This window comes from Corvus hawaiiensis, chromosome 2 (assembly GCF_020740725.1).
Source record: "Corvus hawaiiensis isolate bCorHaw1 chromosome 2, bCorHaw1.pri.cur, whole genome shotgun sequence".
Lineage (NCBI taxonomy): Eukaryota > Metazoa > Chordata > Aves > Passeriformes > Corvidae > Corvus > Corvus hawaiiensis.
In genome coordinates this window covers 60,290,586-60,554,648 of record NC_063214.1, presented here as the reverse complement: position 1 = coordinate 60,554,648, position 264,063 = coordinate 60,290,586, and the positions used below count along the sequence as shown (strand labels likewise).

Genomic DNA, 264,063 nt, shown 5'->3' with positions numbered 1-264,063 from the left:
CCGGGAAGCTTGCAGCCATGCAGTGCAGACAAGCTGTGATAACACTCTCTTCCCATCTATTTTGCCTATTGGCAACACTTTTCAGATGCCACCAGCAATGGTTTTGCTGCCATGTTGTCCTGCCGAGGAAGTTCTTCTGGTGGGGCAGAGCGTAAGGCGTATCTGAGTTTGACCTGCAGCTGCAGGAGAGCCTGTGCTTGCATGAGTTGTACTCAGGGGCGAGGCACATGAAAATGACACTGAGCAGGCACCTTCTGTGGTAGTGAAAGTTATCACCCTGGCACTGCAGTCCTTCAGGGGCATCCTTCCTAATGAACGTATGGAAACAGACCCGTCTGCTCTGGATTGTGCTGGCAACTGCTTGTCACCCACACCTGTTATTCCAGAGACCTTGAACTTTCTATTATCCACTGTCCTCCAAAACAAGAGCATATATAATTATGCAAACAAACAAGACCTAGGCTTCTTCAGCCTCTGCTTTATGCTTTTATGCATGATCTATACCTCAATGTACCCAAAAGAAACAAAAATTAGCCTGAAGCCAAGGTACCTGAGCAGAGTCTTCTGTAAGAGAAATGAGAGTCTGAAGCCATCTGTTATTTCCTGTGAAATATCTCCCCTGTCTGACAGGGCTGACTGCTGCACTTCTTACTTCCTTTACACATGCAGACAAAAAAAATGGCAGCTCCTGGCCACCCGCACTTTCAGCTCTGTGTACTGATCTTCACAGTTTCCTCATGAGCCCCTGCCAGAAAGGCAGTTCAGCTGACTACAGGCAGCTGTCATTAATCTGCCCTATCTAAACAAGATGCCAAATGGAAAATTGCAAAGCAGGAAAGCCAGCAAATTGTATCAAAGCAACATTTTGGGAAACCTAAGCAAGACGCTTTTTGCTGCATGCTCCTGTTGATGAGCAGTTGTTTCTGACGGGTTGCTTTTTACCAATCTAAAGCACACAAATTTGTATGCCCATAAGGATATTTGGAACATCTCTGGAAGGGTGCTTCCTTCCTTCTGTGTACCCGCTGCTTTTTGCTAGAGTTTCCACTGCATTCAGGACATTAAATTAGCTGACTGAGGGCACTGACCCTTCCTATTTCTGCCCTTTTTAAATTGTTTGTGTTTCAGAGGAGCTGATAAAAGGCAACAGTGGCAATGCTGTAAGAGAAACTGACGCTGCTACCATGCTTCCTAATGCCTCCTTTGGCTGCTCTTGTGTTTAAAAACACAGCAAGAGGGATGGGAGGGCCTGTTTTGCTCTCCATTCCCCTTAGCCAACACTGCTACAGGGAAAACCTCCATCTCCACCGGCTGGGTGACTGGTTCATTTCACTGTTTGCATAGCTTATGGGTGAGATAACATAGGCAGAAGCACGTTGTGGCTGCTACATTGCACAGGCAGTTCTAGAAAGCAGGCTGGGGGAGGTGGAGGAGCAGGCAGATCCCTTGGCAGGTACTCCTGGCATGGCCATGTTCCGTTGTGTCCCATGGAAAGGAGGAATCTTTATGGAGAGCAAAGCCATTTCATAGGATCACAGGGTAATAGGTGATGTTGACAAGGATCCCTGCTTAGAGCAGGGTCAACTACAACAGGTTTCTCTGGGGTATACCAAGTCAGATTTTGAATATCGCCAAAGCTGGAAAGACCGCACCCCCTCTGTACAACCTGTGTCAATTTTCAACCACCTTCATAGCAAGAAAGCTTATCCACAAGAGTTTCCTGTAATTTGATTTGTGTCGATTGCTTCTTGTCCTGTCACAGGGCACCACTGAGAACAGGCTGGTCCTGTCTTCTTTACTCCACTATCAGGTATTTATGCATATGGATGCGGCCCACCTCAGCCTTCTCTCCTTCGGGCTGAGCAGTCCCGGCTCCTTCAGCCTCTCTATGTATGAGAGATGCTCCAGTCCCTTCATCATCTTTCTGGCCCTTCATGAGATATTGCTGATGGGGATGCCAGTGACTGGCAGTTCAGAGCTCTGTATTCTGCCTTCTCATCAGCTCCTCTTGTGCTGTAACCACTGTCAGGCTGGAGGAGCCCAGCTGAAAATTGCTCATATGCTGATGTCTGTATAAGAGATCTCCCAGCCCATGCACATGATGCTTCCCTGACAGCATGCCAGAGTCAGATCACTCCACTTGCTTTTTGTTTTCCTTTCTCTGCCAAATTCGCAGACTCAGCAGCCACAGAAATATAGCCTCCAAGGCATGAAGTCAGGTTTTTGGTAAAGACATAGAAATCAATTTTTTTTTTTGTTTTGGCAAGTGACATTGCCCATCGCTCATATCCCCTACTACCTGTCTCCACTGGCAGTATAAGGAAAAGGGAGCTGACTCCCTGTGTGCCTAGAAACTCATTCCTTTTCTGAGCTTAAGCGTTGCAATTGCTGAGACCTGCAGGACAGATAGTCCTTGTAACTGTCTTGGAAACAAGTGGGCAATTTTTCTATGCTTTATTTCAACAGCAGTAACCCTGATTCTTTCTCCTTTATTTTTCTTGGGTTTTTAGATTGCAGTTTCTGCAGGGCATTTGTCTTCTACTCAGTTGTTAGCCTAACATAATATAAAAAAAATTTGTGGTGGTATGATATTATGGGATACATACCATATGTTGTAATTCTAGATAGGTAGTTACATACTTGTACACATACACACATACATACATACACACACACTAGGAAGTCTAGCAACCAAAATACAGTTGTTTTCCCCCTTGAGATATTCCTGTTAGAGGCACCCAGAGTGATTTCTTTCTGCTTTTTCTTAAATGAAATTACCAAAACAGGTTTCTGAATTTCTTGCCTTTGCAGAACAATGGTCATGCACCAGGGGCAGCTTCAGGACCTTCCAGCTTTCCTGACAGCCACATCTGCAGTGGTTGGAAAAGTATCCATAAGCGCAGGTGTGCTGGGAAAGGGGTGCAGTGAAACTGCACATTGCTGAATATCCAAACAAAGCCAAATCAGCCTGATCTTCTAAGAGGATATAACTTTGTGGCATTCACATTTCAAAGTTTTCAGGCAAAAAAGGGTTGGTAGTTTGGTAAATAATGTTAAGCCCTGTAAAACCCTGGCCAATTTTCCCAAGCTTAGCAGAAAGAGGGAAACCAAAACAGTTAGTTCAAATAGAAAGCAAATCCCTTACTCATCAATCTTTCTAGTGGGAAATAAAATTATTGTATAGACCTGGCCAGGGACAAACACATATTCCGTCAGGGCAATTTCTGCGGGCAGAGGCCCACAAACCTACAGTGAGAAGGGGCAGATGAAGAGACCACCATGGCCGCTGGAAGGAGTACAGCCCACTGCTTTATAGCCATGTGCTGCTTTGCCAACTCAACTGAAGTTACAGCATTTCCGAAATCCGCGTAAGGCACGGAAGAGTTATTAAGTCTGAGCAGACCAAACAGCAGTGGGTGTGACAGCCATGTGGTAAGTGCTTGACTCAGATGTCTACCACAGAACTTTAGTTTCTCATATATTTCTGTCCTCAGTGAAGACAACAAGCAAGGCTGGAACTTATTGGTCAAGGGCTCAGCATGAGGATGTGTCAGGATGACTAAACGCTTGTCCCGACTGTGGCACCAATCCCTGACTAATCTCTCTGTGCCTGAGGTTTTAGTCTTTCCAACTGCTTTGTTCTCAGGAATTGCTCACAGCGGGAGAAGAGCAATATTTTTTCTGGAATAAATCCCCTAGCCTTCAGCTGATCCAAGATTCAGTTAAATGTGTTGTAAGTGATATAGCAATAAAAAAACATGAGGAAAAGCGGGAAATTGGTTAAATTTGCTACAAACAACTACTGTCGGCAGCCTGTGTGCAGTGACAGGATACAGCACAGTTTCTGGCAGGACAGATTGGATGTGTGCTCTCATTCTGCAGATCCAGGTCAACGAGACTTGCAGCATAAAGCGGCACACACATTTGGTTGTTTTCAGGAGCTAGATCTTAGCTGTGATACTGGAAATGCTCAGATGACTGTACTATTATGTGGAGCCCTATATAAACAGAACATCAAGAAGAAGTCCAAAGATCTTGGAGACAGAGTGAAGCATAGCGCAAAACCACTCTTGGATATCCTGCTGCTTATGGACTGTGTCCACTCAAGCATGGCAAAACCTCTCGTTCTGGGACAACTGTTATTCTTTAAGCTCTCTGGTGTAACTTGGCTTCAATAATTAACTTCACTTATTGATATAGCTGTTTAGATTAGTTTAAAATCTGGGGATTTTTCAGACTCTTTTTGGTATAGCAGCTCCCTACTCAGTAAAGTGAAGGGTAGTTGGTATCTTCCAGCCCAATGGGCTTTGACGTTTTACTGTCGCTTAAGGAACATTTTGCCATAGAAGCAGCAACAAAATTTGGTCCCCATTCTGGAGTATGAAGGTTTGTTGGCTGTTGCTACCAAAGCTGTAGCACTAGGAAAAAATGCAGAAACACAAGCCTTGTTTATCTTGTGTGTAGGTATGTGTTCAATAAATCATGACCCAAATTTAGCTGTTAGAGTACACAAGCTAAGTACCCTAAAATAACTAAACCTCACTCTATTTCAGACCAAAAGAAAGGCTTTTGAGCTGAAAAAGTCCTTCCAATGGAAATGGTCTTAAGAAAATATGTGATCACTATCTATAAATATTGTTTGTCTGTGGTTTTGTATTATCACAGCTATAATAACTCTACTAATACATTTTATTTTGTGTTGTAAACTCTGGTGTCAATCTGAATCTTGAGTTGAGATGCAGATTGTTAAGTGAGTGGAATGTTTACTAACAGAGAATGTCTCACAATGAACTAATGCCTATTAGTAACAGCAGTTACTGATTTAACAACATGATTAGCTGCCATCTGTGAGGAACTACCTTTCAATAAGTAACTAGAAGGAGGATTAAAGCCTTTGTCTGTGGTTTGTTTTGCTGTTATGCTCTAAAGGTTTTTGATTCTCCTCCCCCCTTAAAAACACCAGCTAAAACAAGTTTCACTCTGACACTTATTTCTTTGGAATGCCTTTCAGCACATACCTGCGAGTGATGGGGTTAAAAACCAGAAGTTGTTTGGATGGAGCTATTATGCTGACTTTGTTCTTAAGAATTCTTTGATATTCTTAATGAGATGCGAAAGAGTACTAAAAAAAGAAACAAAACTGTTCTGAATACATCTGCAGATCCCCCTAGATTCCTTCTGTAATATTGGAATGCGAAGAAGACACAGACTCTGGGACATCAGACACCATCATCCTCCTTTGTTATGCAAGAAAATGATTGCAGGGCATGTTCATGAGGAGATAGTCATTATACACCTAAAGTGAACCTAGCCTGATATTCAGGAAATTTAAGCTGGCATTAGAGACTGAAGCTCAAGCCAATATCATGTTTCAGCAATCTTCTGACACAGGCCACAAAGGGAACTGTTGTGAGTGAGTTTTGACTGGATCTGTATGCTAGGATATATAATAGGGATGATTCCTGGTGTAGCAAAGGTAAAATGCCAATAATGTATGCAGGAAAAGAGTAGCTCTGTAATACAATAGGTACTTCCACTTGAGCCTCCAGGCCTGTTCTATCTACCATTTCAGTAACTTCTAGACTAAGCTGTATCAGTCACAAGCAGAACTTTCCCACATTCAGGCTCGCTTGAAACAAAGAATATTTCTGTCTGAATACCAATCCAGTCTTGATTTGGAAATTGCCAGTGATGGAAGAATAAACCACAAGCCTGGATAAATGTTTCCAATGGTTAATTATCTCTGTTGTTATAAAACATTCCTTACTTCTAGTCTGAATTTGCCCAGCTGCCACTTTTAACCACTGCATCTCATTATATCATTATTAACAACGTTAAATAATCCATTTGCTCTTTTCTTTTATACATATAGGCATTCACAGGTGGGATTCAGTTTATTCATCTTTAGCTGTCAAGCCCTCAATCTATAATCTAAATGAATCTAGTAGGTCCCTTTGCACTCAGTGCAGTGAGATGGCCTCTCTCATCCTCACTCCTGGCTGCTAGCAGGCATGTCTGCTTTATGTGACATAGCTGGGCATTCATTCACCTTCTCTCTGCTCCTGTTTGACATCATATGTGGCCCCTGTGCCCCTGTATGACTCTTGCTGGGATTTTTCCGTGTTTGGCCATGCACAGAACTGAGGTTTTGTACTGGTGATGTCCCTGATGGGGCCTTTTACACCTCCAAGTTCTTGTTTAGCCCCCTTGAAATCCCAGATATGTTTGCCAGTGACCTGATTGCTGTGGCCTGCCTACTCAATATTTCACGGGATCACAAAATCATAGAATGGTTTGGGTTGGAAGGGAGCTTAAAAATCATCCAGTTCCAACCTCCCTGCCATGGGCAGGGACACCTTCCACTAGACCAGGTTACTCAAAGCCCCATCCAACCTGGCGTTGCTCACCTGGCGTTGAGCACAACCTGGCAACATCCACAGCTTCCCTGGACAACCTGTGCCGGTGCCTCACCACCCTCAGAGTAAAGAACTTTTTCTTAATATTTAATCTAAACCTGCCCTCTTTCAGTTTGAACTCATTCCCCTCTGTCCTGTCACTATAGGCCCTTGAAAAAAGTCTGTCTCTACCTTTCTTGTAGGCTCCCTTAAGGTCCATTAGGTCACCCCTAAGCCTTCTCTTTTCCAGGCTGAACAAATCCATTTCTCTCAGTCGTGGAGAGGTGCTCCATACCCCAAATCCCTGTGGTGGCCCTCCTCTGGACTCATTCCAAACAGGTCAATGTCTTCTCTATGCTGTGGACCCCAGAGCTGGACATTGGTTGATGAAGAAAGCTAATCTGCCAAATTTCAGGGCAAGCATGCTATTCCAAAAAGAGTGGCTGAGCTTCCTCTTGAGGAAAGAAGCATGATTTCCTCTAGTAGAGTCCTCAGCTCCACAGTTCACCAAGGCTCTCTTTTTCCAAGAACATCAAGAGCTATTGGAAGAATTTCCTTCTTTTTCCCTCTCACTCTGGCCAGCTCAGCACCCAAACCACCTCCACAGCCTGCTTCTCTTCTTAAGGAGATAGGAGGATGTTTTCTAGACTTGACCACTTCCATCGTAAGATTTCTTACCGAGCTGAGAGGGAAAGAGTGTTGTCTTTCCTTGACTCCATTAACAGGAATCATGCCGGTTTAGTATCACTCTGGCAGATTCAGAACGATTGCACCAAACCAAGTCACTAAGCCAGGGAATATCAACAATAAGGATATGAATGACCCAGGAACTAACATGTGTGTCCAGCTCAGAGCAGCATATTTTTGCTTTTCCAAAAAAAAGTTTAAAAGCTGAAAACAATGAATGGAATAATTCAGTGCTGAGAACTTGAGGGTTTCTACCTGTATTCTTAGACTAATAAGAACCATTTGTACTTTTAGTGTCAGAGATACAGTAGACACTGGAGGACAAAAATTCTTTACGCAGGGAAGAATCTCCAGCCCAGAAACATTGAAAAAGATTAGCTGAGGTTTGAGTCTTTGTGAGTAAACACCCTGGGGTCTGGGAAACACTGAAGAGTAACATGCTTCACCCAGTGCCTAATGGCAAGGAATTCTGCTGCACTGGCAATGTGGCCATGAAGACCACACTGGAAAAGTGCTGCTGTCTACAGAAAAATTCACCCTGAATCAGTGAGTGTGCCTGTGTTTATGTGTGTGTGATCACAGGCACAGCCCATGATGGATATCACATTAACAGAGCACTTTCACCGCTGCTCGTAGAAGCACAGATGTGCCAAAAGCTGTGATCCAGAGGGAACACGTCAAAGTCTGAGTGAGAACAGTTAATCCTTTACGTTTATCCCATCTTTTCCACTGTAATTGCCTGCAGGAATGCTGCCTATCACCAGCTGTGGCAGGGTGTGTAGGCGAAAGTGAGCTGGGGGATCTCAGAGCACCACAGCTCCCTCCATGAAAGCTGCTGCACTGTGATGGCAATATCCTGGAGCTGACACCAGCCCAGCCTGGATTTGTATGGTAGTCAGATGCTATGTTCAGATGGCATAATTTGTGACAAATCTCCATTCCTGTCCACCAAACAAGTGTCATAGTCTCTGCTCCAATGCCCACCGTGTAGCATCATCCTGGTTGGCATCATAATGAGGTCATAGTTCCCTGACAGGGTTAAAATAGATCACCCAGATTACTCTGAGGTGTAAGACAATAAAGTCTAACAAAACTGGGATTTGGGAAGATTTTTGGGGAAAAGCTGAATATGACCTAAACTACTTCTACTTGATCTTCACATTTTGATACTGAAAGGGCAGAGGGTTTCCTTCTTTACTCACAGAGATCTGAGTTACAGGCCTCTTCCCTCCTCAAAAGGATATTTATGCATCATATTTCTCTGGAACAACTTCACAGCTTACAAATATTTGCACATAATGGAGCTGGAATAAGACTCTTAAAGATTTGTAAATAATTTAGGTAGATAACTCACATCCCTTTAATGTTATTCTCTAGGAAGCATTCAAAAAAGCCCTAGTCAGGGTTTTTAGGAGAAATTTCTTTCTGTGCTAGAAAACCTTTACACAGCTACTGCCAATACTACTGTGGAAATAACAACACTGTAAGATTTCAAAATCATGTTTATAAGCAGGAGCTGCTACCCAGTGATTCACCAGCTCTGTTGTTATGGTTAATTTTCCTGGAAAAGTACATTATTGCAACAAGTTTGCTCTTTTTTTTTTTTTTTTTTTTTTGGTCATCATAGTGTTTGTTTCATTATCTGTTTGTTTTTACTGCTGAATCTTAGTTTGGCACAGAGATCCTTGTATCTAAAAAGTGGTTTAAAAACCATTAGCATTTTGAAACATATACAAATTGCCAAGGGATTTTATTCTTGGCTTTTTGAGTAATGTTGTGTTTTTGTACTTTTAAGCAGCAATGAGCAATCCACCCGCTCAAACAGCAGAGCTTTTAAGTGATGTTTGAACTTTTGTGGCTGCGGTCCACTCTTTTATAATGTGGGAAATGCCCTGCCTCTGAACTGTGTAAGTGATACGTCACACTCTCCCCAAGTCTGCTTTCTAACAGAAAGGAGTAAACAGCTCCGAGGTTCTGAGGATGTGTTTTTAAACTGTGTCTGGTGCTTGCAGAGATTGAGATAAAGATAACTGAGGAGTCAGCAGAGAGAAAACACCAGGTCAGGAAAGAGTTGCCGAGAACAGGGCAAGAGGAGCAACTTGAAGTAACAGCACAAAATAGAGTAGAGGAAAATTACAGCTTGATAGCTCAGAAGCTGCCAGACTGCCAGCTGAGCCTGGTGGGGAAGATAGTGTGAGTCCCAGAGGATAAGCCATAAACATAGGCCAGGACAAAGTACTGAAAAATGTACTGCTTGCTGGCAACCTTCCTTCTACTTGATGGAAATAGGATAGGTGGCCTAAGATGTCTCAAAAGTCATTTGTGAAGCATCTCTAGAGGCAGATCATAAGCTGGAGCTGGTGGCCATTCCATCCAGCTCTTCTTGTTACTGTAGCCTTCTCATCTTTTCCTGTGCCTCCTCCTGCTGCTCATTTCTCCACTCTCTTCCTGCTCTCCCCTATAAGGCCCCTCTTTATACAGATCTCCAGCTTATTGTGACTCCCTACAAGCAGTTTGATAGTATGGCGACAGTCTGCGTTATCACAGTACGCAAGAGGTATCAAGATCACTCATTTCGCCATCACTGCACCATACTGGCTGTTACAGACCTTCATCATCTGCAGCTTGTAGAGACAGCCACAACTCAGCTTAAGGTTTTCCTGAGAGAAAATGGGTATGGATCTTCGAAGCAGGGCCCTGCCATCATGGGATGGATGAGACACAGGGGTGCAGCATATTCTCATATTCTCCTCTCTGCATGCATGTGGATCTGTGCTCATGGAACACAGGCCAGAACTTTCAGTGTTGTGATGGATGTTTTCAGACATCCATCAGAAGGTTGGTCCCACATGACATGAACACTAGGGGAGCTTGGAATGAGGAAAGGTGCAAGATAAACATCCTCCTTTTCCATAAAGAACAAGGAAGGAACAGACAGAAACATTTTAAGAGTGGCATCAAATTTTTCTCACCCAAAAGCAATCTCTCTGGGTCAGATGTCTCTGAGCAGATTAAGACATCTACATTTAAGCATCCTGGGTGTCTCAGCATGAGCAGGAATAATAAGCACATCTAAAGGTGGACTTCTCATTTGTAGGCAGACATTTCAAATGCGCCATGTATTCCTTTGCATTGACTCAACAGGGATCCAAATTATTAGCTCAGATGTAAACAGTCGTGTTGTAGACATACAGTAGCAAGTGACATGGATTCTGCCTCCATGTCTTGACATGCCCTGCTTTCCCTCTTCACCAGGGCTGTAGGCAGCAAAGCTTCACACGGCTCCCACCTCGATAGTTTAATTTCCCTTTGCCTTTCAGTCCACTTTTGATTCATGCCTGGACTTTGTGTCTTCTTCCTTGCCACTCCCTATAGGCAGAGCATTCCTCCAGATGAGGTATGACAAACATCCTTATTCTTCAAACAGCCCAGACCCGCCCTGGTCATGGTTTGCCCAGCCCTGCAGTGTGCTCCTGGCACTGCCAAGGGAGGATCACCTCTTGCTCCTATTTCACCAGCTTCTGATTTCAAGGAGGTGCTGGATCCCACAAACATTATAATAAATTTACCTCTCTAAAATTTGGAAGGTCAAGTCATTCCCCTGTACAGACTGGAAGATGGGGGCAAGGCAAAAGGAGACATGGGAACTTGTCCCTTGACTGTCACCAGGTAAATGCCTCCTGCCAAAATGGGGAAATAAATTGCTCTCTGTGGCCACTGAAGGTTGGATGAGAAACAATGTACTTAAATTACAGCAAAAGTTAGCTGTTAGGGAAAGATTTCTGAAGGAAAAGGTAGTGGGGATCTGCAGTACATTATCTAGATGGCAGACACCCTCTTACAGCTGATTTTAAGATCAAGCTTGAGAAACGTGTCACACTGCAGTCACAGCTAAGGACCAGTGTCAGGGGTCACATGGCTGTTCATGACCTGTTTTCCAGAAGCAGATAAATATCCCAATGTGATGAACCACAGGGCAGGAATCTCAGCTCATCCTGGGGCAGGACAGTAGCAGAGGAGGAAGGTTAGCAATTGGTGATGTGGTTTTGTAGCCCTGGGGCATGTTGTTATTGGCATCATGGCCCTGTTTGATTTTTCTTGAAGTTGCTTAATTCTGAATAGCACACATAGAGAACTGCTGAGGTTAACAAGAACTGAAGTTCAGGAGAGGGTACAGAGCTAGTAAAAAGGTAAAAAAACCCTTCAGATGTGGTTGTTGCTTCTACTTATTTCTCCAAGAGATCTAGAAAATGCAGATCTGACAGGTGATTTTCTCATTTGGAGAAGTTTTCTAAGTATTCTCTGTGTAGTTATGAGTTGCATCCCATTCCTATATGACAAAGAGCTGCCATTTGAACAGACTTGCAGGTAGACTGGAGAAATATCTGGTTTGACCTGGGAAAACCAAGCTTAAGGCAAGCACGGGAGGTGAGAAGCTGCCAGAGTTGCAGTAAAAGCTACAGTGCAAAGGCAGAATGGTTCCCTGGGGACACAGTTGGAAGATAAGGTGAGTGTGGTCTCACAACCTGTTTCTAACTCCCAGCCCAAGAACCACTGCATGCAGCAGCTCTTCTCATGTTTTTCCTGTTTCTTCAGCCTCATGCAAATTCCTAGGTAGGTTCAAGTGCTCTGTCAGGCCCTGATATCCTTCCTGACCAAAGCTGAGCGTCAAAAGCAAATTATGTTTTCATCTCCTCTAATGTGCTCTGCAGTCTACCCCAAACACCATATTGCAGTAGCCAAGTGGTTGCAGTGCCAAAGCCAGGTGGACTGTATCAGACTTATCTCCATGGACTTCCATTACAGCCATGTGGATATAGATAGTCTTAACATGGCCCCACACAATGCTCTCATCAGGTCTCTTCAGTATCCTCTGTGTCCTTGTCCTTTCCCAAAGAAGATTTAGTGAATTCTGTGACAATAGGAATTTGATAACAGGAAGAAAAGAAATATTTTCCATTCCCATTTTCCCCATAGACCTCTCAGACCTGTTAGATGTCTAGCCCGTGGGACAGATACATAAGAGATATCTCACGCTCTGGTCCCCCCAGTCACCAAAACCATGGGACCAATTTGAACATGTCCTAACTCCATTCTAACTCAATTTTTTTTGACAGAAACACCTCTTCTGAGTCACATTTTAGTGTTGACCAGGGATTTGACTAGGGAGCATGAGTGCAGAAACATGCAAGGACACTGACCCAGCAAGCATGCTTTAGCAGGGTCTACACTTGCCTTGGCACCCTATCAGGTGGTCATTACACAGCATTTTACTCTTTAGGTAAGTGCCCAATTGCTCAACTTCATCCTGCTGTAAGTTCCAGTCTGGCCTGTCCATTTCTGCAACGCAAGGGTAAGATCCTGACACTGCTCCTGAGGGCTGTCCTCTCTAGAGACAAAGCTGTGCTGTTCATGTGTGTGCAATGTGTGATGCCCCTCACATGCCATCAGTGCGTGGCTGGACAGGGAATCAGATTGGAGTCAGATTGCCACATGCCATAGCTGTCCCTGTGCAGCTGTGACGGCTGGCACAGACTGCACCAAGCCATGCTGCGACCTCCTGAGCCTCAAAACATGACATGGGAGTACAACTATTGTGCCACAGTAACCACACTGTGAAGGAGAAGCCATTGCCCTGAGGGAATAAAAATCTCAGCATTGGCTGGAATAACACAGACGAATACATGCCCTAGGCTGGACTGTTAATTTGTCCTTATGTATTTGGGCATAGACATCATTGGATGGGTCCAGTCAAGCTCATCCATATAAAACAATTCACACAACCTCTTTAGTGACTGTAAAGATGCCAGACACACTCCTTCACATCACATCTTAGGAATCATCTCCTGCATGGAGGTTTGAATACAGATAAGTAGAGGTGGGATTTGTTTCTACCCTCTGCAGCGTCCAACCCAGCTTAGCCCAAACTCATGGACCTGGGAAGGTTCCAGCACTGCTGTAACCCTCCAGTCAGTCCTGCCAGGACTGGCAGCAGCAAGCCCTCTGAGAAGGGGGTGTGAAGCAGCCTCAGGAGAGGTGGAAAGAGGGAAACAGTAGCAAGGGAATTGGCCAAGCCAGGCAAGTCGGGTGAGGCAGCGAATGAATGTGAGCAACCACAAGACAACTCCCCTTGTTGTTGCCCTTCCCAGGAAGGAGCATGTGCCTGCACAATGTACCTGGATTGCTGCTGGGGATGAATGCCCTCTCAGGAACCAGTGGATGAGTCAGGGTTGACTCAGGTCCTCACAGTTCTCCTTGCTCCTTGCTCAAGTGGTACTGGATAGAGGAGGCAAAATATGAATGAAGCCTGTTGCTATTTTTTCCTTTGTGACTGCTAGTCTTTCTATATACTGTAAAATTGCACAAGCGCATTTTTTTCTGGACAAACTCGCCTGCTGGTTGTACACATAGAGCTGTAAATCCAGTCTTTCATAGGAATAAACAGCTTCTATTTATAAGCGTCCCATTAGGCAAGAGCATGCTTCATCGTTTGTGGGGAGACCATTCTCCATTCTCCATTCTCCACATGTTGAGGTATCTTGGAAGCAGTATGTAGCTCTTTGAGGACCTATTATTAATTTTAATTTATTGAGTGCTGGCAGACTTGCGTGGTGCTTTATGGTCACATAAGGGAACCCTTGTGGCTGCAATGTTTCAAGAGAGAACTCTCATGAAAAGGTGGAAGCCCTCTCGGCTTAAGTTGAAAGACTCTATTCTGGTTTTTGAAACGTTGCCCTCAGAGGGACTCTGCAACAGAGTGCTGACAAACAGTGACAGGAGAAAGCAGGGACTTTCTCCTCTGCAATCAGATAGGTAACGTTTGCTACGCTGATTCTGGTCTGCCTGAGCTGTATCTGAGGAACACAAACATGCTGGGTACACAGAAATAAAATTCGATTTCTTCTCACCTATGTAACCATGAGAAAACTTTTTCTTCCCATTCTGAAGCCAGTTTGTAGATTTCAGGTTTTCTTTGTTCTTCCGTTCTCCCATCACTCTGTCCTGCCAAAGGGATGACAACTCCTGTAGATCTGTGGTTGCTAAAAAAGGTGTAGTAATAAAGTGAAAGCATACTCCCAAATTATTTTATTTAAAATTATTCTTCTGTCACTCTGTTTCAGCAGTGATGAGTCACAATTCAGTTAATGGATGGACACTTGATAATAAAATTCTGGGTCTGGGCTTGACATCACAGAGTGGTAAACCATACAGACTCACACAAAGAAACAGTTTTCTTCTGTAAAACAAAACTGAGTGTTCTACATGAGTAGATATGTTTGGGTTTCCTGGCTGTCTGCTTGTGAGACATTTTTGGTAACTTCACAAACTAAAATCTCACCAAACCCTTTACCACATGAAAAAAGCCTTGAGATACATACAATACCTAAACTCTTGTAAAGGCAAAGAGCAAACAGGAATGCTCCATTCTTGCAGTAGATGGGAGAAGAGGTGAGACTCAAAAGGGCTCCCCACACATATGCTCTTTAAAACTAGTGAGTCAATGACGTGTGAGATAGAGTCTAGGAAACCACCCCGCTAACCATTTCCAGGTCCTGGATCTCGGTGTGTGATGGTGAGGGTGATAATGATTAAAAGAAAAATCTGTTATGTTTAGGGAGGTGACATGGCAAATCATTGCTATTTTTTTCTTTCCCCTCCCACAGGTTAGATTACACTATAGAGAAAGAATTTACCCAAAGGCAAATAATGCTTAAACTATTTAGAAATAATTAATAGACATTAGAGTCATTGCATTCTACAGAAAACTGTGTCCTGAAATACTACACAATAACTTGCTTTGTTACAGTAAAGGATGTTTGTTTAGGCTTAGTTGGTGCTTCCGACTACCTAATTACCCAGAAATGAGGTAGCTGTGCACTTAAGCAAGTCAGAAATGCACACTGATGAATGCAACACAGGCCACATAATTTTGAGAAAAATGTGCAGATATATTGGCAAATTAGCTTTGCAGGTGGGAGCAGTGGGTCTGTTTACTTCTTTAGATGTCTTTCATGTTTTTCAAAAGATCAATACAGTATTGCATTTCATCTGCAGAATCAATTCCTTCCTTTTGTAACATCATGCACAAAAGTAGAACCTTAGAGGCAGCTGATGCCTCTCTCAGAACACATCAGAAGGCCGTGGCCAGCAGCAGGATCCCCTTTACCACTCATGGATAAGCACCATTCCTCTTTGGGACTGGGAGAAGAAGGAAAGAGTGGATTCTCTCCAAAGACCAAGTCCCCAGGGCAGTCCCATAAAACACAAAAAGTCGTAGAATCACAGAATCATTACAGTTGGAAAAGACTTCCAATATCATCGAGTTCAGCCATTAACCCAGCTCCACCATTCACCACTAAACCTTATCACCAAGTGCCACATCCGTGCACCTTTTGAACACTTGCCAGGAAGGTGATTCCACCACTTCCCTGGGCAGCTTGTTCCACTGCTTGACCACCCTTTCAGAGGAGAACTTTTTACTACTATGCAATCTAAACTTCCCCTGATGCAACTTGAGGTCATTTTCTCTCCTTATGTCACTTGCTGCCTGGGAGAAGAGATTGACCCCCATCTGTCTCCACCCTCCTTTCAGGCAGTTGTAGAGAGCGATAAGGTCCCCCCGGAGCCTCCTTTTCTCCAGGCTAAACACCCCCAGCTTCCTCAGCTGCTCCTCATCAGACTTGTGCTCCAGACCCTTCCCCAGCTTTGTTGCCTTTTAGACACACTCCAGCATCTCAGTGTCTTCCATGTAGTGAGGGGCCCAGAACTGAACACAGGATTTGAGGCTCAGTCTCACCAGTGCCAGCCACAGGGAGAGAGTCCCATCTCCTCATGCTCATCTTGGCTGTCCATTCTCCCAGGGCACGAGAAGCGCCGCTGCTCAGCTGCTGGAAACCCTCGCACCCCAGGGACAGTGCAGCTGGCAGAAAGAGAAGCTAATCAAGGCCCAGCTCCTTTGCTTGTTAAACAGCACCACGGGGGAGCAAGAGGATACATCCGCTCCTGAGGTTTTGCTCAGGAGGTTGGGAAACATCCCTTTTTCCCCTGAGATTCCTTGCAGCTGCAATCATACAGCCCAGCCATGTCCCACACTGGCAGCGCAGCACAGCCGAGCCTCTTTCTGTCGGTGCTGCTTCCTACCTCATGCTGCTCACAGCTCTGGCACACAAGCCTTGGTTTGGCTTGGAATGGGAAAGGTCTGTCCCACCGAGCTGGGATGTAAACAGGAGCTTAGCCTTACAGCAGCTGTAAGCCAGCTTTCTGGATTTGCTCCTGTTGTTTGCCAAATACTCTCTATTCATGGGAAGATGATGAAAAACATTTAGGTGAGTTTGTGGCTGTCTAGCTCCTAGCAAGCCGTAAATATTAGGGAAGGGAGGAAAACCCAACCCCGAAACCCAAAGACCTGGACAACTTACAAACCTTCTCTACAGCTTAAATAGAGGCTTGGTCTAATTCCTCTGGTTGGCTGGAGCAGTTCTTTAATGGAGCAGACCGTTTCCCAGACAATCACTTAAGTGCATGTAGCCACTTTAACTGCTATGCCTGTTATTGTGCTGTGTTCCTTTCGGCCTGGTTGACTTGGAGCAATGAAATTACCCAGGTTTGACATTACAAACCCAGACACTGAAGCCAGAGAATTTAATGTAAAAGGCAATAAATACCCTGCTAATCTTTCCAGTAACACAGAAGCAATAGCAGCAGCACTTTGCTCCAGAAACCTCAAGATGGTGTTTATTAAGGCTTTTTTTTTTTCATTCTCAGAGTTCATCTCATTCCAGTTTTTGAATATACACATATATTTGTGTCCAAATGATTCATACTGCTAAAGTAGAACCCCAACTTTTTCCTCACACCCCAGGACTGCATTTGCCTGTGACTGACATGTCACTTAACATCTATCTGTTACTAAAGTCCCCATCTATGAAGTAAGGTTGACATACTGTACTGATTTCTCAGTGATTAGAGTTTTAGGATCTTCAGAGTTAAAGGATTTCTACTTCTCTGTGGGATCCAGCACAGTGTCCTCCAAGCTTGCTTCAGGTCTTTGAAGGGAAATATAGTACAGAGGATAGGCCAGTTACCTCACATAAATTAGAAGTTGTGATTCCTTGACAGACAATCAGGCCTTTTACTGAGCAGTTGTTAGGAAGGTAGCAAATGTTGTTTCCACTCTCATAAAATTATCTAATGTTATTATTTTCCAGTTAAATATTTTAATATTTTATATTCAGCTTGTTCTCAGTCTTCTAATGAACTTTATACATTCATTAGAAGGCAGATCAGGAATGCTGAAACATTTTCATCCTCACACAACTCAAGCAGCCTAAATTCACTGAGCCTGAGACCGGAGTTGGCATTCTGGTGTCTGCAGGCATGCCAGGCATGCAGAGGGTCATGAGCTCTGGACTGGAGAATGGTCTGGACCATGCTTCTCTAGTGGAGCAGATGCACCCTGTTCCCAGGAACTGTGATGGTTTCCAGCCAGATGGAGATGTGTAATGCTGGTGAATAACCTTTAGGATACAGAATTTTATTCTCATCCCACTTTCTATGGTCTGCTGGCAGTAGGACATGACTCCTGGAAGCCCAGTGACTTAGAGAGTGCCTCAAGTCAGTGAAGAACCTGTCCCCAATCTACTTCTCCAGTAGAAAGGTACTGAATGTATGGCAGCAACCACTGGGTTTCTCAGACAGAGAGAGGTATCCTTGCCAGCAGAATGTAAGAGGAATGTCAGGCCAACTGTCCTAGTAAAAATTAGGCAGGAAACAGATTGACCAGTGCATACTGGAAGTCCCCCAAAATTGACTACATGAAGTTCATTTTAAGCATCCTCTGCCCCCTTCTCTAATACCTCTTCAATTTGCATGAGGTACCACCTCGTGTCATTGGGGTCAATGAACCAATCCCTGTGTTTGGGATGGAAAAATACAAACCAAAACAAACCACAAATAAACAAACAAAAAAAAAGCCCACTCCCCAAAGAAACCAGTCAAACCTCAAAACAAAACAAAGCAACAACAAAAAAACCTCCCCCCAAAAAACCCCAAACCAATCAAAAACCAAACCAAAACTAAACAAAACAAAACAGAAAAGAAAACAAACAAAGAAGCAAACAAAAAAACAGTGATTCCCTGTGGGGCAACGGAAGGGATATGAGAAACACCAGTACAGTTTTTGGATGCAGGTTGTGTTGGATAAAGCTCTAGGTGTTTTTGCTGAGCCATGCTGGTATTGAAGGCTCTGTGGCAGGAGAGTAGATTTGCTCCAGCTGAGACAGTCCAGAGTGAGGGCAGGTGGATGCTCCAAGATCCACTAATTGGGTGGATAGAAGAAACAGTGAGACAAAGGCAGAGAGAAGAAAGGATCCTGAAGGGATTAGCTAGTCATATAAAGAAAGGACATTCTTTGGTGTCCTTTCCAGGATGTGTTCAGTGCTGTTATTTAAGAAGAACCTCCAACCCAAGTACAGTGGATATTTACAGTTGTTGTAGTGAGACTCTTGGGTCTACTTTGACTCAGAGCTGAACATACACACGAGCAGGTAATAAGACATACTTCTGTCCCGAAGAAGTTTTGGTCCAAATGCACGTCAGGGCAAGGATGGGAAGAGAAATGAAGGTCAGACAAGCCTTGTGCCCATTCAGCCCATGGAGGGGGTACAGTCAGGGGAGAAGGGATTCCTGTTGCTCTTCTCATGCTGGTGCACAGTTACAACCTGCACTACTTTCATGCAAAAAGTCCATGGGTGAAATAATATCTGGCCTCTGAACTCCTTGGAGCAGATGACAAGTCTGGAGTCACAACTTCATGGACTTCTGTCCGGGTAGTTCTAGTTACGTATTTACTGGGAAAAAAAATTGTATGTAGTTAAACTCCCTAACTGAATGTTTCTATCAAGTTAAAATTATACATCTACAGACCACCACGGTCAGCCATCGCTGCTGCACCCAAGCAATACAAGTGACTTGAGGTTTACAAGGCCCCTTCAATTTAGTGATGGTTTAGCAGCCCTGAATTACACTGTGGAAAGCGAAGGACAGGAGGAAAAGCCAAGCTTTTTAAAAGCCATTCTAAGCAAAGCAGATTCCCTGTCAATCCATTCTGCACGCTGGGTTAGTTCCCCAGGCCCTGGGTGTAATACTACCATCTCTTCCCACATGCCTTTTCCAGTGCAGGGCAAAAGTGAGATTTTCCCTCTTGCCCTCTGCTGCAGTTAAACTCAGCAGAGATTAGGGACCACAACTCCTGCTTATGCAGGTGCAAGGCAAAGCAGTCACACAGGGAAGTGAGTTGGGTTTTGGCAGTGCTGTGATTTGCTCCGTTGTGCAGATGGGATCCCAGCACACAGGAGGCTTCCCACTCCTTATTCGGTCAGTGGTTTGTCCTGGACTGACCTGGATGCAGCAAGTGAGAAAAACACCGGACGAAGCCTCGCTTAATCCTGGGTTCTCTTTTAACTGCTAACCAAGCCGCCTCTGTACCAGCATGTTACATTGAGAGGATGTGGACAAATATATCTGTGCTGAGGAGTGGCAGAGGCTGCAGTCTGCATTTAGAAATGCTGAGCAGTGTGTTTTTCTAAGATGGCTAATTAGTATGGTCTTGAAACTAACGGCTGTGTTTAACTGACAAGGCAATATGCCCTTCACCCATCCCTTGAGATGTCAGGAGAATTATTTCTTTTGAAAAGCATGCCTGTTAACTCCTTCCTCTCTATCTGCTTTGATCTTTTCAATGTAAGCCTTTCCCTCTGCACTTTGTTTCTCCCTGTGGTGGAGACCATGAAAGCAAATCATACTGATTTGCAAATAGCTCTTCCTTCCTTACCCACTAGGCTGCATGGCTGCATCTCCTGTGCCAGGGACCCTGGTCTCATGTGAGGAGCTAGGGAAAAGATAGCACTACAATCACAAAGTGTTACAACTGGTGCAACCCCAAAAAGATGCTGTTAGAGAAAATGAACGGCTGCAGAGGCCTCTGTCCTTCTCCAGCGCAGTGAGGAAATCAGGAAGAGACAATGATTCAGCAAGTCACAACTTTCCTCCCAGATTGTTCCACTGGGCTCTGAATAAAACTAAAAATCGATGACCTGGCCTTTAAATGGGAAGGAGGATAGAGTTTTCTGACAAACCTGATTATGATCCAAATACCATGCAACCCTAGTGTAATATACACCCATATATCCAGATACTTGTAATTTTTCCCCATGCCAAGATCCTTGTTATTACTTGATGAACCAGGTCAGAGTCTAAAGGGAAATACTGGGAAAGAAAAAAAGGAATATAGTAATAAATATACACTGATGTTTAGGACCAAATCTTGACCTCAATTTAAAGGGTTCTGTATAACAGTAGGAAATATATATGGATGTCTGCAGCTGGATACACTTTTGGATATATCCAAGAATTGAGAAGTTAATTGCCAAATTGTCAAACACTGCACTTCTCAGTCTTGGTACCAGTAGTAAATGTGGACTTGCACAGGAGTCAGAAGAGGTTTTCAGTGTTTAGGTTGCCCTTGAGATACAAGAGGCATAATTTTGCAAGATAAATGTTTATCTTTTGCATTTCCAGAAATACGCTTGAAGAGACTCTCTTCCCTCCCACAAGGGTTTGTTTGGCACTTGAAGAGACTCGCTAGCTTTGCATTTCCAAATACAGATGCCTCTATTTTGGCTTGCACATTCAGGGAATGGGCTAACAGTAGCTGTATTCCAGAAGTGCTGAGCAGTTCTCCACATTATTTACAGTTACTGCAAGATGCAGATCTTTAGGTCTTCACAAGGTCAAGTCACCCGGACTTAAAACACTGCAGCATGGAATTACAGTCCTATTTTGAGCCACCAACATTTTTGTTAATTTTGTTTCAAGCCAGCAATTGTCTGCAGTATCATACCAAATTAAAAAAAAAAAAAAAATAAGGCAGAAAAATGTAAGGGAGTAAAAGAGGTTTGGCTGTGAATAACGTTGCTAAACATTGTGCAGCAAAAGGAGATGACTTCAGGGACAAATGACCCTGGTGACAGACTTCCCAAATCACAGGATGTCAATTTGTTTTTAGAAGGCACCTACTATGTATTGCAAAGGACTGATGTGAAAAAGTGCATGCTGTCCCTAGACTAAATAAGTGTCGCTTTGTTTCCAACCTAGAAAAGACAGAAAGAAAGACGGAAAGGAAGGGAGGGAGAGAGAAAGCATGTCACAGATGAAAGCACATTCTCAAAGGTCAGGGCAAAGTGTCCTTATTTCAGCAAATGATCTGGCTTAACTTCATAACGAAATAATCCTGCTATCTGATACTGCCTGAGAAATAAACAGTGTTTTTATAAAGTTCTTGCCCATTTCACAGCACTTCCCTGTGACACTGTAATAAAGTAGGTTGCAGCAAGTATCCTGCACGCCATGCCTCCAAATGTACCAGTTAATTACTGAGTCCTTTAAACCTACTAACAAGAGAAGCCTTGTTCTTTCAACCTATTGCTTTATGCCAAAAAAAAAAAAAAAAAAAGGAAAAAAAAGAAAAAAAAGTCATTGGGCAAATAAATCTTTCCAGAGAAAACAGATTTGTTTCCAAATCAGTCAACTGTGCTGAACTGGAAAGAAAGAAATGTTATTTTTTCCAGGATGAAAGCAAAACAAGATCTCTCCCTGTTTATCCTGTCTCACCCATTTCTAAAGAAGGTCAGTTTAATTTCTTCATTACTTTTTCCTGCTGTCTTATTTATCTTGAAGTCCTCTAGTCTTTTTCAATTTCACTGTCAAAGCCCAGCTTAGTTGGTCCAACATAGGGGTGCACTGTGCTTTGCTCTTCACAGCCATGTGAAGATGCTGAATAGAGCTGGGTGAACTGTAAACATCCAGACATTCTCCTTTCTTGCTTGCTTTCTCCATGCTCCTGAAAACAAACATAAATCTCAGGCATTTATTGTTGAATTAGTTTCCTTTTAGCATCTTATTCATTACAGATGCTCAAAAGCCTGTGAAAACAGTCACAAACTCAGTCTGCCCCAGCCCTGTGTGTTGTGCCATGCTGAAATACAAACCTTTATACCATTAGCATCTTTTAGTACTGGTGCCTGGGACTGAGTTTGGAAGGAAGGAATGACAGTACATATAAGGCAATATAGTAAGCCAGAGAAAAGAGCTTTTCTCCCCTCAAAACATGATCTTTAACTCAGAAGGATCCTAGGGCAACTCTTGGAGAGTGACTACACTTCAGGTACAGTCAGTACAGGCCATCATGTTCACCTATACCAGCCCAGCTAGGGTACAAGGGGTGTTTTGCATGCCATAGAGTCAAATGCAGAATTAGATGTACATTTCTTTCAATAGCCATGGTCTGTGAGAGAGGGTCATTAGAGCAGTTGGTTTGATCTCCTAGAGGACACCTCAAGGAAAGAAGAATGCATCCTGCTGAATTCTCCTCCAAGTGTTCTCATTGTGCTGGGTTGGTTACACCAGTTTAACCTCTTCCGCAGTCACGTACACTCCACTGACTTTGGAGCATCAGCAAAACAGCCTGAAGGGAGGTATATGCCAGCTGCCTACATGCAGGTCTTGGAGTAAAGGGCTCGGACACAGGATCAAGTGCCCAAGCCTTATCTACAGCCTCTGCTGCCCTTGTATTACCTCACTGCTGCCTCGGGTGCTGCGCGTGCAGGCTCCACACCAGGAGCAGAGAGCTGGGAAGCAATGACTCAGGCACTGTACCCTGACCAGGTGCCTGTGCCCCGAATGTGTCTGGGCAAGTCTAGAGACAAACCAGGTTCGTGCAGTGCACAAACTGAAGAAGCTGGGAGAGCCACCACAGCTAAAGGTTCTTTGTGAAACTTGCAAGGGTGTGTTGAATGCATAGCTGAATTCAGTTCTCAGCTTGGTCTCTACACAGCTCTTGTCACAGCCCTGTTGTACTATGAAATGTGCTACTTTTAAAACCAGAAAACTACAGGATGTGATACATGGCAATGTCTGCAGCATTCCATGGCTTTTCTAGCAAAATGAGCGGTAATTTCACATCTTTTATTGAAATTCTATTTCAAGGGCCAACATTAAGTTCAGCAGTCCTTTCAAAACAAGCCAGTACTTCTTCATGACACTTTTTAGTCTCTAGTCAGATTTTATCCACTATCCCAGAGCTGCCAATGGATTTATCTTACCATGTTGTTCTTCATTTGCCCAGACACTAGAATATTAGTTATGCATTTTGCTCTTTTCTGATTTTGGTGGCACAGGACGCAGACCTTCCTACACCCACTGTTTCACCAGAGGTGCTTTCCATCTTTCAGTATTTGTTTCTTTTAGAGGTGGTGCAGGGCTTTCTGAAGTTTCTTGGGTGCTCCTGCTGGAGTGAGAGCCTTACAGGATGAGATCACCTGCTTATTTCCAAGGGAAACATCATCCCAGGAAGCACAAATACTCTTGGAGTGCTGCCTTTCCCAAGGTCAGAGAGAGGCACATCTGCATCTCCACACCTCTGGCACATAGGTTTCTATTAAAAGTAATTGCCTTGGTGGTACTTTCTCCAAGCTGGATTCTGTAATGAGAACAACTGCTCTCATAATACCAAAGCCATTTAGAAAATGCTACCTAGCTTAGCTCAGGCACCTACTGCTGGGATACACAGACTGTTGTTAAATGTCAACTGATCCATTCTGCTATCATGGGAACGTATCCACACTCCATCATCAGTGTTTCCAGCTCTCTAGCCCCCTCAGACCTCTGGGGGTTGTCATTTTGAATAATTGTTAATATTAAAGAAAGTATTTCCACAAAAGCAAATGGAGTGGCTGTGAAAATTGTCACACTCCCATTGAAGTCAACAGTAGTTACCTGAGTGGGAGCAGACAACATCTGCTTTTTCTTTATAGCTAGTGTTTATTCATTCACTCTAGGTGCCCCTAAAAACTTTACGCTGTCAACCCTTCTCTAGATAGATCTAGCCCAGCCTGCATGAAAGCAGCATTTGCCAGCTGGGCTTCCAAGAAATTACACTGCACAAATAATTACCCTAGAGGAGAACAGCCTTGGCAGCAACTACCTGAGTACTGGAGAAATGCAAGTAGTCAAAGGGCAAGGCTTTGGAGATCACTGCCGCAAACTGTCTGGTGGAGCGTGTTAGAGAGACATTCAGCAAATGTGACTGAGACGTCTGATTCTCTGCCAGCTGTCAGGTTTGGAATTACAGCCATAGCAATTAGCCATGATTACTTCCCGATGTTATTAAGTACAGTGCAAAGATCACCAGTTGTAGTAGTTTCTTTTGTGATATTTAAGTGCAGTGCCAAAGAGGAGTATCAGATCTCAGGTCTGAAGACTAGGGATGCATTGGCAGCTGTGCTCAGGGAAGAGACAGGAGGATCAATATTTACTGTTTATGCTGAGCAGGTCTCCCTCCAGACATGTCCTGGCAATATCTGTTAAAACATGATTAAACAGATAAATAAGGATAATAACCCTAACTAGTGCTGTAGAGGTTACAAAGTCATCCCATGACCATACTAGTCCAGCCAGCTGCCCTGTAGTTTGACCATAAGCTATTCCCTTATGAAAAGCATGAAGAAAAGATCTATTTTGTTGCACAACCAAAAGCATTAAATGTTAATAAATTATTGGGCTTTACCTAGAACTTCTGTCCACCTTTGGAAGGGCACTGGTTTAGACTACTAAGATCTCATAGACAAAACTAATGAGCAAATGTCAGAATTGAAGATTTCTGTATGAGCACCCTTGATACCAGGTAATCAAAAAGTGTTTCCAGCTGAGGTCCTCTGGAGATCATATCCAAATCTGGGAGAGAGCACCTCTCTAGCAGCTCGGGATAGTGGTTGCTAACTACTGTATCAGTAGTACCCTATGCAAAGATACTGTTATTTGAAGGGGGAGTAAACAAAATATTCTAAGCTCGCTACACCTTACTTTTGTATTTCAGGTTTACAGTTTCAGCGAGTATAGCATGAGGGCTATTTACTCTGAAGGGACTGGGTAACACCATCACAAGCACTCTTTTCCCTCTTCATTTAAACACTCCCATACTCCTACCTCATATCCTCGAGGCATTTCTGAAGACTTAGTGAAGATAGGGTCTGTGTGGAGCAATGAATCAGTTCAGCAGACCATGTTGGAAGATTTGCTTATCCCTGTTGACATCAAAACCTGGTGAAATGTCAGTGTTCACCTAGAGGTGCCATGACTCCAATCATGGCTAGTTTGCAAAGTCTGAAGTAGAGGTGTTTGAGCCTAGGTTATTGTGGTCTGCAAAAATAGTCCATGCACACACAGTTTTAAAGTTTTTTTAAAGACCTAGCCAAATAATCTACCATTAGTAAAAAATCCAAAGCTTTCTTGAGTACATTGGCTGCTGGATACCTGCTATCCACATGGTGTGATATGGAGCTGTTCAGTTACAAATGATCACGGGAGGCAAAATCGTTGTTTACCTTCCCTGACAGAACAGATGTGACTTACAATCAGACTTTGGTTAAACACTTAAGGAAAGAGCATTTCTGCCAGATCAAATGAATGCCCATGGAAACCAACTGTGGCAGAAATTAATTTAGTTAAACATTTGAACTAATCCTCTCTGAAATTCTTTCGGCACTGTTTATTCAGCTTTAATTGTTTCATGAACACACAACAGTTTAAACAGGGCCTTAGAACCTATGTCAAGCCCATACAGTTCATTTGATACAATTTAATTTGACCACTTGAGAGGCATAAACATTCTTAGCATGTAAATTAAAGGTGTCTCTGGAAGGCATTCAGCTTTTTACTAAATGTTGTTAAGAAGTAGACAGAAGCCAACAGAGGACTGTTGTACAGAGTCAGTAATCTGATATTCTGCTATCATTATCATGAAGCTCTTTTTCACAGTAAAAACACCTTAGATTTGAGATTCCAGGAAGAGGTGATTTTTTAAATATGAAAGAGTAGATGCTTTGTTCTTCCATAATTAATGGAAAAAAAACCTTGCTGAAGTTTGCGTAAGTTTCAGTTACGCAAGATTTGGAGTTATAGTGCTCCCTTACAGGACACAACCTCATAAGTTATTGTTCCCAATGTTTCTAAAAATTGTGTGTCAGTGTAAGGTTAGCAAGTACAGAGAAAACTGATTTTCTGTCCTCTCTGGAGACAGGAGAAATCAGTAGATAAAAAAAAATTACCCATCAATATTTTCTTAGCTCACGTAGGAACACTTTATACCAAGGTGAAGGTTCAAGTTTTCATTAAGTTAAATTGAAGAAAAAGTCTTCAAAGACTTGTCTGCCGCTGTATTGTCCAAGAAGTAAAAGAGTGTCCTATGACTGCCCAGCAAAGTTTGTTGTAATGAAAGTGTGGGCATGCACAGCTCAGGGAAAAACTACACTAGGAGGTAAAGAACAACCTTCACAAGGATAACAGTGCCTTCAGGTTCCTGATTTCCTCTTGGTTTGTCCCTGCTAACCAATGTAGCTGGAGAGATACATCTGTTTCTGAAAATCCCAAGCACCTGCAAAGCAGAGGTGCCAAAAAGGACTGACCTCTATAGGGTATAAAGGCCACTGTGGGCCAGCCTCACAGAGAGTTCTGGACCTGCTGAGGAGAAACGTCTTGGAGGGTGAGAAAAATGCACCTTGCATGTTTGGCCTCTGGTAGGTCTGGGTATGGGAGAAGTGAGACACATGTAAAGGTGGGTTTCAGCCTAAGGCAAAGTGATTAGTGGAGGTATCTAAGGGCAGTTAGACTTCTGGTTTAAATGCCTCAGCACGGGCTGAAAGACAGGATGAATCTTGTTTCCAGAGTCCACAAAAATACCTAGGTAATCCAGTGGTTACCACTTTATTATGCAAAGATGAAGAGAAAGAGAAAAACAGGAAAGAAGAAGAATCTGCCTTCTGAGCTACTTCAAGTAAAAGTGAAAGGACATTTGTCAGTCAGGCATTTGGAGAGCAAACTCAACACAACACTGGAAACTGACAGAAAAAAAGTTAGAAAGTTGTGTTCATTTATTTAGCTGCCGTTCTTTTCTCAAGGACCTTTTCTTGCCTGCTCCGGAGCAATTTGTGACTTACAGTTTGCTACTAATAAACACTGAGTGGTAGCAGTGCAGTCTGTCCACAGAAATGGCTATGGATATGCTCCAACAGAGTCCAGACTTCCTAGAAGCTTATCTGAACAAACAACTAAATCTTGGTATAGCACTTCTCATCCCGAGATTAGGCTCACCTGTTTCTACCCAGACATGTTCTATTTTTCTCTAGGTCTGCTTGGGTGGATTTCTGTCCCTGGGTAGGGGAAAGATAAAGGGGAAACGTGCACTTCTGCACTTTGGCCAAGGGAAGAGCAGCAGTGAAGTCAATCAAGGATAGGTACAGGGCGGACCTCACAGGGAGATGGACCTCAGGGAACTGCAAAATATTTGAAGGCTGACTTTGAGGATCTGGGACAGCCAAGGTTAGAGGGGCAGGTAGAAAGAGTAGGAAGTGAATGGAAGAACAAAGTTACAGAGGTTTGGGAGGCAGTGATACAGCAGAGGCAGGATTGAGCAAACTGAGAAAAATGCTGAAGATACGTTAGGAAGGGTGGGTGGGGATGAGAATGGCAGGTCAGGAAGTTGCAGGCTGTGGCTGAGACTGAAGGATAAGGAAGAGAAAAGCAAAGTGCTCTGGTTTCTCAGAGGGAAGAGGCTGAGGACAAAGAAATCAAAAGGTAGCTCTCTCCTATCCCAGTTTTAACAGAAATTATTTTTATGAGGAGAATTACATGAATGCATAGGATCTCTCTATCCACTCCAAACCCATGATAAAAGATTCCCACATACAGCCTCTTTTTACTTTGACCAGTGTGTTAATTTAATCACTTTTAATTAAAGTACTCTAATTTTCAAAAGACATCTAGGAGGTCAGTACTACCATTGGCCTATGGGAACAACAACACTTTCTAGAGGTATTTATCACTTCTCCAGGGTAGGCTTGCTCTACAGACACCTCTGAGACTGCAGGGAATACATGCTCGCTGCTGTTAACTGCAAACACACTCAGCAGCAAAAGCACAGAGCTCAGTTCAGGCTGCAAAAAAATCAAATGAGAGCTTGAGCCACTGGAACACCTTGCAGCACACAGACACAGGGGGTCTCATTCTTTAAACAGGGGCTTGTAGTGCCATTTCAGATCCCTGGGGGTACCCAAGAGACCTGGTCAGCCAGACAGATGCCACAGAGGTTTTAAATGCAACATATCTCTTTGGAAGAAAGGGGTGAAAGCCATACAGGATGTGTTTTGGCATCCCAGAGAGCACTAGATGTGTCTGAATGAGTAAGCTGTCCTCATTGTTTCTATAAGAGTTGATCTCTACTGCTAAAGAAAAGAAGGAAAGGACCGCTGCCAAGGCCAAGCAGCACATACTGACTCCTGCCCCCACTGCTTGGGGCTATGCTCTCCTGTCTAGGCTGCTTGGTCTTGGATCTCATCTGAACAACAGGTAGTCTTCCTGTGATTCTGAGAGAGAAATACTTCCTTCTGCTTGTTGTCTTTTTCAGTGGGAAGTGTGTGAAATACCCTTACAGCTGTGCCTCCCTCACCTAAGGGATGTTTTTCCAGAATGCCCACAAAGACACATCGCAGGCTGGGGGTATGCTGTTAGAGCATGAGGGTGAGGACACAAAGCCTCTTGGGCATGGTGCAGGACTGCTTTGGGTAAAGGGAGCCAAACCTGGAGCATTCTGATCTATCCTGCGTTCAGGAGGGCTCCACAGGATTTTTTTTCAGAACAATATGTATCTGGGATCAGTATGTACATGACCTTTGGTCAGCTGATACAGACCGCTGCTAACATCAGATGACATTTCAGGTTTGAAATGAATCACTGTCATTGCTGTCCAGTTTTCTTACTGCAGTCAGTCCCACTGAACAAACACTCAGTTGTTTGGCTAATCAGGCAGCAAAAAAATAAAAGGAAAGAAAAAGTGGTTGCTTAAGAACTACTGCTTTTTGAGGGCTTGGGATTTCCATTGCTTTTGCTGGTCAGCAAAAGCTGCTAAGCAGAACCAGCAGACTGTGACCCCCCTGCGCACTGCTGTCGGTTTGGGTTGGAACGTGCTCCCTCGGCATCCATAACCCAGCCGTGAGAACAAGCCTCGCCGCCCTGCAAACCCCGCCGAGCCTGCCTTTCAGTGCTTAATGTAGTTCTTGGCCTGCTGTCATTTTGGCAGCACTTCGACTGCAGACCTCAATTTAATGCAATTATTAAATCTAAGACGAATTCCATGCAGGATACTGCCATCAAATCCCAGGCTACAGGTCTGCATCTCAAGAGATGATGTTGCCAGTCCCCATGCCCAGAGAGTCAAACATGCCCCATGCTACCCTGAGTGATGTTTATCCAACTTATTCCTAAAACCTTCAGCCCCAGAAGGAGCTTTAGTAGCTCTGTAGGTCCCAGACCCACAGTGAGCCAGTGCCCCTGTGCTTACAAGCTGCTTCTCTGGGAATCAGGAGGACTAGGCATTGCTTCCCGATTCACTTGATGACCTACTTGGTGATCCTTACAGATTTCCCAAACTTAGAAGTATGTATCACTTTTTCAGGAAAGAAGAAATGATGATACTGGCTTTACCTTGACAAATCACTTTTACAAAGAGCATTTTTGATAAAGAGCTACAGACTAAAAAATTGCTAATATTATTAGTATCTAATAGGGTTAACAATTTAAAATAATCACTATTATTAAAATCAGATAACTCATTTTAATATCCTTGGAACACAAAGCCTCACCTCATGATTTTTTTCTTTTGTTTTGTGGAGGGGACAATTTAGGGGACTGGTTCCCTTTCCCTGACTTCCATAAGATTTTGGCTGCAAGTTGCTGGATGGTGAGGGAGGCAAATTTCTGCTCTTTAGTGTGTTGTTTTTACCCCATCTCCATAGGACTTCAGCAGGAAAGCAAATGGCTCTTTCTCATAATCAGCTTACTTAATTCCCTCTCTGATGGGCAGTCTGTAGCAAACTGTCTCCAGGTAAGAACCAATGAGCATGGCGGGAGTGCAGGGTCATCCTGCACGCCCTCCTTTGCCTTTCAGACCTGGAAGTTTTTCATGGTCCTGGGGATCTTAAAGGTGTTTTTAGAAGGAAATCTTCAAATGCATTCCTGACTCCTTTTTTTGAGAGAAAACCACAATTACATGGGGAGAGTATATAGTGAAGGTTTTTGACTGCCGGGAGCTGGAGAGAAGATCTGCAGGAACACTTGTGTTTGTGTAGCTTGGGTTATTTAATCTGGAATGTCCTTTGACTCAACTGCCCTGTCCTCCTCTCTACCAGTGTGCACAGAAGAATGGGACTCTTGGGGGACTTCCACTTCCCCCACACAAGAATTTTGCCTCTGACATGTATGAGGAGTAAGAACAGGACTGCAGCAATAAATAAATACCAAAGTGATTAAAAACAAATGTGTGAAGCATTATTAATGATACACTGGAGAGAATGGAAGCTCACTATGCCAGAAACACCATCAGGAACAGAACAGATATCAAGGGCTACACAGCCTGATGTTAAGGCATCAGAAGGGGACAAAGCAGTGATTTACTGTGCAACATCTGAGCCTTCAGCTGGATAGCTCAGGATTGATTAGTGGAGTTAGCAGGTCAGGTCAGACACAGGTCTATGCAGATAACCTACCTCTGTCAACGGGAACTGCCATGTTTTGCCTTGTTCTCAATATTCAGCATACCCCCTGCCCTCCTTCCATCATGTTTTCTATACTCACAGCTCTTGGAGAAGTTTTGACAACTTGCAGCCCATGTGTCCTTGCTTTGAAGGTGTTTCTGGAAAGACAGCTGGACTGTCTGGATGCCCAGCAAAGTGGTCTATTGTGCAAGAAGGTGGCTGAGAGTTTGGTGATACAGGGCGCTTTTTTTTCTATAATTTTTCCCATTTTTCCACTGATAAATTTGAAATGCAACTACCACATATGCAGTGCTTTACTCCAGTAAGTAATTATGTGACAGCTCCTGTTTTGAGCACTCATGCAACCGCATGCAGACAGAGAAGGAAACAAGTCATTTGCATACAGAGCAAATATTTTGTCATCACCTGCTGTTAATCCTAATGAGATTTTGCCAGTCTCATTAGAATGATTCCACGCTTCTTAATACCCACTGGGATTGCTTTATTATTTGATGGAGTCAACAGTTGGCATATGCCACAGTGTCTCTGTATTCAGGTCTCTTGAAACCTCTGAAGGCAGCTAAACAAAGGCAGTGAATAACCAGTTTTGTTTCCCTCTTTCTCCCAGGATGTCTTAACGCTGACACCAGTGACTCATAAGCACCACGGTTAAAGGGATCTCTTTATCAGCCCACTCCCACTGGCTTCTGAAGGCAGTAGGCATCTTTTCACTAGGGACTGGCTTGTCTCTGCATGGCTGAAAGCAAGGACCCTGACCCCTCCCTGCAGAGGACTCGTGGGGATTTCTGTTTTTCTACTTCTCCGGCTGGTTTTAAAAATCTTGTCTCAAAAGTCACTGGTGCTGTTTTTTTCTCTCCTGTTATTCTATCAAAAAACTACATAAACACCAGGGAAGGAGACCTATTAAGAAATTACAGAAGATTTGGGCATGGCCCAAATCCACATGATCCTTTTTGTGTGTAAGCTTTCCATACAAATTGGCGATCATGGATTAGCTCAGTTAATTACAAGTGTACTATTAGAATATAGCCAAGATTGTGTGTTCAGTCCCCATATCAGACCGCTCACTTAGGAGCTGGATTTGATGATTCTTGTGAATCCCTTCCAACTCAGAATATGAAACTAGTGTGCTAGGAATTGCAGTAAAAACAAACCAAAAAATAGAGATAAATGCTTATTCTCTATTCTCACAACTGTAATCTGAGGTGTTCCAATGGGATTAGTGGGATATAATTGGTTTGGGTGTTACTTATAACAACATGGAGTAAAACCCAAAAATCCTGAAGTGTGATATTGAAGTTGACAGTGTCACTTTAAACAAATTCACTTCAGATGATTTTTGCTTTGGGAGTCTCCCTTTACAAACAGACCTTGCCAGGAGCCAGAGTAAACACTATGTTAATCTTAGATCAGCCTTTAATTTTCCTACTTCCTTTCCCTTCCCCTTTCCTTTCTATTTCCTTCTAAGACAGCAATATTATAGACAATTTAAATCAGACATGTCTGTAGCTGAACAACAAAATCACCAACCGAGGACAATGAGAATAGCAATAAACTCAACATAGTAATTATTTTCCCGTCACACAAGCAATTACAAAAGCCAAGAAAGAACAACTGACTGCTCTTAACCTGATATTGATCATTTAATTTTCTCAAGCCGTGTAATATTAAGCAGGCTAATGCTCCTACAGGGAACACTGGCAACAATTAAGCATAGTTATGAAAAAGTCAGACTCATTGCAGGCTTGAGCAAGGGGGATATCTCACTGTTTGATCCAATGGTAATAATTACGAGCAGTGGAAATAGTGAAATGAAAGACAGATTAATACTTAGGCACAAGTTCACCATTTCAGTGAGGTTTGTATCTGGCCAGGTTTGTGTTAACGTGACACACTCCACTTACCTGGCATTCCAGCAAGGCCAACCTGTTGGTCAGTGTTTGCCACAGGCTAACTGGGGGTTGTAGCTGCTGTCTACAAGGTGAAGAGAGAACTTGGCAAAAGGTTAACTTGTGAGCATTGTGACGCACAAGTTCTTCATTCATGCTGTGTACTGAGGCACCATCATAGCTAACACAGGAAGAGCCAACCTGGAGCTTTTTGCTGTTGGGGTGGTTTTAAACTTGAATCATCTGTTGTTCATTCCACAGAGCATGAGCCTCTCTTTAGACCTGGAGATTTGTTTTCCAAAACGTGGGTTCTTGTTGGCTTGAGTATCCTACCCAGTGTCTAGCTGCTCCTCCTAGATACTATTAATAACCAGTACTTTCAAATCATATTTGCCAGTCCTATGTGAATACCTGAAATATGGGAGGATATCTCAAAAGAAAATGGATACCTGTATTTAGGCTACTGGGTTGCACCCCAGCATTTTGTTCCATGTGTAGCTTTTACATGCTGCTGACTGCACTGGCTGGATTTCAGCTGACTACACCGGGAGCTCAGACACCTGGCTCATCTGTAGACTCCAAGTGTGTGCTACCTCTTCTGAAACACTGGCCACTGGAGTTGTCCTGCAGTAGTGTGGTTGGCCTCCGGCTGCCTCTCCAGGTGGATATGTGCCTCTGGTAGATGCTGTGCCACGTCTGCCAGATCAGCCTGAACAGCTCAGCTGTCTCACAGCATCTCAGGTGGCTCATGGTACTTTGTGTGAGCAACTTAACTGACCTCATGGAGTGTGTATCAACTGTTTCCAAACAGGGAGACCTTCCAGTGCCACCCTCAAGATTTAAACCATGAGCAGTGGACAAGCCTGCTTATGAGAGCAAACTCAGACTTGTGTTTAATTTTGAGCACAAATAAAACCTACCATTGGAGGAGAAAGAATGGTGAACAGACAATTTCTTCTCCGTGCCTTCATGGTGGGTGCAGTATTAGTTCCTCAGAAGCATTCTTTCTGTGAGGATCCTGTCAGATACAGAGGAAACGCCGAATTGTAACCATATGTGGGGGCCCCACACAATGCAATCCCATTCCAACTCCATTAATTTTCGTTTCTGTTATTTCATGTTGCACTACTTAAATGTCTCCAGGCAAATTATCATCAAAGTTCTACACAAATTAGCAAAAGGTTGAATTTTTCCTTTCCTGATTTATGCCAAGGAAGAGAGTCCTGATTTAGACAGGTTAAGAAACTGCACCTCAAGCCTTCCACTACTTCTGCAGGCACTTTAAAGAGAGTTCAAAATGTTTGAATGGGTGTGCTTTGTTTCCATTTCCTGAGGGAAGCTTGAGTAATTGATGCTTGCAGTATTTCTGACCATCACCAATCCCTCTAGCCAATGAAGGGAAAGAGGGAGAGAAAGGATATGTCAGAGAAGTCAGATAATCAGACTTTCCCTCTAGTAAAGGATCATTAGTAAAAGATAAATGGATTCTAATGGTTGCATGGTGTTGTAGAAAACAAGCACAGAAAATTCTGGCCCATTAATTTTACTACTCCTTTCATTTTTGTTCAATTTTCCTTTTATTTTTCCTAGTTTCTGTATAGATCCCATCTTACAGAATTCTACTTTTTTCATGATAACCAAAAATCAAAGAAGCCAGAAGAATAAAAGTTGCCAGTGACATAAAACACGGGCAGACATAGAAAATCATGCCTTCTTTTAATTCCTGCAAATGCATAATCTGCTTGTGGTGAGAAAAAGAAAAAAAAGGGAGAGAAGGGGAAAAAAATGCAAAAATTGAAATTTTTTTCTTTAAATTGGAATTTGACTTCTTCTAAAAATGAGCCTCTCTAAAGTTGTGGTGAACACATATTAACGCCTGAATTTACTACATTTAATCATACCATTTGAGTTATAAGGAAAGAAAATTTTTTGTATTAAGCTCTCTAAGTTCACTTACCAATTTTTAGGAAAGGTGAAAAACCCCACATTTGTGAAAGTCATGGACTAAGCAAAATTTATGGGTCTGCTCAACTAGTTTTTGAAAGAAAACTGCTTTTGTTTATTCATCTCAAATGTCCTCCATATCATTTGTGGTATTGCAGTGAGGACATTTTGTTTCTTCTTCTTCTTCTTCTTCTTCTTCTTCTTCTTCTTCTTCTTCTTCTTCTTCTTCATAATAATAATAATAATAATAATAATAATAATAATAATAAAAGCTGCTAGCCAGAGTGTGTCCTCTAGAAGAAGGCACACCCAGGAACATATGGCACTGGCCACTTGTCAGCTGTGCAGGGAAACAGGCTGGGCCCTGCAGAGTTTATGAGCTTAAGCTCACTCCTGTGCAAACACAACCATACACCTCCTGAACCTTCCCTGACCTTAAAATCCTAATGCCGCCTTCACATGACACTGCACCTGAACCGATCAACTGCGCTGCGCTGAGCCAGCCCAGGTCTCTGCACCCACAGCACAGCTAATCTGCATCCAGATAAACTCACCATGGGCATTTGACAGATAGATAAAGCTCAGTCTGCCATCTTATTCACTTTAAGCTGAGAGTTTATGTGAGAGTTGGAGAACCAGGAGGACTTTTTTCCCACTTCTAGACTCTAAGGCAAGAGGATCAGCTGTATTCATCTAAAATCTTGAAAACCCAAGGGACCAGATCAATTCAACTGCATCATTTTCAAAAATGCATCCTTGTAAAATAGCTTTAAAATTCATTTAATTCCACTTTCTGTGGGAGTAGAATCCAACATGAATAATAACCAAGAAAAAAAAAAATGAGTGGATCACTCACCATTTCCTGCTCTAAAAAAAAATTATTAAAGTTATGTTTCCAAATAAACATATACCATTTAAATCAGGGGCCTCCTGATTGATGCTGTGTATCTTCTGCTATATCTTCTGCTTCTGGCTAACATTTAAAAAAAGAACAGAATGTAGTTTAAACCAACCAGACCCTATTTAGGAGATGCAACTTTGTACTTATCAAACAATAAGAATTTATTCTCCTTAAAGAAAACAAACAAGTATGAATTCAAAACAAGATTAAAATAGCTACTATAGACAAAGGTTCCTTGCTTGATGGTTTAAAACATGCTCACTTTTATATACCTTATCCTAATCTGTTCATTCTGAAAGCTACACACATAGGTTCAGTCAAAGGATTCCTTAATTACACTTCCTGCCTTATGCTGAGCCATGCATAGTCTTGTCAGTCTTGAACATCTCTATTACCCGTCCTTCTCAGGCTGCTTCTTGCAGAAGACTATCTCCATCCAATGTGACATTTCAGGAAAGAAGGCTCCATACAGGATCCTTATTGACCAGCAAGTCAATACTCTCTACCTCCCAGTTCAACCCCTTCTACACAACAGAAACAGAGAAGAGTCTCAAATAGAAATCTCCATTGCCATTCTCTCTTTCTGTTTTGTCCAGGAGAAAAAAAAAGCCAAAGCATGAGGTCATCCATGCTTTCCTCCAGAAGAGACATTTAACCTTCACCTAAAGCTTATAATTATTTAATTGTTGCTTTATACAAGCAAATTCTCTCAATATAACCCAGTATCTGATCTTGATCTACCTTGAACATGATAAGAGCCCTTAAGGAGGGCTGGTCCTATCTCTGTCTCAATCCTGCAAGATCCTGGACTTCTTCCAGTTCAGCATCTAACTGGCATGTGAAACAGTGCCTAGTGACAGTGATGAATGGTCTGCTCTTGGCTGTTGCCTGCATTCACACTGCTGGATATCCCTACAGTCTTTGATTGCATAAACCCTGAAATCCTTTTGTCCACATTAAGGATGTTTGGTCAGCATTATGCAATCTAAATAATAATCTCTACAGAGGAAACTGGCAAACTAGTGCCCAGTGTAAGTAGAGAGTATGCGGAGAAAGTCCACCTGCTGAATGAAGCTCACTGCTCTCCAAGGACTATGGCAATCACAGTTAGGGAATTATTTGAAGTCAACTAATGGTTAAAAACTAAATAAAATTAACAGATAATTTGTGCAGCTCCTGTACAGCTTGCTTGTTATATAATTGAAATTATAAAAGCAAGCAAAGAGCAATTACAATCAGCAAGTGAGAGAATTGTGGAAAAATCAGAGGTGGGCTGTGGATAATTCATTCTGACTTAAATAGTCGCGTGTCTAGGTGGGTTCCTTCAGCCAGAGATAAGCTGAACTGCAGTGCAGCCCTCAACAGGAAGAGAAACCACCAACTCTCCAAACCAAGTGAGCTTCAAGGATATGGACACCTGAGAGACCCCCAGATACAGTAGGCAGGAGGGGCCAGAGCCAGAGCGCTGTGAGGACCTCTCCTTCCCAGCAGTGGCCACACTGTCCTCAAAACCCATTTTCCTAGAGTTGTCCCCAAGCTGTTCTTCCCCCATTTCCATACCAGGTTGTCCCTTTTCTACCCCCTCCTACCATGTCATGGGGCAAGGAGAGCTCTTGAACCAGAGCTCTCCCTCAAAGTCTGTGCTGTGTTTGCAAACCCATCTGAGGCCTTTTGTAATGCGAGTCCACGCCCTGACAATTGCCTGAAGGCTGGGGATATATTTTTTAGGAAAGGGGAACAAAGAAGCAAACAGAAACGAACTCCTCCCCTTTCTGCACATAATACATTTTTACCTGCTTATCATCAATAGGTTTTGGAGCCTCGAAAAGCAGCATGAAAGGGATGGGTCCCTTCTGCATGTCAAACCTGCCTCTCTGCAGCACAAGCTGTGGGTCTGTCCTCACAGTCCCCCTGGCAGAGCGGGCTATGCCCGAATGAAGTCTGATGCAAGGACACCATCTTCCCTGAAAGGTTTGAAAAAAGCATCCTGACCGCAGCATGTCCCCTTGAAAACCAAGGTAGGGGCAGGGAGAAAAGGTGAAGTCAGAGCAGGAGAAGAAATCTGAGCTTGAACTGAAGTTGGTGGGGTTTTTTATACCCAGCACATCTCGTTATTTTGTCAGTACCTTGAGGCAGCCATTTTAATAAAAAACTAGTCAAAGTTTAGGGAAGACATGGAGAAAGAGGTACATGTGTGTGCATGCTTTTACCAGTGCTGTTGCTGACAGACCAAGGTTTGATAAAGTACATTTCTTGCTTGGAGGGGGATCTAACTGTACACCTTTTGCCACTGCAGAAAGAAAATGCAAAATATGTCTACAAAGCCACAATAAAAACATGCTAATGTGTCAAGGGGCCTTTTTTGGCACTTAACCTCTGAGAATCTGCCTGCAAACCCCTTCAGTAACTCCTGCATTGACGGTTCCCATGTGAGTTACCCCAGTTAACATTGGAAGGGGTTAATGAGGAAAAAATCCCAGCTGCAACCCCAGCTTAAACCTGCCTGTGTAAATTGGTCCTGGATGCCTGTGCAGGTGTGTCAGGTATTTTTTTGTGCTTCTGGGCTTGGACCAGCCAAACACCTCTATTCTAGAAGTCATGTGCCTGCCTTTCTCACCCACTCCTCCACCACACTAATTTCTTTCATGATTATTTCTCCAACCCATCTCTTCAGGGTGTCCTCAGCAGAGAGAGGGGAGGAAATATGTAACCCCTGGTTTCTGGGCCAGGTTTGTGGGAAGGCCTTTTTTTCCAGGAGAAAATCAGGAAGGCTGTGTGAGGGAAAAGAGCTTGCTGTGACTAGAAAGCAGGCAACAAAACAAGAAGGCAGAGGCTTTCTGGGCAAAGTTTCCCCAGGGAATTGCTGCAAGCCACAGTCCCACTATGAAGATGTTTTTCATTTACAATCATAAAATCATTCAGGTTGCCAAATCCACCACTAAACCATGTCCCCAAGTGCCACATCTACAGTTTCTCCAGGTACCATTGTGCGTGCTTCTGCTCTTGACAGAGTAAACAATAATCAAGCGGTATTTTACTTCATCCACAACGTATTTCTAGGGCTTTACTTGCCATGAACAGGTGGGAGAAGTGCAAGGAGTGTGCACCCATCTCAACACATACAGGTTCATCTAGCATCTCAGTCCTGGAGCTGCCTGCTGGCAGGAAATAGTCATCAGCACCAGAAACTTTAAATTCTCTTTCCCACAGTAAAAACAGAAACATTGCTCCAGTAAAAACAAAAACATTGCTCCACTGACACACTGTCTGTCCTCTTCTGCTTGGGCAGGCAACTTAAGGCTGCGGCTGGTAACTGCAGCCTGCATGGGACAAAGCGTCTTGGTGGGTGATGCAGCTGACAGGACTTGGATAGGGTCCTTCCCCTCAAAAGCTGAAAAAACAAGGCTGGTTTACTTTGGATATTTATTTCTGTTTTAGCATTTGATAAAACACATGGCATTACAGTTAGGAGAGCCTGCCTCTCCCCCTGAGACACTGCCCAAGGAGTAGACAATAACAAGTAGCATTGATTTATTGCTGCAGAGGAGGTAGAGAAAGAGGAATGTAATAAATGCTGAGGAGATGAGAAATACACCCATTCCCTCACCCCCTACACACGCACAGGCACTCTGGAGAGGGAGAGGAGGTTATCTGCCATGAACCAGCACATTGCTGAAATTCTAATGAAACAAGAGTCAAAAGCAGGTAGGAGGTGGTAGAAATGCTGAGTTTGATGCCCATTTATCACCTTCAAATGCTGAACCCAAGTTGGTGAGGAATGTCAAGAGAAGGGCACCCTAACATTTGCAAAAATATTTTGTAAGGAACATAGAGCTAGTTATTTCCTATGCATAATTGGAATAAATAATCTTTATTCCAAAACAAATCAAAACCCCTCTTTGAAGGAATACTAATAAGCTTCGCAGAACAGGCACACAAATGTTAGAAAAAAACTAATTTAAAATTACCTTTGATACCTTAATTCATCTCCCATACATACAAGAATTATGCAGACACAGTTTGGATTGTCTGATCGGGCAGTATTTTCCCACACAGCTCCTTCCTTCAGTACACAAATTAGACCCACTTTGTGGCTATGGCAGCATCTCTACTTCATGTTATTCCAAAAGCTAGAAGTGAATAAGGAACAGGACTGTGGGACACAGAAAGTACAAAATTACATCCTTGGATGTAATCCTTTGTTCCAGAGAGCTAGGAAATACTGTTCATCCAAGCTTCTCATAGATGGGTTCTAATTGTGTCCTTTTGCTTTCTAGGTGCCTGACTTCCAAACGCAGTGGTTTGGTGTGCAGAAATGCTGAGCTCCCAGTCTCAGCTGAGACAGGCAGAGAGATGCTTCAGTGATTCACACCATCATGTCATACAGTAAGTGCTCTGAGAAATCGAGTCCCGGTGGGTTCAAACTTGGCAGATGCAGTGCTGACTTAGATGCCCATTTGCCAAATGACACTATCATGATATCTCATCACAGAAAAGTTCTGCTAAAATGAACCACCTAATGGCTGGGGAGCTCTTGTTCTGCAGTGGCAAGCACTATAGAAAACCCCATGGAGAAAATATTTCAGTATTCAAAGAGCATGGTATAAATCAGGAATATACTGGAAAATAACAGATTGAAATAGGTGCTTGCCAGTTGAGACATGTTTTTCTGGTGCACCGTATGAGGCTGAAGGACTTTGAATACATGTAGAAACCCCAAGTACGTGTGTGCAATTAAAGACAAAATTAAAGGGAGTTAAGTACTGTTGCATGACACCCACATGACTTATCAGCAGGGTAAACACCATGATGTTGAGATTTGCCAAGGCAGCTAAAAGACCACACCTGTGGGGCGAGAGCCGGCTCTTACAATACATGGGAGATAAAACAAGCTGTCATCAGTGGTTTCACACAGAAACACTGATGGCAGTGCACTGCTGAAATTTAGGAACCAGCCCAGTCCAGGCTATGGACTAGTGTGTTCTCTTGGGTGCCAAACTTTAAATGGTTACCCTTGTCCTAACTCCCTTCTGCCTCACTCCCTAAGACTTGGTCCACTGCAAACTTTCCCCAGTCTCAACAATTCAGTCCAGTTTTGTAAAGTCTTGGGGTTTTTTGGCCCATCCTCCCAGTGCTAATCATGGTGTACTGCCTGTGTCAGTCCACCTCGCCCGGGCCCTCCATCCTTCTTCCCACAGTAACCATCAATTTGAGTTGTGCCCAGAGAGCCCAATTCCTTGTCTGCTCTGTTTTCCTTTCTCTCATACAATTATCTTTACATTCACAGAGCACTGGAGAGTTTCAAAGGGTAAGTCATATCATTTTTTTACAAACCAGTCTTTTCCTTCAATCTAAGTCTTGGCCATGAGGAACAGCTACATGAAGTTTTCCTCTCCACCCTATCTGAAGTAATTCAGCCTCAGGCAAACACCTGGACTGGACAACTTTATTCCCAATGGTCAAATTTTGGCAATAATGTAAATCACTGGTAAATGAGAAATCTTAATAAAATGCAAAACTGTCAGAGCCACCTGCAAAAACCTTGAACTCTGGACAGAGTTGAGCTGCCTTAGTGTCCCCAGCCTCAGATGTATATCCCGGCCATGTGTTGTATATTTTCAGCTCAGAGCTGGGTATGCACCAGCCACCCATTTAGCTCTTTCACCCTTGTTTCCATCAAAAGGAAAGCTGCAGTGTGACTTGGACGACTGTGGGACCGGGACCTCCTCAGCTCTGTTCCCTGAGTTGGGTAGATATGAACCCCAAGAGATCCTCCTGAACCCTAGAGACCTACTGACATGTCCCAGTGAAGACAGTGGTGGAGCCATGGACTTTTCATCCCCACAGGTAGGCAGGAGATGGTCCCTCAACCCCTAGGGACCTGCTGCCCTGCTAAGTCCCCAGGGGTATGTGGTGGTGACCAACATGCTCAGCAGGGTCTTGCTGTAGGCTCTGAAACCAGTGCCCATCCATTTCTGACAATGTGAACACCCAGCAATGTCATGCCTTCAGCACACCATGTTACATGCTACTGTTAAACACTAACTGGAAATAAGTGAAGCTCTTTCTCCTTGCTGTGGACCTACCCTCTGGCCTTGAGCAAAATGCTAAATTTTTCTGGGAACCAATTTCCTCAGTTAATAAACTCTGCAGTCAGACGCAATGAAGATCGATTTATTAATGTTTGTGTAGCATGGGAATGTCCTTGAGGGGAACGCTCAGGGGAGCAGCATTGTTACCCTTATCTCCTCCAAGTTAGTATCTAACACATCTGCTCAGGGTGACTCAGTCCCATGTCTAGCCTTTTGCTTACAAGAACGTGTAGCAGAGTTTCTATAGTACAATGAAGCATTGGAAACAAACCGAGACAGGGATTTATAGCTGCATTTTCTTGCAATGTGTTATAATAGCCAGCATTATTTAATCACAGAAACATGATCTGGCCACAGCTAACTAGCTTTGCTCAGGTGTGCTTGTAAATTTAATTTGAGTTCTTCTACCTTGTGCAGAAGTTGAATGCAGGCTAATGTGTGCGCTGGAAAAATAACAAATCGTATTATGGTATAGAACAGGAAATCTTTCAGTTTCACAATAAAATAATACAATTCAATGCATGCAGTATTTATATAGAACCATTCAGAAATATATTTTAAAGCTTTATGCAAACAACTTGCACGCTACACCACAGCCAACACGTCAAATCCTATTAAAGAGAAGAAAGCCCTTGTAAAAATAGGTCTTCAATACACATTTAAACAAGGCATTTACTGGAAGAGGAGCCCACTAACAATTGGGCCTCTATAGGTATTATTAATACAGGTCCTGATAGAAAACTGAATCCGTGGCATAAAATATTTATCCATGATGCTCTCCACAGAAACGCTGGTATAGTGAGTTTTATTTTAAAAATAGTGTCCCGAAAGCCAGAATGGATGGGTTTGGATGTTTTTTTCCAATTGCATTATCCCAGCAAATGAAAAATGAAAAAAAGAGGGAAAAGAAGGCGTAACAGAGGCAAAATATGTGACAAAGTCAAATCCTCTGCCTCACTCTACTGCCTGTGTTTTCTCCACGGTATCCAGAGCCTACAGTGCTTGCTGCTTACTCCATTATGTTCCCTCACCCACCTACTGACACATTTCCATTGATCACCCACATAGGTTTAAGCATTTCTACTCCCTGTGCACTGAAAGCTTTTGCAAGGCAGCTGAGGTACCAACCACTGTAATAGGTCATGGTAGGAGGCAGCAGGTTTTGGGCCATGCATATCCCTCTGCATCCACTCTGGGGTCTGAAATACCTCTCACACCCTCCTAGTGGGGCAGAGGTCCCTGCTCATGGGGACAGAGGGGTGACTGCTGTTGTGGGGCTTTGGCTGAGAGAGGCACAGGCTGCTTGGCTGCTGCATGATGTAGGTTCTACACTTCTACCTCGGCAATGCACCTGTATTGGGAAAAATGGGGGGAAGGCCAGAGAGAAACCACTATACTGGGAATGTACTGTTTGGAAGTACTAACAGCTGTGAGGAGAAGAGATGACAAAAAACTGCTACTGAAATCTCATCCTAACTTGGTTGTAGGCAGCCTTGCTGCTGCCTTCAGAAATATTTTTACAGTCCAAAATGACTAGAGTGTATCTGTGTTGGATTTATCATAAAAACACAACAGCATGTGCCAAAATAGTATGTCTAGCCCTGGAAACAGAAACGACCTTTCATCAGCTAAGAAGCTGGAGAATAGTATGCAAATATTAAGTATTACTGACTTATTTGTAGATACACCTTATGAATAAAACTGGATGCTGGTTTGTTTAGGTTCCTGGTAAACCTTACCTCTAAATTGTAATGTCAAATTAATACAGTAAAGGAATTTATAACTTGTGCTTCTCAGAGGTTGTTTAACAGCTTGATAGCTTGCCAGCAATGCTTTGCCATTCACTCCTTCCCACTGGCATTATCTCAAAACTAATACCAACAGCTAGTTGTTAACTGAAATGTGCAATACTGGGAGACACAGCCAACACACCAGTTCCCACTTCATGTGCATTTATAATTGCACAAGAAGTGGTGCTTATTGTACAGGCAGCTCTGGTGCTCTCCGAGATGACTCACCTACTCTCCCTCTGCTACGCCATGCTAACTTTTACATATATCCTCTATCTACACGGATATCCAGACTCATTCTCTCTAACTCTGAGCTTTTTGGCTGGGATTCTTGAACTACAGGCTGTCTTTGCTTTCAGCTCATCCTATAGTCAGAGCAGGGAAGCATGCACCTCAAGAAGGCGGTTTTCCTCCTTAGTGGGCTGAGTCATTGCCGGAACGCTGCACCCCCTCCCCGTTGCTCCATTGACCGGAGAAGGAGCCCCAGGCAGGGTTGGCAAGCCTGCTGTGTTCCTGCCCCAACCAGCCCTCCCTGCTGCTGCTGGTGGGCTGAGAGGAGACCTTGGAAGCTGTGAAAGCCTTACTGATGCTTGTTGGTGGTGACTCGACTCCTGGCTTGGGCAATTCAGTTAAATAAATAAATTTACACAGCCAAGCCCAAGATGACTTATGTGGCAGCCCCGCTCTGAGTTGAAGCGGTGCCCCACCAAGCCCCGGAAGCTGCAGTCAGGCTTTCCCAGCCTGCAGTGGCTGAACCACCCTCACAGTGCAAGTCAGACAGCCCCTGACCCCATGCAGGGCTGTCCCCAGGCTGTTTCCAGAGATATCCGTCATTTCACCTCTCCTTCCATCACAGTGCTTTGCCTTTGCTTGTTTCCAGGGTTCATTCCCGAGTGCTTACTACCTCCCTGCTGCCTGTTTCCTCAGCTGCTGCCTCACACATGCTTCCTCCACTGTTCTCTGGGTACACCCTCTCCCTCGAGCATTTCTCTCCCGCATTGCTGCTGCTCTTTCCCACCAAGCACGATTTCACCCCAGAGTTTCAGACAACACTCCAGACATTCAGCAGACTAATTCTTCGAGGTCATGTCCTGCAGAAAGCATCCACTGCCTCCAGGGACCTCAAGTCCCTTTCTCAGCCATGGGGAAGATGAGAATTAATCATAGAGCTGCAGCACTGGCTTTTGGCTCCAGCCACAAACCAGTCTATGGTAGGGGAAAGAGACTGGAGCAGCCCAAGGGTGTTACAGATATTTTCATGGAGTAATGGCTCCCCAGTATCTTGATACATGGAGTTAACTTCTCTAAACCTGTTAAAAGTCTGATCTGCACTGTCCCCCCATCCTGTGTCTTTTGGGTGTGAGGTAGAAATCATTTTCCTTAACTTTAAATGTCTCTAAAATGAAATAACTTGCAGGCTGGAAGTCTCTTCTTGTTGCTGTAAAGTTACAGACAGGGACTCAGGGGTTTCTTGTGTATGTGTTCATGCTTCTTGGCAGGAAGCATATGATCCTAAAATGCCAGCCAACTTGTGGAGTATCGTAGCAAGTGTGCTGGTCCACAGGACGTAGGATACTGCAGGCATGTCACAACCCAGTCCTGTGGACCTGGGATGCAACAGGTCCTTTCACACAGCAACAACAAACCAAACTATGTTTCCACCCCAATCTTTGCTCCTCGTGTCTGCTATCAAGCCTAGAACAACTCAGATACTCTATAGGCAATCTCCTTTCCACATTAGGGCTAAGTTTATAGTCTCAGCATTATTTCCCCCTTCTGGTCTGGGCAAAAAATGAAGAGCAGGATTTCTGCTTCTAGTCTGAAGAGACTAGAGTCAGACTTTTCATCCTTGCTGAAGAGTTGACTACTGTAACTGTACACTGCAAGAGGGTTATTGAAGTTACAGAGAAGGAACTCTAGGGTCAACATTTGAGAAGCATTGCTCTTAGAACTACAAAGAGCGCTGCATGGCCTATTAATAGATTTGGTCATGGTTCAGTGCAGCTGTACGCCCACTGAGTAGGACAGTATGTCCTAATGGTGTTTAGTGGGCTGATTACAACACCATCTCTTATTTTTTCCCCCTTATGTTACAACTTTCTTTCCCCCCCTCCCTCAAGCTGCTGATTGATCCAAAGCTGTGGGTAGAGGAAAGAAATGTATTTCTATTACAGCATAACTAGTCTATCTTGCCAAGTTAAAGGCATGCAATCGAGTAGGGTTGCAAATGGAGGGCAAGTGTATTTCACAGCTGCTTCATCTCTGTTGTTTTGCTCCGATGAGGAGCAAAGCAATGTCTGTGGGTGGGTTGGGGAGTGGGAAGGAGCAGGTCAAAGCACTGTTTGTGTGATATACCAATGACAGCCCGGTGACTCTGTCACCTGCCTGCCAGCCTCAGGCTGTCAGAAGCACCACAGCCTGAAAATAAAACCCCAAAACATAACAATTTCTGCTCTAGCAGGGCATGTGTGTATGCATTACAACACCTCAGCAGAAAAAGAGTTCCTCTCTGAACACAGATTAAATCAGACCATTGTGGTTACTAGTCCAAAATACAGCACAATGTGGAAGATCCTGATTTGTCAGAAATATATGGGTTGTCCTGCCTTGCCTCCAAACCAGCTTTCCAGGCTGGGAAGGTCTCTCTACAACTTCAAAGGCCAGCTTTGCCCAGCCTATGCAGAGTGTGTTGAAAACCCTGGTGTCACAGTGTCACCATGGCAGGGATGTGGAGCTCAGGCTGAGGCGGCTTGGCTGTTGGGGACAAAAACGGGGTAAATCCAGTCTTGTGAGCAGTCTCAGGCACACAATTCACTGACAAGGCAGGCCAATGGTTTTTGCTTTTTTGGGTCCACTCCCTGTACGGTCAGAGCCAAGTAATCAGAATCACAGAATCACAGAATCACAGAATCACAGAATAGTCTGAGTTGGAAGGGACCCAAAAGGATCATTGAGTCCAACTCTTAAGGGAATGGTCCATACACGGATCTAATATCCTGAACTGGGAATATCTCCCAGTTCAAAGGAGCACCCATGGTCACACAGAGTGATGCTCTGTGAGCTGTGTCTGGCTCATGTTTGGCGGTGCAGGCTCTGTAACTTTCCTTGGTGGGTCAGAGCCCTTTTGCAAGGACCTGTGACTCAGCTATGACCCTTACTGTCAAAATCCTTGTATTGGATATTATCCTTAAGAAAACAGAGGTTTGCTTTGGCCCCAAAATTCATATATTTGAAACCACACACCTGGAGTCTTCTGACAGCTGCACTCATGGTGCAAAAAGCTGCAGAGCTGCAAGATCCAACAGCTACCTTCTTAACCACTTCTTACATGTGTTGAGAACCATCACAGCATCAGGTTAAGGTGATGTTTTAAAGAACAGCTCCAAGTTCTTTTGCCTCTTCAGAGATGAAGGAGTAGTTAGAGCGAGAGAGTCACGGAAGCCACAGCAGCAGCAGAAATGGGTGGTGCTGCTGAGGCCCTGCAGTGGCAGAAGCACCAAGTCTCACAGCAAGTATCTGGCTCTGGCACACCACCATTAAGAAAGCAAGAAGGCACAGAGTAGAGCTCTGTGGCAAGTTCCTGGCAGGGAAACCAGGATATGGCAACACCATGAGTTAGCCCTGCTGTCATAACTCCACAGATGCATGCTCCTGCCCTAAGATAAACTTAAGTTTGTCAGTGCACATAGCATAAGCTGACTCAAATTTTCCACGGAGTAAGATTTCGGAGACCCGGCAGTCATGCTGGGAGCTGTTGCTGTTCTAGAAGGTCACACCCAAGTTTGCCACAAGGTCACTTCTTCATATTGCCAAGCTTACATAGGGGAGAGTGGCCAACCCAAACCGACTGAAGAATGCAAACAGAGTGTCTCAGCCTGGGCGTCCTCGTAGTCACCTCAGCACAACCCCATGGGTGAAGAGTGGATGAGAAATGAAAAGAGAAAGGCAGAGAAAGAGAAAGTTCTGTGAAGTAGACAGGGGAAGAGATTTGGGCTTTTTCAGTTGTTGCATGGGGCTTTCTTTTTAAGATAATTATTTTTAAAATACAGCTCTGCAGCGTGAGATAAATGTCCTGTTGTTCCTGTGGGATATTTAAAAGTGACTCATTAAATATTTCAATAGCAATGCATTGTTCCAGAGACGGAAGGCTTGACAGTGAAAGAGAGACTTCGCTTAAAATTAGGAGCGGGCGGCAGTGTGTCTGAAAATTCTACTCTACAGCCCAGTAGGCATCTTGAAATTTAGCTGTATATCTGTTTTTAAAAGTTTGGCTTTATTTATTGGTGTAAGTTGGCATCGACTTCTTGATTTACACTGAAGTAGACCGGTTGATACTGAAAGAAGGAATGAATTTCATTATGTGTGTCAAAAAGAAAAAAAAGAAAAAAGAAAAAGACTGAGGTTTTGGTGTGGAAAATGTCTTCTCACTGATGTTAAGAAATACTGTAACACTGCCCCTCCCTGTAATTCCTGTACCAAGACCACACTTTGTTTTTCAGGTATAGCATGATCTCTGGAAAGACGAAGTTCAGAGACTTCAAGAAGTGACGAATTTGTCATACCCCCTCAGGACTTATTTCAGTGTTTAATTAATTGCTGTTAAGATGTGCACCTTATTGCTAGCTGAAACGTAGCTATCTTCAGCCTCCAGCCTTGGGATCTTGCTATGTGTTGCCTCGTAGATTAAAGACTCTCTGCAAAAAATATCTATGCAAAATATTCACTTGTTACAGAATAAAAATTGGGTGAGGCATATCAAATTGCAGGTTTATAGGTCACAGGAAGGCTTTTGGATAATTTTGTGCTGATTGCTTGTAACAAATGCTGACACCACATTTAGAAAAAATGATAGTTCTTCTCGGTAATTAGGGAAGCCTGAAGGGTCTGAATATGAGTACGGTTTCAGATGGACTGTAAGCCTTAAATTTGGAGGATAGTTTCCAGCACTGTATTTTTCTTGAGTGGTCCTTCTGGGTTTCTTATCTTCTTTGCCAGGTGAGTCACTTCCAGTGAAAAGTACAGTTGTTACACAGAGCTCAAGAAGAATAAACAAAAGGCATGGGCTTGTTCTCCTCTCCCTAAAGTGAGCTAAAATCACAGCCTTCGCCTGGTCAGGGTTCGGACACATTTGGAACATATTCACTCCTCACACTCTGCATTCTTCTTGCAAATAATACATAATTACAGAGACGTAGCCCCAAGCAGAAAAGGCTGTTTACACAAGCATACACAGCATACAGAAAATAATACTTTTTACATGCCTGCTTTAGAGATATTTAACAAGTTAATTTCTTTTTATTTCACTTGAGGTCTGTCCTAGCATGCTAGTAGCTGGGCTCTAAATTGCTGCCTTACAGGGATTTCCAAGAGCATTGTGCTTTTTATTATTGTTGTTTTCTGAATCTGCTCCAGTTTACAGATGTCTCTTTTGTTCTCCGGCACCCCTTTGTCAAACCACCATGTAAGGAAAACCAGTAACGAGGTAGTTGCTGTGCAGCACAACTGCTTACAATTGTTGATGCAGAGAAAGGGAAAGCCAAAGAATAGGATGTGACACTGAGTACTGTGACGCCTCCAACAGCCAGAAAACATCATAAAATCATAGAATGGTTTGGGTTGGAAGACCATCTGGCTCCAACCCCCCTGCCATGGGCAGGGACACCTTCCACTAGACCATGTTGCTCAGGGCTCCGTCCAGCCTGGCCTGGAAGACTTCTTGGGATGGGGCATCCACATCTTCTCTGGCCAACCTGTGCTGGTGCCTCATTACCCTCACAGTAAAGAATTTCTTCCTAATATCTAATCTAAACCTGCTGTCTCTTCAGTTTAAGACCATTCCCCCTCATCCTATCAGTACAAACCATGGTAAAAAGTCCCTCTCCTGCAGCCTCCTTTAGGTGCTGGGAGGCCCTAAAAGGTGTCCCTGAAGCCTTCTGTTCCTCAGGCTGAACAACCCTGATTGTCTCAGCTTGTCTTCATAGGAGAGGTTCTCCAGCCCACTGATCATACGCAGGGTCCTCTTCTGGACTCACACCACCAGATCCACATCCAGTTAGGCCCCCCAGAGCTGGATGTGGGACTCCAGGTGCCATTTCACAAGAACAGAGCAGAGGGGCAGAATCACATCCCTCACACTGCTTTGGATGCAGCCCAGGACATGGTTGGCCTTCTGGGCTGCAAGTGCACATTGCCAGGTCATGCCCAGATTTTCAGCAACCAACACCCCCAAGAATTTCTTCTTGAAGTTGCTCTCAAAGAATAGGTACCTCATAGTCTACCTGTCTCCTTCAAATGGGGCACACAATGAGCTCTGCACCCCATGTGGTGGAAGCTGGGTTCTGGTCCCCCACCACCTCAGGAGTATCTCCCCAGTCTTCAGAGCAATCCTGAGCAGCACAGTCTGAATCTGGGACTGATGTCTTTCTGACATGCTAACTGACCTCCGTGGGAGAAGGCAAGGCTCAGAGAGCTGCCAAGAGACATAGCGGGCAAGCCAGGAAGTGACGATGTCATAGCAGGGGAGTCCCCTCCCTGGGAAAAGAGAAGTGCCAGGGACGACTCATATATGTTGCATCATTAGGTAAAACAAATAAATAGTGTTTAAAGCAAGGAGGGGATTTGGTTGGACTCAGCATTGGCATGCTGCCTCAGGTTTTGTGGGTACACTGCAGGGCATTTTTGAACCTGAGGCTCTTCTTACCCTTAAAATGGGGACCAGGTACTCTTCTCGCAAGTAGCAAAACAAGGCTCTAGTGGGAATACTTCCACTAAGTGCATGCAGCCCAGGAAGTGCCTACAAGACATTCCCAGTGGCAGGAAATTGAGCAAAAGAGGGAGGAGACCTGCATGGATGAACAAGGAACTGCTGTCAAAACCCAGACAAAAGCAGGAGATACGTGAGGTGGAAGCAGGGACCACCCACCTGGGATGAATATTGGGATGTTGTTAGAGTATGCAAGTAGGAAGCCTAAGGCTCATTTGGAATTGAATCTTGCAAAGCATGTCCAGGATAAGGAGGTCTTCAAATACATCAATAACAAGAGGAATTCTAAGGAAAATTGTGTGTCGTCTGCTGAAAGGAACAGGGACCCTTGAAATATAGGTTGCAGAGAAGGCTGAGATACTGCACGTCTTCTTTGCTTCAGTCTTCACTGCCAAGGCCAGCCCTTAGGAATCTCTGATCCAGTGGACCAGAGAGAAAGTCTTGTCCCTTCCATCCTTACCTGTTCCGTGATTCCGCTGGACTTCTGGTATTCACTCTGGCAGGATGAGCTATTCTGCCCAGAAAGGACATTCCAGGTGACCACTGTAAGATGTGCTCCATAGCTGGCAAATGGCCAGGTGACATTTCTGGTAGTCATGTCCTCAGATACCTTATAGGTGATGTACTCTTGAAAAGAAAGTCTAATTAAATGTTAAAAACACCTGTTGGGTCTTTTGGCCTAGCAAAATTATGTTTGGCTGCATACTGATCTTCTACTGGAAGACACGAGAGCAAGGAAAAGAGAAGGCAGACCTGTGAGGGTCAGTGTGAGAAGCTGATGCATGGAGTAATGCACAATGACTATCTTTGAAAAAATGCTGTACTTTACATAGAATGTATTTGTCAAGATGCTCTCAATACTATGGACACCATTTGTACGATTTAAGGTCCATATCACACACAACAAGACTCTGAAGACAACACTGCAGTTGTCTTTTCTCAGTATTTTATTCTCTCAGAATTCATGTGTTAGTATACGTCAGATTTCCAGGACTGTGTTCCTGAAGACAGAGGAAAGAGGACAGGGTAACATACAATTTAAACTGAGTGCTATTGTTAAAGAGATTTGTGAAACCTGCACTGGGTTATGAAGGAATGTTCACCTTCCTCTGATGGGGTCACTGCTTACTTGGAGTTGTTCAGGTTCGTCCTCACCTGCCTTTAAATCCGGTTCATGAGCTCTGAACCTCCTGAGTTTGTGAAGTTAAGGTTGGTTTCCAAGCCAGCAGAGACTGCACAGGAGTTGCAGCATCTTGTGGCACAGGTTAAATATGTATTCATCAGGGGCTTTAGGATCACCCACTGCTAATGGTTAAAAATAACCTCCATGGTCATGTGAGGTGACAGAAACCCAATGATCTTCCTCTCTTCTACCCATACAACGTACTCATGCCTTTATTTGAAACTGAAATACAGCAGGTACATGAGAAGGAGAATTCACCTTTTCTGAACATCACCACGAGCATGAACACCTGCCAGCCACTTATATTAAAAAATCTCGGCCAGGATGGGAAACTATCCTATGTAAGATGGTATCCTCAGGCATGCCATTTTTAATGAAGACACCAAGATTGGTATTCCATGCCTATGCAAAAAAAAAAAAAAAACCAGAAAATATGTTATTATCTGAGGTCTTTGCAGCCAGCCAGATTTGGGAAGAAGAATGTGTCAGCACAGCAGACACTGCAGTAATGCCATGCCTGTTCTGTTGCATGGTCCATAATGTGCACACCTAACCAGGTAGTTTTAGCATTTGGGCGGTGGACATGAAAGGGAGGTGGTGTTAACCCTTTCAGTCTCTCCCATATACACAGAAGTCTATTAGCTCTGCCTCTGTTTAAGAAAAGAAGGATCAATAAATGCAGAAACAGATTAATTGCCATTGAAGAAAAACATGGAGAAACACCAGCAAGGGCCATGTAAAACATCTGAAGAATTACTCCCTCGGGAGAAGAAAACTTGTGATGACGCACTACTGAAGACTCCAGTCCAGGCCGTTTTTTAAGGCTTTTGAATTCCTTGCTCCCTTCCTGACCTTTTATGAACAGATTAGAGCCTTTTTTGCAAGCACCATGGGAGGATGCATGTGTCCTCCTTGGATTTCTGCTTGCAGCTTTTAACAGCAGGCTTCTCACACTTGTGCTAAGTGGAATTTAATGATATGTCAACAAGTGTGCCTGATTAAAGGAGAAGATAACCTATTAAGTGGTGTTGTTTCAGAGCAGATAACCTGCAATTTGGAAGCAATATGCTGTTTTGAAAACAGGGTAGTTTGTTTACAAGTCATGTCAGGCAAATAAGGTTCTTGTGTCCTAGACGACCTGGACATCCACAACAAACCTTACCTGGCTTATCTAATTTCTTTGCTATTGTGTCTGTGTAATTAGGCAGCGAAACAGTCATGCCAGGGGAAAGCATCCTGACTCATCAAACATCACATATCCCCTTATTTCTTTCACCCTGAGAGGCTGCAGGATTTTGAAAGACACAGCAGTGCTTGAGTCACTGACGTTTGTTTTCAGTGCTCAGGTCAGTTCATGATCTCCATCAGAAACTCCTGATGGATGGGACTGCCTGCTCTGTGTTTGATTTCAAGAGAAAAGTGGCAAGATGGGATTATGACATACTACTTCTCACATGTGAGAGAGTGAGCTCATTTTTCCCAGCAGTGAATAAGGGGCCACCAGTGTATTTTCAGAGGAACTGTGCACTCCTGTTTGTTCCCTTCTTGTACAGAGTTGATCATCCTGTACCGTGTCCTGCCAGCTGAGAGAGGTGTAACCTGAAGGGAAGGTGGATGGCATCCCTGTAGGTATGTGATAACCCAAGGTTATTAGCAAGCTTAAGGTGCTTGGAGCTTGAGCCCCATCCTACTGAAGTACTAAGGAAAGCTTACTCATGGCTCAATATGGAAAGTGGAAGCATAAGCTCTCCCTTAAGAGTCACAAGACCAGAATCACTGTCAGCAGAATGAAATCTTATTGTTTAGGGCAATATATTACACCAAAAGAAGGGGACAAATGAGGTACAGGCAGAGGCTGAACCATCCTGACACCCTTCCTCCCTCCTTATTCATCTGGGTGTGTGCTCATGTGGACACAGGGTGGTGTGGGTGTGGACATGACAGGGAAAGTTGACACGCTGTTTATGGGATGGTGTTCCGAGGTCTGTAACGTAAATGCTGCTCTGCTCCCTGTGACGTTTCAACTGACCCAGACATCTCTGCTTCCATCACGTCCCCTGGGAGCTGCCTTTGCAGCCTGCTAGCATTACGAAGGCTATTCAGTTTATGTTTTGCTTTGTTCAATTTAATCTAATCGCTCTTAGCCACAAAAGTCCTTTAACCACACTAAACAATTCCTCTTCCTCACTGGAGTTTACACCCATCAAATACTTGTAGATAGTTATCGTGCTTCCTTTAGTCATTGTTTAGCCAAGAAATACAAGTCTAATCCAACTTCTGCTGGTGTAACGCTGAACATGGGAGGAATAAAGCCTGCCTAATGGAGAACATAAGGCAGGCTACTTCAGCATAAAGCTTTTTAAGAACTTCCCTCTGGCAGATAATTCACTGCTGGCCTCAAAAGAGGCATTACTAGCCAGGAGGAGGGCAAGTCAAGAGGAGCTAAAAGATGATCTGATTTAGGGCTTTGTCAGTCAGGTTTTAGTGGTTGGGATGATACAGGACAGATTCAAGTATTCCTCAAAGCTGAGTCCTCTCCAGTCTAGACCAGTGTTGGGAGTGGGTTAACCATCTGCTAACCATGGTGATACATTGCCTGGAAGAGTGCAAGCTGGACTGTGTCCATAATTGAATGGACACAGTCTGAATGAATGTGAGACACTGTCCAGGCTCATGCCCTGACCGTTTTCAGTTTACCAGTACCCACACAGCCTCTGCCTGGTTTAAGCCCTGGCTGAGCAGAGGGCCCGTAGAAGACCTGTAGTGGACACAACATTCAGTCTCTGCTCTTGGGCACACTTGTCCCTGCAGGATCTGGGGACTGGTGTTTGGAGCACTGGTCTGGAGGACATAGTCTGCCCTCTGTCACTGAATTCATGAACCCATAGGACATCATATAATTTTTGTTTCTTTCCCATGTTCTCGCCTCACCTTCTGTCTCTTTTTTTTTTTTTTTTTTTGGTGTTATTTTTCAACCCCTGCATTGCTCCTAATGCATTTAAAATAATCACTCTATGAATATTCAGGATTTATTTTTGCAATAGTAGGAATAGCACAAAACTTCAGAAACAGGAGACACAATTAACTGTTTCCAGGACTGTCTGGAGCAATGTAGAAGAATCTATTTCACCAGGCTGCAGCAAAACTTTGGCCATGTGCATCAATGTTCTGGCATTTCTTGCTAGGAAAAATTAAGTCTAACTGGAATTGTCATATTTGAACTTCCCCACCCACTGAGGTACATGGTCATTGGCACACTCAAAGTAAATATCTGCTCCCTTCCTACACAGCATACCTTTCTTCCTTTGCCAGGATACAGCTGGGACCAGCTTGGTCCTGCTTTGCACAATGCACTTTCTGGATGAGTGCAGCAGTCAGCCATGCACCATTCCTGGGCCATCTGTTCTGCTGGCAGCAACCAAGACCTACAGCACTAATGCCATTTCCAGCAGCAACAGAGTTCTCCTGTGGTCTTCTGGACAGCACCATGAAAAGCAACGCTTCCAGCAGCAAACTAGAGAGTGGGAATATGCCAAATAGCTTCCTTGCAGCCTTTCTCGGCCACAGCTGAACAGGCCTTATGGACATAATGTCACATTCCAAGATGCACAGAGTGCTGTTTTAGTGCTGGAGGGCTTTGTAAGGCAGCCAGGTTTGGTTTATCATCCTAGTACCCACTAGGAGCAAAGCCTGGAGTGAACTATGCTCATAGCTGTGCCTGAAGGTTATTTCAAAGGAAACCAACTTGCTCTTTCCAAAGACAACCCCAGCTGAACTGTTAGTTGTGCAAAGTGAATGACCAGAGGAACCCTGACCAAGGGTGGTACTGAAGACACACCTTTCCTCAAACCAGGACATGTTTCCCTTGAGAGGCACCTGAAAACAAGAAAGTATTCACACTCTGAGATCTGTGACATGCTACTGTGCTTCTCGGCCCCTTTTCAGATAGCACTTCAATATTCAAGCTAAGCATGGTGAGCTTCTCCAAGTAAAGAGAAGTTCACTGTGCCCAGGGCAGCTGTTCATGTAGGTTCCAACCTTTATTTCTCCTGGAGAGGTCAGTCTTCCACATCTGCACCTCGTGGTGAGTCTTCAGACAGCTTGGGTTCTTGCACAGAGACCCTAACCCCAACCAAGCTCATCAAGGAAGGATCCCCTGATCACAAAGAAGTCCTCTCTCATATGCCTCCTGTACAGCCGGGGGAAAAACACTTGGACAGGAATGAAGTGAAACGACCAATTCTCCTCTATACCCTCCTCCTCTCCAGCTACTGGCTTAGGCCACTGATATCAGTTAGGCTTGGAAAGACACAGGTGTGGCTCTAGATTTGTCCTGAGTGGTCTTTTTGTCTCCTGTGAGCCTGGCCTTTTCTATCCACCACATTCCTTCCCTGGCTGGCTTGGACAGTTCAGCCCCAAAAAGCCATCACTTGTGTTTGGCTTGCTTTATCCCCCATAAATTCAAGCTGTTTATTACACGACTTCATATTTGTCTCGAATGGCTCCATATTTGTCTGGATATTCTTTTCCCTTCATGCTCCTTAATAGTTTCCCCAAACGTTTTCCTGACTTGTATTTTTTTTGGGCATGGCTGTGTTAGGAATAGGAAGAAAAAGGAATAGTTTGTTCTGACTACAGATGTACTGGCTTATCGAGAACTAATTTTGGTAGGAGTCTGCCAACACAAGGTGTCTGAGCCAGCACTTTTCATGGTGTCTGCTGATTTTTCTCCAGAGAGTCATTTTTCTAGGCAGCGTGCTGGAAGTGCTTCCCCTACCCAGAGGAGACACACAGGTTTGCAGTATAAAGGGGAGACAGAAGGTGCCTACACTGCACCAGTCCTCTTCCTGCAGAGCCAGGGAAGAGTCACTTTTTTTCTTGCTTTTATTCAGACAAATGTTCCTGGAAACTTTGCAGGCATTTGTCTTGGTCATAACCACATTGTACACACTGGAGAGCTCCTAATAATGTAAATCCATTAGGCTTAAACGATAAAAGCAGAAAATAACATTGTAAGACAGAAATGAAAAAGAGGCTGGCTATTATGGGTTAGATCTATATTTAGCACTTTGGACTCAAAAGCACTGTAGAATCATGGAAATTAAAAACAGACCAGAGCATCCACTCCATACAAATGCAAGAGGTATTGGCAAAGGCAGAACAAACTGTTCTTGTTTTCTCCAGAATCCCTCAAACATAGAGGTAACCAGGGGTGGGGGCAAAGGGAATGGTAAGCAGTAAGTCCAAACTGAAGAGAGATCTCGGGAGGCAAAGAGAGATCAAAGATATCCACTCAGTTGTGAGTGCAGGGAGCGACACCTAGGACACAGCAGCCCCACTTACTGCTCTGTCTCCTAGGCATATGGTGAGCAAACAATACGTTATTAATAACTCACAATAACCAGTCTGTTATCATCTATTTGTATCAAACAATGCTGAGGAAGGAACTGTACAAATTAAAAGCACAATATTCTTTAATTACAATAATAATAATAATGTGAGGACACTCTGCCTCCCTTACATAATATAACAGCCAAGGTAATACAAGAAACTCAGTCTGGTCAGTTCATTGCATGTCATAACCTCTAGATACCTCTACATAAAGGATAATGTGTCAAAAATCTGTCTCCTTTTGCAGCGTGGTAAGACCTACAGGGTCCCAGGCATGCACTGGGGACAGACCTGGGGGCTCTGCCAAGCCCACCTCTGAAGCACCAGGAGTCATCTCTGTGTGGTGTACGTGGGGTTTCAGGGACACCCTGTCATTTTTTCCCACAAAGACAAGCTTTCCCTCTGTACTTTTTCAGCAACTGGTGAGCTGGAGAAATTTGATTCTACCAGGGACTGGGAGGTTTTCCCACTGCATGAGTCCTGGATGCATCTCCAGAAGGTTTACCTCTCCACTCTCCTCAAAGGGCAACAACTGGAGGCTCTTGCACAGGATGCTGTTCCCACCTTGCTACAGGTGTCTTAGCTCTCCACTGACCAGAAGCAATGCAGAGACATCTGTGTAGAGAAATGATGTCCAGGAAAATCAGAGCAGACAAAACTGTTTTAAACAAACATTTTTAAAGAGTTTGAAATCACCGAAGAGACATGAATGACTTGGACAAAATGCAGAAAAGAGTGCAAGGCTGAGATAAAGCCCTGAGCTGTATTTTTGCTATTATCTCTAAGTAGGATAAATTCCTCCAATTAATTAGTAGCCTTCTATTTCTCTGTCTGACTTCAGTGATGCTCCTTTTACCTAAGACAAGCAAAGTCCTCTTCCTCCTCACTCTCCTTCTAGAAAAGTTTATCCCAATAACTACCATCACAGTGCAATGCAGTTATGCCTACATAAAGGAAAACATCTGAACTTCTACAAGAAATCTTACTTACCAGAAGTTCTTAAAGCCTGCACAAATGGAGAAATAAAGAAAAAAAAAATCTTGTGGGTGGCAATGCTGGGTATCCACATTCCTGTGCCTAAACTCAAGGGTGATCATTTGGTTTAGCTGTGCATTGTACTTTGCAAAGTTCTTCCACTGTTTCCCACTGGTTAATTAGAAAATTTTAAGTCTCAAGCGATTTGGGCTGCTCTGTATTTAAGTCCAAAAATGACAAGTAAGTAAACATGCTTCTGGGATGACCTATTACTATTTAAAACAGGGGTGGGGATGGAAAGTGAAGTTTATATACCCTTGGGATGCAGACAAACACTGAGGGCAATAACAATGGCATCTGCAGATGGTTTGGGGTCATGGGCTGTAAACTGCTTGTCTGTACAGAGATAGTTCCTAGGGGCAAGGCTTCATGTGCAACTCAGGGTGGATTTCTTGGCAGAAAGCATGTGAAAAGGGTGTTTGTGGCCACATTTGGCTTGCCCTGTATTAATACATATGTATATACATAAAATTACAGTTTGTTGAAGGAAAAAAAAACCCAAGCAAGTCTTGTTCCCATAGGCTGATGCACCTGTGACACTGTGCCTGACTGCACAACAGAGCCTGCAGTGATCACCCTTCCCTGAATGGCTTGTACGTTCTTCCTCCTACAGGTGCATCTCCTAAGAAGGCAGGTGTTTAGGTGTTTAGACTGTTCCCACTGGTTTTCTCATGTAAAGTACCATTTCTTCCAACATCTCCTTCATTCTTTCCAAGCATTCACCACATTCTCCTTACTACTGCCTGACATCCCTCCAGTAGTCACAGCCTGACAGAGATTCTCCTGAGGTAACTTCTGCTGAAGCAGAGACTCAATAAATTTTAAAGGTTTGGGGTGACCTCTCCCAGTGTGGTGTCTGACAGTAGAGAGTTCATGGGACAGACACCACAGCAACAGGACGAGATGAAGATTTTTCTTACTCTCTCACCTTTTCACCCCTCATCCTCCAGCTTTTCTTCTTCCCTGTCAGCTCTATTAACATCAGGGCCAGACTAGAGAATTGATCCAGATTAAAAAACAGGACGAGGGGGAAGGGTTTTGGCAGATGTTCTTTAAGCCAGATCAGCTCCTCAGTTCAATTCAGTGTTGTGCAAAGTGTGCCAGGGAGCTGGGGGACTGCAGTGCCACACATGGGGACAGGGACAAGGACAGGTACTACGTGTCAAGAACACCTTGGGTCAGCATGGACACTGGAGACTTTATCTCATGAAGTGGCATTATGAATTTAGGCACCAGGAAGGAGAGGTGACAGCGATTGCTTAGATGTGCCTTTGGCGCCCATAAATTAGATTTAAACAATGTGGTTTGAAACAGGTAATTTAAAGCGACCTCGAAGAAAAACTAAAAGTATTGGAAGAGATTTGAGAAATACCAGCTGTATTACAGGTATGCTGAGGTAGCAGGCTGCAGTTGCTTTTCTCCAGCCTTGTTCCTTTAGGAGCAAAAGTCTTCCAACAGGACTTCTAGGAAAATAACCTGTAGAAAGGTCTGTGTTGGTTTTGGCTAGGATAGTTAATTTTCTTCATAGTAGCTGCTGTGGGGCTATGGTTTGGATTTGTGACCAAAACAGTGTTGATAACTCAGGGATGTGTTTGTTACAGCTGAGCAGTGCTGACACTGAGGCAGGACCTTTTCTGCCTCCCACCCCAGCAGAGAGTGGGCTGGGGGTGCACAGGAAGTTGTGAGAGGGCACAGCGGAGACAGCTGACCCCAGCTGACCAAAGGAGTATCCTAGACCATATGGCATCATGCTCAGCTTATATAGCTGGGGGAAGGAGAGAGGGAGGGACATTTGGACTGATGGTGTTTGTCTACCCAAGTCACCATCACACATGATAGAGCCCTGCTTTCCTGGGGATGGCTGAACACCTGCCTGAAGTGGTGGGAAGTGGTGAATGCATTCCATGTCCTGCTTCGCTTGTGTGTGCAGCTTTTGCTTTACCTGTTAAGCTGTCTTTATCTCAACACACAAGCTCTCTCACTTTTACTCTTCTGATTCTCTTCCCTATCCCAGTGGGGAGCAAGTGAATGACTCACTGTGTGGGGCTTAGTTTCTGACTAGAGTTGAACCACAATGAGATCCTAGCAAGTACCAAGTGAGAAAAGGTAAAGATAAGGAAGTTTTGCTTTGAACTATCAACTACCCTTGATGCCACTGTTTCAGCTTTTTCCTCCACCTGGAGCATAGTTTAAGCTGTGTCGCCAGCTGGCCTGCTTGTGTACCAATAATAACGCACAACACCAGTGCTATGGCTCCAACACAAATGATTTTTCACATCCATTTATCACACTGAAGAACATCTCAAGCCATGAGGTTTCTGGTTTTCATTATGCAGGCCATATTTTTCTCATATTGTGCAACCAAGAAGGTAAAATTCAAAATCTGTAGGCGAGAAAATGTCACATTTTCATGGAAAAGGAAGGAGGATGATGTATGTATTTTATACAGTTTATTAACACCAGAGATCCAAAGAAACTGTTGAGCATAAAAATATTCAATGTCTGTGAATAAACAATAGTAATGATTTAGAAATTCTCCCATTGTAGTCCTCCTGTCCCACTCCTGCCCAAGGCACCATTCACGCTTGCTTGGGAGAGATCCCAGCTGGGTCAGCTTTTCTGGGAGCTTGATGAACAGCTTTCTGCACAAAGTTGAATCACAGCTTTTCATATTAAACCTGAAAGCAAAGGATAAAATCTCATCCAGTTTTCAAGACAGCTGTTTGATAACAGAATGGGTTCTGCCCTGATGCAAACAGAGCTCAGCAGCTCCACCGAAAGCACTGACCAACAGCACTGTCCCTCATTAAGTCTTGCTAATTATATTAGCTGCCTCTCAGCTGTTGCATGGGCGGTAGCCAGGAAAGGGATAGTGACAGAAGCGATTCCCGAGGAGGACTCTCTAAATGCACTAACACATGTAATCCTGCCTTGCCAAGGGGGACAGACCAAGTGGCCTTTGGGGTCCTTTTCTCACATTTTGTAGCCCTCGCCAGGCTCCCTGAGCCACCTAATGGAGATTGCAGCAGAAGTTGCTGCCAATTCCAGATGGCAAAAGCCACCTTGCTGGCTGTCACCAGCTGACAGCAGGAGCCTGCCTGTGCTGAGCTGGAGACACCTGCCCTGGGAGCACTTGGTACACATATCCCGAGGGGTACTCAGAGCATCCTTCTCCTTAGTGCCATTGTAAGCCACAGCTGTCTTTGCACCTGACCTGCTCAGGGTTTGCTGGCAAGGCTGAGCCTGGGCAGGAATGCAGAGCGATGATGGTGTGGTTTTTCTGAAGCCGGCAGGCTGGTGCAGGATGCACTAAACAGCAGCAGAGGCTGGCTGACCACTGCTTCCTCTGGGCCAGCAGAAACCCTGACCCTCCAGGGAACCCACGTGTGCCAGCTCAGTCACCCTAGCAGGCAAGCAGCCAGAGCCCTGGTGTGATTCCTTCTACTAGTGCTTGGCACCAGGCTGCAGTGTCCCTGTATCTCCCCACCCCTGCAGCAAATGAAGCAGCTAATGGCAGGAGAGAGAAAAAAAGCCCCACATCAAAGGCATCCTAATAACATAGGAGCTGAGACCTTCTCCCAGCATGTGGTACCAAGCTCCTGCCATGACTGAGCCAGAGAAGGCTCTTCCACATCCCAGGAAGGACCCCCTAATAGGGAGGTGAGACATGAGTTGACATGGCTGAGAAGAACTAGGGTCTGGGCTCAGGCTTAGCAGCAGAGACATCTGCCTGAGCAGCAATGGGTATCCAGACCTGTTCTCTGTCTGCTCGGAAGAGGCAGCAAAATGCCCCCAAGAGAGTATGGCCTCTGGAGTTTCAGCTCAACATTATGGCAGGGAGAAATTTATTGGTGCACAAAGGGGGACTAACTACTACACTAATTGAAAATGACTTTAGGGGAATATAGGTCAGCAGAGCATAATCTGTCCTGCAGTTTGGCCAGGATACTACGTTGGTACCTTGGCCACAAACACTGCCAGGAAAGGTTCACAGATTATGCTTAGTTAAAATAGAGGATTGTGTTGCATCCTGAAAACACAGGAGCACCACTAGCAGCCAGAGTTAATAGTCAGAGCCAGATGCTCACCCACCTCCTGCTCCTTCTCCCCAGAAAACAGGATGCCTTTCTTGTCTGCTACTCACTCTTCCCGGCACCAGCTGATGAGGCGTCTCCTTCTTCCCTGGCTGGTACAAAATAGGCGTCCATCTTCCAGGAAAGGCACAAATCTTCTTTGACAAGCAGTGATATTAACAGGGATTAGGGAATGCAAGAGCCACTGCCAGAATTGAACAAAGGATGCAGCCCAGGCTGCCTGGCCCTGGAAGCTTTTTAATCAAGTTTAAAGGTTACACTGAGGACAGGGCTGTACTTTCAACCCACCATGAAACCACCCATTCACCCATTCAGAGCAGGGATTTCTGAGCAACTGGCAGCCTGTGATATGGGGGGGCTCACACCAGCATCTATCCTAATCTCAGGAACGGGGTGCAGTTTTGGAAAGGGAGCATTGTGGCTGACCAGGCAGCTACTGAAGGCATCACTCCTGCTGGCTTGTACTGCTTCTCAAGATTAGATGGGATCATGGCACGAGATATTCTCCTATCAGAGATCCCTTGGTGTGTGGATGACAAGCAAGCCTTGCCTTTAAACCCCACAAAATCGTCTTTGTCAGACAAAGGTTTTCCATTCTCTCACAAGCAGTGAGCTTGATAGCTTGCAAATAACATCCATCCCTACCTCCTCATCTCCACTCATGTCCTCTTGTAGCAAGTCCCCACTGTGTACCCAAGGCAAGGTCTGGACTTGCACAGGCAGTAAACAAAATCGCCTGCAAATAATAAAATCTCGTGTCAGTGGAATTTGTGGTTTCCAGTGTTTTACCAAGATTATTTCCTTGATGCATTCAAAATAATTTCTTTCTTATATATGACCTCTTTTACTTTTAAAAGACCCTCAGGAACATTTGCCCGCAATTTGTTTGTGGGATGAGAACTGATGGATTGAACTCTTTAGCAACAGCTGCTGTCTGAGTACAATGATCACACTTGGAGCTTGGACATATATTTGTGACATTTGATACCGAAGTTTCAATGTCTTGAAGTTATGTGTGCCTTAACATAGCCACAAGACCATATTCAAAGACTTGGAAAAAGCAAACTCTTTAGCTTTTGCAAGGAGCAGAATAATCACTCTGACTGACACCTAATGCAGATAAACTCTTTAAAACAGCCAATTCAGGTAACATTTCAGCTGTGGCAAAGTGGGTCTTGGCACAGGGCGTAAAATTCTTATGGGGAGCTGAGGGAACATTCAGGCTGAGCTTTCTTCACCACAGCTGGGCTGCTGCTGGCACCACAGCCAAACTGGGTGCAGTGCGAAGTATGTGTACACCAAGGGGTGTGTATGTGTGTGCACACATTGCTGCATGTGTGGCAGCAATCTTCTGTGTGCTTTAAAATGCCACCCCATCCATGTGATATGCTGAAAGATGGAAACAGTTAACACATGAAGGTACATGCTGACTCTTGTCTGCATTTGAAGCTGGTTACACCCAGCCTTTGGTTTCATGCGGTTTTCTTCCTCATCCTTAGAAGCGCCTCTATAGTCAAACAGGAAGGAGAAAGGGAAAGAAAACAGACAAAGCCAGGGATGATTCAAGGTACCCACCAAACGCAGCCATCTCTGGTTACTAGGTGTCTGTTGTCCTGTATCAGTCATATGTGCACAACCATTAAGTACATGTGTAAATAATCACAGCTGCTGAGCCCCTTATGGGTTTTAGGAAGAAAAATTGCCTTTGTGAAATTGCCACAGGATGTGCCTTATTCTCTGGTCTGTATTCATTATTCTCTTGTATAAAAATTTCATTTACATACTCAGAAACAATGCCGTGAGATCTAGGCCAGCAACCGCACACCCTAACTAACCAGGAAGAAAAGCCAAAGCAAATATTCCTGGGCTTTGCAGCACACAGTACACACTGGATAATTACCCACCCAAAATATTCAGAGGATAGCAAATACAGCATTAAAAAGAAATAATGTCAGGATTGGTCCATGAGCCATTCAGTGGCCAAATGCTGAAGTAACAAATTATGATTTTGAATCAGTTGCTCGCAGGGGTCTGTTCAGTGCCATGGGGGCTGTGGGTCCTCCCCCACTGCTGGTGCCTGCCGCAGGGTCGGGGGATGCCAGAGCAGAATGCCCTTCCCGCCAGCTCTGAATAACCACCCTGCCCATTTCAGCACAGCCTGCAATGCAGAGAGCTCTCAAATGCCAGTGCTGAGGACAGCAGCTGCCCTGAGAACCCCAAGCTGTCACCCTGCAAAGCAGCGCCTGGGCTTGTGCCAGCCACGTAGTGCTGGACCCGCTCCCATATGTGTGTGGACTGACTTCCTTCAATGCAGTACATTTGGCCCCTCCTCAGCATGCTGAAATAAATAAGGTCACTTGCACAAACACAACCTGTTCGTCTTCCTCGCTGCCACCAGCTCTCACTCTCTTCAAATATGATTGCTATGTCCCCACTCACGTACCCTGCTCCAACACCCCTCTTCTGGCCTTCCTCCTGGCTAAGCAATGCCGTCTTTGCATTGCAATCAAAATAAATCCCAAGAAGTGGTCCTGCAGCTGGTAAGAAATGAAATGTTATGATGACTTAAAGGCTTAGGAGAGGGCAAGGGTCGAGTGGATTACCCTCCTCATATAGCTCACAGGTTTTCTATTAGGAAAATCCCCCTCCAGTTGTAAAGAAGGCAAGTTATAAAGATCACAAACACAGTTTCTTCTCAAGACAGCACCTCCCACCTTCTCCCTCTGTCCCTATCTCCCACTGACCTCCACCAGTTAAAACCTCTGTCTGGCTTACTTCAAAGTAGGTTGCAATTTCTGATTCCAGGGCTCTTCTATGGACTCTGGGTGCTGGGTATGGTCTGAATAAATAAATCATATAAGCAGACACAATTATCTCTGGATTACTTTTGAGAAAAGAGAGGTGCAAAGGCATTTCCCCAAGATATACACTAGGGTGAACAGAAAAGACAGGATCCAGACTCTGTCTTCCAAGGTTCAGTGCTTTAAACTAACTTATTGGTCTACTAATGGATTAACTGTTCATTAAAAAAAACCCACAACAACAACAAACAAAAACGCAAACAAACAAAACCCAGCAAACAAACCCAAACAAACAAACCAAAAATCCCAACACCCAAACCATAGATCTTGTTACTCCAATGAATCTCAGCACTGATATCTCAGCATCCCAATATAAAATTTGCACTGCCTTTCCTTTGATTTTTAAATCATATTTCCTCCAATTTCATGGCACAAGTTCCCTAAATTCTACCATGAAATCCTAGGTAGCTGTGCCAAAGCCACTGCCATTGAGAGGAGAATAAAAACTGACACAACAGCAAGAGATAATTTTTTTCCTGAGGTAAGCATGAATCTAATATTGTACATCAATCAGGGGCTACTAACTGGCCAGATCTGCGCTCAGAATATTTACACTGTTATAACTGAAGGAACCTTTCAGCTCAGCTTACTCTTATAACAGACCTGGCATGTGCGGCTTTTGTTTGCCTACAAACTTTCTGGTGAGACATATGTTGGGAAGAGGCTTTGTTCATTGTGGTTTGCTTTTATAGCTCTCTGCTGGTATCTGTTTTGCTAGTATACAGAGGAAAACTTCCTTGAAATCTGACATGGCCTCATTTCTCAGTTTTCCTCTTCCAGCAGAAATTTTGAACTCACTCAGTTCATGGTTATTCCTGATTTTCCCAGCTTACCTTGTTATTGCTCAGGGCTGCAGCTTGGCCCTAGTGTCCAAGAGAAATTCATGCCTTGAAACAGGAGTGTGGACTAGGATTCATCTACCTCCAGCAAGAATGATCTCTGGAGGAAAAAAGCAGGTTTAAGCTATAAGACTTTGACAAGAACCACCTTGCTGAGGCAGTTTTACTGCAGGTGAAACACCTCTGAAACGGGTGGAATTGCACATATTCAAAATTGGAATAATGCAGCTGGGTACCCATCTCCCAGTTACCCAGCTGAGGGCTGTCCATGTGCACACACCTTTGAATATCCACACAGGGAATGACAGATCACAGTACTGCAACTTGCAGTAATAGGAGAAAACAGCACATCAAAGGTGGCCTCTTAATCTGTTTTGATCTCTGCTCCCCTATCTCAGTTTGTGAGGCAGTACTTCATGTGCATGGCTGGAGGGGACTGTCCAGCATTTGTGCTTTTATTGTCTAGGAGACTTAGTATCCAGCCTGAGTGTAGTCCAACACACATTTTACCATCTGCTCTATTTCCTATGTGCCTATGAGATCATTTTTCTACACGTGAAATTATAACATGAAGATTCACATATGCTTACACAGCTTATTTCTATTATTATTTGTTAAACACTGAGAATTTCCTTGGCACAATACAGGGCCCAGCATGAAGACATATCAAGCCCTGAAGCCATGCTTCATGTGAAGTACACCCAAAATGGCTATTCTGGCTGAAAGAGCAGTGTTAGGAATTTCAAACCACTTCCCTTCCTTGGAGTTCTGAGCAGATTCATGACATTTCTGGCAATGCAGCTTAAAGAACCATTCACAGAAATTTGTGCTGCAGTCATCACAAAAGCTTTCTTTTTTTCCACTCATGCAAAACCTGATTTTCAGTGCAAAATATACATATCAGCAAGCTGAAGATAGTCCATAAAGATTTTGGAATGCAATTTTAGATCAAAATTATAATAATAAAATGTCACTGTTCCTTTTTTAGTTGATAGTTATAATAATGTTGGTTATTCATGAAGAAGCTCACGTCTTAGCAAAACTTGTAGCACACATTTTCCCATTTCTAATTTATTGTGCTACTCTCCTCAGCCTACATCTCTCATATTCCTTGCAGGACATTTAATGAGAGATGAAACAACATGGCTGAAATGGAGTTCCCCATTCGCTTTCCTCTCTCTCCCTTTTTTCATTTCCATCCTCTCTCGTTCTGCTTCCTCATCTCTCCTGAAGACAAGGGCAGAGGGTGACTGGATGCTGTCCAGATTCACAGGATGCCGTGTGGCCATCCATGCCCTCTCTCTGTCTCACTCCACGTGCAAAGGAGGATTTGTCTCGCCTCCCCTGATGTGTCTAAAATACAGATGTCTGTATCTAGGCTACGTGCCTGAACCTCTCTCAGTACCAAGAGGAAGAGACAGGCATGTATAAAGTGTAATTTACCTCATCCTAGGTAGGGTAGTGCCCAAAATAGTTCAGTTGAATCATGGCTTCAAAGTGCCATGCTCTGCTGACCACAAAGAGAGCCTAGATGACTAAATGTTTAGTGTTAGCTGAGACAAAGCCTGTCCTCAAGCATCTTTCCTTTATGTCATTATTCTGTCTATTCCCCTGTTGCTCCCAGCACGTTATCCTCCTGAATGACCTTTCATCTGGCTTTCCTTCTCGTGAGTGGCAATGCCCAAAGAAATGGTAACTTTCCTCCAGCTGCTGCTCTGAAGCAATTTCCCAGCCTGGGCTTTCTTCTCAGATATCTCACTGATGTGGCATTTCATGAAGTGCTTTGCAAAGATCATTTGCAAAAGCTCCTAGCTTGTATTTCACATTGCTTCTCAGAACTCACCGCTACCAGGATGCACACACTAGAGATTGCCTATTGCTAGCAGCAAAGTAGGTGGTCTGTTGGGAATCATTACCATTCTTCCTCTTGTGCATTAACCCCTCCAAAAAAGCTTCTAAGAGTGAAACCTGCTATTATCCTATCACCAATATGCTAGGGCTGGCAGAGCCATGGACTCGAGCCCCTCAAGTCTACAGGGTGGGTTTATACAAGGGTTTACAATAGCTTTCTGACACTGTGTGAATGGCAGCATAAATTACAATGCAGAAATAGATTAACAAGATAAAGTGGGTTTACTTCTTTAAATAGCCCTTACAGGCACCAGAGTTCCTCTACAGATTTAAAGGAGTCTTTTCTTCTTACTCCTCCACCTTCCTCATTTTAAGCAGGTAGCTGTGAATGGAGTACACATTGTGAAATGCCATTGCCTCTGCATCAGGTTACAGCACTAGAGAAAAGATGAAAATCCAAGTGAAAATCACTCCTCTTTCCAGTCTCACTCTACCTCGGAGCTCCCCCTAATAGCTGAAAGGGATTAAGATCTTAAATAACTTGCTGACAAAACCACTGTACAATAGGACCAGTTGGTAACATTGGGAGGAGATGTTCAGCTTTGTTTTTCTTCTTGCTCATAGAGGATCTGACTAAAATCAACTATACTTTTAGTCCATAAATAAATGCAAAGCCTGATCCAGTTGCAGGAGCTCTCAGCACAGGGTTGAGACTTTTAAGAGCGTGAATTCTGGAAGCAGCTCTTCCCATGTGGGCACAGCGGGTGCTGGCAAATATCTGCTATGGCAGAAAGAGAACTTGTTAATCTGAAGTGTCGAGTGCCCACACATCTCACAGAAATCCATGAGATCCCAAAATCCAAGAAAATGGGAGACGGGATAGATCTTTGCCTTTGGGAGTAAGCCCATTAACAGCATGCTCCTGAAGAGGCTGAGAGCTCACAGAGAAGTTGTTTAGAAGTTGCTTTCATCGTCTGTAAAATGTCAAAAATAAATGTCCCATACTATGAGCATCATCCTTTCACTGCAGCACCTACACATTCCAGCTGGCATTAGGACATGGCTGTAGCAGCTGGCAGGGGTCCCAGATCAGAATGAGCATGCAGGGGCAAGCATGGAGCTGAAATAGTGCTGAAACTAGTAGGAAAAGAGGCAGGACAGCAAAAGCACAGAACTCTGTACTGCTGCCCCTGTATCCTAACATTGTGCAGACTCAAAGAGAAGCAAGCCAACTCAATTTGGTATACAACAGAGGAAGCAAATAATTATAGGAGAGAGATTAAACTTCTGCCTACCAGTCTTCAAGAGTAAAAAATACCTGTACAAGGCAACCACAATATCTCTTAACATCAGCAGTTTCTGCTTAGCACAAGCTGGTGTAAAGTAATAAAGAAAAATCACTGAGTTGTTGCCAGTTGCACTTCTGCTGCAATTTGGAAAGCCAAGACCAGCTCCATGGCAGGATCAACAGAACAAGCCAAGGACCAGCATCCACTGCTCCTATTTTAGCTCAAATTGGAGGTCTCCTTTCTACATGGGTGGCAGGAACCATCTGGTCCCACTTAGACATTTATAGGAAACATGTCCAGGTCAGAGCAAGTAGTTTCCAGGATATTTTTCTAATTGAGAAGGGGAAAGAGATGTTTCCAGAGAGAAAGCCATCACATTCTAAGGTAAACTCAGCTAAATGAGCCTTGCTTTCCATGGCTGGTAAGGAGAACCTCAGACTTATTGGATTGCCAATGAGTGACATGACAAAGCCTACATAATTACCTAAGCTTTCCACACCTTTGCAACACCGCTGCTGAACCTTTTAACTGCAATTGTGTTTTAGAAACTACAACCCAAATAGATGAGATTTCCAACAAGAGCATCTTCTGCATATTACCAGCCACACATGACTATGCTTAGGTCTATTTCACAATAAAATCCTTATTTCTGCCTCAGCTTTGGAGGTCTGACTCCTCCTGTATGGCTATCCTGGCACATATGCTGTCCTAGATAAAGAGGCCCAACCCTGGCACTGAAGAGGAACGGTGCCCATATAAGCGCTGCCCTCAGCCTGTACCTTCCTGTCCTTCCCTCTCCAGTCTGACAGTCTGGTGGCTCCTATAGGGACAGCAATCATAAGGATCACTTTTCAGGTTCCACCTGGCAGGGTTGGTGTGCACCTTCAACCCTCACCCAGAGTTCAAGATGTGGCCTTCAAAATGCATTGCAAACATACACATAACCGGAGACTTCAGGATGCTCTGGCTTGTGCCTCATTAAGCTGCAAGGTGATAACTGCCAGTGATAGCAACTGTGAAATCCACATCTGGAGCCAATGGGCACTTGTGAGATGCTTTTGCCACTGGCCTTATGCTACCTGCAAAGAAACACTAGGTTAGAACAAACAGAAGAGCAAGAAAGCATCATTACCAGACAGGCACTCAGCCCAGAGTGCCTTTTCCCGGTGGTAATTTACTCCACAGTTTTCAGATTCGCTTGTCTGTTTCAGGTCATGTTGTTTCAATGTCTTTTCCCCAAGAATAAATACAGCATGAAAAGTCTCCTACTAGACCCCTGTAGATAGAGTCTAACTCCAGGTCATAGAAACAGCTGGCAAACATACTCACAGGCTATAATATCCACATGACCAACGTCAATATTCACTCACGCCCCATTAGCTCCACCATCAGCATCAGCCCTGTGCTTCCAACAGCAGGGATGAGGGACCATGGGGAGCCAGGTGGAGATGTCCCAGCCCTGTGCCTGGGCAGACCCAGCAGTGGGGACCAGGGCTGGGAAGCAACATAAAAATGATGGTACTTCCCAACTCTGTGCAGAGGCTAAATCCAGCACTGGATATTTAGAATCATAGAATCATTTAGGTTGGAAAGTACCTTTAAGATCATCGAGTCCAGCCATTAACCCAGCACTGCCAAGGCCACCACTAAACTGCATCCCTAACTGCCACATCTACACCTCCTTTAAATACCTCCAGGGATGGTGAGTCCACCACTTCCCTTCACAGCTTGTTCCAATGCTTGATAACATTTCAGTGTATAATTTTTTCCTAATATCCAATCAAAACCTATGCTGGCACAATTTGAGGCTGTTTGCTCTTCTATTGCCTGGAGAGAAGAGACCAAACCACCATTCACTACAACTTCAGATAGTCATAGAGAGTGATAAGGTCTCCCCTGAGCCTCCTTTTCTCTAGGCTAAGCAACCCCAGCTCCCTCAGCCGCTCCGCATAGGATTTGTGCTCCAGACCCTCCCCAGCTCTGTCGCCCTTCTCTGGACATGCCCCAGCACCTCAATGTCTTCCTTGTAGCGAGGGACCCAGAACTGGACACAGGATTTGAGGTGTGGCCTCACCAGTGCCGAGTACAGGGGACAGTCACTGCCCTGGTCCTGCTGGCCACACTATTGCTGATACAGGCCAGGATGCCATTGGTGGTTTTGGCCACCTGAGCACACTCTGCCTCATGTTCAGCCATTGTCAACCAGCAGTCCCAGGTCCTTTTCTGCCAGGCATCTTTCCAGCCACTCCTCCCTGAGTTTGTAGTGATACAGGGGATTGTTGTGACCCAAGTGCAGGACTGAGCACTTGGCCTCGTTGAACCTCACACAACTGGCCTCAGCCCATCTATCTAGCCTGTCCAGATACCTCTGCAGAGCCTTCCCGCCTTCCAGCAGATCAATATTCACACCCAACTTGGTGTCCTCCACAAACTGACTGAGGGTGCACTCAATCCCCTCTTCTAAATTGTTGATAAAGGTATTAAACAGGACTGGCCTCAAAACTGAGCCGTGGGGACACCACTTGTGACTGGCCACCAGTGGGATTTATCTCCATTTACCACTCTCTGGGTCCAGTCATCCAACTGGTTTTTACCCAGCAAACAGTGCACACGTCCAAGACATGAGCCATCCTCCACGAGGATGGAGATTCTCCTTAGTCCTCCTTGTGTTGCTGATGCATTGATAGAAATATTTTTTATTGCTTTTATGTCAGAGCCAAATTAAGTTCTAGTTTGGCTTTAGCCCTTCTAACTTTCTCCCTGAATATCCTCACGACAACCTTGTACTCCTCCTGAGTTGCCTGCCCGTTCTTCCAAAGGTCATAAACGCCTCATTTTTTCCTGACTTTCAGCCAAAGCTCTCTGTTCATTGAGGCTTCTTCTTCCCCACCAACTCATCTTTCAGCATATAGGGACAACCTGCTCCCTACTTTTAAGATTTCCTTTTTGAAGAATGTCCAACCATTCTGGACCCCTTCACCCTTCAGGACTGTCTCCCAAGGGACTCTCTCAACCAGTGTCCTAAACAGGCCAAAGTCAGCCCTCCAGAAGTCCAGGGCTGCAGTTCTGCTGACCCCCCCTCCTTACTTCCCCAAGAACCAAAACCTGTGTCATTTCATGGTCACTGTTTCCAAGGCTGCCTCTGACCATGACATCACCCACCAGCCCTTCCCTTTTCACAAAGAGCAGGGCAGTGGGACACCTCTCCTTGTTGGCTCCCTCACCAGCTGTGTCACCAAGTTATTTTCCACATACTCCAGGAGCCTCCTGGACTGTTTCTGTCTGCTGTGTTGTATTTCCAGCAGATGTCTGATAAGTTGAAGTCCTCCACAAGAACAAAGGCCAGAGATTGTGAGACTTCTCCCCCCTGTTCACAGAATATTTCCCCTGCCTCTTCACCCTGGTCAGGTGGTCTGTAACAGACTCCCACCAGGATACCTGCCTTGTTGGCATTGCCCCCTGCTTCTTACCCATGGGCACTCAACTCTCTCATAACCATTTTTAGACAGACAGAGGAGGCAAGCAGAGCCTGGGACTGATGCTAGTACAGTAAACTGCAGGAATAGATCAAGCTGTCAGCTGTTATTAACCTTAGCAAAACCCATATCTTCCAGTTCAGCCTCAATTAATTCATATGGTGTTTGAGAGCCTTCCTGTTACACTGTGGAATTACTGCCCCTATCTCCAGCCTGGATAACCTGCCCATCTCTCCTCCTGCACCATTTAAAGGTCTGTTATATTTTTGTGGTTGAGTGGTTAGCGAAAGGATGAACGAATAAGTGTTTGTGCTAACTGATCTATACAAAGATGCCTCATTAAGCAGAAATGGACATGGTATGATATGATTTTGATGTGGTCTCAGCTTACTTTTGGAAATTTATTTTCTGCTAGAGAAGTAGTGAGAAACATGAGATGTTAAATTTGATCCTGTTTTCCTCATTTTGAGCGCCTTGCATAAAGTGTATCAAAAAAAGAAGCACTTATAGGAGTCAGATTTATGGTACATTCAAAACAAAAACAGTGGTCTGAATTTCTTTATTTATGGTGATCAGCATGGTGCAAGCAAGCTGTTCCATCTCATTACTAAATGGCATCATATTTCTGATATAAAATCTATCCTCTTGCTTCTTCAAGGAAAAGAGGACCCCAGAACACCGATGTGTTTGAGTCTAGTATTAACTAACATGATACCAAGGCCAGACACCAAGAAACAAGCCCTCATGTCCATGTTAGCATTGCAATCCCCTGCTCTTCCTCATCCCACTGCTGCCTAGAGAATTCTCAATCCTCAGCCCAGAAACCAGACTACCCCCATAAGAGGCTGGAGGGGAGCTGAGCACGCCAGATATACTCCTTGCCCTTCCAAGGACTAGGAAAGAGCAGATGTCTGCAAACCCAGCAATACTCCTCAGTTCCCAGCTCTGCTTTGGTCATTTCAACTAACTCTCTCCAAGCCAAATCTGCTATCCTGGGGAACAGCACTGAGCCCAGGGCTCCAAACTAGCCTGTCACCTGGGAGGCCAGGTTTAAATCCTGACCTAGAAACAGTCATCAAAATGCAGCTGGTTGGACTGAAACCACAAGGCTAGACCAAGAAAAGATCTCCCTTTGCTTGGGACCCTACAACAAGTGTGGAGAAGTCCAGGCTCAAACTTTTGAGTTGAGTCAGAGCAGAGGCTTGACACAGCTCTGAAGTCTCCACTGGTCATTACACAGCTGTGTGCTGTGGCTGGGGAGAATGGCTCCAAATCTCTCATTTTGAAATTGTTTGATTTTATATACATGATTAAATATTCATTGAACCACAGAGGAAGATTGATCAACTGCTCAAATATTAAGGAAACAGTAATGAGAGATGGGGCTGGTTTTACAATGGTGAAATATGAATCAAGATGTGCATTTAGACCATATCTCAGTCCTAGATAGGAAAAATTTCTAGCAATAACTTGCCCCTTTTCCTGCCAACTTTAAAAGGAATACCTGGATCTTTAGGCCAGACAACTGTCACTGCAGACTTTGGCCAGAGTCCTGCTGATGACAAATGGATTATCAGAATTATAGATCCACAGGTCAGCACAGGAATTTCAGAAACAACTGTTTCAGTAGCAGTCCAGTGCCAACAGGCACTAAGAGGACTCCTTTCTCTTCTCTCATTGTTGTGGGGTGTCTGTCTCAAACATCCTCTGCAGATGACTTCTGCAGCCCACACAAGTGACCACATTTCAGTTCTTTCAGGCCATGAAACGGGGAAGTTTGCAGGGTCTGGAACCTTCCTACAAAAGGAAAATAAGATAACTCCAGTACTTTGGAAAAAAAAGAAATACCCACTTCCATCCAGGCAAAGCACACGTTAACTTGCACGAGAAGGAATGAGAAAAGCCTTCAGGAAATAGCTAACAGTTTCCAAGTCTTTCCCTTGTTCATTTTCACAGACTCTGGCTTTCTTCAGGGGAAAAAGTGCCCTTTTTAAATGTGCCTGACCTTGGGCTCTGTTCCTACAAACATTGATTCAGGGAGGTACTTTGTTGTTATTTATTCTCAACTAATGACTGAACTGGCACAGCTCTGAAGAAAGGGTATATCAAAAGCCCAGTGTCCGCAGGCTTGTTCCTGTTCTGTACCCAAATTCTTCCTGCCCTTGGCTTATGCTGAATTGCCACAAAACTTCCATTTTGGCTTAGCTGGGGTAAAAGCAGCCCCAACATCTCTTCTTTCTATGTGCCCCGAGGTAGCACGTACAAGTTTGCTCCCTTCATACACCTACCGAAATCCACACAGGTTTGTAAGGCATCACCTGGCTGTGTGTTTCTGGGAAGCATGGCTGCCCATGTTTATATATACACACATACATCTGAGTGTACCTACCACTTCCTAGAACACTGAACATGCCCATGCACGTTGTCTGAGACCAAAGCCATCCTGCACAGAAGGGCCTTCTGTAGCACCTTCTTAAAGGCTTGCACTCCCCAGTCTTGGCACTGCTGGGGAGGGCAGTAATTCATGCAGACTCCACCACTCCCTGGACCAGCCCAAGAACTTTGCAGAATAGACAGTCACGCTCCAATGCTCAAAACAGTCCGAGGCTTTGTTTCATCTGACAGTCTAGGGACAGCCTGCAAGATCCAAGTCACAACCGACTCCTAACTGAATTGAATCCAAAGCTCAGTATAGCTGAAGGAGCCAAGAAAACTTTTCTCAAGAGACTGGTGCCATTTGCTAGAGTGGGAAATGTGGGTCCTCAGCTTTTTGGATGCTTGGGCTCAGTGCAGCCCACAGCAGAGCCTTACAGTTTTCATACTTGCAGCTCAACATGTGGCTGCACATGTTTGTGGCTAAAAATGTGCTTTCTCCAAAATGAAACTGGAATCAATAACCAATCAAGGCAGTCTGCGCTTCTGTGGAACAGCTTAAAATAGGCTTGCTTGCTTTCTTAGCAACTGCTCGCAGTGAGCCCAAGCTTTCATTTCTTCCACTGAGCTGAAAAGAGCTCTGCAATCACATCATCGCAGCACAAGGCAGTCACAAATATTCCACATCTTTTAAAGCCAGAAAAGTACAGGGAGCTGAAAGGCAGCAAAATGCTCTATACAACAGAAAAAAAAACACTCTTGTGCCCATAGAGCAGCAGCAGAATTACCAAGTTGAGCACTCCAGAAGTGAGGCATGTGTAAATCAAGGTTGCTTGTGTAATATCACTTCACTCCCCCACCACCCTCTCTACATTTGCATCCTGAAACAGCCTTTAATTGTAAGAATTGCCTGCTACTTTTTACCTCTGTACCCCTCTCACTCTCTTTCCAGCACTTGATTAATGAGCAGCTATTCAATATCTTCTTTTCTTCTCTAGCACATGGTCTCGTGCTTCATCTTTACTGCTCAAACCCTGCTCTGGAGTCAGAAGTCTCCATGAATCATGTAGGGATGGATTTTTTTAATAGACATTTATTGTGTGGCCAAATTTGGGTAGCTTTTCCAAAGAAGGGGAAGAGGTCAGGCATACAACACAAGCTCACTGAATCCAGTTCCCTGTTCCAGATTGTAATGTCACAAGCAGCCCTCACGAAAAGACAGCAGTGGTTTTCCCTCAAGACAACACAACTTCTTTTTCTTCTAAGATGTGTGTGAGATCATCCCATGGGAGTCTTCTGGGAGGGTCTGACCCTGATGGGTCGGGTAGAAATGCTGGATCTGAAATGGTACCCTGGGGTTTGCACCTTGCTCTGGCTGAATGTGCCATCAGCTGGTAAGGCCATATCTAACTCCCACGGGGAAATGTGGTACAGGTGTGCTCCTGACTGTTCTTCTTGGAAAACTGCCACCCAGTCCTGCCTGCAGATGCAGGTTGTAACACTCTCAGTAAAGGAGGCAGTGGCATTTAAAAGAGCAGGAAAAATATGTATTGAAATACAAATATGTTTAACAGCCCTGGCTATTTTTAAGACTACCAAAAAAGAAATTGCTTTCATTCTACTCAGGATCAAGAGCCTGTTTATATCTAGCTCTCTTCATTAAACCTTTGCTTCATAATATATGGCTGTGTCAAATACCAACATTCAATAACATTTTTTGTGAAAAGGGAGAGGAAAAAAAACCAGTCATACTGATTGGATGGACCATCAAATAACCACTTGATGGATGAAAAGGAGAAATGGAAATGCCATCTGCATTTCCAGTACTCCCTGACTGATCAGCCCACTGGGAAATAACAAGGGAGGAGGATTCAATATTCTCTCTGTGTCTGCAAATCACTATTACCCACCAAATTTTGCAGAAGATCAATACCCCTTTAACAATTCTGCCACAGATGCCAGAGCTCATTAGTAGGATGTGAATAACTATGGAGGTTGGAAATCCTATTTTAATTGTCTGTCTGAAGGATTTTGGTTTCTTACCAGCTTAGCTGTGGATTTCATGACCAGATTTTACAGTCTATGTTGAGCTCTTACTCAGGTAAAATTTCCTTATGGAAAAGTGGAGTTTTGCCTCAGCTGACTCAGTAGGAGCCTCAGAGTCCTTTCTTCATTAGTTATTACCATTCCACTTGACTGAAATGCATATGAGAGCAGACCAACCTGACCAGAGCTACTGGTGGCACCACTCTGATCTGAGAATTGCTTCTTTTGATCATCCAGAATTTCTTCTTATCCTTAAAAGGCCTACCCTACTGAAAATAAAAAACCAAACAAAGAAACAAAACCCAACACATAGTCACTTTAAAAAATAAAAATTAAGGGGTGAAACCAAATCCTACTTCTGCATTCTTGCCTTGGTATTTGAACAACTTTTTTTTTCTTTTTGTGATTATACACATTTCTGCCTTCTGCCTTTGCAAATGCAGATTCCACAGAAGTTGCGTCATTCTGACTTGCATCCTTGGTTCAGCTTTCAAGACAAGATATGTTTCAGAAGCCATTATAGTCTCAGAAGAGCTATGAATAGGACTTTCCTCAAATCTGGTAGTAAAACATGATACTTCCCCTTTCATTACAGGGCTCATCTGTCCTTTAACTCTGGGTTTTGAAGGAGCTTTGACAGGAATGCATAGGACACTCAAGCTGATTAGACTAATGAGTCAGTGCTGGGCAGCTCACTTGCTGCAGCCAGGCTGCTCAGACAGGACCCTGCAGGATGCTGGGCTTCCTGCCACACATCCCAAGCTAGATAGGGACACAGGACTTCGACAAAACCACCCAGCTCCACAGATCTTTATTGGTGCCAAAATGCTGTGCCCAGGGAGCAAAGCCAGGCTGGCAAGAGCTGCTGTAGAGCCGTGGTGCACAAAGGGCAGGAACACCAACCCAGCCAAGGGACCTGCACAGGGCTGCAGCCATGCCTTGGTTAATCCATTCCAGAGTGTTGTTTAATCCCGCTGCAGCGTTCCCAATGCAACAGCCTGCAACAGGGGTGACTGGAGGGTATTACTAACGGGTACCCACATTTTGCAATGGCTGGGAGCATTCCCTCTTGCCGCCTGTGGTGCTCCCAGAGGAAGGGCCTTTCCCCATCGCTGATTTTTGGAGCCTTAATGCATTTACAGGAGTTCTGCACAATGGAGTGGGGCTTCCTTTTCCATGCCTGCAAGGTTTTTCTGTCCCTGCAAATAATTGGCCTTTCCAGGCTCGTCCCCAAAAAACAGAGCACTCAGGCTTTTGAAATGGTGATAAAATTGCCCACCATTACATTCTCCAGAAATTCACACTGCACATGAATTTCTGGTTTGCAAACACACTTAATATGAATGCCAAAACTTTTTCATGGGGAAGAGAAGGGGATGGGGAAGGGAAGGGGAAAGTAGTGATTTAATTGAGAAATCTCTGATAAATCCATCCATACACATAACCAGGATGATCTAAAACATACATTTTAGACAGTAAGCTACGCAGAACCTTCACTCAAACATAAATACTTGCTTTATGAGAATGGGATGTTTTAATCACAGACGTCAGCAGACAATCTGAAATTACTTGGTTTTTTGCTGCTTTGTATTAAAGGGAATGAGAAAGGGCAGATATTGGGGGGTGGATTTTCAAAGATATATCGGCATTATTTGTGTAATTATTTGGAAATTTTCATCTAGATGCATTTTAAAATACTTCTGAATCCTGGCATAGATTCTGCAAGTCCTGTGACTTAAACTTTCTTCAAAATCCAAATTTCACTTTTCCAGTTTCATAAATTTAATCTTTCTAATTTGGCCAGGGAGTTTTCAAATGCTTCTGGAGGATTTAAGACCACAAGTTCTGGGGAAAATTGAGAGGCTGTGTTAACCTAAAAATCTTACATTTTTAAAAGCTCTTTCCCAGCTAATCTATTTCACATGCCTAGAGGGTTTTGCCCACACCAGTATGAATCTGCTCTTCTTGGACTTCAAAACTCTCAAGAGAATTTTATTTGATAATAGACTTTTGAAATTTGGTATAAACTTGTCTAAAGTCCTGAAGAAGCGTGCTTTTACAAGCCCTGCATGTGAAGGAGTGTTTTGGCACAAGTACTCCTGTCTCTGAGGCTGGGATTAATTTAATTTAATGAAGTTAGTTAGGTTGCCAGTCTCAGCTAATCACCAGGGCTCCCTTGTCTGGCTTCACTGGTTAGAAATAGGCATCTACTGCAGGTATTCCTACTGCCTCTTTTTTTCTCACTTTATTAACAGGAAGAGTCCAACAGACTCCTTTTTCCACAGTACTTTTCTTAACTGGATGCTCAGCTTTCAAGTGGCCAACGTTAAGGCAGATTAAGTTCATCCCATGTTGTTATTTGTAAGGCATTAAGCACTATGCTGTGACTGGGCATCACTGAGATTTTCAAATAGGTCAGAAGTTCTCAGAAGTGCCGCCCATGAACAAAACTTTAGGTCAATGCCCACCACCTGAATTTGTTGTCCACTCTGCAAAAAGGGTATCAGCACCATCTTTTCAAGAACACTGTGCCTATAGCTCTCAACCCATAAGGACTATTTTGTTCTCCATATAAGCTGGTTCAGGAAGAAACTTGTCTGAACCAAAATCTGAGGCTCCACACAACATCTGCAGAGAGGTGAAGCTTAGTCTGGAACAAATTCTCGCTCCATCAGCCAGTGGGCTCATCTGAACACCAAATGTGTATTGGAAAATCTGAAAAATAGGCAGGTTCTGCATTGACAAGTGTGTATTTGAGGGTCTAATACATTTAGTCAGATTTATCCAGGAGTAAATTTTTCATTGTTGGGGCAGGACCAAATTGACTAGGACTTTTATCACATGTTCACCACATCTTTTATTTTCATCAGCTGCAGTTTGGCTTGCCACAAGTTAATGTGCTTATGCATTAGGTCAGGTTTCTTCTATTCAGCCTATTTTAGCACCATCCAAAAAACAAGGGTAAAAATAATTTTGGGAAAGAGAAAATCAGTGTAAAACCTGTATTTATATTTGCACTGGTGCAGCACATTCAAATCTCTCAGAAAAACCTTCAGCTGCCAAAGCTGCAGAGAAAGATGCGTGACTTTCTTCTGCATTTCCCATGTTTTTTGTCTTAATTAAACTCGTCATGAGTCATGTTTACAACACCCAACTTACGGCAGTCCTAAACAAACAAAGGCATTCAGCCCCTGATGTGCGTGTCCAAACTCACCAGGGAATACTGCTGCCTTTTTCATCACTTCCTGTATGTGGAAAATGCAAAGGCCAAATTTAGAAATGGATCACAAGTCCCTGGACAGGTTGTTTCCAAGAAGGCTGATGAAATCTGCTTTCTTATTTAGCTTAAACCTGTCTTCCCAAGTATTATCTTCCCAGAGACTTCCAGACCTGTTTCCATCCCCCTAAGCTGTTAACTCCTGCAGTATTACGACAAAAAGAAAAAGCTAACTTTTCCCAAGGGCCGAAAGAGAGACGTGGGATCAGAGATGCCATTTTCTAGCTCAGAACCTGTGTGTGTGAAACACAACAGGGCTTCCTTTGTGTACTTAAATCTAGGAAAATTATATAAAGCAAGATATGCTTATTATCGTAATGATATTGAGTTTGAAAGAGTCACTACCCCTCACATCATGCTTGAATTTGTCCATCTTCCCTACTTAGTAGCTTCAAACTTAAAATCATTAACATGAGTATACTGGGTCAAAGAGTAAGCATTTTTTTACTATTTGGTCAAAAGACCGTGCAGCTGCATTTGAGTTATCCAACAGTCAATCCACATACACTTTAGATTACAAGGGCAACTACTTTTTAAAGACAGGCTCAACACCACTCTATGTGAAGCAAATAAATGGGATGAAGAGAAAAGGAACAGTCAAAAAATGTCAGTTATTATAGAGGAGCACGAACTGTCATTAGCTTGGGTATTGCTGTGATTAACAAAGCCTGGAGATGCTCTCTCACTGCACAAGACAGTAGGTAAAACCAGCCACTGTCATGAAGAAAATCATTCTCTGCATGAAGAAAAGAAGGAATAAAAACTTTGGGAGGCACAAGGAGGGGAGGCTAATTCTTAATACTTTAATTGTGGTTTTAAATCCTACTTTTAACTCTTCCTTATTGTAATGGTTGTTTTTTGGTTTTTGGGTTTTTTTAATTAACGTGTCTCCATCTTATTTTTAACTCCAGGTGTTGTTACCCTTCTGGAAGAGGGTTTGGTGTCAGGCATTGCCATGCCCAAACAAGCCCAGATACCTGGTGGGCTCAAACCAGGACAGGGCGAGGGAGCACCCGACCCTGGCAGCCACCCCTGGAGGCCATTGTCTCGGTTTTTCTTCATCAGCTGCATCTTGCACGGTGCGTGTAAGCTGCAGGGCTTGGAGCCAGGCAGAGCCATACCCCGAGAATCCCCCGGGCATCTCCAGACCATGTCCACAGCCAACATAGGAAATTCCGGCGAGACCGGACCCTCCCTCGCTTCCTCTGGGGGCCTGGCGCTGCTCACCAGCAAATCCTCTCACTTCTCAAGATCTTTGTGTCAGGCTGCGGCTGCTATTTTTGAGCTGACATTCCCCGGGTTTAATCCACTTAGCCTGTGACCACCTTCATCAGCTTCCCGCAAGCACAGCGCACAGCGAGGCTGCGAGATGCTGCCTGCCGCGCTCGCTGTCCTCTCCCGCTGCCCCACCGCCCCCCTCGGGAACGTGTATTTATAAAGAGGTGGATTAGGAACATTACCAGGCAGGTCACAGGGTGTCAAGCTGCTCTTTCAGGGCTTAAAATCGGAGGCTCACTCAGGAAGGAGCGCTCGGTTCCTGTGAAAGCGGCAGGGATGACTGCTGCTATGTACGTGCAATTTACTCTATTAGCAGCACCGGTGCTTCAGCCTGGAGCATTTAGAGACCCTGTTCCTGTAAACAAAGCAATCAGGAGGTGTAGAAATGCTTTGCTTTAATTTTCCTTTTCTTTTTTCACGTGGGGAAAAAAAAAAAAGGAGTCTTTTTAAGTGCAATGATGCAAATCCACCTTGCTGTCAGTGAGCACTGGGTGATTTATACCTGCCAAGGAGCCCAGACCGTCATCCCCTCGAAGCTGGGCAGCCCCAAGAGCTATTATGTCCATTCTGATCTGACTGGGGGAGAGAAGAGAGGTGCCCACAGAGGTGCCACCTGCCAGGTCACCTCGTGGGAAGCAGAGCCCAGCACCCGCTGGCTCCACAGTGATGTCCCAATGCCTGAGACCACGCACAACATATTAGACACCATCAAAAACACGTCAGGCCAAGCTGTGGCTACAGACTGTGGGGAAAACACTCCACCTCAGTGCCACGTTCTTGCAGCTTGTAAATCAGAAGCAGCCATTTCCCTTTGGTGTGCTGCAGGGATCTGCACGAAGGCAAATCCAAAGTGCTTCGTCATTCTGCTGAGCTCTAATCCCATCAGCATCTCTGGCCACTCCATCAATCGGATTAAAATAAGGCTGAAAGTCAGCATACGGCCGGTTCAGCCGCGGGGAGCAGGCCCTGCGTGGGCAGATGCACCACCGCCACTCAGCCAAGCCCCACGCTGCCTGCAAGCACCCAAGGCTTTCACCACCGCAGCGATTTGAGGTGGCCAGAGCTGCAGACAGGGCAGCCCATGTTCAGCATCACCACAGAGAGGTAGGGGCTGGGCCTTTAGCCCCCTCCTGCCCCTCCAGAGCCTCTGTGCTGTTAATGGATGAACTAACTGTAGCATGCCTGTCAGAGCCTTTCATGTTCATGCCGAAAGTTAGCCCAAAATGTTCCAGCAGAAAATATTTTCCATGAGAAAATGCTGCTTTAACAGAATCTAACCCTCCTGGTGGAAACCTGTCGACTGTTGTATCCTGTGGTAGAAACCAGATGGGTATATATAAGGATCCTGCCTTCATCCTGGGACCACTGGCAGCAAAAATAAAGATCTATTCAAGGTCTCTCTCGTACTTTCTCTGCCTTTTCCCAACTACAAAAATAATTTCTTTTTTTTATCTTTCTGTCCCATTTTTGAAAGTTTTTATTCCTTCCGCCACCCTAAGAAAAGCACAACATATGTGGGAACTGGATTCTGCCTCCAGCAGCTCATTTCATGGCCCAGATGGGCACATCCTTTCCATCTCAGAGAGACACCAGGTCTATGACCTCACACCACCTTCACCAGCATGGCTCAAATGAGGACCGATGGGTTGGATTCGGCCCTAAAGCCTGTTCCAAGCGGCCAGCTGCTTTTGCCTGGCTGGTCCTTGGGAACATATACCTCTTCATACCCAAACACATGAACAGCAGGTCCCCAGGGCTGCCACATCGTTTGACACACGCAGAAGGGCTTAACACCAGACTCAAGCCCCATCATCCCAGAACACCAGCACCTGTACTTTAACCTTTCCTGAGGGTTTGGAACATCATTAGGGGTCAAACCTGATCTCCCATCCATTAATACAAAAACTGAGACCACCCCTGTTTTATCTGCTCCAAAGGGGACACCATATGGAAACCTGTCAGCCCTCAGAAGCTCCAAGGATCTCCGCAGCAAGATCCTGTCTGTCTGAAGAAGTTACCTTGAGACTTCACCTTTTGAGTGCACTTAGTGACAAGCAGAGTTGACCTCTGTGGTGTTCACAGGGGACAAACAGTCCTTTCTTTTGCACAAAAGCACATAAAGACAAGATTAGGTGAGCCAAACTACCACCTCTTAATGACTTACAGAGACCCTCACTCTTTCTATTTATAAAATCACACTGTCTTGGCAATAGGAAAGAAAGAGTTGGCATCATTTTTATATTTTCTAGATCTGTCTAAATTCAGCCTTACTGTTTTTTCCACTGTACTTTTCTCCAGAAATCAGCCCACACTTCCCACTCACTGTTGCTGCCACAACTCACCTATAGATTTTTCTTTCATTAATTTTCCCAATAGGCAATTGCTCACAGAAACCGTAGGAAATATGAAGCTGGGAGACTTCTCAAGATGTGATGTGAACCGCATTTTCTACAAAAATGCCCAGACTCTAACAATCTACATGCACTTATCACCTCTATGAAAAGATAACAGGACTCTAGTGCCTTGAGGACTGGGCTGTCTGCACGGTATGTAGGTGACACCCTGGACAGTTTGGGAAAATCAGATTCATCCCTCTTTTCCTACTTTGTAAAATGGCAGTATAGAGAATTACAGGCTGTAACTGAGAGTTTTCCATAGACCTGTGAACAAGCGTGGATAATTCACTTGCAGGGAGAGAAACTGTGTATGAATTTATTCCATTAGGTTGATTCAAAAGTTACATTAAAGAGATGATCAAAGTGTGATACAGATTATGAATCGTTCTATCCATATTCCAGATGTCATATTCTCCATTATCTCTAATTTGTCTGAAGTTTCCCCACCTCTTCCCTTCTCATTTAGGAGAACTTTTGCTATGTAAAACACTCCTTTCCAGCTCTGCCCTGTAGGTAGAGGCGGTGATCCTGAATACAGACAGGCCTTGCAGCTGAGCTGGTAAGCTCCCTGGCAAAGGTCTGACACTTACCCCCGATGCAGCAGCCACCCCGGTGTCTTGTATATTAGGGAGAACCAGAACAAATGTGTTTGATTTGTAACTTTACAAGGACTTTCACATTGAGGTTTAAGTTTCTTTTATTAGTAGATCTAAAAGAAGGGCACCATTAACACATAACAGAGGAGGCAGAACTAAACTATTACCATAACAGCAATGTTTTAAAAACCCCACTACTTAGAGGTTTATAAGGTTCCTTGGAAAGATTATTGCAGAAGCCACAAAGTGGAAACAGAGGAGAGTTTCTCGGCTGCATTGTGCCTTCCCACGTGCTTTTGGCCCTGTACAGAGGGACCTACCTGGTTAAAACACAACTGAAGCCTATCTTAAGCAACCTGCTCATCTTGGTTTCTTTCCCTGCACCAGGAGGATCCCCTGTCAAGATTTAAGAGCCCACTGTTCCATTGCTCAGGAGAACCCTAGCAGAAAAACTGAAGGAATAATTTAGCAGCTGAGACAGCCAGTTTTCCTCTCCCAACAGCCTTGTATCAAACAAGACCCTCTGTTCAACCCTTTTTTTCTGTTATACTTCTCAGGTTTTACTTTCTAGGTATTTTGAATGAAGGGTATCCTGGCCCTGAAAATTCACCAAACAAATCATCACAATGTTTCAACATGTCTAAATGAAATGCTGTATCTTTTCTAACACTTTTATATTTGTTTAATACACTTCATCGGAAAAAGTGTTCCCAACTCTGTTTATCCAGTTTAAGGTCCACACACTCTTAGGCTGTCATAAAATAAGGACATCAACAAAAGCTGTATTATTTCAAGACATTTCCTTATAAAGCAATGACACTGTATTAGCAGCCTTTATTCTCCACAAATCCCCGTGTCAGCTGCAGAGGAAGGAAAGGGCTGGCTGGTTTGGGAGAAGGGACCTGGCTGAGCCTCTGCTAACTTGTGCCAAAGCACATCCCCATGCCTGCAGAGCGAGCACAGTGCCATCCTCACTGGAGCTTTCCTCCCTCTCCTCCACTAGCCAGACAAATCTGGCACTCCCCTTGGGGCACTGAGCCAGAGTCCCCTCCCTGGCTGGCCCAGCTGCGCTGGAGATCGGAGGGGGAGGGGGGGGACGACGACACTGGAGATTGGAGAGGATGAGTAACCATCAAGCAGGGAGCAGCTGCCTTTCTTCTTCCCAAGGAGTCATTGCTCTGAGGTGGCATCCCTGCAGGCAAGCCAGATTTCCAATCTATTAAACTGACTACTTCCTTCTTCACCTGTATTTTCCCTTTCTATGTTTTTTTAGGAGTTGCCTTAGCCTTAGTGCAGCATGACTTAATCCACCACTTCTGATGACCTAATAGATTCCAATCCTCAGACCTCTCTCCATGACTTCACTGCTCTGCTGTCTCCTCTTTGCCTGATCTCCATCTGACATGGAAAACATCCCTTTCTCAGCCTTTCCTCACCCTTGCTTCGTCCCCAGACCTGTTCGACAGAAATCCCACCGTGCACTCCTTGCGTATCTGGGGCTTTACCTCTCCTGGCCCCCCCAGAACAGGAAAGAACCGCAGGCCACATCTTCTGGCTGGAGAGAAGGCTCTCCGGAACGTGAGCTCATGTTTTCCTACAATAAGCAGGAGCCGTGCAGTTGAGCTGACACCTGCGGCAAGGCGGGAGCGGCTGCGAGCGCTGAGCAGCCTCCAAAGCTCCCCTCGCACGTGGCGCGGCGCGGCGGCAGCCAGAGGCACGCAGCAGCCAGCAGCCTTCCAAGGGTGACTAATGCCTTGCTGCTAAAAACAGCTTCCAGGGGTTTTCCATGAGCAAATCTCACTACAGGTCGAGTGTTGGCTTTTCACCTGCTAAAAACAAGAACTTCACTGTAACGTCCACACTGATGGATTTTTTTTTTTTTTTTTTTTTTTTTTTTTTTACCAGTGCATAGTACAACTGGCAAAGGAAACCTGGCTCTTTCCTAAGTGATGGCAGCATCTGATCCTTGTTAACACCGCTCTTAAAAGCCAAAAATATCACCCTTATAATAGATTATGTGAGAGTGTGGAAACAAGGATGTGTGGTAGACATGCAAGAGAAGACTGGAACATAAAGTATATTGCACGCATGGATGCAAACGTACAAGGGCCAAAGGGGAGGTATGGAAAATAACGTACTGATATGGCTTCTCAGAGAAGCACAGTGTTACATCAAATAGGTCATCCTGTCAAAAACACCTAACACTCAGCTACTTCACGAAAAGACCCAGCAAAATTCTTCAGAGCCTTGTTTCAGAAAGAAACTGATAAGAACTGCCATCAGTCCTTTGGATTTACCAGGGTCTGTGTCCCTTCTGACCTGCAAGGTTTTGCTGCTCCACTCTCAGGCCACCAGGTAATTTCAGCACTCCTGTGTGAATCAAAGCCGTATCCCCAAGAAAACTGAATGAACACATGGCTCTGCTCGTTGTGGGGACAAATCTATATACAGCGTGAATTTCTGAACTTATTCAATTAACATCTTGCCTAAACAGGCTCCAGAGCTATGTTTTCCCGCATATTTGAGGGTTTCAGCCAAGCAGCTGAACCGTGTAATCCACCATCTCAGACATGACATATTACTTGCCAGTTCTGACTGTCCCTGACAAGCTGGTTCATCTTATAAATCATTTGGGCTTCCAAATGAAATATAGATTGATTTTATTTTGCTTACTTCACTTTATGAGCAAGCAGCCCAGAAGTGGGTGTGCCAAAGTTCCTTTGCAATACTGCTCCTAGGAACAATACAGTCCTTGCACAAACATTGGTGGAAAGTAAAAGGCGAGTTGTGCAACTGCAATTGAAATCAGACTGCCTTGAGAAGTTGTCAAAATATCTATAAATGTGTTATCCCCATTAGAAATGTCATACCAGCTGCTGAACTTTGTGGGAAACACAAATACATATCTCCTTCTAGTTTAGAGGACCCACTTTCCCACCCTAGAACTTCCTGTTGTAACTTTTGTTCAATATTAAACAGCACCAGGGCCAATGTGAGCACAATGGCAAGGACCATGGATCTTCTTCTAGAAGGACTCATTTAGCTCATGCTGCTGTAAAGGTGATGAAGAAGAGGTACAAGATGTGGCATTTGACAATGCAAGGGGCAGTGCAAGATTGACATGGGGCAGCTCACTGTGGCCCAGGTCCTTGAGAAGATGGCCAAGATCTGAATATACTGTATCTTCTTCATCCTGAGGACTCCACAGAAGCCCAGTGTGAAAAAGATGGATGCCATGGAGTGGCCCTGTCCTGGTCTGAGAAGAGAGATAACATAAATTTTATAACATGGTTTTGACTCCAGAGAAGGGTCAACCAGCCCATTGTGGCAGAGACAAGGTTCAACACCTTGAAGCAATTAATTGTAGCATTCTCAAGGGGCAAGAGGCTGCCTTCAACTTACTTCTAATTAATTTACAAATTAGCCTGCTGGCCCATAAAGAGCATCATGCACTAATTAAGCCCAGCTGCTTTATGGGAAGAGCTACAAGGAAATCTGTAGATTTCAGGTACCTAAAAGGAATATCCTATCTGCAGTTTATTCAACTAACACTCATTGCTCCTGGAAGTTGTTAAAGCTAAGAACATGTTCAGTCACAAAGAGCTGAGCATTTATATTAGATCCTGAGGATATCCAAAGTTATAATCAATAGGAGAAAGAGATAGCACCACTAATGCCAGTGGCTACCGAGGATTTGCTTCTCATGTGGATGGAGAGCCATGGTTGAAGCTTTTCCCCCAGCTGGAGCACTTATAAGATGCTCTCCTGTGTGGTTTCTCTGGTCTCTAATGAGGTGTAAGCTCACCTTCCTCACTAGGGAGCAGCTTATATTCATGAAACCTGTAGGAAATTAACTATTTGTGAGACCTGCTCCTCTCTGCTCCACATGGCAGAGATTGGATGTGTTCAGAGGTTGCTGGAGACAGGGGAATAGACCGAGAGGGAGGGAGTCAGAGATTTGCATAGCCAGGCAGCACACTGGTTGCATAAGCCTTGTGTCTGTGGGAAATCAGACTAAAACCTTTTCAGAAGCAATACAAACATGTAGCCTTTTAGGACTAAAGTCATTTATGCAGAAATTTCCCCTATGGTCAGACTATTTCATAATTATCCACACTGGGATGTCTTGCATTTTGCTTTGAAGCATCTGGTTCTCGGCATGTCACCATTAGTTTGATCTAGCAGTTCCTGTCCTTATATAACAGCAAACCACTTCATGGATATTTCACACAAAATGTCTCTCTTTTTGCCCACTAAATGACCTGGAACTAGAACACAAACATTCTGTTTGCACAGTTTTACATAACATTCTCCATAGTTTTCATACAACACTATTAAAGACTAATTTGTTTCTGTTCCCAGGCTGATGGAAAGCAGTTCTTTTGGTAGCTTGATTGCGTCAGTGTTCTTTGAAAATGTAAATAAAGATACTGAGATAAGACCTGTCCAACTGCACAGTTCTTTTTCTCTTCATGTTTATCAGATACTTCAAGCTAAATAAAATTACTCTTTGCACTTGTTCTGCCTAAGAGCATGTTCAACAAACAGGTAATGAAATTTTCTTGGCTATCACAAGCCCTCCCCAACATATTTTGGTCACAAGCAGCATCTAAGAGAATCCACAATGACACTTTTCAAAAAAGCATTCTGAAAAATGACTTAGGGTCCCAAATACACCATTTTTAAAAGCAACTTAACTCACGAGGAATTGGATTTTCAGGGAGATTTAGATTCTTTAGCATTTAATGGCCAGCTTAGAAAAAGGGGCTTCTACTTCACAGAATGTGAAAAGTGTTGCCTTGCCAACTCCTATTGATCTTGACAGAAATGCATTACTGGTTGGCATCTGACAATGTCACTGAGCACCCAACCTCATCTTCATTGGTGCAAAACACCTCTGTAAAGCAACTGAAAGATGCTTTCCTAACTGTCTTCAAATATTATTTCCTGGGCAAAGGGCAGAAGTGTTTTCTCTTCCTGGTTTCTTTTGGGGTAGTGACTTGGAGGTCCATTTCCTTGGCAAGACTTCCTGAATTCCCAAATTGTCAATACAGACAGATTATTTTGGAACAACATTTTGCAAAACTGGCCTTAGTCTGCTTAAAACCAGATGTCAATATGTCCCACCCAACATGTGAACCACTCTCTAGGGATGCCCACATTTGAAAGACATGAGAAATCAGTCAGCTGCATGTTTACTTTGGATGCTCCAGGCATAGTATGAATGCAGCCCTAGACCTCAGACATGTAACCTCAAAATATGCAAACAAGCCTAACAGTACCGATTCATCAAATCAGCTCATCAAATACTGGGGCCATGGAGCAGGTGTGCTGGTAGAAGGTGCCAACAGTTAAAAGGAAAAAGACACTGGCTTTTTCTGTCTTCATCTGTGTCCCTGCCTTCTTTGCCAGCTTCTTCCCTCCTGGACTTTAATTCACTGGATGCTATGCATGGATATTCTGGTCTCTGAAGCAGGGAAATCACCTCCTATTAGAACAATATGATGATATTACATTCATTTTGCCAGAGTTAATTTTAAACAACTGCTACAGGTTAAAGTCTTTTATGTAACATCCCTAAGAAAAAGCAGTGCCAAGAATATCTTAGGGCAAAAATTAGTGAGAAGAAAAGTAAGAAATTCAAGTGGCAAAAAATTATTCAGATCACTTTTTTTTTTTTTTTTTTAATAATAGCCGAATGGAAGGCACATAACAGTTACGGGAGTGAATTAGAAGGGCTCATGTGCCCTTCAGAAGGGCACATGAGCTATCTGTTCTTTATGGTATGATATGAAACTGCAAAACCACATTGCAAAGGGAACATCATATAGAGCAACAGAATTTTACTCGTCCAGTCAATCCTTCTTCTGGCGTTTCTTGGGATTGTTTTTGTCTGTGCATTTTGGTAAGTCTAAAGAAAAGTTGTCTATTTGCCATTGCTACCTTACACCAAACCCCAGGAATTATTATTTTTTAAAAAGATCAGTCAGAAAAGGAAGATTATTAGTCACTGATATCAGTCATTGATAGAGGAACAAGGTCACTTTAAAGGTCAGAATATTTCAGTAGCTACAGGAATTCCGCCTAAACTACTCAGCATCCCATCCAACAGTGCATGACAAGAGGTTCTGGAGGCAGAATGGCCCAGAGAAGCATTTTTCTCCCACCAGGTTTATGCTTGAAGCAACACACAGCCTGATGCTATTCCCTGGCATCAGCTGTTGATGGAAATGTGTTTAGAGGAGCTGAGAGCCCACCAAAGCTTTCCCAGAGTACTGCCACATAAGTATGCAAAAACCCCCCAAGCTCTTAAAAACATACTGATGCAAAACTGCCTCTGAAATCAGAGGCCTTTGTGAGGAGTTCAACACTGCCAAGAGCTGCTCTGCCCTCCTCCTGCCCAGGAGAGGGAAAACCCACATGTCTCATAGAGGCATGGATAGCTCAAGGAGGCAACAAAGGCTGCTCCCTTTCCACCTGTTTCCCTCCTGGGACAGCCTGGAAACCCCACCAAAGATCCAGCAGCAGAAGTTGTGCCTTGCCTTAGAAATTCCCAAACCTTTTCCTCTTCTTTTCCTGCGAGGCTGCAGGAGGGAGCTGAGTCAGGATGTTCCCACTACCCTCTGGGTTTCAGGCACCTCTTCCCGAGCACCTCTGCAGGCATCATTCCTCTTGTTGGGAAGGAAAGTGCAGCACCAGGGTCTGAAGCATCTCCTGCTGGCACAGTGCCCCAGGCGGGCTGTGTCGGCAAGCGACAGTCCCCACCACACCAGCTCAGCTTTATCTCCACACTGAATAAACAACCAAACATCTGCTTTAGGATATCAGCTGGAAAAAAAGCACTGGACATTTTGAGTGCAGTTTAACAATGTCTATGACCTCAGACAATTTGTTGTTTCTTTAGCGCGTGCAGAGCCTGACCCCACTCACATCCTCTAAATCCTTTTGCTGTCTTCTTCTTTTCCTGCCCTCAAAAAGGCCACAGGATGAAAACAAAATTTTAAAAAACCCAAGGGGAACTAGTATTAAATTTTAAGTAGCAACAACCAGGCATTTCATCAGCATGAACACAGTATTCATAAATCTTTATCACCAACAATTTTTTTTTTAATATCTGGAATCCACTATCCTGCAAATTAGTCCCATTTGTCCACTCAGTGCTAATGCCATTAAAATCGACCTCATTTGTCAAAGCATATGAATCCAGAAATCCGTGGATTTGTTAATTTCTCAGTTTGAAAATGTAATCTTGATTCATAAACTAAATTTTATGGAAAGAAATCTCATTGTATTTGGAAACTACATCTTTGTCCCTCCAAGGAAAATTAAGCACACACCACCCTTTGTTTGGGTTGGCACTGGAGGACACGTTAACACCTGTGTTATTTTCTTATAAGCCAAGAGCAGCCACTCATTCCTTTCCATTCCAACCCAGTATTTGTCACCTCTGTCTCTGGCTGTGGTTGCCACAGAAATTTCAGAATGGTTGAGATGAGGTGACAACAACATACTTGATTTCCCAGAGACTGTTCTGAAAAAAATGGGATCCTTTCTCACAGAAGGGTAACTTTGGGTATGGGCAAAATATTCTGAAAATTTACCAGTGCTTGGGGAAAAAAAAAAACAAAACCAAAACAGTTTTCCTGAAGCTCATTATTTTATTCCATGTTTCTTTACTAATCCCACCACCTCTTAATGCTGTGCAACCAGTTCTTTCACAATGAAATCTAACTTCTAATTTCACTTTCCAGTTCTGAAGTAACTTTATCAACATTGGTCTTAGCTGATTATGACTGCTAAAATGTTCAGCTCTTCACCAATGGGCTGCCACAGGAAGAGATGAATACAAATCTTACTTTGGCATGAAGAGATAATGTGAGCGGGTATCAGCGGTAAAGGATGGCTACTGCGTAAGTACAGCTGTGTGTTTGTGAAACAGGGGAAACAAAAACAGGGAATCATAGACTTGTTCACCTTGGAAAAGACCTCCAAGATCATCAAGTCCAACCATTAACCCAGCACTGCCAGGTCCACCACTAAACCATGTCCCTAACCACGCCTTTCGGATATACACACTGGGACTAAATGAAAGACAAGACAGATTAAAAAAAACCAAAACAATGCACTAATTTCCCATCTACTCTGCATCCTGTTTGGTGAAAAAAACTCTGCAGTGTCATGCAAGAAGCCTTAAAATGGGTACTGATCACAGATGCAGTACGGCCAAAAGACAGAGCTTTGATAATGAAGTATTTCACAGCCTGCTGTTGCATTTAAAGAGGGTGTGCAGCCCTCACAGATTGCTAAGGATGCAGCCAGGAGGACGAGATGCATACAGTGCATGAGAACAGACACAGACAGTGCAGGCAAGAAAACAGCTCTCGGAAAACGAGCTCTTTTTTCTCGGGGCTTTGGTAAGAACCAGCAGAAAGGGTTAAGACCCCACAGACCTCGGCAAGCCTGTATCTTCTTCCCTCTTTTGGGCATCTCTGAAACAGTGACTTAGGTTTATGCAGTCACCAGCACTGTCCTGATGCAGGTTCATACTGTAAACAGCACTGTCCTCCTGCAGCTTCAAGTCAAATGCCTGCAAAAGTATTTGGCATCCTACTGAAGTGCTATTTGTCCTGATCAGAAATAGATTCTGACTTGCTGCTCAGAGACTACCAGGTGCTGTGGAAGAGGGGATGAAGATCCCAAGAACCATAGCTCACAGCCACGGCTCCAAAAATCTGCCCTGAAATGCTGCATGGGTGGTACATCGCCCATCCCCGCTGCTGGCAGTTCACCATCCCACCCAACCTGAGCTTCAGCATCACTCCCGGTCTGCCTCCCGCCCACGATGCCTTTGTGGGCAGCCGCAGCATGGAGAGCAGCTGGCAGGCAGACGGGGCAAGAGGCTTCAAAGGAGCTGCCAGCCACTTCCCGGGTACAGCAGCACAGCCACAGCCCACCACAGGCATCAGAAACCAATGGGCTTTCCTGGCCTCATCGGCATGTCCTCCTGCAGGTCCTGGCTGTCACTTCTCTTCCTGCCCCCTGCCAGGGCCAATGGGAAGAGGAACCCCCACCAGGGCTCGCTCCTCTGGACAGTGTCGTGCAAAATACAGGACAGCAGAAGAACCAGCTGGCCCCAGACTGGGACATGGTGGCGGGATGCAGAAGGCATGTGCCACTGCCCTTTGATGCACACAGACTGGGGAGCATGGTTATGAGGCTGGAACTGTGGGGATGTGAAGAGGATCTCGCCAGGTCCCAGGTGAAAGCAGTCTGTTGGAGCTGGAGAGATGTCACCACTAATGTCCAGGCGAGATGGTGGAGAGTTGCCCATCCGGGGAGCAAAACATGGTGGATGGATGAAGGCTCAGCATGGTCCCATCCCCTGAATTGTGATCCAGGCAGCCTGAACTGTGCATCATCACTGCTTTTCCCCATAAGAACCCCAGCCCATGTACTGCTCAGCCCACCTACAAGCAGCTCCCATGCTGCTGATCCCCTGCCAGCCAGGTCAGCAGGGCTGGGAGTCTCTGGGACAGCCTTGACCTGGCTGCTGCACTCAGCCCCTGTGCCCGCCACTCCAAAGCCGCCTGCTTCACATTTCCCTGCTGTGCTCCAAGGGCCATGTCTTTGGGAAGTATTTTTGCAGCAATAAAGCAGCATTTTCACTGGGCAAAGCTGCATTTTAATAGTAAGAGGAGAGGACTGTTAAAGGCTGCAGCAGGCCCCGTTTGGCGCCAGTCACTGCTTTTTTTCTCTCCTCCATATGTACCCCATATGCAAGTACAGCTGAGAAGCTGACATGGAAAGTTTTTTAAAAGGAGAGAAATATCTGAAACTGCCCTGAGAAGGAGGCTCTGGGCTTCTTACGTCTGCTTTTCCAAGAGCTGTGAAGACCCCAGGATCTCTTACCTCTGCACTTTCGAATTGCCTCCTTGCAGGTAATTAATAACACAGATGACTGTGATGTGGGTGTAGGGGTGAGAACTTTCCACTCTATGCCCTCTCCACAGCGCAGCTGCTATTCAGTGTTTTGGTCCTGTGCCGTGAGAACACATCTATGGCTGACACGGCACAGGCAGGGGCTGTCTTAATAACAGCAGCCCACTACTTTGCCCTTGTTTGGATGGCTGTGATGGGTCTCCTATCCCAGACTCTCCTACCAGCCCTCCACTGTCATGAGTCTAAGGTATCTAACACTGCCTCAACTTACTCTCACTTCAAGAGTTCCTCCTAGCACAGACCACCAGGTCAACCAAAACCCTCCCCAGACTGTGTTTTTAGCCACAGAGGAGGCATGGCAGCGCCCTACTCTGTCAACAAGGAGGTCATGCTCACAAGCTCCTTCTTAGTTTAGGCTGAGGAATTCACTGCCCTTAGATTCATGTGGATGGGTTTATCTGTGTCCTTTGCTCCCTGTGTGAGAGACAGAACTATTAAGGGATAATGATTAACAGGGTTCCCCCTTTTGTGGAGACGGGGTGCTTTGTTGAAATGGAGGAGGTGAGCTCTGGGTGTGTAACAGCCAACCTCTGATCTGGTATTTCGGAGGGTGAATGATGGGCTATGAGTGGGATAGGAGACAGATCCTGGGGAGACGTGGTGATGCCTCTCCTCATGCTGAGTTGCCCTCCCTGGCACAAACCACTGGGTTGTGGGGCTCCCCCTCCTCCCATCGGGAACATACCAGGACATTGGCACGTGACCTGAGGGTTTTCATCTCTGCTGATATGGGCCACAATGGGCCATAATCGACTCAACTGCGCTGGTGTGGTGAGCAGCTGTGTTGACTTAGAAGGTGTCAAGAAGTGTCCTGTGATCCACAACATTACATCATCCAGTGTGAATCTCCTGCCTCAGTGGAGGTATGTGGGTGTTCCCACCTGAACCTGAAGAAATATAAACCCAATAGATAGTGTGTTCTGTGTGTTTTCCCAAGGCTTTTCCCCCACCACTCTTTTGGATATCTCCCAGCACATGATGGATCAGGTCTGCAACCACCACTTCAGTCAAGACTGTGCAGCAACCCAGTCTCACCTCAGGGCCTACAGGTGGTGAGATCTTCACACCCTTGTCCTGTCTCTTTCTTTCTTTTCCCTCCTGCATGTCCTTGGGTGATGTTGTCACGCATTCATATTGCAATGATTTCATGTTTTTATATTGCTATAGACAACAAAAACCAAAATGGCTATGTAGCTGTTTTCTTTTGCAACCAAATTGTTCTGTAATAAACCCTACATGTTTATATTTACAAACACTGATCATCCAATGTTGTTTTACTCTAATCCACCCTAAGGAATCTATTAACAAGAACCTGGTTACCCTTGCCTTCTGCAGTGTGTCGTAACACCCTGCTGCTCACTGCAACATTAAATAGCTGCCCTTCTTCATATATACCTGAGAAATATATCTTGAAATTTTTTTTAAAATGACATAATCTCTCCACTGGAACAAACATTCCTTGGACCCCTTCCTTTCTGACCTTGAAGCGTTCCCAGGATTCACCTTGGTTTCTAAACAAAAATATGATCAGGTAGCATGAGAAATAAATAATCTGGGGGCAGGGGGGGAAACCCCACACCATTACATTTCTTTGTTTTACTTTTCTCACCTCTTTGGCATTAGGTCGGAGTCCCTGCAAGTATCCAGAATTCTCCTTTTGAAACATCTGGCTTGTTCATCAAGTCTCCAAATCCAACTCAGCTTGAGACATCCTCATACCTGCTGTAAAAGGGGTTCCACCCTTCATGCCTCCTCTCCCATCATTTTCTAAATGGCATTGTGCATCCTCTGCCAAGCAGACACATCATTCTCATGTGGTGGTTTGCCATGGACTCAAGGACCTTTTGGTCCCCAAAGGCTGCCCTATGTCAAGGCTTTCTGATCAGATGTCTTTCCATGAGAGCAGTTGGAGAGGAGATTGGTTCTTGTATGCATTTGAAGAAATGGAGGTTACATTCCCAAAATTAAATATATCAAGCTTGCCAGCAGCATTTTACATGTGGATAGATTCTATGATGCCATCAAAAATTTTTTAAAACATTTGTCAAATGTATGTTAGCATAGAAATCTGCAACTAAGGCAGTCAGTCTTCCCCTGCCCCATGTCCTAGACCCAGATTCCCACTCTTGTTTGCTGCATCCTTGAGCTTCTACAACTCCTCTGGAAAGTTATTTGGTATTGCTTGTATTTCAGGTGTGTGCAGCACTATCTTTGTACCAGACACTGTCGAACTAGACAAATAAGATAAAGCAGGGGCAGACATACTATTTCCACCTCTCATTTTATACCTAGGTTAAGAGAAATTATGAGATGATCTTAGCATGCCACTTAAAAGGACCCAAACTGCGGCATGAAAAGTTCTTTGTAAGCTGCTCAGGCCCCTGGGTGCCTGCAGCGCCTGTGTTTCCCCCAGCAAACATCTGCTTTTTTGAAGTTCTGGTCCTTGTTCCCACATGGACTGCAGGGTTTTTGGCCCTTTCAACACCATGCACATGAAGAAGCAGGTGTCCCCAGCCTCCCTGCCACCCCTCTCAGCTGGTGCCTAACCACAAGGATGTGTGCTTCTCCAGTCTCCCATTTCCCAGTGCTGTGTCAGCAGCACCCAGCTCCCAGCGATGTCCTTGATGGGGCCACCTGAGAAACAATTGCTGTGCTTTCCCTTCTCACAAAAACCATGCAGAACAACAGCCACCTGCTGCTGCTCTCTCTTGCAGTGCATTTTAAAACATTTAAAACATTCCTTTTCATGGCCCATCAGGTCCCCTAAATCCCTCCCTGCTTGTTAAAATGTACCAGGAGGATGGAGATGAAGATGTGAGTCCTCTTGGCTTGCTTCCCAGCTAAGAGAAACTGGAGGCTGCTTCTCCCCGTGTTCCTCTGCCCATGGGAAGAGGAGAAGGGCTACCAGGGACAGACAAGACCTCCTCTAGGACCAGCTCTTTGGGGAGCATCACCCTCTCTCTGCATTAAGATGGCAAAGAGAAGCAGACAAGAAAGGAATATGCATGGCAGGGAGTCAAACTGATGAGTGATGGACTTGGGAAGTGGACTGTGGCAGGAAAAGGTACTTTTTACAGGTTTCTCTATTATCTCCTGCAATATTACCTACTGAAAAAGATAATTTTGATCCTACTTTAACTGGTTTTTACACTTCAGTAGAGCAGACAATGATGCAGTATATGATTCTCTTACAAAGAGCAAATTTTCTGCACTGTAATAAACACTACATTGATGGTACTTGGGTCACTTTCCTATGGGGAAAATCAGGTAAAATATCCAAAAATCTATGGCAATATCTTTTCTGTAGCTTTGGGGAGTCAGCCTTGAACAGAAACATGATTGACTAGAATATCCTATAAGGTAGAAAAGGTAAAAATTGTTATTTTCCATTAAAATCTTTAGGGCATTTTCTGTAAAAACTATGAAACTGTAAGTGTTTGGGAGATCTGAATGACTCTGAGTTTTGTTCTACCACTTGAAGAGTTTAGAACCACTTCAGTTCTTCAAATGTGTGTCTGCCAGACAATACAGCTGATAAGAATTTGCCATTAATTGGAGAGTGGGGCATGTACCAGACTAAGTGATTTACTTCCAGAGTGCTGTTATTATGGTTGTAGATTGCATTTGGTTGCTTAGAAACCATCCTTATCAATGATTCAAGTTATCTCCTGATAGCATGGTGAACAGATAGCACCTTTCTTTTTCACTCAGTGCTTGTCAGGAGGAACTATTTTGTAAAAACCTCTGCAAAAGGCAGTATCCCTCCATGGACAGGCAATAGCATAGCTGGCATGTTGATTTTGGCTGATTTGATCCTTATTTCAAAGGATCAAATAAGATTTTTAGGAAACAGTATTTGGCAACACAATGCTTAAAGACCTATTGTTTAGCTGGGGGAAGAGGGAGAAAAAAACTTGCTCATCAAGTGGGAAGACTTATCTGACAAACAGCATATCTAACAAGCAAAAAATACTGAGAAAAAGGTCTCTTTAATGTTTCATTAAAACTACAGACACATTACCAATGTGGACTTTTAGGCTGGAACTCATTAGTAAGTGAATTCTATCTGTCAAACCCAAGCTTTACTGATTACATTTGGCTTTCAGGCAGTAATCCCCAGGGAAAGTGATTTATTTCAGCACTTGATGAGTTACTTCATCGATGGCAGTGATAACTACACTATCTTGACTTAGGTTAGCATTTATAGGCCTCTCGGAAGGACTGAGTGTTCAAGGGGGATTTGAATGAAGACAGGTGGGAAGTCAAGCATGATGGTGCAGGAATAGTTAGAAATGTTTGGAAAGCACAGCCCACCCATAATAGGGAAGGGGCTCACCAAACTGGGCTGAAGCAGGGAATGCTAAGAGGAAATGACTCCCAGGTTAGGTAGCAAGGCCACAGTGGAGAGGGACTTCAGGCTGCCTCCCTCCCTCACCCAGCCCAGTGTCCTACTGGCATACACGGGCTGAGCAATGCTGGCTTTGACTCCTCTCATCTCACCGCTAAACCTGGAGCTGCAGCAGGGAGTGGAACCCCTCTCATGTTCTGACAGTAAAGATTTCCCAGATGTAATGAGAAAATGGAGTTGAATGGGTGATGACCAGCAGGTAATGATGTAAAATCAGAGAGAGGTACAGACACAGGCAGAGAGCTGAGTTAGGGTGCCGTGAGGAGTAGGAACAGGCTGTTAATGGATCAGACCAATACCAACAAGCTTCCTTAGCAGTCAAAGAAGAGAGAAAGGGAAGAGGGACAGATCAGAGCAGCAGCAGCTCTGACTCCCCTTCAGACAATCCTTCTTTTCCTTCCACTGTCCTTGGGTCAAGAGAGGTACATTGGCATCCTTAAGATCAAGGGAATACCTCCTTGAACTCCAGGCATTAATGCTACCAAAGGAATTAATGTTTTGCCTTCATACATCTGCCACGGCAATGCATACAATACAGATCTGGTGGCCCAAAATACCTGTCTTAACTGGCCAGATGTGGAACAGGAGCTCCAGGAGAAATCAGAACTACCTTTGAGATATGTCCAATATAGGTACCACAGGAGAGATTGCACCAGAAGATCCCAAGCTTTGCCAGTTTGAGCTATGAAGATTTTTTCTGAAATGCAGGGACAAAACCTGAGCCCAGGAACTGAGGCTATCCCAGCAACAGCTGTTTGGAAATCCCTTAGTTTGGGAAATCTTTTTCAGTTTAGAGGACATCAAACAGGGATCTGCAGACACTTGACAACCATTTAGCATATCTGAAGGGTGCCTGTTAAGGTTTCTGTTGTCATCCAGCTGGCCTAGTAAGGCTCCTTCCCTATGAGGAAATGCACGGCCAACCACCCTGGGTGTGCCAGGGACATGAAATCGAAGCAGTAACACATTTGAGGACTGATGAATTCATAACCTCTAAGAGAATATCACATCACCATTCTCCTGATCTGTCTGTATGGAAACTCACTCTGTGGCAGGAGCATCTGCAGGCCTTGTGCAAATTCAGGAGAAGGTTTTATGTCTGCTGAAATTGTTCTGTCAATTTTCACTGGAGAATATGTCTCTCAAAGTGCAGTGAACATGTACCAAGTCATACTGATCCAGTATCACTGAACCTGTAACAAGGAAAGAAAGAGCAGCTTATCTTTCCCAGTAATTAACTCTAATCTGAAACGACATAGGTGAATAATTGCAAGAATAAAGGCTATTACATTTCCCAGGAATGAAATTTGATCTGCTTTTTTTTTCAGCTCCAGTCTTCAGCTGGACCATAAAGTTGTTTCTGTTGCAAATCAGAAGTGTGATATGATTAAACAGCAAATCTACTAGCACTGCTTTTGAGGCAAAAATAACTTTTAATATTCTAAGCAAGTAAACTTGAGATAGAACCTGCAAAATTCAATTACAACTTCTGGAACAGAGTCTAAGCCACAGGGAGCAAACGGCTTGACTTAAGAAAAACTTAACTTTCTTATTTAGGGAAAAAGAGGCTGGGTGTTAGGCTAGTACATAGTCCTGAGATGCTGCTTCAGAACAAAGAATCCTCATATTAAGTCTTTCACTCAGTATCATACGTATTGTAAAAAGAGAAGAGTGGACTTCAATTTCCCAAATGACCATGGTTATTGTAAATTGCAATGAAACCTTCTGTCTGAGAGTTTGTCAGTAAAGAAGGATTCTGCAGAAACTGCAGGAGGAGAAGAAAAAGTGAAGAAATGTTTCCTCCAGCACACCTGGTTCTAACTGGTATTGGGGACATTCCACGAGCAAACCCCTGAGGGGCACCACCTCCTAAGTTCCCAGGAAGACAGTCTAGAGAACAGCTGAGGTTAAAAAGTCCTTGGAAGTGCTGTGTGCAATTTAAAATAAAATCTATAAGGCTAAATGAAGTGAATTGTTTAGCCATAAGGCTAAATTAACAAATAATGCAGAGGATAATACTTTTCACCATGTAGCCATATTAATTTCTATACACAACACAGTGTTTTGAAAGCAACATTATTCAGAGCCCCCAACAATACATGGCTGCTGTGCTATTTCAAATGGCCTGTCTGTGCTGAGGACAATGCAAAATATGATTTTATTAATCTTTCATTCTAATTTCATGGCACTCAGCAATGTTTGTGAGTGTGCACAATGGCAGGCACGAATCCAGAGCCTGTACTGGCACAGGCTGGGTTTGTTCCATCGACCCCAGCAGAGCCATGCTGATTTACACCAGCTGAAATCTGGCCCACGATTTCTGCCTTGGAAGGATTAAACTTAATTAGTTCTTTATGTTTGACCCACAGTGTGGGGATATCCCAGCATCACAGAGCTGAGGGTGTCCATCTCTGCCCTCGGCTCTAGTAAGCATCCCCATTCAGGCCAACGTCATGACAGCTGCCTGGCAAGAAGCAGAAACTCTGCTGGGGCTCCAGGCCCACTGACTGGCTGGGATGGCCATGAGGGGTCACACAACAGGTTTTTCAGAGGTGGGAGGGCTCTATGGGTGTCCCAATGCCTGCCCTGACAGAGGTAGCTTTCGAGACCAGCCCTATAGAAGAGCAGCCCCTGAAAACCAGCTCCTGAGACTGGAGCTGGTTACCCTTCCACGCGATCCTCCTCATGCTTGGTCTGGACATGCTCTTGGTCTGGCAGTGCTGGAGAAAGGTGAGTGTGGGGTCCTTCTCTGCCTCACACCATGGCACATGTGTTTTGTTCCTCCACCACTCACCCTCCTGCTGGCTGACTCTGCCTCCTTGTCCTTCTACTGCTAAATTACCCTTCTTGAAGCTAGTATGGAGCGGGCAGACTCACAAAACTGCAAGCTTTGCAGTGTGCTCTGAGAGTTTCCAAATCTCTGACCAACAGGGATGCAGAGAGCACTTTCCAGGGGACGATTTAACACCCAGGTCCAGCCAGCCAGATGATGCTCATGCTGCTTTGACCAAGACACTCAATGCAGACCCTCTGAGGATATCAGAAGCCAAATAATCTAGAATTTTAGAGGTTAAAACACAAGAACCTTAGCTCGTCTCCCTGTGCCAGAACCCAGCAGCAGTCTGCCCAATTCCCAGCATGATCCACTGCCCATGGGAACCACTGCTGAATGAGGACACATTGCCACACTGTCCCGTGCTCGCTGCAGTTTGACAAATGCTTATAAGGAGCAACTTACATAGAACCCATTGTAATGATCGTGCCTTGGGGCTATGTCCTTTCTTTCCAAGCAGAAGGAGCTGAAAGCATTTATGGAAACTATTTCTTACTGGGCACACTGGTGCAGAGAAATCCAAAGGCCTTTTTTTCCCTGTGCTTCTCAGCCTGCACACCCTCATTCACACTCCTCTCAGCCTTCTGGATTATGAATCACAGAATCATTAAGGTTGGAAGTGTCTGAGATCATCAACTCCAACCATTAACCAGCACCACCATGCTCAATATGGAACTATTATGCATAGGACAGTTTAGGGCACCTGCTGCTGAGCAATTTGCAATAGAGGGACTATTTTCTGGTCCTCAGTTGAACAAGTTCCCTGGTGATGGGGCTACAGGGTGGACAGGAAGAATAAGAAATGCAAAATTGATGGCATTTGCTCTGCGCAACCCAAGATGAGGCAGCAAACGAGGAAAATCCTGACTCTGACAAAGTCAATGGTCACCTGCTCCAACTGCATTAGGATTTTGCCTCTTTTATTTTTTTCCTGTATGGAACTGAGAAATCTGTTATGTCAGGAATGGTGGCTGGGTTTGTTTTGCAAAACAGAGCTAGGAATGTCACAATGCCTGCCTTCCATGTAGGCACAAACGGCTTCAGTGTAATCATGTAAAAATCTTCTGTTGCCAAGCTGTGCCTATATGGAGTTGATTTCACTGTGTTCCTTCACTTGAAGACTTGCTGAAATGCAGCTGTTAACCCTAAGGTATATCTCCTTACAGATCTGAAGAGTGTACACTGGTTCAGTAATTCTGTCATTTCATCTGGGAAAGATCAAATCTGGAAACTGGTTGGGTTTTTTTCTGTGTTCTCTTTAACTTGGTAATTACACTGTCTGTGAGAAAAGAGAGCAAAAAGGAAATTGCTTCTAAAGGACATGGTAATAAACGTGTCACGTATATCACTTAGCTGGGTTGTGTTTATTATTAACTCAGAATGGAAGAAGACTTGAGCCGCAGCACGGGAGCGTGATGGACTGGTTCTCCGGGGAGTGCAATTCCAGACCACACTGATTATCCCATATTTGCACCGAGGGGACCCAGCCCATGCCGTGCACCTCATTAGCTGAGCGAGGGACCTGGGAATCCTATTTCTGCATACATTTCCCCACAGTTCAGTAGTAGAGAATTCCCTAACATTTCCTTCTTTGATAATTTCCACTGACTGAGGATACGACTAATTTTAATTAAACCAATATGTACTGAGAATAACTCCTCTGACTTCACATTAATGCCAGCCAACAGAGATGAAAATCCACCTTGTGGGGACTCCTCCTTGGGAGTTGTCAACTCGATGAACTTCAGCTGTGAGGTTCATCTGTAGAGATAAACCTAAAGAGGTTGGCTTGATGGTGAATCTGAGACAGGACTCACAGGGTAGTGAATGCAAACCTGGGAAAACGCTCATAAATTTCACTACAACCAAGACTTCCCCTGTATGTCTTAAAAATGTATGTATTCAGGATAGATATGCTATCCTACTGCTTTAGATCAACCCCCAAGCTGTAAAACAGAGATAAATGTGTTAAACAAATAGCTACTTTACCTGTGTTTCTCACTACTTTGCATAAATGAAATGGCAAAAAGCAGCTTGGATGTGTAGTTGAATCTGGCCAAAGGTTGCCCAGAGCTTTCTGTTGGAATATTTTCCTATGCAGACAGGCCATGGATGGGCAACCAAGTAGCTGGGCTTTTGGCTAACACTGGAGTAAGAGAATTGTATTGTGGACATCCTTCATTTTTTGCAAAACCTGAAGCAGTCCTGCTCAGAGGTGTGAAAGTCGGGCAGCTGCACCAGGGTGTGCAGAGCAGACACTCCTGGGCTTTGAAAATGGAGGGAGCCATCCCAAGACAATGAAATGTCACTCAGATTTAGGGAGGACTTTAAGGTCAGCTGGGTTTGGGTCACTTCAGGGGGGTGAGTGCAGGATCAGTGCTAGGTGAGGAAACAGATGCTCTGATGGGAACTGGGTCATGGTGATGACCAGATCAAACAGGGCCAGTTTAGCTCTCTGTGGCCTGGGGTAAATGCTAGACACCATCAAAAATTAAAAATGCACACACGTATCTACAGCTCCTCCCTGGTCACATGAAGCATATCTCTCAGGGCACATATTTTGAAAGCTGTATATTGGCCTTTTTTTTTTGCCAGGAAATTACAAAGGTGGCATCCATTCACACAAACTTTTTCTGCCTGATTTAAGTTAATAAGTTCCACCAAGACAGCAATTATTGTCCTGTTTGGCTGCTGCCTGTATCCATTATGTGTGTGTATATTATTGTTATTTATCAGCAATCTCCTTGTAGCTGTACAGTGACACAGGATTATGACATTGGCTGCTCCCAGAGCTTGCGATACCAATAACAAACAAATGATCAGCTAAACCAGAACTACAGAGCCTCTGATACAAGTCAGCCAACTTTTGAGCTGTGGTTGGGGATTCAAGGAACCAAACTGTGGCTTGTCAGATTATCAGGACCTTGTGTTTTTATATGATCCATCAGAAAAAGCAAGTATTTTGGCTAGAGCACATTTGATGCACATTCCTCTGAGGATGGTAGGACTTTTTGCTTGTTTGGTTTGGGTTTTTTTTTTCCCCCCACAGATGGCATTGGTTTTAAAGCATTTAAGTGGTGATTATCCCTTATTTTCCTGCTTTATTGGCAACAATGAATTGTGGGGATAAACAGAATATATGCAATGGTTAAAAAAAAAATAAAAGCACATTTCTGAGCTAAGAAAATGAGCTGTGGAGCAAAGACCACAGCGCAATTACACAAGATTATTCACTGATAGAAGTAAGTGCTGTGGCAGGCAATTATTTCCAGATTCTACCATGCAAGAAAGGCAAACTGTTTGCTGGAGAGCATTCATGAGGGTCAGATGATGGAGGGAAAGGCCAGGAAGACAAGAAGGAAAGCTTTCACATCCCTTTTCCGAGCTGTCACATGAAAGAAATGCCTGTAGTAACATTCAGTGAATGTGAACAGCGGGATGTTTGCAAACTGCCAAAATGTCCCTCAGTGGGGCAGAGAAAGGAGGGAGAAGGAAATTATCATGAAATAAAACAATAGGAGAATTGTCGCCATTTTGTGTTATTTTTGTCATCTGGCGCTGTGGGAAGAGAAGCAAGCCGTGCCCATCCAGCGTGTGCTACCATGGTGCTGCCACAGCGACTGCACGGACTCCTCCGTGCTGCTGGTGAGGGGCAACCCAGTGTGACTGCTGGTGACAAACCTTGAGTGCTTGATGGCAACAAGGAGAAATGGAGAGAGCAGAGTTAACAAAGCTCTTAGACCTGACTCACCACCACGTGAGATAAACAGGAGTGTTAAAAACATGTGCCCTGAGCCCTGTCCCAGCTGCAAAATCACCTGGGCTTGTTTAGAAACCACACTGGTCCCAGTAGCATGTGTGCATACACCGAATTAGCCACATGTTCTTACAGACTTCTGCCGAGCTGAGACTGTTGCTATTTGCTGTTCAGCCCTGAGTCAGTGGCTGCAGGACCCCAGATGATGGGCATCTGCCCTGGATGATGGGCAGAGAGCAGCCCCTTGGAGGGTCCAGAGTTGTTGCCCCTCATTGACTGCAAGAGGGACCCAAAACACACGTTTCTACCAAAGACACCAGCGTAGTGGGGTGGCTCTGGACCTGCAGGCACATATACCACCATCCCAAGGCTCAGGCAAGCTGGGACCAGCACACCATTCCTGTGGGCACAAGAGCTCCATTAACCCAGGAAGCTGTTCGGGATTAAATGAGGCTGCAGAGAAAGCTCCTGAGGAAATGCAGTCGCTCAGGCATAAGAAAGCAGGTCCTGCTATCTACAAATAATGGGCTGAAAAACAGGAAACGGAGGTCAGGAGAAGACAGCCAGTTCTCATACGGCAGCATGATAGCAGTGACTTTCCATCAGGGTCTGGGTCTGTGCAGTGACCTCGGCTGCTCAGCCGTTTGTAAACAGCCTGGAAAATGGGTGAGGAGAGAGGTGAGAGAGTTGGCCACTGATAAGAAGCTGTCTGAGGACAAGGACAGGCTGTGAGAATTGCAGACGGTGAGGAATCAAAGGGCAGATGAAATTCAACACATACAACTGCAAAACTAGATATTTTGAGGGGGAAGAAAGAGTCCCAGACTCACACGGGCTCTGCACAGACCACTGCTGGTCCAGAGCTGGGTCCTGTGTTTAGTGTCCACCAGAGCACGAGCTCAGCCCTCGGCAGCAGCAGTCAAGAAAGCAAGTCAAGCACTAGAAACCTGCAGGAAGCAAACAAAGATCTCAGAGCCTGGCAGGGGAAGCATCACAAGCCTTGTCCTCCCTCCTCCCTAAACATCTGGCCACATCTGGAGATGGATGCTGGGCTGGATGTGAAACCAGTCTAACCCACACAACCTAGCCTTCTCCATCAGCCACGCTGTCACCTCAGTGAGCATCCATGGTGGGAGGTCTCTGCACAGGTGACACAGTGTCAGGGACACAGCCTGTCTCCACGCCCAGTAAAATGAGAAGATGTGCAAATAATATGAAAACAAGCCCCTACGCCTTCCTACAAAGATAGCTCTGTCCCAATCAACAACTGATTTTTTTCCCAGCCCTTTAACAATGGTATATGAAGTGTCAATACCCAAAGCAAACACCAGAAATACCAGCCTTGGGAAGGTCCATCACATTCCTTGTTTGCCAGCCAAAAGTTGGCCTAAAAAGCATGTAGCAATAGGTTTATTGCTTTCTGGTTGTCAATAACAACCTACATTGGCTACCTGGCCATGCATCCATGCCATGGGGCACCCTCTCTCTCCTGCCATCTTTAGTCATACTTTCACAATACAGACTTGTTGCAGGGCTACTGAAAGCAGCTGGACAGTTTGCCATGTGTTTTCTTGCTACAGCTTGAAATAATTCCTGGGGACGTGTTATATCCTGAAAGCTGAGACAGCCGCAGACCAAAGCAGCCAGTGAGCTGCCTGCACTCTCATTTCAGGAACCAGTTTGTGTGTCACAAGCAGGCAATTTACACCAAAACACTCAAGACTGTGCTCATATGGGCTTGAAATACATAGTGCTTGTCACAAGAGGAAAGGGGTTTTTGCTTTCATCTTAGATGGTAACCCTACCGCTCTCCCAGAAGCAGAAAGTGACACCTCAGGGTTTGGTAGCACATTGTACCAAGATGTCAGCAGCCTCTGCTGCCCAGGGATAGTAAGGAATGGGGCAGCTGGGAGAGCTGGTGGGGCTCCTCCTTGCACAAGGAGGGTGCAAGGGACAGGCATGGAGCCGTAGTGGGACAAGCGTTGGGGACGTGCAGGGGGTTTGGTGGGATGTGTGAAGGGTGTGGGGAGTATGCACGGCACACGGAGACACTTAAGAAGGTGCAAAGGGACAGGTGGGACACAGGGGAGGTGCATGTGGGGGCATGGGTGACCATGGGGGTGTGGTGGGAGGGACACATGGAAGCGTGACAGGACATGTAGGAAAACATGGAAGGACAGGTGTGAGAGGACAGCAGGAGAGGAGGCAGTGGGGAGATAATGAGATGTGGGGGCACCTGGGAGAGCATGTGGAAGCATGGGGGAGACACAGGGGTTTGGGAGCCAGGCATGGTGTGACACAGGTGGCAGGAGGCATGGGGGTCACACACTGGGGATGCACTGGGGATTGAGAGGGGATCCACAAGGCTTCTCTAGGCAAGTGTCCTCACCTCCCATGGGGCACTACATGTGTCCCAGTGCCACAGCCTGTGGTGGGCAAGGGGACTCAGGGGGATGTGCACACTTCGAGGGCCAGAGGAATGAGCGCTAGCAGCCCCTTCTGCACCACCCCTCCACAGAAAAGGTGTGTGTGACAGAATTATACACAAAAAACATAGAAAACACATCTATACATAATTATTTGTGTATATGCACTTACTATATATATATATATATATATGACATAAAAAAGCAATGATGGTCTGGAAGGCAAGTGTGAAGCACAATAAAATCCCACCCACCAGAGGGGAAAGATAGCCCAGCCCTGGTAAGGCAGTGCTGAGGTGGTGTACGGGTGGTGGGGGCATTAGTGGGGCTCTCTGAGGGTCACTCAGGTATGCTCCCCTGGGGCCTGGAGAAGGCAGGGTTCCTTTTTCCCAGACATCCTCTTCAAAAGGGAGGACAACCTCCTGCCTGTTCATTGCAAAGGGTATCTCTGACCCAGTGAAACCAGTAGAGGAAGTGTCAAACCACACCCTGCAAAAAAAGCCCCGTGTGAGTGCGTACATCTGTATCTATGCACAGATGGCTCAGGGGAACGGAGGCTTTGTGGCTGAAGGGATCCAAAACCTCCGCCCGTGGCCACGGCGGTCATGCCCAGGCTCAGGCTCTGGCCCTACTCCACGGGCTGAGGGCCACCCAGCCACAAAGGCCCACCAGCTCACCAGCACTTGGGCTGCCAAAGGTGGCAATGGTCAAAAGCTAGCTTATGAAGGAGGGCTTTTAACTCAAGCCTAGTGTGCCTTGACTCAAAACTCATTTACAGTTCTTCCTTAGTCTAAATCCACCAAAAAAAGGAGATAGGTGGAAAGCACATGGAGGTACTCCTTTCCCTTCCCTCCACCCCAGCGGTGAATTTTTCCCCAGGAAGGGAGGAAAGGGGATTTTCTGGTATCCCAAGAGGGAGGAGGGAGAGCCACAGCCAGAATTTTTGTGGGGCCAGGCAGAATGACCCACTACACCATGGAAGTGGGACACTTCCTCAGACATATTTGGCCACAATCCAGCTTTACTGTTGAATCATCTTCACATCGCTGAAGACGAACTTTAAAAGAAATATATTATAGCTCTTGGCATTTTCCAGTCCTTAGGAAAAACTGATTGATTTGTTTTTCTTACAAAAAAATGCAAAATCAACTATTACAAGCTAATTTAACCCACAGCATTCCTACAGCCTGGTACCTTTCTGATAACACGGCGGGAGGGTTTGGGTGGATTTGTTTTTCTCATGTTTACTCTAAATCAAGTCAGTCTGTTTTTCTCTTTCACTTCTGCTGCTTGTTGACGTGTGAGGCACCATTTTTGCCCAAAGTGCCCGTGACTAACAGCGGGAGCTACCACTCATAGCATAAACAGCCTGGGATTCTCCGTTGCTGTCCCAGTGTCTCCTCTGCCCACAGCCCCACACAGCTCCAGGTCTCACCCCTCAGGGTCAAGGGGATGCTCCTGCTGAGATACCTTGTGCTGGTTAGTGGGATTTTGCGCTCTCTGCACCAAAATTGTGTTTGAAGCTCAGTTTCCATGCTTAGCATCAAGCAGGCACATTGCCCTCTGTGGGAGGGGGACCAATGTGGGTGACACCCCTCAGGTTTATTGCTCTGAACCTCCTTCTCTCCTCAGCAGCTGCCTTGGGGAGGGGGTGGCTCTGGCAGCTGCCAGCAGGGACCTGCCCCAGGACCTGCCTTCATGGGGTGGGTACCCAGGGCGGGGGGAGAGGAAACGGAGGCTCTTGGAAGGCACCAATGGGGCTGGAATTAAAAATGGCAAGGAAAAGGAAGAAGAAAAGGAAGCCAAAGTAGAAATTCAGATACTCTCTGGAGTTGAGAGTTACTCAGCCTTTACTCCTCTGCTGTTAAGCTCTACCCACTGAACGAGCCCAATTAGTAATTATCAGTATACGCCAGCTGTTATTTCAGTCCTGGCAACATCTGCATTTAGAGAACATCTGTTCTTTCTGTGAAGCTGTAAGTGCTATAGCTAACACACTGGTATTTAATGGTTTTGGTTTGGTTTTTTTTTTAAATCTTCAACCTGCCCTGTAGCACCATGCCAGCAGTACACATGAAAACAAAATTTAGCAGTTCAAAATTACTATAAATTAATTAACTTCTCCTTTCCATGTTTCTCCCCAGCCTCAGAGCCCTGCCTCATGCTGCTTCATTGTACTCACTCAAAATAAACCAAATAGAAGTTGCAACATCTTAGCACATTTCACATAAAGATATTCCCGGCACAAGCTGAAAAGCATCTATGTTAATGGGACTTGAGGGGGGGTGGGTAAACCATGTAGCCAGTTGTTGGGAGGAGGTGCCTGTATCAATAGCAACTGAAGCATCTCTACAAGAGAAAAAGAAGAAACCTCCTGAGAGAGAGATGCTGTTGAGTTGTTGAGGCTTTCAGATCTCAGGGCATCTTCTATTTTATTTATAGCTCCTCTGTGACTAAATATTATTTTTCAATTCCTATATTGTGTTTTTTTCAGTTGGGCTTCTTTTCCTTTCTTCGAAGCAACATGACCACATAGTAAACTGTTTTTGAGGAGTGTTTGCTGTTTGAGGTTGCAAGATGAAACCACAGAGTTCCTTATCTTGTCTTTCTGCATCTGTTTTTACATGAGCTAGCAGAGCAAAAGAGCAAAGCAGTAACAACCGAAAACTCCTTTTTCCCCTCTCCCCACCCACATTTTTGAAGCCACGGGAGAAGTCCCCTGTAGGATCCAGCTGCTGTCTCTCCCCGGTTTTCTTGTCTGCAGACCAGGTAGGAACATGCTTCCGAAGGGTGGGCAGTGAGGGAAAGCAGGAGGCTGAGCAGGAAAGTGGAAAGCAGTCACCAGCCTGGCATGGTTCTCCCTGAAACTTGTGTTTGTGCCTCAGGAATCAGCTCTGGAAACAGCAATAAAGTTCGTTTTGCTACCTTTCCTCCCCAAACTTTCAGCGTTCAATATTTAATGGCTGCTAAGTCTTGATAGAAAACATATCTGGACATGAAAGCTGGGGGAGTTTTGCTCAGTACTTGGGATACCAGGCAGTGGTGGGGGTGGTTTGGTGGGCTGTTCTCATGCAAGTTGTTTTCTGGTGTTGGGAGGGCAATGACTGTCACTGCTGCCATCTGGAACAGCATTATCACTCAGGGGAAGACTTTGGGGTGAGCCCAGGTGGCAAGATCTGCTCCTGTGTTTCTAGTTTTAGGTTACAAGCTTGTTAGAGACTTCTAACTGGGATGAACTGGGCCACCTTTTCCAGCAGGGATGTGGGGTTCGGGGGGCTGGAGCATCTGGTGCCTGAGCAGTGCTGTGCTCTGCTTGTACCTAGAGGCCTTTCCAACCCACTCAAGCTTCCACAAACCTTGAATTGCTTTCAAAGGCATTTGTTTCATATATTCCAGTAATCACACTGGATGCATCCTAACAAAATGTTTTTATACAAGTGTGCTGGTACAAATCACCCTGTAAGGCTATCTCCTTGCAAGGGTTCAACAAAGTCTGGCCAAGCTGGGATTGGTCCTTTAAGTCCTGAGCTTTAAGGACAGCCATACATAGACTGCTGTGGCTTTTTGATCCTGTGACCTTTAACTAAGAGGGAAATGATTTAAAAAAAACCCATTATAAACAGCTTCTTAGACATATGTCTTAAGTTATCATTATCTCCAAACAATTGCTCCATGTCACAACGAGGTGCCTAGCCATTTCCAGGATCCTTGGGCAGGCAGCACAAAGCTGCCTCCTGTGCTCCCTCCCTGCACATTCATCACACTGAACCAGCCCTGTAGGAAAACAAAGTCAGCCCCAGAGCACCTGGAGCACTGAGATGCCAAGGAAGATGAGGAGGCAGTGGAGGAAGCAGTGAGCGCAGGAGCTCAAGCATGTTCTGAGACCAAGTCAACAGCGCACATCTGACTAGGTAGCCTCCTCTCCTTAAGCTCATCGCTGGATTTGGGAGACAACACAATTTTTCTAGTAGTAAATTATCTCCTCAATCAAAAGATTGATTTCTGAGCAAAACCATTTGTAGTATCGAACTCTGAGGGACATTCATTATTTGTGCACAGGCTCCAGCAAATCACACAGAAATTTTGCCTGAGAAGCAGAATTAGTGTCATTATCTAGAGACCCATCTTGAAAACACTGAGCTGATAATGACAGGTTTAGTGCTGTCTCTCAGAAACTCCAACTTTCTTCTTGAATAAGATGGCCAGGGGAGCTGTGTTTAGACAAACATTTCCTGCTGGCAGAAGCCATTTCTGAATCACTTGTCAAGCTCCATGTAAGTCCAGGAAGCTTCACCCCAGTGGGTGACTTCTCACTGCTCAGCCCTTATCTCAAAGTCTCACCCGAACCCTGCTCCTCCTTCAGCTTCAAGCCATTGCTCCTAACCTGCCACCTTCAAGAGTAGAGCAACAGCTCACTTTTGTTTCTGTTGGTATGTGTTGCTGAAAGCTCTTTCCCATCCTCTTCCTGCTCATTTCTTCCCGGGGAGGACCCTAAGTGACCCCAGAAGTTACATGCACAGGCCTGTATCTTTTATGTATTAGAGCTTGTTCTTGTACGCCTTTTCTAAATACCAAAGGTGAAAAACACAAACTGCATCTCAGGCTGGCTGCTACAGATTCATTAACCTCATGGTTTTTGCCCATAAACCCTTTTTCAAAGGATGATAGAATGGTTTGGATTGGAAGGGACTTTTAAAGATCATCTCATTCCAACCTCCCTGCCATGGGCAGGGAACACCTTCCACTAGATCAGGTTCCTCAGAGCACCATCCAACCTGGCCTTGAACACTTCCAGGGATGGGGCATCCACAGCTTCTCTGAGCAACCTGTGCCAGTGCCTCACCACCCTCACAGTAAAGAATTTCTTCCTAATACCTAAAATAAACCCACCCTCTTTCAGTTTAAAGCCTTTGCCCCTAGTCCTATCACTACATACCCTTGTAAAAAATTCCTCTCCGACTTTCTTGTAGCTTTCTTTTCCTACAGGACCAGCCATCAGTTCTCTTCCCAGTGCTTTTTTCCACACTACCACGGCATTTAACCTAACATCCTCTTTGCTAGTAACTGCTCGCCATCCCATCCCCTGGAGCTGGGTTCACCGCCCCAGCGTCCCATCCGGCAGGGGTTTGTTATGACCAGCCCCAAAAGCCCCAGGTTCGTGTTAACAGATCCCTTCGGGCGGATTAGAGTGAAAGGACATTTGGATGATCAGTGTTTGTACATATATACATGAAGGGTTTATTTTAGAACAATTTGGTTGCAATGGAAAGCAGGTATGTAGCGGCTTTGGTTATTATTATCTATAGTAATATGGCAATAAGAAAGCGTTAAAATATCACTCTCTTAAGAAAATGTATAAGGGAAAAGAAAGAAAGAGAAAGAAAAGGTAAGAGTTGGAACATATCACCACGAATGGATCTCACGGCAATACTTGATTGTTCCAATTTAGTGTCCTTGGGTCAAAGTGATGATCGCAGTCTTGATCTGTTGGGGGTGGGAGAAGAAACCCATAAAGCACAAAGTCCGATGGGCTCAAATACACCCAGGCTCAGTGGGAACACCCAGGTACCTCCTCTGGGGGGAGCTTTCAGTCATCGGCTGGAAGGCCTCAGAAATGAGTCTGGGGGCATTTTGGGGGTTATGATGGTTTATGACACCTTCTAAGACATGACAGCTGCCTCTCACATCAGCGCAGTTGAGCCGGGAATGCCCCGTCAGGAGAGATGAAAACCCTCAGGACCTTCCCCAAGGGGAGGTGTGGGGGGAGTTTTACAACTGAGTAACCTGTGTAAGGGACAATTGGATCTGCCTCTTATCAGCCTCAAAGCCCGTTTGTAGCCTCCAGCGGTGACTGTTCAGCCCCTCTGTTTTATGCAGACCAGAGGTTTGCCATTACACACCCAAAACTTCACCTCCTTCCCCTCGGGGAGTGCAAAGCACCCTGCCGCCTCCGCAAATGGGCCATTGTTTTGAGTCATTAACCATTAACATTTCAGTCTCTCACAGGGTTGGTTGATTGCAGGACGGGATGGTATTGCCTTCCCACCAGACATGACTGGTAACCTTCCCCTGAAGACACTCTTGACACACCGTGTCACACCTGAAAGGCATCTTCTTCATAACTACTTCATCTCCTAGATTGAGAAAGGCATGACATCTCTTGGACATGAGGACGCAATGTCAGTCTTTTCCCTTTTTCTTCATTAATTTGCTTCTACTGCCAGTAGAAGCCACCAGCACCCAGGGCAGGTGCTGCTTGGCTGGGGCTGCAGAGGGGATGGGAGACCAAAGCCAACACGTGATGATGGTGTGAGTGGCCTGCAGGTGTCCTCTGAGGCATCCTGGCGTGCAGCCTCCCTGCCCGAGCACCAGCCCAGGCTCTGCTGCGGGACAGGGTGAGGGCAACATAACTCACCCAGAGGTCACATCATCAGGTTTGGAGGGAGGTATCTCCTTCTCCCCACTGGCTCTTGAGGAGGGGGGCTGACCTTCTCAGCTCTAGATAATTGTTAAATATCCACAACTAAAACCTGTATATCCCTCTCAGGGTTAAATCAGGGTTTGCAAAGTGCCCAGGAGTGAAAAGGATCCTGAGGGACGTGCAATGTCTCCACTGCTGAAGGTGTTCTTCTCTGCCTGCACACACAGCAGTGGGAGGCTGAAGCACTGGAAACACTGGAAGTGGTTGAAGAGCCCTGTGGCTTCTTTCTTTCTTTCTTTTTTTTTTTTTTTCTTTTTTTTTTTTGTTCCCCCTGATTCACCTGTTGCATGAAGGGAGGGATTGGCAGGTCTTGCAGGAGGCAGACAAAGCAGCCAGCAACCAGTGCCCATTCTTCTCCCTGCTTCACCCTGAGTGGTTGGGGGCAGAGCTGACACAATTGCTTTTGCCAGATCCAGGGGACATTTCCCCATCTAGCCCCATCCACATCCCTGCTGTGCCTCTCCAAGAGCACCCGAAATTCAGTGCTGGTCACAGGCCCATGTGCAGAGGTGAGCTCAGCGCTCTGGCCTCGCTGGAGGTAGAAAGCCTCCCTCCATGTGCCCTCTTTGCCTTGGCCCATCTCACTCCCTTTCTCTGCTTTACTTCCTGTCACCAATTTGCTGTGCTGGGTCTGTGGAAAGCAGCTGGAAGAGTTTCATGCCGGCACTGTTTTTCTCCTTTATACCGCTCAGCAGGCTTGGATCCATTCGAATGTCCCTTTCTTTATTTTTTCATCTTTTCAGTGCAGCTTCCTTCAACTTCAGCTTTTTGGCTGACTTGAGGCTTGAAATCTGTCTTTCCTCTTCCCTGTGCTTCCTCCTTCAGTAACCCTTCATGTGCCATGGCCTTGCTTTCCACAGGCACAGGGATGTCTGCTATGAACAGCACGGTGGAAAGCTGCTGACACCCAACAGAGCCACATATAAGGAATCTCGTGGTGGAAAGTTTTCTGAGCACACAGCAAGCTCTGCTGGCTCCATTCTGCAGACAGGTAAGGCAGGTAGATGCCCAGCATCTTAGCACACAGGAGGACTGCTGGCTCAGGCAGGCCCTCAGGGACAGTCAGGAAGCACAGCCATTCCACGTCACACCTGCCTCTCCTGATAGCACAGCTGTGCCTCTCCAGCTTGGACACCCTCAGTTCTGATGGCACAAATGCAAACACATTTCTGGCCATCTCATGTCTTCTGAGGACTTGCCACAATCTGATGCAGGAAGGCCAGCAGTCAGCTGCTCTTCCATTTGCAGATGCCTGTGCAGCTGGAAGCCTGTGCTAGGACACCAGTGTGATGTCCCACCACCAGCCAGCCATGCTGCTGGCAGCTGCAAGCTCAGCTGTTGCTCTATGGTTGAACTAGATGGTCTTTTCCAACCTAAATGATCCTACAATCAGCAGTGATGTTCGAATTATTGGATAACAGTTAAAGCAGGGCAGGATGAGTTATCAGAGGGGAATGAGAACCCTCACTAGGCTTCTACCAACCTACCTAACTGCAAGGACCTGCAACACAAAACAGCATTTTTGCTTTATACTGATTTAAACCATATTGGTAAGCCAGCCTGGAGCTGGTCTGATTTCCCTCTGCTCTCGCTGGGGGGGCATTTGCATTTTGTGTGTGTGTTTATTTCTGGATGCTGTTCACTGTGTGCACACTATCATATTATTCTGTTTGATGCTGGAATAATAATAATAATAATAATAACAACAATAATAATAATAGTTATTGTTATGTCCTTACACATATGGTGTGATGCTGGCACCCAGTTCCCAAATAGCTGGAGTCAGACGTGGAGCTCAGCACGCTGTTTCCTGGAACAGATCCCCAAGTACCACAGATAACTGTCTCCAGTTTATGCTCAAGATTGGGCAGCTCTTTTGGGTTTTAATTTTGTTTAAGAAACATATTTGCCAAAAATAGGCTCTTGCTGATCTGGAATTTTTTTTGGACATTGAACAAGCCAATGGCAACAATGCAGGAGTCATCCTTGTCACATGGGTCAACCTCATCCATCTTCTTAAACAAGTCAGGCATTTCCAGCCTCACAGCCCTGCCAGCTCCATGCCCCGATCCCAGCAGCAGAGTGCAGGGCAGACTCAGTGCCTGGCAAACCCAGCCTGGACAAAAGCAAAAGGCAAAGGAAAAACCCTTACCAAAAAAAGGTCACTTTCTCTTAAGAAATGCTCTTTCCTGCTTTTTGTCTCTGGTTTAGGGTTTTTTTCGTATGACTTCATGGCATTTCATTTGTCCTGCATATTATATAAGAAAACTTTATTATTTTTTTTTATTCTGTTTCATTTTAAAACTATTAAAACCATCTGCCACTTAATAAACACTAACATATTTTCTTTTCTACATCAAAGTGTCTCCTGTCTGTGTTGTAATGGAAGTTTGACATTATTTTTTTACAAGACAGACAGGAGACACTTTGATCAGGTGCCAAACAGTTTCACTACAACAAACAGGCAATACTATGAGCTAGAAATGATAAGATGTTATTATGCTCCATGATGATTTCATGACGTGTCAGCCATGATGTTAAAAAAAATCTACAGAACATATAATTTCAAAAATATCATGTGAATTTCTAGATTTTTTAAAATGAACAATTTATGAATTGAAAACATTCCTCTTATATTTTTCTTCTAAAGATTTATGACCACTTTGTAGCATTTTTGGCTATTTTTTTGTAATCCTTTTAATTTTGATCAGTATCTTCTGTCAAAAACACTTCATTGAAAAAATTCTGATGGATTCAACTTAAAAAACTTTTTTAAAAGCCTTTTTATAGATAAAAGATTTTTGTCCCTGTCAGAGAACAAAGGAATCACCTGCTAGCTCTTTTGTCATTCCTAAATAAATTAATTGCTTGAGGATTATTTCATCCATGTTTCTCAATGCGCTGCTCCGACCAAGCCCCCATACACATTTGCCTTTTATCCTGGGATGCAGGATGACTCCACAGAGAGCCCATGGCTTTCCAATAACATAAATACTGCAGCTACACACTGTGGAAAAACAAGCAAACAAGCAAACAAACAGATGCACGTTGTAATTTCTGTCTTAATTTGCATTCTGAAGAGAAGATGAGCTCTTCCATAGACACCTATGCCAAGCACATGGACATCACAGACAGGCTGGGTGTGAGTGTGCAGGGCCTGAACACAGGAGCTGCAGGTGGAGCAGGTAAAGACAACCAGGCTCTCTTTCTCTCCCTAAAAGCAGGTTTTCTCCTGCTTTGTCAGCAGAAGCTATTCCAGCCTTCCATGTGGACAGTCACAGCTGAGGAAGGGTTGGTTATCTCCAATGGAATGGCAGCTGGCAGAGGTGTCTGAAACCCAGGTAGTAGAAGGGAAGCAGCATGCACAAGGTCTCACCAGTGGGAAAAGAGGGGCACTCCTCATCATCTGCAACTTGCAAATTATTTCACCCCAAATGAGGTGAGAAAATTCATGGCCCAAGACAAAAGTTGTATCAAAGAAAAGTCTGATTGGGTACTAAGAAAAAAAACCTCAAACAACGTTGCAAAAACTGGAAGAGATTGCCCAGAAGGGCTGTGGATTTTTTGTCCTTGGAGGTTTCCAACACTCAAGTGAACACAGTCCTGAGTGATCTGCCCTAATGCCAAAATTAGCCCTGCTTTGAGTGCAAAGTTGGACAACATGACCTCCACAGGTCCCTTAAAGGTTCAGTCATTCTACATCTCTGCTACTGTGTCCCCGCAATTATGTGATGAATCCCAGGTCAGGAGATAACAAGTCTCAGGTCTGCCCAAGTGTGTTCTTGTATCCTTACCCGCAGCAGCAATGGGTTTGCTGTGGTGATGGTGCAAGTGTCATCTCCCATTCCAGGCATGTGCCATCCTAGGCACAGCACCCAACCCTTCTAATTCCCCAAATAACTCCATTTCAAGCATGCCTTTGAACCGGTCTGGGGTTGAAGGACTCGTATCACACCACCCAAGGTCAGGAGGAGACCCAAGGCAGCACCAGTCGGGGGGCATTTTGGCACAGCAAGTTGTTTCTCCAACACAACCACACACTGGTGCGGCGTCAACACATGGAGCGTGTGTGAGCACAGCCCAGGCCACTGCACAGCGGGGTTCTGTGTCAGTATGTGCAGCACAAACAGGCACCAAGCACAGGTCACTTCATGTTTGGGTCTGCTTTCATCCCCTGATGCTTCGGGTCAGCAGGTGTCACTGCCCGGAAAATGACTTTCCAGCATCAGAGGAACAAAGGCTGCTCAAGAAACAATTAAGCCTTAGATTATCCTCTCCTCTTTTGAAAGCGGGTTGTTGAGAAACAAAAGCCATAGGATTCTGTACATTTGTCATTTCAACGCAGCAGTAAGTATTTTAATGTGCATTAAATCATTATTCACAGGATCACAGAATATGCTGAGTTGGAAGGGAGCCCCAAGGACCATTGAGTCCAGCTCCTGGCCCTGCACAGCACCATCCCCAAGAGTCACACCCTGTGCCTAAGAGCATTGTGGAAACGCTCCTTGGTCTCTGTCAGGTTTGGTGCTGTGATCACTTCCCTGGGGAGCCTGTTCCAGTGCCCAACCACCCTCTGGGTGAAGAAGCTTTTCCTGATATCCAAACTAAACCCGCTCTGACACAGCTTCAGGCCATTCCCTCGGGTCCTGTCAGTGGTCACCAGAGTGAAGAGATCAGTGCCTGCCCCTCCTCTTCCCCTTACAAGGAAGTTGGAGACTGCAAGGTCTCCCTTCAGTCTCCTCTCCTCCAAGCTGAACAGACCAAGCGACCTCAGCCACTGTTCATACAGCTTTCCCTCCAGGCCCTTTTCCCTTAAATCCAGAGCCTGGGAGGCTAGAGGTTTGGGTTGAGCATTACAAACCAACCAGCAGCAATGCTATTATTCTATAATTCCAGTTCTTCAAACAACTCTCCTGTGCTTTGCTATGCTCCTGATGAAATTCTGAAAGGACAAGATGTAGGGGACCAGAGATGGGACCATTACTGCCACTGGTTATTTTTGCTGGAAATGGCTGTTGCTATCTTTCAGTCTCGTTGACTTAGCCAGCAGTTTCTGGAAAACAGAAAAGTCAGTGCTTTCTCTTGGCCCTTCAAAACAACCTAAGCTTGAGGAAACCTATTGTCGGAGAGTTCTGGATCCACAAACGTGCCCTCGCTGTTGGGGCTCCTGTGAGAAAACACTGCTGGCTGTAGGGTGGCCGTGCCCCTGGCACTGAGGGGCATTAGCGCTGGTGCCTGGGCACAGTCCGCAAGAGCTCCAGGGAAACAATCTTCTACAACGCAGTTGGTGCCAAACGCTGCCCAGGTTGTAGAGCTATAATAAAAGCCCTCCAGATTCTTTTGGGGTGAGTGAATGAAGACCACTGCCTCTGAACTGAATGCTACTTTTAAGAGGCTCAGTAGAGCTGTAGCATTCTATAACCCCAATGTGAGCACTGTTTCTCCTCACCCATCTGCACAGCTGAAAGAGAGTGGCCCTTTGCCTTCCCCATTTTTGTAAACAAGGCTGCAACCTTTATTCCTGCCTTGAGGAACAGATTGAACTGCTTTTGATGATCCAGAACAATGTCATCCTTTATTCCCTCTTCAAAAGCAATTAGTATTTCATCTTGATTATTTGCAGATAATATGAGTCACCAGATAAAACACATTGAATACAAAATGCTCCTTGGGAGGGAAATACAAAAATGGTGTTTAAGGTTAAAAATCCAGCATATGCTTTAATATCACGAAACTGTCACACATCAAGGGAAAAAAATTCAGTCCCACTTTGTGAAACAGAAAGATTGATCCTGTGTTTGTTTAACCCCAAATCTTTAATTAACTTGTTGCAGGATCAGGGCACCATGACACCAAAGGCAGATTGTGTCACTGTCACAACACAGGTTTGCTGCAAAATGATTTCAGAGTTGTCAAACTATCCAAAATTTCAGGCCAAATATGTCATTTAATCTTAAAAAGCAATTTCGGATTTTTTTTTCTCTTATTTCTTTTCTGATTTCTAGCTTGGTATATTGCAGCTCGTTGATATTTTCAGCTCTTTTACCCAGAAACCCAAGGCTGACTCATTCTTAATAGATGGTACAAGTCTCACAGGAGCAGCATTATTTCAGGAGCTCGCATTTTAATGGGAACATCAAATCTATCTGGCATTACGATAAGGTCATCAGAAATTAGCAATACTGAAGGTTTATCCTTTCTTATCACCCTATCACAGATGATAGGTGATATATCCTTTCTCTGTACTGATGTTGCCAAGTAGCCTCACTGGCAAACTTAACTGATGTTAAGTATATATAGAAATGGTGTTTTGTGAAAATTTAGACCAAAAATAAAGGTTGCCTTTCTTTTCTCTCTTTCTAAAAGGAAAATTAACGTCTGAGAGTTTTCATATACAACATCTCAAAAGGGTGCATGTGTTTTCATTTCAACCTTTCCCTAGCTTGGCTGGTCTTCCAGGAGCTGGATCAGCAATGAAATGCCAGGCTTTGCTGGATGGATTCTTTCTTCCCCCTGGGATGTACATCACTGTGTGCAGAACTGCTGTTGCCTTCTACAGAGTGTTTTATATTTACATTAGGTTTTTTAGCATTGATACAAGAATTCTTTCCTCTCTAAATTACTAACAACTGATACCTGTACTTTCACATCCCCAAAAGGAAACTTTTTAAAATAAGGGGGTGCTTGCCACTGAAGCAGGGTGGTGAAATGTAAAGAGAACTGTGGTACAAGTTAATTTTACCTCCAGAGTGCCCATGAGCAGCAATGCTGAGATGAAATAAGAAAATCCATGGAAAGAGGAAGTGTTTTCCCCTGGGCTAAAGGGTGCAGAGGTGCAGCCCTCTCCTAGTTCCATGTGCCTCACCCACTAGCTGGGGGCACAACCCTCACGAGGGAAGGGTGGGTGGGCAGTGGCCAGCTGGAAGCTCCCGTGCCACCTGTCTTACAGGCCTTCCACCTCTTGAGCCAACGGGCTCAGCATGGATGGCCAGGGGGGTCTGGGCACATACATGTGTTCTGCCAAAACCCAGATTGTCCAGGAGCAAGAAAAACACTGCAGGCCTTGAGGATGCTCCAGTAGAAAAGCAGCCCCAAACCTCCTCACGGTCAACTCTTTAAAACAGATAGGGACCCCTGCTAGACTTTCCTTCTCCTGTAAGATTTCACTTCATTTATTAAAAATACAGTAAAAACAATATTGTGAAAGGCAGATGGAGAAAGCCCATGGCTGCAGGCTTCTCACCAAGGCTTTGCTAAACCCTGTACTCAGGGGCACAGACAGGTACAGCACTCCAACCCATCTGCTACACTCACCTGCATTGCTCTGATCCCCATTCGATTTTCTCGCATCCCAGGTAAGTATTCAGTTTTCCCCTCTATCAACTGGGGGTCACTTCTCCCTGAAGGCAAGGGAGTTTGCAGTGTGCTGCAAATCAAATCCACTCTCCACACTCACCTTCACTTTTCATTTCTCCTCAGATCCAGGGTTTTCATCAACTGCATCTTTTCCACAAAGAAGCCCACACAAACCCCCCTTCTGGCGGCTTCTTTCACTTTTGATTTTGCAAGCCATTGTAATCAGTTTTTACAAATGCTTTAAGTAAGACCACTGAAGCACTTTGTAACATCCTTCTGGAGCACTTGTAAACAAGGTTGTGGTTTGTGTCAGGGACCAGCCTGACACCACTTAGAGACCACATTTACATCTAGGGTCATGGAAATATTTCCAAAGAGCTGTTCCTTGCGCGGGTTCAGTGGTCTGGCCTGTCCAGATGTTTGGTCCTCACCTCAGTCACCTCATAGGGTCACTGCAAGCAGGAATGGTGGCCCTAGAGCAGCTGGCACTACGGAAATGGGCCACTTACAGCATCAGAGACTGAATTAAAACAGTGAAACAGTCCAATTTCTTTTGGTATGGACATTCCTATAAATTCATCATGCTTTCATGTCTGTGCAAAAGATGCAATAAATTACCCCTGGATCACCTTTGAAACTCCTTAACATCCTACCTCCCATGGCAGAAAGATTCTACTCTGCAGCAACCACTTTCAGTTCATTACAAAGCTGGTTTCATGGCCTCTCAGTGGTGCCAAGTTTCCAGCTTCTCTCTGGCTTTGCGAGGAAGAGGAAATCAGCTCCTACAAGCCTCCTGTGGGGAATGGGTCTTCATTTTAAGCACTTGTAAGCGGGGCTAGCAGGGCAGGAGGGAGGACAAACTGCAAAGCACTGCAGGCTGCAGGCCCAGTGAGCCCATGGAGGACACTCTGTTCTGGCAGAGGCCGGTTTCACAGAGATTATGAGTTTAAGCACAGATCTAATTGAATTGCAGATGTCTTTTCTGATGGCTATCTGCTAGCAGAGCTTCAATTAAAGCAGGAGCAAAGAGGCAGAACAGGGAGGTTCTCAGTAATAAAACTAATGGAAAGAAGAGTGGCCATTTACTGCAGCCTTCACAGAGAGTATAATAATGCAGGTAGATTCTTTAAACAATAAATTTTTTTTGCAGGGGTGGGGGGAGAGATCTGAAACCTTGGCACAGATACCCAGCTTCCAAATCCTAGAGATCCCGAGTGTATGTTGGACTGGAAAGCAGATAACAGTAATTTACACAATCCATAAATAAACTCATCTCCATTGCTTCCAGTACTCCCTGATGAACAACTTCCTCTGCTTTCCATTCTGTAGGCCATAGAGGTTTGTTCTTTTCAATTTTGGTTTTAAAGGCTGAACAGTTTTATTTGCCGCCCTTTTGTTACTTCCAAGATTAAGGTGGATTTGTCCTGAGCTTGCACTTGCCAGATCAAAACCTCTCGTCATTTTACAGTGCCTTTAGAGCTCCAAAGGGGGAGAACCTTAACAGAGCTCTCAGTCCACCTAAACTACAAGACTATAAATTGGAGCATTATGACCTTTTTTTTTGGCCTGTAGCTACTTTCTCATGATGACTTGATCCGCATCCAATGTGTGTTACCACATACGCATCGGTGAAAAACCACCCCCACCCAACGCAGCTGAAGAATCAAAATTAAGCTTCAAGATGGCCTGAGAATCTGGCTTAGCTCAGGAATAAGGTTTTTGAGAACCGTTTTCCCATTCCTCAGCCGATTGTTACGCTGTACCCAAATTCCTGTTGTGCAATACTTTGGAGGCTTCTTGGCCATGTCCTACCGTAACTCTCTTGCTTCTTGGCGCAGCACCACTCTCCTGGGGGCATCTCAATGGACAATCACCCCCTGGGACTCAGTTTCAAGGAAAATAATCAGAGTTTTGCTCATTTTCCCTTTTGAACTGCTGCCCTTTTCTGATGTATTTACAATGTAAGGAAGTCAGTTTATTCATGGTTTGACTTTTAACTTCATTGTTGAGCTTGGCTTTGCTCCTGTTGGAAATTAGACCCCAGTTGAGGAGGGCAGTTGCCAGTGTCTGCTGGAAACTCCTTGCCTGGGATCTTCAAGCAGGCCATTCGTTGACCTAGCTCAGCACATACTAAATAAATGCAGTCAGAAGAGTCTGCTTACTCATCGAAGGAAAAGGACTGGCCCAGTGGCAGGAGTTTTTCAGAATATCCCCAAACATTTCAAATGCCTGAGCTCATTCCAGGCTTCTCAGAAGCTCTCTCTCCAGCAACCATCCCCCATTTAATTTCATATATCTGAAATAACACTGAACAGCAAAGGTTGGAATTGGGCTGATTTTCTTGAATTTCTAACTTTTTTCAGGTTTACTCCAGGAGAAAATTTGCCAGGAAGTCAAAAAACATAATCCTAAAGAGAGAGGAGAAAAGTGAGAAATAATGCATCATCTGTAAGATGCGGCCTGTTACTAACGTGCTCAGGATGTTTAACGAGAGGTTTTGCAAATGGCACATACTAAGTAAACAAGTATGCCTTCAGCCAGCAAGCTGCTATTTCTCCCTGCAGGGAATAAAAAATAATTAAAATTCTTTGTATTGAAATTTGTAGCTACAAAAGATCAAGGGTGGTAATTCCCAAATAGCCTTCTGGGGCTCTTTCTACAGCTGAAACACAGGAAGCTGCCTCCCAGGCATTGATTTATTCCATAAGAATTAGGGAGAAGCATCTCTAAGGCACTGCATTTACTCCCCTGCTGCTGGGAGGTTTTGTCTGGGTGCTCTCTGGACAGTTTCCAGGCATGTTATTGAAGAGTATTTCTCTTTCCTTTCACAACACTCACTTGCTCACTTTCCCCCCCGGGATGGGGGAGAGATTCAGAGAAGTGAGAAGACTTATGGCTTGATATCAAGACAGTTTAACAGGTAAAGCAAAAGCTGTGCACACAAGCAAAGCACAACAGGGAATCTATTCACCACTTCCCATGGTCAGGCAGGTATTTAGCCATCCCCAGGAAAGCAGGGCTTCATCACATGTAATGCTAACTTGGGAAGACAAACCCCCTAATTCCAAACATCCTTGCCTTCCTCCTTCTTCCCCCAGCTTTATAAGCTGAGTATGATGCCATATGGTCTGGGATATCCCTTTGGGGTCAGCTGTCCCAGCTGTGTCCCCTCCCAGCTCCTTGTGCACCCCCAGCCCTCTCTCTGCTAGGGTGGGGTGAGAGGCAGAAAGGGCCCTGACTCTGTGTCAGCACTGCCCAGCTGTAACAAACATATCCCTGTGTTATCAACACTGTTCTCCACACAAAACCAAACTATAGCCGCACACTAGCTACTATGATGAATACTAGCTCTATCCCAGCCCAAGCCAGCATATTCTCCACTCCTGATTCCATACCATTTACATCATGCTCAGTCCCACACTATCCAATACATCCACATTACCCACCACCACTGTCATCCTTCAATATAATGCACAGGTATCAGTTCCTCAGTCTATGGATAACCCCTGTGAAATGTCTGTCAAGCATCCACAAACATCCACAAAACATCCTTTGAGTTCATTTAGTGCACAACTTTGGTCTCACTCAGGACAGGAGAGGTGGTGTGCTGTGTGGAGTTACTGGGCACCAAAGCCAGGTCAGGTTACTGCTGCACTTGCACTGTTTCCTTGAAAGGCTTGTCCTCCACTGGTTTGGGTGATTCCTGCTGTAGAAATTCCTGTAACATGCAACTCAAACTCCGAATTACAACAATTTTAAGATGTTTCCATTACAGTCTCCACCCCTGGTTCATTTGGACCAGATCATGGGGTTTCAAATTGCAGTTAACTCTTCTGCTTGCCCTGCTCTGGCTTGGACTTTTCCAAAGACCGCAGCTCCTTAGGAGTGTACCTGCTCCAAGTGAAGCCTTATCTACGAGCCACAGATCTTCAGGGGTCTACCTGCTGTGGCATGGACTTACCCACAGCAACAGTTGCTTTGAGGTAGACCAGTTTCAGCATGGTCTTTTCCATGGGCCACAATGCCTTCAGAGATGTACCTGCTCCAGCATGGCCTCACCCACAGCCAGTCCCTTCAAAAGTGAACCTGCTCCAGCATGGCCTTACCCATGACTGCAGTCCCTCCAGAGGTGTATTTGCTCTCTCCTGGGCTTATCCACAGCCACACACTTTGGGGTACTCTAGCATTACCTCAAGCACAGCCACTGATGTTTTGAGGTGTGCCTTCTTCTCCAGCATGGACTTACCCTTGGGCCACAATCCCCCTTCAGAGGTCCAGCTGCTGTGGTACACAGCCACAGATGCTGTGAGATGCACCTGCTCTGGCATGGGCTTATCCAAGGCCACAGATGCCTCAGGGTGTCCAGCTCCCACATAGACTCACCCACAGATCACAGGCCCTTCCACTTGAGTTCATGCTGGAGTTCCAGCCTGTCCAGAACAGCAGCACAGCAACAGCAGCTCTGGCGATCTGCCAGCCTGACACATCACCATGGCTGTTATCAAAACGTTCCCAGGCACGGCAGAGTAAGGTGATAAGCAGCACAGTAGTGCAGTGAGCAGCTACTAATGAGCACTAGACTCAAGCAAGCAAGCCCTATGGCAAACAGGAGCCTGTCGATTAATAGCAAAACAGCAATAATAGCTATAAAATCGATCTGGCACATTCCAATCACATCTGGCAGTACAGCATATGACAAAAAGGACTGCTGTGGTTTAACCCCAGGCAGCTGCTGAGTGCCACAACAGCCACGTGCTCTTATTTCTCTTTCCTTCCACAACAGTCACTTCCTCACTCCCCCAGTGGGATAGGGGAGAGAATCAGAAAAGTGAGAAAACTCGTGCATTGAGACAAAGACAGTTTAACAGAGAAGCAAAACAAGGAATCCATTCACCACTCCCCATGGGCAGGCAGGTGTTCAGCCATCCCCAGGAAAGCAGGGCTCCATCACATGTAGCAGTCATTTCGGAAGACCAACACCATCATTCTGAACGTCCTCCCCTTCTTCCCCCAGCTCTATATGCTGGGCACAACACTGTATATTATGGGATACCCTTGTGGTCAGTTGGGGTCAGCTGTCCCAGCTGTGTCCCTTCCCAGCTCCTTGCGCACCCCCAGCCCTCTCTCTGCTAGGGTGGGGTGAGAGGCAGAAAGGGCCCTGACTCTGTGTCAGCACTGCCCAGCTGTAACAAACATATCCCTGTGTTATCAACACTGTTTTGGTCACAAATCCAATCCATAACCCCATACCAGCTACTCTGAGGAAAATTAGCTCTACCTCAGCTACAGCCAGCACTCTCAAGTATTTGTAGAGGCCCCAGAATCTGAACCACCTAGACTTGCCTCAGAATTATTTGCCAAAAAAGTACTGGTTTAAAAAAAAAAAACACAGAAGCTGTAAGAGGCGAAAAAACCCAGCAACCTGGTCTCAGTGATCATTTCCTTTGATCAGTTTATCATATTGCTGTTGAAAATAAAGCCAGTGTGCAGCTAATTGACAAAAAGAAATTAAATTTAAAACAACTTGAATATAGCCTGAAGAGTTACTGAATTGCACATATGCAGAGAATAGCTTCACATATAAAAGATAGGTTACATTTAATATGACTCTCAATGAAAACATGAGCATCACGGAGTTTGTAAAAGAAAAATTTTGTTGGAAAAAGACAACAGTCCTGACCACTGATAACACTTGATTTAAAGTTCTCTGAAAAATTATTTGTTCTAGACGAAAAGCAAAATTCTAAACAATTCATTCCAGTAGTATTACAACATAACTGACAAACATCTACTCTTTGTCTGGATTTCAAATGCAATTTTAGTCAATTTGAATCCATTTCATGAAGAAGCTGCGGCTTTGACAGAGCTATTGCTAAAATCATCACAGCAACAAAACATTGCTTGGTCTCACTTTAGCAATTAATAAACAGCTCCAAGAACCAGCTCCACAGTTTAGAACTACTCAGTACGTAGATGATCAGATTTGCCAACGGTGATTTGCCACTGTTTACTGCAGTGTACTAAAATTATTCATGTATTACCTAACTAAAATCCTGAAGCCTTCCAAATCCTTTATTAAAGAACAGTTAAAAAAAAAAAGTATTGAATTTAGAATATGCTGAGGCTGTTCTTCAAAGAAAGAAACCCAGAGGTCAATTTCATTTATAGACATACAAACGAAACCCAAACCAAAACAAAAACTCTGCAAATTTTGGTAACTGAAGCGGGTGAAAAAGTCAATCTGTGTAAGTATATAAAAAAGTCGATCTTCACAATGTTATGGCCTGGAAGCACTAAAGAGACAGAATATAAAGGCAACTGGAGACAAGCCCTTTAAAAAGCACCAAAATTAGCATTCCTTTTGTCTGATCCAAATAATTCAAGTGTTGTTCTGCCACAAAGGCCATCATCAATTTCTAATTTTAGCTTAATCCATGAAAAAGAAAAATCCAGCATTTCTCTCTGGTGTTTCCTCATTAAGAACACTCTTAAATTGTACACTGAAACCTCAAGAACACAAACTATGAATTCAAGTTCACACTCACCCAAGCACTTTGATATGGCAATCCCAATAAAGGCAATTCAACTACTTGTGATTCAGCTAAGCAGTGCCTGAACTGCTACTTGGTAAATAACCACCAAAAGCAAAAATGTAGCTGTAAATGACACAAAAGAGTGACCTGTCCTACCTTTGAACCCTCAGCCTTCTAGTTTCCTCTACTACACTTGACTACACTCAGTACCAAGAACCCTCACAAAAAAAAATCTCCTGATTTTCTTTACATGAAGTAAGCAGTCATATGACCCTATAAAAAACCCTTGTAATTAACCCTTATATTTTAAGTCAGATTTTTTGTATTCACACTTTAGGTCACTGCTGTAAAACTGCAAATTCCTTTGCTCCCCTGGTTGCAGCATATGGATCACACCTTCGCCACTCATTCACCTACAAATTTGTAAGCTTAAATTCAGTTTGCTTTAATCCATATTACTAAAGAGGCATTTTTTCCAATACACACACAAAAGTGCAAATTCTTCTCAACATTTTTCAGAAGGCAGAATTAATACTGTAATACAGGCTGACATGGCGGGATAGCCGCAGTGCTTACTGCCTTTGTCACCCTGAGTTAAGGGTGGAGCTGGGCCAGTATGGGATGACCAGTGCACAGGCAAGGGCAGTTTGCCACTAGGGAACAATTTATATATTCATATACAAAAGATATCTGTGGCCCTACAGTCCTGACCATACAGGACCGGACCAAACCCATCAGCTTTGCTTAGTCAGGTGCCCTACTCCCTCTTCCTTCATTTAACTTCAGTATCTGCCTGTTTTTAAGAGCTGTGGAAAGCAGGAGCTGCATTTTTAGCTGAAACAAAAGTTTTAAAGCCAACAGGCAGGATCTTGCACCAAGACTTAGGTTTCCTGACCTCACTACCCATGTAAAACTGCATTGCAACATCCTAAAAGTGGCTGCGGTTAACACCAGTACAATATACAAACAGTGATTTATCAACATTGTATGCTTTATTGAAAGTTGACAAGTGCAACAGTTAAATACATTGACGTGTTACAACTGTAGAGAACATGCACAAAAACATATGCATACTACTATACAGATCATATGCAAAAAAATTCATACTGGGAAATCTGATTTTTTTTTCTTTAATTCTTTCTAGCAGGACTTGGTAATTTTTGGAGTGGTTTTTCCCATCTTGAACCAAGCTACAATGAACAATGATTTACTTCAAGATAATCAGCAGCCAGGGAACTTCAGAAGTTACACAAACAGCATCAATCTGCCAAATTCTGAACAGTTGCGTAGGTGCATTCTTATTTATGTAGCATTAAAAAAAAGTCTCAAACTTCTTCAGATCAGCCAATTAAACAACTAAACTTCAATCTGTACAACCTAAATAGTTACAGTTTTCTATTTTACAAAGTAATTACACTAAATACACAAATATACAGTAGGCAAATAACCTTCATTATAATTATCCTATGACCCAACAACTGTATTGTCACCTACCTGTTTTCTATATATAATACAGCTTTATGCACCTGTCCACTGCTTCAGAAAACGGTGCAAATATTTGCACTTAAGGTTTCAGGTGACAATTAAGTGTTAAACACTGAGATTACCTTTCTCCCTCTTCCTCTTAGATCCTATGCACCAGTCCACACTTTGGAACCCCAATGCACTACAGGGGATTGAGCCATCACTTTTTACTCCAGTCTATTTCTTCACGTTTCAAAGCTCGAAAAGCACTTGTATCAGCTGTATCACTGGATGAGTGGAAGATTTAAAAACAAACAAAAAAAATTCAGGCATGCAGCTTCGTTTTTCAGCCATTTGCAGAAGCTGCTCGAGTCCCCAGTGTGCTTGTGCTAATTCTCTGTAAGAAGTTTATTTTATTCAACCAACCTAAGAACATAGACTCCTTCAAGCCAAAGGGGTAAGGGAGCTAAGAGACAGACAGATGAGTGTGTAATACAAGGGGGAGAAGCCTCTCCTGATGTGTGTAAGGCATGGAGTCCTCAGTCTGGGTTGCAATGTGCATTGAAATGGATGAAGGGTGGCTGTGGCGGATTCCCGCTAGTCCTCCTCGCTCTGGGTAGTCCAGAGGCCAGCAATCATGGTGGCGATGACACCTTGAGCTATGCTGAAGGCCCTGAGCCCTGTGATGCCGGCTGAGCAGGCTGCTGTGTTGTCCCTTGTGACTGGGAAGAGGAAGGCGGAGAACCAGTCTGCAGCTGTGCTTGGAACTGGGCAAGCTGCTCTGGGCTGGCAAGTGTTTTTAGCAGAGTGTTTTCTTGCTCCAGCTGCGAGTTCTTCTCTATCAGCTCTTTGATTTGCTCTTTGAGGACCTCCACTTCCTCCCGTACTGCATACATCAAATGACTCTTTACCAGATCCTGAAATACATAAGAGAGTGTGTGACTTAGGAAAGCAGCGCAGTGCCCGGCCCGAGCTCCCAGCCTGCCCCGCCGGAGACGCAGCGGACCCCCCCGAGGCAGAGGGCCGGTGTGACCCGCGGCCCCGGGCAGCGCTGTCCTGGCAGGGGCCGTGCCGTGCCGGGGCCGGGCTGTCACCGCGGCCGCCGCCGGGCCCGGCACACACGTGCGACCCGGCCTGCACAGCGCCCCGCCCCCGGCACCAGGCCCCGCCCCCGCGCGCGCCGGCTGCAGCCAGTTCTGGGCGCAGGTTGCCGCATTTCCCTCCCTCCCGCCGTCCGCGCGCGGCCGCGGGTGACGCCAGAGCTCGGCGCGGCCAATGGGCGGCCGAGTTATTTATAGCCGGGAGTTAAAGGCTCGGAGTTTGCCTAGCAACAGCCGGAGAGGCTCCCGGGAGAGCGGCTCCAGGCACTGCTCCAGTAACAAAGGGCGGCCGGGCCCCCGGCACCGCGTCGGGCGGGGGCCGGGGCAGCGGCCAGCGCGGCCCCCGAGGTGAAGGCGCCGGTTCCGGGCACTGCGGTGCCTGTGCCGCCCGCGGGGAGAAGGGCGCAGCGGCGGGGGATGCCCCGGCTGCAGCCGGCCGGGGATGCGCTCGTTAGGCTTCCGCCCGCCTGCGCTTCGGGGAAGAGTTAAAAAAATTAAATGAGAAGTACCCCAAAACGCCCCCTCTCTGGGACTGTAAAACCCCACAAACACGCTCGGCTTTCTGCCCAGCAGCGCCCCTCCGCCGCCGCATGGAGCCGGGATCAATCGTTTGGGGAGGCAGGAGCCAGGAGCAGTGCCGTCATTCCCTTCCCGGCATCAATACACAAACGTGCGCATTCCTCCCCGCAGGAAGCCTTTGATCAATTACAAACAAAATAAAACTAAAAAAATAAAAAAGCTCCCGAAACCAAAGCCGTGCCTCCCCTTCCGTCCCCGCACGGGTTAACCATCGCCGCCGCATCCCCATATTGTTTACTGCTTCAAACACGAACAAGGTTTTATGCCCCCATCGGTACGTACCATCGCTTGCTCGATTTTGTTGTCGATAGCAACTACGCTTGCACCAGAGGAGCTGCAAGGGAGAAAGAAAGAGAAGAAAAAAAAAAAATACAACATTAGCAGCGGCTGAATTATTTAAGAGACAAGAGACGCGAGCATTGGTAGCCAGTTGGCTGGGAAAGTCATCCTAACGCTGCCCTGCCGCCGCCTCGCTAGGATGCTCTAATGCAGCAAAGCAACCTGTAAAGCCGCGCCGAGCCCCCAGCCCGACCAAATATTCCCACATTTTGCCCCCCGACGGACCACAAAGATGGAGCTCACTCACAGGCTGCGGCAGAAGCGCTGGGCGCCGGGGAGGGCAGCACCTCCGGGGGGAGAGGCGGGAGCCGGTGCCGCCGCTGCGGCTCCGCCGGACAAAGGAGCCAGCCCGGCGCTCACCTGCCCCGCTACCGCCGCGCCAGCAGAGCCGCTCGGACACAACACTTATTTACCTACTGTCGAGCCTCAGAGACGAGTTGTCGGTGCCCAGCAAGGACGATAAGAACGAAATCGAGAAGTGTCTTAGTTGATAAACTCCTAGATCCATTGCCACCGGTCTACAACATTGGGCATTCATGCAACCGCGGCCAGAAACGCTCCCCGGAAAAAAAAAAAAAATCAGGTCTCGCTCCTCCCGGAGGCGTGTGTGCGTGCGGGGCCGCTCCGCCGGGCGAGGCGGGGCCGGGACCCTGCGGGACCCTGCGGGGCTGCGCTCGGCCAGCTCCGAGCGGGGTCAGCGCTCCGCCGCGCAGCACAAAACCCGGGCATCCCGGCCCCCCCCAATCATTTATGCGCCGGCGCCGCCTCCCATTGGCTGCGGTGCCCGGGCCCCGCCCCGCGCCGCGCATCTCATTAGCGCGCCCCCCCCGCCGCGTGCGGCCCGGGCCGGCGGCGCCCACGCGGGACGGTCCCGCACGCGCGGGGAAGGGGGGAAGCTCGGTCCCGCCGCGTCCGCGAGCCCCGGCACGCGGGGTGCCGCAGCGCCGCTCACCCTGCCGGCCCCCGCCCGCGGGAGCGGAGGGGAATTTAAAAAAAAGGAAAAAAAAAGAAAAAAGATATTATAATAATAATAATAATAATAATAATAATAATAATAATAATAATAATAATAATAATAATAATAATAATAATAATAATTAGCTGGCCCGGGGAGCGGCGGGGAAACCCCGCACGGCCCGGCGGGAGCGAGGGACGCGCCGAGGGGCCGCCCGTGGCCGCGCCGACAGCGCCACCTATCGGCGCGCGGCAGCGGGAAAGTCCCGGTGCCAGCTCCCACGCTTATCCAGCGAGCCGTACCGGCACCCCAGCCGTATCAAGATCCGCACGTTTCAGCGCCGCAAAGCGAAGCCCATACCCGGCAGCTCTGCCCGGTTCGCCCAGGCAAAGCAGTAAAAGCAGGATACCCACACACTGCAGATAAAACTCCTCCAGACACCTACAATCCCCCTTTATCCCTTACACACGCCTTATGAGCCCATAAAGCCCTTTATGACAAAAATACTCAGCCACCGATCGTCTACAAAAGCCGGCTGATACTATTCTACAGTAACAGGGAAAATGCCTATTCACTTATTTTTAGATTGCACCATAAGGCACTTAGTGTTAAAAGCTGCAGCACATGCATTAATAATTTAGGAAAAGATTCTTCTCCCACCTAACTGTGGTGGATTTCTCAACAAATGTTATGCTCTCATGTGTCATGGAACACAGTAACTACATTCAGTGCCCATCCAAGTGATCTTCTCTACCAGTAACAGCTTAGAAACAGACCCGAGGCTGAACTACACCACCATGAAATACTATCACAAGAAACAGCCAACCTCTAAAACCACTCTTTCTAGACCTGCACTTTCAGCAGGCATTAAATTACTTAAAGACGTAAAAAAATAAAGTCAAAAAAACCTCTTCCATTCTCTACAGCAAACTTCTCCAAGAGCTACAAGTCACATACATCACAGGTGCTGCTCCCAGAGAAGCAGGAAATCCAGGAGGCACAGAATAATCATCTTAAAGCTAAATTTAGCATTTGCGTATCTGCATCATCCTTCTTAGCTTATTTATGCGGTCCTAGACTACTATTCTTTCATTCAATAATGCCAGCAGAGTAGTACAAACTAATCCTGTTCACAGGGAGGTCACATTTAGGAGTAAGAATTCCTCATAGCCACTTTCCTGCTACCACACGGTTCACATCCCACAAGGGCACAGCTCTCATCTCACCCTTTGGATATCTGGGGAATTTGCACGGGATAGCACCTAACAAGCCGCAAATTAAAGGAAGTGTTTTAGAAAAACCCTTCCCTGTACTGACTTGCAAACGCAAATAAACTGAAGCGACACATGAGAACATGTGCATCAGGCTCCAGCTTCCCCGCTCCTGAGGGACAAACACCAGGAACCACGTGCTGTACATACACTTCCCCATACCACTTTCTCTGCAGAGGTTACTCACTACACACCACGGTACTCATCATATTCAGTGATCAAGTGAGCTATTAACAGACAGTGCCAGAAGCACATCGTCTGTACTGGAATCTGCATCCACGTCTGTACTTGACTTGATCTAAATTAATGTTCTATGACAGGTTGGGCTTCAGAATCACTAATGTCCTAATGCAGTTAGCACAATTAACAAAACTGCAGTTGGACAAAAGCTCTGGGACAAACTCTGTCCCTTGCAGTTATCAGAAAAAGGGCAGAGTAGGTGTAAAAACAGGTAAGTCCTATCACTGCTGATAATCAGGCTCTTATAAAAGAACTTGAAGATAGCAAACTCACAGGCCTGCATAGACATATCCTTGAAACTCCTGCTTTGCTGTTGCAGGACAGGCAGCAGAGAATTGTATATAGTTTCACTCGTACATGTGGAAATAAAGTCATGGATGCGTTCCAAGATGGTTGTTGGTTCTGCCATAATGACTGATAATTATCAAATGCCATTATTCCATTTACAACAGAAAAATGATACCATTCTCAAACTAAATTAACAAAAACACGGCCATCTTTAATCTACATCAATCTTCACAAAGAAGCGATAACACATATGATCCTAAATCAAATTCCCACTAAACTCATTAACCATCTTCCATGAACTTCAGCGGGCTCTTAACAAAATCTGTCATTTATTTTTAGATGCTTACAAGCAGAGTTGTGATTCAACAGAAAGCTGTCAGCTGCGTAAGTAGGACTGCATATTAATATGCATGTTCTGCTTTGCCCACTCTATAAAAAAGCAAACCATAAGTGTCCCTTTATGGCTGAGAAAGCAGATTATCTAGGAAATAAAAAACCCCATGGTATAAATTACTTTAATCTCCAAAATTGGGATGAAATCTTTTGGGAGGAGAGAACAGCACCACTATCTCCGATGTTCTCATCTCAACACCCCATCATCTGCCTGACAAGGACAAAGACTGAACTCTATATTTAGGACTGGGGTTTTGCTGTTGTTTTTAAAAAATAACTCATTTATGAAATAAAGAAAGTATACAGAAGATTTACAGAAAATAGTTCTCCAAACCCAGTTTTCCTCTAGAAGGGCATCAAGATTACTACTGTGTTACTCAAAACCTTCTAGCCACCTCTTTTAACACCTCATTAACAGGTAATACATAATATTCTGCTCCTGAAAAAGCTTAAATTCCAGGGAGTAGAGGTGAGAAAGGCTGCAGAATCACACATTTTGGTTAAGGCACTCTGGGTCTGCACCGGGTTGGACAAATTCATGCACCTGTTAGCCCAAGATATGCGATGAGTCCCTTCACACGCTTTGGAAGCCTGCGTATCCACAGAGCACCCCAGGTGTTCACAAACTGCGTAAAGTAACAGAAAAAGACTCGAGATGGGTTCCTGAGAAACCAGCAGCGTAGAGTACAATACAGCAAACAAGTAGCTCACCAGCATCTTTGATCCTCAAATAAATTGACTGCTTAAATTAAACATATACATGCAGTAGTCAAAGACTTTTTGGCATGTGTCACCTTTTGTAATACTCCAGCTCTTAAACACTGTTCCTCCCACTAAATAATTTCCTCTTGTCTCAATTTATTCATGCTAAGCACTTGGGAAAGGGTGCTTTTCATCTTAAACACATACTGAGGTAAACTACAGTACAGAATCATTTTGTCTCAATGCAAGTGTGGTTTATCATATTTCTCCATGTGTGTTAAAAAGTTCTTTCACTTAAAACATTTATCTTTTAAGTACCTTGTCAGTGTATGCTCCCTTCAGATGACAACATTAAAAGCCCTCGACAAGTACCTTCTGAACTTAAAATAAATCTCTTTTTTTGATGATGTTACAAAGATACCACACCAGAAAACATATTAGAAAAACAGCAATTGCTGTCACAGCACACTTGCATCTTACTCTCAGACAGGCTCAGATCCTGTGAATTTCAGCTATGGTTTTCAACTGCAGAGTGCAAGTAACTGAAGAGGTTAAAAATAAAATATGCTATTTACTCAAGAAAAGGCTACAGTAATTGGATTCTAGCTGACATCTGACTGTGCATTTCTCTTGGCATCTAAAAATGGTGAATAAATGGCAGAGCACTCTTCTGCCTTAAAATTCATAGATTCAAAACTCTTTGTGTACTGACAGCAACCCCCCCCCAGCATCCAACTTATGCAAAATTGCTCCAAGCTAATAACTGAGAAAGCTCTGGCTGCACTTGACATCAAGGACTAAAGGTTTATTTATTTCAATAGGCCATGGTATTTTCATCTCAGGAAAGGTACATTACTGGAGAAGCTGTCCAACGAACTTTCTTTCCCACAGTAAATCATAAATATTTTTAACAGACTAAGGACCAAAAAAACAACCAAATAAAATAACCCCACCCACACAAAGTCCATCTTCAAATAGCCTAAATAAAGATCACAAAATCTCAGCCAACTTCCTTTTCCAGACCCAAACTTTTAGCTAAGATCTTGATTTAAAGAATCCAAGCCACTAAGAACTTACTGCTCAGTTCCAAAAGACACGTATTTTATTTCTAGATTGAATTCTGCTACTTCAATTTATGTACTTCTGCTAACTTGAAAAAGCTCTTTCTACGAGATAGTACTCTCTGTTTTCCTAAATGTGAGCTTTTCCTGCCCCATATTAATGTTATTTGCATCTATAATTTAGTTGATTGGTTTGCTAGAAATTGGGAGTTCAGTTCCATGAAAAACAGATAAAAGGGAAAGCTATGCAGGATGCTAGTGAAATGAAGTGCTGTATTTGTAAATACTTTTTTTTTTTCTTTTTTCCAGATGTGCAAGCATAACTAAATAAATATTTAGTGGAAAGAATACATACACCCTACTGGGGCTCTGGAAATAACCTGACAGTATCTCTGATCACAGTGCATACACAGGAGTATCGTGCTGTGAGCTCTGCACAAGAGACAGAGGCTGCATTTAAAGCAAGAAGATAACCATGTAAGATCAAAAGACAAACAAGGAGCGGTTCTCACTGGTTCCTCTGAGGATATCCTCTTTCTCTTCAACAGACTAATTGCCAAGTCAACCCCACTTATTTTTAATGAGAATTATGATTCTACCAATTTTAATGCTGACAAAACAAAACATACTATAATCTATAATCAAGTCTATAATCAAGTACCTGGATATAGCCAAACACAGAGATGACCCACTTGTTACAGATCAGAGAGAACTCTGCAGGGAAATGTGAGCCATCTTAAAGCAGTTTTGATGCTTGGAGAGAGATGTATGGCATCCTCTTTCCCAAGATCATCCATAGATGACCATCTAGCAATGAGCTGGGATGAAGGGCTGTATTCTGCACATATCCAGTGAGTTTCAAAGTCCCCTCACAGAGTCAGCTGAGGTCTATCACAACTCAAAACCTGAAATTACATCCAGATGCTACTCCACCTTAAATGTAAAGAAGTTATACATTTGCAGTAACATGTAACTTGGGAATCATAGGCTTTTGTCATTTCAAAAACCTTTCAATGAGTAGGTGTGAAGTATTTAACTTTACTACAGGTGAAAGCATCCTCCTCAGCATCCCATAAAGCACCCTTGTCCAAGGACTGCAAAGGAAAGAATCCACCAACATGTTAGCATCCTGAAAATTTTAAGTGAGACATCTGAGCCAGGAAATTATTTTCTTTCCTCCAGAAAGCTGCACACAACATCACTCTGCATGCTGACACTGTCCCCAGGACGGACGTGGAAAAGAAGTTTAGTGTCATAAAGCAGCATATATAGAAGAGTGATAAAATGTTACAACCTTTAAGTTTCACTACCCAAAGCATGGAGCTGAAATTTATTTTTCCTTTACATGAAATTTGGCTTAAATAATTTTACATTTAATGCATAGAAAGAGTGTTCAATTCCCTTGTCTTCTGTGTAACTTTCATGTGTAAATGCTTTTCTCAAAGGCAAGAACACCCAGAAGTAAAAAACCACTTACACAAATATTTAATCCCACTTATTCTAACTGTACAACAGATTTTTCAACCACATACTCCAAAATTAAATGAAGAGGGAAGGAAAGAGTCACTGGAGCATTTTAAGTTACAGTTAACATAACATAACAAACATGACAGGTATAAGGAGTGGTTTGGCACACTGACATGACAAGCATTTGGAAAGATGAAATTCTCTATATTAAAAGGCATCACTGAGCCAGGGGACAAACGGCCCAGGAGGGGACTACAGGACAATGGCTGACACCCACTCACCCCAGGTTAGCTTCAATGGTACACGGTGGGTTTAGTAATCAAATTAAAAAACAGCCAAATTAACCTGTAACTAAGAAGGCTCATCTTTTATTATTTCTGAACTTGCATTATTTTCTGTTTCCTTAAGGCTGCAGAAAAGCCACACCAGGTCTCATTAAATGGGAAAACTGTCTTACTGAGTACTGCTAATTGTGGAAGGGGAAGATGGAGGATCTTAGGGCCCTTCATTTCCCCTGTTCCCAGCCCCTTGTAAAGCTTACACCCATTATGCCTTTTTAACTCCTTAATACATTCCTTCCTCTTTTCCCACCTCCTCCCCTGTTTCTAATTGTTACCCTTGAAACTATATTGAAAATCTTAGATCAGCTAATAATTTAGTCATGCTTATTAAAAAAGTATTTATATAGCATTAACAGCTAGCTGGTCTACACTTCTCACTGAATATCATTTGCCCTTCGATGGCCATTTTTTGGTGCAACACTTGAAATTAAGCCTGTATTTCCCACAGAAGCCTATCACACTAGAAGACAACTCAGGGTTGCTAGGAACAAAGCCAAAACCTCTCCAATTAACCAGCATTGTCCTATGGTCTTCAGGAAGCTGGGAATGAAGTTCCCTACCCCAGCTTTCACAGAAATTCTTAAGAACAGTTGATGTAAAGTACAGACACAAAACCTAAGTCCTCAGTGCGAGAAAGGAGCATTTGGGATGCAAATCTGATCTGCCGTGAACGAGAATGAAAATCGGCCACTTCTCAGCTTTTGTGGTGGCAGATCCCTCGTTACCACCCTGCTGTGCAGAACCATTTTAAGGTCATTCTGTTAAGTAATAATAAATTCCCAACACTGCAACTTGTTTACACGTATAGAAAAATAAAGACAGTAAGCTCAGAGTTCAATGCCACTTTTCTTCCTCAGCAGGTATTTTAAGACAACAGACCTCGATCCAGCTGTCCATTTACACTCGCCCAGTTTCAGTCTCTCTGCAATCACTGGCAAATGGCTTCACATGTATCAGCAGTATCGGTGAACAAATAGGTAAATGATTTTAGATTAACTCCCCTGGGTCCAATGCGTGCAAACTACACAAATTTGAAATGTCATATTTCCTAATCTCAGAGTGGTCAAAATACTCTAGCAATGCCACAACCCACAGTTTATCATAATTTGGTGAGTTCCTAAGAAAATACAGGGAAAATTCAAGACCTTCTGTACCATCCAAGAAGAACTGTACTTTAACAGGCTGAATTTACTGTAGCATATTTAAACGTATTTTTATACCTGAATGGAGAGCTTCATTTATAGATATCAAATCCCATGTACCTCCAACCATTCAGGAAACATGGGGAGAATTTCCATGAACAAATAAGAATGTGACCTGATTACTGCACAGTGCAGTGTACCCTAAAACCTTACTTAATTAGCCATCGAGTTGAGCATTTGTGGGACAATTTCCTGCCTAACCTGTAGCTTCCCCCTGTGACCTTCCCCCCATCTGTGAAAACAAGCATATGAGAGAAATCTGATGAATGCCCATGCTTCAACTCAGTACAGAATTGAGACCAGGTACAGCTCAACTCTGGAGTAGGAAAGCACTCCCAGGGTTCTTAATCCAGGCACAGCTTCAGTGATTTAAGAGACACAAATCCTGCTGACTCACAATCGCAGAAATCCCAACAGTGTATCTCCATTTACAGTCTCCTTGCTGAAGGAATAAATTGTAAAGCAATATTGATTTGAAATAGAATACAAGATACCTGGGAAAGTATGTAAGACTATGAAATGACTATGTGCTTCAAAACTTAAAAATTACCTAAAGAACAGATTGATCAAAATTTTAATTTGACCTGACTGTGCCTTATGGCGTTAGGGATGTATTACCTACTTTAGCACAACAGTTCCTTCTTGACACCCTGCCACACTGCAAACCAAAAAGAACAGAACACAGATGTGCTGGCTCAGCATATTTTGAACATGTCTCTGGAGCACCTTCTAGACCAGAGACTGCAAACAGCTGGCACGGGCCCAGGTCATCTACAAAAGGGTGTATATCCTGAAGTCCTGGTTCTCCTTCAAATGGGATCCAGCCTTCCTCAGTACCCTACTGATCCTGTAAAGGAACCTCAGGGAGTAAGAAGCTCTAATTTTCCACAGGACAGCATCTTCTAGCTTAAAAGCAGCAAGTACCTCGAGACTGTTGGATCCATGGTGGCCACATGGGGCACACACCACTGACATTTAGCCACCCTTGAGCCAGACATTCTGCAAACGGCAGAAGACATTCTCTTTATCTTTTAATACACAAGTTGGGAAGGAAAGATTACAGCATATCATTTCTTACCTCATCAGTGTCTGGGTAATCGTCTTTATGCAGTGATGACTAAATTTATGAGTGGCACCCTGTTTATGAAGCATTCCTGTCCTCTCCCTAAAACTGCTGATGCATGTTTTTTGGTGGATATCCACCTAAAACATTTAATTAGATGTCCAAGGTTCTTTTGTATAAACAAGGTCCAAGGCTCATGTATATATTATGTCAGGTACCTAACACTTCTGAAAAACAATTACTTCATCCTTCAGAAATCACTATCATTATAATGAAACCCTGAACCTCTGTGGCTTAAAATAATTCAAAACAAAACCCAATCCCCACAAAAACAAAACCAAAGCAACTGCAGTATCAGAAGTCTGAGTAACCCACTTAGTAATGCATGGGAGTCCAAAACAGCTCCCAGGTACGTTTCCTCATTCTTACACAGGGTGCTAGCCCAGTGGCCACTCTGCTACAGCATCAGTACGATGAGCTGCCACACTCCTCTAATGGAAGGAGAGAAAATCCCTACTGCAACACACAATTTAAAGCCCCCCTCTTCCAGCTCCACAGACAGAGCCAGGGAACCACTGCTGCAGAGCCCCACCAAGCACAGAGGACAGAAGGATCTCTTCTAAAACCCACACTAGGTAACCTCCCATCCAGGGAGGCATGCCTCTTCCCACACAAGGTACAGAACAGGGGAATTCCTCTATGACTCTTCCCAGCTACTACTAACTGATAGAGGCCCTTGCCACGTGAACAGTAACATCGATCACCAGCTCCGGTACAAGCAATCATGACAACTATAAACAGAAATATTTGTAAGTGAATGTTTGAGTCACAGGGTAGCACTGCTGGCACTCAGGCTCCTGACTTGAATTAGTTTGCCCAAACCTGTTTTTCAGCCCTATTTCTGAAGAACTCAGCATTTTAAAACAAGTTGTCAATAAACTGAAGCAGGTAGAAAAGAAACATTAAACTGATTCCAAGGTTGGGGGAATTTACTTATACTGATAGACTAAAAGATGCCAAGGTACTTGAAAGGATCCTTGAAATCCTTGGAAGGACTGAGATGTGACTTGAGTGAAAAATTACCTTTAAACAGAGAAAATACTAGGTTTAAGGGGCTATCAAACTTTTGTTTTATTTCTTCATATTAGAGTGCAACTACTTAGTATTTGCCTAATGATGAATTAAAACCTCTTTTTTTAAAAAAATAACATTAGCTCATAAGTACAGTGGGATTTCTATCCCTTGATATCATTTAGGTTGGAAAAGACCTTTAAGATCATTGAGTCCAACTGTAAAACCTAACATTGCCAAATCCACCTGTCAGATAGAGACTGGATGCCCATCACTCAGGTACACTTTCAACAAATTTAAATTACTGATGTTCTGATAGGGATGACCTAAATAATAGCGAGACAGACATTTTCATGCTTGACTTCAATATTCATGTATTTTAACCAACTACAGCCCACTTTACCCATCCTAAGAGTTAGCAGGTGTACCCAGTGCTCCCTCCTTCCAGTTTATGCCATAACCAGAGGCTGAAGTATCTTCTGACCTGTGTTTATTTCCCCCCACCCTCCCCAGGATCACATCTTCTGCACTTCCAACCAAGTTTCAAAAAGAAATATGAAGGATGCCACACCACCATTCATTTGGTACGAATATGGAAAGATGCTGGTGTACATCCGAAGTGGACACAGGCACCTGTCTGCAGTCTGCACTACACGAGAGGCTGGAGCTCCTGCACACCCACATAATCACCATTTCCAGCTGTCTAGTGCTACACAGCTCCCCAGTAGCACACAGACATTAGGGGTTGCTTTTCCAAAACAACTTGGTGGAGCTCCAGAGCCTAAACTCTGAATCTTGGACTTCATTCTGGCAGCCAAACTTAAAATGAAAAATATGCATAAAGTATTTAATTTTATTAAGAGGATAAGTCCTTCTCAGTATGCTGTAAACTGCCCTTGACTGCAAGTAGGAAAAGATTCACCAGCTGTATCCATATCCTCTATGTTTTAAATGAGATGCCTGACCCCCAGAATCACTTCTCTTTCCTCCAGAAAGCCATGGACAACTGCACTCACTCTCTAATTCTGCATCTATGCCAGAAAAAACTAAATGCTTCTTTGTATTTGACCCATGCATTCAGCAGGGTCAGTTTGGGGGAAAAAAACGTATAGTCACAGGCAATATTAGCCAAGAAAGGCTGCCATTTGCAATTGCCTTTACCATTTCCAATTTGTGGTGACATGACAACCAGCCAACCTGAATTCACAGAAAAACAACTGGGAAAAAACCAGCATCTCTGCCAGAGAAACTAGAGGAAACAAAGGCAAATGAAAATTAACTAGAAAGTAGCTTGCAGAGCAAGGCTACAGGAGAAACTGCCCATGTTTTCTGTATAATGTTAACAGATGCAGACTTTGGTTTATTACTAGAGGTGCTACATCATACTCCTGTGTCTATCAGTAAAAGTCACTCACAGAAAAACCTTTTAATAATGCAGAAAGGTTCAAGAAAATCACACCTCCACCACACCTTTTTCATTACCTATTTTGTGGAATAGCTTGGTTGGAAACAATCTCCTCAATACTACCTCCCTTGTTCAGTAATATGATACCAGTCACTGCTGCATCCATATGCTGCTCACACATAATGTACCTGTTGCCATTATAGATCAACTGCTATTATAGAAGATTTCCATTATACTTATCCTTAAGCATTCTGATTAATTTAGTACAATTTTACGGTTCATTTGAAAGTTCAAGCGCGTTTTCAGAAACTGCCAATTACTGAAAAAAATTTAAACTGAGCTTTTAAAAAAAATGTTTTCCAGTGTATAATTTTATATTCTTTAAAGAGGCACCATTCACAGAGGAAAGCTATTCTCCACAGGGAATACCACAAACATAACATGACAAAAATATGAAGTTAAATGTATTAGTTGATATATGTAAACATTTGTATAAGATCAAGGGGTTAGAATTTAAGGGTGTGGCATAACAAAAGCACCAGTTCAGAGATCAGAAGTTAGGAACAAATTCCATGCTCCCTCCCACAGATGGGTATTTTCCTTCTGTACACAGAAAAACAATTCTGCAACATGAAGAGTCAGGGCATTTTTTCCCCCCCACTGTCATGTATTTTTAACTCAGTAAAAGAATTCTTCCAATTCACAAAGTTACTTGGAATTTACTTTAAACACTAGAAAGAACCACATCAAAAACATCCAGTTCATATTTCACTGTTTATATGGAAAAGGAGGTTGCAGAAGACTAAGCTGTATTTCAATGCTCTCCAAACATTTAACAAGACTGATTAACTAAACTTTTCTTTGACCATGTGACAGTACAGAAGATAGTGCATATTATATATGAAAATTATTTGAATGAATACAAACTTATTTGATAATGAGTTTCAAATCCTGTTTTCTCAAATTCTCTTTTTTGGTTTAGTATTACATTACTTAAGATTTGTAATAACTAAAATAACAATTTTTGAAAAGAAGAAATAGAAGTACCGTAAGAGCAAATGTTTTATAATATGGATTATTTTAAGTACTGCTGTAAAGATATTTCAAGGCACGTAGATTTTCACTGAAAAAGTAATCAACTCTGCATGACAATATTCTCAACCAGTACGATATTCCTAGCTTGAAATAGTTTTAATAAGTGCCAAGCACCTTGACTTAGAAGTATTAAATACTTGTGTAAACAAAATTAAAGAACCCTCCAAAAAGTAAAACAAATAAATCAGGCATCTACATATTAAAAACTTTATAAATACCTCTTTAGATGTCGTTCCAGTTCCAAAAATAACACTTTCATGACTGTTTGGTCAGGACCTTGTTTCTGGAGAAGCGTCACTTTCATTGATGTATCTATTTCGTACCTGCTGATTAGTTTCCCCCAGGTGGAGGGTCAGAAGAAATACCTTTCGCTCCTTGGTGGCTGTAAGATTAGCCTTAGCATTCCACTATTAACCACGCATCCTGAATTCTGCAGCACTTTAAGGAACTGCAAAGCCTTGCCCGTTAAAGATTATCCACTTGCTTCAATTCAAAGTTTGCTGAGTTTGATACTGGTTGGTCATGATCAAGAAAAACAAGAAGGGCGAACAGTGACACCACAGATCCTGAGGTCACATGGTGTTCTGTTACATAAAGCATCAAAAGAGATTAAAATCTTCATGATTACGTTTTCAAATCTCAAACAAATGCATCTTCTCTCAGCAGTGCCAAATTCACCAACTCTGAAGCTGATTCAACCTGCTCCCACCTTTTGTGAAGCACATGGTAATCACTATAGGCAGCTAATTCTGCTTACAGAGAGGCAGCTCAAGTTATACTGTTTCTTAAATCAAAGTTCTAGGGCTTAATGGCAATCTAATTAGATACCAAAGTGGCAGTAGCCTGCTTGCCAGAAAATATTTTACGGACAAATCCTGTCCCTCACTGCTACTTTAAAAAGAAGCAGTGATGAGAGTTGGAGACATGTATCTAGTTAGTCAGATAAAGATAGCAACTCCTCATGTATCAAGCCAAAATTCAATCAAATATTGCATATTCTTCCTCACAGAAACACAGATTGCCATAAGGAGGTTCTGGTGCATTGTAGTAACCCTCTGCCATGTAACTATGAGCCTATATGCACAGGCTTATTATCCAACTTGCTTCAGTGTAAGCATTTTCCTTCCTCAACCCTGTTGAATGCTTTTCAGTGGGAAGAAAAGTTGACTTCCCATAGTACAATGTAGAGAAGCAAAGAAGATTCATTTCCTTACTCCACAGGCAAGCAACAGAGTGAGAGATAACCCCTCACCATGGAAATAGCCAGCCACTTGCAGTATGCATGCAGGAACTCCCACCAACCAGAGAGCATGGGCATTGATTACAGTGGTTACACCCTTCCATCAGACCAAGACCACACAAATGCAGAGACAAAACCAGAAATGCAACCTAGCAAATGTTACTTGGGCTTACTGCTGACAGCTAAAGTGTAAGAATATATTGCAAAGAAACCAAATGAAAGGGTTGAACAAGTTCTTAGAATCATAGAATTATTTGGGTTGGAAGGGACCTTAAAGACCATCTAGTTCCAATCTCCCTGCCATGGACGGGGACACCTTCCACTAGACCAGGCTGCTCAGGGCCCCATCCACGCTGACCTTGAACACTACAAGGGATGGGGCACCCACAGCTTCTCTGGACCTCCTGTGCCAGTGTCTCACCATCCTCCCAGTAAAGAATTTCTTCCCGATATCTAATCTAAACCTGCCCTCTGTCAGCTGCCTCAGAGTATGGCCTTATATTATTTACCTGCACTTCAGTTGTACCTTGCCAAAGTGGTGAAGAGGGGATTTATAACAAGAGAAGTAGGTACTACTCAATAAAAAACAAAGGAGTCTGGCTTGGGTGAGGAAGAGAGAGTTAAAACCAGCTCTACTTAGAACCAAGAAGTCTACCATCATACACAGGGAATATTTTATTTAGGAGGTAGTGAGGAAGAAAAGAAAAAATGCAAAACGTTTACCCTTGGAAATGAAGGATCCAGTGGGATTAGTTCCCCATTCCCAAAGCCTAGAGGGAGTTCAGATAATTTAAACAGGGCTTCAGGTATACTAACAGTGAAGGAGAGCAGAATATTTCTAAACGGTCTTCCCAGAGCCTTGTACGCTTGTCTTACAAGGACAGAGCACAGTGTTTGTTTTAAAGCACACCAAGGAGTTGAAGCTGACAAGTCAACACTTTACAATAAATGTTTCTCTCATTACATTAAGTCCATCTCTCTCAGCACAGCATGGGAATGGGTAACAGTCAAGGCTGATTTTAACATTCTCCTCTCACTCCCAATGAAAAGGCACAGAGGTGGGACCACTCAGATGGCGGAGCAGTTGTATTCCTGGATCTTGGTCCTTGGAGAAGAGGCAGACTGATATAACAGCTCTAAAAGAGGGATGTTTACTCTGAAAGCAGAGCTACTCTTGAAAGCTTCAAGTGGACGCTCACTTAGTACAACCACATGTAAGAGGGAGGTGAATCAAAGTCAACAGGCTTCAATGAAAAATAAACAAGGAGCAAAGGAAACAGCAATCATACCAATAAACAACTACTGAGAAAGTTTAACCCAGTATTATTGAATAGCTTCAGTATTCAAGATGAAATATTACTTACAGCATGAAATCTTGCTTATTTTAAAGAGCTGAAGCATCAAGCTGACTAGAAGAACACACAAAACCAACTCCAGAAAGCTGAACTGAGACAAATTTTACCTTGAGTGGCATCCTTATATATCCTTCCAGAGTCAGAGACTCGTACAATAGTAACTCCTAATGTATCCTACTGGTTACACTCTCTCATGTCAGATATGCTACAACCTCTCTGGGACATTCTGCACAGCTGAGCCGTGGCAGTCAGGCTCAGCTAAGTCTGTATCCCACAGAACTGCACCAACAGAACTGATAGGTTTTAAGCTGCCATTCTCCTAACTCTTTATGATCCTTCTGTTGCCTGTAAAGCTGCACAGTTGACACCAGGTAGGAGAAAACCCTTTCTCCATACCTACTGTGCATACAGTACACGCACTGGTCACAGGTGTTTTCCAGGATGCCTGACACCATGAATACATACTGATGTATGCTGGAGTGGGAAAGGGACTAAAGCACGGACGTTAACCTTTTCTGCAGACAGTCTTTACTTTCTCCTTTCCTATGCCAAGATGCCCTCTGAACAGGAGCTCCATCATGCTAGCAGCTATGTCATGAGAGCTGAAAACAGGGTCCTGTAAGTTATGCACATCTGACTGATACATTGCTCAGCTCCAGTGCTGTTCTGACTCCGTCTGGGTTTCCCGTACAGTCAGAAAGATCATTAAATATTAGATTACATGGGGCACAAAAGCAGTTTCTTAAGAGACACAAATCTAAGCACTGAATAAAATTTAGGAAAGATTAATAACTGTTCTATCAACTCACATCCACACACAAATAAAAAGATACTGCAAATAGTTATTTTTGCAGCATCCTTCTAATGAATTTCTGCTAAAATCCTTGTAATTTGCTCTGCTTATTAGCAGAAGCCACATCAGAGTCAGTTTGAAAGTGAAAAGTAAATATATACACACTCAAGCATGTATGATATGGAACTACAGCATATATTCAGCTGCTTCATTCTGCAAAGCAGCAAGTTCACCATTGGGCCCACAAAGAAAAACCGTAACTAACTCCATCTCTGGTAACACCAATCACCTTTCCTCACGCTTCAGCCCCAATTCTGGTGATGACTTTACAGTAAGGCAACACTCACAGGCTTCATTTAATGGTACTTCTTTAGCTATGTCATGGAAAATGGTTTCTATACCACTGATCCAAAAGCACCTGATTCAAATTAATCAACTTTTTATCTGGGGGGCGGTTGTGCCCCAGAGGAACCTTATCAATTCCACTTCTCGCCTTTACAAAAGACAGCAAAGAATATTCTTTGTCAGTTGCCAGCTAGAAAAGAAATTAAAGTGAAAACAGAACTGCTTCAGAGGCAGGTATTCTGACAACTATATATTTTTTCTCAGAAGCATTTCCCATAAATTTGACAAAGTTGGTTCCAGTGCATTCAAGTAATTAAAAGCATCACTCAGTTATGTGTAAGTCAACAACTTACAGGTAATAGAAACCACAAAGTAATTGGAAGCCAACTGGATCAACTAAGAGATTGAATATTTTTACTGCTTTAAAAATACCCTCCCAGCTGCAACTGAAAAATGCCTGAAGTACAAGGATCTTCGTTCTTCTCCTGTCACATTCAAGAATTCAGCATCAAGCTATGCTTTCCTTCCTTTGTCCTGAACTATCCTGGCTCTTATATAAAGTGACAGATTGTGCACAGATGAATTATCACTCTGGGTACACTAGAATGTCAGAAACAGGCACATTTTAACATTTAATGAAACAAAAAACAAGATTTCATGCATGATGGCATCAGGGTACCTAGGTTCTCTCCCACCCATAGCTCTTATGTCCAGAGGGGAGGGGGGAGCCTATTTCCACATTCTTAATTTGTGGTACTCCTTGACAGTTTTGCTTAAAAAAAAAAAAAAAAAAAAAAAAAAAAAAACCTAAAAAATACATCAGCCCAAGTTTAAATCCAACCTGTAAGTGAATAAATCTGGCATTCATCCAGAAGAATTTACTGTTAATGTCAGTCTGAATGAAGTGTAGCACTTCAGCCCAAATTCCTCAGCATGTCACACACCACTGATTGAGCTGCCATACCTTCACAGGGTAAACATTTAGTAGGTTCACTTTCCACATTCTATAGTGGACTTCAGACACTTTGAATAATGCAGACTTCACCATACGACAAAGCAGAAAAGAAAGCCAACCCTTAGACTACAGACACAAAGCACCCTACAGTAACAACCATCAATTTTGACATGATGCAACAAACTAAGAATAAATTTAAAATTTGGATGTGCCTATGAGTGCTTGATAACGCAGAAAATACACCAGGCATTCAAGCTCTTCTGGAAACTTTAAAAGTTACAAACATGCAATCCTTAAGATGTTTAAGGGTTAAAAAATACTTGACAAATACAGCAAAGAAACCTTCATAGGAAGTTACAGTGCTTACTGTCATGGGATATGTCCCATACACCATTTGCATCCTAATCTACAGGATTTTTAATGCCTCTTACCTTGCACCCTCCTATTTTAAATCAATCTTTATGGAGTGCTTTGCCAAAGGGGTTTTGCAAGGCTTCTAGTCAGCGACAGCAGCACACAAAAACTGAAACTGACTTCAGAAAATATTAGAACCCATCAGTAAAGCAACACATGCTATATTATCAAAGGAAATAGTTTTGACAGCAAGAAAATGTAAAAAACACCAAAAAAAACCTGTAAAAAGACATCTGCACTGTCGTGAAAACCAAAGCACTGAAGTGAAAGACAAGAACATGGACAACAAATTGGGAAGTATTTCATTCCCAAATGCTAGCAGCAAAAATCACTGCTGTACTTTTGCTATCCTCATATTTTGAATGGCTATAATGACGTGCAGTTAGGGGAGATAGCTTTCAGTCCATCATTAAGCAACTTAAAAAGAAGTATTTAGCCATTAACATCCTAATTGAACATCTGAGGAATTTTCATATACATCTCTCAGTCATCACCAAGCAGTACCAAAGGTATAGCTTTCAGTTACACAGAGATACTACAGTCACACATGTTTAGCCTGTTAGTTTACATCAATTTTTATTTTCATCTTGGTACCCCTACATACACTGCTGAAAAGCAAATCCTTCCTGTGTGAAAGAGCAAGAAACACATACAAGGAAGATCTCACTGGATCTGAAACATCCATTTAGCCTGGGAGCCACCTCAAGGCATGGCCAAAGGTAGATAGGCGAGAACCCAAAAAGGCCAGCAGATAAATGCAACTTTCCTACAGTATCCTCCAACCTGTCAGCAACCAGCAGCTTGAGGAGTTCCTGCACAAGAAGAAGTAATTTAAGTGTTTACTGATGCAAGAGAATTTTCTTCCAAGAACTCATCCATTTGTTTTCCCTTCAAGAAATTACTTACATCACATAGCTCTGAAGTTATTGTAAAATTCTGGTTGGTTAATTCTGAGTTAATTATCCAGGGAAGAGACTTTTTTTTAAACTATCAAATATGAAGCATCAATCACCCTTGCTTCTAAAGAGATATGATTTTGAATCCCAAGAGCAGTCCTGATTTAAGAACACACACTAGAAACACCTGGAAGCCAGCACAAGCATGAAGGAGCAGCTACACAAGTCAGTCTTCTCCAAGAACCACAGTGAGCCATCTGCCAGTGAGGGCTTTACATTCCACTAACTGATCGTCACTGAACTTCTGTCATTTAGCCATACAGAAGAGCAAATGTCATCAAAGCATATTCAAACTGTGGAATTCTGTTAGCACTGATACTGAACACGTACTACCAATCAGAATAGTTACTGGTTACTGTTTTTTGTACTGTGGACATGAGTAAAATAAGATTAAGCCTACAGGGGACAAGCCCAGTATCCCTTCCACTTCTACAAGCAAGGCATCTCTCTACCCTGGCTATGCTTTGTTATCCTAATCTAAAGTGAGTGCTCCTTTCCTTTGCTGTAGCACCTGCAAAACACAAACCAGTGGAATCTCTGATTAACAAGAAGCCTGATGATCATGAACTGACACAGCACAGTAACAGCAGCTCAGCATTTTTTGCTGCAAGGGATTGTCAATTTATTTTGCATGTTACATCAGCTGAATATAAAATTTAAAATGAAAGATTTGCAGACATTCAGCCAGACTGGAGGGGAAGGAACCCTGCCCCTCAAAACACATTTGGTGGTGTTGGCATTTAACTTAAGCAAACAAGAGAGAACTTGAGAATACTATAAAGTTGTAGTTGTAGCCAGTCGTACAATCCATGAAATGGAGCCTCACAGTTTCAACAGACAAATACACCATGAAGAAAGACTCAGAGCTTCCTATTGAAAAGGACCATCCAAAACCTTCACAGGAAAATTGCAGAATAAATCTCTGTCCTGCCCAAACCTCCAAACTGAGACTGATTACTAGGTGTGAGCTAACAGGAACCAGTTACAGCTATGCTTATGATATTCCTCCTTCGTAATACTGGAGCTTTATGAAACTAAATTACAGCAGGCATTCCCTATGCATTTAGTGACATGCACATTAAAGGAGTAAATTAAAGATTTAGAATAATGTATTTCTAACTATTATCAAGATAGGAAAATTTGGGGGAAGATAGCTGTAGAGTTCAAAATTCTTCCTTCCTTTCAGATTCCAGAGAGCAGCCTGTACTCAAGCAGCAGTTCAGGCCCAATAAGCTTTGGGAGCCATAAGGCTACCATCTTATTTTTAACAAGTCAGCCTATTTAAAAAAGGAGGCAAGTAGAACATCACCTCTGAGACACTACAAAAGCACCGATTCGTACAGGAGTAACCAAGTCCTTTCGGTATCACAAGCACAGCAGTTCTAACATGACCCTCACTGCTCTAAGCAAGCTGCAGAGACCAGACCGACTGGGGGTTCTCTCTGCCATGCCCAGTATTTTTCCATGGAAGGAACAACGCTTTGTTACCCTGCCTCTTCTTCAATTAGGCCAGAAATTCTGCAAGGCAGGATCTAGCTAAAAAGTGATTCTCTGATGTTTAAACCAGAATAAAGCCCTCCATTAACACATCGCTTCCCAAGAGAAGACCACTCCACCAGGCCCAAGCATTTGGCTCCTGAACAACTCCAGGACCTCTCATGAACAGCACAAGGCAAATGCTGTGCATGCAGAAGAAAGAAGGGTGTAACTCGCTGCTGAAACTCAAACTTCGGGATCTGACAAGTGTTCTGTGTGTTGTCTGTTCTTGTACAAATGACTTCCATCATGCTGTGAAACCTACTGAAATGCTTAAAGAGATTTGACAGGAAAACAGCATCAACAAAGTAAACACCACAGGTGGAAAACTAAATACCTTGACATTTTGAGACACTGATACTACACAGGTCTTTTCCTGTGACGAATCCCATCAGTGGCCCACCCGGAATGATTAAGCTACTCCATTCAAGTGTCAACAACACCCTAACATTAAGCATTAGCTCCTTTAGCAGGCATTGGAAGAGAGCACTAGTCCTATACTTCATTATTTTTACTGTGAGCATTTAACTCTTACCCTGTATCTATTTTGGTACACTTCTAAATTGATTGCCTTTGCCAATGTTAATTTCAGAAAAGACCGAAAGTCACTACCTTCAATTTTCTCATCTGGCTATGTAACAACAGCCAGCAATTCTGAAATTAGCTGCTTCTGACAAAGCATCTTCTTCAGAGACCTTCTCACTATATTTTCATTTCTTCCCTTATCAGTCAGAAGCACAGACTGTGACAACATTGCAGATATACTGAAATACCCCTCAAGCTAGAAACTGTGACTTCAGTTCCATAGCCAGGAATTATCAGTGATTTTCTTGAATTTAATTGCTCTAATCAGGTGAGCAAAAAACGATGAAGGTTATCTGGGAGACCAAGATAAGCATTTGGAAGAGTATCACTGCATCTCAGAGGAAGAAAGATTATTTTTATATACACTATAATTGAGACTGAGAAACGTATTTATAATGAAATTAAATATTAAATAACAGAACCAAAGAACTGTAAAACTACAGGTTTGGAAACTAGAAAAGCATGTCAGTGAACTAAAGAAAGATGTAACAGTAAGAAACAAAGAATAGAAATAAAAAGGCAAGTAAGAAAGAGGGAGAAAAAGTAGTCAGAGCAAGCCAGTTAGCAGAGCAAAGCATTAAAGAGAGAAGGGTCAGGAACTGCATGAGGGAGCGAAGAGGATAAAGGAATTATTGGCTAAAAATACCCAAAAAGAAAGGTAACAGCAGATGTTATTTTTTTGGTACATTTAATACAACATCTGAAAAACAGAAACAGCATTTCTGGAAATACGGTATTTTTCAAGGGGAAAAAAAAAAAAAAAAATAAATATAGGAAGAGAAGAATTAAGAAACTAAATCTACAGCAAGCAGCTGCCAAAACCCTGCAGTTCCTCTTGGCAGACCAGCACTTCCACTGATAACCCAATGCCATGGGATCACTGTCTTATGACGACAACTTTTAGAAAAGAGGAAGAAAAAGGGAAGAAAAATATTTAGACATTTCAGACTCTCAGTCTCCCTTTTCCACATACATGAACAAAACCATCCAGCCTGTGATGACTCTCTCCTTAGTTTATGCTCCAAATCCAGTGTACTAGAGAAATGCTTTAACCTAAAGTATCAGAAGTAAACCAGTTACATTAGCCAAGACCTCTGGAAAGGGCTAAGATGACAGTGCTAGGGTAGCTCATTTCAAAATGATGCATCCAGCCCTGAACCGTGCTGTCCTGCCTTTAGCAACCATACACCAAAACGCCTCCACCATGCAGGATGTCCTGCCAGGGGGACTGCAGCTCAGCCACACACCAGCAGCCCCTGGTGTAGCCAGCACAGCAGCTGCCCTTCAGTGCAGGTTGGTTAAACACCATTCAAAGCAAAAACCCAGCCTACATCCATCTTTCCACAATCACAGCCAATTCGGTCACTACATGCTTGAAGATTTTTTAGGAGAGCAGCATTCCCATGTGAGCTCTGAACAATATGCTGCTTTTTTCACTCCTCTTCAGAGGACAGGCATTTTGAGTGGGAAGGACAGATAGATGGATGGATGCAATGCCAGTTTATTGACCTTTGTGCATTTCATCTGTAGCTAATAATGGCTAGCACTTCATACTGTCCACTGAAAAATGCACCAGAAGTGGCAAAGATGATGAGTTCTAAATGTATTCCAAGAACTCTCTGTACTTCTGTCTTCTGAATATCAATTTATCAAGTTAAAAGAACCAAGAGTTCTTGTTTCCAAGGTGCTAGGGGGAACGAAACAAAAACCTGAAATCAAAGTTTTATTAATCTCCCCTTTGGTGAATAGTTCAATATCCCATTAAACATTTGCAGTGATCTCTATCAGTACATACATACTGATCTAAGTCCAAAGATGTAAGTAACCTGCTCAGCATTCATGGCAACAGGCGTTCCACTGACAAAGGCTGAACTTTACATGTTTTAATAAAAGGCACAAATGCAGCTAACAAGACAAGTTGGATAACATTCCTTCACTCTCACTCCATTCCACTATGGTATTTCACAATGGGCTCCAACTAACTGCCACGAAAGGTTCACCTACTTCATCCTGCCCACGTGTTTTTACCTTCTCCTTTTCATTGGATCCAACGGAAAACCAAAAATTACCACTTGCTACTCCATGTGAACAATATAAAAGTGAAGGCAGAAATTAGCGCCTGGCAGACTGGGAGAAGGGAGACTGTATAAACACTTTTCTTTCTAGGCTGCTTTCTCCCTCCTTACACACATGCCAACTCCATCATGAGCATAAGGTGTTCCAGGAAACACCAGGCAGGATATGCTACCACCAAAAAGCAAATATGAAATTTTGTTACTTTCTGTCTAAATATTTTATTGTTGTTCAAGGTGGGGAAGGAATAAGAAAGAGCAAATAAGGAAATAAAACCCCCTGGGCTAATTATCTTTTCTAAAGATGCACATCATGGCAGTAACATTTCCCTTTCCCAGTCTACAGCTGTGTGGCATGTCTTATTCAAGATTCATTGCACACTGCCAAGCAAAGGGCATGCTCAGTAAATACAGATACAAACAGACAGGTATTTACCTGTGCCAGAAGTTTATCAGAACAGTTGAAGAACCACATTCCAAAGAAGATAAGCAGGCAGGCAGAAATGACAGCAGAAGAGAGGGAAAAAAATCTCAATTATAATCCAAGTTATCATATTAAGAGACACAACAGCAAGCACAATTAACATTAAACCTGTTATTTCAGGGTCATTCAAGAAGTGACTGAATCACTTGTGCCTAGGAAGAGAGAGGTGTTGACACAGATACAACATTATCCAATTATTTTAGTCAAAAGTATTATTAGAGTCATGGATTTGTCACATATGACTGTGTGTGGTCCATTCAAAGGCACCCTTTGAATGGTAAGTGCATGGTTAAAAAAAAGGCCTGCTTGCAAGCTTAGTAAAAGTAATTCACATATTGGATATCAAGCGGTGTTTCTAAAGCTCACTTTAGCACAGACAAATTTAGACGTCTAGAGGATAGCATCCAGGGTCACTGCCTTTTCTCCACCAATCACAGAAACAGCAGAATGAATATCCTGCACTAAGGTTAGCGTTTATAAATATCCTTCCCTCCTATAAAGCAGATTTTTCAGTGGCCAGCATAACACAGAAGGAAAGCTCATAAAACAAACAAAGCACAAGGACACCAAAGCCCCAAAGTCATAAAAGAAGTCTGGCAGCTAAAATCTACTATGCACAGCAACTACTGGCACTATGACTTTACAAGGTTACTCAAACTGAAACCCTTACTTGGAAAGGATTTTAGTAGCACCTTTTGTATTCCTGTGCTGGCTTCTGAGCCCATCCATTTCTCCATTCCCACCTCTCCTGTATTCTTTTTTCTATTCTTTCCGGTACTTTTCCCTTTGGTTTACCAAACTGGCACACAGCAAACCTTCCAGGTGTTCTCCTTTCTGCTATTCCCAGAAGACACAGTTGGCAATGAAGTTCCAACATGAGGGAAGTGTAAGAAGAGGGGTAGAAGGTGAAGGCAATAGATACCAAGCATACATAATTAATCTGAGCTGCAGATGTCTCAGTAGAGAAGGCAGAAAGAGTCTTGTAGCACACCATACTGTAAGGAAAGCTGAGACCCACAGCGCACACAAAAAGGTTGATCTGGCACCTTTAAGAAAGCCAGAGATAACAAGACTTAAAAAAAAAAAAAAAAACCACCACAACCCACAAGGAAAAATCATTATATATTATCCTAAGTTCCATGGACTAACCTTAAAACCATTTTAGCTTCTGATATTTTTGCATTTATTTCAACAGCTCAAAAAGAGTGCTCAATATCTAGCAATTCCCATTGAAGATGAAAAAAAGATGATAATTTTTTAAGATTTGAACCTTTGCTCAATTACACAGCAAAAGGTACCTTAAGAAACTGGAACGTTATCATCTTACTGCTGCTTTAGCATTTGTCCCAATTGTTTTCTTGCCACCCCGAATTAAGAGAAAATTAGATAGTTTTCAGTCTTAAATTACCACTCATGCATAAAAGAAAGTTTTTACTAAGATTAAAAAGTATTCCAGATTTTGTTTTTAAAGCAAGTGGTTAGTCAAGCTAAACTGAAACTCCCTTCACCAGTTAGGTGCCTGCTTTTTTCTTCAAAGCCCCTATTGTATAATAATTCAACTGCCTATAAAACACTCATATCCATACAACAAGCATAAAAGACATATAATCCATTTTTGCAACAAACACTTCTGTTTTATTTTACTTTTGCACCAAATTAGAGCAAGATGAAGCTGCCACTAATATCAGCACTACAAGTAGGTATCTAAAATAGAAATGCAGCTTTCCTAAAAAAACCCCAAAACACAAAAAACCAAATGAACAAAAAACCCAAACAAAATCCCCCTAAACAACAAGAAGCCATCCTGTGACCATGTGCATAATGTAGTGCTTGGAGAAAGGCAAAGAGGTCACATAGATTTTTGAACTTCCCATACAGCACTCTACGCCCAAAAAGAGGAATTAGAAGTGCATAATGCTTGCTTGCATAATCAGAAATTTCCCTACTCTCAGTGCAGGAAGGCTCAGTGTTATCACCACCAACCCTGCCCCCGGAGGGCTCCTTATATGTGGAATTATCTGTTACAGTCATGCTAAGACAAAAAAGCCTCCCTTGTTTATTACCAGGAACTCAAACAAGAAAAGATATGAAGTGTAAATACAGGTATAGACCATTAACTATTTTTGTCCTACGCATCATACAATTTGGGAGTTACTCAACCACTGCAATAACAAAGGATACCTTGAGAATACCCTACCTGAGCAAAATTTATTCTAATACACCACACTGCTGACACTGCAGACACACCTGAACACCACCCAGCCCTGGCAACTTTAAAGCTTTTTCTGCCATTCCTCCCTTCAATGCTTCCCTCCTTTTAGGGTCCGTGGGCTTGGAGAGGCAGATGCTTCTCTGGACAGACACACAGCTATCTTGCAGAGGTCAGGCAAGCCCCTAGTGACAACTTTGCCCCAGAAATCTAGCTCTAAACATCTTTTAAGTTAAAAGTTGAATCAAGGTGAAATTTAAATAGGAAATACCAGACTAGAACTCTGCTGAATCCATCTATAAGAAAGTGGAATAGTCGCCATGATACATAAATGCAAAAAGCAACCTTAATGCTATTAATTATTTCCATCAACCCCGTCCTCCCAAGAAATCCATATTTAAGGTCAGTGGAAAGCTCTGTCCAACTTACTGAGTGCATTTCACAATTGTCATGTACAATCAGAATGTACATTCTTGTGGGTCATCACTGTCCCTTGCCCTGACCCCCACCCCACTAATCTTAACTACTGTTAGCTTGGCCAGATGTGGATTCAGCTTCATTTCCGACGGGCAGCACGAGTCGTTTCCCCTGCGTACATTAACTCGACACAGTTGGGAGCAGCAGAGCCTGACCCCCGCCGGTGCCCGCGCCGCTGAGATCGGTTATTTAAGGACACCGCGGCCGCCCGGGCGTGGCGCAGCGATGGAGAGGAGGCGGCGGTGGCTCAGCCGCGCCACCTGCCGGCCGCGACCGCGCTGCCGCCGCCGCTGCGAGCGGAACAGGCCGCCGCACCCGCGCTGCCACCGCCCCGCTCCGCCGTGCCCTGGGGGGCGGCCGCCCCCCGCCCGCCCCCATCCAGGAACGGGGCTGGGGAGGGAAACATCATCTCCATCCCGGAGCCGCCGAGCCAGGTGCAGAGCCCGCACTACCGCCGGGAAGGCGGCACTGCCCCGCCGCGGCCGCCAGGGAGCGCTGCGGGCCCGGGCGCCGCCGCCGCAGGGCCCCGGCCGAGGGACCCTCCCCGTGCGGGCCCCGAGCCGCGCTCGGCGGCATCGCACACCTGCTGCAGGTAAATGACTACACACATAAACCGTAACGCACACACAGAACGGCACGCAGCAGTCCAAGCTCCCCCTCCTTCCGCCCTACAGAAAACGGCTTTATCTCCCTGAAAACAGCCCGAGAACGGAGGCACAACGATGCAGCTATCTGGCCTTCACCACACCGATAACGGCTAAGCGCACTGGCACAGAAATATCTAGGGTTTTACACAGAGGCTGGGCATATAAATAAGAGCATCAGAGCAGACAAAAGCAGACTAACAGTGAGAGGCGGTTTTGTGGATGACAGTGGAGCACAGCTGGATATGGGAAACCAGGAGCTGCTAGGCACATCTGTCCCCAGATACTGTGCATCAACCTAGGCTTGGGCCACACACCTCCCCACTGGTTTATACACCCCCCACCTAGTAGCCTTCTTTTACTATAGTCCCATTGCATAAAGAATATGCCAAGGGGAAGCTCACATGGACAGAGTCCTACCAAAATCCTGAAAAATGGAACCTTTACCCTGGGACATGCTCCCACCAGCAACTCATTTCACTGACTGCCGCGACAAAGGGGGTGCAGCCAGGACGCTGTACCAAACCCACTACCAGCCTCTTCCCCAGGGCATCCATCAGTCACTCACTACACTTTCAGGTCTAAAAAGAGCTTGGGGCCAAAACTGCTGTTGGTTTTTCCCTCTAAGCAAGTATTTAAGGCTGTGTGCATGCGGGAGAAGCCCAGATAAATCTCCCTGGCGCACCACATACAGAAAGCCAGCAAAACTTTGATTCCTGGAGCCTGCTAGCGAATGGAGGCAAAGAGAGACAGTGATCTGAATCAGACTGAGCACACCATGCTTTTTTTGGGAGAGTAACCTGCAGAATGCCACAACAGACAGGCTGCAGTACACCATGCTTGCCAACTCAAGTCAAGCTAGAGCAACGTGCTCCCTTCCTCTCAGTCCTCTCATAAGCAAAAAAGCCACCAGCAAGGGTAGCAAGATACTGGTGTCACACCAGAAAATCCATACTTAATGAGAAAGGGGAAAAAAAGATTACTTCAATTTATGGAGGCATAATGTGTAAGAGACCTATTTTTTTGTTTTTCTTTCCAAACACTGAACTGACAATATATTTAAGAAACCTTCTCTTTTTCCCCACTGTAAAGCCACTGTCACTTCTCAGACTGAAGCAATGCTTGCATTAATTGGATTACCAGATTCCCTCTTATGTTTTCCTGAAAGCTCCCCTAAATTTACTCCTTCCTATTGCTAGGAGGTCATTAGCCAGTCCACAACCAATGCATGCCTGCAGCATTGCAGCTTTACGGAGAAAATACTCTTATCCTTTGGGCCAGCCTCACAGCATATGACAGGAAATAAAAACAACCCAAAGAGTTGTTTTAACTGAAGTTGCCAAAGGGTCATCGCACTCTCACCTCTAACCCAGTCCAACTTTGCTAGCTGGTGGTTACCTGTGAGCAAATACTGAATCAGTGAGATGCTGTGCACTCAAATCCTGCCACTGTTCCCAAGGATACCACAAGAAACAAGCCCTTGCTGAACCTAGCTTAACAAAATACACATAAGTATGTGTATGTACACACAAGTGAGGTTTTATGTCAGAACACAGATTTTAGACTCTTAACTTTCAAGACTTTTTACTGCTAGAATACACTTTTTAAAAAAGGGTTTATGGGGGTTTTTGTGTTTCTTTATGAAAAATATGAAGCTTAAAGAGTGTACTCCACTGTGCAACCATTTTCAGTGCTGGTGAACATGCAGCTCAGTGTTCTTCCTTTTTATGAACACACAAACACTTGAAGGTATTATTGTTTGGTATTTTCCCTTCCTTGTTTTTTTTTCTGTTTGTTTGTTTTAACAGAGCATCAGCCAACATGGCAAAGACTTGTTCTTCAACTGCCAAAAGCATCACTAGTATAAAAGTGATGTCAGCACTGTTTTGTTAGTAATGCTGGCCGTCCCTCTGAAGAGGCAGAACATACACATTGCCAGGTCAAGCATTAATGGAAACTATTGTTAGTTTTCTTAGCCCAGCAGCATGAAAGCTTGTAAGACAAAACAACATCATCAAAAAATATCTAGATTCACCTCAAACAATCTCACCAAATCATATGAAGATCCATATGTTCAGAAACTCAAATGACTGAAAAAACAGCAAAGGTAATCACCAAAAAAGGCACCAAGCCTTGATTTATTTTGCACTCCTCCACCTCACCTTCCCCCTCACTGACTCAACTACACCTGCACTGGAACACAGTATTTCACAGAAAAAGATATGCCTGCAAGATTGTGAACTCAATGAAAAACAGGTACTTTATGCAACCTACTCTTCCAAATTTAGTATTGAATCAACTGTCATAACAGGATTTGACACGAGTCTGAACCTTTTGTTACCGTGCCAACCTGGAGTTTTGTCTACTATGGTAGTTTCAATACAGCACACAGACTCCACAAGTTATCTGATCAAACCCATATGTATATTTTTAATTATCAAATCAATGTTTTATTCAATTATTTCACTGAATCATCTTAGTTTTCCTCAAGTAGCCAAGTTCTTTCTACTCTCTACTTCACAAAAAAGTGAAGCAGGCAGTGAATTTTCTTCATGAGAAAAGTGCCTGAAAATGGACCTTTGCCAGGATGCACAGGGAAAAATACTGATGGGCACATTCTTAATTGACCAACTGTCTCTTGCTATAGGTTTTACAAGTCAGAGAATTGAAAGTTTCTGCCTTCAACATATGGCAGCAAATAATAACACAGCAAGTTCAATAAAAATAATAAAAGGAATGAAAAGAAGTAGGTAAAATATAAGACTTCAAAAGCACTTAGTTAAGTATAATACAGGCGTTACCAACCACAAAATAACAGAAAAAAATTAGACTGGAAGGGGCCTTTGGCTTCCATCTAGTCCGACCTCCTGCTCAAATAAGGTGAGCTCCAAAATTACATGAGGCTGCCTTCTGAAGCAATGGTACAAGAACAGATAGAGCCCAAAGCTCACGAGCACTACAACTCTGACAGACCACCACAAGTTAGAAGGTGCCATCCAAAAGACTCACCTTGAGGAATGCTGAAGAGCAGTGAACAAAAACGGTGCAAACTTCATATGGACCTTGCAATTCAGACCAGCAAAAGCCACACATTTGTGATCCCCCACCCTCAACTAAAACAGCACAAGTTATTTCCTGGAGCAGCAGAAAGGAAAAGAAGAGAGTATCCAAAGAACCAGCAATCAGTCCCCAAAATACTACAGCTCTAGGATATGAGAATCAGGAAAAACTGTATGGCTCATCAAAAGTACAGTTACAAAAGTTACAGCAGGCAACTCATCAGAACATACCTTATATTAAGCTATGTTTGAAGAATTACTTCAGCTATTTGGTTTCTGCACTCCTGGTTGGAGACCAAACCAGAATCTCAGCTCTCCACAAGCAGTAGCCTTTAGTATATCATACTAATCTTCTTGTGACAGGTTAAAGTAAGAGACCACACTAGCCTGAGAAATAAAAAGTATCTCTCTCCTCCCTCATGGATGTTTTAAAGGAGGAAGGTCTCATGCCCTCAGACTTCTACTGGCAAGGGTAATCAAGGCAACGGCTAAAGACAGCAAGAAACTAGGTACATGAAGCCTCTTCATAAATGCCCAAATTACATTTGAACTAGGGCAGGAGAGGTATCAAAGAGAGAAATGACAGTGAAAACACCACCAAATACCTCAGTCACACAGAAGGCAACAGGTTTTCTAGTACTGTCCCAGAAGAGACCCTGATGCCTTGCCTTGCAAATGTAATTAGGACTAGCTTCTAGTCCTCTGAAGCACCCTGAAACCTCAAGAATTCAACATAGTAACTGCATCAGTAGATTGTGCTAATTAGATCCAATTATATATTTAAAAACAACGGTCACAAACAATTATGTTGTAATTAGGTATGATATCATGATCCAGGGTGCAGACAGCATTGAAAGAAGGCCATATCCAAACTGACAAGAGAGATGCTATCTAAAAAGGACACCAAGAGACTGATCCAAAACATGCATGCCAACTAGAATTCATTTTAAAAATGCCACATCTTTAATACATATATATACACACAATATCACAAAGAAACTTTAAAAGGCAGGCAAAAATTAGAATACTTTGGTCTTAAGTTAAAAACACGGCTTTGAATCTGCACAAGTTTTATATGCTGTGGTTCTGTTCTGTAATACTCAAATTTGACACATCCACAAAGCTCATCACCTGCATAGCTTGGGACTGCTTTCTAATTTATTACTCTGAACCAGTGTTTCAGTCCAAGTGTTTAGATGAATGCTGCCTGACTTAAGCCACTATTAGCAGTTCGTTAAAGCTTAAAGATATATATTTAATTAGTAACTCAGTGGGTACAGCTCTGTACAGTCACAACTCAAAAGCAAAATACAGCAGAAAAGGAGAACAGAAACATTAGAGATGCAGAAATCAACACTGCCTATTACTACAAGAGGAAAAGAAAAGCAAGCACGTTACATGAAGACTGTAAGTGAACTGGAGATATATCTTAACCATCAGCCCATTTAACATTATTCTCAAAATGTTTGTGTTACATAAGTACAATATTAAGTGTCTTTGAAACCTATTAAGACCAGTTACTTTTTTTCTGCATTCACTGCCAATACTAAACACACTTTTCTATAGCCTCTAACAGTTAAAGACTGATATTTCTAATGTTCCAAAAACGTGACGGTCACAAAGTTATGATGGAAATTTTCCTTTTCTTTTCTTTTTTTTTTTTTTTTAAAGTTGTACTCTAGACTGAGCTCTAACAGCAAGGTTAGACATGCTGGAAATGTTTGCAATACATGTTTGCTGAGGTTAAGAATAGCCCAAAGATAAGCAGTTGCCTAAACTTGGCAGTTATGAACTGGGACTCTACACAGGCACAAAACATTCTTCTGATGCTCAGACTCATTTGTTCTCAAACACTGACTGTCCTGGCTCCAAAGCCATACAAAAGTTTAATGAGGTGACAATCCCTGCTGTCACAAAGTTTTGAGAGATTCAGGTCACCAAAAAAAAAAAAAAAAAAAAAAAGAAGAAAAAAGTAACAAGCCATGGGTAATTTGACACAACAGGAACTCACTGAAGAGAATTAGACAATAGGTACTGGGACTTGGGTTTTTCCCATCATCAAGATAAAAATCTTATTTTCTTCACAACACTAAATGAGAAGCTCACACTTGGTATCAGAAAATGTGTGTATATTTGATCTCTGAATCTTGGGCAGAATTTAAAGAAAACCTCTGATAAAACACATTCTTTTAAGGGGAGTCACAGTCATTTCTTTCCCAAAGCTTTCAGAAACCAGAAACATTTTAAGGTGGTCTTACCTTTATATGCATCCTTATAAAACTAAACTTGAAGAAGTAGGCTAGTACAGAAAGGAGAGTTTTAGCAAAGTATGTAACGTCATCCATGGTAATTAAGTCCGCCTTTCATCAGCAATACTGCCACATTGAATCTGCCTTCATTAACAGCATAGAATTTCCCATATTTGTCACAAATATAAATTTTGCAAATTTAGCATTATTTGATATCACATGCATTCTATACCATTTCTCCTGAAGCCACTGTCTTATACTGAAAAAATAAAGTCATAGCAGCAATAATTCCCCCAGCCAATAAAACACATCCATCTTGTCAACAGTGAAACATGGTTTTTAGTTTTGTTTGGTTTGGTTTTTTTTACATTCCACTTTGGAAAATAAAGAATACTTAATGCCTTGTTTTATACCAGTAGAGCCCATCACATGCATTATTTCTATTTAAAATTTGATGAAATAACACTCATAAACACCCTGAATTCAGACACACTAACAGTAACTTACGTAAAAGTAATTGTACCTGCCTGCTCTGCATGAATTTTATTTAACATCAATTAGCATAACATGTAATGGTCCACTAAGTTCAAATTATTCCCTATTAGGAAGCTGCACTTAATTTTTCAGCCAATTTTAACTGAACAAAACTTTTCCCTAGAATTGGTGATCAGTTTCTGAAAGCAGATGAGGTACAATTATGGACAGATTCTTCACCTAAATTAGCCAGACATTAAAATATTTCATCATCTTTCTTTTTATCATAGATTCTTACTAGGAAGTATCCAGGTTTCCATCCATTTTAAAAGCAAAACCAGAAACTGGTCTCTGAAAATACAAGAAGCTCCTATTTTCAGTCCAACAGTGCTGCTTCACATCAGCATGCAGGATCATTGCAATGTCATTACATTTCACAATCATTAAGAAAAAGGAATTTCCAGATTAAAAAATGGCAGGCACAACAATCTGGATATCTCATCACATGTAATGAACAAAAATTAAATGATAATTTAGATTCAAAAGTTTACCTCAGTAACTGTTTCCCTGTCTGTGCACATTTTTCTTTAAAACAGCTTTGTCACAGAATTAGCTTTCAATGGAACGTTCCCCTACCTATTAAAGGATACTACAACTATAAATACTTACTGGAAATAAAGTGTTAAATAAATTGTAAAGGCTTAATGGAAGACTTGTTTTCTTCCTCAGATTGACTATAAAACAGACTTGCCATGATCAACAGTATAATCCTCAAATATTAGTGAATAAAAATGCTAACAGAAGCCATGAGAATTAAGAAAATAAATTACCAGTCAGAAAGGCAGAATAAATATTCAAAATACATCAAAACACAGGAAAGCATCAACACAAAATAATCAAAATTATATATATAGCTTAAAAGCATCTCAAAAGATTTTTATTCCTTTCTTACCCTAAAGGACGTGGAAAAAAGAACTTCACTCAGCTTCTCTCCCCTCCATATCATGGGAAAGAAGTTTTATGTTTTCATCCTCATAATTACAACTTTTAGCTTTTGTGAACTACAGTCACGTCTTTCCAACTGAAACCAATGCATTTATTATTAACTTAAGCAAGGAGGATTTGGACTTCAAGTCATTAAGGATTCCAGAAATATAGGTTGGACAATCTGTAATTAGCATTCCTGATGATTTAAACATGGTTTGATGATTACTAAATTCATCATCTTTAAATAAACACTTCTGACTCAGCATCAGCAAAATAGAGACATTTTCATCAAGTAATTTAGCCTAAGACTTTTTGGCAAACAAGAATAGGAAAGAACCAATAGCTTTGTAAGATCAGTGAAGGCAAGAATAGACATGTAACTATGTTAACAAGTAGAAGGGAAAATATCATCATGAAAGTGAATCCAGAATCACTGCAGACATTTGTTCCCATACCCCAGTGTTTTGCATTTTAAAGTGACTAATCAGAAAGCAGACACTACATAGACAAAAAAAAAGTCCTTATCTAAGTATTCAGGTAAGCGATCTACCCTTTTTTATTATGATTAAATACTAACGCACATTAGAAGTCAAGCTGTATCTTGTAGAAGCTTACAGAACATAAAATGGAAAACATTTATTTCAGTACTTAGTGGTCAAAGAGGATGAAGCTAATGACTTCTGAATCAAAATTTTAATCCTATAATGGAGCCACAGTATTCAGATGCCAGAGATGAGCAGGAGACTTTCTCAGGCAGTCACCTGCTAAGGGAGCCAGCAAACGAAATGAATTAAAAGTGCCATGCACCCATAATGGAAGAATGTACAAAGGCTGAAAGAACACGTGCCCATTATGATCCTCAGCAAACAAACAAAAAGCAAAAGGCACCACAATTATTTCATCAGTTCACTGTTGTCCAGAACTCAGACCTTCCCACAGCTCTCAAAGATCTGACCCATATTCAACAGCCAGAGCCAGAACATTACAGGTCATCTGAACTGCAAAATCTTGTTTCCAATACACTGGTGTCACACAGGGCTGTCAATCTTTCTAAATCCTCACACAAGGATTTAGAAATCTCTTCAAGGATGAATATAATCCTTTACACTAGTTTACTGATAATACATCCCCCCCCCCCCCCCCCCAAAAAAAAAATTGATTGCACTAGAACACAAATTATTTTGTGCATCAGGTTGTAAACTCTGTTTTGCCTACAGACTCCTTGGAAACTTGGTTTGCATAACATGCTCTTTCCAAAAGATTCCTCTGCTGAAATTAATATCTGTTTGGCTTTTTTACTTAAAGATAAGGCACTTCTAGTTTTCAAAAATTCAGTCTAAATTCTTATTTTAAGTTCAGCAGAGGACCCTTCCTTCCATCTTCAAGAGGGAGGCATTCCAACCTAGATATTTTAAATGAAATCATTCTTTCCAGAGTCAGCAACCCCCTCAGCTTTTACATATTGCATTAACTTACTCCACATTAAGATATCAAGGACCTTTAACTCTCTTTTCTACTGAGTTACATCAGTCTTCAGCCACTGCGCTGCATACCAGTCCCCATACAGCACAAGCCATTCTGATTTTTCACCAGTATGTACTTTGTATGAAGCAAACCATTCCTCATTTTTCCCCTACATCAATTGCTTTAAAATAGATGAGACCTTAGAACGAAGACTAATGTCTAATGTGAGCTTCTTCAGAGGTCTGACCTCATTTTAAAAACAAAATAAATTAAAAGGGGGCAGGCGTACCTGTACTGGGTACAAGAATATAGCTGAATATACCAGCAACCTATTTACACAGCGCCTGTGACATTTTGAAACAGCTTTGCAGCACAGCATCTGAAGCTCCACAGAGCACAACAGCATCAAGCATTTATTCACATGATTGCTTCAAGCAGCTTGTCACTTTTCCTGGTTTTCTGTATTGGGGTTGTTGGGATTTTTTTTTTTTTTTTTTTTGACTGATAGCTATTTCCTCTAGCCAAACAGGTGGCTGAGAGAATTCACCAAAATAGTTTTTTAAAAAACTGTCAACTTATGTAAGTTTAGACAATATTATTAAATAACAGTTTAAGTATCTAGAAGGCTTTATGAATGATGGCTTCTCTCCAGATGAAGTTTTTTACATCATTCTAGAAAAACTTATTACAGACTTAATATGATTTACAACCTCCACTAAATCAAACTAGAGAACTATTCCAGAAACTGGAGACACTTAATTACATGCTACTTGTATGGACTTTACTTTAGGGTACACATGCATGGAAAAGGTTTCAAGGTCAAATTTAGGACCCTGAATTTGCCCAAGCTGCCTCAAAACAAAGTGCGACAGTAATAAATAAATGACAATATACTACCAAAAAGACTTCATTACCAGTCTGAAAATGGACTTAGTAGAGGTCTAGAAAGGAAACAATTCTGTCCAACACTATATGCCCACTTAAAAGCCGTATTTTAAACCAGATTTTATCTTCTAAATTATATATATGCTCTAAATTAGTTATAAATGGTGTAAACTCAGACTTCTGACTTCCGGTAAGCCCCAGCATCTGTAAGTCTTTACATTGAAATTATTTCCCATTATACAATTTCTCTTATGTGTTTCACCAGCACAGTATATTTGAAAACTGGAATCAGTATCTCCTGAAGTAAATTATCTCGGATGTTCATTTTGAGTTTTAATAAGGAGAGACTTTTCCAAGAGCCTCGGCACCTTTTCTCAGACCCACACCCCTTTAGCATAAGTTGCCAAATCCAGCAGCCCAAGAGAGGTACCACAGCCTCAGCTCCCTGTCCCAAGGTCTGGCCTAATAGTGAGGCTGAGCACAGGCTGCACACACAAAACACGTGCACAGCACACACACGTCTGGCAACACAGGTCACTGCAAACTCAGCACTTCATTAAATACAGCCGGCACCAACATCCTCCTCCTGCTCCTCGCTGCCCGGGGTGAAAGTCCATTAGGAGAGAACGCACATATGTGCACGCGCACTCACACAGAGAATACAACTGGCCCTGTAACTGGCCTTGGGCTCGCTCGCAGTTTGTCCAGCAGCTGGGATCTGCCCAGCTAGCAGCACAGGCCACACCAGCCCCTGTGGCCCCACTCCAGGTGCTGGTACTCCAGACGCCCTCACAAACACGCAGACACTCATTACAGAGCCCTCTGGGATGTGGCCTTGGACCCTCTACCCAGCAGCCGGTCCCCAGAGCCTCCTGTTACTTCGTGCACAAATACACACACTAACAGGGGTCCCAGCCAGACCCCAGTCTCTGCAGCACTTGGCCTGGACTGCCAGCTCCTCCAGCTCTCATGCAGATGCACACTTTTTTCTGCACTTCAAGGCCACTTCCAAGTCTCTTCTCCTACTCCCTCTCCTGGCTTCATTGTCTTCAGCCATCAAACCCCACACACGCCCCATCACCTGATCCCGCCACGTGGGCCCTTGTGACCCATGGTCAGACTCAAGCTGCTGGCACTGAGACCCCCATAGGCACACACAGTATTGAGCCCCTTACACACTAAAACAATTAAGAGTTTAATGAGACTGCACTGATGAGAACAGGGCACGACCTCACAAACGTACTGACCAGCCACCTGCTTACACACAACCAGCTCCCTTTGCCCCTCTATTTTACCATGATTCATTCCCCACAAAATCACCCTGATCCCTCCTTTCCCCAACCTTGTCCCTTCCCCAAACATCCCATTCTGAGCTGTGTACAATTCCGAAGTGTTCTTACCTGCATTTACCCCCTTCCCGTCTGCAAGCTGACCTCCGTTTACTGAAGTGTCTGTCACCCAGGTCCCTGAGGGCTGATAATCTCCAGTGACAGCCCTGGCAGGAGCCAGGTCAGGGGGCTCATTTCTCTGACGAAGTTACCGAGTTCCCCCGCCCACTGCTGTGCCTCAGGGCTTTGCTGTATGCACAGGGACAAGCCTTTTAATCACATAACCTACCACCCTTAATACTTCCAGGCTGAACATCCAAAGCCATTACAAGAGTATTTATCAAAGCCATGAAAATAACATTTCAAAGTTCAAAGCTAATGTATTTGGAAAATCATCACGTTCACCACTTGCTTTAAGTTGTGGGGGTTTAGATTAAAAAACACAGGCATATTATTTATCAGATTTACTTATTCAAGTTGTTGCTCTTAAGTGTCAGGTGCTTGCTCATGTGTAATCCTAATAAATGTTTTCCAACAGTTATCAGGACACTTAAGTAATACAAAAAGCACCACATACCTTGTTGACCATATCATATTATATTTGCTTTATAAACACTCATGACTGTTAATGTTATTGCTAAGCAACTAGATGATCTACCATACAGTATTTGCATAGCACTGTCTGTCAGCAAATAAATGACTTTGAACTCTTTTAGTTCACAATTCACAGAATTACACACCTAACACTGAACAGGTTTTTTAAAATTTTTGATAAATTATCCAAATCACTGGATGACACCAACTCATTCACCACTAGTATTTAAGAAATTTTAACTGCAAAGAGATTAAAAAATACGGGAGGTTTGGGTTGTATAGGAGGTAACAGGAAAGCTGAAGTTTTAATTACACAGCAGCTCAGTAAGGCAGAATTAGAATTGTAGACATTATCTGGAATTCACAAAACACCATTTTAGGCTCAGGTGAGAGAACTCATCTCTCCTTACCTAGTGGTTACAGTAGCTGCAAAATGTACATGTACAGAAAAAGAGAGTTAGTCAAAAGAAAAAGAATTAATCAGAAAATGGAAGAGGAACAGACAAAGAGGAAGCAGGGGTGGGTTTTTATGTTACAAGTAAAAAGCTGTCCTCTTCCACTGCCTCCCACATATTGCCTTCTCCAGTAAGGCTGTGTTCTTCTTTATCACTACACGGGGTGATAGCTTTCAGATCCCTCTTGCTTTCCATTTCTCTGAAAAGCAGAGGTTTTATTTGAATCAAAGTCTCACTATTTCCAAACTATTTTATACCAATGACATAACTTACAATCTAGCAGAAGAGCTACTGTTACTGAACTACTTTTAATGCCCCTTTTCCCAACTCTCACTGTTAAATGGCTCACTGCCTTGTGCAAAAACATTCTACAAAAATTCATATTCTGAGGGAGCAATGAGCGTGGCCAAATAAGGTGAGGGAGGGAGCATGGATGGGCAAGCCTACCAAGGGTGAGCAAAACAGGCTTTTGTGTGGGGAGCAAGTTTGTAATAGCTGAACTTCAGTGAGGGACTCTGAAAATCTGACTTAATAAACAAAACACACTCTCAACACTGCAGTGACGAGCTGAAACCCTGTCTGTCACTGCTATGGAAAGGTCACACATACAGCAAGAGTCAGCATATAATTTTAAATGCCCCATTCTTCCATGCAGAAGCATCATCTCACTTCTGTGGTGTAAGCAGCCATATACCAGCTGAACAGCAGCAGGAGGAGCTCACACATTCCCATTTGTCAGGTCAAAACAGTGCGTAATTTTAGAACTACTCCACAAGAGACACATTTAAAATAGACAGATGAATGACAGGAATTTGGAGCAGTGGGCGTGACTACAAAAATTCTGATTACCAAGTGTCTGGAACTGAATGCTCTACTAGCTAGAGAAGCATCCAATATTAGTTAGGCAGGTTTTCTAAGCATGGAACTCCCAAAAGTCTATGGCCACCCACACAGCCATATGCTTAGGTTATACCAGACATTCCCAATAAACTGCCTTATTTTTTGGTTTGATCTTCTCCTCCTCATTATTGATTTCCCACCTGTACTATTACTGGGGAAGCTGTGGCATCATTGTTTGCAGCCTAAAGCTCAACACAGATGTAAGCGCAAAAAACCTCACACAAGAGGATAAGACAACAGATTTAAGCTGCTTTTGCAAAAACATTGACCTCTTAGCATAGTTGGGGAAGGTTCTAGGACAGAAAATCTCTTTTCTATATTAAACATCAGAGAGGAAGTTTCAGTTTACTTGCAAAGTCAACATTACAATAGCTGGGGCAGAGGGAGGAAGAAGTGGCAAGAACAATGTCCTACCCACCAAGTGGAAGTGGGTTGCCAAAACGGAAGAATATTGCTACCCTTTTAAAAAGCAAAATTACTTCCAGGACAATGCTCTTAAAATTTTGGCTAACAGCAGGAATCAGAAGAAGACAGAGTAAGGCTGAAGAGAAAGGACAACTCCCTACCTTCTCCAGCCTTAATGTCTACTTATAACACGCACTGCATAAGTAAAAACACATTCCAAGCAGAATAATAGCTTCCTCAGGTTAAACAGTTTTATAAAACAATACATATTTAGTATTTATATAATGGCATTACCTGGCATCATACAGGCATAAAGTCTCTGTGGATAATGGACTTACATCAACTCCATTTCCAGGTTAAAATGTAAGGTATTCTAGAGACTACATCTTTGAATTTTTCCAGGGAGAGTCAGAAGGAAGTGATACGAGACAGACAAAAGCTTTGAAGTACATTATACATGCTTACTCAGATTAACAGTCATGGGTTTTTAAATCCTATCATAAACCTACATTATATTTCAGTATAACAATAAAAGAATGAAAACAAAGCTCCCACCATCAGTGTCAATGGAGAACTACTCACATACTGATAGACTAGGATAATTTTAGAATTTGAATGTGATAGTGTCAAATTTGTACCAGTTTAATGCCATTACCAAAATAATAAGTTGGACCAAAATTAATGCCAAGTTCTGACACATCCACTATATGCTAGAACTTGGACATCACCGTGATAATATAAAGTAATAAAAGAGGCCTTTCAAGAAGTTATCTTTAGATACATGTAGTAGTTACACATGGCCTAAAATCCTCAGAGGAAAGTATTAGTGAAAAAAGAGAACGCTACCGATTTCTGTGATGATGATGATCAGAGAAACAAATTCTAAAAACCTCAAACTGTTGAGATTTCAGCACTCAGATTACAGAGGAAATTACTGACATCACCACCAAGAGTCTGTTAAATCAACATAATTTTAATTACTCTTTGTGCAGACTCCCGTGTAAAATCATGAGTGTGGTACTTGGTTCAAAGTATACGTATGATGGAAGAAAACAAAGTCTTCATGGCTCAAAGACTATATCCTATACTTTCAATCCTACTTTAAAAGGCAGTCAAACAAGACAGTAGTAGATTTCTTCAGTAAATTGTGATTCCTTTGTTGTAACAACTAACCTGTTAAGAACTGTCAGTCAGTCTACATAACATCAAAATAAGCTTTAGGAAAAGGACTGGTCAAAACCAGGAACTCCAGCCTCAGATGTGCGTTAGCACAATTCAAAAGTTACAACCAAGCTGTGTAACATTGTCATGTATCTGTACGAGCAGAAATCGTTTATTTCTGCATGTGAAGCACCATCTGCAAGCAATAAACTTCTCTATCTTATTCTGGCATCCAGAAACATGACTAACAGTCTTTCACACAAAAGATACACAGCTGGAGAGGGTGCCAAGATAAACCTGGAGTACTTGTGTTTACTGCACCAAATCTTACACAATTGTTAAGAGTTCCCAGGAACTCTTAGCCTCTCCTGAAGTCTGTGTCTTCCTTCTCCCTACACATGCCCCAACTACAACATGTATTCTAACATGCTGTAACAAATCGGTTTAGTATAATCCAAAACTTGTTAATATATCCCAGGTCTCCAGGTGAGATGTTAGAACAGACTCAAATAATAGCACTAGCAGGACTGCTCAACAGGGGAAAAGCACTGCCCTATGCACTGTCACCCTTCCAAGCAACAGCAGTGCTAATTAAGCACATGTTTAGAGTCAGAAGGTACCCCATAAATTGCAAGACATACAACAGGCTGCTATGTCAACCAGAAATACTAGCATGTCCTTCAAGGGTACATCAACTCACAACAGCATAAATCAAAACAAAGATTCCTAAGAGGTTAAGATACCACAAGTTGGTAACAGCGTTAGATAGTACATGTCTATCCATAAGCACCACAACATCTCCATGAAAATCAGTAGCCACCTCTCAAGGAGGCTGCCCTGCAGTAACAGGTCCTCTGTTAAAGCCATAGAGAATTCTTACGTCTTCTCCACAGAGCACTCAATGATCCTCGTGGGTCACTTTCAACTTGGAACATTCTAAAATTCTATGAAATTAAGAGCAGTATTGATGAATCCTCTTGAATTATTAGATGAATGTAGGATCTTTTTATGAAAAATATTTTTACTGATGGCCTCAGGACTAAAAAGCACCTTCTCAAAACAGAAATCTTCAGTCCTTGCTCTTCAGCATTTGAATCTATTTCTAAAGCATAAGGATTTAAAATTTTTCCCTCCGGTGGGACCTTTGGTCTTAATCTTATACACCATTATGGTTGTAACTGAGAAATACTCAAAGTCCACCATATCTGAAGTTTAGAAAGCATGGAAAAATTAGGTTATAGGTCATGTTATTTCAGTACCATCTAGAGGATGGGATTCCCTCCCTCCGCAAGCCCTAGCCCACTTTATTCAAGTTTCACTGAACTAGCACTCAGGTACTAAGCCACAGGAATGGCAAAGCCACCTCTTGCTAAGTCTAACATTGTCTTATAAAACAGGAAAATCCCTTCTAAAAACCACATTTACAGATACTTGTTCTGAACGAGGTTTACACACTCGGACTCATTTAAAACCTTCATCTTTAAACAAGCTAGTAACATACTTGTTCGTTACTGCCACAGATACCATGAGCAAGCAGATTTAGCAACTTAATTTCTGTAAACTCCACAGTTTAAGACGGAGGACTAAACCCACCAAAAATTGCAAATGGTTTAGAAATCCACACTGCTTACATAAGCTGTCTCTTTAACTTACAGCGCACATCAGTGACCACCAAAACCACGTTAATACTTTATTTAAAAATGAAAGAATTAACTGACTTAATGCCTCACTAATCAGTCTGTGCTCAGCATTTAAACCTCACCACCCTTACAGGGCAAGAGCAATCAGGTCAAGTCAAAAAAGCAGCACACAGGAGTAACAGATGGCAAAAAAAGCATCGAAAGCCCTATCTAGTGACAGAGGGACACCACTGCTGAAGAGGCTGATCACTGCTCCTTGTGGGGACAAACATCTTCGATTACACATTAGTGCAGAATCATCAAAAAACAAATTAATTGTAGTATAATAACACTGCCTTGAAAAGCTGGGGAAAGTTAAAGCCCTTTACTACTTAATTATTAGAGGACAGTTTTGATAGTCTTTAAAGTCAAATGGAAGAAATAGAAGTTCTGAATTCCCAAAGCTGTGTACAAAAATTATATTCCACACCAACTTGCTCTATCTAGCTGCAGAAATATATAGACATAGCTATGTATCTGCTTATATATAGACATATAATCCCCTTTCCAAAGACAAAATAGATCCAACACTCCAATTTACTCTTACGGGCTGTAGGGGCTTGGAGTTGATACATATTCATTTTTTTAAATTTACTAAGCACTTAAAAAGATAACAAAAGTAATAGGTTTGAAGCCGAAGAAAACAGTATCCTCTCTCACTGAATGACCTCACTTTAAAAGTACTCATCTGCATCCTTAACCCAACCTCCTTATGACCATTGGAATTGCTTCTCCCAGAATCCTCAAAGAACTCATTACCTTAGTCTGGTTTTTTGCAGGCAGTCATGTTAGTTGCTTTAGTTTGAGTTTATTTGGGGTTTAGCTTTCATTTTAAAGGTCAGTATGAGTGCCTAGTGCCATGAAGCAGTTCTTTAATAAGATATCTGTATTTAATTTACCACTCCTATATACAAGAGCACAATGTTTATACAAAACACTAAAAATATATGCCTATTATTCCCATACCTGAAACAATGGTTTCATTTAGCAAAAAACTAACAAACTCACAGCTGAAGCTGTCACTAACAGCACAGTAAAAAACACCATATAAACATTCAAATATTTAACAAAAAAAAATCTCTCTTTAGATGAAGAAGAAACTGCTACAAACAGTCAAAAAAAATAAGTTCAGTGTGCTAAGACAGCAACTAGGCAACACGGGCAGAGGGCTTATTAAAAACTGGTGGTCTTCGCTAACAAAGCTTCACATCATTCACAGGTACAAATTGTTTCTTTCTAAAACACCTCAAGCTGTGAGGGGAAAAAAAACCCCAAAAGGGTACAATCCCCACTCTCTGAAGGTAATTATTTTTGTGTCATGTTATAAAGAAATGTTGTATCACATATTACACCATACTTCATACTCCAGGTCCAAAACTCTACCTTAGGGGGGATTTCTGCCATAGCAAAATCCTTGTATGACAGACTGTGCTTAAGTCAGAATTTCGAGGGAACAATCTTCAACTTTAGGTGCAAATGAGGAATTTACATTCATTTGAGGTGTAGATTAAAACCCTTGCCTTATAAAACAAATTAGTTATGTTTGTTCTGAAACACCATCCAATGGTCTCAATTTAATAAGCAAAAGTCTCCTTCTTGGCATAGAGAGAAAAAGAAGAAAGTAATTACATCCTGAATTTTATACATACTAAGCTGAAGTTCAGATTTGAGGAGGAAGGTGGAAACAGGATTTATAGCACATTACACTCACTGTAGTTTTAGGTTGAAAGGTAAATTCCTGTATTTTGATACAGGGTGAGGTTTTATTGGTATTAGTGTACTTTGTAAATTAAGCTATGGATCACATTGAAAGCGATGAATTTTCCAGGCTTAGCTAACCTGCAGGGATTCTCCAAATGGTAGGTGGAGTTCACTAAGTAAATAAAACCTCTTAACAGAAATTAATGAGCAAACACAGGAGTGAAGAAGGGGGGAACAAATACAGGGCTTTAGCAGTATTACTGCATTTTCTTTTAGTTAGTGCAGAAAAAAATTCCTTCGGGCAACAATAACACCTGCCTCACAGAAAGCCAGTCACTACATCATTTATTCCAGTGAAGTCCACATAAAAACAAAGTTCCAAAAAGTAGTGACCTGAGAATAAATGAATAACACATGCCAATCAAACTGATGAGACTATTCACTAAACCAAAGGATTATACAATGTGGTTCTCAAACGTCTCCGACCTAATTCTGCATTCTGTGCAAAGAACCAAATAGGAACAGCTACTCAAGCCACAACATCTTGTATATACTTTGGTATTTACAGAAAGGCAGAAAGGAGAATGCCTTTAGAAAGTACACCATCACAAAGCAAGCCAGATTTTGAAACAGCAGGCACTTAGAGGGACACAAAACAGATGGCAGTTCAGGGTGACAATATGTGGCAATACAAACCATTCACTGCTTAAGTGCAACAGCAAGTGAAGAGCCGAAATTTATCTCATCCATTCATACGTGGTGCTAAAGCCTGTAGAAAGATGTTGAACTGGCAAATCTGTAAAGTACAGGCAAGGAGCACAGACTGCCTTTTGTATCATTATTACACTGTCATCTGTTTTTAGTAAGTCTTTGAAGGAGGCAGAAAGTTAATCTGAAACAGTAACTTGAGTTCAACTACAAGCAGGAATCTGGGTGTTAATGTTGCCTGGAGAGACAAGCAAAATGCCCTGTAGCTTCAGTACTGCCACACTGGAAGCACTGGTTTGACTGCTAACAGTGGTGATATAGCCAGGTCTTCCAAGTAGCACGTATTTTTGAAGAACGATGTGAGGACTGACATGGGAACAAAAGTTTTTATTCTCTGAACAAATGTAGCATTATTGTTCATTGTTCCCATTTGCAAAGTTGCTTTATTAAAAAACCCAACAGTACTGAGCTAGTTAAAAAGAAGTAACAGAGACCTGACTAGTGTACTCATTTAGAAGGGCTAGATGGGAAAAGTCTCCAGAGCAGATGCAAGTATAGGGAAGAATAGCTAAAAATTTTTGATGAAACTTAGAACTAATACAAGGGAACAGATACTTACAAGATATCACCTGTACGAGTATAAAGAGGAAAAAAATATCAATACAAAAATCACTTCTTGGAACATCCTCAGTACAATACATGACAGAAGAAAGTTCCCTAAACTCTAAGAAATTACTTTGTGTGCTTAGTAAATACTGCTTTACGACGTTCACAAATCAATTAAGCAATTTATGAAAAATACTAGTTGTATTCTAGGATACTATAAAGGTAAAACTGAACAGAGATTAACACATGAAAAGCTAAAAAGTTTGATGAGAATCTGCTACAAAAAATGTTTTAGCTTTTGATGTGTAGCATATTCTCTCTTTTACCACCATTCTTAATTTATTAGGAAAGAAACTAACATAAGTTCTTTCTTTGAATATCCTTACTCCTATGTTCTTATCAATTTTTTAACCTGTTTCCAATTTCAAGCAGCTGCAAGAGTGTTGCAGCTGCCAAAGATACACGAGGTCATAAAAAGTTACATAAGAATAAATGGACAAGTCCAGAAGCCCTTCTAACTTGTCCCTACTTTCTTCCCCTTAAAAAAAGCTGCAGCATTAACTCAGGTTTTAGACACCATTAGGAGATAAACACAACTAGTACCCAAGGCATAATAAAGCTTTGAATCAGCACTTATACTTTATTATACACTAGAGAACCTAACCACACAAGCTATAAGAGTCCAGACTTTTCTACTATCATTGCTTATAGGGGGGAAAAAGGCTTAGCTGCTTCAAGTGATTTTCTGTCAAGTCTACTGCCTGTTATGGGAGAGTTCCTACATTAGCTGGCTGCTTGTTAGTCCAGTTCCTGTGCTGTTCCAGTATCCAACTAAGCTTCAATTTCACTGTAATCCTGAAGTCACCCAGGAACATTCCATCTGTACACAGCAGATGTGCTGATGTAAGCTGTTCTTCATTTACTGTTACATACTTCAGTCTGATTTCATCTCTCCATTGTTTATATACGCACACAGAATTTTGCAAATCAATTTTTCATGCTTTCTTATCTACATACAAAGTACTACCAGAGATAAGGAAACCATTTTAAAAAATATTTCAGATCTTACTCTTCTGAAAAGTTCTAAACATGTGTGGAAGTTCCTCTGAAACACTTAAATGGATAAGGATGCTTTAATGTGAGCTCTAAAGTAATTACATCCCATGAAGAAACTTCAGTTTAAGATGGGACAAAGTTCTCATTTGAGAAAATCTACATAAATCACATTTCTATCTTCAAAGGTCAATTATGATCTCATTAAATCCATTTATAACCATACAAGTTGTTGTTTATTCAAAAGCTATTTTCTTTAGAATTACAGGTGATATCTTAACCTGAATTTGGCAAGAGGAGGTTAGATACTGGTATGGTTAAAACTGTTGAAAGTAGTTAGCCAGAAGAACACCACCGCAAGCCATATGCCCCTTTAACTGTGCAACCTCCTACAACTCTCCCTCAAGATAAAAAAAAATATTATTTTGCCCCCATGAAAGTGACACAGATTTGTACGAGGTACAATTTCTTCACTTACTGTTCTCTAACACCAGGCTAAAACCCACACATTTTCTGACTTCCACTTCTTGAGTACACAGTAAAAACAAGAAACATCACTTTCTACCAGGGAGAAAGCAAAGGAAAGCCACTCATATAAGAGCAACCAAGGAAACAAAACAATACAAAATACAGAACAGTTCATAAGAACAGTAAATTTATATTCTTTAAAAAATTAGCAAGTGATCAGGGAAGTGTCACTGTCATCAGCAAAAGAATCACAAACTTAATATGGTCTTTAAACTGGCAATCCAACTTAAGCAGTAAAATACAGCAATTCCTGCAACAACCCAACTCACCTCATGTGGCTGACATCAACTTACGGACCTGTCCTAGGAGTCGTACAGCCGCCAATTCTTCGCAAAGTCCATGCAACAAACAAAGCTGGAATGGTTCAACCATTTGCCACCACTGCTTCCAGAAAATTACTTTTTCCAGCTTTCAGTTAAAACCACTTTTTCTAAACTTACCCCTAAATCACATTAATTCCTTCAAGACTCAGGGATTCCTTTATGTCTGATAAACCAAGGTATGAACCTACTTTCCTCAATTAAAAAAAGATCTGAAAAAATATTTTTGACACTGTTACCTGCCTCAAATCCCCATGTCCTGCAAACAGGACTGAAAGAATGAAATCCAACTTAGAGCACACCACTGCTGATGGAAACAGTCTGGCTTTCAGAAAATCACAGAAAATTGTTCATGTTTTGTTACCCACCTCCTCAGTGTAAAGCAAGGGGATACAAACACCCCAGAACCTGTGCTCTTTAGTCTCACTTTCCTGTCTATCAAATCAAAATTATTTTCTGATTTACAAAAGTAACACTTTTTGATACATCTCCCTTCCTGAAATAAACTGACAAAGCATCTCTCACACAAATGACAAGTTTAGCTCTGGCAGAAGTAGCAACATCAACAAGATTTTCCCCCAGATTTCCCGATCTTTACAGAGTATTTCCTCAAAGCATCCTATAATAGAGAAAGAGCTATGTGGCAGCATAAGCCACAGAGGGTGGACAGAAGGTGAAAAGAAGCAAGCAAAACTTTCAGGCTAAACATGATAGCTCTTCTGAGACAGGAAAAACAGTGTCAAAAGCCAGGATTTTACCGACTGGCTATGAAACAATTAGGAGGAGTTGGTATCTGGTCAAGAAGACATTAAAGATTATGTGAAATGAGTCAGGTAGCTCAAATGCTCAAGGAAATCTTTAAGAGAATAGAAAGAAGAAAAATAGGAACACTATATGCCTGTTTTTTGAAATTCTGTTAGTACCAGGCATTAAAAACCTCTGAAATCATGCAGTGTTTTTCCACGTTTCCTGGCATTCTGGAGTCACTCTATACTCATACACTTATGGCAAGTACAATATAAACAAGAAGAAAATTGTTTCAGATATCTTTATTATTTAATAACACAAAGGCAGGAGTTATTGTTCTAATGAGGTATCAAGAACCCAGGAGTCCAGCTGTAAAACTCGGAGCATGACAGAAACATGCTAACACAACGGTGATAGACAAGAAGTATCAAAATACTGACTGCAGAATTGCAACAGGCTTTTTTGTTTGGTTTTTGCTTTTGTTTTGGTGGTTTTGTTTCCTAATTGTGATGGGGAGGTGTAAACCCATTTTAGGAACCGAGACAGTAACATAAATAGCTCTCAGTGCCTGTTTTGTAAGTATTTGACAGTCCTAAATTTACCTACTACAGAACAAAATGACCAAAAACTGTGGCTGAGGCAAGTGTAAGTATACCTATTAAGGCACAAAGGGTATCAGACCTTAAATGGACTAGAAGTTAAACAAACAGGTATTTTCAACTAAAAGCACTGCTGGCACAAAACTCTAGTCACAGATGTTATAATTCATTTCTGAGACCCACATATCTCCAGCTCTTAACATCTAAATTACTTCTGTTCAGTATACAATTCATGTCTACACCTGTAACAACTACTCAATTTTAAGTTCATCACATATGTATTCCCCCATATAGGATTGAATTTGATACATTAGAGTTAAACTGATTTCTTTTTAAACTTCAAAATTCACAAGTGTTATTGTGGTTGCATAGCTTAACACACACATCTGACTATCAGTTCTCTAAATGTATCAGGTTATAAATTCAGCACTTTACTCAATAACCATAGAAGCAGCAAGACAAACAAGTTTGATACTCACAGCAAAATAAGATATTAAAAAGCCATCCAACAGAAAGCCAATTTCTCAGAAAGTCCAGTGAAAATGGCTCACTACATAAGTATGTACTTAAACGGCACCATCTGAACAATTATTTTTAGAATGTACTAGGACTGCAATGCATTCCAGCATAGTAAAAAGTCACAACTGCCATGAAGCAGTAGCCTCAGGGCTAGGTTAAGACTATTGAATAATTTAAATAAGCTGGTGAATTTAACAAAAGATCTAGGCATTAGTTAAAAAACAATGTTTTGTGTAACTGATTTAAGAAATTAATTGGATACAAGTACAAGCATCTGGCTAGTTTACTTCAGCTGCCAGAAGCAGAAAACAGTAAAACTGACTCTTCACCTAGTGCCAGAGGGTCTGGTACACCCTTCTGCCCCCTATTCTCACACTTAACTTCAGAACAAAACTTTCCCCTTTCCTAATCTGAACATTAGAAGTAAGTCCCATTCTTCCAAACTAATCTCCTATAGCAAGAACAACACAAGTACACACGTATGCGTGTGCTGCTCACTACTGTCAAACATAAGGTTTTTATTTGAGATCTTGCAAGACATTTAATTGACTACAGAATCCCTTGGGGGGAAAACAAAAGCTTTCTGCTTTCTAACAAACAACTTCTCACTCAAAAAAAAAAAAAAAAAATCTAAGATTTCCACTTTTATAGCTCTCAACAGTTCCAACATACTTTTTTGTGACACAAAGCCACAGGAAACCTCAAAAGATGCAGTACTTCCCATATTGCCCACTGTGACATTTTGGCTCAGATTTATTTTTAAGTAAACCTGGAAAGGTAGAAGTCTAAATACCATTTTCATAAGAACCTTTATTAATATTATTTCTAATCATTTTAATATAAGTAGAAAAGGCTTTACAAATAGAACAGTCTGAACCACAGCAGAACCCTGTTTCACAGATTCACGTGGCATCTCCTATGCAAGGGACAGCAACATACGACCACATTATTAGACCTGTAAACTCTTAATCTTGGATTTATTGACTTGATCTTCAGATAGGAAGATGCCAGGTTTAGATTTTATAAAAGACATCTATACGACATTGTAACAAAAGGACCATGGGAGGCCAAACATTTCCTAAAGAACGATGCATTAGAAGTAATTTTCTGCCTAGGCCTCCATTTCTAGGGTGGTTCTGTGTGATGGAAAGAGGAGTCATTTCTTTCCCAATCCCATTTTTTGTCAGAAGATCCTGCTTAGGGAAGGCCAAGATCCAAACCCAGTCATCTTCCAGCACCATAAGATCTTCTGCTGAAGGCTTGTGATGCAGTATAAAGGTTAGAAGGTGTCCTGAAGCAATTTGGAGGGAATGAAGAGGGAGAGAAGAGTCACAAGATGCACCAAAGCAATAATGCATGTAACATAGTTCCAAATGACTTCAACTCAGCATGAAAGAGGAACTGGTAAAAGCTCCTTAGAATTTCATTGCCAGCTTTCAAGTGATTTCTTTTGCTAAAAATGAAAAAGGAATTTAGAATAAACTTCCCGTGCCAGCAATGACATAGCTGGAAAAAGAAAGGTCTGACTGTGGGCTACCGATGTTTACAAGGAAGAGGCTGTTGCTCTGCACAGCATGAAGCGAGAAAGGCAGAATTTACCTGAGCTGATTCCCTTTCTCTGGACCCGAGGGATTGCTGATTGTGTGGATTAGCAGCACATCCCCTTAATCAGAGTATTCCAGTCTATTTCCTTCACATGGACAAAGGAACAGGATTTTACAAACCCAGCAGCCACAGGCTCCTCTAAGGGAAGAAATGTATTTATATGTTTAGAACTGGGGAACTTTTTCAGTGCTGGGAATCAAGTCAGATTTCAAACTCATTTGATGATCTCCGCCACCTTACTGCACATTCAAACCTAGCACTAGTGTAAAGAGACAGGGAGGAGATGAAAACTGTGTGGCTATGGACAATCACTGGCCTTATCTCGGCTCCAGCCACCAGTTTCTGCTCTTGACTCAGTTTCCTGTCTAGAGAAGGGTCACACCAAGAATGTCATTAGTGCCTCACAGAACTGAAGTACAAATATGACCCACGGACAGGAAGCTTACACAGAGGGATTCTTTCCAAGTGCCCAGAACAATTTTCTCCTCTCTCTCTCCCCAACACTTTTTCTTTACAACGTTCACACTCTTTCCCTCTCTCAGCCTAGAGAAGTGGAAGACAACATCAACAAAAAAAATGCATAGAGAAACAGCATAAAGTCCATCCTTCACACCTGAGCGGATGGCAGTTCAAAGGGGCCCTACCTACCTGCAACCCTGTTGTTTGCTTCAAGAACTGTTTGCCCAAGGAAAAAGAGACGAGCAAATCCTGGAAGCAGATCCTTCCCCAAAGGAAGTTTCTTTCTGAGTCTGCAACCTGGAGCTTTTGCTTGAGACTCAGTCCTCTGAGCGGATTCTTTCTTCAAACTCTCACACTGGTTCTTTACTTTTGTGGGCAGCTGGAAAAAGAATGAAGCCGTAGGCTGAGGCAGGGACTCCATACTTCCAGGATAGGGAGGCAGAAAGACTGGAGGGGAAGGAAAAGTGCTAGTTGGTAACTTCTTGAATAATGATCTGTATTCCCTCATTTTCTGCCACACAGAGACATACACATAGTCACTGCAATAGGGGAGGACGACAAGAGATGAGTACTAGACATGCAGTTTTTTCATGCTCTGATGCCAAAAAAAAAACCCCAAAGTGCTGAACTGTGAACTTTCAAGACTATTAAGACATCTACCAATAGATGAGATCAATCATAAGATGTTTTGTCCAGAAAGTTCGCTCAGTTTGTTTACAAGTAGATGTAGGCGGGGGGGAAGGGGGAGTTTAAGTGCTCATTTCTTGGAAAAATAATCCAAATCTCTCCTCTGTTCACTTTTTCTCAAGTGAATTAAAAATGGCATCTATTGCAATGCAGTGAATGTCTCCCCATAATCTCTTTCAAGAAGAAATGGTCTTACTTACCTGAATGTTTCCCTCACCAATGACTTCCTAATACGACTCCCAACTCCTCTGTAAAGGTCTTAGTCCAATCTCAAGTCTTCTACTTTATTTGCCAAAATCAGATGGATTGAACACTAACAGCAGTTTAATGCTGTTGTGACAACCTTTGATTTAACCTAGGCAGATTATGATTGCTGTGGAAACTAAGAACCTACTAAAATTCCTGCATCATGTTTCTGGATCTCTAAAATATTCCTCTTTTTATTCCTGAAAACCCAAATGCCCTAGGAGTTAATTGTCATTACATGAACAATAAACAAATAATCCGTAAGAGAGCTGAAACTTTCTTCTTCACAAATCCTGAAAGCTGGTTAAAACTCCTGTGAAATTTTACCAGTAGCATGGAGCCCACGCACAACAAAACAGAACCAGAAGTCACTGGACTTCGAACAGCTACAGGGATAGCGGCTCACATATGCATTTACTGGTTATTATCCACTGCAGTACCTTCTGCACAGCAGTAGCATCTGGCATTTGCATGTGGGGCAGTCACTGAGCTGAGGCACCATCATTTTACCTGCAGGGCTCTTCTTTGCTCTTAAGACATCAGGTAGAGCATGATCCAACAGTTAACCAAGAAGGTACATTACTCATCATGTTTGATCAATTTCACTTAATTCATTTTGGGTCAATTGGTGGTGTTTCTTCATCCTCTCCTCTAGAGCACACACCTAAACAAAATAGCTTCATATGGTTAGATACCTCACATGTTCTTCAATTACAAGCTTTCCCCTGCTCAGTAAAAGCTTGCTTGCTTTCTTTCATTGTACTCAAAATAATACAAGAAAATGGCGGGGGTGGGGAGGGGGGGGCAAGGGGAGAAGGTTTTGTCATTAAAACCACAGCAATTTTGCAGTTAAGAGTAGCATACAGGAAATATTTTTGGTTTTTAAACAAGTGACAGACAAAGGCATCAAGGACAAACCCTGATACCCTAAAGTAATTAATACAGAAGAATCAGCAAGTTCCTTCCAGGGAAACTGCTGGGGCATGGAGAAGGATACTCTGCTTCTTGGTTCCTGGATATGGTTACAGTATCTCAAGCTAAGGTAAGAGGTTGTAGTCTAAATACAAAGAGTGGTTCACAAAAATAGGATTGGGTTTTGTTGTAATTTCATGACTTTTCATCAACTTGAGACCAAGATGTGTTCCTCTACCTTTCAACTGCACAAAGCATTGTCTTTCTCAGTATTTCAGACCAACTTTCAAGGATTAGAGAGTGAGGTTCAGTCTTTTCATTCCACATTCATGTTCTTGTGAAAGGAGGCCCTCCTGTTCAGAAAGAATAACTGAGGAACACACATATAAATGCACGTGTCCAAGATGCGTCTCCAGGCTGATGTTTGTACTCTCCTCTTCCAGTAAAGGAGACAAAAGAAAAATGAAAGAAGATAAAATACAATAAACAGAATGTGTTCAATGCAAGTTTCTACTGCGCTGTATTTGCTGGCTAAGAAAGTATTACAAAAGGACAGTAGCAGTGAAAGCATTATTTCTTCTTAAAGACTCCCTTGTGAACAGCAGGTTCCTTTTAACCACATAATTTGAGAAGTTCCTGAGATTCAAGGCACTGCAAGTTGCTTTAACACTAGTTACTTATCATTCATAATTACAATGCCATACACAGCACTACAGGCTTAATTTCAGATGATGCACTGAAGCCTACAAACACTACTGACTTCCAAAGTCAATATTCTTTTCCATCAACAGAAGGTATCAAAACAACAGAAGATACCAGAGCAGATCAGCCCAAATGAAGCAGCATGACCCAGCTTATTGCAGGTTTCTTTCAAACAGGAATCTGTCTAGGGCCTCTGTAAGATACCATCTTTCACATGAAAGACCCTATTCACTGGGAAAAACTCCAGATCACCTTCAATACGCTAAACAGTATGAGATCACCTATCGCAGCTTCAGGAGCATAGAAGAGAGGAATACTTGGTCTTATTTGATTCATGTCTCTTCTTCAGCAGAAGACACAAAGATCCAAAGTGAAATTTAAGGGGAAAATAAAAGGCATTACAAGGATTTTGTACATTGGTGTTCTCCTCACGGAAACAGCTGAACAGCTCTGGAAAATCAATCTGAAACAGGGTGTTAGGAATGATTTGGTTTTAAATTCTTTTTCTTACATCAAGATCATGGTATCTCTCCTTTCACAACCAAGGAAGAACCCTTTAATTTTCATCCTTTCATACATAATTCTTCCCTTGAGCAGACTTGTCTTAAACTGTAAAGAATAAATGAGGTTGGTAATTTTTGTGTTCTAGCTACCAAAAACACTAGCCTGATTGATTCCTACACAGAGATACGTATTTCAGGCTGAAACAACTAAATCTTTCTGCATTTTGACATGAGAATTGTTAATAAATACTCCACTGCCCTTATGAAGATTCAAAAGAATGAAAAAGAAGTCTAGAAAAGACTATCCAAAGTACCCGAATCCCTCTTACAGGAATTTTGGGAAAAGTTCTTTTGTTGGCTCACATCAATCACCAGAAGTGATCTGTACTACCTAGATGGGATGTTAAGTCAGCTTAAGCAGCTGAATATCCAACAGCTCTTCTCAGTCACTGTACTGTAGTTTGTTGATTTACTTCAAGGGCAGGCTCTGATGGGATCCTTTGGGCTGAAGCAGAAATAAATTATGGCCATGATGATGCAAGAAAAACATGCTGGTAATCTACAGATACAGATGAAGTCAGGAAAGCACTACTAGCTCTGTTTGTGAGCATTTGGAAGATGGTAAGGAATCCTGTAATCAGTATCTTCATCTTCTTTAGGCAAAGAGAGGAATCTCTGCAATGTCTTTCCATAGTGCCCTGACTGTCGATAAATACAGTGGGAGGAAAATTCCCTTTAGTGCTTTCTTCCTTCTCTATAGGGAATGTTTCACAGCCAATTCATGAGTCAGTAAGGAGTGATCTACATTCTTCTGCATCAGTGAGCAGAAGCTCAATAGTCAAGAAATGGAAAGTTTAAACAATTGTGAGTAAATTCTACAGGATACCATCTGCAAAACAAGCAAAAAATTGAATCTCCATATTTGGTCAATGGTATAGAATATAAGCAACAATACTTTTCATATTTCTAATAAGGCAACTCCAACAACAGCAGGATCCAAGTGAAACAACATGGAAAATAGGACAAATTGCCGTACCTGATTCATGTTACCTGCAGTCAGGTCAAGTACTTCTCAACCCTCAAACTGAAATTTTAAAGCGTTATGCAATTATCTTAGATGTAAGGCGCAACCACCCATGTGGAGCATTTGCAGCTCCTAATCTGGGTTAAGTAGTTGTTGTTCTGCTGCCATTAACTACACCTCTAGAAGTAAGTGCAGGCTGCAAACCCACCACAGGATCTACACGCCAGCATCCAGTCGAACTGTTATTTAAAATAAACATTACAAGAATAGCAAATTTTAGTAAAACATGTTTTTCCCGCAAACTAGCACCAACACAGCACATGTATTACAGTATGAAGAGAAGTGATATAAGGCTATTTATATTCCAAGCTACTGACACTACAAAAAAATATTAGGTTTCTAGAACTTCTTGGTTTAAGGCTTTTTTGGGGGGGAACAGGAAGAGGAGACTTGATTGGAGAGAAGGGTAGAAGTCATTGAGCATTATAACAGCTACACCAGATAATGTTATTTAGTCCAAAGATGGAGAGAAAAGGTAGCAACATCTTTGGTCGAAGTGTTATTTTTAAGATTATCATGCAACCTGTCATTAAAAGTTAAATATGCCAACAAGTAGAATGGTAAGAATCTTGACTTTCTAAATTTCAGAATGTGTTTTAAAGTATTTGGCCTCTCTCCAGAAATATTTTGTGCTCAAGTTCTTTAAAGGCCTACTAAAACCCAGAAGGTCATAGCATTGTCTATAGATTATCAGACAAGGCATCAGACAATACCCCCTTAAGACTGGTGCAGGTACCAATCCCTGAAAGACCCTCCATAAACTCTTAGTTTAGGAGGGGCAAATAGCCCTGGCTTTTCTGAACTCAGAATGACACAGAATTCCAAAATTATATATAGCTATCACAACACCACACATTTGAGAAACAGAGCCAGTATTTCTTGGCACATATACAACAACAGGAAAACACTAGAGGTATAAAATTGCATGATTGGTTGATTATAGAAAATACTACCTTGTAAAAATAATTCCTATTAATAGATGCATCAATTTTATACGATTAAAGAAATGGGTATTTGCTAAACAATGTTATAATTACTTTTTCCTTTTTAAAACTGTTTACATTGCAAGAATATTTTTAAATGTCTTCATTAACATGCTTGTTATTTCTTGTCAGCTTTTATGCCAAATACAGTGGAGAGCAAACCTTTTTTGGCCTAACTAAACCACATTTTAATCAGATTAACAGACTCTACTGGCACTAACATACATTTCTGACATAAAAAACAGACCTCCTTTCAGTCTTAGGGATATACTATGCTTCTGGGCAGAGTGCATGAGCCAATATTTAAAAAAAAATAAGAAAGTTTTTTTAAGACATCATATGATGACCATTTGTTTGCTTTTTTCAGCTTAAGAAAGCCAACTACAGAAATAAAGGTTACAGTATTTCTGTATATCTTGAACTTACTTGAAAAAAATACATAAAGCCTGTAGTTTCTTAATGTTAATAGTGGCTTTTGTAGTTTGCTTTTTAGCTCTTGATATATGGCTTGCTTAATATAATTTCATTCTATTTACATACAATTAGGTAACAAATTTCTTACACAATTTTTTTTAAAGTACCATTTCTGAGTTTTCAATCTTCACATAATTTCTATACTGCTCTGGTCAGTCTTCTACACTGTCTATCTGTAGAATCCGGAAGCTGAAATACCGCACACAAGGAATGTTAAGAGGAGTTATTTCAGTGCTGTTCCAACAGCCACACCAGACTGGATGCTTTGATTTTGTGGGGGGTTGGGTGGGTTTTTTGGTGGGTTTTTTTTTGGAGGTAGGGTGAGGTTCTATCTGAATTTCCAGATGAGAATAGCTCAAGGCTTTTCTCTGTAGGTTTTGACACTTCACGACTTCCCTCTGGCGTCTGAGAACTCAAACACAGCAGAGAAATCCCCCTTCCATGTAATATTTACTCCAATATGAATATTTAATAGATTAATGTTAGTAAAGGGCAATGTGGATGCACCAATAAATAAAAGCTAAACAAATTACCTGGGGTTAAGTCATCAGTTTCACAAAGTTTTATTTTGCAAAGTGCTCAAAACTTGGATTTCATATTTGAGCACTTATATTACTTTCCATACCAAATCCTGACTTCTACAAAGGGTTTCCTCACTCTAGAGTTTACAAATTCAGCATGCACTCAGAGCAACAGGCTTGAGCCATTCTTCATTTTCAGAAGCAGTAAGAACTCTAATGCCAAAACTGGACTGAGTTTTCTAACTGTTACTGCTCAGACACAAAGTGATCATCAAATGGTACTGTAAGCTGTGTTAGTTCTTCAGCATTAGTAAGTCTGTGAAGCAATGGAGGCTTATTTTTGTCTAACATGAGCAGCTGACAGTGGAGACAAACTGATTCAGTCATGACTTGCAAATGATGTGCACGCACACCATGATACCTCTGTAATACAGGCTGACTCTTTGGGTTCAAGATACAAGTTTAAGAAGTCTCATGTGCAGTCAGTGATGTTTTAGATCAGAATTACATTTTTTTTATTTTTACCTAGTATGTGGTAACAGTACATGAAAAAAGCATTCTAAAATGTCTTGTACTGTTACAACCATACAAAATATGCTGTCTTTAATTAGCTAATTAAATGCTTTCTGAAGATTTGCTGACTTAACTTTCCTTATTGGACTACTGCCTCAATTCACCCACGTTTCACAATTAAATTAAAATTGTGTAGTTTTTTTCCAAAACCGCTTGGAATAAGACCATCACAAGTTTTATAATAAAAAAATGTTTCAGTCAGCTGAGGTAAAGGCCATTTGAAATGCATTATTTTGTTCTGCTTATGTAAAACTATTTGCATTGAGTTGTCCCCTTATCTTCACTCCATGCAAGCACCTTCACACCTACCTGCTTTGATCAGCCAGAACTCCAAGCTTTTGCACTAGACACAATTAACTTTGGCAGTGCCTCTTCACAGGCATACCAGTGTGCAGTGTTTGACTGTCATTCTGTATCTGTTGAAATATTAGCACTTTGTTTAGGTTGTGTGCAAGAAAAAAAAACAGTATCAAGTCATACATAAAAGAATACATACAAAAACACAAAGATCTATTTCCAGGCTAGGCACACTGTTTTCACAAAAATTATTCAGAACAGGGAAAAAGACAGACATCAAACAACTGTACCAAAATAGCAACTTACCCCACTGACTGATCTTGGGCTGCAGAGTGTTTAACCATACACTGAATCTCACAGGGCCCTCTTTCCTTCATTTGAGTCAAGATTTCATTGATAAAAATAACCACAATCCAGGGCAGATAAAAAAGAGCTTCCCACGCACACAGGCAAACAAGCAAGATTGTATCACAGAATCATTAGGGTTGGAAAAGACTTATGAACCCTCTTGAAAAAAATACCCCCTTTTGAATCATTACTGACCATTTCTGTATATGGTTAATATCTACAACATGCACAGTTTATTTTGAAACAAGTCTGACAACATACATTGGAGATATTCCTGACATGACGCTTTTAGCATGGAATTAGTTGCCTGATCTCTGATTTCTGTACGAAATAAACGTAAATGTCAGTGTTTCCGCAGAAGAGTTGTTACACCTAATAAAATGCTTCTACCTAATCCTAAAATCAGGCAGATCCTAAGAACAATTCTTCTATATAAGTCTGACATGTTTCCTTTCCCTCCATTTTCTTTTTAAAGCAAGATTCTAAGATAGGTTTGCAGCAGGACTGAAAAGTAATCTGCATTTGAAGTTATCAGGTTTTAGCTGTATATTATATGCAAAGTATAGTATTTTCTACTCAGTAGCTTTTTAGCCACCTAAAAAAAAAAACTCACAAGCATCCATGCTGCTGTTACTTCTACACATTCTTAAATTAAGTCCAACTCCATCTTCTAGTTTACCAAAACGTACCTATAGGAAAGCATAGTGCATGTAGCAAAGCTTGACACAGTCAACATAAAGAAAACTGCAGAGATCCCTAAAAAGTGAAAGTCCCTAACTACTGGCATGTGTTCAAAAGCCCTCCTCCTAGAGGATGCAGTTAAGCATTACATTCTACAGAATGCAACTAAGAATGAGTCTGTATTTCCTAAGTGTACTCTTCCAAACAGCCATTTCCCCAAGTTTCAAATCATTCTTAATTCATACTTTAGTATCTGCATAACTGAAATCCCCATAAACATTTTGCAAACTAGACCAGAGTTTAATATTGCATAACTACTTTTTCCCTCCTCCTTTTTTTGATGGCCAAACACTATATAACTTTCCGCATTTTACATGTGAACATCAAGGAATTTCTATTATTTTATTTCTTAACTGTTTTTATTGTAGACTTCAGTCCAATAGAAACACAACTACATACTTCATACTTCAAGATGCAACTTACTGTAACAGTCTAGCTGGCCCATCTTTGAATGGCCTTCTTCCAAGTCACAGAATTTCTATTTACCAGCCAATTTCTTCCATTCTATTTTTAAAAATAAAGCGTGTGTGTGTATATATATATATATCTGAGCATCCTGCCTGACAAAAGAATTATACGTGCTACTCAAAAATATGCATTCTAACAGTACTTGCATAGGCAACTGCACAACTTTGTTGAAGAGAAGTTATAGGAAGTATTCGGGCAAGCTCACAATGTCACACTGCAATACAGCATTAAACATTTTTCCCCAGATGAACTGAATGCAGGTTTCAGAAACATGGCATCTTCAACCCATGCTAAAGGTCTGCTTTCCCAGCAATATATCATGACTCAATATTTTCACTATTTTCTCTCTTGTACATGTAAAATACATAGACAGAAAAAAGAGGTGCCACAGAAAAACCAAAGAGCACTAAAATACCAAGTCGCTCACAACCACAATCAAGTAATAATTTGCTTTCATAGTTACTACAGTTAATTACAATAATGTGCAATAAAACATATTCTGCATTTAAAAAGTTACTTGGAAGATGTTTTCCATCTCCAAAGCAGGGGCAGAGAGCACTGGGGCAGGGGAGGACATGGGGAAGGGTACAATTCCACAACTCCAGTGGAATCACTTGATCACCTGTTAGGAGCATGTGGCAGACTGTTCTCAAAGAGCCAATAATTTCACCATGATAACCTTGGCCTTTAAGGAAATGAATCATTAACTGGATAGCACAGATTTTTGAACTCCACTATATCTAGAGTTCTTTAACCGCAGCAAAACAATACTAAGTACAGACTAAAAAAAATGTATGCAAATATATGACAGGCATTGGAACTAGATTATCTTTAAGGTCCCTTGCAACACAAATCATTCTACAGCTCTGTGATCTTAATGCAGCTTAGTAACAGTGGTAAAAGACATTTGTGACAAAACTTAAGTATTTTAAAGGAAAAGTTAAGAGACAAAATGTAAACCTTAACATTCTTCTTACACACTACCAATCCATCTTTTTTTCCCACTCTGTTCCCCAGCATGCATTAACACATCTTCCTTTCCTCTTCTTCACAACTTACATCAGAGCAAATGCTTATTCTGAGCAGTCTCCTAAATAATAATGTAAAAAAACTATGCCTGTGCAGCAGCTTGCAATCAGAAAAGCCAGTATCATCTGGCTACCCTGTTTTCCAATTATCTTAAGGCAGATTCAAACTACCACTACTCATTCATTTGAAGCATGAATATGTAGTGAATCCAAAGTTAGTCTGATGTAAAAACATGATACTATGAACAAGGACATCAGTAATCCATCTCCCCGTGGCCCAGGCAAAGTACACAATTCAAAGGGAGGAACCAGAGTTACTATGAGGAAGCCAAATTCAAACAAACTTAATAACCTGTTTCAGAATTGGAGCTAGCAGCAAACACAGAAACCTGCAAGTTACAGGAAAAGAGGGCTCATAGCTAGTGTAACAATTAACTCATCGCCATGTTTGATTAGAATCATTAATTTTGTTCAGAAAGGACAAAGTTAACAGAGATTTATTTCATTTACACACAGTCTGTAACTCCATGGACTTGCAAATTTCTAGTTACTACATTTAAATGGTTTGCAATGATAAACCTCTCATACTCAACAAGATTACTGCCCACTACACACAGCTCAATCACAATTCTGACTGGGTCTTTAAACACAAAACAAACCCAAAATAATGCAAGAAAAAAGGTATTTCTGCTGCACATTCACCACAAAACCACTTCTGAAGTCACTGTTCATTTTAAATCCAGTGTCTCACCTCAAAGAACAGAAGAACAGACCTACGGAGAGGATGGCCCTATTTCTTCCTCCACAAGTATGAGGCAAGGAACAGCAAGAGGCATTCCCAACATTACTCATCATTCTGATGGACAACCACCATCCAGGTAGTACACCCCAAGCGGAGAGAGCAGCAGCCCCCACAGGGTTTCTTTTCAGACAGTCAGCAAGCCATAACACAAAGCAAAAGGGAAACTATAAGGGGGAACACACGAAAGAGATATGAGAAGAACTGAAATACTAGGGGCAAAGGGAAGAGCAGCATGGCAATAGAAAAAGGGTAACTGCAGTGCCACAGTCAACAAGACTTTTGACAGAAACCCCCGAAAGTCACAGACATACTTTTTTTTTTTGAACTCCAGTACTCATGGAACTTTTTGTTTGTTTCTCAAATATTAAACAAAAATACCCAGGGGGCAAACATACTTGGACATAAAATCTTTCAAGGCTAGTTCCTACATCCTACACTACTCCTGTAGCAGAGCCACTGACTGGATTGAACTCCACTGAATGCAATGCTCTTGAAGCATTAACTTTACTCATTTATGAAGCCACTGTCAGGATTGGAGTCAGTGTTATGGGTACAACAACTTAGGCTTCAACGTTAGCCTGACTATTGCATCAGCCACGCTATTTTTAAGTAGAATTCAGCTTCTTTCATGGTCTGATGCAAGTCTATATGGTTTTTATTTCGTTTTTAAACACTACTCCAATGCAAGTTGCTCAATGCCATCCTATTTGCCAAATATTTAAGAACCATTCTAATATCACATAACAGTATCTACTGGTGAGAATATTAATAAGGAGCAGTGACTGCTATGCTTGACAAGAGAGCTAATGTTAAAATCCATCCTAAGTAATACATAAAACTGGCAAAACATTTTTTGTTATTGCTTCCATGTTACTATTTTAGGCTGAATGAAGGACATTATAAAACATTTGGCAACACTGTGCAAAAAAAAAAATTTTAAAAGCATCACAGGTACCCTGAAACCAAAACTTTTCTGACAGAGGCATCCAATAAAACAAACGAAAAAAGGCACAAGAATTTACAGTGGACGTTTAAAAAATCAGATTGTATCAAAGTTTGAACAATCAAAGCAGGGGGTTTCTCAGAAAGACAGCTTTCAGTCTTTAAAATTTCCAACCAACACGCATTTATTTGTGTTGTATTTCAAAGAGCCTGATCAGCTGAATTTACAGCTCATAATTTTCATGTATTTTTAATTCTGAATTTCTACATGCATTTTTTTGGGATGATCAGTGAACACATTAGCACTTACCAGAGCTGGCAATCAAGTACTTACAAGAGATTAGGCCCTGTCAAGGATATTTTGCAATAGATATAATTAATATTGTTCTTTCCCACACTAGTTTTAATTGCTCATATTGGGAGAGAAGAACATTAAGTTCCCAGTTTTTATGTACCCAACATTTTAGAAATCTCTTCCTCAACCAACCAAAGTACCGACAAACGTTTTGAGTATTTTCTCCAACTGCAAATGGTTTTGAGTGCCCAGTTTGAGGAATCCTTGTTCCAGTTTCAGGAGCATTCTTCTTTTGAGACCACCAGTACAAGTGCATTTTAGAAAAATATTAAGGGAGACTAGCCTGTGTTAGATGCAAGAGACAGCATGAAATTAAGAATCAGCTATAACTCAAGCAGTTTTGTTGAGTCTTCCCCAGTTACTATGCTGTGTACCTAAAGAAGTGCCTTCCTACAATTTTCAGGTAGTTTACAACCTCAGAAAACATTTTAGCATCTGATTTGTCAGGTAATTTAACTTAATTAGGAAGCTAGAATTATTGGTTGCTTCTCATGCTGACTTGATGCTTAGACTTGCTTTCCTTTTCACCAAGGCACATTCAGGATGACATTTGCAACAGTAGCAGTTTGTCAGCCATAACACAAATACATCTTAAAAACACACCGTGGGAAAACACATTTAGCATTTGTATAACTACTGTTGTAGTTATCAGTTCCCAAAATACAGAACCTGGCAAAGGGAAGACAGACTTACCAATACCTCCCTCTCCTGTTTCTTTTAATTCTCAACATCCACGCTTTTTGAAAAAGTTTCACAGAAGTTCATGAAAAGATAATCAACAGGTTCACAATAGGGCATTTGAAGAGGGACATGCAGCTGCCAATTCTTCCACCTTTGTTTTCCCTCAAGTTATCTACCAAAGTCAATTAGCAATTCAGCAAATAGGAAAAGAACAGTTTGAATAAACCTGAACAATGGTTCAAAAGCATATTCCATTTCCTTGGCTCCAACGAACTCACTCTGGTCTGCTTACTGGCCAAAGTAAACCCACACGAAGACCTAACAAGTTCTGAATTACTGGTCTAACAACAGTCTGAGCATGTCACTTTCACTCCATCATGCATTTATGCCACATTCTCTACCAGATCAGAAGACACAAAATGAGATAGTGATGAACAGAAACTGTCCAGTGCTAGAATATCCAGAAACAGTATATCCGAAGTACCTCATTAGACCTAGTGAACCCTTGAGAGTCAGAGATGTGTACAACAAATACAATGGATGTCCCTCCCCTTGTGTGAATCCTGCCTACCCAGCTGCTACTTCCTCTGGAAGGAATATTGGACCTGCACAAGCTGTCAGCTGTCCAAAAGCTTGTAGGTTTCTGCCCAAAAGCAACGGGTTAACAGTGTACCACAAAAAGTGGAACTGCTGACAGACAACAGCAGATTCTCTGCCATAATCTGTCAAACTTCACAACTCTTTACTTCAAGTTTCTGTTCCCTTCTACAAACACCAGTGAAAAGGAATTCAAACATGGGAACAAAACCAAGACTTTCATTCCTTAGGCATCTCCCCAAAAATACTCATAACAAAATTAAAAATCCCTCAATCCCAACAGTTTGAGCTCATAACAGCTTTGCCAATAGCACTGTAGATTCCAAGACTGTAGGAGCCAGAGAAGGGGACATGATATGGCTATAACCCAACAAAGGGTAAAACAGGCAAGCATTAGTTACAGATTGCAGAAGGAACAGTAAGTTTTTTCATGGTCCTTCTAGAAATTTTAAAGAAAGCTAGATGTTCTCTCTCTCAAACCACAGGGTAGTAAATTCATTAAAAATTAATGTTCACCATAACACATAGTTTGATATATTATGTGTTATGATGGCAAACTTTTTTTTATTATTTGTGTTACATAAAACACAAATTCTGTAACTTCCTGTAACTCACTACTTTTAAGTTAAACTTACAATTGTATAATGTATTACAATAAACTAAATATGGATAATAAACAGCACCACAACCATGGGCTTGAGAGACAAAATACTACAGTGAATTCACCACACCATCTTTCCTTTCACCTTCCCAAAACATCCCATCCAAAGCCTTTAAATAAATCAGGTCAGGGAGAAAGGCAAAGGTACAGACAGCAAACAGAGAAAGGTAAAGGGACCTTAGGAAGGAAGTAATCTGTTTGAAATAAGGCAGCACTGGAATTTACATCAGTACCTATATAAAGTTTCATGAAAAATGTTCCAAGGCGGGGGGGGGGTGGGGGGGGAGAAAAAATCAAAATAAAATAGAGGTGTGTGTCAGGAATAAGTTAAAGGTGTTCTAGAAAACCAATAATTAACTGCAAACTTAAGAGGATTAATAAAACTCTGGTTTGCAGTCCATACATCAACCTAAGATACTTAAGGTTTCTGGTTTCAGTTCTGTGACTGAGGAAGAACATTATCTGTTTTAGTGAAGCACCACCAATTTACAATCCAATTGGTCCCAATTTCTATGTTCATTAAAAAAAAAAAAATAGAATCACCAAACAAGTATCTTATCTCCTGGCTTTGTAAGTAATACAGTTTAAAAGAAAAATGTATAGAAGTATACTGAATTTCTCACAGGATCACCAACTAGCTGAGGCTGGAAGGGATCTCTGGAGACCACCTAGTCCAAACCCCACTGCTCACAGCAGGGTCAGCTAGCAGAAAGCAGCTACAAAAGAATACACTGCAATATGTTCCAGTGTGCCAACTTCTGAGATGCAGAAACAGGGCTAGCAACTGGTGGACTGGACCACCTTCCTCTCTTCCTGCCTATTTTTTAAAAAGTGAGTAACAGTGGTACTTCCTTATAAGACACTGAAGCTTCATTTCAGAGACCTGTGTACTACTTTTTGGAAAAACAGGCTTTTTCTTTACAGGAACTATCAAACATTCAGTGATGCACAATGTGCCACCAGCCTATTAGGTAACTATTTAACATATCATTCTGACACCTGATTATCAAATCAGTAAACTTTCTTGTTTACACATGTGTCACAATTTCGTATTTCCCAATTTAGAGGAAGCCTCTCTCTACTTGCCAACAATCTCTTCCAGGCATACACCATGCCTGCACTGTCAGGAACTGTCTATAATTGATTTGTTACTAAAAACTTATATACAGCAGAATTAAGTTATCTCATAAAAAGCTTTCCATCCTAAAGCCTTAATTTCAAGAGTGTAAAACACTTAGTGAAGATGTTAAATTCTTATCCAACTGATACAGTGCAATAACTGTATTTTTTATTTATAACTACTTGTTTTGAAACTGAAGAGCAAAGAGACAGCTACAGGAAACGTGTGAATTTTCTTCCATCTATCTGCAAGACCTAGGAAACACCAAAAGACATGAAAAAACAAAGTGTGAACAGACACAGAAGATTCAAACAGCAAGTTCCAAAAAGCGCAAAGACAGCAAGTAATGTTCAGGGACACTATTTTGATTGACTTCAAGAGATTTTCATCAGGATGCTTTGGGACACACGGGTTTGAAGAAAGCACATAGCAAGACTACTACATAAGCCAAAAGAGCAAGAAAGCAAGTAACATAACCACTCTAGAAGCATGAATATTAGCATGAGGGATTTTTTTGATCGGTTGAGTTTGTTATTGCGGCATTTAAGTGTTGAGTTATATTAACTTAAATCCGTAAGAAGAATTAATGAGACAAAATTGCTCCTCCCTAGTTGTCAAGTAAACACAGAGTTACTTGGGACCCACTAAAGACAGTGAATTATTTAAACTGGACCAAAGACTGAAACTGTCCTGGGCATTTCATATTACATTTCTATATTATGTATTATAAAATAAGGTTTTAAACAAAGACTTTTTTTAAGCTGACATCTCTTCTAGTTTTCATAAACTAATGGCCACATTAATGATAAAGAACACACTATACTGCAAATACATTAGAAGAGATACAACACAACATGTGCAACCCCAGTGACTTCAATAAAATCTCTTGAAGTACATGTGTCTTCAACTGAACTTACATTAATAAAAACCTTAAATATATAAATAGCTTCAACAACTACTCAAAAGTCAAAGTTATGAGAAATCAAAATCCTCAAGGAAGGTATCTAGATTCCTATTTTTGAGTTTCATTGTTACAAGAGATAGATGAAGTTCAAAGAACAAATATAATCAATTCTGTGTCAACCAATTCACATTTCCCTCTGTCTTGCTAATATTCCTTAGAGAGTCATTCTGACAAAAAAAAAAAAACACACTGATAAGCAGTTGTAATATTGAATCTCAGTGAACTTTTAGACAGCTATGAGTAAATTCCAAGAGAAAATTCTTCTCTGGCTACATCACTATTTCTTTTCCTCCAGGGAAAAATGGGCTCCAAATATCTAGAAATAATAGGCATTTGTCAGAAGCTTTGAAATTCATGCTGCCTAGATACAGCACAGAAATAACTAATCACATACAAGTATCTTAAGAATGCTTTTCCTAGATCTATCTAGGACTGCAAGAATTATCAAGTATCCATTAAAAAGTTAAGGAAAATATTTGTTCATCACGCTTCAGATGGACTTCCATGCATTAAGCCTCAGGTTCAATGGGATTTATTAATTAATAAGTACGCTTTCTATTACATAGTTTATTATTTGAACTGATTATATTAACCCCTAAAGGACAAAAACTATTAGTACAAATAAAATAATTTAACAGCTTGTTTTGATGCTGGAATGCAATGTAAGATTCATTTGTGCAACATCCAAAAACCTTAAATAACATGGGGGATCATCCAAACCAGAACAGAAAATCAGCATGACACAAATATCTGAATCAGGCCCCACAGCCCTTAGAACAGATCACATACTCCATATGAATTTCAAACAATGCAAAAATATTTGCTTTTCAATCTCATATTCCAACAAATAATACAGTTATTGATAAACACAATCACTGAATTTCTACACCTATTCTCTTCCATCCGATAACTCCTAAAGCTTCTGGATTTTAGCAGTTTATTTTTTTTAAAGTAAGAGATAGACTGGGATGAATAACAAGCTTTTCAGTCGAGATCTACATAATATGCAAGTTTTTCTATTCCCTTTTGCATTTTTTAAGGGCACTGACACCAGTGGTCACCAGTTTCAAAGCAAGACACCAGTGGTCACCAGTTACATAGCACAAATTATGCACTGAGCTGTTCTGGCTTATTTTTTCCTCTGAGCTTTGTGTTCATCCTTATTCTCCTTACATTATTTTTTTTTTTTTTTTAGCTAAAAGAACTGCAGTCCCATCTTGGTATACAATTTTTAAAACTACTTAATCCACATCAATTAACAAACCTAACTATCTAAACTTGGCAATACTAGAAACTCAGCAATCCGTTTCATCATTTTCTTCCATTAGTCTCAAACCCCTAATAAAAAGAGCATGAATGTTTCCACAGCACAAACAGCAGTGACAATTCTTTTCAAAGGCAAAACAGAGTCGATACAATTCTTGGTTATAAGTAACTAAAAAAAAAAGAAAAGAGTATCAGGAGCACCTTAGCTTATAAAGTCCTCATCCAGCAGAAATAAAATTCCATCCATCTCCAAAGCCTATTAACCAATACGGCATACTTCAAACACTTACGCTGAAATCCAAACTGATTGCATAATAGAAGGTTTTGCAAAAGGCACCTATTAAAATTTCTGGCACTAAGTTATTAGACTAATTAGATTTATAAACTTATCCAACCCAGCAGCCACTGTTCTACAGAATTACATGGCTAGTTCAGAGCAGTTAAGTCCCTTACACTATTGGACTGCTCATCACAAGCCTGGATCACATCACATCATCCTGGATGTCCTGTTGCATCCAGGAAGCAGCACATACACAGACATTTCTCACATGCATATCTTAAAACATTTCCACAGTACCATAAACATGGAAGATAAAAAGGCAAGATTAACACTTTTAAGTTCAACGCAATGCTCTAGTCAGTGACAGTGTGGAAAATGTTTCTGAAATATGCTAGCCAGTCTAATTACATATACCTACCCAGTATAGCAGCTTAAAATAACAGGCTCAAACAGCACTTAGTGTTACAGAGTAGTATCTGGAGGAAGAGAATATACTTACAGCCTTGGCTTTATCTTCTTACCTGCCCCTTCTTGCCCACCAGTGTTTATAAACATTCCCCACATGAAGATTTCCTTTTCAGGAACATACTCTTTTTAGTCTTGATTATCAGCACCCCTTCTTTATCCTGTATGTTGGCTACTTAACCACCTTCATGAGCACAGTCTTCCCCTGCAGTCAAGCTTCTACTCCTGAGCTTCAGAGGTCATGCATTGCTCAGCCATGTACAAATTGCTGTCTCTTTCATCATACAGAACAAGTCCAAAAATCACAGATCAATAAAGTCACAACTTCCTCAGACCCCTTTCTCCTAGGATGCTTTACAGACATATCAACAAAGTTACATTAGAGAGGATAAGGTACATTATCTTAAGAGTAAAGCCACACAAGTAGTTTACACATATAATTGTACCACCCTCCTCAATCTCTAGCAGTTTTTCTTCCAAGAATATAAAAGGCTCATGCCTGTGCCTCTTCCAGAAGACATGAGCAAGATCTGCCACGTGGTAAGGACTAACATAATAAGAATTTTAGTCATTATTCCTTTATGGGTATTTTATCCCACTTTCAGTAATTCTGCACCTATTTTCTGAGAAGTTTAAGGTAGTCAAAACCTACTGAACAAGTGATCCATCACTTCAGTGATTCCACGAACACAGCACACCCCAATATCACTCAAACAATAATATGATGCAAATGACTATCCAGCATGAGGAAGAAAAATTTCCTGAACAGTAGCTGAAGTATAAATAGAACACATGGCTAATCCTATTTTAGACACGTGTTATTTAGCATATTCTAATTTCATATTTAAGATGCTTCACTACAGTTATGGAAAGATACTACAGATGAACTTACTACATAAAATAGGTTATAGACAGAAAAAACTGGATTAAGAATAGAAATTCACGCTAAGACACTAATACTAAGCAAAACCCCATTTGCTAACTGGCCTCACACATTAGTTATATGCTATGTGAAGACTCGGAGTATATCATGCTGGGGTTTGAATTTTGTCTTTTCAGTAATTCCCTCCAAGGTTACCTCATGTGCCAGCAAACAGAATATTTGAAGTAACATTTTTCTATACCGTAAATACAAACTAGGGTTATTTATTGACTTTAATAACTGCAATTAATTTTTATAAAACAGTTTAAGTTTCGCCAAACTTTTTATATTTAAAACAAGATCAACAGGCTTCCTGCATTTCTAAATTTATTACTCTTTTTACTGTTAACTTGCAACATCACTGCATTATTTCCATATAACCCACAGTAACCTCCACTTTAAAACCAAATCAAACATCCTCTCCAAACACCAAGTATAACCCCTGAAAAGTCTGCAGACTGCTCCAGCCTCTGAAGTAGCATTCTGGAACAGATGCTGTAGATCAATCAATACTAATATTTAACTGGAGAGAAATGGCAGATCCAGTACCTGTGCCTTGTCTTAACCCCAGGTTTTGACCCAAGTCCTTCCCAAAATGGTACCCTTTGGGGGATCATGTTCAGGTCTTGTCTAAGCACAACACTCATTTCCACATACTGGACAAGACAAACATTCTCCTCTGCTGTTGGATGGATTGAAACAAAAATACAGCACAATGAAAAGAAAGTTATTCTCAATGTATTTCAAACTAGAAGTTTATTTATAAATAAAGTCAGAAAAAAACTCCAAACCTCCAAGCAGATTACTTGTCTCCTTTAGGGTTTAGTGACCTCTGATGTGCTTCCTAATCAGCAGAGAATCAGATATGCCAGCAACTCCAAAGTCCTGGAAAATGTGCTCCAGTGTTTATTAGTAGCATGAAGTCAAATTCCTCCTCTATGTTAAGTACTTAGAACATTTGAAAAAGGAGCACTGTGATGAGGGCATGCTTTTAAAACTTATGCCAGATCTCAGAGCCCTGGTAACACATTTTTAAAAAGTGACTCCTAGTGCCCTGCTGGCAAATATGACCACACAGACAGTAATCAACCTAAAATGTCCATTTCGCTCCTTTTTTTTTTTACTGTGAAGACAGTTCAGCGCAACTTCCGTAACAGCATTTACCCAATACAATTACACATGGAAGCACAGGAAGCATTTACCATCTTTTATTCCGATCCTTTCCAGGCAGCAGTACAATTGAGAACCTGGTAATATTAAAGGCTTGCTATTTGCCTATTTATTCATTAGCAACAGCTAAGAGTTATGCACAGACACTCTAAGAGGGGTTTTTACAACAGAAGGCATCTTTCCTACCCCACGGCAGGATGTAGCTACCGAGAGTACCTGGGAAAAGCAGAGAAGGAGGCTGCTAAAGGCTGCTACTCCTCCCTCTGGTACTGGCAGTGTCCTGCAAAAGGACAAACATACCTCAATTCCATCATGTAACCACTAAACCTACTTGTATGTTTAGAAAGAAGAACTGACCTAGAAAGGCCTACAGTGTAACCTGACATGCAGCTAAGAATCTAAAAAATACATAAGCAGGGAGAACAGAAAAATCCAACTACTGAAACTGTTTCTTTTTATCTCACTGGTACAGTGACCACTTGACCCTGTACAGAGTAATTCTTAGCAGATACCTACCCTACATGCACTCCTATAATCAATTTAATTATTTTGTGCTGCTAATAAGAATTCTTGCTACCTAGTGTGTTTTTACAGGATTTTAAGCTCATTCTCAAATATTTTATTAAATAGGCATATAATCTGAAAACTTTAGAAAATTTAAACTTAAAGAAATGAAAATTTAAATTAAATTTAAACAGAAGTTTTTGAAGCTTTAACATGGAAAGCATTTTCTTCTTTTACAGGCCTCTTGGATGTTTGCCAATGAGGCTCTAATGCCAGTGCTATAGCATAACAAATGCTATTTTGAGCCATTGCTGTGCTGACCATTACATTTTTCAAGCACAAGAACAGCTTCCTGAAAAATAATAATTGTGAATAAGTGTTTTTGTGCTTAATGAAACCATAAATATCTTGCTTCTACTCACACAACATCTTAATTTCTGGTCTATGCCTTGACAGAGCAGGGCAGTTGTTACACTTTGCTCTACATTAAACCTGCAACAACCTCTAAACTTTTGTTACTCCATAAATTCAAGAAAACACCATTGTATCCCAGATACCTTTTGTAACCATGACATCAACCACAATCACTTGGCATCACTCACACTTCTATAATCAACAGCCCAAAGAAGGGCCATGAGGATGGCGAAGGGCCTTGAGAGGAAGCCATATGAGCAGTCACTGAGGTCGCTTGGTCTGTTCAGCCTGAAAGAGACTGAGGGGAGACCTCAGCGCAGTTACAACTTCTTGTGAGGGGAAGAGGAGGGGCAGGCACTGATCTCTTCACTCTGGTGACCACTGACAGGACCTGAGGGAATGGCCTGAAGTTGTGTCAGGGGAGGTTCAGGTTGAATATCAGGAAAAGCTTCTTCACCCAGAGGGTGGTTGGGCACTGGAACAGGCTCCCCAGGGAAGTGGTCACAGCACCAGCCTGACAGAGACCAAGGAGCGTTTCCACAATGCTCTCAGGCACAGGGTGTGACTCTTGGGGATGGTGCTGTGCAGGGCCAGGAGCTGGACTCAATGGTCCTTGGGGCTCCCTTCCAACTCAGCATATTCTGTGATCCTGTGAACAGTCAAGGGTATGTATGGCCACCCTCTGTATTGCTGTTTTTCCATTTAACTCAATGAGTTTTCTCTCCTGCCCTCATATTTCAGTGATACTTAATAAAGTTGAAATAAAAAGAATTCTAAGTTTTAATTTATTTCTGATTGTGAATGAGAAAGTATGAAGCAGTATCCTGCATTCAGTAGTTGCCAGCACCAAGTACTCCAAAAGTCACTGAAAAAGATATGCTGTAGCTTCTACTGTCACCTCTCTCAAAAGACGTACTTGCTTCCCCTAATTATCTACATGTAGTCCTAGAAACTGAAGCCAAAAGTATTCCCAATTTTCCATGTACTATTACAATTCTATGTTGTATATGTATGCTTATGTAGGAGACATACACATTTTTTCCTCTAGGTCTCCATAGGATCTTGGGGCAATGAGCTTCACAGACAAAATCCTTCTTAATATTAGCCAAGGCAGTTTTACCCACAGCCTCGTGTTCCCAAGTTGTTTGAGGGCACATACAGTCTAGATCATGATCTAAACTAGTCCTCATTTATAATTTAAAGCACAAAAAAGTGAATATGCTATCATAGCTTTAAGGCTCCTTATGAGTCATTGTCTCAATCAGAAGTCTGACGTAGGTTTATCATTGAGCTTTAGAGATTTATTTCTTGGTTTAGGTATTACTAGGTTGTTTCATTTTGAATTCCTTCTAATCCCTTTAGATTATCTTTTGTCATTTAGAAAAAATACAACACCACAACTCAATTTTGAGATGCTGTAGGACAGGCCTCAGCAGCAGCAGCTTTTTGTTTTCAAAGAACCAAGTTAAAGTACCTTCTTGAATTTACAAGATGGACATCCTGGGCCTTATATCGGTCCATGCCAAAACCAAATGACCCTTCTGGCATATTTGGCAAGAAATCTGAACTCTTAAACATATTAATTTACCATAGTAATAGTGGGTGAGAGTAAAAAATCTTCAGAAAGGCAAAAATGACCAGGCTAAGACACTCCATTGTACTTGGAGAATATACGTGTGACGCAAGAGAAAAGGAAAGCCAGTGACCCTGACATTGGCTCCACTTCCTATGGGCACCAAATGTTTGGAGCAAGCAAACCTAGTCTACAAGGACAATACAAAGGACTTCTGGTTCAGTAAGAATGACTTTCTGATAACACAAAGAAGGGAAAATAACACAAATGGAGGTCTTCCCACAGTCTGACGAGGAATTAGCACCACACCAACTTTAGTTAATTGCTCATAACATTCTTTTCCTTACTCCCTTTTATTGCTTCTGCTCTTCAGACTCACCAACAGAAGCCTCGTTTTCCTGAACCCAAGTATTTACCATTCATCAGGAGTCCTCAAGCAAAGAACAGCAGACGCTAAACCAAACAGGACAAATGGAAAAAGCACAGGACATAATGCTAAAGCAGAAGAACTCTATCATTCCAGGCTTGGAACCAGGATGCATTAGTTCATGCAGCATAACCTAGCTTGGCAAGTGTTGCATTTTGCCAACATTATCAGGAAAGGAGGAGAACGAAGTTCTGAAGCCTGTACTTCAGCAGGTAAGCAGAGCAATACAATGAAGCTAAAATACAAACATTTCACATCAAGCAAATACACTATGAAATCCTAAAATGCAATTTGTACACACGTAGAACATGCTAACCTAGGAAATGACAACATCAAACAATTGGTTCTGTTGCTTATAAATTTGGATGGTCTTGGCCTCAGCAGTTAAGCATCAATTGATGTCACTTCCAAAAGCAGTCATTTCCAAGGACATACGGCACTTCACAACACTCAGTCATACCAGTCAGACTCCACAAAACCCACTCCAGCTGGCCAAATGCTTCTCCACTAGCCACTTCTTCCTATGGCAGTGGGCATCTGGCCATGAGCCATTAAGAGTATAAACTCTTCTACCCCCTTCCCAAGAAATTACACTGAAGGTAACAGACACATACATTTCTAGACACCTTTCTGCTAGGTAAAGGTTCAAAAGGTTCTAGTAGGTAAAGGTCTGGAATCTATACACCAAAGTGCTCCAAAAGGCAAACCTCAATCCAGGACTTCCAAGTTCTTCACCTCAAAAGGCTCTTATTGAGCATCCTCTTCAGCATCTCTTTTTTCTATTACTCTTATCAATTACTCAATTGATCATCCTCCAAGAAAATCAATCTGCCAAGTCAACAGCAGCCACACTGACATTTCAGGTGTTCACTGCCGTGTTCAAACACACCTTCTATTCAGTTTTAATTTTCAGAACAGCCAGAACCAAAAAGTCCTAATTTTCACATTTCCTATCTGTGCCATCTTAGTAAAATCCACCGCATCAACACTTAGACAAAAAATTGCTTACTTCACCGTTTCAAACCATTTCTTACCAGGTTGAGATTAAAAACAACCCTATGCTCACCACTTAAGAACAATCTCACAGAAACTAGTCACACTCACTGACAGACACTATAATTAAGTAGTATTCAGACATGGCTAGATCTTCTTTCATGAAAAAAAAGGCCAACTTTTCCCAGCAATTATTTTTTGGTACATTTCTCTTGTGCTCATGTTAGGGAGAGGAGACTACCAATGACAGTTACTTATTTTAACTCTCTTACTTCTGAAAGAAAATGCAGATCTTTCCATCAATCTCATGATTTCTGAAACAACTGTTTCTAAATCTTGCCTCTTCATTAGAAGTAGACAACATAAATCAGTGGTGAAAAACATGCAATAGATGAGAAAAAAACCTTTAAAGAAGGTTACCCATATGCTTGAGCAATTCTGCACTGGAACAAACCATTTTAATAACTTCATTATAAATGTATACCTTGGGTTAGAGTATATAATTTAGGATATAAAATGCTACAGAAAATATTTGTTTCATGTAATATGATTTTTCATATTATAGTTACATTTTTTAAGAATGGTATCCAAGAAAACTGAAGTTTTTAGTAGAAAATGCATTAAGAACTTCTAGCATATAATTTACAGAAGCTCCACATATGCATATTACAATGTGCTACAGACAACCAAAACTTATACTTGACCAATTGTGAGCACAGACCTCACACTGCCAAGCTGCCTATGCCAAATTGTGCACAGCCGCGTGGCATTATCGTTTGATGAATGCAATATGTGTGACTCTAGGGTTCACAGTAACGAAAGCATGAGAAGATTTGTCTGCATTCACAAAGGCTACACACCTAATCCAGAGCTACCTGACAGCAACTTCGAGAAGGTATTTTTGAAGAATACCTGTAAATTCACAAAACCATAGGATTTTAAAGCGAAACTAAAAGGATGGATGTCTGGAATTTAGGATAACTGCATGGCTCTTATATTGATCTGACTTATCTTCTCTCTAACATATTATGCAAACTTTATCATTTAGCAAAAAGATATCCCAGGGCTTGGGTGTTTTTTTGTTCTTTATTGTTGTTCTTAAAATATAAAAATGATTAGAACATTTTGGATACTTATAAAATTTACTTGTTTCTAAAATATTAAGAACGGCTTAGTCTATTATGTTCAGAGGTTGGAACAGGAGGAGATGTTTTTAAATGGGTTTTTTTTTTTAAAAAAAAAACCAAACAGATTTCTTTAAACATCTCCCCAGATAAAAAGTATTAAGAGGGAGGATTACATGGCTTGCTTAAACACTTACATATCAGTAAATATCAAGACAATCCTCTATTTGAAAATACATATACTTCATACAATTTCAACGTACTTTACAAAATTCTTTGGAAAACTTTTTCAGAGAAAACATTTTTACCCAACAGCTTCTCAGGAATTAAAAAAACCTGTTCTAAATATTTTAAGAATTTGAACAGTAAACCTACATGTTAAAGATTCCACACTGGATTCTGATGGTCAGACAAATGCAGAAAGTGAAGATAACCACAACTGTCTGCTATAACATGTTAGTATTTCTTTTTCCCCTTCCACAGATCACAGTACTCTAGAAGCTGAAGGTATCTTGATGCAAATCATTATCTTCCATTTACACGTTAAATTACAGTGAAATAAGACTCCTCAGTTTCTGCACTACCTCCAACACTAAGCAGGACTACAGATCTCCAAGGGCAGTCAATGAGACCCCCTGAAGAGGCTGACCCATGCCTTCAAGGTGAAATGGCAGCTCAAACAATTTTCAGTGCAGCAGTATTCCAGAGATGATGCACTTCATTATTAACAGAGTACACCTCCAGAAGAACACACAGATTACTATCCTGCTTTGCTACTCTGTTTTTCCATAAACCACTAAAAACATTTAGAATTTTGCCTGCTTTAAAGCATCACTATCTTAAAATCACTTCAGAAGTTGTACAGACATCAGGCACCAAGTCCTTCAAGATTATCTTTCTGCAGCCAGCAAAGCAAAGCACGAATTCACAACTAGGCCTTTTAGCTACTATCCCATAAATAGGAAGAGGCTGTATTGCCAACAACTGCATATACTTGACTGACATGTTGCATGCCTAACAGGATTTCAAAAATTAAAATCCCTTTCCCAACCAGAAAGAAAGAAGAAAACCAAAACCAGCATCATGAACACATTTCTTTCACACCTTCTACCCTCCCTCTTCTCTCTCCAATCAAATACAGGCTCAGAAACTCCTCTTTTTCACAAGCAATTACAGAACTGGAAGGAGTCTCATACACTTGGAAAGAAAAAAAATAACATGGAGGCACATGCACATCCTACACCAATCCCTGAGCATTTATGAGTAATTTGACATTTCACCCAATTTGGGATATTAGGCCTACTAAAGAAACACTTGGCAGTGCAATATGCTGATCCATTTTTAACATAATAACCTCATTCAACAGATTAAAGAGGTACATTTATACCTTGAATTCATTTGGGTGCTACAGTAAATTATTTAACAAGCACTTGAAGTACGCAGTCATTAACTCATGGTTCCTTTTATTTTATTTTCACTTGGTTTTATTTTGTAAGACTGCAAGAAATGAGACTGTAAAAGCAGCAATTGCTCATTCTTTCACCAGCAGGTTTGTTTTGGGTTGTTTTATTAAAAAAAAAGGCTTATATGTTCTCATATGCATGCATACAGATAAGGAGCATTAAGAATTTTAGAATAAAGGATTTCAAAAACAAATTAATCAAGATGTTCAGTAGACATTTCAAGTTAAGGCAAGGTCAAGATTCTTCACTGAACAGCTTATAACATAAACAAACCATAATGCTGAATATAAACTAATTATTACTATCAAATTCTTCCTTGACAGATTTCATATACTCTTATAGTCTGAGAATCCTCTACTGAAAGTGGCATCAAGGGAGAATGACAATTAATAGCATGCACAAGTTGACACGAAATAATAACAAAACGAAATTCCAAGTTGTTCTCCTTCCCCTTACCTGCCTTTCTATATAGCAAGGAATTACAGCATGAACCCTCATGAAATCCTAAAGGGAAAGAAAAGCATTCCACTTCTGTCAGGCTCAATCTGGAAGTACGAATTAAAATGCTGTTTATAGTCCACAGACAGACTTCCTCAGAAAAATATGGAATCTTTCATATGGTACAAAAACACATTATGATATTTCAACACACATACATCCAGTAAAATTACGAAGCTTAAAATAATCTTCCAGGAAATCTACAGAAGCCTTTTTTCCCTTTGCTTATCCCAGCTCAGTGGCAATATATGCCAAACAAGTCACTCATTATTCAGGTTCTGCCTGAGAAATTTTTGCTTGCTCTTCTTTAAAAAGAAAAGTATTTCAAAATTGCAGTCACAACAGATATCAAAGCAATCATACATGAGTTACTGGGTTAATTTTTAATCACAATGTTCCTTAATAGCTATAAGAGCACTAAATATATAGAAACACAAATTTAGTAGGGTTACATTCCAACTTGTTGATTTCTGTAGTTTCTTTTATATATAAGTTGACTGCCAGTCATCATCTCTCTCTGTCATCTATACACGACTGTGACAGAATTGGGTGAAATGAAGGTCAGAGGAAGCTTAAGAGGCATTTAAGTTTCCTCTCATCTTGACAGGGATTTCATCCCTCTACATTGCACAGACTTCAAAGTTACTGGAGCAACATAAAGAGCTATTCCTATAACTTACATTTGTTTACAAGGATTTAAAGGAAAACACCAATTATAAACCAGCACAAGCAACACTTAATGGATACCAAATTCAGAAACATAACACTTTATGCAACTAGAAGGACCCACAAGACAATGGATTAGAAATAAAAGACCCACATCATCTGCAAAAAGATGGCATAACTTATATTTGATCCACACCTCATGGTCTCACCTCATGGGGGAATGAACCAAGTGTAACATTGAAGATAAAGAAACAACTATACAGTAATAGCACTGCATGCTCAAATTGTGTTACCTGTGCAACTCATCATTAAGAGCTACACTGCAGTACAGTAGTAAAAAAGAACCCTATTATTAAATGCATTAAGACAGTAAGACTATTGTTGAATGTGTATCCACATTTTCAGCAGCTTTCAGTACTACCCCTAATACTTAGCACAGCACTTTGACACTGTTGCTTAAACAGCTGCTGGAAAAGTTCACATCTCAGTAACACACCAAGAAATCAGAGTCCTGAAAACTTCCTGCTGACATCCATGCTAATTAAAACAACCAAACACACACACACAAACAAACCAAAAGGAAAAAAAAAAAAAACCAAGACAAAAAAAAAGAAAAAAGAAAAGACATACAAACAAGAAGGCTGGAAAAATACTTAAGTCACACAGAAGCTCAAACAATATGCCTGACCAAGTCATTTAACACACTTAAGCTGAAGGTTATAAAACACTCTACAAACAACTTCCAGTTGCTACCAAATCTATAGTTTACTAGAAATACTGCCTATATTTTTTAACAGACTGTGGTCCCATTCACCTAGAAGTTCATCTCTAAGTCTAATTCCTCTGCTGCCTGTTTTAGCAATTTATAAAATGGTACTTCTCCACTACACTCAAAAGAATGGATTATTCAAAACTGTGTAACCAGATGAACAAGATAACCCTTAAGTTTTAATTAAGACAAATACAAAGCCATTTTCTGAGAATTTCCTTGAGGGGGGAAAAAAAAGCGTAAGTGGTACGAGCATTTGTTGCTCTTCAAGGACTACAGTAAGCTCCAAAACTGTGTTAAATTCTCAGCCACAATGAGATAAACAAAACCTCCCACTACTTTACTTCTTACTCGGTTCTTCTAAGTATTTTCAAAATTCTATACCCATTTCAGTCTATACAATACCTACAACCCCCAGCAAGGAAGGCTAATTATAAAGAGTAGTTTGTTTTGGTAGCCATTCTCTGTTGAACAAAGAGAAGTTACTTTTACTGTTCTGGACCATCACTAACCCTGCACAGCAAGAAGAAACAGAAACTGGGACAAGAACATCAAGCCTGAATGCCCAGGATTCTTAAATTTACATCCTGATTGTCAAAGGTCATCAATATAGGAAGCCTCACCAACACCTCAAAATAGGGTGATAAACCATTAAACACGAAGGACAAACATCTAACAAAATCCATGTAACACAGAGTGGAGAAGAGTAGAAAAAAAACTCTGAAGTCATTTCTGGTACACAAGAATGCCAAAATAATTTAAAGAAAGCATAATCACTAAGTAATTGCTTACTCCAAGAAAACGGTGAGACGGTTTACTGTGACTTTTCTGTTTTACCGAAACACATTACAGATCTTACTTTGCAAGTAAAAATACTTTCATAAAATTGAACAAGTTCCCATTATTAAAGCATAATGATGTGTTTGAACATGATAAGTATCATTCTTATCTCTGCACAGCATCAGAATCAGAAGTCCTCATTTAGTAGGTACTATCAAGTCACTTAATCCATAAGGTAACCAACAATGACAGAACACGTGAACTATCACAGGCTCTACCATTTGCATGTATGGCATCATTACAATCCCTGCCAAACATTTATAACTTCTAAATCTCTCTCCCAGGAAGGTCAATTCAGCTTCAGTGGAAGATGGAGATTTTTGCATGTAACTGCAACCACAAACCAAATCCTGCTTCCAACACTGACAATGCACAATAGGTGTTTGAAGGCTTGCACAAAATGAGCTGATAAGGATTTCTACACCACTGACTGTAGCACAATTACTATCTTTGTTAGCAAATTCCAAAAGCAGACAACGAGTTAAAGTGTTACCAGACATTAAAGCCAGAAGGATGATCAGGTGCTCCAACTTGATACCATAATTATGCTGCACTTCCATCATGCAATTCCTAAGTCCGAATGCCTTAGAACACACTAAAATAAATTAAGTGCTATCACCAGTCACTCGAGAACTCTTTCCATCTTAGCTTTAGGCTATGGTTTCCTGTACAGCCATGCTGAGAATAAGCTAGTTTCTTATTTACGGTGATCATTGCCATGAAATAATTTACTGAATAATCTTACTCTCAAGTCCCTCTTAGCATGCTGTTAAAGCATGCTTTTGCTTAATAGCACTGCTTTTGGTGGTCTAAACGCAGTAAATGAAAGGTACAGGTCCACTTTAAGAAGCTTTCAGTCATTTGTTAAAGTATAATACATATTACACACAGTACATTTTAGTCTCATAAATTAATCAAAAGAATAGAAAAAGAACCAGTGCATTAAATCAATGAGAACAAAGACACACCATTCTGTTCTAGTCATTTTTATGTTTCACCTACATCACACTGCAACCCCAGATCACAAATTATTCCCAGAAAGGTCATACCAAGAATACACTTGCTATAATTACACTGATATTCAGGCATGCAGTTTTTTGTTTAAAAGACCACACTAGCAATACTACTGTTGACAATTTGATGTACTTCCTAAGCTGTTACAGACAGGTCTGAAAAGGCTTATTTACTTTATTACTATCTGTAAGATGAACAGGTTACAGGGGGTCTCTTTGTAGTACAGGTGTGCTAACAATACAGCTTTTTATTTATGCCTAAGCAAGATACATTAACATACTGGGGGTTGCTAGGTTGGGCTGGGGTTTTTTGTTTGTTTGTTTAGGGTTTTTTGGAGGGGGTGGTGGTGTTTGTTTTTCAATTATTTTCCCCTCCCACTCTGCTTTACTTTGCTAGCTTACCACTGACTGATACAGTCATTACTCTGTCGCCCATTATCTAGATCACAGTAACTTGTAAAGGCTGAAACACTTCACTACCAATCCATTTGTCAGTGTATTTAATTCTGATTTCCAGATTAGCCTGTAAAGAATGCAAATCCTGAGATAATAACAAAGACAGTTTTTCAACATTTAATATTTTAAAACCTTGTTTGCTCATTTTCACATATGCATACATAGATGCTTTCATATTTATGCACTGCTCCAAAGACCAACCAAAACTGCAGTGCTGTGGAAATCAGTCAGTTGAAGAGATGAATTTCTCAGCATCTGCCTTATCTTAAGTGCTAAATTACTGCTTTTACAACCCTCTGGTATCTGTTGACTCTTCCTGTCTTGAAAGGCAATGCAATACCAAGTACTGTAGCAACCCTTAGTTCAAAGCATATCATGGTATGCAGAAAATGCATCTATAAAAGACATCAGGAAAAGGTCCATCAAAACAGGTATTGCCACCTACAGCTGGTCAGCAGACATACAAGGTGCAGACCCTAAATTCCTTATTGTTCTTAGAGCAGAACTAACAAAGTCAATTCCACCAACAACAGGTATTCTACTCCGTCAGACAAGTGAGACTGGACTTGTCAGCACAACACAACAGCAAGTACACTTTCTTCACCAAAGTTCTCTCTTTCTACTCACTTGACTTGTCACTAGTGAGGTTAATAATTTTTTCAAGTTCCATAGAAAGCTCAACTGAAGATACGAACAGACTTTTTTAACAGTTCACCTCCTAGAACTCAAATCACATGGTTTTCAAAATGGCAGCAAAACTATGAAGCAAGTCTAAAATGTGCAAAACAGAAAATAACAACAGTGCCCCTAGGATGCAACTAAAAAAAAAAAACAAAACACTATATATCTATGCTAATCCACCAGAAATCCTTCATTGTAAAGTATCTTTTCCTTTTCTCATCAAATAGCAGCAAAACTTCCAGCAAATAAAAAAGCCTATACGAACTCTAAAACCATTTACAAAATCGAAGTAAGTATGCAAAATAGTTGCTGCATCAAAAATGTAATTGAATCTTACAGCTCTACTTTACTTACTTCATTCCCTACTGCTTACTAAAATCTGCAAAAAGTATTGAACTACATCTGTAAAAACCTCATTCATACCTGGTCAACCTTTCCACCACACAGCTGCATACAGGATGAACATTAATGTAGCTTCCTGACTGTACTTCACTTTACAATCTAGTACTAGTTACTACTGCTAGAGATTTCTCTAAGGCTGCTCACAAGTCTTTGGATTCTCATGTTTAGCTTTAATCTTCCACCCTCTCTGCAAACTTAATAACAAGCCAAAACACACGTCCTACACAGAAAACATTTCTAAAAGGATAATAAAAATTTCTCTTAAAATGTAATGAAATTGTCAGGTAAAAAAAAAATATTTTAAGTCTCTATGCCTGTTTTGTGTTTGCCATCATCTTTTCCTCCTTCTCTTTAGCTTCACTGTTGGATGAAAAGCACAAACAGGTGAACACAACTTGCACCAGCCTGAAGAATGCAAACAATTCTACAGGAAACATTGTCAAGGACAGAGAGGCAGTTATTAGTTCTTTTATCCTTCATTCACAAAATTTGCTTTTGAGTAACAGCAAACAACATTTCAGATTAAGCTGTTTTTAAATTCACTTATAGCAGCCTTTATAAATGCTGTAAAATACATTAACTTTTCAAGTTTTCACTCTACAGGTAACTTAAAAATAATATAAATCCATACAAAACCTTAGTGCAAGCATGTAAAGCAAAACATTGTCTATGAAGATGTAAAACTGATTTTGTAACATTAAGTATAAATACACAAAAATATTCACTGTGGTATAAAACATGCATTCTTCCATGCTTAAATATCAAACACATGAAAATAAAAGCAATCCTCTTCTACAGTTCTGAAGATGAAACACTAAACTCAAAAGACCATGTCTAAAATAAGCAAGATTTAATACCTATAGTGAATAAATCAAGGTAGCCACTCCAAATCCAACAAACCATGTAAGAATTATGCACTGAGTCCATACCATGGCCCAAGTTAAGGAGAAGGAAAAAAAAGTATTTAATAACCAAAAAACTGGCCTGCGTTTTTGCAGACCAAAAAATTAAGAGACGATGAATCTCCCAACATACAAACACCTATGGCACACCCAATAGGCTTAAGAAAGACTAGTCAGAAGAACTACAGGTGTGTGGTGATTTTGTATCCTCTCTTTATTTATTAACGTTTGCAAATTATTTTTCCATATGGCATTCTGCCAAGCACCTCATTTTTAATATCTAATCTTCACAATGACTTGAAATAAAAGTCATTCATACTGGGGAAATAAAGGTTACAGTTCTCAAAGCAGATACACTCCACAATGTCTATATTTAAGAGGCCATGGCCTGATAACAGGCATACAAAGAGCTGCAAATGGTGTTCTAAAAACTGAACAGACTAAAGACTTAAAGATACTGGCACGGCCTTAAACGCAATTATATACAGGTTTAAGGAAAGCTGGGAGTTAATCTATACAAGGTATTACATGGGTCAGATGTTTTTTCAAAGGCACGCTACATGGAATTTTACAGCTTCTTTGCTAGCCCAATTATGTCATCACTCACTTCTTTTCTCCTACCTTTTCCTTTGCCAGGTTTAGAATCCCTTGGGATGTATTGATAGAAATCTTCAGTGACATATGTGTGTGCAGATAAGACAGAGAGAAGTGGGAATTTCAAACACACATATTTACAATACACCTGCTTCTGAAATGCTTATGCCCTTTTACAAGACACTACCCTTTACCTCCTGTAAAAGAGGGAATAATCTAATCAACCAGCAAAAAACTCTAACTAGAGAGATCCCATGGCCAGAAAAGTGGGGAGCCAAGCAGAATAACAATATATCTTGCACTGCCTGTAGTGAGTAACAAACTCTTAAGCTCCAGCCCAAAATTCCAGAGAAGATGACAATATAAGTACCCTGCCCTGAGATCCCCTGGAAGAGGAAACAGAAGCAATCTCACTAGTTTTTAATGTCGCATACAAATACACAGGGAGACATGCTGCTGTAAATTTTCAGACTGTACACAAAAGTGACCTGGCCACTACTGCCATGCAAAAAACCCCAAATTATTTTTGGTCTCCATTTAATAGTGTCATATCCTGCTTTGTGTAAAGAATCTAAATGATTTTCCAACTGCAGCTAAACAAAGTGTAGTCTACCTGAAGATGACAGATTGAACAAAGACACAACGTGCATGGGAGAAGAAAGGATATGATCTTTGGCTGGCCAAACAACAGAGGAAGAAGGTATTTCTGGCTATTGTTACCCGGAGGGACTTAAACATTCTGGAAAAACTACCAATCATGTCAAACTGCTAACATATGCTCTTAAAAATCAGGGTACAGACATATTCTAGATGTCATTTTCCAAAACAATGAGTACCAATAAACTTATGATTCTCCTCTGTGGCTAGGATCCCCTGAGAGCCCAGGGGGTTTTTTGGTTGATAAAAGAAAACAAAATGAAAAAACAACAACCATACAACAATAAAAACAAATTGCACCACCAAACACCAATGGGACCTGTGAAGAGAAGGATTAGTGTCTTGGTTTACAAAATTCAAATAAAAGAAAACCAAAAAACATTCCTGAAAAACTGCTAGTAGCATAATAGTGACACTGTTGGCTTTAACACCTCAATATGTCTTCTACCACCTTCACATACTTATTGACTTAAAAAAACATAATCAGAATGCAACAGTGTTGGAACTTGTCTTCTAGCACTCCTGGAGGACAAGCTGCTACTCATTACAGTTCTCTGGCATCTTAGAAAGATGTGATGAAAGCCACTACGGCAGTCAACACCTTATGATCAACATAATCCAGAGACTGCTGATAGAGTTAGGATTTTCAATATTAAGAAAAGAATCCAGCCTCTCCCAGCAACCCATTTTATTAAAACAAAAATTAAAATTAATAAGGTCTGGCCACTGGTATTACTCCTGATTTAAGTTATGGCACCAAGAAGGTATTTAAAAAGTGCTTCACCTCCCATTGCTATGGCATTTTTCCCATCTTGTGTTTAGTGCCTTGTTGTGTCTGCTCACCCTAGGCTCAGTTTTTCCAGTGTTCTTTTCCGTCCTGCCCCACATTCCCAAGGTGAGTTATTTATGCTAAAAATTACTTCTCCCATTAATGTAGCTTCTTAAGACAAAAAGTTCTTTGGAAGAAGCACCAGTCTTCTTGGCCACTTGCAAACCCATATCACAAGAGGTCCTCAATACATTGAGGACTTTCCACACATAATTAATACCAAACCACACTTTAAAATTGATGTTTCAGTCAATTCAGCCTACACACACAATGGTCTTTTCACAACTGATACAACTTGTCTGGACACACTGTCAAAGAAATGAGAATATTCACATGCATGAAGACCAGGCAGTGGTCACTTACTTGAAAAGGTGAAGGTGAGAGAATACATGTAGTTTGAATGGGTGAAAATGGGAAAAAAATATGCAGTTTTCTTACTCTAACTGCACAGAATTGGTGCACCAGATTCAAAGGCTCACCGCCCTTCCACAGGCCTGAGTGGATCTCGCCATGCATTAATGCTTTGAAGCAAAACCATCTAGACCAAAAGTACCCCAGGTTCAATTCAAAGAGCCACAACAATGTTGCTGAACACTTCTTATCCCACCATACTCATTTGCCTTAAGTGTCTCTTGGCTGTCAAAGAGGTTTTAAATACACCACAGAATAGCAACTGGTTCAGCCTTAGTAAAGTCAATACTTAAAAAAGAGAAGCTAAGGCAGGATGAAGTCTAGGCTTGTGAAAAAAAAAATCTACCTAAGAATAAATATTAATTATTTCTGTATAATAAATAATCTAAACTAAAATCACCACTAGTATACCCACACTCCACAGTATTCTTCTGTCTTCCTCTACACAATGGGAATATACACACTGAACAGACTGTTAAGCACAATTTACCCACACAGCAGTTTCAAAGCATAATCAATACAACCCACCCCCTCAAGAGAAAAACAAGTTCTTTAATACACTATCTGCATGTGCTGAGACCTGACAAATAGTATTTTAATTAGACAGAAACATCACACTGCTTCATTTCACAGAACGGCTGTAAAAAGGCTTGCAAGTTAGCGCAAATCAAACTATCAAACAGTCCATCTTTTAATGAAGTTACAGGCAGTCTTACCTCTCATCCTCACCATCTACAAGAGGCGTTGTCAACGGCAGCACCTTCAGCGGAAAGAGGGATGCCGAGGATGGCATGCTGCTGCTACCGCCATCTGAAGCGGCCGATGCTCCACCACCACTCTCGACGCTGGCAGCTTGAGGTAAACCCACCAAGGAAGGTTCTGTAGGGCGTCTGCCATCTTCGATTTGGCTTACAATGGACTGAGCTAGTGATTGTGCAGGGAACTGGGTAGAGCTTAGTGGCATCTGCTGTGGCACACTCTGTGCCACTGGCATACCTATACTTGTTGATATCAAGGGAGGCTGACTAACGCTTTGAGCCAAATTGCCATTCTGCACAGCCGAAGCCTGTGCTATATTCTGTGGCTGTCCCAAACCTACAGAAGCAGAAGGTATGCCAGGAGGCACAGCTGAACCAGTTTGACTTGGTGCAGGAACAGTACTAGCAGAGGGTATAGGGCTTACCGCAGGCAGCTGCTGGCCAGTCATCCCTTGAACTACAGATTCCACTCCTTGTGCCTGTGGCTGTACAGGTAACAAGGTGTTTTGCTGAGCAATGACCATTTGCTGAGGAAGGCCTGTAGCACCGGCCTGTAATCCCTGCTGCATTATTCCTGTCTGCACAGGCTGCACTATTTGGGAAGATGGAGGAGCAGCAGTTGATGGCATAACTGGAGGTGGAATTTGGTTTGAAGCAGATGGTGGTTGCACCACAGCAGCTACGGTTCCTTGCTGCCCAACATTTAGTATCTGACCACTGGCAGCTACACCTGGTATTGCTGCTGGAGCATGGGCAACAGGCTGAGCTGGGGCAGCAGCTGGATGTGCTTGCACTGAAGGCTGCATGCCCTGTGCCTGGGCAACAGGAACCGGTTGTCCAGCTCCCACTCCTGTAGAACTTGGCTGCATGGCAGGGGCTGGAGTCTGAAGGATCTGCTGATGCTGAATGTAGTCTGGCATAGCCCCTGTGACAGAGTTTTGGTTCACCGGCTTAACGTGACCCGTGGCCATCTGCGTAGGAACTGGCTGCTGTTGCTGCTGTTGTCCATACTGCAACTGCTGCTGCTGCACCACTGGCAAAGTCTGCACAGGCTGTGCTGGCTGTGAATACGGCAGCTGCTGTTGAGCCATACTCTGAAGGGCAGGTTGCTGGTGGCCCAGAGATGGGGATACACCTAGTATATTAACTGGGGCTGGCTGAACCCCAGTAACAGTGGTTAGACTGGCCTGTGCAGGAGGTTGGACCCCTGGCTTCTGCTGTGGATAATTTACCTCTTGAGAATGCAGCTGGACTTGTGCAAGCTGTGATTGAGAAACACTCTGTGGTATACTAGATGCTGGAATTGCTGGAGGAGCAGTACTGCTAAAATCCATCTGCTGCGGACCCACACCTTGAAATGCTTGCTGCTGTACCACAGTAGGTGCTCCCATTTCTCCACTTCCCACACTTTCTGTATAGTGACTCAGTGTGCTTACATTGCTGCTAACAGAACTCCCACTGGTGCTCTCCCTTTCAGAAGTCACTTCAAGCGGGTTTTGTTTTATCGTCTCTACTGCTTTGTTTACTGCTACTCCCTCCGAAACTGCAACAGTATTTTCTTTATCATAGAATTCAGTGCAAGTCCATCTACCTTTTTTGAAAGGTTCAGAACTAGAATCTAATTTTACAACCCTAAACCTTGACGTGCCAGATGCAGGCTGCTGCTGGCTTGATCCCACTGCCATTCCTGCAGTTGGATTAGTAACATTGTTAATGACACTAGAGGAAGCACTCGTACCATTGCCAACACCACTCAAGATACTCGCATTAGCATTGCTGCTAGTTCCAGACAAAGCATTTACATTACCAGTACTCGTGATGTTGCTTAAATTTATAGTACCAAGCACGTTACTTGCCACACTAGAACTACCACCACCAATATTATTTAAGGTACTAGTTCCAGTAGCAGGACTTATACCTAAATTGCCAGGAGTACTCGTAGTGCGGATATTAGACACGGCAGATGCCAGGGAACCAGTGGATGATGCAGCAGAAACTGGTGCAGTTGGTATAACATTGTCAGAGCTTCCAGTTGTTGATAGTTTTCTAAACGATGGACTGGGAGGTGGTCCTCCAGAAACTGGGGCACTACCCACCCCAGGATGCGATGGATGATGGTGTCCATGATGGTGGTGGTGAAGATGGTGGTGATGATGAACATGATGGGGATGAACACTTCCATTGATCACAACACTCTGCTGCGGGTGATGAGGCAGAGGAGCATGCTGCTGAGGAAGATGAGGCTGGTTTGGAGAAACAGCCCCAGGAGTCTCTGCCTCTTGGAAGTTATTTAGAGTCTCTTCAGAAGAACTCCTCTCAGGTTCTCCCAAGTCAGTGGCTCTGGATAAAGACACGTCCAAGATTTCTGAAGATGACAGGTCTTCAGTGTGAGACTCATCGAGGTCATCGTAGCTTTCTGTATCCTCAGCTATGCTGTTATTAGAGCTCATACTAGCTGATATTTGAGCAGGGGTGACACTGGTAATTTGAAAGCCACTTTTCTTTTTCATTTGAGCTCCAGCCTGCGCAAGGGGCTGTGGCTGGAGCTGAGACTGCGAGAGGAGGTTCAGGCTTTGTGGATGAGGGGGTGTCGGCTGTGGACCCGCTGTTGAAGCTGATGCAGGAGATGGAGGTGGTGGCTGGACCAGCAAAGGCGGCTGATAATCCTCGGCGGAGAGGGCAGCGCTCCCAACGCCGGTACCTGGTGCAGTGGGAGCAGTAACGCAGCTGCTGCCGCTGCTACTGCTGCTGCCCCTTCTAGGAAACATCGCCGGGTGCGCCATCTTCCTAGCACTAATGTCTGCGGCTGAGTCAGGCTGGTGCATTGTATCGGGTGTATTTTAAGAGTGCAATCCCCCGGTATGGAAAGAGACAGACACACACATACACACACACACACAGTTAGCTGTGTGCTTAGGGCAGGGCAGAGACACCACCACGCATAACCCCCCCCGACTCCCGCAGTGCACGGGCTAAGGCAGCTCGGCACCGCCGCTCACCACCACCCCCCTCCCCTCCTCCTCCCCTCCGAGACAGGGAGGGGGCGAGCACCGGTCCTCCGCCGCCTCTGAATGTGACACTTTCAATCCTCCGCCATTCACTTTCTTTCTCCCTACCACCCTCCCCCCCGCCTCCCTTTGATTTCTACCACCACCTCTCTGCTCGGCCACCCCCCCCCCCCCCCCCCCTTCCCCAGCCCCACGATTGCGCCTCTCCCGGGAGGGCAGCCAGCCGGCCGCCCCGGGGGCGAGCCCCTTCCTCCTCCCCGCGGAGGCTCCGCCGGGCGCCGCGGCTCGCCGGCAGCCGGCAGCACCGCCCTCCCTCCTTCCCCGCCTCGGCGGGGCGAGGGCAGCCGGCGGGCCCGCAGGGCAGCCCGGCGAGGCGGCCGGCGCCCCTCGCCATCACCGCTCTTCGTAGTAGTAGGAGGAGGAAGGCGCGGATACGTACAGGACTGGCGCACAGCAGGGCGGCAGCGGCAGGCTGAGCCGGGCAGGGACATCCCCGTCAGTGGCAGCCATGGAGCTGAATCATTTTGGGTATTAGAGAGACGGAATAAGGACGGAAGAAAAGCAGCAGCAGCAACCCGACAAGAGAGTCCATGAAAAGGAGGGGGGGGGGGGGGGGGGGAGGGAAGGAGGAAGGGGGAGCCAGCCAGGCAGCCTCTCTCTCCTCCCTGTGTCTGGCTGTCTCTGGAGGAGGCTCCGCTCCGCACGCTCTTCCTTCCCCCTCCGCCGCCTCCTCCCCCTTTATAACAGGCGGCACCCGCTCGTCCTCCGCAGAACCGCGCCTGGAATCCGTCCTCCTCCCGCGTGTGCGTCCGCCCCGTCCTTTCTTCCCTCAGGGTCTACTCCCGGCTTCCCCGCCGCCGCGGGTCTCTCCCTCCCCGTGCCGGCCCCGTCTCCACACGGAGCGCTGGAGGAGGCGCCGCGGGGGGGAGGAGGGGAGAGCTCGCCAAAGGGGAGGGCGGGCGAGAGACAACGTAAGATGGCGGCCGCCGCGCACGCGCGCGCCGCCGGCAGACATAAAGCCCGTCTGGCCGGGGCCGGCGGAAATAGGGCTCGGCTCGCGTGGCGGAAATGGCCGAACGGCTCCGAGCCCGCCGAGTGTGGGGGTGTCCCGGCTGGGGAGGGGGCGAGCCTGCGGCCATGGCCACTGCGGGCGGCCGCCCCCCGGCCGCGTCGTGTAGCCGCCAGGTGCCCCCTCTCTGCCCGCAGCATGACTGTGCCTCACATGACCTGCCGCCGCCGCCGCCGCCGCCTCCCTCCCTCCCTCCCTCCCTTCCCCCCTCCTCAGCTCCGCCGCAGATTTATTCAAGTTATTCATCACCTTCTCTCCTTCCTCCCCTCCCTCGGTCCAGAATATTCCTGCCCGCTCCTTCCCCCGCGCATGGGGAGGAAAGCGTAGTATGCGCGCATCCCCCTTGCTCGGGGCCGCCTTTCCCTTTGTGCCCGGGGCGAGCGGCTCGCCCCGGTGCCCCGCTCCGTGCCATCCCCGACGGGGGTCGCCGCCAACAGCTCCCCTCACGCCCCGAAATGGCCGCCGCCCACCCCGCAGTCGCCTTCTGCACCGCCGGTGCCGGGGCAGTGATGCCCGGAGGCGGCCGGGTCAGGTGGAATCGTTCATCTGTATCCATATGCGGTGTGTCAATATATGTGTGTGTGTGGGTGTGTGTGTGTGTGGAGGAGCTTCTTATGAAAGCTCCAGAGGAACCGCACGGAAGCACTGATTTTAAAAAAAAAAAAAAAAAAAAAAAAAGCGCTGGTCAAAACTTACTAAACAGGATTGAGGTGAAATCACCCGACCTTCCCTCACGGTTCCAGTGCCGGCATCCTCAGAGCCAAGCTCAACACGCCCACCACGGCAGGGCTGCTCCCATCCCATCCCATCCCATCCCAAGCAGAGCTAGCTTCTCCCCATCAGTGAGCGACAACCACCTGATCTCCAGAGACGCTCGATGCACACATATCTGCCAGGACATTTTCCTTCGCATCCTTGTGCCTGTTGGCTTGCACAGAGCTTCCTGGCAGGTATCTCATGGCCCCAGAAGCACAGTGGACCCCCGCCATTGGCATTGCTCTACCTCTCCTGTCAGCAGAACCCTCTCCAGCCGGACTTTGAGAGCTCGATAGGTGAGATGTCCCGCATTCCTGCAGAGAGGGGGACAGGTCCACACCCTCTCCCCTGTTTCTCCAGCAACCTGGTAGTAGGTAGGCTGTGCACCATGCCTGGAGAGCTACTCATGTTCCCAACTCCTAGCAGCATGGCCTTGTCTCCAAACAGGCACCCCTGAGCTGGCAGGAAGTGTCTCAAATGACTGCTTTGAAATTGGTCTGGTTTGCCTGGAATGGTGAAGGTTTTGCAGGACTTGAAGGGCTCAAGCTAATGTTGTAACCTGACTGTGGAGCCTGCTGGTCAGGACAGCCAACAGGGCATGGAGAAAAAACAGGCCTTGGCTCTTGCTGCAGTGAATATTTAAGCACATAAGGAAGAGTAGTAGAGCTTTAATGGGAAAAAAAAGTTGTGAGAGTCCAAGGTATTATATCATATAGCTGAGTCATTAGAGAGTTCTTGTGGGAGATGTAAATGTTAGTTCCTTCAGGCAGAGACGAGATTTGAGTCTCCCATGTTTAGTGTGTGGTGTTTAATCACTGAGGAACTAAAAAGCTGCTTTTCTTGCTCCATTTTGTGAAAAGGGCAAGGATTCCAGGTCACACACAGTGGGAGCTTTTGCTGCCTGTTCCTGAATTTCACCCTTCCATCTTGCCTCTCCCTGCTAACCTGGCTTATCTAGCTCTCATTTGGTGTGGGGTAGGGGTGGCTTTTGAGAAAACCCTGCCTTTTGCAGTTTAATTCCTTTTATCTGGAATGCAGGCATTCAGCTCAGGTCTCCAGGTACCTGACAGGTAGACTTGCAACCCTTGCTCCTTCCATGGCTGTACTCCCTTTATACAGACACTAAAGAACAATTGACACATAGTTAAATAAGATTCTTCTTTTCCTGAGGCCAAGACAGTATTATTTTTTTAAAATGGATAATCAGATAGAAGCCCATACTTAAAGACCATACTACCTGAAAGTGAGTTGCCTATGTGTAACCTTCACAGATTTCAGTACAGCATCACAAAGGTGCCCACAATCTACATCTTTATCCTTGGTGCAACACTGAAATCTTAGATTGTCTTAAATGAAATACTCACATGTGTAAACATTTTTGAGATGAGAGCTCGACATTGCAAGCCAACTGCCATTATAAATTCCTCTTCTTATAACTTTCCCAGAACAATTTCCTTTGAGGAATTGAATCTTCTATGATGAGTCGCGGCTCAAAGATGATTTTTTGAATGTTTGAACAAAGTCCAACTACTTTTAAAGCACATAGGCTATGAATACAGATGAGTTGGTTTCTAGACTTAAAAATTTGTGCAAAAGCAACTTAAAAAGGATGGAGCTGTAAAGTTTGTATGCACCTAATCAACATCAGCAAGGCTGAAGAAGAATTAAAAGAGCAGTATTGTTATTGATTAAATGTTTGCTTTGCCTATACTAATTAACTTATATTCATTTTGCATAGTTGGGCTGTTTCTTAGTACAATGTGTGAAACAGGTTGGTTTTTTTTAATTGGGTCCATATAGTTCTATTCTTATAAAGAGAAACTGAAGCAAAACTGAAATTTAGATAACAGTGTAAACTTACCTGCATAATATGGTCACTGATCTGTTAACAATCAAAATAATGGTCTAGACTAGACAAAGCACATCTGAAGTGGCATGTTTGAAATAAATTTTTTAATGCTGTTTGTAAATATGAACATTTTCATGTCATCCCCTTTTTCTTTCCTTATCTATTTTCTTCAGGTGTAAGCTTACTTCTCTTTCATTTTTTTGTAAGCATTAGTCTAACCATAAAAATGGGATTTTCCGATTAACAATTTTAATTTCTTTTCATATCCATTAAACTATATGAAATTAAAGTTAAAGCACTGAAATTGTTTTGGATTGTGTTCTTTAGTTGTTCAAGGTGGGAAAAGAAATTTCATCATATACCTGATTTACAAAACACCACGTATTTAAAAATTCAGCCACCACACACCTGACCACGTGTAAAAAGTAAGTTATTCCAAACAGGTCTACCTGCTATTTTTTAATTAACTATATTGATCAGCCAGATGGAACCAGAGGTACTTGTGTTATCACTGGATGGATTCAGCAGCTTGTTGACCATGGTCACTGCTCATGACTGACTACAGGGCAGACAGTCCTGAAATCCCATCATTACCTCAGCTACAGACCAAAGACTGCTGGAGGGCTGCCAGGATAGAGGAATCCCTTTGGATTGCATCTCCTACATACATGCTTCCCAAATGAACAAGCACAGATGAGCTTGATGCAGTCTTCACTGCCAGGCAGGGAGAGTGAGTGTCTGGAATAACCCTTATTTCAACTTTAAAATCTTATGATTTGGGCTAGTGCAAGAGAATAAGATCTTCACAGTGTAAATATTTAGGGATCTGTCTTCCGTATCTGTAATGCTTCTTCAGACAGGAAACAACAAGCCTTGTGACCACCACAGATTCTCCAAGGATACCAAAAGAAGCAGTATTTTAATATTTTCTTTCTTTGGCTCCTTTACTCTTTGACACAGTTGTGTGCATTCATCCTAGCATATGCAGTAGTTTGCATCTTTGTACAGAGTAATTATAAAGACAACAAGAAGGAATACTATGGGGATTTTACTCAAAACAGTCAGAATCATGACAAATCAGTCTGACGTGTGCTTTAAATCCAGTGTGACTGCTTCATAAATAATTTTTTTTAAAACTTTAATGAAAAGGTATTTTTTTCCTATGAAGCTGCCATTGTTGGTTTAGACAGAATGCTTCTCTCTGTTCATTAATATTGCTGACTGTAGTCTCTAAGCTGATTTGCAAAGATGTATGCAATTTTTTCTTCCTTCTAAAAGAAGTAGTCCTAAGAAAATTCTCACCTTTCAGCCCTGAAAAAGCGGTAATTCTGCTTCTGCATTTTCTTAGAAAGTTCAAGTCAAGTCTTGATCTTCCTTTCTTGTTTTGTTTTTAGTTGGCTGGTTAGTTGGTTGGTTGATTGAGTTTACTGATTCCAAAACGCCTACTGAGACATTTTCATCCCTCATTTTAATTCTTATTAAATAATGTTGAACATCTGGGAAAGAGAAGTTTTCACACAAGTCTTTATTAAACAAATGCTTGCAGAAATCAACAATTCTAGCTGTATTTTTTAAAAAAAAATGAGTTCTCTTTAGACTAGTAAGGTATACTCCAATGCCAATACACAAAAACATATCTTTCTAGATCACCTGGAAAAGTTGTTTTAAAATATTCATTATACCTACACTTGAGGAATGTGGCCAGGTAGGCAGTCTTTTTTTAATGGGGATTGCATTCAAATTCAGATTTAATGAAAGACGTCTAGAAGCTTTATCATCACTTTAAACTTTATAGGTGTGTTGACTACATACAGGATTGTATAGACTGTATGTATTGTGGGATCAAGGGTTAAAAGTAAATCCTCCACCAGCCCGACTACTGAATTAACAGCCAAAAGATCACCACGATTTTATCACTGTTATCATCTTGCTCTCATTTATTCCTCCATTTTCCCTTGAGTGTGTAGTCAACTGATGAACTTGCATCTTATAGAAGTGCCAAATTGTGGAAAGTATTTCCCAGATACCTCAACATGCAACTGTAATGAACGCAGTACCACTGTAGTGTGAGATCATTTATTTAATTGTTTGTAGAGTACAGGTCTTAGATTGCTAACTGTTTGATCTTTGATTACTCAGCCAAATGGTATATATAATTAAGCTGAAGGTTAAATAAAATAGATGATCAAATCAATGAAAAATTGTCCAACAGTTAAATAGACCCTCCCCCCCTTTTTTTTCGGTCTGGAAAATCAATGAACAAAGTAGCAAGTCAACCGTATTTTTTTTAGATTAGTTTTAGGATTTATGAATTAATCATAAACATTTGCATAGGACTGTTTAAAAATGCTGAAAATGTGAGCTCTTAGTTTGTAGTTCTCAGTTGCAAAGATTGTGTGGAATTGTTTTCTTTTGACTGATCCTAACCCTGATAGAGGAAAGCACTAAAGAAAATGCTTTAAGAACGTACTTTGTGTTCCCTCACTATACTGGGAATTTTGTGATGTCTAAAAGTTCTGTGATTTATGTGTCGTTTTCTTGAATGGTCAGGGGTGAATGTGTCTGTTGTGATAAGGCACAGATCTTTAAAACCTCAGCCTAGAATTAATTTTTTTTTCCCTGAAGAGAAAGGTTTCTTCGATGCTGAATTCTTTGGAAAAGTAGGCTATATAGTTAGTTAGTACTTAGTACAGCCACACAGTTTTTGTCATATTATCACACAGTAACTGGTGGCAGATAGGATGTCCTGATTGTGGAGGCTAAAGAGAAATTCTTCTTGAACTCGTTTAATTGTCTGAAGCTTGTGTATCTAATTTTCATCTCCCTTTTGGCTGTGTCAACAGGATTTCTTTCCATTTAAAACATATTCTGTGAAAGCAAGTATTTGTTTGCAGAAATCCAGAATTTTCTATGGGACAGTACTTGAACAAACTTCAGCTTTGTTTTTTATATGCATGAGTTGTAGTGTAACTGAACTGCTTACTGAAAGCAAGCACAGACTGCTCATGAGCACAGCAGAAGTAAACACAATTTTTATCAATAGTCACTTGGTATGTTTCCTGATAACTCAAATAATAAAAGGTATTAAAAAATGCTACATTTTTTTCTCTGCTAAAGGACTTACAAACTCATTCACAATAACAGTAAATTTAATTCTTCTACATCTGTGAAGTCTTTGGTTCATTTCCCTACATTAAGATTTTTCAGGCGTTTTTTCTCCGATTATCTCTGCATTTTAAATAATGTATGTGTCACTTTTGCTTCTGCACACATACACTGACAAGTCTTGAAAGTCATATTAAAAATGTCCTTGTGACGAAATTCAGTGGGAAACAGGTTTAGGATTTCCAACTCAAGCATGAGGAAAAAATTTGCCTTTATCACTTTCAGTAGAACAAAAGATGTGCAAAGTCCTGACACATAGTCAAACACATAGTCAGAGGCTTAACTTCAGTCATGTGAATAGTCCCTTTGACTATAAACTTTTGGTCACTAAACCCCTAAAAACTTAACATTAAATGTGTAAATATTTGTAGGCTCAGAAGACAAAAAGATGAGGTATGTGCTAAGGTGTGGCCTCACACAGCCGTAGGATTTTGTTGACCTTTAGTTGGTAACACTGTTGAGTCCTTATTAAGAAGAAAGTTAGTCCTTATGCTGCCAATATTTTTTTGAAAGATGCTGACATTTTGTCTGATGGAGCTTTGTGTCTTAGCTTAAAAGCCAGCCCTGCAGTATTTCATGGCTTTAGGATCAAGCTACATTACCCTGTTTCCAGTTTTACCTGTTATTGAAGAATTTTTAACTGTTGTTTGTAAGAAAGTAGAAAATTCCCTGTTTTAAATAGGGCATCAAACAAAAATGCGTGCTGCTATTGATTGGAAAGTGCTTTATTCCTGCTCAGTCTTAATACCTTTATTAGTAGTTTCAGCATGGAAGCACTGATGAGAGTTTAAAACCCACTGGAGTTACTTGCCACATCTCACTGCTGAATGAATTCGTAGATAACACATGAGGAAGGGCAGAAATAGTGTCAAAACACACTCCAGACTGTGCTGATGAAGGAGGCCATCCTACTCGAATAAAGGGCAGTATGTCAGTGTGTCTGTCCCGTGAGACAAAATATGGTGACACCGTAAATGAGGGAATTGGTTCCTGCAGCAAACACCCCCTGCCCAGTGTCTCCCAGTTGTCTCTTTTAAACCATCTGTGGGAAGCAAAAGACAAATCCTGGTCAGCAAGCATGCTAAATCGAGCTCAGCAACATGCAGAACACTTGCTCTCAAATTGACAGGTGCCTCCTCAACAGCCTAGCAGGGATGGTCAAAAGGGGAATCCTTGGTGAGAGGACTTCTGACAACTCCTTCTTGGCATGGGCTGCAGGAGATGGTACTTTTTTCTTGGTGCATAGAGGAGGAAGTTAATGGGATACAAATGAAATTCATAGACATGAAGATGAGACGTGGTATGTCAATCACACAGGTCCAGGAAATAACATGCAGGCTTAGTATTTCCAGAAGTATACTTGCTTAGTTCACACACTTAGTAAACACAAAATTAGATCTGATTTTGGAATATCAAATGGATGCAAAGTAACATTTTTAATGTTTGGTGACATTTGTGAAGATGGTGTTGCTGGTATGCCCTGTGAATTGTAATAATTTAAGGACACTGTGGTACTAGAAGTATATTGGAGAACAGGAAATAACCCAGAAAAATGCAGCAGAAAGTGATGAAAACGCAGGAGTTTCAGTCATAACGTATTTGTTTGCGAGTGTCCTCAGGTTGAGGCATTAAATCACAAGATAATCATCTGTGACTATTTAAAGGGGAGGGGTAGTATTTCAAAACCCAAATTCAGCTCACCCCCAGTGAGGTACTGGAATTAGAAGTGTTGCTGTAACATTGCTCATAGAGAGCAGGAACATTCACCTACAAGCTCTGCATCCTCTGGAGCTGTCTCCACTGACTGCTAGGAGAGCCCAGGGTAATTAGATGTCAAGCATGTGTCTATCAATAGGGACCTAGGGTAAGGTGGGAGGTATGTGAGCCCACGGCATCAGAAAATAGAATATTTAGACTGAGCATCAGAACAAACAGTTTGGAAGGTACATTGGACACTAACAGTGAAAGACAGCCTGTGAGAAAGTGGTAGAAAATCAATTACAGTGACACTCAAATTTAGCCAAGACAAGTTACTAGAGAATTGCCTGTACAGAGTAATCCTATGCTTACCAAGAAAGGGTTCATATAATCAGTAAGATTATTCCTGCCATTAATATATACAATACTCTTGTCTGGCAGAGGACAACAATAAATAATTGAAGGCTCTTACCTGATACTAGGATTAAAGTGACAAGTGATTATCCAGAGCAGGAAAGAATGTGATTTTATTCTTTAACATTATGCTGGGGAATAAAATCACAGTCTTTATACAGATAAATCTATGCATTTATATAAACATGTGCATACATATGTAAATAGTTATATGTGTGGTTTTATATGTGAAAAATATACATTGTATTATTTTGTATTATTTCCTATATATAATCTTAGTATATGTTTCCTAACTGAAGCTTGGTGGTGCTCTCATTGTCTGCTAATTGACACTCCTACCTCCTCCTTCTGTCAGATGGTGTTAGCCAAGGATGCTCTGGGCTTGGTTTGGCCTGGCCTGTGCAGCTGAGAGCTCCATCCCATGTTTCTTGTCTTCCTTCTCCCCAAACTGGACATTTCTCTACAGTCCAGGTGAACATGGCCTCCCAAACCTAACACTGGCAGGTAGATGAAAGCAGATTTGTGGCTTCAGCCCTGGCTTCATGTTGCTGATGTTGCTGTCTTTGCTCTGCTCTGGCATCTACTGCATTTGGAGGCAGTGATGCTTCATGCTGATTTAAAAAGTGTTTAAGAACACCAAATCTGTATTGTACAAATTTCTTCACTGTACAGCTTGTAACAACTATCCTAACATACCTTTAACCTATCATTTAAATTATATACCATGTTCCTTAGCACAATTAAATGTATTTGTTAAGGTGCTGTTTCTGGGGGTTTTTCTTTGTTTGTCTTCTATCCTACTTTTCACTTACTTTCTGTGACTCTTTCTCCTTTCTGATGCTTAGAGTATTTTCTCTCTCTGCAAAACTTCCCCTTAGCTTCAGTCCTAGCACAGCTACACATAGTTGCCACCACTTTCAAAATACTGCTTTCAGGCTTCCAGTTAGACCAGCTTCTTCTCGGGTAGGGTCACACAGAGGTTATGCTGCTTTTCAACTAATCCTCTGAGGCCTAGAAACAGGTTTTTCAAGCAGAATAAATAACTCTGCTGAGCCATTACGCTCATTGCAAAGTGTTAAATAGCTGATTTCAGTGTTTTTGTAGACAATGATGAGTGAATACTGCATTTTGTTTCTTTTTTTAGCCTGCTTTCCTAAGGAAACAAAGCTTACACAACTGTTCTGCCTGGCTGTCTGTCTGCTTGTCTGTCAGCCCCTCTTTAATAACTCTGAACCTGTTCGTTGATTTCAGACTGGGATAGAGATCCCAAAGGTATGCTAGCACTAAAGTTCCTGCACTTCTCCAGCCTAGGAAAGGACAAGGTCCTAACACAGGCTCCAGGGAACAACAGGCAACCCTACTGCCATCTGAGGCGGCAGTGGCCGCAGCACCACGGTTCAGCCTGCAAGGTCTGGCCAGCCACCACACAGCCCTCTCTGAGCGCAAGAAGAGCTTGAAGAGGGGCAGTGTTCTGGTGAGGAGAAAAATGTTGATGAATTGGAAAGGATGGGGGCTTGCTCTGTAGCAGGACAAAAGTCTGTAGGCAAGCAAGTATTGTTATTGCAGTAATTCATGGAACAAGTGCATATATGACAAAGAAAGATGCATGCAAAAAGAGTTTCCTTCTCTGGAGTCTTTCCCTTCATGTGTATGCGCAACACAGACTCATGGTGCATGTGTATTCATTTTTCAGTTGGTTGGCTTAATCTTGGATTTGGGTCACTAGGTGCCACTGAAATACAAACAGATGTTAATAATATTGCAGCAGGAATGTGAGATTTCATTCTTTGGTACCCAAGAGATGGAGCCTACAGCTTGCAATTTTCAGAGTCCTCATGGGCATTCAAGTTTCCAGCTCCTCCAAGTCTTAAATCTTCTCAGCATTGCTACAATTTTCAGCTGTTTGTCCTTGCAGGAGGCTGTTCTTCAGATATCCAGTGTGCAGCTACTCGGTATTTGTCCTCTGTCTCTCATTGTGCTGTGGAAGATGAGACTTTGCAGCTGCTGGTTAGCAGACTTCATGCTCTAAGATTTTAACATCTTCATGCTTTAGCCATGGAGGTCACAGTCTGAATTCTCAGTTGCCTCTACTGATAGCAAATAAGGTAAATCATCTGATTCACATGTTAAGCAATAAAGGTGCACATAATTACAGTGTCTTAAAAAAACAATCACGGTGGCAGCTACTACAAACAAACTAGAGAACAAAATCTGAACAGCTAAATGAATGCTAAAAAAAATACTCATGCATCTGGCATCCAGGGCTGAGAGTTGCTGTATCATATCTGAAATGGGTTGCTGGTGGGAGTGAATTCTAAATAAGGTGCCATCAGCTAAACAAGTCATTCTGTCAGAAACAGATTTAATGAGGCCTATTTCCTGGAGGTTTGTACTTCATACTTGGATTCTCCATTGTCTAATATGGTAGTGACCTTGATCCAAGCTTTTCTTGTGGATGGGACATTCTTAAGCCCTTCCCTTTTGAGTTTCTCTGCCAGTGGCTGTACTAAATCAAACAGTCCCAGGAAACAGTTCTGGCCACTCAAATTCAATGCTCTGTACTGTCAAATTATCCAAATGGTGCTTGGCATGGTTCTGACTTGTCTGTAACAGTCTCCCAAATGGATCCGGAACACAGGGTGAGAGTGAGCTTTGGCCAACACCATTTCCATCAAGTAGCTGGCCACCCTGTTTTGGAGGGCAAGAGCATTTAGCAGTATGTGGCATGCGCTGTTCACAGCCCGATGCCTTTAACAGCAGAAAATGGTCCTGGAAAATTTAATGTAGGGATATAGACATATGCTATAGGAGTTACACATTTCCTTTGGACTACTGATACACTAATAGAGCTTTTATCCATTAACTAACTGCTGATTTGTACAGACCCATAGAAAACAAGCATGTTAGAAATCTCTGCTCTGCTGTCAGTTTTGGCTGCAGTGGTGGGTGACAGACAGTGATGAGAAGGGGAATTCATAGACATGGAAATGTACACACACACTTATGCATGTACATGCCTTTGCATGAAGGCTGCAATCACAAACCTTTCCTAAGGAAATCAGGCTAGAAATGTTGTGGCCAAACACAGACTGGTCAATCTGGTGGAGTGTCCTCTGTCACCAATCTCAGCGGTTTCAATGGGGCTTAGGTAAAGTAAGCTGGAACCTGGGAGCCTGCCCTTTTGGAGCTCTACATTTGCTCAGGCCCCTGAAATTACTTCAGTTGAACTGAATTTTATGTGGAAAAAGGCCGCTGAGAATTGACACACACTTTTTGAACGCATTTGACTACACTGCTTAGCTAGCAATCTATCACTGTGGGTATGCAGAGATGTGCATGAGCTACCATTAAGCCATCTTGGGATCTCCATCAGTGTGGTAATCTGAAGCTTGACACAGATAGCAGAAGCCACTTGAAGAATGGGGTGTATTCTTGGCTGGTGAGCTTGCCCTGAACTAGTGCACATGTTAGCATAGCCAAGGTGGCTCGTACAACATTGGGTCAAGGACTCTGCAGCGTGTCAGAATGGCCTACCCAGACAGTGCCAGCACTTGGCACAGTCTAGAACTTGTGTGCTGTTGCTGTTAATTTACAGTCTGAGGTACCCTCCTGGCCTTTGAAGTTTAAAAGAAAACTTTGAAAGCATGATCTACTAAAAACTTGGGTAGCAAATCCTCCTGAGTCTGCAGGCAGCTGAACCAAAGGTTGCGAGCAGCAAGAAAATAGCTTGTACTTTCTGTAGCATGGCATCTTCAAGGGGAGGGTTTAGGAGGTCAATGTTAGCAGGTTACATCTCGTCTTTTCCATAGGTATAGCTTACCTATGAACCTGCTGCTCATTCTTCCCTTGATATACTATCCTTCCCTCCATCCTGCTTCCCCAATGCTGGAATGTGGAATTGTAGATACTCTACCAGCTGGGGGTGGTTTATTTATCCTGCACAAGGGAAAGAGAAAACATTTGCACGTTGTTTTTTCACCCGCATTCTGAGGAATTCCCAAACAATATGCACTGAAAAAGAAGTTTCCTCATGGATTTCCACAAGGACTCGTGAAAATCCAGGTTCTTCATGATTTGGATGGTGATTATGAATTTTTTCTCTCTTATCAGCAATCAACGGAAGATCAAAATGGCAGCCTTAAAGACAGGGTGGTATAGTAGCAAGAGTACAAGACATTACAGGCTGTCAAGATGGTATTGTTCAGGGCTGTCAAAACTAAAGGCAATTTATGCACTGTAAGGGCAAGCTAAAATCAAGGCCTTGCAACTGCAGAAGAACCTAAACATTGTAGTAGTCTAGCTGCTAGAAATATTTCATTGACTGAATGTTAATGCATCTGTGGGATTTTCAGGAGTGCACATTGAGGGCAGCAGAAAATGGAATGGAGTTTAATCTGGAAGGAGACAAGAAAATGATGTCTTTCCCTGTTAGAATCAAAGCCAAAGAGAATTTGGACACTTTCCATTACTTAGAACTGACTAAGCCTCTCTTTTGAATTTAGTGTAGTGTCTATTGCAGAGATGCCAGCAAAGCTATCCATCAAATGCTGGGAGGGAAAAAACACAGGTGCTCTCATGACCCAGCTATTTATAGGAAAGGCTGGCAATCCGCATGTGATACAAATACCCTTGTTGTGTTTTTACATTTCAGAGCTCTAAATCCAGCTCTTTGGCTGAAAACACAGCTCAAAAATGATAATTGGCTGCCAGTTGTTGCTGCTTAGCAAAGTTGAAAACACAGGAATTAAATTTAGCTACCGGCGGCTGAGAAAGGAGAAGAAAATTTGAGAATCTTTGTAGAAAACATCCTGGTTTGAGAGAAAGGTGTAAGGGCACCAAAGAATTTGCATGCTATATTAGTGTAAATATAATAATATTTTATCAAAACCTGTACATCCAGTCATATACATATTTAGGATGCAGAAAGTGCTATGGCTTCCAGATGCAGACCAGGACTTGAATTGGCACATATTTCACTAAACTTCCCAGAAATGTTCTATTTGTTCTCCTGCTGTTTGAAGAAATCCCAGGTAAACTATTTTTTTCTAAGATGGTGATTGTTGCCATAGGTTTTTGAAAGTTCTCATAATTTGTTAATTCTTAAGGGTAAAAATTATAGTAAGTATGAGAAGCATCTGGGATTAAATCAGAAAAGTTTGGAACCTACTGAAGGAATCATTTAGAGCTTTGCATAATGATATGAGCATGTTGCTTCTTTCCTCAACATGATGGCTGTTGTCTCAGTTTCTATGAAAATTGTTTCGGCATATTTTTAACTACTTTTTAAAGTAAGTCTAAGCAGATTGCAAAGCCAGCAACAAATAAAGCAGTTTCAGATTTTTGCCTCTCTCAGGAATATTCCAGCAGTTCTGCTAAAACTGATGTGTGAACACATTGACCTACTTTGGCAGAGATTTCCCCAAGTCTTACAGGACTCAGAGTTCTCCACTCTATTATTATTTCTTTCTATATGCTTTAAGCAAGGGATTTGTTAGGAAGTCACATAATCAGCAGCATGAATTGCTGCTGGACAAAAAAGAAGCACATATTTGTGAAATAAATAAATTTTTAAAACCCAAAACCAGCTCCTATTCTGTATTGTGAAAGGGATTCTGCTTGTTCAAAGGCAGCAGACTCTATGCAGACTACCTGTTCACCTGGTAAGTTAGTAGAAAAGACAGCATAAACAATGGGTGTGGACACAAATCCAAGCATATTCAGTTTTGCAGGAATACCAGAAATCTTAGAGCCTGTGCCTCAGCTGATCTAAAGAAACAGAAGGAGTTTAAATGGAAGGAGTGTAGATTTAGATTGGATATTAGGAAGAATTTCTTTACTGTGAGGGTGGTGAGGCACTGGCACAGGTTGCCCAGAGAAGTTGTGGATGCCCCATCCCTGGAAGTGTTCAAGGCCGAGTTAGATGGGGCTTTGAGCAACCTGATCTAATGGAAGGTGTCCCTGCCCACAGCAGCAGGGTTGGAACTAGATGGTCTTTAAGGCTTCTTCCAACCCAAACCATCCAGTGATTCTGTATCCCTCTATTCTGCCTTGCACAAACCCCCATCTTTCAGAAAAGCACTTGAATGCCTTCAGGGAACTAATAAGGTGACTATAACTATACCCAGATTTTGGTCACAACATGCCACAGACAGCATTTAAACGTGTGCCTCTGGTTTCTGGTGTGCCCAGTATCTAGAAACGTTACTGTAGGGCAGTGATGGTGACCAGCATCCTTCTCATGAAAGGCTTTTTCTACAGAGCAGAAGGGCCCCTGCCAGCAGGATGTCCAGGAGCACTGCCCTAGCACTGTTTCTATAAATAATGTGCTGTGACCATTTTACTCATCTTATTGAGCAGCATGGTAGAAAGTGAAAGCCCTACATCTCATGTAGTATTTTTTTAGCCTACTTTCCAAAAGATTCGAAATATCTGTGAGTGCATATTTTTCCCACTTTTTTTCTCCAAACTGCAGCAATTATATATATTTCTGGACAATATGGGAAATTTAAAGTATTTGATAAAAAGAAAGAGGCCCCAAACACCTTTAGTTTGCACAAGCTTAATGAAGTAGAGTAGAAAGGTTGTAGTGTAACTTTTACTCCTGATACGGCATGAGGATGGAGAGAAGTGTGCAAGAAAGAGAGAGAAGCTCTATTGCATTAAAACCCTATAGCCACAGCTCCCCTGAATTTCACAGACACAGAGCTGCAGGGAGCCAGGTTCTCCTAGTCCTGCTGCAGACCAGCTTGCCACCCTATGCCACAGCAGCTGCAGAGGGAGGTTCTGTAGCCATTACTAATGCAATAGCATATGTAATGATGATTTTATAGTACTGACGTAAGGTAGGTGGGGAGGTGACACACCAAGCCCCACACCTGCCCCAGCACTGTAACGTCTCTGTGGAAAGCCAGTGCTAGTCACTCACAACCCCAGAGGCTGTCAAAATGCTCTGAATGTAATTCTCTGTGTGATAAGCAATGTGTACATTGCTATGACACTATAGGAAGTTCTCTGTGCGAGTCATGCCATCTGGGAAGGGCAGTCTCATTCTGGAAGGTAAGCCTGGCACTGGCTGTACATCCCACAGCCAGACCATTTTAAAGTATGCTTAAATGCTTGCAAATGTAGTTCAGGGTCCCTCCGTAGCTTAGTAGAAGAAAGAGTCTTGTGAACTCTACAGTTTGTTGGCACCCAGTGAGACCCTGATACTGTGGGGTGCAATAGCAATCTGGGAAGATCAGGGTACCTAATAGAACAGCATCTCAGAAACTAGCTGCTCATCAGTTCTAGCCTGGACTCGTGTGGTTAACATCATGCTTCAAGAAAAGTTTAAGGAACAGCTTGGGCATAGGCAGCTATCAAATCCACTTTAAGTTCCTAGGTGGGTTTTTGTTGGGTTTTTTTTAATGCTTTACTTCCACAGCAATGTTTCCAGCTCATAATCAAAGATGAAAACCTTTCCTTAGCAATAGCAAAACTACTTTTATTTGGAGAGTGTCCAAAGCATCTAAAATGGATGTGAGTGAATCTGTTGGGGTGTGGCACAATTTTTTTTTCTCTGGTGGAACCAAGCCAAAGAGGTATTTTTAGGCAGAGCCTGTGGGTACCTTCAAGCACTGAGCAGTTCATCAATCCCAAGATCCATCTCCAATCAGAAAAGTCAGTTTAAGAGCTGGTCTTGTTTTATGCTGGGGAGAGGTATACAGAAGCCTTTTGTCTGGTTTATGTAGTGTGAGGGGCAAAGCAGTAAAATGGCATCCCACAACTCCGAGAAATATATAGCATCACATTGTATGTTCACAGTGTTTATGATGAATTACTTGAACTACACAGACCAAGAAATGCAGGGTTTGAAAAAACTCCAAAAACTAATATCGGTTTCCTAGAGTGCTGAAATAGCAGAAGATAAGCTTATCAAACAAAAGCCTAGTTCCACTGAAATCAGTAGGAGTTTTGTTTGGGCTTTCAAAAAAGTGATAGCTTCACCGTGAGCTAGTTTTTAGCTTTCACTAGGTAGGAATTACAAAGTGAAACTATATCCTTATACAGTAGACAGGTATTTGCCAACCATGTTTGCATTGGGATTAGAAAGAAATAAATTTTGCTCTGTTCTTCCTTTTCAGTCTTCTAATTAATTTCTGCTTAGATCTGCACTGCCTTCTTCTGCTGCAAAGAGCAGACGTTGAATTGGGCTTGTGTGTGTTGACAGTCCTGGCTTGAGCCTTCCTGCGGGTTGGCTGAGATTTCACAATACATTTTTTCTCATGGTGTTTTCTGTCACATATTTTTTTAAACAAACACTATTCTGTCATCTATAGAGGACACAAAGGAGAGATGCACTGTAGAGCAGCAAGCAAAAGGCAATTCCAGGTTTAGGATTTGAAAGATTATATAATTATATTGGCAACTCTCCTTTTCCGTATTCCCTTTATAAAATATGTATTCTATTTATTAAGTGTGCTATTCAAAGGAATAAAGGCAATTAAGGAACATTTCATTAAAAAGAATGACGCAATTTACCTTTGGCCACAGAAGCATAAGCTCTACTGACATTTTACAGAGTCACTGCCAACAGATCTGGACTTTGGCTTCAATCTAGAGGAAACAGACACCTGAAAATGAGCCTGCCTGAGCATCTACTTGCTGCCACATTAGCTGTGAAAACCATGACGGACATCCGGATCCACGTGAAGTCTTATGGCAAATATTTGGTGCCATTACACATGCTGTGGTTCTTCCTGTTCAGGGAACTCCTGTTCAGGTAATTTTTCCAAGAGAATAGCCTTATGGTGCAGTTGATATTGACACCATTGGTCTGAGCTTTGAAATCACTGAGAAAATTTCGGTTGTCTTGAACAGAAGCAATATGGGGCCAGGAAGCCACTGAGATAAAACACCACATACTACTTTGAAATTTAAGGAAGTTAAATTAAGGTCAGGATAATAACTTTCATTAAGTATGACAAAAATCAATGCCATTTGCACTGTCCAGCTATTCAGCTTTGTGCATGCAGATTATCTGCATCTGGTTATCACACTTCATAATCCCAGCCTGGCACTGACTGAAAAAGTGCTTTACAAAACATACAGCCCAGGGCAGAAGACTCCATAAAGTCAATGTTTTTACTGCTTTTCTTACTGATGTAACAACCCTCTTGTAATGGCTTTTTTTTTTCTTTTTTTTTAGAGAGAGGGAAAAAATAGATTATATAAAATGATAGTATGAAATTGATCCAAAATTTGGAACACAGCCAAGAAAACTGCTGAGAAGACAGATCCTTGGTATCATGTGCTGAAGGTCAGCATGGGACCCATTGCAGAGTTTGTCTGTGGACTCTGGCTCTACTGCTGTAGGCACCAGTGTCTCCCTGTATGAGAACCACTATATTAGATACCAGGAATCAGTTCTGTCAGCTCTTTAGTAGGAGAAAGGTACTTGCAATTGAAAACTGCAGAGAGGTATGTGTTAAAAAATAAAAAATATGTAGGGTAGAGGATGGAAGAACCATCCAGAAAGAGGTACTTATATTTCTGCCACCCCAAAGACCTACCTGTAAAAAAATTGAGAACAGAAACAGAGCTGAATCATGTTCTACTCCAACAGGTCTCTCTGTTGAGGTGGTAGCAGTGCACCTCTTGTTGCTAGTCCACTAGCTGGCACAGTGCTCTGGTTACTGATGGCATCAACATTTGTTTTGGGATGATATGCATGCAGGGAGGAGGGAGGGGTGATTTTGCTCACTGCAACATGCAAGAGCATTCTGGGTCTTTATATTCCTGTACTGCAACCCATTACTTCCAGAAGAAACATTGGACAATCATTTGCTCTTGGGCTTGCAGGTTGAAGGTGGCTTGCAAGTCCCTTCTCCTTGGCCTGTTTGTTAGAAGGAAAGTGGCACAGTCCCTGCTGTAGACTGGCCACACATGCTGCAGTGATGCAGCTGCCACTGGGTTGCAGAGGACAGACTGGACAGGATGGAGCTGGCCCCCCCAGCAGCAGCAGTTGTCCCTGCATCTCCCTTTGCTGATTGCGTGGCAGCAACAACAATCTCACCTCATCTTTCTCCTTCCCACCTGCAGCATCCCAGACTTGACCCCCAAGGCTGATGACGAGGAGGTGAGGGCTTGCTATGGATGAGAGGGGAGAAGGACAAGCAGCTCCAGATACAGATTTCAGAGGAAGAGGATGCATTCCACTGTGGGAATGAACAATCTCAAATTCCAGGTCAGAAGCCGTTGGCTTCTGAAGTCAGACTCCTTCCTACTCAGGAAGGTCAGCAGTGTACAGCATTGTTCAAACTACAGTGACAGAAACCTAGGTAAAGACAAGTGATGAGATAAGCCTGATGGTACAAGGCCAGAAGGAGGAACAAACTTCTTAAGCTTATTGGGCAAAGCCTGACTCGCAGCTTCCCTGCTTGGCCCAGGGAAAAGGGAAAAGGTGCAGTACAAGCATCTGAACTCTCCTTCCAGAGGTCACATACTGAAATAGTCTTTTGAGAGGATTTACACAAGCTGAATAGCCCTATTTTATTTCTCTAATAATACCAGTATTTATAGACAACTGCCAGAAAACATGTAGTACAAAATACTGTGGCACACCACTCAGAGTTCCTCACAGCAATGAGTGTCCACACGAGCTGGTTGCATTTTTATATGCCAGGAGCCTTCTTGCTGTAGGAGGTATTAAGTTACAGTGAGCATAATGAAATGCTATCATGTATGAGCCTGGATGGATGGGGCATTTCCAAGCAGACATCCCATCAGCAGCAAGGCTCAGGCTGCTAACAGGCACTGTCACAGGACTCTCCTGAGCTTTTGGGTAAAGCAGCTTTTTAATTGCTTCTTCCCCAGGCATAGCAGAAAGTTCTTAGTGCATATATCTCTTAGCTGAATTAGGTTGGTACTTGGCCAACCTTGGGTACAGAATTTTTCTGAAGAAACCTCGTGCTGTTGGCTTCAATAAGTGCTTCATAAGTGGGTGATCATTGCTGACACATATTAGATAATAGAGGACGTATCGTTCAAACACTGTGCTCAATAAATTTGACTAAACAGGCATGGCCACAACATTGGCCAAAATATAAAAACCTATCTCTTGCAAGTTTCTCTTTTTCTAGTGTCATAAAACATGAGATGGAGTGTAACAATAATTTTACAGACCAGAAGAAAGCTGAAATAATAGTAGTAGTAGTCATTATTAAAAAAAAACCAAACAAAAAGAGTTTAATTCTTAAAAAATGAACAAAACCAAAACCTGTCTCTTATTTATTGGTCCCACCAGCATTACATACTGTCTGACCATACAGCACAGCTTGCCTCTGACAGCTTGGTTCTAAGAAGGCTTCCTTAGGAGATGGAAGATCCCTTTGGACCTCAATCTAGAGAAGTCCAAGCCCAAGGTGTCCCAGGAGAAAACCCAGTTGCACAGGTGGTCCAGTCTCTGCTCTTGCTGAATATAAACCTCCCTGGGACACAGGTTCATGGAAGTAAGATGGTAGAACTAGCTGAGAGCAACTTTAAAGGCTCAGGGTTTGGGAACAGAGAATATTAGGACTCTTTTTTGCTTTACCCAAAAATAAATACAGATGTGGCCCTGGGATCAAGGACCTGAACCACAGGCTCTCCTTTCCTATGCAAGTTCTTTGCTTACTGGTGTTATTAAGAAGATACCTCCATGGGTTATGCCATTTCTTATGTAATCAGCAGAAACAGACTATCTTTTCACGGTCATTAATTGCAGTCAAGCTCAAATACTCAATGGTTTTGGGGATGTATGCTTATTTAATCTGGAAGTAGTATTTACTGAATTACACCTCTCCTCATTGTGGCTCCTAGAAAGTGAACATTTGTTTCTGAATTTGAGGAAATCAACAGCTTGGTATCCCAACTACAAGCCAAAGTTTTATCCATAATGTTGACCAGAGTATTTTCCGTTTGTGTTGGCATAAACCCAGAACTGCTCTGTTAAGATGCAGTGATTTACAGTAGAGGTTGCTTTACACAATTTTAACCAATACCTGTCTCCATCCCAGTGTTCCACACTGCTGAACAAATGTTACTGAAACAGTTCTGCAGGAGAGTGAATATCCTCCCTTCCAGCTGAAGGTCCAGCCCACCGCTCACTGCAGTCTCTAGGAAGTTTTCCATGGCTTCAGGACGCACTGGAGCTGGCTCAGAGTCTGTTCCTTTAAAGCAGCAAACTGGTTTAGCTAGCACAACCAGCACTTTGCAGACAACTCAGCAATTACAGGATCATATAACTACAGTAAGAGGCTGAGCTGCAAATTACTGTAATTATGAATATTTCTGTTGCAAGGCAAATTTACAGCCAGATATGTCACGTCAAAATTATTTTATTTTATGAGTAATTCTAATTTTGCAATACATTTTTAGAACTTCATTTTCCTGTTAAACAGCATTTTAATTTGGAGAGTCTACTACAGTGGTTGTGGTGGATAATTCTAGAATTCAGAGGCAGATTATGAAATGCAAGCATGCTAAATCCTGATCCAGCCTGAATAGCACAGTTGGGAATGGTGATTAATATCATTATAAAGGTATTGGACAGTGTCTCAGAAGAGGCTGAGTTGTCTCCAGTGCCTCCCATGTACTCAGATGAGGCTCCCTCTGCCATAAAAGGGAAGACACAAGCACCTCCAAAGAGCTCAGCCTTTGAGGGTATTAATCTCAGAAAAGAGAAGGAACATGGTGTGAGACTGCTCCCAACATGTGTACCTCGCCTGAATGCCAAAAGCAAGGCAGTGGGTCTTTTTTATGACTTTGAGTAAGTCACTTTATTTCCCAGAGCCCATTTTTATTTAGTTCTTCGCCTGTACAGAGGTAAATACAGAGAGGTTTGGGGAAAATATATTCACTGATGGCATTTAGGTTCCCAGAAACTTTGGTAAAATGGTCTTGCTCATTTAATAAGGTGACAATTTCCTAATCATTCTTTTTATTACAATGCAATGTCAGGTAATCTGCATCGCTGCTACCACCTCTGACCTTAGCTCCAGAATTTTGAAAGCAGTACAAACTGCAAAGTGGTGATTTCCACGGATTTAAGTCTTGTGGAACATGCCAGATTCCAGCCATAGTATCATTTTTTAAGAAGACCTCCATGTTTCTAAAACATCAGCTTCCTTAAGGGGGCTTAAGGCCTCCAAAGCTTAAGGCACAGCTCAAATATTTGTGAAGGTATTGTGCAGCACAGCACATCCTTTCTTATGGGGACAACATGAACGAGTTCATGGCCTTTTCCTGCCCCATTCCTGATTGACATTGGGCAAGTGCAGCAGCTTCACCCAGCTCCCTGGTCAGCATAAGGCTGTGACCCAGTGCCAGTGGAAAGAGCTGTGACCTGAGGCCACCAAAAGCAGGAATGACCTGCTCACCTTTGTCTTCGTATTTAGTTACATTACTCTCCCTCTCAGGAGGAAGCCAAAAAAACAACCCCCTCTCTTGCCAGCTTATTCATTAGCACTTAATGGGACAGGCTTGACCCATTTCCCCCACAGCTTCCCCTCCTGTTGATTGCAGGGGGTTTGAGGCATGCATGGCATGCAGAGCCAGGCTGTGGGGCATGCTCTTGTCCAGTCCCAGGTGGAACCAATGACCTGGGCTGTTTTTCTCAAGGAACAGCTGCAGGCTGGGGCCGGAGCTGGGAGCTGGCTGCGGCAGTACACTGTGTTCCAAGAGCTTGCACCACTGAGATGTGAGTGAGAGGTGCTACAATCTTTCAGCCCCCTGACATGGTGACAGAGGGTACTTTTGCTCTGTATCCCTAAAAGGTCTCAGCAGTCGTTACTGTGACACTCAGGAGCTCTCAGGTCTAATAATCTGCCCCTGAGAAATAAAAACTTTGTTATGTCTCCTTTTCCTGTTGCAGAGAGACCTGATAAAAATGGGGGGGTGGATTTACTTCTACCAGAGTCTGTTTTTCGGCTCTCAGGTGTCTGGCAAAATCTCTCTTCTAAATTTTAGGTGCATGCAGACAGATCCAGAGCATGGGAGTGAAGAGTCAGGCCAAGATACACAGCCATTTCATAGGGTAGCCTCACTCACTGCCTTCCCAGTTCACAGCTATTCCCTGCAGTGTTTGTCATACTCCCAGGTTATTTTCCCATCCCTCATCTAGACTCTGAGTCGAGTGGTGAGGCACTGACTCTGACCAAATGGTCTGCAATGGGATTTTCTCTTGGCGAAGTGTTAGTCCCCAGGCCAATACAAATGAAATCTCTGGTTACAGGCTTTCCTGCTGATGGTTTTACAGCCAGTTTTACCCATCCAAAGGCATGTTCTTATGTACAAACTGGTGGGTGACGCTGAACCATCCTGTTTCTGAGGTGCCATTGGCAGGATCTTCACCCTGAGCCTTTATTTTAAAGAATAATTTTAGTATTTTCATTCCCAAATGCAGAAACAGCCAAGAAGCTTCACAGTGGAAATGGCCTGTGCAATGTCTCTCTTGCCTACACACTTTTCAGAGAGCTGTTTTGCTCTAGCAGGAATGTCATGACACCCTTGTGACCAGGCTGCTGGGGTCAGAGGGCTCCAACAACTGCAGCGGTGACTGGAAAGAAATGACTTTTCAGACACTGGAAGGGTTTAATGAAGAGCAGAGAGTAAAATGGTATAACAAAATACTGACATGTTGCTAACTTCTGCATTATGTTACAGCCAAATTGCTTATCAGCAGTATTGCCTATGGTCTGGCCTTGCAAACATCCCCTCCAATGAGGCTAATTCCCATCAGCTTGACGGCTGAGACGTGATAGTTCCCCTGGTGAGGTATCAATTATTTATTCTGTGCACTCCAAAAGTCAGTGGGTCCCTTTGATATGCAATATGACTGTTAAATTAGCTGCTGAAGAACTGCTGCTGCTTTTCAAGCTTCAGCCTCAGCAAGAGACATTTCCACCTCTTTGCTCCTTATCTCACTCATTTCCTCATGCAGCAAAGCCCATTTAAGTGATTATGGCCCCGGGTGCGGCTTCCCACCTCCACAGTGCAATTCACTGTCCCGCACTTTCGCCGGTGCAATTGTTCTGTGTGGGAAGGAGTAAATCAGGCCTCTAAAGTGTTAGTGCTCCTCCATGGGATGTGGTCAATTATTTCATCCAGGAGCTGACTGTCCCAACATTTCCTTATGATGTTCCTCTGCACAGGCAGCTTTTCAGAGGTGTCCTTCCACAGCCAAGGAGGTCCACTCGAACCACCAGGGCACACCTCCTGCATAACTGTTGTCTTCTTTCTCATATATGGCAAACTAGATTAAATTCCTCATGAAATTCGCTAGCAATTTAATTCAGAATTAATGTAAATAGCCAATTAAAAATATGCCCAAGAGGAGATATTTAAATACACACTTGCCGGTCATTTATATTCTATTACATTACATTAGGCTGAAATATCCATCTGTTATTTAGCTTGCCCAAGACTTCTCATTAAAAAAAATTGTTACAGTTGTTATAATGCAGAATTTGTTTGTGCTGGTCAATAGCCAAATACTTTATTACCTTTAAGAGTAAAGATAAAAAAAAAAAAAGTGTGTGATCTCTTGTGAAAGAAATATTCCCTCTATTTCCTTTGAAAATGTGAGGGGAAAACCTATACATTTTTCAAATTTTAGAAGTGTAAATGAGGTCAGTCTTCTTGGTTTTGTCTCAGACCTCACATTTTCAATAGACTACTCAGACTGAGGGATAGGTATCATGGTATCTACTTCAGGTGTATGAAAATTATTAGTCTAAGGATGTGTCTACAACAGAGTTTTTTGTTTGCACTGGGAAGTGTTTCTGAAATGCATGCCCTAGGCACCTCCACTTGCCATGCTAGGGTTCACATCACAGAGTGGTGTCAGAGGCACCACCTGGATCTCTTGCTGATAAAACTCAATGAAAAGGTGCTCCCTAGTGACACATCTGATGTGCTAATGGGATGAGACTAGAATGAGACCAATGTGTCTCGTGTAAACGTCAAGTTTCCAGCATCTGATCCTGTTGCACTGAGCTATTTGCTTAATGGTACATGGCCTAAGTCAGTACCAATCCTCAAAGTTCACCTTCCGTTGTGGAGATGTCTGGATACATCCTAGGTAACAAACTTAGAAGACTCAGTCCTTTGCAGCTCAGTTTGGAGATGGTGACTCCATCCCAGGCTTGCATCTGTCTATAATTCCATCAAACTACCTACCAGTTAGGACCATGCCTGTGGAGGCAGCTTGACCTGCTTTCAGCCTCCAAAAAGTACTTTTGCAAAACATGTATCCACAAATAAGAATCTCTGCTCTCTACACTGGAGTTGCTGCTCATGAGTCCTGTCCCTCTTACATCCCAGGAATGCCCAGAAACCTGCTTCCTGGCATGGCATGGCGTGTTGGCACAAAAAGTAGCTAGGACCCAGGACTCGAGCAGAAACACCTCCTAATGATGCTGTGTGCACAAGAAAGTAATTTCTGGAACCCAAACTATGTAAGTAATGCAATGTCTTCTACTGACCTCTTTCTCCCCTCTCAACTCCCAACCTTATAAATAACTCTTACTTCCACCTTAAGGATTTTTCCACGGCCCTGCTGAGGCTTTTGGTCTTCCTATTTTTAGCTTTGCATTTATTGACAGTGGTTTCCTCCTTCTCTGCCTATTCAGACTGCAACCTAGAAAACAGAAAGGTTATTTGATTCCCAAATTGCCTTTCTGTGGACAGATCTGTAAAATTTCTGAAGACAAAAAGAGAGGTCATGATTTCTTTCCATCACAACTGGCATATACATCCTCTGCGAGTCACCAGGGGAGCCACGTGCTGTCTGCCTTCACAAACTTCCTGAGACCCAGGAACACAGTCTCTGATATCCAAATACAATCAATCATCCCTGTGAAAGCCAGCAATGAAGTCTGTCATGCACATTACTTGGAGTAGGAGGGCAAGATGCAGTTTAGATAACTCCAGCCAAAAAATATTGTCCCTAAATGCATAGGAAAACTTTTAGATTTTGAGAATACAGGTAATTTTTCCCATTTTTCAGCAGGCATCACTGAATCACTAATCTTGATCTGTGCACATGAACTAGATATAAAATTGTTATTTGGACAAATTGCTTGCCATGTGTTTGGATGTAGTGCATTGTGGCTTTGTGGCATCATGCCAATTTAGGGTATTTGTGATTTGCAAACAAACTTGTGAAGCTGAATATTATGCCCGTACAATTCATGGAGCTTAAGGGAAGACATAGGAGTAAATAGATGCCGTCAAATGTGGCTTTTTCTGATGTCCTGTTTAATTCTCATTAACCAAAAGAGGAAAAAAGCCTACAAACCATGGGTAGTTTTAGGAGCAGATTTTTGTACTTCACAGCAGTAGTCCTTTCTTGTGGGGTAATAATGCAGAAAAATGGAAAATGGAAAACAGTGATAGTGTCACTTTAAGCTGTAGAAAGATAACTGTTTAGCAAACATAATCATTTATAAGAACTTGTATGTTTCTTGATGTTCTGCTTCAGGCACAGAATTTCAGACAAATCCAGCAAGAGATGTCAGATGACAGAAAAAGCCACGAATTGCAACAAAAATTGATTTTTCAGAGGTATATGACATAAGACCCGATTTTCAGAGTCATGCTTAAAGTGGGACACATGATTAAAGAACTTGCTGAATCAGAGATTTTGTGTACAAAAGACCAGTTATGCAGCTAACGGGCTGTGCAAATAGACTGTGTGATGTCCTCTGTAGTTGTAGCTACGTACGGAGGAGCTGCGCGTTCATTGCTGCTACAAATTACATGAACGCTACCTGGGAAAACACAACATGTGGTATGGCAGCAGCTCCAACGATTTTCAACTGTGAGTTGAATTTTAACTTCTACCTTGCCTCCACAGGTAAGATCTGCCTTGAAAAGCCAGCAGGTTAGATGTGGTCTGTGGTAGATTGATCCTCCGGGACTTGAAGTGACTCAGACATTTGATCTGTCGGAGTAATTGATAGTAGTGATAGGTTGCCATCCAATCTTTGGACCAGTGAGAAGATGAGGGTGATAGCACAGTTTGTGGATGAGTTTCAAGGCTGTTTCTTGCCATTGGAGGAGTACCAGGGTGGATTTTGTTCAAGACCGTGGTGGAGAACATGCTCCAGCCTCTCCCAGCCTCTGCTATTTCTTTTCTCGTTCATGCCTCCTTCTCCTGGTCTCCTAACCATTCCAACCCTAACTATTTTCCAACCTTTGAGCTGTTTATCCTTTACCCAGCCTCCTCTCCTAGTCCTTGGTGCAGTCTCTGCAGCACCACAGGGTGCAGGCCAGTGGCCTCAATTTAGTTATTGTCTTTGTTCCTCTTTCCCTTGCTCTCCTTGCAAGGCTCCTTGTTCTCAGATGCTTCCACCATGACCTCCCATATTTGTGCCTGTGCCTGTCTCCTCTGCCAATAAAGTGGGCACTTCTTTCTCTAGGCAGCCTGGGCACCAGGCAGGGGTCAAAAAGCCAGGAGACACAGGCACCATGCCCTCAGTTTGTGCACTGAGAGCCACACTGGCCACCAGCAGCAGGAAGGTTTGGTAGGTGAAAGCTTTTGAAAGGGTGAAACATGCTCAGAGCAGCTGAGACCCGAGGAGAATTTAACAACCACAGTCAGGCAAGATGAAGACATAACCACCACCTCCCCCACAAACGAGTCCGTGAGAATAAATTGATTAATAGCCACATCACGGTGATGAGTGACACAGAAGGGAACATGAGGAAAGGAACAAATTGCCTCTGAGAAAGGCTTGGATAATGTGTGGTCAGTGGGGCAGTGGGCCATGCATTGGATAATGAGAAACAAAACACAGAACAGCTGTTCACTTTTTGGACACCATCCTTTGTGCACCACTCATCACAGTGACTGGGGGATATCACAGCAATCTGACCTGAGGGCAATTCAGAGAAAGAGGATAGAAATTTAGTTGGTGGGGACAGGTTGTGTTCATCTAGCCTAAGACAGAAGGTTTCCTTTACCCTATATTTAATGAAGTCCAGAGGCTTCTTGCAAAGCTTCCAAACTAGAAATTTTGCACCACTTTGTAGGCTAGTTAGTGTTCCTTTAGCATAGTTCTGTCTGCATGCACAGCAATGTATAGATTCAAAGCAGCACCTCCCACCACACCCTCGAATGAATAGCTGAGGCAGACAAGGCAGATGTGTAAGACATTTGTGGTATGAAATGCTACTGAATAAGCAAGCAGCTGTATACTGATCTAGCTTCTTTTTCCAGATGGTCGCAGCGAGCAGCATCCTGCAGGGAGCATTATAATGGTCAAGTCCTGAGCTGACAAAGGCTGAGTAAGTGTAATAATATCTGCGACTTGAAAGAAAGGATTGTACAATTCTTGCCAAGAACAGATGGCAAGATAGTGTTCTTAGCCACAACTGATACCGACCTACTAGCAGGAACCACAGATCTTTATTGCAAATATATCTTATAACAATTGATGCAATCCCTTAATCAAAGAGCCTTGACTGTTCCTCTAGTTAATTCCCCCATGCAGTCGGCATTACCCGGCAGTGTCTGGTATAAGGCTTAGCCACATAAGCCGCTCCTAGATTCCTATCTGATGAAGATGCTGGCTTGTACCGTGCATTACATCAGCCCAGTCAGATTAGATAGAGAAAGGGGCTTTATTCAGACTGCCTATCAGCAGTGCCTACGTAGATTCTGTGACTCTTAAAGGATCAAAGGACTGATGAGTGATCCAAAACCCAGACTTCATGGCATCAAGAGACATACTTGTGACACAAAAATTAGGCAGATCCTCTGCTGGAAATGCCAACCAAGGCCACAGCAGCTACTTGTCTTCTACATCTTAACATAAACTGTGACTCAGATTTTGCACAAGGGTCCCCTTTGGGAAATTATGTGCTTTCAATGTCATGGCGAGTTCAGAGTAGGTACGCAACCAGTACTGCAGGTCAGCTGATGAGGGAAACTCAATCAGCTACTACAACTGCTTGCAGTCATGGATTTGTGACCTTAATCTAGACAAGGGAAACTATTTTAGCACAGATTAGCCAGATAGAGCAAAGTTATCTCCTCATTAGCCCTCATTTCAGTCTGAGCTGCACCTTTAAATATGTGATAATATTAATTTAATATAAATATAAAATATTTATATAAATATAACATAAAATTAAATGTATTCTTTAATATTAATGTTAAGAGGGAGCGGTTAGAACACACTAGCTAATGGATTTTACAATAACTCCTTTTGTCCTAAACGAGTACTCACCTGCCATAAGGAAATCACCTCCAGTGTTTCATTTTTCATTCATCCTAGTTTTTGGTTTTGCTATGGGTGCATTCTCCCTTCCTTTCCCATGAGAACTTCCATATTTATACTTGCTTCAGAAATCTGTTGCTCTCCAGCCTACTGTAAGTAATACCAAGACTGTGAAATTGGGTTTGCCTTTGACCATTCACCCTGAAGCCAGCAAAGAAAGAGATGGGAAAGGTGAAGAGAGAAGGGAAGAAGTATTTTTAAAAGAGATACACCAGCGCTGTTTTAAAATCCACCCTTTACCCACTGTTTTTAATGGTTAAGGGGATAGTTACGACATGAAGATGCACCCTGAAATGGCCTTGGGGAAAATGGTCCTCTCCAAGGAGAACAGAGGTTTCCCATGCAGAGGGAATGGCAAACCCAGGCTGCCTCAGTGGGCAACCTTGAGGTGTGGACAGACAAGGTATCTGTGGAGCAGTTTGAACCTGTCCCTATAAATATGTGCCAGCCAATTTCCAAGCATCCCTACCAAATCCCAGCATGTTAGAAAAATTCTGGTGGCCTCAGGGAGGGCCCACGGCTCATGTTTGGTTTAAAGATCAGCTACGGATGCCCAAAGCAATGTCAGGTTGAACATCTACCTCCTTTGGGCAGGGCTTGTTCCTCACTCAGCTCCTCTGCACACCGCCAAACTTGTCCACTCAGCAGAAGTCATCTTTTGTTACGTCAACTAAAGTGCATTCATTTCTAGAACCCACAGATTAAAAGCAAAAGCAGCCTCTGAAATGCCAATTGCACTTCTCATAGGGATGCCTTTTCTTCTTCTGTCCATATTCCTTTTCATCTTTACTAGGGCACATTTATACAACAAACCATCAGGGCTGGGGGTAGTACTGTGGTTGCTGTTTTCTTTTCAAACAGATTAAAAACTTTATCTTTACAGATCAGGTGTAAGCTCAAATGTTCTTTGCACCACCACAGTCTGAACCCACCTTTGGGTTTGTGGGCAGAGTGTTTGCCTTCCCCGTTCCTTAGCTCAGATGTTCCTACAAACCCAAGTGGTTGTGTTTGATACTCTGGTTTATTAGAATTCCCAGACATTACTGTTGCAAACACCAGTGGGGATAGACAGAATCTTAACATACCAGCTGAAAAATAACAAAGTGACATTCACTGAGAAAATGAAACATAATACATCTAGGGGAAACCAGATGAAAGGCAGATGTTCAAGGGGATGAGAAACCTAGAAACTCAGAGCTCTGGAGGAGATCTGGGAGCGGCAGAATGTGAAGAATGAGCTTTGCAGGGACACGTGAAAGGAAATGATAGGGATAATTTTGACCCAATGTTACATGACCCCGTGGGCAGACAGCGCAGTGTCATTGGAACGTGCTGGAGCCTGCTGCCCAGTCACTCACATAAGGTGCCAGACCATACAGCTGAAGGCACAGCAGGGTGAGGCATCCCCATGCTGGAGCCAGGCTGCAGTCTGCTTTCCCCTGAAGCTTTTCAGCATTATGCACCTACTCTCCAGCAGTCCGAGTAATCCTGTCTTCACCCGGGTGTCTTCCCACCTGCCCATCACTGGCAACTCTCCCAGCACTGACAGCAGCAGAAGTTCAACCAGATGAGTCCTCAGTCTGGCCAGATCCGCAGAGGCTCCTTTGTGCCTTCTGTTTCAACAAGAGAAATTCACTCAAACAATAAATCAGGAGGAGCAATTTCTAAATGTTGATGTGCTGCAACACAGTTGCAAGCATCAAAAGAAATTTGCCCATCTATACAGCTGCAGATGGAAAGACTATAGATCCAGGCTTAAAATTTATATAGCTCATAGTGTCATTACTTTAGGTTAACCTTTTGATATCTCCCTTTTGCTTCTTGAAAGTGTTGGAAAGTACACTTCAAAGGGGCATTGATTTCAGTGGGACTCAAAGCAAAGCATGTACTCAGGGGGTGGGCTGAGGCAGGACCTGTAACTCCTTTGAACAGTAGGTCTGGCATGTTGTATTTCAAGTGTATTTTGAATGCCAACATATTTACCATTCCTTAGGTTCTGTTCTGCACAGGGACACGTTCCCTTCAGCCTTCTCAAATGGAGCAAAGACAACTTTACTGGTCAAAAACAGCCGGGGAAATGTTGACCTCATGCAAGCTGATGTTTTTGTCTGTCACCTCCTTCTCTTTCCTAGAAAACAAAGAAACCCAAACTGTGTGCATGAGGTCAGCAGAGAGACTCTTACATACTCCCTGTGCATAATCTAGCATACTAGAATTTTCTAGTGAATTCAGGCCACTGTTGAACCACTGTGACACCTGTAGAAGTTAGAAAACTCCAGCGAATCCTGGCCTCAAGGAGCTGCTGGCAGGTTCCCTTTGCTTCCATCCATACATCTGGGCTCCACACAGAAGGTAAGTACCCTCATTTCCCAGGCTTATCTTAGCCCGTTAAATAAGATCATTCCTGTGACATGAGAGGAACAAAACAGGAAAAACTGTACTAAAAGCTAAGTCAAATGCATACTCTGTCCCTCTCTCACACTCAAAATGTAATATAAAATGAATAAGAGATTTTAGATTAAGATTCTTTCCGTTTCTCTTTGCCAGAAGATCAGCATAATTCTCCTTCTCCTTGGTCTGCCCTTGTTGGTTGCCTCTATTCATAGCTGAGGTTCTCATGTGACACAGGCAACTCTCTGTGTCCAGATGTCTGGACATCTTCCCCAACATCTTTAACTTGCAAGGGCCTTACAACAGCTTCCCTTACAGCCCTTAATCTACATTTGAACCTCTTTCTGTGCATTTTCTCATCCTCATGTAGGTATTCCTAAAGCTGCATTGCTCATTTTTAAGAAGTTTTTGAATCATTTCCAATGCTAATCTACTTTCAAAAGCAGAACACATGGAAGATGTTATGTATAAACATGGTTCAAGGCAGTTGGTGCATCTACCTTTGATCTTATCTTTTTTCATACTTTCCTAGAGGAGTCTGGATAGTGATGTCTTCTGGTGGTTGTTTTCTGAGATTTTTCAATTTTTTGTTATATGATTTTATTTTCCAGATAAAGATGGAATCCATTACTTTTTTCGAATTATTTTGATTTGCAGCCATCTATCCTGTAACTTTGAAATAAAGGAGTTCAAGTCTACTAAAGACTCATTAGTCTTCACTACTTTTTGTTACCTCCTTCACTGATATCCAGGAAAGCCTTGGGCTGAACCATGTTTTAAAAAAATCTGAAGATGATTCCATGTTGATAAACATTCAGTCCCAAGATGTTTGAAGGAACAATGTCCTCTTTCTGATTCCCACCATGGTTAGCGTATGTCTGGCTGTGCGGGGGTCTGAACATCCCCATGGCCCAGATTCCTTTCCTGACTTGCAATTGTTTTGCTGCGTGACCTATCTTCGTCATCAGTCCCCACAGCCATTATTGCTGTCGCACTCCAGTCCTGGGAAAGGCACTTAACCTCTGCAAGATTCAGCCCTGACCTCTGCAAAAGAAATTGCTTCAGAGCCTGACACAAGGAGTGCTCTGGAAACTGGAAATGAGCTGGTTTCGCTCATTAATGGGAGCTCAAAGGAGTTAAAATGCAGGAGCTGAAATGGCGCATGGTCTCGATAATTCTTCCTGTTTTCTGACTCCTTCCAAACTACCAAGGAGTGGTGCCTACTACCTCACATGCATCTTTTCTGGCCCCTGATGAAGAATCTGATGGAGCCACACATCCCCCCACCACAGTGCGCAGCTGCTCACAAGGCATTTCGGCTTTTTGCCCTGTGTTGCCCTGTGTTGTTGGTGGGGAAAATATGGAACATTTTCATATATTTTCCTTTGTCCTGAGACTTTGCTGGACAAGCCAAGTTCTTCCCAACTGTTCTGTTGGAACAGCATCTTCTGGTGTGCTGTGTCATAACATGGATTAAATCCCAATTGCCTACCCTTAAAATTTCAGAATTTCTGCATGAAACCCTCCCTACCACAGAAGAAGTTATCCTTTCTATTTAAGGTCTACAGCACACCGATGCAGGCTTCATGTTAAAATGTCTCTTTCCTCCTTGTAACCCTTCACAATCTCTGAGACTCATCTCTCAATCTAGGCAAACAAGGCAGATTTACTCATCACAGATTTGAGCATATGGTTAATAACAACTCATTCATCTCCAAGGAGCAGAATGAATGCAAACAGCAATTACCCTAAAATCATTTTCTATCAATAGTCTGAGTTTCTGTGTTTTACTGTGTCATGTACAGAAGTGCTTCTGTTTCCCCATTGAAGACTGAGGTGAATCAGCTGAGGCAGGTGAAGCACATGTTTAATTTTAGCTCTTTAGTGTATTTTGAAATGAGACACAGATATTTTATTGTGATTCCTTGATGCAGGCTATGATTTTATTCATTGTGCAGGGGGTCTTCCACAATTTAAGTATATGGTGATACCTGACATAGACAGAATATTCCTTGAAAATCAGTCCATTACAACTTTTTACACTCTCAAACACTTTTAACGTCCTCCTTTTTAAAGAATTTGTGAATTATGCCATCAAGAAACTCATCATTTCTTCTTAATGACCACTTACAGTAACAAGATGATGTTTTCTATTTTGCTAGATGCCAAAATAAATATAGAAAATAATTTGGCTTTCCTTGCATCCCTTCTGTGCGAACTGTAAGTGAATGAGGCCACTGAATCAGTGAGAGTGCCAGAGTATTTTTGCTATTCAAGCAAAAGGAAAAAATAACAATAATTATTTTAAGTGTCCATTGAACCACAACACATCAAAACGAGAGTGAAATCTCCAACAGAGTAGCAGTTTTGGGGAGACATAATGATGCTGCTGCTAGAAAATTAATGGCCACATATATGCAGACTTTTCCATTTCTATTGTCTTTCTCTTATTCTTCCCTACTTTATTATCCAGCTTCAAGTGAATATCAAGGAAGCAGTCAGCCCCATCATGAAGGCTGATATTGTATTAGATGAAAGGTACCCACAAAGATGCAACATCCAGGAAAAAAAACCACCATGGAAAATAAAATCCCACAACACATAGATTTTCTTCCCACTTGAAATACAATGAAAGTGTTGCATTAGCAAATAATCCAGTGGCTTATAAAGATGTGCCTCTTATAATTAAGAGGTAGAAAAAAATACTGTGTAAACCAACTTGAGGTCAATAAAGTATTACATTACAGCTGGATGAAATTAAATCTCAGGATCATAGTTTTAAATAAAGGAGCTTCTAATAAAAGTTACTGGGGTTTTTTGAATTATATTGCCTATTATATTTCTAAGAAGGGAAGACTCAACTTCTAGAGCATCTCATTTCAGCTTGCAGTCTGCATATTCTGTGTTTTTCCATTTTCCTCCTGATTTTTGATAGTGTCTTCGAAAAGATAATGAACATGTATGAATTAGCTGAGGGTGAGCATTATGACCAGTGAGCTCACCAAGAGGAAGATCTTTAAACCCACAAGATGGATGAGAAGTGGTGTGCACACATGATAGCATTATTATTCGTTCCATTAGGCCATTTACTGCTCTTGATCTCTGACAGAACTCCCACTGATGTCAAATGCAGTTGTATGCATTGATCCAGAGGGAAGAAAATGCTCTTGTAGGAGAGAGACTTCTTTTCCTCACTCCCTGTGTGACAGAGAATTGATCCAAGCAGAAATGCTTGAGCCGAGGAGTTTGGCATGGCAAAATCAAGGCCTGATTTCAAAGGGGCACTTGGGCACCTCATGGATGGGAGATGTGGTACCCAACGCTTCAGTGGCCACCTACCAGGTATCTCTGATGGCCCGAGTTAGGCAGCTCCCTTACCCACACAGCATCTTTAGGTATGGATTCAGTGCCTACAGCTAGGCTGATGAGCCCAGGGAGCAGCCTTGGGATTGTCCACAGGTAGAGAGAGGCAAGGTGAAAGAGTCCAGGCAGAACTGTGCATGCTATCAGTTTTCAGCAGCCCCTTCTTCCCACCAGTACAGATGGAACCCACTGATGCACACGCCATGGTCCTGCACCTGGTGGGGCTAAAAGAGCTCTCCAAAAGACTCCAGCCCTCTTGGTGGTGACACTGTCAATGGCAGGAGCCAACAGCCAAGGGACAGCTCACTCCCCAGAGTGAGGGCGTTCAGGTCACAGCTCCTCAGGAAAGGAAATCTCTGTAGTTCTGCTCTGCAAACTGGGCCACTAATGGAAAGGGAGATGTAAGATACAGGGGGCTAGAAAGGAAGAGAGCTAAAATTTATAGGCACACAGGAAGTCTCTATTCTCAGGAGTGTCTCTGTATTTAACCTCCACCATCCTTTACTTGTCTCAGTGAGAAGAAATGTGGACACCATGACAGTGGCTGACTGAAGCCATCAAGGTAGGGACAGGAGTACTCAGGGTCTGCATGTGGCCCTCAGGGGGCTTCAAGGATGGGAGCTCTCTGAGGAGGTGCTGTAGCAGCTGTTGGCTGCAATGAAAGGCTCCCCACCTCAGGCTTTGGGATGCAGCAGTAAGGAGCACAGACCACATGATACAAAACCCCATCAGATATGCCGAGCCCTTTAAAGACCAGCCCTGAAAACTTGCTTGAACTCAAAGTCTGGCACTGTGTAGAACTGGACATGGCCAAATCAGTGAGGGGAAGCAGGGTGCAGCAGCACAGCCACACCCCCTCACAATACCCCTTGGGTTTCAGAGATTTTCAGGCACAGCAAACTCTGTTAAACCCCTTTGCCCTTTGAGTCATCTCTGATTTATACTCATCCCCCACATGTAAAACATTTGTTTATTTCTGTAATATATTAAAATACAGTAACATTCCATACTTGGGGGGTGAGCTTAGCGGGAGGGTAATGACTTACATATGTACTGTGCTACCCTGGATTTTTTCCAGTATCATAAATAAGAGGGAAAGCAAGATTTTACAGCTCAACCATTAATAAGAACAGTCCACTATCACATATGGAAAAACACTTTAGTCAGTAAAAGCTGACACAACACTGATGGCATTTAGCTGTCCAGTATGAGTCATCTTCATAGAATAAATTCCAAGAGAAAATATTATAACATTAGTTTACTTGTAACCTCATTGCAGGCAGCTACAAATAAATGTTTGCTTTAGTCTGCTCTAAAACAGGAAAGCACAGTTCTAGAAATAAGTTAATTAAACTGGGGATATAGGACAAACACACTCTGTCAAGGGTTAAGCCTTGCAGGTATTCCTTTGCATTACCTACAGGTAACTCTTTTGGTGCTCTTTTCCTCCTCTCCATGCTAAGTGGTTTGAAGAAAGGAAAACTGAACACACGGTGCATAGGAGTCAGTGCTCTTTTAAGAAATGGGCCTAAGTTTCTTCACAGCATAGAAATCCCCAGCATCCTGGGGAAGACACTCAAACACTGGAATGGAATAATCTGGAAGGCAGAAATGAAGGTTCAACAACCATCCAGCTCCCAGGTTTGGGCTGGAAATCATAGCACGGTTACACCAATGTCTCTATTCCCCACTCCTGGAGGGTAAAGCACCATCTTTTCTTCATGTTTCTGCTGCTAACAGAAGTGCTCTTCAATGTCTCACACAAAGTTCCTCTCTGGGATTGCTTATGGACCATACTTGTTATCTTCCATTGCAGTCTTGTGAAGCACCAAAGCTGCACTTGCTGCCCTCAGGCACCTGTGGCAGCGCAGCTGGGAGCCCATTTGAAGTAGATTTCCTGCATGGAGACGTGCGGCTCTGAGAGGTGGCTCAAGTCTGAATCACCCCTGAAAGCACCGATTTTTTCTCACTGACTTGGGTGACTAAGCTCCAAGCACATGAACCTTTACAGCATGTCTGGTGTTAGGTGGGGAGGGTCTGACTGCCAGTGCCTACGTGAAATGTAAGAACCTAAACACAAGTGTGGATCCCAGCCCTTTGGCCTTCCCCTAAACAGATAGTTGAGCTTTGTGCCTGCCTATGCGTGCAGCGCTGTCAGTAAAATAAGAGCTCAGAGTCATTGACACCTTCTGTAACTCATCATTAACATTGCTTGCATGCATTTACCCATGCCTTGGGAGAATCAAAGGACAAGTTTTGCATAAACATATTAGCAGAACCATCATTAGTAAACTGCTGATTTTGTTAGCACTCAGTGCATGCCTTTAAACATCCTCCAGGTTGTGCCACTCTGAGACAGCACTCTCCTTTGAGTGCAGCAGCTTGCACCATCACAAGTGTATGCAGTCTGAGTCTGAGATAAGACTACACCTGGGGCTCAGTCTTTTCTCACTAATTTATTCTTATAAGGGTATTTCCTCTTCTTAAACTAATCAAGAGGGGGGGGGAAAATCATGTTTTAGGAAGCTGCATGCTGTTAAATGCTTGTACTGCTAAATAGCAAGTAGCTTTTAAGAGCTGAAAGACCTGAAATCTGAGCTCCAGAAGGAGCTGATCACACCCATAGGGAGCACTGATCTTCAACCTGCAGCAAACAGCAGAGCAGGCAATGTGTTCGTCAACCCTGTTACGTGTGTTCTGGTGGTACCTCGGGACTCCGGGCCCAAATCTTTCATTCTATTGAGCTTGAAGAATGAGTGAATTCAACTGTCCATGATCCAGGGTAACAAGGGAGTTGGGTTCACCAAATAACAAAAATTGCAGAAAATTGGGGTAGAGCGAGAGAGTCTGCTGGGAGGTTTGGGCTTTATGTAGCACAAAAGCAATTCTCAGATATGAGGTGACCTTGAAAGTCATTCAGCTCATTTTCACATCAGCTAATTAACCCAGCTGGCTCCTGCATGGGATGGCACTTGTGCCTGTGTGTGTCTAACCTGCACCTTGGATAAAACAACAGGAAATATTAACTCTGTTTCCAAGACCTAGATGTGTGGGGAGTAGCAATAGGTGGGGGAAGAAGAAAAAGGGAAAGAACATAACAACAAAAACACAGCTATTTCTTCATGGTGATCCTCGATCTCAGCTTTTGTGCTGACTGCAGCAGATTAGGACAAGGACTCTCCTGCCTTGGGCTCTCAAATGGCTCTTGCTGCCAATAGTCACTGTCCGTGCAGCAGAAACACTGAAAAAAAGCCAAGCTGAGCATCACTAAGTAGCTGTGGTGATCATGGGAGCAGTACTGTCTCTGAAGTGCTATGTAGGTGACAAAAACAGGAACAGAAAGGTTAGGAATATAGACAAAAGTAAATAGGCCAGTCTCTTGGGCCAAGCCATCTGATACAGTACAAACTCGTTTGAACTAAGCCAAGGGACTCCTGTCTAGTGAACCTGATTTATCAGTGGGGACCACCATAATCTCAGCCACTACCCAAAAAAGAGTAAAAAATTCCCAAATAGCCGCTTTTGATAAGTAAAAGGGTTACAATGCCCTCCTAGCCCTACCACACTAGCACTGGGAATTTCATCTACACAAAGACTGTAGAATATTTTGGGCATCTGAAACCTCTCTGTTCCTTTTAAGTTCACAGCTTTGCTCTGCAATAGTCTAAGAAGCATGTAGCAATACATTTGCTTGGATATATAATTACATTCTGATGAGGTTTCCATATAAGGGCATATTATTGATTAAATTAACAAAATAATTTTTCTCTACAGTCATGTCTATATGTTATGCCAGACCTCAGATTTATTTTGGATACTGCCAGGAAACTTTGTTAATGAAATAGAAAAGGGAATTGTATAAATTCTTACATTATACTAAAGAAAAGATTCCCGAGATTTGCATCCAAATCATACTGGATTTTTGAAAGATTTGAGCACTTAACCTCTCTTTGTTCCTTATCAACATATAGTAGAAAGGAACAAATTAGCTTCCCAGAAATTGCCTGATGGTTCTAATACCACTGACGCCAGAGGAAATGTCAAGCAAATCAGTCACCATATTCCAGAGGAATTACTGCCTGTGAAGCAGGCTATTAGACACTCAGCCTTCCTGCACTCCTCTTTGCAAGAATATAGCAGCTGGGGATTGACAGGAATACATCGGTTTTTCACCCAGACATTTTCCTCACAAATATTTCCTAGCTAATTCATGGGGTAATTCCTCCCCCTCCCTAACTCACTCAATTTGTTAGGTGCCTGGATGCTCTTCTTTTTTGATTAAGACTGCAAACTTTGAGCGACAAAAACAATATTCCCTTTGTCTTTGTGCAGCACCACACGAAAGAATAGAACTCGATAGGTAATTAGAATAATGACCTTAATGGCTTAGCAAACAGAATGAACTCTTGACTGCAATTGTAGAGGATCTCTCGCCTTAGCTATTAAGAGGGTGCTACAGAATCGAGGTCGTTGTCTCTGCAGGTGATCAGCAATTTAACAACAGTGCATTGCACATGGTTTTCAGCTTGGAGATAGCCAAGCATGCAGTATATTCTTTATGAGTCTAACTGGAACAACTACAAATCTCTCTTTCAGATCATTCAGATAAACAGAGATGTCTCGGTGTATCAGGAATATTGTCTTTCCTCTGGCCAAGTAATAAGTGAGGTGATACCAAGGATTGGTTCAGGGCCTTTGATCTGTAATTCCTTAAATAAAATTTATTCCTCCTCATTAGTGAGAAGTATTGTTACAGAGCCAAATGGATTGTTCCTGTAATGTTTGTGATGACATTTGCTGTTTCTCATGGGATCAGCAGTTTGAATCATTTTGCACATCTAGATAGCAGTGGAGAAAAGGGATGACTCCCTTTCAAACAGGGATAGGTGTATTCAAAAGGAAAAACAGATACGTTTTCAATTCCTGACTATAGTGGTTTCATATGTAAAGTTAATGCTTGATAGGACATGCCCTAATTATTGATTTGGATATAAGGTGAATGGAAATTTGACTGTATTGCCAGACTGGTGGGCAGTGGTTCAGAGTCCAGCTGGGGGAGCTTGTCAGGTTTTGATTCAGGAACATGACCAAACAGGACAGATTGCCTCATCGGTGAGGTCACCAGTGGTACTAAGTCATGCACAGAGACGTAAGGAGGCTGGACAAGTGGTCCAACAGGAACATTATGAAGTGAAGCAGGGAAAATGCAGAGCCCTACCCCGGGGGGCAATAACCCTGTGCACCAGTGGAGGCTCAGAGCAGCCAGCTGGAAAGCAGCTCTGCAAAGAAGGATCTGGCTGTCTTGGTGGCCAACAAGGTGACCATGAGCCAGCTGCACCTTACGGCAGCAGAGGAGATTAGCCTCACCCTGGGCTGCATGAGCAGGAGCACAGCCAACCCTCTTCCCTTTGCTCCTTGTGCTCCATGTTGGATTAGTAGTCCTGCTGCCCATGAGCTGGTCTGCATACCCAAGTGTATTGCATATTTACACCACCTGGCAGATGCAATGTGCGTGGCAATTTCCTTTCAGTTTCAACAGGTGCAGTCGCTGCCCGGGCTGTGATACTCCTCAGCTCATCCCAGTGGGTAATGAGGAGAGAGAGCTGTGCAGCAGGCTGCACTCATTCAGCCCGCAGATTCCTTTTGAACGAGCTAAGTTTGGGCACAGAGCTCTTAAATAAGCTCTTGAACTTTCCATTCCCTTTTTGGGCTAGATTGTCCCAGAGGCTGAGGCAAATAACTACCTGGCTCCTCTCATCAGCGGGGGATGTTCAGCATCTTGCAGACTCAGTCCTTCAGATACACAATCACAGAATCACAGAGTGGGCCAGGTTGGAAAGGACCACAGGGGCTCATCTGCTCCAAGCTCCCTGCTCAAGCAGGGTCATCCCAGAGCACATGGCACAGGATTGTGTCCAGACAGTTCTTGAATATCTTCAGTGAGGGAGACTTCACAACCTCCCTGGGCAATCTCTTCCACAGATTACACGTCTCTGGTGTGGAGAGCAGGCCTGGTTTGGGCTGACATGGGAATTTGTGTCTATTGCCCATGTGTGAGACAGGAAAAAACTCTCTATTCATACCTACTGCCAATGGGATGTCACAAAAAATATCAGACTAATGAGGCACTTTATAACAAAACCCAGTTGAGACTTTCGTTATGGCCAAATCAGTCTCAATGTTAACAATTCCTTGTGGCTTGTACATGCTTGTGATTATCGTGGGCATGAGTGCGGTCACTGACTCCAAACACTGCCATCCATTTGCATCCCCCAGCTTGGAGGCATTCAGTCATAACTCCCGATCTGCTGAGAATCTGCAAATGGGAGTGAGCGAGTTCTCACATGCGAAGGCAGGGAAGTGAAAAGCATTCAAACCTGCTTGGGTATGCTTGCATAAACCTTTTATGGCACACACTAACAGTTTGCAATTAAGCAAAAGGAGGAGAATCTAGACTGGCCCCATGATTCAATAGCAATGGCATTTTATGGACTAAAGGAGGACTTCGAAACTGACCTCAAGAGTTGGGTGAGAATGTCATTCACTTTTGTACACACACCAGAGCACACTTGGTAAGATCCAGTCTGGCCAATTTAAGCACTTAGTTTGTACCTAGCTGTAAGATGCACAGTTTCATCTGCTCAGATGTGCACTGTGGATGCCTGTGTCTGACATTGCCTGGACTCATAGAGGAGAGAAATGAGCTTATTCTAAGGTACTGCTGCCTTTTACTAAGAGAGTCGTGTTAAACAGGTCACAAGAATGGTTTCCTAAAAGTGCCTATCCCTGTCCATTGACTAAGAAATGTCACTAGGTCTAACCAGATGACCCACCCAGCAACAGATTTTATTAGAATATGAAGATGGACAAATCATACCATAGTCCCTTGAGAATCCTGAAGTGTCAGTCTTTAAAGGGTTCCAGCATGAGAGCCCATGTCCCAGCACAGTGGCCTAAACTCAGGTGAGATGTCACTCTGGCTTGCCCTTGCTCTGGGTTTTCTTCCGTTGATTTAGGAGGGCAGCTTCAGTGGGTGCCTGCAGAATCAGCACCAGCTAAGGTCCTGAAGGAGGTGGGCTGTTTCCCAGACACTGCCAGTCAAAAATCAAGCTAAAAGGAGAGCTTTATCAGCCATTCAGAGTCATAACTTGTATATGGGATATGACCCACCAAGACAAGAACCAGAAAAGGTCAGAATTATCACTGGAGTTATTGGAAAAACCCTCTGTCCGCCGATGGCCCAGTCTTTCAGAGCTTTTGCTGCATATGCAGCCCCTTATTCCAGGGGTTAATTGGTTTCTTTGACTGTGCACACAGGACAGAGTTAGCTGGATTGCATCTCTTCTCATAGAAAGACTGACTGTGCTCAGCAGTTTGTTATGGCATCCTCTTGAGTGCAAGTCATACAATAAAAGTTGCAAAAGTAGTTTCTATTATAAAGCCTGGCTTTCACGGCACGCCAAAAATGTTGCCTTTTCAGATTGGGCGTTCCAAGGTTGATTGCAATCCAAAGGTCACTGCTGAAAAGTCTGAGCAAAAGGATTTGCTTAGTTGTGAGCTGTGATTTTCCCTGTATGTGAAGGGAATTCACTTATTTTCGATATCCTCTACTGTCCTTTGAAGCACGTACCACAGACCAGTGTGATAGAGCCCCAATATGGGAGAACATGAACCACCAGGATGAGCTGATGGATCAATCATTATGTTCTCAAAACCCCGTCACATTTATTGACATTGTTGTGAAGCCAGGACCAAACCTGAAATGACAGGGAAATTAAAGTCTAGACGTTTTT

At 42.7% G+C, this 264,063-nt stretch overlaps 1 protein-coding gene and 5 long non-coding RNA genes across 14 annotated transcripts; 2 read left to right on the top strand and 4 right to left on the bottom strand.

Moving 5' to 3' along the window:
* Positions 1–21,669: 21,669 nt before the first annotated feature.
* LOC125322023 lies at positions 21,670–83,785 on the top strand. 2 transcript variants are annotated; one of them, XR_007201811.1, is made up of 5 exons: positions 21,670–21,767; positions 39,757–39,865; positions 40,767–40,787; positions 41,163–41,326; positions 80,751–83,785. It is a non-coding gene; the product is annotated as an uncharacterized LOC125322023 (long non-coding RNA). The 2 variants fall into 2 exon arrangements; XR_007201812.1 differs by lacking the exon at positions 40,767–40,787.
* On the bottom strand, positions 56,354–65,901 carry LOC125322022. The gene is made up of 5 exons (XR_007201810.1): positions 65,522–65,901; positions 64,603–64,666; positions 61,826–62,563; positions 57,689–60,411; positions 56,354–57,313 (listed from the first exon to the last, which is right to left on the bottom strand). It is a non-coding gene; the product is annotated as an uncharacterized LOC125322022 (long non-coding RNA).
* Positions 79,569–99,703, bottom strand: LOC125322024. The gene is made up of 3 exons (XR_007201813.1): positions 99,562–99,703; positions 81,300–81,472; positions 79,569–79,807 (listed from the first exon to the last, which is right to left on the bottom strand). It is a non-coding gene; the product is annotated as an uncharacterized LOC125322024 (long non-coding RNA).
* A 20,107-nt stretch (positions 99,704–119,810) lies between these two features.
* LOC125322100 lies at positions 119,811–125,877 on the bottom strand. Its single transcript, XR_007201838.1, has 2 exons — positions 125,616–125,877; positions 119,811–123,777 (listed from the first exon to the last, which is right to left on the bottom strand). It is a non-coding gene; the product is annotated as an uncharacterized LOC125322100 (long non-coding RNA).
* Positions 125,878–128,875: 2,998 nt separating this feature from the next.
* TSC22D1 (TSC22 domain family member 1) lies at positions 128,876–221,842 on the bottom strand. Of its 8 annotated transcripts, XR_007201759.1 has the most exons (5): positions 218,213–221,070; positions 189,483–189,589; positions 183,932–184,085; positions 182,678–182,867; positions 179,594–181,715 (listed from the first exon to the last, which is right to left on the bottom strand). XR_007201759.1 is itself a non-coding variant. In XM_048295335.1 (4 exons), the coding sequence occupies exons 2-4, from the start codon at positions 221,035–221,037 to the stop codon at positions 130,026–130,028; spliced, it is 3,135 nt and encodes a 1,044-aa protein (XP_048151292.1). In that variant the 5' UTR covers positions 221,038–221,070; positions 221,702–221,842; the 3' UTR covers positions 128,876–130,025. The 8 variants fall into 8 exon arrangements, 5 of the variants coding, with proteins under 5 accessions (XP_048151292.1, XP_048151291.1, XP_048151295.1 ...); XM_048295335.1 differs by lacking the exons at positions 179,594–181,715; positions 182,678–182,867; positions 183,932–184,085; positions 189,483–189,589 and adding exons at positions 128,876–130,283; positions 131,328–131,379; positions 221,702–221,842; XR_007201760.1 differs by lacking the exon at positions 183,932–184,085.
* Positions 221,843–247,943: 26,101 nt separating this feature from the next.
* Positions 247,944–252,863, top strand: LOC125318946. The gene is made up of 3 exons (XR_007200545.1): positions 247,944–248,052; positions 249,454–249,521; positions 252,649–252,863. It is a non-coding gene; the product is annotated as an uncharacterized LOC125318946 (long non-coding RNA).
* Positions 252,864–264,063: the final 11,200 nt, after the last annotated feature.

Bases quoted from the DNA above. Each gene is read 5' to 3' on its own strand.
- TSC22D1 (XM_048295334.1), bottom strand. From the start codon at position 221,079: ATGCACCAGCCTGACTCAGCCGCAGACATTAGTGCTAGGAAGATGGCG. The intron at 131,380-218,212 runs GTAAGACTGCCT...TCTCCCTTGCAG, and splicing joins GTAGATGGTGAGGATGAGAG to CTCCTCTGGTGCAAGCGTAG. The intron at 130,284-131,327 runs GTACGTACCGAT...TATGTATTTCAG, and splicing joins ACAAAATCGAGCAAGCGATG to GATCTGGTAAAGAGTCATTT.